Genomic DNA, 288,358 nt, shown 5'->3' with positions numbered 1-288,358 from the left:
CTTCATGAGGTCAAGGCTTTTTCTTCATGAGGTCAGAGTATGCACTGGTGTGCACTAGGGAGGAGATCCTCCCTTTCCTTAAAGGAACTTACAATCTTATTTCCTATCATAACCACAATCAACATTACTATAGGTAGCAGATTTTTTTTTTTCAAAAACTTTCCGTGGTTCTATTTTCCTGGATCTGCATTTCATGGCCTCAGAAACCCTCAACACTGATCATTTTACCTGGTCCCCTGTTCTCCATTTCTGGACATTACAAACTCCCTCAAACTTCAGGTCCCAAATATCCAAGTCATACCAGAAGACAGTTACAAGGCTACCAACCAGTGCCCAGCATGTAGCACAGTGATTCTGTTGGGAGTTCAATGCTTTATGAGCAAATGTGGCAGAACCATAAACTAGATCCATTTTAGCTGTGGTCTCTTATGCCCTTGGGTTTGAAATAATTAATTTCCTAGACATGTGGTTCCCAGATGAAATTCATGCTGTGATTCGATTTTTTTAAAGGCAAAAAAAATCTCTCCAGCAGAAATTCATCACCAACTTGTTAAGGAATTTGATGACTAAAAATAATCTCCCCATAGAGTGTATGGATGTGGTATGCAGACTTGGAAAAGAAGAACACACCAGTGAGTCTGTGTAAGAGGGAATGACAGGATCACTGAACTGGGGACCCACCTTTTGACTTGACTGGTATCAAAAGGCTGTCTCACATATCAAAAAAAGGGGGGGATTTTAATCAACTAAATACGAAATGATTTTAAATGCCTACCATGGACACCAGCCTTCAAATCATATTCATTCCCTAAAAGGCAAATTATAAGCTGGGAAGAATGTAGCACAGGATATTCTTAACATCTCCTTTTTGATTCTGAGAAGGAATTTGTACTTGATACAAGTTTATTCTGTACACAGTTAGATGGAGCCCATCTTCCTCCTCAGAAAATGGTTCTTCTAGATCCTGGGGAAAGAAACCACTCAGTTGCTTCAAAAGGAGAACGTCAAAGTGGGGATTTACCTTGGGGCAGGCAGGTGGTAATGGTTGAAAGCTGAGAACACTGACATATTTACACTGAGCCTCTAAGCCCAAGACCATTATTTAGGTTCTAGGGGTCTAGGACCAAATTTAGCCTGCAAACTTGAGACAGAGGAGCGGAAGCCTTCTGGGGGCTAGCCCAGGAAGGGAGTCATGCAGCTATCTGCGGAAGAACACCCTGTGCGGAGCAGATCTTCCTGCGGGTTGGAGGCAGCAGCTCCTGGTTTTGAGGAAGTGCCTTCCTGGGCCCAGCTGCTGCTGGCAATGGTAGCAACTATCTTGCCAGGCTGGTTCTGCGGTATGGTTCTGAGAGTTGTTCCAGAAGTTCTGCCTATAGCCTGTTCTTCCAGCCTTTCCAATGCTTGTATGAGCTACCTAATAACTCCCTTTCTGCCTAAAGTAGTTACTATGGATTTTATAGTTGACACCAAGAACTTGACCCAGTTTTAGTTGATTATGGTATCAGTCTTAGGGTTTTCCTTTGTACTAATTAGTGTGTTATGCCTCTTTATCCGATTTATCAGCTTTAAATGAAACCGTTTGACCCCTTAGCTATTAAAGATTAGGAAATTGGTATATTTACCCTCCTCAATTTTTACTATACAACTTCCCACTGGCTCCAAAGATCCCAAGTTTTGGGCATCTCACTTTCCCATGTAATTCCTATAAACAGTCATACTCCTAAATACTTGGTGCCCATTATCTGATTACCCCCCACTCCAGACATAATGTTTTTATGCTTGCCCTATAAGAAGAAAGAGTAATGCGGGAGGACAGGGCATCCTTCCATTGAAATTCAAACCTACTCTGTGTTTAGCTGATTACCTAGGTCCTGGTGTGTCTCTCCATGGGATGATGAGAAGATAGAGGACAAGTCACCTTTTCTCATCTTGATGGCCCCTGACTTAAAACTTTCTCCAACAAAATCTGATCCTTAAGCCATATTGCATCATGTGGAGGAATGCATTCTGAGCCCTGTTTCACCATGAGTGGTAACCACAAAGGGACTCACTTTGTATTACAGCGAAGATTATTCCTCAGGATGTAAAAAAAAAAAAAAAAAAAAAAATCAAAGAAGAGTCCATAACTGCTACAGCATGAATAAAAAAATCAATAAAGCAATAATTGCTATAAGCAAAATCAAAAGACAAATGACAAACTGGGAAAAATATTTGCACAGCATATCACAAAGGGTTTTTTTCCTCAATATAAAGAGGTCCTGTAAATCAATAAGACCAACACCCAACAGGAAAATGGGCCAATGATATGGATAACACAGTTTATAGAAAAGGATATACAAAGGAAACAGTAAGACAAATGACTTTTAAACAACTGAAATGAAAAATTTAATTTCAAAATATACTGAGACTCCATTTTTTATCTCTTAGAATGGCACAGACCAAAATGTACAATAGTCCATGGTGTTGACAAGGGTCTAGAGAAATGGGCATGCTTACTGACAGGAATATATATTGGTACAACTTCTGGGGAGGGCAGTTTGGCGATATCTGTTCAAATGATAAATGCACATATCGTTTTTTGCCAGTATTCCAATCTTAGGGATTTATTCTACTGATACACTTGCATATATACAAACTGAGTTATGTACAACTGCAGCATTGTTCGTGAAAGCAAAATATTTTTAATCACCTGAAAACAACAAGGAGAACAAGACACTTAATCATTAACAAAATGGCCAAGTCACTTTTACCCTAAAACTTAACATATATGAAGGAAGGCTATTTTCTGTGGTGATAGTCCAACCCAAGTAAGAAAGGAGATCCGGGCAGAAAGACTGCATATTGCAGAGCTGGCAGAACACAGAATGCTCAAAAGCAAGTGGATTCCCGAGGTGCAAAACCAACAGTACCTTGCTTAGAACCAGACTTGGTGCAAGCCATCTGCTGAAATTTTCTTGGACTCCATTTGAGACTAGAGAGGGGGAGGGAAGCAGGTGAAGAAAGAAGGTTGTAGATCCACCATCTTAGCATGGTGATGCCAGGTAGAGGAATGGCTGTCAGTAATAAGCTGCCCTCCCGTTGCTAAGCTTTTCCTCTGAAGAGAAGGAAAGGCTAGGCCAGCTCATACAAGCACACATACAAACTCTGCTTAGATTATGGGGGTTCAGGGAGCGGTTCGGCACTCTGCTTTGGTCCCTTCCCCACAAGTATTTCAGCACATAGGTAGTCTAAGCAGCAGGGTCTCCAAGAGACACCATTCATATTGTATTTTGTGCGAACGGCACCCCCTAGGAGAGAACACAATGCAGAGATTGTCCTTTGGAGATATACAGTGTGTCAGCCCTGCTGGAAAAAGTGCCCTTACTTAAAGGTAAGAAATAATCAAAAGGGAGACAGCACAAATCTTTACAAAAACCCAACAAAAAAGGAGGAAATCAATAGGGAAAATTACTGGGCACCTGGGTGGCTTAGTCGTTAAGCGTCTGACTTCAGCTCAGGTCATGGTCCCAGGGTCCTGGGATTGAGCCCTGCATCGAGCTCCCTGCTCTGCAGGAAGCCTGCTTCTCCCTCTCCCACTCCCCCTGCTTGTGTTCCTTCTCTTGCTGCGTCTCTCTCTGTCAAATAAATAAAATCTTAAAAAATAATAGGGAAAATTATTGCAGACAAAGAACTACAGCAGAAGTATCTTGCTGCAAAGACAATGAAAATATGACCAAAAAAATTTCCATTATCTCTAGGAACTAAAAAAAAACTAACCTCTAGAAAAAAATAACCTGTTTATAGCAAGCACTTAAAGCAGAGATACAAGGGGTCAAGGAGAAAATGACAAGACAACTGAAGTTTAAACACGACTTAGTGGGGTGCCTCGCTAGCTCAGTCAGTAGAGCATGCTACTCTTGATCTCAGGGTCATGAGTTCGAGTCCCACATTGGGCATGGAGCCTACAAGAAAAAGACAGACAATCGAATAGAAAATGGGCAAAGACTTGAATGGCTACTTCACAAAAAAATAAGCACATGAAAAGGTTCTAAACATGAGTCCTTAGGGAAATGTAAATTAAAATTACAGTGAGATGCGGCTACCAGACTGCCTAAAATTAAAAGAACCAGCAATACTAAATAGAGGCTAGGATGTGGAGGATGCATTCCTGGTATAAATGAGCACAGCTCCTTTGGAAAACTTTTTAATGATTCCAAAGCTAAAAAGAACAACCATGAATTAGCACTAAAATTTGTTTTCTTTGAGGTAGAACTTATATACAGCAAAGTCTTAAATGTATAGGTTGGTGAATTTTTAAAAAGTAACTACACCCATGTGCCCACATTCTGATATAGACATGGGACATTACTAACACCCAATAAGGTTCCTTCTTGTCCCCTCCCAGTCCAAGGTAATCACTGTTTCAACCATTATCATTCACTATCAGTTAATTTTGTCTAGTGTTGAATGAACCATAAATGAAAACATACAGTATGTACTATCCTATATGTCTAGGTTTTTCTACTTTACATTATGTTGGTGAATTCTCCCATATTGTTGTGAATAGCCGTTAATTCTTTTGCAATATTACATAGTATTCTATTACATGAATGTGCCACTATTTACCCATTAATATTTGAATTGTTTCTAGTTTTTAACTATTATGAGAAAAACTGCTATGAATACTCTTGTACATGTTTTTTGGGGGATATAAACATTCATTTCTGTTGGGACTATACATAGGAGTGGAATTTCTAGGTCAAAAAGTACTTGTATATTTAACTTTGAATCATTACAAAGTTTTCCAAAGGAGCTGTGCTCATTTAAACCAGGAATGCATCCTCCACATCCTAGCCTCTATTTGTATTGTTAGTTCCTTTAATTTTAGGCATTCTGGTAGCCGCATCTCATTGTAATTTTAATTTACATTTCCCTGAGGACTCATGTTTAAAACCTTTTCATGTGCTTATTTTTTGTGAAGTCTTTGCCTGTTTTCTATTGGATCGTCTGTCTTTTTCTTGTTAATAGAACAGACATTTCTCCAAGGAAGACATAGAAATGGCCAATAGACACGTGAAAAAATGCCCAACAATACTCGGCATCAGGGAAATACAAATCAAAAACACAATGAGATACCACGTCATACCTGTCAGAATGGCTAAAATTAAAAAGTCAGGAAACAACAAATATTGGCAAGAATGCAGAGAAATAGGAACCCTCTTACACTGCTGGTGGGAATGCAAGCTTGTGCAGCCATTCTGGAAAACAGTATGGAGGTTCCTCAAAAAGTTAAAAATAGAGCTACCCTATGACCCAGCAATTGCACTACTGGGTATTTACCCCAAAGATACAAATGTAGTGATCTGAAGGGGCACCTGCACCCCAATGTTTATAGCAGCAATGTACACAATAGCCAAACTATGGAAAGCGTCCAGATGTCCATCAACAGATGAATGGATAAAGAAGATGTGGTATCTCTATATAATGGAATACTACTCAGCCATCAAAAAATGAAATCTTGCCATTTGCAGTAACATGGATGGAACTAGAGGGTATTATGCTAAGCAAAATAAGTCAGTCAGAGAAAGACAATTATATGATTTCACTCATATGTGGAATTTAAGAAACAAAACAGAGGAGCATAGAGGAAGGGAGGGAAAAATAAAACAAGATGAAATCAGAGAGGGAGACAAACCATAAGAGACTCTTGACCATAGGAAACTAACTGAGGGTTGCTGGAGGGGATGGGGTCACTGGGTGATGGGCATCAGGGAGGGCACGTGATGTAATGAGCACTGGGTGTTATATACAACTGATGAATCACTGAACTCTCCCTCTGAAACTAATGATATACTGTATGTTAATTAACTGAATTTAAATTTAAAAAAAATATGAAGGAGTTTGTATATTCTGGATAGGTGTCCTTTGTTAGATATGTGTATATAAATATCTTCTTCTGGTCTGTATCCTACCTTTTCACTCTAATGGTATCTTTTTGATGAAAAGTTCTTAATTTTAATTAAGTCCCACTTATCAGTATTCTATTTTGTATTTAGTGCTTTTTGCAACCTGGTTTAAGAAATCATTGCCTAGGGACGCCTGGGTGGTTTAGTCGTTTAAGTGTCTGCCTTTGGCTCAGGTCATGATTCCAGGGTCCTGGGATCCAGGCCTGTGTCAGGTCCCTGCTTAGTGGGGATTCTGCTTCTCTCTCACCCTCTGCCCCTCCCCCTTACTTGTGCTCTCTCACTTGGTCTCTCTCTCTCTCAAATAAATAAAAATAAAATCTTTTTAAAAAATAGTGTTTAAAAAAAAAGAAATCAGTGCCTACCTGAAAGTCATGAAAGTAATCTCTCACATTTTTAAGATTTATTGTTTTAATTTTTCCCTTTAATTCTAAGATCCATCTCAAATTAATATTAGTATATAGAGTGAGGTAGGGGTTCAAGGTTAACTTTTTTCCTATATGGGTAGCTAATTTACCCAGCACGATTATTTCAAATAACATCTTTCCCTCGTGAATTACACTTATCACAAATCAGGGAACTGTATATGTGTGGGTCTGTTTCTGGATTTCTGTTCCTTCACCTGTTTGTCTCTCCTAGTATCTATACCACATTGTCTTAATCATTGTAGACAATCATTTACAAGAAATCTAATGCCTAAAAGTGTAAGTCCTCCATCTTTATTCTTCTTCTTCAAGATTGCCACTTTAAAGATTATTCTAGGTCCTTAAAATTTCCAGATAAATTTTAGAGTAAACTTGTTAGTTTAAGTTAGTGTACTTCTAAAACCAGATATTATTAGTCAAATCTTCGTTCAATTAGTCCTCATATATGCTTTATAATTTCATAGACAAAATATAGCATAAAATTGATTTTCAAAATTGATTAGAAAGATTAGGAAAGGGGTGCCTGGGTGGCTCAGTCAGTTAAGCATCTGCCTTCAGCTCAGGTCATGATCCCAGAGTCCTACAATCAAGCCCCTCATTGGGCTCCCTGCTCAACGGAGAGCCTGCTTCTCCCTCTGCCTGTCCACTCCCCCTGTTTGTGCTCTCTCTCTCTGTCAAATAAATAAATAAAATATTTTTTAAAAAATTAGGAAAGAAGAAAGAAAAGGTATTTACCATCATAGAACTGAGGGCCACAATAGGAATAACAATAGTGAACACATGAAAACCTGCAAAGAACAGAAGAAAAGTTTGAGGGAAAAAAAGCAAAGCAAGATGAAAACAAACATTTTGAATTGTCAACAAGAATATGTCTCAGTAAAGTCACTGGACTTCAGTGACAAAGAAAAGAATATTTTGAATATTTACACAAAATTATCAACTCATCTATAAAGGGAAAAGTTTCAGATGGGCTCTAGACTTCTCCATCGTAACATTCAACAACAACAACAAAAAACAGTGAGGCAATCCTTAGAAAGAAGAAGGTGATCCAAGATTTTCATATGCAGCCTAACTATCATCATTTAAATATAAATGCAACAGGAATATTGTCAAACAAGCCAAAAGTCAGGGAATACAGTTCCTTTCTGGAAGAAAGTCCTGCAGGAAAGGCTAAAGCCAATCAAGAAAGAATGGAGAATTTGGAGAGGTGCGTTCCTTAGGTATGAGCAAACACAAAGACAAGGAAGGCTGCTGCCCCAGCAACTTGTTTCGAACTCTGGACAACAGCGGAGAGTGAAGCTCGTCAGAGGGATCACCAAGGTAGGAAGACCATGGCATGGAAGATGGAGCAAACTGCCTGGACAGGGCTACACTGGAGAAGTAGCAAGTAGGAACCACAGAGAAGGTAAATGGCAGGAAGTACCATCAGTCTACACCTTGCTGAGACAAGCAGATCACAAGTCACAGACCCCAGACTTAGCTGTGAAAACCATGAGACAGAGAGCACCCAGGCATCCTCAAGATCAGCAGATACCAGACAGCACAACCACAGCACAAAGCCAGGGAGTCCCTTCCCCAACACCAAAGGGGAGAAACACTAGCTCCCCTCCATCTATAAATCCAGATCCAGCCTAGGAACAGCAAGAGGCCACAGAGCACTTTTATCCAGGAAGAATAAACATGAATGTATATTAAGTGTTCAGTGTGTGCTGATTATAGTTATAAGCCCTTTACATGTTTTAATTCATTTGATCTTCACAACTCTAAAGGATAAATAGTATTGCTCCCATTTTAGAGATGCAGAAACTGAGACACAGAGAGGTTAAGTAGCATGCTTCAGGCCACACAGCAAATAAGTGGTCTAGCTGAAACATAAATAGAGACAGTCCGGTTCCACAGCCCACGCTCAAACAATTATGCAAATGGTTATTATTTTTTTAATATCTTTATTTACTTTTTTAAAGTAAGCTCTACGCCCAACATGGAGCTTGAATTCAGAACCCCAAGATCAAGAGTTGCATGCTCTACCGACTAAGCCAGCCAGGTGCCCCTATAAATGGATTATTTAAATCACTCAACAAGGCTAAACCTGAATCTTTACAAATATGGCACTGGTAAAGTAGATTATGTTACACCCACTCAAGGAAATTTAATGTGAGTGAATTTTGTACTATGTGCATATGTTACCTAATCAAAGGCATGTGGCTTCAATAAGTAGATATAAAGAAAGCTGAGGGGCCTCCCAGGGACATGGGATGATAAAGGCCATCTCACCGATCTGAGTGAGGCTCTCTGGCAGAGGGAAAGTTTTACCGGAGAAAATGCTCTAAATAAAAGCAATATCCTTCAAAGGAAAAAGAGAAAACAAACACAACAGGATGTTTAATAGGAAGGTTTGACAGATCCACCAAGTTCGATAGATTTCAGATTCCAAAGTGCGGTGTGAGGCCATATGGAAATTTCAAAGTAGATGCCAAGAACAGGTTAGACAACTGACCCACATTAAAGGCCTAACATGTTGAGAGAGGAGAGAGGGAGGATTTTGTGAGGAAGATTTCTCTGGAAGGAGCTGGGAAACCTGCTCAAAGGTGGAGGAGCTTCAGCCAGACCCCCTGGAAACTGGCTTTGTACTCCTTGCAGGGTCAGTTCTGGGGGCCATGACTGAGAACGTTAAAGGGGCCAGGTCGCAGAGAAGAGGGAAATAAGGTCCTCCCCTACCCCAAGAGCACCAGGAGATCCCTTCCTGTTGTCGCTTTGTGGCGAGGTCATTTTAAGTAGATCCTGTGGGTGAGGGCAGCTGGTTAGGGTGAGGGACACAGGTAAAAAGAACAGTGGTGGGGGCAGACCCCTAGAGGGGTCTGTACCTACAGCCGGCCAATGGAAAGGGCACTGCTCAGGTCAAAGGGTTTGTCAGTCAAGGCCCAGGAGCAGAATGGATAAAGGGCCTTGGAAATTGCCCAGGAGAGTGTTTCAAACATTGCCAGGCCCAGAGAGGGGAAGCCACGCAGTACTAGCAAGTCAGCACATTCATGCCAGTCACCTCTCTCCTTCCTATCACCCCCACTCCTGGCTCCCGGCTCCCCGCAGAGCTCTGCACAGACAACAGAATACAGACAACATCTAGCTGCGGGAAGGCAGTGAACAAAGAGAAGCAGTTTCCCCCTCCCACCTCTCGTGGATCACAGACTTGAGTCTCCAGCCAAAGGAGGGGAGAAGCTGTAATTATGAGGTTGAGGCTGTGTGCGTGACTTAAAGCCACCATAAGGATGCTTATTACCTGAGAGTGATGAGAAGTGAAGGATGTGCTTGAGTCTTCGCCCGGAGGGGGAGAACAGGAAGACACACAAAGAAAGTTGCTTCCACTGTTTGATGAGCTAGTTGCACAAAAAAAGATTAGTTAACAAGGGTAAAAGTGTGTGAGGTTTTTTTCAACATTTTTCATTCTAATTAGGAAGAATTAGGTCTTATCATGAATGTCTTTTTTTTAAGATCTTATTTATTTATTTGAGAGAGAGAGAGAGAGAGAGACAGAGCATGTCCAGGGGCAAGGAAGCACTGAGTAGGGACCCGGACGCCGGACTTGATCCCACGACCCTAAGATCATGACCTGAGCCAAAGGCTGTCAGACACTTAACCAACTGAGCCACCCAGGCGCCCCATCATGAATGATTAGAAAGGTCTATTAATATATATCAAATGTAGATGTTGATCAAGATATGTGCAGACATCAAGAGAAGGAATAAAAAGGCTCCACACGTTGTTTTGTTACATTGGGATGCATTCCATGAAAAGGAAAGGAAAAGGTGGACACATTGCAATGGAAAAGGACCGTCTACTCTCCCATCCACCCCACTCTGTACTTATGCACTCCTGGTACGCGAGGACCAGCTAATCTGTGGCTACTCTGGGTCATGGTTTACAGTTCGGCTGCCTCATTTGTTCCTCACCTTGACCTGCTACATGACTTGAAAATTCTTGTGCTTGGTCCTTCAAAGGCTAAGGGAAAGCACAGTGGCAGAGTTCCACTTAACAGTGACATCCCACCTTGTGTGAAAACATGTAGATGTTTATCAATTACCTTAGAATGTTCTAGTGTAGTTCGTGACACGTATACAGCATTCATGTGGTGGTGGATCGTCTACATAACTGGTAACTCTTTAAAAGATGAAGGAATAAAGTTCTACCTTCTAAAAAAAAAAAAAGAATAAAAAAGCTCCAAATATGTATGACTTGTTTCCATTATCCACACTTGAAGAAAGTCACATATAGGGGCACCTGGGTGGCTCAGTTGTTAAGCGTCTGCCTTCAGCTCAGGTCATGATCCCAGGGTCCTGGGATGGAGCCCCACATCGGGCTCCCTACTCAGCGGGAAGCCTGCTTCTCCCTCTCCCACTCCCCCTGCTTGTGTTCCCTCTCTTGCTGTCTCTTTCTGTCAAATAAATAAAATCTTTAAAAAGAAAAAAGAAAGTCACATATAATGACAGAGTATGCAAAAGTTTCATTCTAATACACAAATTAAAATCAAAGCCGGCGACTGCTGCTCACCTGGCTCAAGCTCATAATGGATGACTTAATTATACCCTGATGGCCATTATTGCGCATGTAAGACGGGGTACTGAGTCACTCCTGTCTATTGCCACCACTCTCCTCCTGGAGTATCTCTCTTAAACATTCTATACACTTGTTGATCCAAAAAAAATCAAGTAAACGTGTTTGTGCCCCCACCATTTATAGTTCACAAGCTGTCTTCTGCAGTATTGCGGGCCAACAAGCACATTCTATTTCTCCACGTCATATGAAAACTAGATAGTTTCTAATTTTCTTATGTCTCAACTCTTCTCCATTGCATCCTGAGACATAGATATCTGTACTGCACATCATGTTTGCACTTTGGAGATAGAGTCCCACACCCGTGAATTTATTCTTCATTTCAGCATGATGTAAACATCTCAGAAGCCTATGGCAGGAAGCACCCACAAGAGACTTTTCATCTTTGCACATGCCTGAAATGAACTGGTGGATATTCACGTGTGTTAATCAGAGAGACCCAGGTCAGCTACATTACAGACAATAAAACATTTTTAATCCTGGTAGGTTATTCAAACACCGTATGGTCAATTGCACATACAATTTTGTGCAATTTTTTCAATTTATTTTTTAGATTTATTTATGAGAGAGAGAGTGCATGATGGGGGGGAGGGGCAGAAGGAGAGGGCTAAATAAAGCAGACTCAGGACTCAATCTTCGGGCTCTGAGATCATGACCTGAGCCGAAACCAAGAGTCAGATGCTCAACCAACTGAGCCATCCAGGTGCCCCGTTGTTTCAGAATAATAGACATTTCATTCTTTCACAAAGCATGACAATCTTTGAAGCCACCTCATTTTGGAAGTTTAGTTCTCCTGAAGGGGAATTTTGTACATGCAGTATTCTCCCAATGGTTGAAAGAGATTTAAGTATTTGTTGTGTAGGGAATGCAGTCTTTATTTCATGTTTCTAGGAACATCAAGTTTCCCCAACTTTTGGAATTATATACCAGACAAAGGCTAATTTTCTAATATGTCAAGAGTCCCTGCTAAATATGAAGAAGATGACCAAACCCACAAGAGAAAAAGGGGCCAAAAAAAAAAATATGGATAGTTCCCAGGAAAGGACATCTAAATATATCTTACAAAATAAAAAAGATGCGAGGGCACCTGGCTGGCTCAGTCGGTAGAGCGTGCAATTATTGATTTTGGGGTTGTGAGTTCAAGCCCCATGTTGGATGTAGAGATTACTTTTAAAAAAATCCCCCCAAAAAGCAAATAAAATAAAAATAAAAGGAAAGATGCCTAGCTTCATCATAATGAGGGAAATAAAATTTTAAGTGTACAGTACCATTTTCACCTACACATTGGTAAAGATCAAAAAGTTTGATGACACATCTGAGTTGGTGAGTTTGTAGAAAAGCAGGTTACACATACCTTTATGTGTACATAACTTTCTATATATATAGAAATATATAGAGACTATATAACTTTCTCAGGAGGCTACAGGGCAATATTTATCAAAATTACAAAGGACAGTATGTGTTAGTCAAAATTTGCAGAACTGTGTACTCAAAATGGTAAAAAAAAACTGCAATATATAAATTATACCTTAATTTTTTAATGAAAAAAGTTACCATCAGTCTCCTCACAAGATATCCTATATTGCCTTTAAAGAGAATGAGATTGATCTATACCAGCAATAAATTCCAAAATATATAAAGTGGGGGCGCCTGGGTGGCTCAGATGGTTAAGCGTCTGCCTTCAGCTCAAGTCGAGATCTCAGGGTCCTGGGATCAAGCCCCATGTCGGGCTCCCTCCTCGGTGGGGGTCCTCTTTCTCCCTCTGCCTCTGCTGCTCCCCCTGCTCGTGATTTCTCTGTCTCTCCTTCTCAAATGAATAAAATCTTTTAAAAATAAATACAATAAAATATATTAAAGTGAAAAAAGCAAGGTGCAGAATGGTGTGTGTTCCTTATATATTCCTTTCAAGCAAAGACAAATGACATATACTGGTTCACATATATAAGTTTGTGTATGCCTATAATCTCTAGAAGTGTATACACAAGCAGGGGCTACCTCTGGGGAGGGAGTGGAAGCCAAAGGGTGGGGTGGGGGAGACTCATTTTTCACTGCATATACTTTCATATTGCTCGGTTTTGTTGTTTGTTTACCATGTGTATGTATTACTTTTTCAGGTATAATTAAAACCTCTAAAAATGAGAAAAAATACAGATACTGTCCTCAACCAAAACACTTCACTTCTACAGATTTTTTTCAAAGATACAATCATTCATGGGCAGACTGATGTATGTGCAAGGTTTTTCACTGTAGGCACAGTTTGTAAGAGCCAAAGATTGGGGTAGTGGTGCAGAATGTAAATGTCACCAATACGACACTGGTGAAATTACGGTATTCTGAAATTATGGAATACTAACAGGCTATAAAAAAGAATGAGGAGGCTCCTTGTGTACCAAAATGGAAGTAGAGCTAAGATATCCCAAGTGAAGGGGCGCCTGGGTGGCTCAGTCAGTTAAGCATCTGCCTTCAGCTCAGGTCATGATCCCAGGGTCCTGGGATCAAGTCCTGCATCGGGCTCCCTGCTCAATGGGGAGCCTGCTTCTCCCTCTGCCTGCTTCTCCCCCTGCTTGTGCTCTCTCTCTCTCTCAAATAAATAAAATCTTTAAAAAAAAAAGATATCCTAAGTGAAAAAAGAAATCTGTGCCTTTGCAGAATAGGACATATACCATCGCTGAGGTAAAAGGGGAAAGATATTTACATGCATTTGTTTAAATGTACATAACATCGCCCAGAGAAAACATCAGATGGATGGCCTCTGGGGAGAACTGGGCATGGGGGGAAAGAAGGGAGTGGGAAAGAAAGCGTTCACAAATATTTTGAGCCATGTGAAAGAATTACCTATTAACATAAACTATAGGCATTCTTGGTGTAGTATCGCCAATACAGCTGCGTGATATATGACAGAGGGGCTCACTATGAAGATAACCTTTTAGCACAATGTGTCCTTTACCACCATAAAAAAAGAAGAAAAAAATTTTAAAATATTTTATTTATTTATTTATTTATTTGAGAGAGAGAATGAGATAGAGAGAGCATGAGAGGGGGAAGGGTCAGAGGGAGAAGCAGACGCCCCGCTGAGCAGGGAGCCCAATGCGGGACTCGATCCCAGGACTCCAGGATCATGACCTGAGCCAAAGGCAGTCAGTCGCCCAACCAACTGAGCCACCCAGGCGCCCCAGAAAAAAAATTTTTTTTAATTAAAAAAAAAACCCAACAATGGAATCTGCCCTACTGTTTTTGTTTTTTTAAGATTTTATTTATTTGACAGAGAGAGATAGCAAGAGCAGGAACACAAGCAGGGGGAGTGGGAGAGGGAGAAGCAGGCTTCCCACAGAGCAGGGAGCCTGATGTGGGGCTCGATCCCAGGACCCTGGGATCACGACCTGAGTCGAAGGCAGATGTTTAACAACTGAGCCACCCAGGAGCCCCTGCCCTACTGTTTTGTTTGCACAGGAAAATGAACTGGATCTGTTTCTAGGGAATGGTCCAGGTAGACAAACTGTCTGGCCCCTTGTCTTGAAATCATCCTGCCAATGACAAAACGTTTCTCACCCTTTGACAGGGATGCAGACACCTGGAGTGCAGAGTGCACAGGTCACTGTGGGGAAGGCTAGAGGGAGGCATTGACTTAAGAATGAAGCTTTTCTGAAGTGAACAGTTTCTTCACAGTGACCACCATCCCCAGGCACAAATGTCTCTCGGCCAAGACATTGTGGTCACACTGGTGGGTCAGCCTCTTGTGTCTGTTTCCCGGAATATCACTGTTTGAGCAAAACAAATAGCCAGAGAAATTCGGGCCTCGCAGCAGGAGACAGCCACTTTTACAGTGATAGGCTTATGTGTACCGATAATTTATCAATATTTCTAAGTATCTTCAAGATTATTTTATCCCATGATAATGGGAAATAATTTAGATTCAAAAAGGAAACAAGTGTACATGCTCAGACTCGAGGAGGCTGTCCCCAGAGCATATTACCATAATAATGATCAGAGTTCATTAAGTATATCATATCAAGAATACTAATTTAAGTTCTTTAAATTACATGACAGGGGAACATTACTGTCTGAAGAAAAGACAGTACAAATATTGGACATAAGAAGTTGTAAGTGTACTTATACCCCATGAAGTATTTTAAGATTTGTTTTATTTATTTTAGAGAGAGAGCAGGGGGAGAGGAAGGAGAGAAGCAGACTCCCCACTGAGCATGAAGCCCTTAGTGGGGTTGGACCTCATAACCCTGAGATCACAACCTTAGCCGAAACCAAAAGTCTGATGCTTAACTGACTGAGCTGAGCCACCCGAGGCGCCACCCTCAATATTAATTTTTATGACACATTCAGTGTCTGAGACTATTTCTTGGTCATAAGAGATTCTGAACCTATGTATCAGTTAGAACCCCCTGGGTAGCAAGCTAGAGAAAAATCTGATCCAAACACTGGCTTCAACAAAATAGGAACTTACTAGGTTATGTAAATGAACAGTCCAGGGATACAGCTTGGTACTCTGCGCTATCTTGGTTTGAAGGCTGAAACGTATCACCAGGGAAGCTTTCTGTCTGTCTGTCTCTCTCTCTCAGCTCCATTCTGAGACTGGTTCCCACTCAAGATATCAAGATGGCTACAGCAACTCTGGGCCTCACTTTAAAGGTGAAAATCTGGCAGGATGGAGAAAGAATCTCTCTCTCCCAGAAGTCCCAGCAAAGTAGTCCCACTGATTCTGAACGAGGCTTCTGTGAATCAGTCAGTCCGTCTGGCCAGGGGACTGCAACCTGTGGACGGCCCAGAGGTTGCAAGCTCTGTGTCTGAAGCACCGTGAAGCCCCAGTGGAAGCAGCCGCACGGGGGAGGCAGGGGTTTCCACAGATGAGAGCTGGAGTATGGTTACCAGCAGAAGGGTGGCCACATGGAGGGCAGTGAAGAGAACAGCTGTCTGTAAGCAGCTGTGGCCTGAGATAATGAGTGTGCAATGGAAATCCAATAGGAATGAGGATCTACCCAGAACAAGAAAGGCAGACTCAAAGAAAGGATGGAAAATAGATGTTTACATCCATCATTTGACAGTAATATTTTAAATTAAAGAGTCAAGGTTTCTGGACTTGAAATGCAATTTCAAAAAGAAAGAATAATGAATGTTTCTGGACTTAATGGGGCAATTTCAAAAAGAAAGAATAATTGCTTTATTCTTCAAAACTAAAAAAAAAAACCCTTCATAAAATAAGCTTTGAGAAGAAAATTTTTATCCTGAGAATTACTGCAAATATAAGATTACTCTCATCTAAAAGCACGTCAGAAATAAAAGACAGTGCTGGGAATCAGCTGCTGTCAGTTTTAGATGGAATGTCTAATTTGAAAATGATTTATTCTTTACCATGTAAGGCTCTTCTATCATATTTAAATCGGAGGTGATTCGTACAACTCATGTAGTCGGAAGATAAGCTCTAGGGTAAGAAGTTTGGGTTAGAAGCAGAGTGACTTTTAAAAACAGTTTTACAGTCCGTTTCTATACTCATCAAGCACTTCATAGCAAGAAATTTAGTCTGAGAATTTTTCTAAGTCACTGCAGAGAATTAATAATTATCAGAGGAAGAAAAACATTTTACTAGTTTCTGTAGAGGCATTGTCCTGCCCTTGGCACAGGGCCCAGGGGATTTAGCGTGTGTAATTTCTCCTGAGCTCCTCTGGCAGGGGCTATTGGTAGGCTACCCAACAGCTACTCCCCACTTCTTTTTGGCTTAAAATAATAATGATAATGATAAATAAGTACATAAATAAAATAAAAGCCCTATTTCGACTGGGCAATGATGTGCCCAGCTTCAAGGTCTAAGCAAAGCGTGCCATTCTCATTTCCCTTTTGTCAGTCCAGTGTGGGGCATGTGGTCAAGTTCTGGCCCAAGACGGCTGCTAGGAGCCTCAATGTTTCTTCCTGCTCAGGGAAACTTCAAAGAAGAGAAAGAGAAACCCGGTCAGCTCCAGTCTCCTCCATGTCTGCTGAGGACTGGGCAAGCCGAGAGCGTAGTGTTTAGAGCAGCCGTGCCACCTGCTGGCCGGAAGGGGAAGGCCACGAGAACAGCCAACTCGTGCTCAGATGTCCAGAAGCTGAGCATCCCAGGCATCACCTGCTTCCACACGTTTCGGTAAGGGGCATATTATGGGTCAGGTGGTGTGAGCACTTTTAGTTGGGTATTCTGTTGCTTTGGGCCAACGTCATTCGTAAATGATACAGATCCCCTCAAATTTCTGACTTGTGGTGGCCAGACTAAATACCACACAACTAAATTGGGAGGTTATATATTTGCCTAACAAAGACTGAAACAAAGGACCGACTTTCTGAAAGTCATTCTTGCAGAACAACTATTTCTTAATCTGTCCTATTTGTTTAAATCTGATCTGGTGTTTCCCCCTGCCCGCCAAGTAATTCAAGCCAGACTTTTTTCCCCCCCTACCATTTCCTTTGGAAAGCCATTAAAGAAATGTATTGGTAAGATGACATTCCCTCACAGCTGACACCTGTCCTCCTGTTTCAAACACGGCAATCAGTACAATTTGCAGAAAGAAGTTCTGAGCTCATGATAAGGAAGAGCCTTTGCTCAAAGCCAAAGCGAAGACAAACAGGCAGCTCTGGAGGGTGGTGGCAGATGGTGGACCTCACCCGCAGAGGAGCTGAAGAATAAACAGAATGACAGGACTTTGTAAAGGAAATTTAAGTGTCAGATGGAATTAGACAAAATAATCTTCAAGGTTCCTCTCAACTCTGAGATTCAAGGATTGTCTGTTCTTCAATCTCAAATCTTAAAACTGAAATATGCCTTTTGTTTGACTCTGCAAAACTGTTTTTATTACCATCTTCTCTCCGTAAAGATCTGATAGATACCCTCTTTTTTTTTTTTTTTCTGCTTTCCGACTGCCTACTCCTCACCCTTAATGTTATGTAGCCCATACTCTAAACCCCACCTCTGGACTAAACGTGTTCTTTTACTAATGACTGAAGATTTAAGCCAAATCCAACACTTTTCTTAATCTTTAAAAAACTAGATAATTAGTTTATTTCTGCAAATGCTACAAAGAATCAACATGCATTTTTAGAATTCTCATTCTTGTATATATGCCTGCAATATCAGCATCTGATGGAGTTGCTTGCTGTCCTTGGTGTCTTTGTTCCTTGCTGCCCATAGCTTTCTTGGTTCTCACGTATGCCTTGCATGATTTTTGTTCCCAGTTTTACTGAGACCTTATTGACATATAACATATATAAGTTCAAGGTACAATGTGATGATTTGATCCATGTAAATAATGCAAAATGATTACCACAATAAGATTAGTTAACACCTCCAGCCCCTCACGTAATTACCTTTGGTGTGTGTGTGTGGTGAGAACATAAGATTGACTGTCTTCACCTGCAGGTATATAGTATAGTACTGTTCATTAGAGTCCCCACACTATCCATTAGATCCCCAGAACTTACTCACCTTAGAGGTGGAAGTCTGTCCCCTTCTTAATCTTCATATTGTCTGGATCGTCTGCTGCATCTGACACTGTTTCGCAACCCCTACTTGAAATTCTCTCCTTCCTTCCATGACATTCCAGGCACATGAGGGTTGTTTTTTCCCTTCGTAGTCCTTATCGACATATAACTGAATCATCTGAGGAAGCTTTTAGAATTTACACACATCCAAGCTGTAGTCCAGGATTCAAGGAGTCAAATATGGGGTGCCTTTGTCCCAACATCCCGTGTTTTTAGAGGATACATTTCCCTTAATCCTTCTCCCATCTATTCTGGTTTGTAAGTAGGGAAGAGATAGAGGATGGCCGTTAGAGTACCAAATCCTGTTCAGGATTACACAGTTAAATTTAGATTTTAAATGACTGAGGAAAAAGGCTTGGCATGTGCTATTAAAAAGTGACCAAGGGGAACTTCTCAAAAGGGAAAACAAAAAACAAAATAAACAATCAAACAAAACAAAAAAAAAAAACACTAAGCATAAGGAAAAAAATGATAAATTAAGCTATGTTAAAATTAATAACTTCTGTTTATCAAAAGACACCATTAAGAGAATGGAAAGGTAAGCCACGGAGTGGGGAATCATATTGGTACCACATGTTATTGAAAAGAGACAAGGAAGGAAGGGAGGGAGGGAGGAAGGAAGGAAGGAAGGAAGGAAGGAAGGAAGAAGGAAGGAAGGAAGGAAGGAAGGAAGGAAGGAAGGAAGGAAGGAAGGAAGGAAGGAAGGAAGGACTTACAAATCAGTAAGAAAAATATGGGCAACCCAATGGGGATTCATGAAGAATTCTAGAAATTGCCCATGAGCGAGCCAACCTCAGACATTGACAAGCTCTCCAGTTTGCAAAGCCATCTCTCAAAAGTGTCAGTGAAGTAAACTTTGTTACTCTTCGTCCTGCCTTCGCCCCAGCCCTGTGCTCATCTCTACCCTGGCTCCTTGCAGAGTTACTAACAACAAGCACATAGTTTAGAGGTTGCAGAGCAGGAGAGTGAGAAAGAGAAAAGCTCTATACACAGACTTGTATCGGCGGCAGGTGCCACGGGGAAAAGATTTAATTACTGAGTTGAAGCTATGTTTTAGTGATGTTTTCACCTGGTGTGTAATTCTAGGTTAGCAGCTGTTTACTTCAGCACATTAAAGATATCATTCCTTAATCTTTTGGCTTCTATAACCGCTGCTGAGAATTCAGCAGTCGGTCTAACCATTGCTTCTTTGAAGGTAAACTGTCCTTTTTCCTCTGGTGGCTCTTGATATTTTGTCATGGCCTATGGTTTTCTTCGCTTCCCTATGGTGCGTCTGTGGTGGCTTGCTTTCTATGATGCTCCTTGCAATTTATTGGGCTTCTGTGGGTTGATGTCTACAGCCGAAAAATTCCAGCTGTTATCTCCTTAAATGTTGCTTCTGTTCCATTCTCTTTTACTTCTTTTTTAAGTTCTCCAGCTGAATGTTCATTGTATTCTCTTTTTTCATTCTTTTTTTCTCTTTATGCTTCATTCTGAAAGGTTTCATCTGATCTTTGTCAGAATTCTTTCTTAATTGTGTCTAATTTGTTCTTAAATGCATCCACTGATTTAATTTAGGTTACTTGATTTTTTTTTTTTTTACTATTTGAGTTTCTATTTGGTTCTTTTTCAAGTCTATGTCATTTTCTTATATGTTAGAGTTTTCTGCTAAAATATTCATACTTCACTTGTATCTACTTGAACTTGGTAAGCATAATTGCTTTACAGTCTGTATTTGGAATCCCTGAGGGTCTATTTCTGCAGTCTGATTTATTTTTCTTGTTCATAGGGTTTTATCATCTTGTATACCTGGTTATTTTTTTCCTATGTCCTGATAATTATATTTTTAATTAAAAATAATTTTAGACCTACTATGATATTCTATTTCTCCAAGGAGAATTTTTTTAAAGATTTATTTCATTTTAAAAAGAGAGAGAGAGAGCATGAGCAGGAAGGGCAGGGGGGAGAGAGAGAGAGAGAATCTCAAGCAGACTCTGTGCTGAACACAGAGCCTCATGCAGGGCTTAATCTCATGACCTTGAGATCACGACCTGAGCTGAAACTAAGAGACGCTCACCCGACTGCGCCACCCAGGTGCCCCATCCAAAGAAAATTTTTATTGCTTCTACCAGGCACTTGAAGGCACCAACATTCCAATATTACCCTAATCCCATTTCAGGCTTGAGATTTTCCAGGCCACCCAGATGATTCAGAGAGACTACAGTACATGCAAGGGCTGGCTAACTTCCAATTCACTCTTATTTCTAGTGTCTGTCAGCCTCAACTCAGTCTCAACTCAACTTAGGCTTGTCTCCCTAGCCCTAACAGGGCTGTTAAACCTCTCAACCACCTGCTCTGGATCACCACACATCCTCGGGACAAAATGACACCAGTACCATGCTCATCTTTATGGATTTTCATCTTCTCCAGGAACTTAACCTGGTAATTCCTCACTATTTGTTAGTTTGCTATTTCTAGAAAGGTGATTTTATATTTTGTTCAGCATTTTAGTTGTCTTCAGTGGGAGGATTTTTCTAAATGACTTAACTTATCATTCCTGGAAGTGGAAGACTAACCTTAACTTTTCATCTCCTACTTACCATCCTGTGACTTTTTGAGGAAGCACAGACATAGTGAGACAATGAAAGTTGGGGGTTTGGTATTACCCTCTCCATTAATTTGTTGTGTGGTTTACCTAACATTTGACTCTCAATTTTGTGGAAGCAAATTAAAATTAACACATGCCCCCAAATTCTTTACAGCAATTTAAGGAAAATGTTCAAGGGAATTAAACAATACATATATCACTGAGGCCTGAAAGAATTTTTGTGCTCTTCTCCAAAATGGCTTAGTCTGTGCTGGTAAACATAGCAAATGGACAACCTTATAAACTAAACCAAAAAAATTTTGATTACCAGGCACCTGGGTGGCTCAGTTGGTTAAGCAACTGCCTTCGGCTCAGGTCATGATCCTGGAGTCCTAGGATCGAGTCCTGCATCAGGCTCCCTGCTCAGCAGGGAGTCTGCTTCTCCCTCTGACCCTCCCCCCTCTCATGTGCTCTCTCTCTCTCTCTCATTCTCTCAGATAAATAAATAAAATCTTTAAAAAAAATTTTTTTTGATTACCTAATTATTCAGATTTAATCCAGATCTTAAAGAGGATTACATTTGATCCTGTTTTGTATTAGTCCCAGGTGACATATTTTTTCTATTGGGCTTTCTTCTAGATCATGAAATAATCTATGAAAAAATAAGAATCCCCTTGCTGTCAAATATTTTTGATAAGAGCTGTTTTACTCACACAAATATGGAGCTTTCAAATCTGTATGAATGTCAAAGATTATAAATTACGTTTTGGATAATTGTGGAAAGTTTAAAACATGGCTAATGTGAGATGGTACTGTAAATGTGTTAACTGGAATAGACTAGGTTATGCTGCAGGATTAACTAATCCCCAGCTTCCACTGATGTAACCCACGAAAGTTTACATTTCACTGACAAAAAGTTGGCTGCAGGTACTGGGGCTCTTCCTGACACCTCCCTTCCAAGCACGCCTGACATCCAGGCTGTTCCATCTTGTAGTTACACCATCTCCAGGTCTAGCTTCTACTGTTGTGGCGGCAGGAAAAGAGAGAAGCATCAAGAACTAAAAAGTGCTCTTCCCTTTATTCTTTGTCCCAGAAGTGACACATGTCACTTCTACTCGCAGCTCACTTGTCATAACTCATCACATAGACCCGTCTAACTGCAAGGGAGCTAGGAAATATATGGGAGCACATGGATATTCAGTGACTAATAAATTATAATAAATTACTTCACTTTAAATATGATTGAACTTAACATGAACTCCTTGAAATATTTCCAAGGAAGAGTTATTCCTGAAGTAATAGGAAATCCATGGTGTGATTTCCAGTATTTGAAAAAGCAGGTCCTCTGCTGTGTCTCCCCCCACAATGGTTAATTTTTTAGGAGGTTCTGACAGCCTCAAACATAAAACACAGCATGGAGCTTCGTTTATTCTTGGATAGTTGCCTTATATTTAAAAGGAAGGAATTGGACTGATTGATCTCTAACGTCACTTAAGAGCCCTCGAAAACACTGTTTAACATCTCCAAAGTTATTCTTTATTTTACCTTGGAATAATTCTTTTTCAGAATCCTGTTTTTTTAACTAAAACTTTACCTATGCACCAGCCCCTTGGGGATAAAAAAAAATTGTTTTTGATAAGTGAACTAGAGCTCTTATGCATCTGGTTTTTGTCACACGGGATTTCTATCCAAGGACCTTCCCTTTTTTTTTTTTTCTTTTTAATGAAGGTATTTTGTTAGGCAGCGTAGTTAAAAAACGGAATTACCATTCCTCAGGTGCAATGGCAAGATGTGAGATCAGATTATTCAAAAAAAAATTAACATGACCTTATGTCATTAAAACTTCGCTCTCCATATATAACTTAGCACATCTGAGTTCTAGTAAGAGAATTTTGCTAAATTTGTTAATAATGTTTCCTGTGTTCTGTTTATTGGTAAGAGACTGAGAGACTATTGGTGATAATCTCTGGACTTGTGGTTGAAAAATCAGATCCTATAGGGTCTAAACAGGTCGACGAAGCAGATACGTGGTGTTTGTGAGGACAGTCAAGAATGGGAGCGAACTTGTTTAAAGTGAGGATCCAGTGTCAGCATGTTGTTGTTAGGCAAGAATTTGGGACCAGTGTTGCCAGATCTTCCAAATTAGGAATGAAGGATAGAGAGAAGTGAAGAAGGTAAAGAGGCCGCTGGCTTAGAATAGAAGAGGCAAGGGATTGTTGCAGGGAGGGAGAAAAGCTACATCTCACTTCGGACTCTTGGCTTCCCTCTCTCACTCAAGCAATTTCTTCCTTAGGCAAGGTTAAAGAGAGAGAAACCAGGAAAGCAAAGTCTGCGGGATACATGAAAGTAAAATTTAAAACAGCAACACAGCTCTCAGAAGTCAAGGCCTGAAGACAAAAGAGGCAAGGATTAATAACAGTAGGAATGGTAAGAGTAGTAAGGAACAGTTATTACACTAACAAGGTGATGCATCGTGGGCCCCTAGGTAGTCTACACAAGAAGATGATTCAAGGTGGGGGCTGGCCACAGCACAACCATGTGATTAGAAGGCTGGGGCTTTGGGCCACATGATACCAGCCTGATTTCCAGGGAGGGGAGAGAGAGATTGAGTTCTACCATGTGGGCAATAATTCAATCAATCATACCTGTGTAATGAAGCCCCAGTAAAAATTCTGGGCACTGAAGCTCCGAGAAGCTTCTCTGGTTGACAATACTCTTTGGCTATTGTCACACTTAAATGCTGGGAGGGTAACACATCCTGAGGACGATGGAAGCTTTGCATTTAGAACTCACCCACACTTAGCTCCATCTGTATCTTCCTTTGGCTGGTTCTAATTTGTATCCCTTGCCAAAAATAAATGTGATTATGAGTTTAATAGCTCTCAGAGAGTTCTGTGGTCTTTCTAGCAAATTATCAAACCTCAGGCTAGTCATGGGTACCTCTGAATTTATAGCCCGCTGATCTGAAGTGAGGGTGGCCCTGGGAACCTCCAAACTTTATACTGGTGTCTAAATGTGGGCAGGCTTCCAGGGACTGTGCCCTCTGACTGTGGGGTTTGCTAAACTCCTCTGCATGTGCTCAAGAGATTGTTATGATGACAGAATAACACAAAGAGGGTAAGTAATCTGCCTGAGGTCACACAGGGCGTAAGAGGAAAAGCTTGGATTCAAACATGGACATTGCAACCACCGCATTATATTGTTGCTCCGTTACCTCAAACTCAATGGAAAGAACATCTAATAGCACCTTGGAAAAGGTTTGCTTAGACCTGTTTTCTTTTTTTTTTTTTTTTTAAAGATTTTATTTATTTATTTGAGAGAGAGGGAGAATGAGAGATAGGAGCACGAGAGGGAAGAGGGTCAGAGGGAGAAGCAGACTCCCCGCTGAGCAGGGAGCCCGATGCGGGACTCGATCCCGGGACCCCAGGATCATGACCTGAGCCGAAGGCAGTCGCTTAACCGACTGAGCCACCCAGGCGCCCATTGCTTAGACCTGTTTTCAAATGCACTGTGATACACAGTAAGAATCTGTATTTCATAGGACTGCTCATTATACACACATACGCACACCTGAAACAAAATGTGACACGCTCTGACCTTTTCTAAACTCAATTATTTGTGTTTTCTAAATGCTATAAACCTACCATTCGATTTCCTATCAAGAATTTTGCACCAGCAGTGTGAAAATAGTACTTTCCAATCCTCGTTTTAAATTAGAATAACCTGGAGAATTTTTCAAGAAAAATGCAAAACCCAGGCTCCGCCCCTAGAGATTTTAATCCAATTAGTCTAGGATGGAGGTAGGGCATCAACATTTTGTGTTTTTAAAGTCTCTGGGTACTTCTAATGTATGGCCAGGAGTTGAGAACACTGTTCAAAAATATTATCTACATGCGATTTCAAGCCAATGCTTTAAGGAATAAATACGCTCTTTTATTTTAAAATGAAAATGCATGGCTAAATATGGTGACCCGGATCCCCTGAAGCTCACTTTCATAGCTATGGTACCTGTGGTAGTCTTATACCTAAAGTGCAAAAGCAACCATTTGAGCAATTAAGAAATAAACATGAGAGGGGTGCCAGGGTGGCTCAGTCATTAAGCATCTGCCTTCAGCTCAGGTCATGACCCCAGGGTCCTGGGATCGAGCCCCGCACCGGGCTCCCTGCTCGGCAGGAAGCCTGCTTCTCCCTCTCCCACTCCCCCTGCTTATGTTCCCTCTCTCGCTGTCTCTCTCTCTCTGTGTCAAATAAATAAATAAAATCTTTTAAAAAAAAAAGAAAGAAATATGAGAACAGACTCTATAACTCTAAAGACATGTAGTAACACATTGGTGACTTTTCATTTAAAAGAGACTTTATTAATTATTAAGAAGAGAAAAAATATTTTCATATTATATAATTATAATTATGTGCATAATCTTTAGTTATATGTAAGTATATATAATCTTATATATTATATAAAATATAATTTATAAATTTGTAATGTATAAAAATATATAACATATTTTAAAATATGTATTAATACAACTGATATTAATAATATATAGATAATAGATAATAGATATATTACCATATAATGCCAAATTATTTTCCCAAGTTATTGTCTCAATTTACACTCCCAGTAGCAAAGTATTAGAGTTTGCATTGTTCTGTGCATTGCCAACACTCAGTATTGGACATTAATTTTTGCCAGCCTGATGGATATAAACTTGTACCTGAATGTATCTTTTCCTTGAAAATAATGAGGTTGAGCATTTTTCCATGTGTTTATTGTCTAATTGGGTTTTCTCTTCTGTGAAGTTCCTGTTCTGGTCTTTTGCCCATTTTGGTAACTTCTTACACGACAGCCTATGAAATCCTCTGAAAGCAAAATATGACATGGTGAGAAATCCAAAAGTATGTTTGTATGGAATTCCTTAATGTTTTTAGGTGATCATTCTAAATATACTGAATTTGTAAATTTAAGTCAGGCTATTGAAAATTATCCAAGGGGTGCCTGGCTGGTTGTTGGAGGAGCGTGTGACTCTCAATCTTAGGGTTGTGAGTTCGAGCCCCACACTGGGTGTAGAGGTTACTTAAAAATAAAATCTTAAGGGGCTCCTGGGTGGCTCAGTCGTTAAGCGTCTGCCTTTGGCTCAGGTCATGATCCCAGGGTCCTGGGATCGAACCCCGCACCAGGAAAATGATCCAAACTACCCACCTATCGCCAGGGCTTCCTGCTTTTTTCCAACCCAAATGTCCCTTTTATTTTAAAGATTTTTATTTATTTATTTGAGAGAGAGAATGAGAGAGAGAGAGAGAGCAATGAGAGGGGGGAGGGTCAGAGGGAGAAGCAGACTCCCCACTGAGCAGGGAGCCCAATGCGGGACTTGATCCTGGAACCCCAGGATCATGACCTGAGCTGAAGGCAGACGCTTAACCGACTGAGCCACCCAGGCGGCCCCAAATGTTCCTTATGACTGGGCTACATTTTTCTAGGAGGATCTCATAGTGGGATCACATGCAAGGCCCTGTGTTTACTGCAGGACATAAACTTAGATAGAGAAGAAAAACTTCTGGCAAAACCAAACATTGTGGAGGAAAATAGATGAGGATATGATTGGAAAGTAGCTTGCCAAATTGAGTTTTCTTTATGCATCCACTTTCCTGACAGAGGATGAAGGTAAAGGTACAGACGTGAGTAGTGCAAATGAAAATCCTAATGCAAATAACAGTGACTTCAGGAGTAGAGCTAAAGCATTAAGAAAGGAAGACTCACCTGACTGGGTCACATCCATAATAAATTAATCCCATTAATCATGTCTGTAAGGCACCTGGGTGGCTCAGATGGTTAAGCGTCTGCCTTCGGCTCAGGTCATGATCCCAGAGTCCTGGGATCGAGTCCCACATCAGGCTCCCTGCTCCTTGGGAGCCTGCTTCTCCCTCTGCCTCTCTCTCTCTCTCTCATGAATAAATAAATAAAATCTTTTAAAAAAATCATGTCTGTAATGATAGAACTACTGGGCTCCTTCCCCCGTTTAAGATTCCACCCCATTCTTTACAACCATTTCCTTGCATAAAGCTCAACTCCTTCATCCTGCTAACCCTCCAGTTCTCTCACCCAGCAAACCCCAACCCTACTGGTATTCTTTAAATAAAATATTATGTCTTTTCCCAAAAATGTTATGATTTAGTGTATTCTAAGGAGCTTTTTATAATTTGATTATTTCCCCCATTTCTTCAAACTCCTTAAAAGTTTTAAATTTTGTCTGTTTATACAGTCGTGTGTGTGTGTATGTGTGATAATCTATTTCAGTGAAGAAGTATGCTGTAGGGAAATACTTTGAAATATATTATCAGTGTTTCCACATTGCTGTGGTTTTCATTCAAAATCCTCTGTCACATTAGTTTTTAAAGGCTCATCAACATAAAAGGAGGTGATTTACTTGATTATTTCTGAGCTTACCTTATCTTACCTTATTAACTGCTTGTCGATTCTATTTCACTATAAAAAGACAAATATTTCTGTTTTCATTGTTTTAAGGAAAAGCAACTCTAAATCTGAGAACTGTCCAGAGAAGGCAATTGTGCGCTCTAAGACAAGGGGAGACTGGAGCCAGATGAGCCGGTTCTGGTGGAGAGAGCTCCTGTCTGGCCTCCCACAGTGAGCTGACTGCCAATGGCAATGACCTTGAAATCTGGGGAAAATCTAATTCTGCTGAATCAGAGAACCTTTCTAAGACAAGAGAATGTGATGTTCCCAGCCACAAAAAAGAAAAAAAAAACCTGCTCTTCCTGGATTTCCAGTGTTCGGGGGACCACAGTCCTCCTCCTCCCTCCCACTTTATCCAGGGAAACTTCTAAACATAATGGATACCTTGGGTTTATCTAGGCTAGACTAATATAATTAGACTGCTTTTTGAAATAAAGATAAAAATCAATAGTTCAGTTAAGTTCCAAAGGTAGTAAGTCTTTAAGCCCTAAAGAAGGCTAGAAAAAGGGGCGCCTGGGTGGCTCAGTTGGTTAAGTGTCTGCCTTCCACTCAGATCATGATTCCGGGGTTTGGGGATCCAGCCCCAAGTCAGGCTCCCTGCTCAGCGGGGAGTCTGCTTCTCCCTCTGCCCTTCACCCTGCTCATTCTTTTTCTCAAATAAATAAATAAAATCTTTAAAAAAAAAAGGCAAGAAAAAAATCCTAAAGATGCTAGGTCAGAGAAGAATCCGGGAATTCCTAAAATACAAGGGGACTCTGCCTCAGACAAATGATAAGCTAGAGCCCTCTACCTGTGTCATTCTGATACTATATCAGAGTCACGAACTCACTGAAATCAGGAATTCTTTTTAGTGGACATGAGTTTATTTTCCCAACCTGTGACTTGGAAAAATTTCAAGCTTACAGAAAGTGACAAGAGTAGAACAAATACTCTATACACAATTCATCTAGAATCACTAATAGTTGACATTTTGTCATGTTTGCTTTATCTTACCCTCTCCATATACTCTTTCTTTCTCTTTTTTCCTTTTTCCCTTCCTTCCTTCTCTCCATGGATCATTTATTTTAGTTAGTTACAGACTGTTGTGACACTTCACCCCTAAATCTCACAGATGTTTCTTCTTTTTTTTTAATTTTTAAAAATATTTTATTTATTTAAGTAATCTCTATACCCCAACGTGGAGCTTGAACTCATGACCCCAAGATCAAGAGTCGGATGCTCTTCCAACTGAGCCAGCCAGATGCCACTCACAGATGTTTCTTCTAAGAACAAGGACAAACTCCTACAACCATTATACAATTATCACATTGAGGAAATTTCGCACCAATACGAAACTATTATCTAATATACAGCCCATATTAAATTTCCCAAATTATTCAAATAATGTGTATCTTAGTTGTTGGTTTTTTCAATCCAGGAAAGCATGATGAATTCAGGATCTTTTTTAAAACAAAGAAATAATGACAGAGAAAAAAATAATTTAACTCTAAAAGTCATACTGGGAGCAGTGAAACTTTTCTTACTTGCAAACAAAATTAACACTGATGACTATGACATATAGTTGGTCAAAAATACATCTATAAGATGTAATAACCACACTCACCTGGAATAGGGTCCTGAAAAATTTACTACTGAATAGCACTAAAATAGAAAACATTTAATTTTAACAAGCATTTACCATTTGCCTTATTCTTTTTATGTATAAAGACTGAATAGAGTATCTTATATACCATTTCTACAGTTTTTTAAAGTCAATGAGATAAAGTAAAGCAACATAAAAGTCCTGTTTGATGAAGGAAATGGTATTGTAAAAATAAACAAAAACAACCAAAAAAAGGCACCTCATTTTTTATTTTTATTTTTATTTTAGATTTTATTTATTTATTTGACAGAGAGAGACACAGCGGGAGAGGGAACACAAGCAGGGGGAGTGGGAGAGGGAGAAGCAGGCTTCCCTCTGAGCAGGGAGCCCGACGCAGGGCTTGATCCCAGGACCCTGGAATCGTGACCTGAGCCGAAGGCAGATGCTTAACGACTGGGCCACCCAGGCACCCCGCAACCTCACTTTTTAAAGTGACACTTAGAGCAGATCTTTAACAAATTCCGTGTTATTTTCCTTGGCTGTGAAGCTGTATAAATGAGCTCTTTCTAATCACATGTAGTGATCACAAGTAGTGGGTCATAGTCTGCAAATCCCAAAAGGTATCAACAATTTTGGAGATGAAAGGATAAGGGAAAAAAATAACAATCAGTGTGACCTATAAAATTGTGTTTATCAAAGAAAGATCAAAAATAAAAATTGGAGTTATGTATCAAGTTAAATTTACAAAATAGATGATGTAGCATTCAATATTCTCTGTGAAAATAAACTATCTATTTTTTTAAGATTTAATTTATTTGTTTTAGAGAGAGAGAGAGAGCACACATGCAAACAGGGGGAGGGGCTAAAGGAGAGGGAGAGAGAGAATCCCAAGCAGGCTCTGAGCTGAGCCTCACACAGGGCTCGATCCCACCACCCTGAGATCATGATTTGAGCCAAAATCAAGCGTTGGATGCTTGGGGTACCTGGGTGGCTCAGTCGGTTAAGCCTCTGACTCTTGGTTCCAGCTCAGGTCATGATCTCAGGGTCTTGAGATCAAGCCCCAAGTAGAGCTTTGCACTCAGTGGGGAGTCTACCTCTCTCTCTCTCTCCCTCTCCCCTCCCCCCCACTCACGCACTCTCTCTCTCTCTCTCTAAAATAAATAAATAAATACAATCTTTAAAAAAAAAAAAAAGAAAAATTCTCTAAAAAAGAGAGAGAGAGAGACACTTAACTGACTGAACCACCCAGGTGCTCCAGAAATGAACTATCTTTAAAAGTAGATTGCATATTAATGAATTTAATAGGAATAAGGAAATATGAAAATGCTAATCCCCTAAAAGCTAGATTAGATATAATTATTATCAGACAAAATAGACTTTAAGGCAAAACCATTATTAAGTATAAAGAGGGTAACTTCATAATGATAAAAGATTTTATTCACCAGGGAGATATAACAATTTTAAATTTATATGCACTTTATAACATAAGCTGGAAGTATATTAAACAAAACAAAAAGACATAACAGAGGAGACAAAACAGAAATCATTGTGATGGATTTTAATGTACTTCTTTCATTAATTCCAGGTAGATTATAGATCTAACTGTGAAGGCAAAACAATAAAGGTTTTAGAAGGTGATTTAGGATAATAATTTCATGAACTTGAGGTAGAAATCAATTTCTTTAAAAAGATGCAAATATTTTTTAAAAAAGATGCAAATATTTCCTACCAAGACATAGGAACAGCACATTGACCATAAAAGAGAAAAAATTTAATATATTTGACCAAATTAAAATGAGGAATTTTTGCTTATCAGAATACATAAAGTGAGAAAAAGTGTAAAATATTTTAAAAAAGTGAGAAAAAACAAGCTACATAATAGGAAAAGATATTTGCAATACATACAACTAACAAAAGGTTTATACTGATAACCTATAAAGAACTCCGGGCGCCTGGGTGGCTCAGTTGGTTAAGCGACTGCCTTCGGCTCAGGTCATGATCCTGGAGTCCCGGGATCGAGTCCCACATCGGGCTCCCTGCTCAGCAGGGAGTCTGCTTCTCCCTCTGACCCTCTTCCCTCTCGTGCTCTCTATCTCTCATTCTCTCTCTCTCTCAAATAAATAAATAAAATCTTAAAAAAAAAAAACCTATAAAGAACTCCTATGAAGTCAAAAAGAAAAAGCTGAAGACCTAATAGGAAAATGGTCAAACATTTGACAAGTCTCTTTACAAACAGGAAACATAAATGGTTAACATTAGAACATATGAAAAGATGTTCAATTTGATTAGTAATCAGGGAAATGTAAATTAAAACCACTGTGAGATACCATTACCCAGCTACCAGCTTGCCAAAACTTTAAAATCAGACAATGCCAAATGCTGGTGAGCATGGAACAGCAGGGATGCTTAGCGCATGGTATTTATATTACCAAATTTTAAGACATATCCCCCTAGAGATCCAGAAATTCTACTCCATATTATAGATCCTGGAGAAAGTCACATGCAGAGGCACCAAGACATATGACCAAGAATGTGCATAGTAGCATTGCTTGTGATAGCAATAGGAATGACTCAAATATCCATCAACAACTGAATGGATAAATAAAGTGTGGTATAAGTATACAATAGAATATTACTTAGAAAGTAAAAAAAGAAGTAATCAAATAAGCAATATATGATATAATATATTCTATATGTATTATAGATTATATAGATTATATAACATAAACTTTTATTTATATTAAATAATATCTAATATTTATATAGATATATGTACATATAATACATTTATAAATATATAAAATTAAATAGAAAATAGAAGAGCATCAAAGCTAAAAGTTTAGTCTTTGAAAAGACAAACCTCTTTAAAGACCAATCAAGGCAAAAAGAGAAGATACAAATAATATTGGAAATAAAAATAGAGGATATAACCATGGCTGCAGAAGAGACTTTAAAGATAGGAAGATATTTTTGAACAATTTTTTAAAAGAAATAGTTTGAGCAACTTTTCGTCAATGAATTTGAAAATAGAAAAATATGGCTTACTAAAACTGATTCAGGAAAAAACAGAAAACCTGAAGGATTTTTATAAGAAACAGAATCAGCTTAAATTATTCCTATAAAAGAAAACAACAGACCCAGACAATTTTAGTAGTGAGTTCTCTCAATAACCCAAGAAGCAAATAATTTCAGCCTTATACAAACTATTCCAGAGACTAAAAAGGAGAAACACACCCAACTCACCTTATGAGGCTAATTTTACTTCAACATCAAAAAACTTACTGAGACTACATGATAGGAAAATTACAAACTAAACTCATTCAAACATTGAAGCAAATATCCTAAACAAAACGTTAGGAAAAGGAATCTGGCAATACACGAAATGATAATACACCACACCTAAGTTGGGTTTAACTCAAGAATGCAAGAGGAGTGTATCAGTTACCTATTTTATTATTTCTCACGGTACTATGGGTTGGCTGGGCTGGTCTTGCCCCGGTTATTTTCATGGCTGCAGTCAGCTGAGAGTTCAGCTGGGGGTGGATGACCTTACTCACCTATCTGGGACCTCATTTGCAATGTCTGGAATGGCTGGGATTCTGGGCCTCTCTCTCCATGAAGGCTATCCTGAGCTTTTCCATGCTGAGAGAAGTGTTCTAAGAGGGAGAGAACAAAGGAACAAAATCCCTTGAGGGGTCAGAAATCACTGTGTTTCTTCTGCCACATTCTAATAAAACAAAACACAGGCCAAAGCAGATTCAAGGGGAAGGGGACTCTACCTCTTGAGGAGATGAATGGCAAAGTCACATGGCAAAAGAATACAAAGGATGGGAGGAATGTTGTAGCCATCTCTGCAAACAATCTAAACATTGGTTTTAATATTAGAAAATCAATGGGCACCTGGGTGGCTCAGTTGGTTAAGCGACTGCCTTCGGCTCAGGTCATGATCCTGGAGTCCCGGAATCGAGTCCCGCATCGGGCTCCCTGCTTGGCGGGGAGTCGGCTTCTCCCTCTGACCCTCTTCTCTCTCATGCTCCTATCTCTCATTCTCTCTCTCTCAAATAAATAAATAAAATCTTTAAAAAAAATTAGAAAATCAATTATAATATACCATGTTAAGAGCCAGAAAGCAACATATACGTATATAAAACCTTCTTTTCAATATGTGCAGAAAAGGCATTTAGTAAAATCCGATACCCATTGAAGATTTCAACAAAAACACTGCCATAAGAAAACAAGGAAGAGAATTTTCTTAACCTGATAACATGTCTCTACCCCAAAAAATCTACTCTGAATGTTACTGTAATCATAACATAACATAATAAAAAAAAGAAAGAAAGAAAATATTCCCTGTAAGACCAGGAAGAAAACAAGTGTGTCTTGTATCATTACCATTTCTAATTTACCTTACCGTTCTGGAGTCCTTAGCTCACACAATCACATAAAATAAACAAGCAAATAAGAATTGGAAAGGAAGAAATGAAACCTTCAATGAAACCTCCTTTTTTTTCTTCTTAAAGATTTTACTTATTTATTTGACAGCGAGAGAGACAGCAAGAGAGGCAACACAAGCAGGGGAAGTGGGAGAGGGAGAAGCAGGCTCTCCGCTGAGCAGGGAGCCCGATGCGGGGCTCGATCCCAGGACCCTGGGATCATGACCTGAGCTGAAGGCAGCCGCCTAATGACTGAGCCACCCAGGCGTCCCGAGTGCATCTCTTAAAAAAAAAAAACGTAAGTGGAACAGTTAGCTTACAGTGGAAAATAGCAAAATTCTGCTCTTTTGATCCTCATTCCCAAATTTCCCCTCTTTTTTTTTTTTAATTTTTTTATTTGAGAGAGAGAGAGATGGAGAGAACAAGTGTGAGAGGCAGAAGGGGAAGCAGACTCCCTGTGGAGCAGGGAGCCCGATGCGGGACTTGATCCCAAGAGCCTGAGATTATGACGTGAGCCAAAGGCAGACGCTTAACCAACTGAGCCACCCAGGTGCCCCCTCCAAATTGCCCCTCCTCTTAAGCAACTTCTCTGAATTTTTTTGGCTGTTTATCCTGGTTTTGCCTCCATGTATCTAAACTATGTGCTTACATCGCCATTTTTTTTTTCATTTTTTACTTTACCTATTATCTGTTGACTTGCTCTTATGGTAAATGGAGATTTACATCTCCCTCAAGTACAGGCATACCTTGTTTTATTGTGCTTCATGTTATGGCGCTTCACAGATACTGCGTTTTTTAGGAATTAAAGGTTTGTGGCAACCCTGTGTCGGGCAAGTCTACTGGCACCATTTTTTCCAATAGCATTTGCTCACTTCATGTCTCAGCATTGTATTTTGGTAATTTTGCAATTTTTCAAACTTTTCCATTATTATTATATTTGTTATGGTGTTTGGTGATTAGTGATTATGATTCACTGAAAGCTCAGGTGATGGTTAGCATTTTTTAGCAATAAAGTATTTTTTAAATAAGGTATTTTTTTTTTTTAGATATAATGCTATTGCACACTTAACAAACTACAGTAGAGTATAAACATAGGTTAGGCACTGGGAAGCCAAAAATTCATTTGACTCACTTAATTGCAATATTTGCTTTATTGACATGGTCTGGAACTGAATATTTCTAAGATGTGTCTGTATATTCATTTAAATATTCTTCCTCATTCACATTTTCCCAAATCTGTTACATGGGCATTTTTGTTTAAATAAATATTTATTATTTATATTAGTATAGTTTCTACTATTCATAGCTGTGACAGTGTATACTATAACATTTCCTTTTTGAACAACTTTATGTTTTTTCCAGTATAAATAATTGCTTTGGTTTTTGTTATTTATTTGCTTAATTTTCCATGTTATAATCACTAATTCAATTCCAAACTATCCAAGAGCTAAAAATAATTTCTGAATATATTAAAATACATTGGATACTCTATACGTTTAGTTTTCTCCCTTTAGTTTTCTCTCCAAGTATCTATCTTGGAGCCCTCTGTCTTCATTCTCTTAATTGGTACTGGTTGCTCACAAGGCCTGCTGCCCAGCTGTTATCCTACAATTTCCCATCACTGAAATCCAGGGAATTTTTTTTCCCCTCACTTATGTGTTGAATCTTTGTTCCCTGGATCCAGTGTCTTTCCCTTTCTTGACTTCTTCCTTTTTTTTTTTTTTTACATCATTTCATGTTTCTGAATACAGTGTCATGATTTTACTCACTTACCTGAGTGATAATTTGTCTATGTATAGAGTTTCAGATTGGATATAATTTGTCCTCAGAATTTTAAGCCACCACTCCGTTTTTTCCCCCAGACTAATCTAGTATTCTTGTTTTGTTTGTCTTTGTTTTTGTTTTTGTTTTTGTTTTCTGAGTCCTGAATCGCTTTTCCTTCCCTTGGATTCTTGCCATGGCTTGTTTGTTTCTTTGTATATTTAGCATTGGTTGTCTTTGTCTTTCTTGTTTAAGTCTTTTTCAAATATCTAGTGATCTTTTGTTGTCCATTCAATATTGAACACACATATTCAGATTTTTTTAGGGCTATTCCAGGGAAGAAAGCTGAACCTTCTGATTGGTGGGTACATGGGGAGAGACCTATCAACATTCTGGCTTTCAAATTTCTTGGCACTAAGAGACTCAAGAGAGTGGGTGGAGAATTATCCTTTATTATATGGACTTTGTCTTAATCTCACTCTTTAGAGTATGATGCTTCTGCTTTGCCTGCCACTGTACTTGTCCCTGAATGGGGGCCTGTCTTTTCAATTTATCCATAGATTAAACCTCCAATCTTCTGCTTTGGGCATAGGAGAGAAATTAGTACGTTATATCAAAGAAAATAGATACTTCTGCATAGGAAAAGATACTGGGAAAAGGATATCTAACAGTTAAACACAGCAGATTGAACATATGGCACTTATTTCTGTTGCCTCCAGAAACTCTGCTAAAATGAGAATAGAATTTTTGAAATGAATAAACACAGTAAAGAGAGAACATGAACAGCGATGTAGCAGTCAGAGCTCTGGCAGAAAACAGAATGGCACACTCAAATGAGAACTGAATAGAATTTAATAAAACTATTTACAGAGGTGTGGCCAGGATTAAGAGAACCGACAAGGGATGGTGAAGTACAAGGGGACTAACAATATTTGGAAGCTATCACCATCTCTAGGCCCTAGGGGCAAGTGGGAAGAATGATGACTGGAACCTGGTAAGAGCTCTAGGCATAGAAGAGAAGAACACTAACATAACATAATAAAATAAAAATTTTTTTAAAATAATATAAATAAATAAATAAAAAAGAAGAAGAGAAGAACCCTATAGGAGCCACAAAGTTAGGTAGACGCATTGTGCCACCACCAAAACTATGGCATTCCAGGGAGAAAGTATGTGGGGAGAAGGGAGCAATGGGGATAAATACTCTTACATCTACAGTTCTATCTCCTCCCACTCTCCAGTTTTCTGCCAGTACCTCCAATTAGCTGAAACCAACTGGAAGCCAAAAGTCAAGGGAGCTTAAATCCATAGAAGTATCTTCTCTGCATGCAGAGCAGGGCAAAAAAAATAGATGGAGAATGGATTTGGAAGAGCAAAATGGATAAATAACACAAGCACAGACAAGAGATGTCAACAAATTTTTAGAAGATAAAAATTGGATAAAGGAGTTGCTAGAATTGTGAAAGCTTGGTACCGCAGGGGTATGCTAATGAGAAGAAAGCTGAAAGCACCAGAGTAGTTTGTAAATGCCCAGAATCTGGAGGCACCAGTTATCTCTAAAGGCAGAAATTAATGCAAAGCTGAAAAGAGAAGGACTGGTTGAAAACTTTAAATGGCTTGCTCATATCCATAAAACTCCATTCTGCAGAGACAAGTGCGCCCTCTTTCCCACTCTAGCAGAAGACAGGGCGTCAGGAAACTTGCAGCATCTAGACACAGTAATACCAGACACAGCTGAAGGCAAGAATAATTATTTGTACGGGATTCAGAGGGAGGTATCACAATTCTGTTGGAGAGTTTAAGGTTGAACTAGTAATTATTACATAGAAAATTACTAGAACAGCCCACAGGCAATTATTAATTCCAGTATAGCTAGAAAGTTATATAATCAGTAGTATAACAATAGAAGCATATTATAAATATTGATTTAAACAAAAACAACGTGAAACAAATATATTGGGAGGATGAAGGGAAGGAAGGGGATGTTAAGTGTGCTAAATCCTGTTATTCCATAATATGAAGTCAAAAGATAGCACATAAAGAGCAGTATAAGAATATTTTTGGAAATACAGAACTAAAAATAAGAGAAACAGCTAAAAGAATTCAAAGTTTTGTTTCTAGGGAACACATTTCAGAGATGGGAATGGTGGTTCAGGGTGCTACTTACTAATGTCATTATAAACCTTATCATCGTATTAGACTTTTTCTAATTATGTAAATATTTCACTTTCATAAAAGCTAAAGTAGCTTTTAAACAAAGGAAAAAAAGATATATGTGTTGCCATTAAAATAGTAAGGTTCATTCAAGGCCTGGAGAAGAAAAAACAAAGCAGAGGAAATGCCTAAGGGAGGGCCATGTGGTGGAAGACATACTGGGTCTTATCAAACCCCTCAGAATTCAGATTCATTAAGTACTAATAGAAGTTGCTATTAACTTGTAAAGACAACAGAAATACCTTTTAGATATATATGAGCCTATCCTAAAACACTCTTCAGAAAAGAACTATAACCAAATGAGAGATTAACCAATTGTAAATGTAAGGTAATGATGGAGTAGTTCCTATCAAATCAACTTTCTAGTGGATAATAAGTATAAATTCTGAGAAAAATTGTAAAAAACAACAACTTGAAAGCACTGGGGAAAAACCAAACTCAGGCCAAAAGTAGGTAGTAGGAGTATTTACATTTGAAAAAGAGGAATGGTTCTGAGTAAGTTCTCGGTGTCACACTTTAGTTTGAGGGAAGGTGCCAGTTGGCCCCAGGTGGGATAGGATAGTAAAACTTGAATAAGGAACAGGAGAGTGATAGGGCACCTGGGAGGTTAAGCCTCCAGCTCAGGTGATCTCAGGGTCATGATCTCAGAGTCAAGATCTCAGGGTCATGAGATTGGGCCCCATTCCAGTGGGGAGTTTGCTGGAGATTCCCTCTGCCCCCCCGCCCTTGCTCTCTCTCCCTCTCTCTCTCTCAAATAATAAATAAATAAATCTTAAAAAAAAAAAAAAGAAAAGTGAGAGGTGACAATAGCCCTTGAAAAGAAAACGGAAAATCACAAATAGGAGAGAGCCAGTGAGAGGGAGGTAGGGTTCTGTGTCTAAACTCTGCCCCTATCTCTGTCTGACCTTGACCTACACCTGTGCAGGGCAGACTCTATGCAGCCCAGCTAATGCTAAAAGAGCTGAACTGAGATTTCAGCTGCTGCCCACAACAGAAGAAACAGTTTGACGTTTGAGTCTAGCCAAGTTAACTGCCTAGTTAAGCCACAAGCAAAGCAAAACAAAACAAAACAGGGGCACCTGGCTGGCTCAGTTGGTACGGCATGTGACTCTTGATCTTGGGATCATGAGTTTGAGCCCCACATTGGGTACAGTTTACTTAAAAAAAAAAAAAAAAACTTTTTGGAGAAATATAACAGAATCCAGAGTCTCTACAACATATTGTTTACAATATCCAGGCTACAGTCCAAAATTACTGGGGAAATATGGGAAAGGATTCTGGGAATATGGCAGAATAGAAAGTACTAGTAATTTATCTCCCCGCCTAGACAACAGTTGATGGCAGAATCTGTCTGATATAACAATTTCGGAACTCTGGAGTCTATTGAAGCCTTGCAACTTCCAGAGGAAGGCTTGGATGGTAAATTGTGGTTAATTTCAGTCAATTTCAGTTCTTAGCACAGGAGCAACTACCCATTCCCAACTCTCAGCCCCACAGTAGACAGCCATGCATGCCTCCTAAAGCAGGTACACACAGCTTGTAGGAGCCAGCATAGGCAGAAATTACCCTCCAAATATCAGGGATCTGTGTTTTGATCATGGATTGCTGCTTTTAATCACAGAGGTACAAAGAGGTGGGTGGTCATTGTTGCATCTACCCCCATTGTCACAAACTCCTACCTCTCTAGGTTAGGGGATTTAAAGGGCTTTTTCCCTTTATTTTTTCTCTTTTTCCCCTTTTAGGGGCCACACATTAAAGAGTAGGACATTCAAAAACAATTGCATAAATGGGGAAATTAAAAAGAGGCCATACATGCCCAGGGAAAAGTGTAGCCACAGAAAAGACCAGAGAAGATCTTAAGTTTATACCTCACATAGATCCCTAACACAGAGCCAGGATACAATAAATTTTTTTAATGCAATAAACAAACAACAACAACAACAAAACCCCACAGCAAACCCCTGGGAAAGGACAGAAATCTGATTTCAAGTGTTACCACATTATTAAATTAAAATGTCTGGTTTTCGGTGTGCCTGGGTAGCTCAGTCAGTTAAGTGTCTGGCTCTTAGTTTCTGCTCAGGTCATGATCTCATGGGTCATGGGATCAAGCCCTGAGTCAGGCTCCCCACTCAGCGGGGAGTCTACTTCAAGATTCTCTCCCTATGCCCCTCCCCCATGCATATGTGCTCCCTCTCTCTCAAATAAATAAATTAATCTTTAAAAATGTCCACTTTCAAGAAAAAAATCACAAGGCATACAATGAAATAGGAAAATGTGGCCCATTCAAAGGAAAAATTTAAATCACAGGGACTGTTCCTGAAAAAATTTGATGGCAAATCTACTAGAAAAAGACCTTAAAACAGCTGTCTTAAAGATGCTCAAAGATCCAGAAAGTCAAGAAAATGGTGTATGAATAAAATGGAAATGTCAGTAAAGAAAGAGAAAAACCTAAGAAGAAAACTAAAAGACATTCTGGAACTGAAAAGTACAATAACTATTGAAAAATCGCTGGAGAGATTAAAAGACAGATTTGAGCAAGCAAAAGAGAGAAGAATCAGCAAACATGAAGATGACAATGGGAGGTATTGATTCTAAGGAACAGAAAGAAAAAAGACTGGAAAAGATTAACCAAAACTAAGAGAGTTGTGGGATGCCACTAAACAGACCAACAAATGCATTGTGGGGGTCCCAGAAGGAGAAGAAAAGGACAGAGAGAATATTTGGACAAATAGTGGCTGAAAACTTCCCAAATTTGATGAAATACATGAATGTAAACATCCAGGAAGCACAGTGAACTCTAAGTAAGACTAACTGAAATACAGCCACACCAAAAGATGTTATAATCCAGTTTTCAAAAGACAAAAAGAGACTCTTGAAAGCAGCAAGAGAGAAGCAATTCACTGCATACAAGGAGAAAGATTATCAGCAGATTTCTCCTCAGAAATTTTGGAGGCCAATATATCCAAAGTGCTAAAAGAAAAGAACTGTCAACCAAGCATTCTATATCCAGCAAAACTGTCCTTCAAAAGTGGAGAAATTGATACATCACTGATAAACAAAAGCTGAGAGAATTTGCAACCACTAGACCTGCCCTTCAAGAAATGCTCAAGGGAATCCTACAGGGTGAAATGAAAGGATACTAGACAGTAACTTGAAGCCATATGAAGAAATAGAAACCTCCCTCAATAAAGATAAATACATAGGCAGTTATAAAAATTACAAAACTACAGTAATCAAAACAATGTGGTGCTGGCATAAAGACAAACATACAGATCAATGAAATTAAATTGAGAGCCCAGAAATAAACCTTAAATAAATGGTCAAATTAATTTTAAAAAATATTTTATTTATTTATTTGAGAGAGAGAGAGCACAAGCAGGGGAAGGGGGAGAGAGAGAAGGACAAGCAGATTCCCCACTGAGCGTGGAGCCTGACACAGGGCCCCATCCCAGGACCCTGAGATCATGACCTGGACTGAAGTCAGACACTTAACCGACTGAGCCACCCAGGCACCCCATATGGTCAAATGATTTTTAACAAAGGTACCCAGACAATTCAATGGAGAAAAAGATGGTCTTTTCTACAAATGGTGCTGTGAAAACTTGATACTTACATGCAAAAATGAAGTTGGACCCTTACCTAACACTATATATAAAAATTAACTCAAAATTAGTGAAAGACCTAAATGTAAGACTTGAAACTACAAAATTCTTAGAAGGAAACACAGGGCAAAAGCTTCACAGTGTGGGATTTGGTAATGATTCCTTGGATATGACACCAAAGTCACAAACAACAAAATAAAAAGTAGACAAGTTGGACTTCATGCAAATTAAAAAATTCTCTGCATCAAAAGACAATATCAACCGAATTAAAAGGCAACCCATAGATGAGGGAAAATATTTGCAAAACTATATCTGATAAGGGATTAACATCCAGAATATATAGAGAACTCATACAACTCAACAACAACAGCAACAACAACAAATAACCCAATTCAAAAATGGACAAAGGACTTTAAATAAACATTTGTCTAGAGAAGATATACAAATGGCCAATAAGCACACAAAAAGATGTTTCACATCACTACTATTAGGATAATGCAAATCAAAACTACACTGAGATACAACTTCACATCCATTATATTGGCAACTATCAAAAAGAAAATAACAAGGGTTGGCAAGGATCTGGAGATGCTAGAACCCCTGTCCATTGCTGATAGGAATGCAAAATGGCACTATTGTGGAAAACAGTTTGGTGGTCTTCAAAAAGTTCAACATCGATTTACCATACAACCCTGCAATTCCACTCGTAGGTACACACTCAGAAGAACTAAAAACAGGGACAGATAGTTGTATGCCAGTATCCACTGCAGCATGATTCACTATAGCCAACAGGCGGAAACAACCAAAATATCTATCAATAGATAAAAGGATAAACAAATTGTGGCAAATGCACACAAGGTAATATTTTTTAACCAGAAACAGAATGGGGGTGCCTGGGTGGCTCAGTCAGTTGGGCGTCTGCCTTCAGCTCGGGTTGTGGTCCCGGGGTCCTGGGATCGAGCCCCGCATCGGCCTCCCTGCTCTGCCGGAGGCCTGCTTCTCCCTCTCCCAATCCCCCTGCTTGTGTTCCCTCTCTCGCTGTCTCTCTCTCTGTCAAATAAATAAAATCTTTAAAAAAATAAATAAATAATAAAAAATAAATCACTAAAATTATAAAAAAAAAAAAGAAACAGAATGAAGTTCTGATGCATGCTGCAATGTGGAAGAACTTTGAAAACATACGAAGTGAAATGAACCAGACACGAGGGAAAATGCTGAATGATTCCACCTATAGGAAGTATCTAGAACAAGCAGGTTCATAGAGACAGAGAGTAGGTTAGAAATTACCAGGGGCTGGGAGAATGGGGAGGAAAAGGTGTGATTGATTGTTTAATGGGTATGAGTTTTTGTTGGAGGCAATAAAAAGTTTTGAAAATAGATAGTGGTGGTGATTACATAACAGTTGAATATAATTAATGCCACTGAATTTTATACTTACAAATGATTAAAGTGGCAAATTTTATGTTATGTATATTTTACCACAATAAAGGTTAAAGCTATGGGAAATAGCGGGAAAAAGGTGAAATTATGGCCTCTATGCCACTATTTATTATCCGAAGTCTACTTCCTTTCTCCAGATTAACATTAAATATTTGCTGAGAACTCTAGTTTATAAGATTTATAAGGGACTTGGTTGTAAAATATTCTAGCAATACCGTATTTATTTAAGAAACTGACATACAAGGCAGTGTTTCTTAAGCATCTAAAAAAAAAAAAAATCAGTAGTCTGAGGATCACCTGCATCAGCGTTACCCTAGGATGCTTGATAAAATGCAGATTCCTGGCTCCAACCAAGATCTACCAAACCAGAAAATCTGGGAGTGAAGCCTATGAATGTGCATTTTAAACATGTGTCCAAAGAGAAATTATGCTTACATCATAAGCAATTATATTTGTGCCCAGTTGGTTAGGCTTTCTAAATTTGGTGCAAAGGGTCTGTTTCTGATGGCTTCCTGGGACTTTGGAAAGGTGGGGACACTTGAGAGATTTTGGCTAAATTAACCCAACTAACCCAGTAGCTGAAGGAGTAAATAAGACCCCTCTATTTAGATGGAACAGAATAAAATTTTTAAAAAGGGAGAGGGAGGGGCACCTGGGTGGCTCAGTCGGTTAAGCATCTGGCTCTTGATCTCAGCTCAGGTCTTGATCCCAGGGTCAGGAGCTCAAGCCCTATGTTGGGCTCCATGCTGGGCCTGGAGCCTATATAAAAAAATAAATAAACTTTTAAAAAGGAAGAAGGAACACATTTTCTATATAATTGAAGATTTAGATTCAAAGGATTAAATAAAGGAAGGGTATATACTGTGCTTTGTTTTTGGGGTGAAAAGCTGGCATGCTACATTTTTTATAGTGTGCTCACTGTGAATGTAACACTGTATGATGAGTTTGATTACAGTATCATGCATCATAACTGTAAATGAGACAGTAAACGGAGAAAGTGCCTTCTCAAGGAGTGTACAGCACTGATTTTCAACCTTAATGTGCCTAAGAATTGCACCACCACCATCCCCTCCCTATTCCACCCCTGAAATTCTTTTTCTTTCTTCCTTTCTTTCTTCCCTTCTTCCTTCCATTTTTCCTTCCCTCCTTCCTTCTTTCCTTCCCTCCTTCCTTCCTTTCCTTCTTTTCTTTCTTTCTTTCATTAGTTTCAGGGGTAGAATTTAGTGATTCATCAGTTGTATATAACACCCAGTGTTCATTACATCAAGTGCCTTCCTTAATGCCCATCACCCAGTTACCCCTTCCCCCCACCCTCATCTCCTCCAGCAACCCTCAGTCTGTTTCCTAGAGTTCAGGGTCTCTATGGTTTGCCTCCCTCTCTATTTTCATCTTATTTATTTTTCCTTCCCTTTCCCTATGTTCATCTGTTTTGTTTCTTAAATTCCACATATGAATGAAATCATATGGTATTTGTTTTTCTCTGACTGACTTATTTCACTCACCTCTAATTCCATCCATGTCCCTGAAATTCTAATTCAGAGGTTTGGGGCGGGACCCAGAAATCTTCATTTTAAAGAAATACTCTAGGATATTTCCATGCACCTGGTCCACAGAGCACACTTGGAAGAACACTTGGGCTGCATTTGATAGAACGTCATGGCATAACTCCGGCTCCCTGGGTAGAACATCAATGGACTATTTGTAAAAGGGCTAAACTACCTGAGTCCCAAGCGGAGAACTAGCAAGGATTAAAGAATCAGCTGCACGAAAGTACAAACAGGACATTTCTGATACTCTGCTAAGCTCCCTGGAGAGGGAAAGCAACACCCTAAATTTCCTGACTTTAACAGTAAAACAACAGCAACAACAACCCCCCAACACACACGTTATTTGCCAGTCAGTGCTGGATGCACATTCTAACCGCTAGAGGGAGCCCAAGGATTTCCATACACAAACCCCGTTCACTAGCAGGGAGAAATTTAACACTGGTCAAGGACTTGGGGACTTGGGGACTTTATAGCTAAGGGTACAGCAAAGTCTGGTAGGAGCTAAAGGCTAAAAGCATTCCATTACACATGCAATGTCTTTTCCTTCTGGCTCCTATTTAAATCTTTGCATTTAAAAAAAAAAACAAAAAACGTGGCTCTCTGAGGTAGCCTGGGCTGGATACCTGGGTTGTTAAAGAAAAAAGTACTCCAAAAATATTGTATTGTAAAAGAAAAGGGTGGTGGGGGACGCCTGGGTGGTTCAGTCAATTGAGCATCCGACTCTTGATTTCAGCTCAGGTCATGATCTCAGGGTCATGGGATGGAGCCCCACAGCCGGCTCTGCTTCAGGATTCTCTCTCCCTCTGCCCCTCCCCCTCCAAAGAGTAAATAGATCTTTTAAACATATACTGTATTGTACACTTAAAATTGCTAAGAGAAAGTTCTCAGCACACCAAAAAATAAATAAGGAAGTACCATGTGAGATGATATTCATTTCACAATATATATGTCTATAAAAATCATCACATTGTACACCTTAAATCTACACAAAGTTATGTCATTTATATTTCAATAAATGTGGGGAAAAAAGAAAAAATATTCTGACACTTATTAAAACGGTAAGAAAGACTTTATTCAAGACTGCTGGAATAGGAGACAGATCAGGCTGAATTCCGAATACAATAAGGACAAGTATGGATCGATGGCCAAGGAGCGGAGTGAAGGGGTCAGTGGATGGAAAATTACTGGAGGAGACAGCAAGGGTAGGGGGTTTGTTGCTAAACTGACTTAGCAGGATTCTACAGCAGGCCAAGACCTTAGAGTCAAAGGTAGGGAATGAAGAACTTGATCAGATATGGAGCGTGATCAGATATCACAGGTGGGGGATTCTCTCTCAACTGACTTGGCAGGATTCTTGCTAAAACTGGGCTATGCAGGCCAGGCAAGGGGGCTTGAAGGGGAGGCCAAGGTCGAGGTCCAGTGAAGAAGAGGGCTCAGAGGAACCCGACTTAAGCTTTGTCAAGGAGACAATCTTTGTCAGGGCTTATGGAGAAAGGGTTCTCTTTCTCTTGGTTTCCTTTTCCATTCTTTTCCTTGCTTTTCCCAGGAAAGATCAAAGTGTTGCCCCAAGGGCAAAGGACCTGTAAGGACTGCTTTTTACCTAGACTTGGATCTTCAAGTCCTGCCTGGTTTAGCAGAAGCTTAGAATAACAACTGAACCAAATTCCCAGCCTGCAAAAGAGTAAATAATATCCTTAAAAATGTCCATTCATGTATTTTTCTCAGAGATCTAGTGGGTGTCCATCTGGGTGGCTGGTGGAGATTTGGGGATATAAAATCCCAAATCTCTCTTTCATCCACACAACCAACCTTGATGATATATAATTGAATGTACAGTAAGTACACACACCCACACACATGCACACCCATTCTGATTTAGAAAAATATATATCTAAATATCAAAGCCCCTTTATCTTTCTAGACCTAGAAAACAGATTGAATAATATTCCCAAATTTAATCTAAGACTCCCTAGATGTATCATAAAAAAAAAACTAAAATCGAATGAACTATGGAGTAATCCAATCATTAAGACTGTCTTGTGAGTACTTTTCCACTCAGTGTAGAAATAGAGAAGGCCTAGGATGTGCCGAGCATTATACTTGTTACCTCATCACTTGAAATAAATTTACAAAGGAGGCTGTATGTCCCCTTTAAAGATAAGGAAAAAGACTCAGAAAGACTACATAACTTGTCCAAGGTAAAACTGCCGGAAAAGCAGAACCAGAAATTTAATTGAGGTCTGGGTTTAGAATCTGATTTAAAAATTATTTCTATCACTTTAAGTAAAATATTCTAAACTAAATGGGATCACGCCACATGCTTTGTAACCTATTTTTCCCAAATAATATGTCATGAATGTTCTCCTACTTCATAGCCTTCAAATTCACTGTTTTGTTTTGTTTTTTTTCCACAAAACTTTCATACTTCTGGAAAAGAGATGGCAGCTTGAGAAAATATGGTTGATTCCTTTCCCTCCCGATTCCATACACCCCCACCCCTTGCAAAATGACCAAAGAAATATAAAGTAAGGAAAATTCTGTATCAGCACTGACGATACAGAAGGGAAGCATACAAATATCAGACACCCTGAGGAATTTTACTACATTTAGGGCAGATGGTATTAAAGAATACCTAGGCAGGACTGTCAAATATAGCAAATAAAAATACAAGATATACAGTTAAATTTGAATTTCAGAGAAATAATAAATAACTTTTATACTATTGGTGCATGCAATATTGTCTAACATTTGAATTTAACTGGGCATCCTGTATTTTGTCTGGCAATCATACCTCACAACCTATTCAGAGCTAGCTTCCCTGAAGGAACTTCAAGACCAGGAAGGAAGGAAGGAAGGAAGGAAGGAAAGGTGGGTGGGAGGAAAGGAGGAAGGAAGGAAGGAAAGTAGGGAGGGAGATGCTAGAGCTCAGGTATGGAGCATGGTGGGTTTGACCAGAAATGCAACATCTGGGGTACCAGTTAATTGCTAAGGATCCTATGGGTTATAAGTAGCCCTAAGCTCCAGGGATGTCAAGTGATGTTAAGTGCAGAAAGCTTAAGGGGGTAAAATGGGACCCTCTGAAACACTGTAGTAGATGAATAAATTAATGGGAGTTTTTCTAGAGGACAATTTGGCTATACATCAAAAGCTTTAAAACATGCATATACTGTAACCTAGCAATATCTCCACTAGAAATTCATTCTAAAGAAATGATAATTGTATTCTTTAAAGTGTTGGTTATAATAACAAAGAAATGGATGCAAGTTAAATCATGAACAACAGGAGAATGTTTAAGTCATGGTACATCCATATGCTAAGGAATACTATGCAGTCATTAAAAATGATGCCATAGGTTACATATTGATATGAAACGAATTTTCACTGTATAGTTTGAGTAAAAAAAAAGGCAAACTACAAAACTGCTTAATGGTAAGATTCCATTCTGTAAAATATATATATATATAAGCATTTTATGCATAAAAAAAGTTTCAAGGGATATATACCAAAAAGTTAACAATGGTTTTCTCTAAATAATTGCAATGTGGGTAGCTACTTTTTATATTTATGGTTTGTTTTTTAAATGTATATTACCTAGGTAACTTTTTAAAAGTATTGTTTAAATCTCTCATTGGTGAACATATGCTTTTAAGTAACTATAAAACGAGATTACAGTTATAAAATGGGCTTTACTATTAAGGAATGTCTAGTCAAGATAAATGAGCACTGAGTTTCTACTGGGTCCCGGGCCCTGTGCTTCAAGTTGGAGCTAGAGACACACTCTCGGCCCTCCAAGAGTCTAAAGGCCACATTCTTTGCTGAAGTTCCTTGGCTCTTGGTCTTGCTGGCTTTGAAACCCCATTTGTCAGCCCATTTGTGATCATTTCTCGTGATGAATCTCATGATTCAAATTCACTGATGGGTAAACTAGGACGATGTATTAATTTGTGCTGAGAATTATCACAGTCACATAGGCCAGAAGAGCACTCCCGGTGTAACCAGAACATTTCTTCCCTATGGGGTGACACAGGGAACCAAATTGTGATTAGAATGTTGCTTGCTAAGCCTGGAATCATACTAAGGGCAGGTAGTAACTTGAAAATTTAATGGACCTGACTAAACTAGGCAGGAAGTACACTTCTCAATAACCATGGCCTTGCCAATAGAACTAATAGTACAAGTCTGAGATTTCCTCTTCCCAGGACACTGGAGTTGGATGGACACGGCCAAAATTTATCTGAGATTCTCCTTTTATAAAAATCTCCCCAGACTAACAAACCTCCATTTCCTTCAGATTGCACCCTTAACATCTACAATCACAATTCGCTCAGATCTGGAGCCATTCCATTTCCTTCAAGTAATTTTTAACTATTTTTTCCTTTTGCAATGTTGTATTCAATTTCTTTTCTTTTTTAAAATTATTTAATAATTTAATATACTAAGAATACAATAATGTTTCCTCCTTTCTCTTTTCCTATTCCTCTGTCATAATCTGCTACAAGGATCAGTAAGAAACATCTTCAGGCTAACTCGAAAGTTTTAATTTCAACATGGCTATGAACTTTTAGTTTAGGTTTTTGTTTTGTTTTGTTTTGTTTTGTTTTGTTTGGAGGCACTTGCTTTAAATCATGTTAAGTTTATTTTTCTTTAAATTTACTTTTTAACTTAAATTCAATTAATTAACATAACACGTGACATTCACACATGCACGCACACACACAATTATTTAGAAATACTTCAATATTTGAGAGTTCAAAAAAAAAAAAAGGCAATGAAGGGGCGCCTGGGTGGCTCAGTCAGTTGGATGCCTGCCTTCGGCTCAGGTCATGATCCCAGGGTCCTGGGATCAAGCCCTGCATTGGGTTCCCTACTTGGTGGGGAGCCTTCTCCCTCTCCCTCTGCCACCAGCCCCCTGCTTGTGCTTGCTCTCTCCCTCCCTCTCTCTCTCTCTGTCAAATAAATAAATACAATCTTTAAAAAAAAGGCAATGAAATAATTGCCATGCAAAATTACAAGACAAACAAATCATAGAACTTAGTGGACTTGCTGATTTTAAGGTTTAGTGTATTTTGGCGTTTTGTTTTATTTAGTTTTTTAAACTTTTTATTTTATTTTATTTTAGTTATTTATTTGTCAGAGAGAAAGAGAGAGAGCACAAGCAGGGAGAGCGGCAGGCAGAGGGAAAAGCAGGTTCCCCGCTGAGCAAGGAGCCGATGAGGAACTCAATCCTGGGATCATGACCTGAGCCGAAGGCAGACGCTTAACCAACTGAGCCACCCAGGCGTCCCTTTTGTTATGCTTTACTTTCACACCTGTGTGCTTTAATTTTAGGACCTGTAAACTCTTAATCCAATCTTGCTGACATTAATTCTAGTATAAATGTTTTTACAACTCTTTAACATGAGAACCACCTGATTTTCACATTCATCAGGCTACTACATTTATGTATTGCAAATTTCAACATGTCTCAGCCACAGGATACATTCCTGATTCCTTCTAAGAAGCCATGAAAAGTTTTTCACATCTCACTTTCATCACACACCGAAAAGCTCTTAAAGTTAATTATACTTAGAGTTAGAGTTTTGTGCCAAACACCCAATACCTAACCATTAATTATTATTTCCTAAGTATTGAGAGTGAAGTGTAAGCTTCTAGTACGTGTCAAAACCTGCTCCCTGCACTGAGGCTTGACATATAAATTACAAAACAAGTCAATTCATATCATGCACTACATCAAATTAAAAGCAAGGCTAAACTCGAAGGACACAAAGTTCAGGGACCTTTTTGTAAATCTCTAAGAAGTTACCATAATCCTAACTAAAATTTTTTGGTCAGAGGGTAGAATTTTATGTTTAACTTCTAACAATGCCACTGCCACTGTTTTGGGAAGGAACACTGAACTTAAGAAGAGAATGGTAGTTGTAATACAATTTCAGGAACTCTCTTGTCCCAAATGATAAAATCAAACAGCAACATAAAACTCTGATATCACCCAGATTATCCTTAAGCATCCGAATGACTAAAATATATCATGCCATCATAATAAAAGTCTCAAAGACTCTTAGCATACTGCAAAGACATTTTAATATTTATTTTTTCTTTCCTTTAAAAAATCGCCATCAGTACCAATATGTCTGCCTGACAAAAATATTACAGGAGAAATCTTTTGTGGTATCTGTCCAATTCATATTGTTCCTCCTTTCCCCTTGTCCTCCAGACATTAAAATTCCAAAATCACAAGACTAGATTGAGTCATATGTGTTTATTCAGCTTGATTCCACCACCCTGACTGCAGTTGATTGGACCAGAAGTGGGCACCTGCCCCAACTTGGACGGCTCAGAGTCTCATCCCAAGAAATTTGGAATTGGAACTGAAGGATTCAACCTCTTTTATGTGGCTAGACCTATGACATTTACAGCTCAAAGAACTAGAAAAAGAAGAATACATAAAGCCTGAAGTTAGTAGAAGGTGGGAAATAACAAAGAACAGAGCAGAAATAAATGAAATAGAGACTAAAAAAGCAATAGAAAAGGTAAATGAAACTAAGAGCTGGTTCTTTGAAAAGATAAACAAAATGGAAAAATCTTTAGCTAGACTCACCAAGAAAAGAAGGCTCAAATAAATAAATTCAGAAATGAAATAAATAAAATCATAAATGAAAGAAGAGACATTACAACTGATAGCACAGAAATACAAAGGATCATGAGACTACTGTCAACAATAATATGCCAACAAATTTGGCAACGTAGAAGAAATGGATAAATCCTAGAAAGTTACAACCTACCAAGACTGAATTATGAAGGAATAGAAAATCTGAACAGACCGATTATTAGGAAGGAGATTGGATCAGTAGACAAAAAACTCCCAACAAACTGGAGTCCAGGATCAGATGGCTTCACTGGTGACTTCTACCATACATTTAAAGAAGAATTAATGCCAATCCTTCTCAAACTCTTCCAAAAAATATGAGAGGAGGGAACACTTCCAAATTCATTTTACAAGGCCGGCATTACCTTAATACCAAAACATCACAAGGACACTACAGGAAAAGATAATTACAGGCCAATATATTGAACATAGATACAAAAATCCTGAACAAAATACTAGCAGACCAAATTCAATAATACATTAAAAGGATCACATACCATGATCAATTGGGATTTACTCCAGGGATGCAAGGATGGCTCATCATCCACAAATCAATCAATATGATACGCCACATTAACAAAATGAAAGATAAAAATCATATGATCATCTCAATAGATGCAGAAAAAGCATTTGACAAAATTCAACATCCATGTATGATAAAAACTCTCAACAAGGTGGGCATAGAGGGAATGTACCTCAACATAATAAAGGCTACATATGACAAAGCCACAGCAACATTGTCTCAGGAACAAGACAAGGATGCTTATTCTCACCACTTTTATTCAACATAATATTGGAAGTCCTGGCCAGAGCAATTAGAAATGAAAGGCAACCAAACTGGAAAGGAAGAAGTAAACCTGTCACTATTGGGGCAACTGGCTGGCTTAGCTGGAGGAGCATGCAACTCTTGATCTCGGGGTCATGAGTTCAAGCCCCACATTGGGTATAGAGATTACTAAAAAAAATAAATAAACTTAAAAAAATAAAAAAATAAAACTGCTACTATTTGCAGATGACATGATATTATATATACGAAATCACAGAGATTCCACTAAAAAAAAAAAAACCTTTTAGAATAAATGAATTCGGTAAGGTTTCAGGATACAAAATCAATATACAAAAATCTGCTGTGCTTATATATACTAATAATGAGCTATCAGAAAGAGAAATTAAGAAAAAGATCCCATTTACAATTGCATCAAAAATGAATAAAATACCTAGGAATAAACTCTACCAAGGAGGTGAAAAACCTGTACACTGAAAAGTATGACACTGAAGGAAGAAATTGAAGAAGACACAAATAAATGGAAAGATATTTTATCCTCATGGATTGAAAAAATTAATATTATTAAAATGTCCATACTACCCAAACCTATCTACAATTTCAATGCAATCCTTATCAAAATTCCCATGGCATTTTCCACAGAAATAAAACAAATAATCCTCAAATTTGTATGGAACCCCAAAACATAAAAACCCCAAATAGCCAAACCAATCTTGAGAAAGAACAAAACTGCAGGCATCACACTGCCTGATTTCAAACTATACTACAAAGCTATAGTAATCAAAACAATATGGTACTGGCATAAAAATAGGCATAGATCAATGGAATATACCCACACATATATGGTCAATTAATTTAATGACAAAGAATATATAATGGGGAAAGGACAATCTCTTCAATCAATGGTGCTGGGAAAACTGGACAGCCACATGCAAAAGAGTAAAACTGGACCACTCTTTTACACCATAAACAAAAAATTAACTTAAAATGGGGGCACCTGGGTGGCTCAGTTGGTTAAGCATCTGCCTCTGGCTCAGGTCACGATCCCAGAGTCCTGGGATCAAGCCCCGCATCAGGCTCCCTGCTCAGTGGGTAGTCTGCTTCTCCCTCTCCCTCTGCCCCTCTCCTTGCTTGTGTACTCTCTCTCTCTCTCACACACATAAATAAATAAAATCTTTAAATAAAAAAAAATTAAAATGGATTAAAGACTCGAATGTAAGGCCTAAACTCCAAGAAGAAAACATAGGCAATAAGCTTGACATTGCTCTTGGTGATGATTTTTTGGATTTGACACCGAAAGCAAAGGGAACAAAAGCAAAAATAAACAAGCTTCAAAATAAAAAGCTTCTACACAGCAAAGGAAACCAACAAGCTGAAAACCCAACCTACTGAATGAGGAAAATTCACAAATTATGTGTCTAATTAGGAGTTAATATCCAAAATATATGAAGAATTCATTTAACTCAATGCCAAAAAAGTCCAATTAAAACATGAGCAGAGGATCTGAATGGACATTTTTCCAAAGAAGACATACAGCCAGCCAACAGGTATATGAAAAGATCATCAGGGAAATGCAAACAAATGAGATATTACCTCCATCTGTTAGAATGGGAATTATTAGAAAAGACAAGAAATGACCAGTACTGGTGAGGATGTAGAGAAAAGGGAATCTTCCCACATTGTCAGTGGAATGCAAACCAGTGTAGCCACTGTGGAAAACAGAATGGAGTTTCCTCAAAAAATTAAAAAGAGAACTGCCATATGATCCAGCAATTCTACTTCTGGATATTTATCCATAAAAAATGAAAATATTAACTCAAAAAGATATATCATCCCCCATGTTCATTGCAGCATAATTTATGATTGCCAAGACAAAGAAACAACCAAAGCGTCCATCAATGGATGAATGGATAAAAAAAAATGTGATATACATACAATGGAATATTATTTAGCTATAGAAAGAATGAAATCTTGCCACTTGTGACAACATGGGTGGACCTTGAGGTCATTATGCTAAGTGAAATAAATCAGACAGAGAAAAATAAATACCATATGATCTCAGTCATATATGGAATCTAAAAAACAAAAAACAAGTTCATAGATACAGAGAACAGATTATTTATGGTTGCCAGAAGTGTTGGGTGGGGGAGGAATGGGTGAAATGGGTGAAGGGGGTACAAACTACCAGTTATAAGATAAATACGTCATAGGACTGTAATGGACAGCATGATGACTGTGGTTAATAATACTCTATTACATATTTGAAAGTTGTTAAGAGAGAAATGTTTGTTCTTATCACAAGAAAAAGAATTTGTGATTATGAATGGTGACAGATGTTAACTAGACTTATTGTGGTGATCATTTGGTAATACATACAAATGTCAAATAATTATATTGTATAACTGAAACTAATATTATATACCCTCTATATCTCAGTTTTTAAAAAGAATTGGTAAAATCGGAATACCATAATATGTAAACGAACACAGAATGTGAAGAATTTGCAGAAGAAAAATTAATTTTATTACTAAAAAGTAATTTTATTGCTCTTATTAACAAAAGTACTAAAGTGTTGATCATCTTATCTTGTAACGATCTAAGAAAAACAATTTAAATTGAAAAATTATTTTGCCTAGTAATTAAAATTTTTAAATGTAGATGTAATATTTTGAGGAGGGTGTAGTAGAATTGGTATACTCCTATGCTGCTATGACACAGTAAATTAATATATTTTTATAGAAACTATCAATAATTATTTTTATGCAGTAATTACAGTTCTGAGAAGTAATTATAAGGACGAATGCCAAAAGAAAAAAAATGGTATCTATGGAAACATTGTGAAATGTTTTTTATATATGTTTAGGTGTTTAGAAAGGAAATGTAATTTATAATAACAAAAAATTAAAATCAGTCAATAACAGGAGAATCATTAATTATGGTACTTCATTTAATAGATAGTATGCGGGTTTTAAAGATAAATATGGAAAATATAGAAAGCATGCTATTATGGAAAAGTATTTATGACTTTACATTAAGTGAGGAAAAGCTGAAAATTATATTACATGATGAATATAGTCAAATAATGAGTATATATCTAAATGCACAAATCCTAGGAGGAAAATGAAAGAGGTTTGATTTTTCATTATGATGCAGCTGCATTATTTAGAATCTTACGTGTAATTCTGAACTTATTTAGAATTATTGAAATGTTTGGAAAATAAAAAGGAATAAAACAGCCCCTTTTTTCCCTGAAGAAAAAAGTGAATTTTAGAAAATAAAAACATTGCTGGATATGGGGAGGTTGGTCAACAACTTTCTTATATACCAAAACGATGCTGCCATTTTCCAGACCACAGAATTGAAAATTCTTAGTGTTGTAACAAAAAGAACTTGAAATTATTTTTTAGAAAAAAATGAGATGGACAGATAAATGGATGCATAACATTTACACAAAGATTTTCATTAATTACTTCTTGATGAAAATAAGATAATAGGCAACCTCTTAAAGATGACCTACTCTGAAATCTTTTTAAATTTCTCATCTTACAAATGAGTAAATTGTAGGAAGAATTTCAAAGAGGGGTAAAAAAACCTGTTGCTTCAAAATGGACTGTCTACAACATTGGGCAAAAGAAGCCAGACACAGATAGATACATATTGTATTTCACTTACATAAAATCTAGGAGCCGGCAAATTTATGATGTGTGTACTTTACCATCTGCAAGTTATACCTCAATAAAGAAAAAAAATGTTCTGTAGTCAGATAAAATCATTTCACAGAATTGAAAATCAGACACAGACATTAAGCTTTTATTTTCCTTCAATTGCCTCTTTGGAATGTAAGGAAGCTTTTCTAAGTATTTCAAGTAATCCGACCTTACTGAATTACCTGGGGTCAATGTGGGTGGTCACGAACGGCAAGATGTTCATTTAATTAGTCGATATGGCTCACTCTGGCCAGACTGAGCATACATCTTTTTTTTTTTTAAGATTTTATTTATTTATTTGAGAGAGAGAGAGAGAGCACCCGCATGAGAGGGGAAAGGGTCAGAGGGAGAAGCAGACTCTTCGCCAAGCCGGGAGCCCGATGCGGGACTCGATTCTGAGACTCCGGGATTCTGAGACTCCGGGATCATGACCTGAGCTGAGGCTGAGCCGCCCAGGCATCCTCTGAGCATACATCTTTAAGGTCACTGCAGCTATTCCTCTTCAAATGATCAGGTGGATTCTCTTTACTCTAAAGAGTTATGTTTTACATGAGAGACTCAAAGGAAAACAAAGAATAAGACCATGTAAGTCACATCCTGGAAATCCACCACCAACACAGAGAACAGGAATGCACTTGACATGAAGTCTGGACTGCAGGGGGAGAAATCATAGCTCTGGGAGCATCACACGGTGTGTCTGACTGCAGAGCAGAACTTGACCTACTATTTATTTGCATCTTCATATTTTGGGGAACTGTTCTTCCAAGATAAATTATTTTGGAAGTTCTTACTCATGTATATTTAATACACAGATAGAGAAATTACTGATGCTGTAACATAGTGAGAAGAAGTATTGTAGAGTAGAAAGAGAATGATCTTGAAGGTCATGAAAATAAGGATTCAAATTCTAGCTCTTCCACTTCCTAAATATGATTATGGAGAAATGGTCTAATTTCTCTCAACTATAGTTTCTTCACCTGTGAAGTGAGGTTTATAATACCTACCATGCACTGTTATCTTTCATTAAAGACTATATGTATATATATATGTATATGTATATGTATATGTGCCTGGCACACTCAGCAAACAATGGTGGTGGTGATTGTTAAAAATTCTCAGCTTTGAGCGCCTGGGTGGCTCAGATGGTTAGGCATTTGCCTTCGGCTCGGGTCATGATCCCAGAGTCCTGGGATCAAGCCACACATCGGGCTCCCTGCTCCAGGGAGCCTGCTTTTCCCTCTGCCCCTCTCTCTCTCTCTCTGTCTCTCATGAATAAATAAAAATCTTTATAAAAAAATAATAAAAATAAAAATAAAAATACTCAGCTTTTATGGCTGAGTGGCTTTGTTCAAATGCTGTACTTTTTTTGGACATTCAAACTTATTCATTTATTTAAAAAGGCAAAAACATCCACCTGTTGAAGAATGGCTTCTAAGGTTCAATTAATTTGCAAGCAAGCCTATTTTGTTCTTTCTTGCCCTCCTATGTGGTTCTACTGAATTAAACACTTTTTTAAAAAGACTTTATTTGTGTATTTGCCAGAGAGAGAGAGAAGCAAGGGGAATGGCAGGTAGAGGGAGAAGCAGGCCCCCACTGAGCAAGGAGCCAGATGCAGGACTAGATCCCAGGATCCTGGGATCATGACCTGAGCTGAAGGCAGATGCCCAGCTGACTGAACCACCCAGGCATCCATGAATTAAACACTTTTAAAATACAGGTACTTGAAAAAAGAAAAAGGCCCATTTATTGGATACATGTTAACACAAAAGGAAAAGAAAGAAAGAAAGAAAGAAAGAAAGAAAGAAAGAAAGAAAGAAAGAAAGAGAGAGAAAGAAAGAAAGAAAAAGAAAGAAAGAAAGAAAGAAAAAGGAAGGAAGGAAGGAAGGAAGGAAGGAAGAAAGGAAGGAAGGAAGGAAGGAAGAAAAAAAGAAAGAAAGAAAGAGAGAGAAATGGCAAATAGCACCCAGCACCCAATCCTAATTTCCATCTGAGTCCCAAAGCAGAGAATTCTGGTCTGGTCATTCTTCCGTAGGGTGGATGAGGATGGCGACCAAGCTGAGGTTGCTGACCCCATTTTGGGCAGTGATTCCATTGCTCTAATCTTTAGATGTTCATCTTGTTCTTGTGGGAAGTCAAGACAGGGCAAGTTTTAAGCGTATCATCTAAACAAGCAAAACGTGGCCTCCCATTTGCCCGGGGTCTTCCCCCCTGCGGTGCTTTGGCACCACAGCAAACACTGCAAAACCATCTCTCTCTCCTAGGACGGGGGGTGGGGGCCAGTTATCTTTCTTATATTTCATTGGCTTAGGATACTATCTTCCTTGGAAGAAGAAAATGGTAATTCTAGAAATAAAAATGTTTGTCCAGCTAGACAGGGCCAAGCAGTACAAAATTATCTGATCCATTGTGTATTTTAAACTAAAACATTGTTGCTATCTGAACCCAGAATAGCATAGCCTGTGTTTCTCTATTGAAAGGGGGGAAAGAAAACCGCAATAACACCGCCTGGGAAAACTACCCACACAAGACTGAGGCCTGATTTTACCTCTTTCCTTTCATAGCGACCAAGGTTAGATGATCACAAACAGATCTTTACCCTGCTTCCCAGGATTGTTGTGAGGATTATAAATGGAATAACAAAATTACTCTGTCAAGTGCAAAATGCCACATAAATATTAGTTAGGTTATCACAAAAAGAGAACTGGAATCACTCCAAGTTTGTGCTGGAGATGGCAGCAACGAACTGAAGAGACAGCTGGGCAAATACACCAGACAGGAAGGACGTATGACTCCTGAATACAGGCTGGATTCCCTTTCGCTGAGCTACACCTGCCAGACTGGAAGTCCCTGGTGCTTCAGTCATGAATGGGCACATCCTGTCCAGAGCTGCAGGGCCTTGCCCCAGTCTGGCCCTTGGCTCCACCCTGCCGTGCTGGCCCAGAGCCAAGTCTGGGCTAACTTCCCCTCTAATATGCCTGGTACTACCTCTTCCGGTACCATCAGGCCTTAAGCCAGAGCTTCGAATTTTGCATGACACGAGTGGTCCAATAATGAGAATACTCCTTCCGGTGTGCTCGGGAATTATCCTTCCCTCCTCTTTCCCCTTAAATTGCTACTTTTTCATTCCTTCTCTGTGCCAGGGCTCCAGAATAGGATGCAGGAGGTTACGAAGCCAGTGACAGGGTGAAGGAACTAATTAGGCCCATTAACCACGTCTCTGAACTGGGCCTCAGCTGCTTCCACTAGTGCTAATTCCTCGCTAACTCCTTGTTTCCAGTAGCTAAAACGTAATAAGGTAATAACTATTTGCTGAATGAAAACAAATATCAAATTAATGAATCAGCAAATACACACCAGATGAAGCCCTAGGCCTTTTCCCGGACCCTGATTTCCCCTATCCCTGACCTGCTCTTCACTTGCTCTTATGGTCAAATACTAGGGTAGTCTCAGCTTGGTTTCCCAGATTGACTTTAACTTTAGTTCTTTCTGCACAAAGAATGACTGTCAGCACATCTGTTCTTTTGTGTGAGTTTTGAAAGAAGAAAAGAAACTAAAAAAGGACGAACCTCACTTTCCATCTATTTCTCAGAAGGAAGAGAGTAATTCTGACAGTGTGTGTGTGTGTGTGTGTGTGTGTGTGTGTTTAGGAGTGGTATAGAGATATTGTGAGGGTTTTGTTTTGTTTTGTTTTCCCTACAGAATAAAGAGACTCCCTGGCTAAAAAGCACAGTTGCTAACAATAGAGGCATATTAACTCCCACCAAATATAGAAGGTAAAAGGAGAACAGCTTTAGATTCCCACTGCTCACTATTCCTATCTTCAGATGCCCTGAGGATCGGAAGGGTAGAGCCAGGTTTTTCTGGTGTTCAATGGTGGTTCAACACTGCTATATCTATATGAACACCAGATGATATCAAACAATCAAATATACGTGTAACTGGAATGCCAGAAGGAGATAAGAGAGAGAATGGGGCAGAAAAATGTATTTGAAGAAATAATATCTAAGACTTTTCTTGATTTGATGAAAGACAGAAATTTGCAGATACAAGATTGTAAATAAACACCACACAGAATAAACACCAAAAAAGACATACTGGTGCACATCAGTCAAATTATTGAAAGCCAAGGATAAAAAGCAAATCTTGAAAGCAGCAAGAGAAAATGACATATTACATAGAGGAGAAAATGATCTGGTCAACAGCTGACTTTTTCAGTGGAAACCATGAAGGCCAGAAGACAATGGGAAAACATCTCTAAAATGCCAAAAGAAAAAAACTCCGTCAATCCAGAATTCTATATTCAGGGGATATGTAATTCAAGTACGAAAATAAAATAACATGTTCAGATAAAACTAAGAGGACTTGTAGCCAACAGACCTGCACAACAAGAAACAATAAAAGAAGTTCTGGGCACCTGGGTGGCTCAGTTGGTTAAGCGACTGCCTTTGGCTCAGGTCATGATCCTGGAGTCCTGGGATCGAGTCCCACATCGGGCTCCCTGCTCAGCAGGGAGTCTGCTTCTCCCTCTCACCCTCTTCCCTCTCGTGCTCTCTCTCAAATAAATAAATAAAATCTTAAAAGAAAAAAGAAACAATAAAAGAAGTTCTAAATTGTTTATCACATTGTCTTGGAAATTTATTACTAGTAGAGGCATTGCATATGAGCTCCAGTTTCTCACAGCCTTCCTTTTCTATAGGATAGATAATATATTTACCTGATGGGATGCTTAGAGTCTGGAATTGCTTCTTTTCTCTTTTCTAGCCTCTTCCCACAACTGTGGGTTTGTTTTGAGGGTAGACCAGGTAGGAATGGGGTTAAGGATGGAATCCTTGAAATCTAACAGAAAGAGAAATTGATATAACATAACATATATATGGCTGGGGTGGGGAAAATCAGGGCAGGTAAGAAAAACAGACTGAGATTAAATGCTCCCCTGGGAAAAGCTAGGTTACTAGGAATAGGCCTGAGAATCTATCCTAAATTGTGGAAGAACCTGGGGAAGAAAAATCTAGGTAATCTACCTAGTCCCTTCCCTGACCTGTATGCCTTCTGACCCTACAATAACTCCTAATCTTCTTTAGATTTGACAGGAATGTCTCTATGTCTTACGTAGGACTTAGTTCCTTCACATATCTGATCACCAGTCGGTGTTGGAGGTAAATAAGAGATAGTGGGATTTGGGAAATACCAAGGAGAGAAATTACAGATACAGTTCCAAGGTATGCTCTGTGACTAGAAGAAGACATCAGAGAAGTAGGATGGTGTCTGTATCATCTATGTAAATCATAAATGCTGAGTGAGTAGGATAGGGCAGACAAACTGGCCTCAGAGTTCCTTCTGGAACCCTGAGATATAATGTTTTAGCAGCTAGGATACTACAGGCTCCCAGTTGTATACAGGATGCCAATTTCCATGAGAGGTTGCTAAATTTTTGGTTTATTTTAGGGAGATGTTTAAAATGTGTTTTTTTTTTCCCTTTTTTTGTTTATAAATATTCCTTTTAACAAACCTAATTTTTGTTCTGCCTTGGATTTGGCACCTCCTTCAGAAAGAAAGGGGACTCAGGGTGAATTTTACCAGGTCCAGAACCCAGAAACACAAACGACATTAACCAAATGGTGAGAGGGAAATGGAGACTAGCTATCTGCCTATCAGGAATAAAAAAAACAGGTTTTGCCCTAGCCCAAGTCTCTGCAGCAGTATGCTGAGAAGGATTCAGAGGCTTAGAAAGGGGCTTGAATATGGGCTTTTAAAGGAAGTACCACCATTAATTGGTGATGTCTGCCTGGGAATGAGACCATGCGGTCAAGAGTGCTGTTCTTGGCTTGGGTGGTTTGTTTGCCGATTGACTAGTCCCCAGGAGATAAGGGTTAGATTAACCCCAGTAGATAAGGGGCTTTCTAGCCTAACACAAAGGAGTCCAGCCTCACTGTGTCACGGAAGCACAGAACCTGTCTGTCAGGTCTTGGTCAGGTCCTCATCGAAGAGTTAAGAAAAACACTTGAGTGTGAGAGCGGGAAAAGCCTGTTTATCATCACCGATATTTGCTAAGTTCCTCACATGGGTTGGTTGGCCAGTTCAGATGGGCCTAAGGTTTGGGCCCATCCCTCTAGAGCCAGCCTTGCTAACCTCTCCTGCCCTAAGTAAGTAAGGAAGCCATGGGATCATTTGATCTGCACAGATTTCTCCTTTACCAACATAAGTCAGGGGGCTCTGAGTTTTGTACAAGGGACTAGCCCCCACTCTGCCTCTAAAGGCCAACAGAAATATTGGGTCTTGTAACCCCATTCTGTTACACTTAGAAGGAACCATGATTCTGCCTCCAAACCCAACTAACAGAAATCCTTTCTCTAGAACGAGTGCTGTGTCAAGGGCAAGGGGTATAAGGTGGTCACTTGAGTTGCAGTCCGGCGTTTCGTGCGGAGACCCGGGGCAGGAAGTGTGGAGGAAAAAGAGATACTCTGATCTTGTCCGGTGGCTGTAGGGTGGGGAAGAAGGTTTAGCTTCTGCAGACCACGTGGTGGAACTTGGGGAGAGATCAACGTCTTATTGCTCGTGAGAGTTTGTGGGGTAGTTGCTCTCCCGAGTGGAGGCGGGTGGGGAGGTCCCTACCTTGTTGGCCTTTTTTATGTGGTAGAGAGGAGAGTGAGGAATACTGAATGGATGACCCTTGGGTATGGTTAGTCTTTCTGGGGACTGTACCAGACCCATCAACAAGACTGAGAATGACCTCCTTCTCCTGCCTCAGATCCCCTTCCCAGGAGAAGCCCAGCTCTCACCTCTGCGAACTAACCTTAGAGCGAGAGAAGGCTCCGGAGAGAGCCCCATGTGGGGTGCAACAGGCACGTGTCCGACACGGCTAGGCCTTCCCCGAAACTTTGGGGGCTCTGCAGGGGCAGGAAACGCACCACCCAACCTCAACATGTCACCTCGGGGAGGAGGAGCCAGGTGGGCCGCCGCTGCTCCAGAAAAGGGCTGCCGGGACCGGGGCTTCAGGGCCTCCCCGAGGGGAGAGCGGAGCACTGGCACTAGGCCCGCGGGGTCCGGTGCCCCGGGATTCCGGGGGTAAGGAGCCGCGCCCGGGCTACCCTTGGGTTCCCGAGGGTGGGGGAGTCGGTGCCGGCCGCGGGCGGGCGGGCCGTCAGCTGCCCGGCCCGTCGCCTGCCTCCCCGCCCCCCGGCTTCCTGCGGAGGCCGCGGCCGCCATGTTGTTGTGGGGCTGAGGCGGCGCCGTGGAGCCCGAGCTACCGTGACAGGCTGCGCAACAGGTTCGCTGTCGGCGGCCTGGGGACGAGCCGAGCGGCGGCGGCGGCCGAGCAGGATCTCTCGGCGTCCGCCCGCGGTCGCGCTGCCGGTGCCGAGGAGCGCGGGGTCGCGCTGTGACGTGCGGGAGGCGCGGCGGGGGCGCCAGGTGGGTGAAGCGGCCGGCGGGGGCTGCGCGAGGGCGCGGGGCAGGTGCGGGCGCCGGCGCGCTCGCCGCGGGGAGGCTCGGCGGGCCCGGCTGGGAGGCGGCAGCGCGTTCCGGCCGCCGCGGGCGAGCCCTCGGGAGCCGGAGCTAGGCCCCTGGCGGGCTTGGCGGCGCCGGGCGGAAACCTCCGGCCCCGGTTCCAGCCCCCGCGGCGGGGCCGGGGAAGGGGGGGGACGCCGAGGGGCCGGGGCCGAGCCGCCCCCTCCCGTGCGGCCGAGCCCCGGCCCCCAGACCCCAGCCCTCGGCCTCTCCTGGCAGGTGGCGGACGCCGCTGAGGGCCGGGGGCGGCGTGGCCCCTCGTTTTCGCTGTGCCGGCAGAAGAGGGCCCTTAGGGGCACCCGCACGCTTCCTCGGGGACCCTCTTTTTTTTCCGCCTAGTTGGCTTTCTTTGGTAATGGATGGTGCGGAGTGTCAGGTGAGCCGCATCCCGGTGCGTCAAAGTAGTCCGAGTCACGAGCGGCCAGTGGGCGGATGCTTGGCGTCCACCGCTCGCATTAAACCCAAGTGGGGAAGTGTTACCGTTTGACTTTAGCGTTATTGACTTACAGGGTATACAGGAAGCACGGAGAGATGTAATCACTCAGGCCAGAATAAAGTTTATTGCTTATTATTATTATTATTATTTTAAAGACGCCTGCATGTGGTAGTGAATGGGTAAACAGAGGCTGAAACTGCAGATGGTTTTGCAGCCTGTAAAAAGATGCTGTATTTGGGTGATTAATCATGTGCTTTGTCGTTGAATGATTGCCGATGGCAAGTATACTTCATTTGAGACTTGAATTAATTATGAATTAAGAATATGATAGAGTCAACCAGTTTATTTTAGGAATTAAGGTTAACACAAAATGATCGCTTTATTAAATGCTCTAGTTTGTTTTTACTAGAGTTTACTTGCTTACCCAGAGATAGGCAAGGTGTGACTTGAAATTTTGTGTTGTTTTAGTCAGCTTAATTTAGGTGGCACAGACTGTAGGTTAAGCTTCTTAAGCCTCTTAAAATTAATTGCCTCTTTCCCTGTACTTGTTTGCTATATTGTAAGTGATAAAACCTAAACGCAGTCTGGAAACATCATGTAAAACCTTTACATAAATTAATAATAATGTCCCTCAAATTTTAAAGGTAGTAGCAACTCTGATGTGCATACCTTGAGGTTTCTTTGGCTGTGCCTGACATTCTCTAGTAATTTCTCTCTCCCACCGCCCAGCTTTATTGAGATATGATTGACATATATCCCGTAAATTCAGAAGTGTAGAAGGTGGAAGTTTTTAAAAGCTTAATTTAAAAACAATTTCATATTTTTCAAAGACGTGGAAAAATGTGCATTGCTGCTATTTTAATGTAATATTAATAAGCAGCAGAAAAGCTTGTGTTTTTTAATGCTCTAATGCATTTATTCCCTCTGCTCACGCTTATAATGAAAGGTAGAATGGTCTGAAAAAACTTGACCTATACTGAATTATTGAGCAGGAAATTACTATTGTTAGTTCTCAACAGATCTCAAGGCTAAAATCCCAGTCTCTCCTGAATACGGGGAAATGTGTTAGGCATGTTCTGGGATTGTGATTATAGTTATAAAAAATTTGTATTTTTGAAAAAAAAAAACAGCATAAGGAACCTCTCAATACCCATCACCCACACTTAGGAGCTGTCAGGATTTTCTTTATCCATCTCTTTTTCTTCCTTATCTTTATTTTTTAGTCATTTCACCCTACATACTTAACACATCTTTTTTTTTACGTGGATTTTTTTCCCATAATCTTAAGATTTTTATTTTTAATGTATCTTTAATACAGAGTTTCACAAATTTCCATCTTTCTAGTAAGACAAAAAACATTTATTGGCCATCTCCTTCAACTACTTTCCTCAATATTAAAATATATTTACTGTGGCTATAATTTATTGAGCACTTAGTACATGCTAGGCCGTATGCTGTTTTGCATAATCATTTAAAGCTCACAAAGACCATAGAGTAGTACTTTTTCTTCTGTCAAATGGATGAGTGAAATGCTAACCTGGAGGTTAATTGACTACTCTCCCGTCTCTGAGCTAGTAAGTACAAGAGCCAGGCTTCAAACCAAGATCCTTCTAACTTTAGCACCTGTGCCTTTATCACTCCTCTTAGTTCAGGGGGGAAAAAAAAGTTATTTGGGCATTCAGTAAATATTTGTTGTATAAGTAAATGAATGAAAATACATGTTAGTCCACCGATAACTAACATTTTTTATACTATATTTACTTGTAAAGCACTTTATGAACAAGTTCCAGAAATTATTCAAAATAAACTAATTATATTGCTAAATTATATCACTAAAACTTATATTACTAAAAATGGGGTATATTTATTCTATCAGTATATTTGCTTCTCTTTCTTTCTTTCCTTTTTTTTTTTTGATTCTGATCTTTCCAGTACCTTATTTATGGAAAAATTTTTGTGGAGTAACTATTTTTGAAGAAAGACTAAGAAAAGGCAGACTTTTTTGGTGTACTAATTGTTAAAGGCAGGATTCCAAGTGTGAAGTAGAGAAATAAGAATGTTTAGAATTAACTCTGTAAATGAATAGATCTAAAGATGAAGGTGCATCAGAAATGCTGTTTTTTTCTTGAGTTCATTTTTTACTTCGTACCCTTCTGTAACGACAGAGCACAGCAACTGATGACAGAGGACAGCCACTGATGTTAGAGTCCTGGTGGGTAGACTGTATATTTGTAGGTATTCTCTGAGAAGGAGGAACTGAACTGGTCTTAAAGGATCTTAAGGCAAAGAGGAAGTGGGGGAGGAGGGGAGGAAGCTGAGCAAAAATAGGGCAGTGAATGCATCAAGAAATAAGGTATTTATACAACTCTAAGAGGGCAGCATATTTCATTTGCAAATGTATAGTATTATTTTGAGAGATTCACTTAAAAAATCATTTCACAGCTCTATCAGGATGCTGAATGATTTAGTTACTTGTGAAGCTATTCAGCAGTGGTTATGGGAGATATTTAGGGATCTATTACCAGACGGTAGACATTTAACTTGTCTCATTTAAGCAACTGTCTTATGTCTTCTAGATTATTTTCTTCGCTAATGCATATTCATTCTAGAAAAAGTATATGTGGTTAATAAAAATTTCTTATTTTCATTGTAACCACAGTAGATAAGATAGAGGCTTTCAAGTTAAACCTCCTGCTCCTAACTCTAACACTAAATAGCTGTATGACCTTGAGCAACTGATTTTAATTCTCTGAGCTTCTGTTTCTCATCTATAAAATGTATCTATCTCATAGTGTTGTCCTATGTGATTTAAAGTGCTTAGCACAGTGACTACTGCTTAGTATGAGTATTCAATAAATGTTACCATTATTCCAACTAGTCAGTGAGAAATTTCAAACTAGCTTAATGCTTTTTTGTGGGGGAGGGGGGTCTTTTTACCTAGTGATTGGAAAAAAAATTCACTTTTTTGCCTCTTAATTTTTAATCTTATCATCAAAACAATCCATATAAGAGGTCTGGAAAATAGAAGAACTGATCCACAATCCCGTCTCCCCCTAAAGAATCTGTCTTTTTAGTCCTCTTAATTTGGATGGGCCAGGGGTGGGGGTGGGTGGGTGCGGAATATAGCCTACAGAAAGAAAAAAGAAGTCTATATCTGCAAAAGAAACTACTGCTTTGGATTATCACTTCCAAGTTTTTGAATTCAGCTGCTTAAATAACTTGTACTTTTCAGTGTGAAGAGCACTTGGCTGGTATGAGGCAAGACAGGGGGAAAGAATGGTCAAGAATGGTGGGCCATGTCAAACTATAGAGTCCATGGAGATAAACCCCAGCAGGGTTTACTCTGACAGTTAGGAGGACACTGGTAACTATAGCATTATCATTTTCTTTTTGCTTAAACACATTGGTGTAGGTATTTGGACACTTTTCATCACCCTACTGCTCTTCCTTCACACTTAAGATTGAGTGCCTAAATATAAGAAGTAGGTCAGGTTAATAAATTTCACAGCATAAGTAGCATTTGGTGATTTTACTTTTTAGTGAGCATGAAACACATTTTGGTGAATATAAGTGAGAACTTCAAGATTAACGAAATTTGCAGAGAATGATGTGAACTGAGATGCATGTGTAACACTTCCTAACATTGTGGTAAATCCTGGAAACTTGAATGGTAGAACAGAAGCTATGGTTCATTTTCAATTTACCTTCTCCTCACTAGGGGCATTTTAGGCTTTCCCTCTGCCAAAGTTCCAGTGACCTTCCAGCTTATAAATTGATTTTGTCTTGCTGCAGAAACATCCCATATTAAAAGGCTTTCCCTGTCCACTTCTCCTTTCTTCTGGTGTCTGGTCCTCATTCAATGATTCTGACTTGGAGTTTTTGGCTCCTTCAGGATCCAGGGTTCCAGTGGGTCCAGAGAGCTGAGTCACTTGTATGATTGAGATGTCAAGAACCATTTAGATACAGATAACCCAAAACTTTTTCTGAACATTACTGTCTAGTACCTGGGTTTTATAGTCTTTGTAGAATGGTGGTATTCTCATCTTGAAAAAGTACATGCTGCAGCTCCCTCTTAAACACATTTTTGCTTTCCTCATCAGATTGATTTTACCTCATCTTTGTCTTTCTAGGGGCTTCGATGGAAAAAAAAAAGCCCCCTCCCCACTGTTTTCTGTCATCTGATTTAACTTTTTTATTATCAACAAACATTTTTCATCTTTAAAAAATTAAACCCAACAAAAGTTACTTATAAATCATGGTACCAAATTAAATCTTTTAACAACTATTGAGTGCCTTCATGCCAGAAACTGGTCCAAGCAATGAGCATATAAGCAGTAAACAAAATCCACGAAAATTCCTGCCCTTGTGCTGCTTACATTCAGGAGGGAGAAGGAGAGACAAAACGTTTAGAAGTTAATTTGCTAGGGCTATGGAGAAAAGTTAGGTAGGAAATGGGGGTAGGGAATGTGTGGACAGTTGGGTGGGGGGTAATTGAGAGAAGTAAGTTTGCCTTATGTGAAGTTATTACTAAGGAATTCAAGATTTGGGAAAGGATTATTCTGTGCGTTTTATGAGTAAACGTAGTATTTCACATCATTGTATTTAAAATAAATGTCCATCCTTTCAGTATTACTATTGGGTTTGCCCCCAGCACACCTCTGAATATTTCTGTTTTCTAGTAATTTAAGCCAGAACAACAAATCTCAGGCACAGCAGGAGTCTAGAGCAGAGATTTGTCAAATGGTTTAGAATAGATACCTTAATTGTTTTTAAATCCTGTAGGCTTTTTGTTTATACCATTTTTATGAGTACTATATGTTCTTTTGGAAAATTGGAAAGCAACAGGGAAATTGAAAGAAGAAAATAATAGTCACTAATAATCATATTACCCAGAGAAATGGTCAGTATTAATATCTTGGTAGATCTCCTTCTAGAAATTTTTCTTTGCAAAAAATGGAATTATATATTCTGTGTAACCTGCTTTTTTAGCTTACTAGCATTTATCAAAAACATGGTTCTGTTTTATTGTATATTTATCTACAGTGTAATTTTATTGGCTCAATTATATTGCCTTGCTACCACAGAACATTCATAAGGTCTAATATGAACTGAGCATTCACTGTATTCTAGTTTTGAGAAACTTTATGTATTTTTACTCATTTAGTTTTCAGCCTCTCCATGAGAAGTGTTCTATTATCATTTACTTTACAGTTGAGAAGATTGAACAAGGACAGGTGTAGTAATTTTCCCAAGATCCCATAGCTGATAAGTGGTAGACAGAGGATGTGAACTTAGTCTGGCTCTGTATCCTGGGCACATATTCGTTCTGTAGCATTAAAGTATTTTGTAATTATTTTTTTAATTTTAAATTGTGCCATAGTTAACATCTTTGTAACTCTATGTGCATCTATGAGTGTAAACTTACTGCCAGCTTGTCTTCTAGAAAAACTTTTCAGTACCAAAGTGTTCTCCTACCAGTGAAACCAGTCCTATTTCCCACATCTTCAGAAAAATTGCCTTTTTTTTTTAATCTGCTAATTTGATAAAGACCACCTTATTTTTCTTTATTATTGAAGTTATACTTTTAAAGATTTTTTTCTTTGAAAAATATTTATCTCTGCCCTTTCTCACTTCTTTGGCATTTTCATCTCTTAGTTGTTTCTAAGGATTCTTTATATTTTAAGAATAGTGACTCTTTGCCTTATAGGTATAATTTTTCCCAAGTTAGTTTCTTTGTTTTTAGATTTTTATCAATGATGAAAGCTAGAATTTATATAGTACTTCCCATATGCAGCATTAATCTAGCTCATTACATTTATTCCCTCATTTAATTTTTACAGCGTTCCTATGGGGTAAGTGCTATTATTAGTCCCATTTACAAAGTCCTCTGACATTGTCTTTTAATTCTTTTTTTTTTAAGATTTTATTCATTTATTTTATTTGAGAGCGAGAAAGAGAGAGAGAGCATGAGAGGGGGGAGGGTCAAAGGGAGAAGCAGACTCCCTGCTGAGCAGGGAGCCCGATGCAGGACTCAATCCCGGGACTCCAGGATCATGACCTGAGCCGAAGGCAATCGCTTAACCAACTGAGCCACCCAGGCGCCCTGTCTTTTAATTCTTAAACAGCTTTTTCCTCTGTGTCTTTGCCTATTTCTATTCCCAAGTCCTAAAAATCTCTTTTTCTAGCCTACTGGGTGATGCTTATTGGCCAGGTGTTCATTACTCAGTTGAGGAGTCATTTCTCCCGGGATTGCTTGTCTAACAACTTTCTAGTTCTCTAAGGCAAAGTTAGGTGCCAGTCTTCTGTCCTCTATACCTATAGCACCTATACGAAATTCTTAAGTTTTGGGCTTTTTCCTCTTCTATATTCCCTGCTCTTATACATCTTATCCAGGTGTTACATTTCTGATGACTTTGCAGATATTTGTCAATTTGATTTAAAGGTACTCAGGATGATTATGGTGATATCAAGAAGGGAATCCACCTCCCAGGTATATAAAATAGAGAAACTTACACCGAGGAAGTAACAATGGAACTGGGCTTAGAAGGTCAGTTGCGGTGGGGGGCGGAGGCGGGGGGGGGAGAAGGGACCTAGAGACAAACTGAATGAAAACAGACTTGGAAATTTCCCATTTGGAGAATAGCAAGTTACCCAGAGTGACTTTGAGGATTATTAACCTTGCCTCTGGGAAAGCCTGAGGAAAAAAATCCCTCTTTCAGCCCAGTATACCTCTTTTGGTGTTCAGAATTTTTGAATCTTCCTTCTAGATCTCTTCGTTCTAGCTCAGTTTCTCTTCAAACTTCCCCCTTTTTTCCAGTGTAATGGGGGAAGTTGGAGGGTCCTGATGTAATCCTGGTAAGGTTTTGAAATGCCCTGGGAAGTTTGGTGGACTGGTGGGGTAGGCCCGCTGGTAGCCTCTGCTAGAAGTCAGAGCCTCAGGGGAGAGAACTGTGAAGCTGTTGTCTTTGGAGACTTGCAGTTCTAGTCACACTTCTCCCTGGCTGTTGGTGCATCAGATGGATCTCAGTTCCTTTTCTCTCCAGCATTCATTACATTTCTGTTCTAATTTTGTTAAGAGACATTTTTCTCTAAATTTACTAGTTTAATTTTGAGGTATACAGACTGCTGGGCTCTGAGTTTTATTAACAATATAACTTGTTTGTCATTTAATATAAATATTTTTCCAAATCCTTTTCCTCTTTCAATTTAACTTTATTTCTCATTATGTAACATATTTATTTTAAAAATAATACATGCTTAGAGCTACCATACGATCCAGCAATTGCACTACTGGGTATTTACCCCAAAGATACAAATGTAGGGATCCGAAGGGGTACGTGCACCCCAGTGTTTATAGCAGCAATGTCCACAATAGCCAAACTGTGGAAAGAGCCAAGATGTCCATCAACAGATGAATGGATAAAGAAGATGTGGTATATATACACAATGGAATATTATGCAGCCATAAAAAGGAATGAGATCTTGCCATTTGCAATGACGTGGATGGAACTGGAGGGTGTTATGCTGAGTGAAATAAATCAATCAGAGAAAGACATGTATCATATGACCTCACTGATATGAGGAATTCTTAATCTCAGGAAACAAACTGAGGGTTGCTGGAGTGGTGGGGGGTGGGAGGGATGGGGTGGCTGGGTGATAGACATTGGGGAGGGTATGTGCTATGGTGAGCGCTGTGAATTGTGCAAGACTGTTGAATCACAGATCTGTACCTCTGAAACAAATAATGCAATATATGTTACGAAAAAAAAAAGAAGAAGATAGCAAGAGGGGAAGAATGAAGGGGAGTTAGTCGGAGGGGGAGACGAACCATGAGAGACGATGGACTCTGAAAAACAAACTGAGGGTTCTAGAGGGGAGGGGGGTGGGGGGTTGGGTTAGCCTGGTGATGGGTATCAAAGAGGGCACGTTCTGCATGGAGCACTGGGTGTTATGCACAAACAATGAATCATGGAACACTACATCAAAAACTAATGATGTATGGTGATCAACATAACAATAAAAAAATTAAAAAAAGAATGGGTGCGGGGGTGAGGGGGTGGGGAGGTGGTGCCTGGGTGGCTTAGTTGTTAAGCCCCTGCCTTCGGTCGTGAGCGGGGAGCCCATTTCTCTCTTTACCTGCCGCTCCCCCTACTTGTGTGTGCTAGCTCTTTCTCTCTGTCAAATAAAGTCCTAAAAAAAAAGAATGGGTGCAGAAAAAAAAAATTAAAAAAATAAATAAAAATAATACATGCTGATTAAAGAAACTTTGTAAAATAGGGGGAAAAAGGAGAAAAAGTGTCATTCCAAGTCCAACAACCAATAACAACCACATTTTGGTGTCTCCTACGCATCCTATCTTTCTTTTTTGTTGTATTTACATATATATTGTGCGTGTTTTATAATACAACATGGTAGTTAAGAATAACATGGCTTTTGGGGCACCTGGGTGGCTCAGTCATTAAGCATCTGTCTTCGGCTCAGGTCATGATCCCATGAGGTCCCTGCTCGGCGGGAAGCCTGTTTCTCCCTCTCCCACTCCCCCTGCTTGTGTTCCCTTGCTCACTGTCTCTCTCTCTGTCAAATAAATAAAATCTTTAAAAAAAAAATAACATGGCTTTTGCTCAGTGGAGTTTTAGTTTGAGCTTGGCTTTTTTTTTTTTTATTAGCTTTGTGAGAGTAACAGTCTCACTAAGCCTTGGTTTACCCTTCCTTAAAAAATGGAGATTTCATAATAATACCCTTAGAGTTGTCAGGAGGATGAAGAGATAATATATGTTTAGTGTGGTCATCTCATAATAAATTCTTTATAAATGTAACAATAATAATCAGGCCTGTCTTTTGGTTAGGTTAGCTGGGGCTGCTGCCTGGGTTATGCCTGGAGGGAAGGGGGCATGTCTGAGGCATTGTACTTTTCTTTTCTTTAAAGATTTTATTTATTTGACAGAGACACAGCAAGAGAGGGAACACAAGCAGGGGGAGTGGGAGAGGGAGAAGCAGGCTTCCTGCTGAGCAAGGAGACTGATGCGGGGCTTGATCCCAGGACCCTGGGATCATGACCTGAGCCCAAGGCAGACCCTTAACGACTGAGCCACCCAGGCGCCCCTGTACCTTTTTCTGAAACAAAATTCAGTTTCAAAATTTTTTTTAACATTCTCAAGAGACCTATGAAATTGTTTACAATGAGGCCTTCTTCAGAATGTAATTTATCTTGGGCCAACCCTGCAGTTGGTGGCTGGCCCTGAGGGTCAGACCCTTCTAGGATGGCCCTGTTATAATGATGTCAGTGATAACATGTGAAGACCTAAGTGTCAGACCTGGAATTTTCTAAGTATTCAGTGATTGTTAGCTGCTATTATTATTTTCATAATGATACACATTTATATCATAAATTATAAGAACGTAACCAGTTTCCATGTTATTACGTGGTTTAGCCGACTTTGTGTTTTTAAAAGTAGGTGTATAGAGATGTAATTTAGATACCATTATGAATTTGATATTTGATTTAAGTAGCAGCCTGAGACTTAGTTCAGTGTATTCCCTCTTGTTGAGCACTCATGTTACTTCCAGTTTTTTCTCTCTATAATAACTATTCATTGCGTGAATATCTTCACATTTCCTCCATTTATCATTATTTTCTTATGACAGATTCCCAGAAGTGAAATTGTTGGCTTATTGGATCTGAACATTGGTAGGGTTCTTGCTGTATGTTCTCAAATTGTCTTCTGAAGAGCAATACCAGTTTGCATTCCCATGAGTTATGTCTGCAGCACTCAACTCCCCTCACCTTTGCTAGACCTGAGTATTAGTCAAGGTTTTTTGTTGTTGTTTAAATTTTAGTTAACATACATACAGTCAATATTGGTTTCAGGAGTAGGATTCAGTGCTTCATCACTTACATAAAACACCCAGTGCTTACCACAACAAGTGCCCTTCTTAATACCCATCACCCATCTAGCCCATCCCCCACCCACCTCCCTCCATCAGCCCTCAGTTTGTTCTCTCATGGCAGTGTGGGTTGCCTGAATGGCTCATTCATTGAGCGTCTCCTTGAGTGTCTTACTGAGCGTCTGCCTTCTGCTCAGGTTGTGATCTCGGGGTCATGGGTTGGAATCCTGTGTCAGGCTCCCTGCTTGTTGGGGAGTTGGCTTCTCCTACTCCCTCTGCCTGTCCGCCTCCCCCTCATGCTCTCTCTCAGATAAATAAAAATCTAAAAAAAAAAAAAAAATCACTTATGGCTTATTTCTCTCTCCTTTTCCCCCTTCCCACATATTGATCTGTTTTCTTTCTTAAATTCCACATATGAGTGAGATCATGTGATATTTGTCTTTCTCTGACTGACTTATTTCACTTAGCATAATACGCTAGGCTAGCTCCCTTCTCCTTGTTGCAAACTAGCCAAGTTTTTGTTTTGTTTTCTAAATAAGTTTTTCCGGAGAAACAAAACTTCATTTGCATTTCCTTGATTTTTCATGATGTTAACATTTATTACCCAGTTTCATTTCCCCTTTGGAAAACTATTTTAGGTCTTAGTGTTTTCATTATCTATTTTAGTAGTTCTCTGTACATTAAAAATATTGACTATCATATTTGTTTTGGTTTTTCCCCATTTACCTTTAAATTTTGTTTTCAACAAATGTTTAAAATATTTATATAGATGAATCTTAATTTTTCCCTTTGGGTTTTCTTGAGTGACTTTAGAACTTAGTTATTTTTTTTCAGAGAGGTGATATTTTACTTGAAGGTGAAGCATCTGTCTGAATGTTTTCCCTCTCTACTTCTTATTCAAGGCAAGTAAATAGTTTTGTTTCAATATTTAGTCCTGATAGGAGACTGAAGCCAACAGACCAAGTAGCCCGCTCTCCCTACCTTCCCCTTACAGCGGTGCAGGCTGAGTCAGAAGCTATTCTTAGGTGTTTTTTTTCCCCCCTTTGTGTGGGTGAATTGTCTTGTTCAGAGTTGTTGATTAGTTCTTCTAAAACTGATTTAATATAAATTTGCAGTATTATTGGAGTGGTAATGACTTCAGTATTAGTTTACCATTTCTGTTCTTTTATACTTGCTGGGTATATTGGTTGATTCTTTGTAGGCTAAACTTAACATTTATAAAAGTTCAAACTTATAATTTATATTTAAACATCTTAAACTGAAGATGCTAAGTTGCAGAACTAGAACTATTAACTAAGTTTGTATAGGAAAGTTATCTTTGAAGCTTTTAAGTCTCAACATATTTTGTGTATTTGAACCCTAAGCCTTTAGATAGAAATAATAGTAACCCTTTTCTCAGATATTAAATAAAGTGAGAAAAATATGTCCTTCTTATCAGTAATTGCTACAACTTTAGTTTGTTGTTGTCAATTCAGTGAAATCAAGATAACTATTGTGTTAAAAATAATGTTGAAATGATAGTGGTAATAGCCATCATTTCTGAGCACCTTCTATGTGCCAGATGCTTTACAGACATTATATCTAAGCCTTAAAACAACCTGGCATTTAGGTACAATTATCCACACTTACAGGTTAGGAAGTTGAAGCTATATCATGTGGAGTCCACAAAGCTAAGGAGTAACTGTGCTGGGATTTAAACACAAGTTGGTTGACATATTTTCAGAGTTCAGGTTATCAGCCTTCTTGTCCTCATTGCAGTTGAAAGAATGCTAACCTCCAAGAGTCAAAGTATATGTGTTTCTTAAAGGATATTTTAGTGCCAGTCACATGGCTGACTTCTGGACACTAGGTATATGAAGATGAAGAGACATTCATAGGCGTTCACAGTGTCATGGAGGTGGTTTGCATGAAAATAAAAGTTAATGATACTGGGAGTATGTAGTTTATGGAGATATATACAAGATCAAACGGGAATGTGGCAAAGGAAGCTTTTGTAAGTGGAAGTGTCACTGAGGAGGTAGGTAGTTCCACAGGTTCAGAGAGGGGGGAATGAAATAAGATGGGACAGAGATAAAGGGAACATATTCCAACACTAGAAAAATAGAGGATAAACCCTAAAACGCCTCATAAGCCATGTGAAGGAGATTAGGTTTATTTTTTTTCTTTAAATTTTTTATTGTTACGTTAATCACCATACATTACATCATTAGTTTTGATGTAGTGTTCCATGATTCATTGTTTGTGCATCACACCCAGTGCTCCATGCAGAACGTGCCCTCTTTAATACCCATCACCAGGCTAACCCGTCCCCCCACCCCCTCCCCTCTAGAGATTAGGTTTATTTAATGTAAAGGTTTGTTGAGATATAATTCATACCATAAAATTCACCCTTTTAAAATTTACAATTCTGTGGTTTTTATTATATTCACAGAATTGTACAGCCATCACCAACATCTAATTTTAGAACATTTTTAAAGACTTTATTTTTTTGAAGATTTTATTTATTTGACAGAGCGAAAGAACACCTGCAGGGGGAGCAGTAGAGGGAGAAGGAGAAGCAGGCTCTTGGCTGAGCTTGGAGCCTGATGTGGGGCTGCGCTTAACCATCTGAGCCACCCAGGCAACTAATTTTAGAACATTTTTTAAAAAGATATTTATTTATTTATTTGAGAGGGTGGGGGAGGGAGCAGGAGGAGGAGGGGGAAAGGGCAGCAGGAGAGGAACAAGCAGACTCCCTGCTAAGCAGTGAGTCCGATGCAGGGCTCTATCTATCCCAGGACCCTGGGATCATGACCTGAGCCGAAAGCAAATGCTTAACCAACTGAGCCACCCAGGCACCCCTAATTTTAGAACATTTTCATCATCCAAAAAAGAACCCCCTTATCCATTAGCAGCCATTCCCATTCCTCCCAACACCCCCAGGCCTAGGCAACTACTAATCTACTTTCTGTCTCTATGAATTTGCCTATTCTGGACATTTCATATAAATGAGAACATTAAATATGTGTGGTCTTTTGTGATTGGTTTCTTTCACAACCGTAATGTTTTTAAGGTGTGTCTTTGTTATAGCATATATGAATAATTCACTTCTTTTTATGGCTAAATATTCTATTATATGGATATACCACAGTTGGTTTATCCATTCATCAGTGGATGGACATTTGGGTTGTTTCCACTTTTTGGCTATTATGAAGAATACTGCTCTGAGCGTCTGTGTACACGTTTTTGCGAGGACATAGGTTTAGGTTTTCGTTTCTCTTGGGTTCATACCTATGCTGAGTTATGTGGTAACCTATGCTTAACATTTTGAGAAACTGCCAAATTGTTTTCCAAAGCAGCTGAATCATTTTACATTCCCACCAGCAATGTAGGAGGGATACGTTTAGGATATTAGATTTTATACTACTAATGAGTGTTACTATACAGAATCACAGTGGAAAAATGGCTGAAAATTTTTGGGTTAGATTGCTGCTTCTCCAGTATGGTTCAAGGCACATGCTATGTCAGCAGACTTTTCCTGATGAATATGAAACTAAAATATAAGTTATTTTCTTATTTCTTAGGAGCTACTGTTATTTCGTGTCCATAGTCTTTGTTTTTGGTGTTAGTGTGGGCTACTTATGATCTGAGTTACTAAGGAATACTGAAATGTACTATTCGTAAACTAAAATTAACCAGTCTCTAGAGCTTACTGAGGGCCCTAATTTAGTTTTCTATTAAGAAACCTGTTAGCTATACAATACTTTGGCAGCATTGAAAAATTCCTACAAGGTACACCCACACTCAGATGTAGATACTGTTTTCAGTGCAAGCATTGGTATTGTCTTGAGTTTGATGTGGTTCCAATTGCTATTCTTGAATTAACTGTAATTATAGAATCAATGTTAGATTTAATTTTGTTGCCCATTTTGCTCTTATGCAACTGTTGCATTGTATACTTCATCATGGAGTTATTTTTCTATTGGAAAATGGAAGCAGATGGTTAAGTTGGGTCTCTTGTCCCACTTAGGTGGGCCATGGTTAGAATAGTTTGAGAATGAATGGAATATGTAATGGAAGGATTCTTTCCTACTCGAGTATACCTTTTTTAAAGTGGGAATTAGTGTATTTATAATTAAGAGCCTTAGCTATGGAAAACATGAACCCTCTGAAAATCTTCACATTGGCTTTAGAGGTCTGAAGCCTTTGGAATTGTATGCTACATTCTGTACATTTGTGTTTTTTTCCAGAAAGAGCAACTATAGGTTTGCCAGATTTTTTTTTTTAAGTCCGTGACTCCTCAAAATTAACTCAGATTGGTGAAGAGAATTTGTAAATTTGTGTTTTTGAAGTATTTGAGGGAGGTGGGACCTTGTTTTGGTTAGAGATAGATATTTTCTGGACACACTGTGGTTTTAGTGGGACTAATTCCATATTAGAGTATCTCTATCTTGTTTTGTGGTATTATTTCTCCCTGTCAGAACTTGGAGTTTGCTTTTAAAATCCTCATTCTACATTTATTATTTTATATTTGCTTTCTCAGTAGATTAGGATGTTCTATTTAAGAGCATTCTTTTTGCTGCATTGATAGCATACTTTCCAGTAACTGAAACATCCTGATATTAAAAAAAAAAACCTTAAATTGGACTGATAGAATAGGAAAATGGATGGTTGCTTTTGTACCCATTGGCCACTACTTTCATTTTCTTTACTCTCTTGTTCTGTTTGTGTTTGGGTTGAGATTGGAAACTACCAGTCACAGGTGGAAGCTCTTCCCACTCAGGACCTTCTGGGTGTGGCCTTGGTTTTGGATGCCAGTCTCTTTAGGCCTCTGCAGTAGGGTATGTGTGGAGGAGTGTACCTTTTCTCTGTAGTTTTTAGCACTAGATGTAGCATGGCAGAGTTTGAAAGATTGGTAATTTTATTTTATTTTATTTTTTAAGATTTATTTATTTGACAGAGACACAGTGAGAGAGGGAACACAAGCAGTGGGAGTGGGAGAGGGCGAAGCAGGCTTCCCTCCAAGCAGAGAGCCCAGTGTGGGGCTCCATCCCAGGACCCTGGGACCACGACCTGAGCCGAAGGCAGACTCTTAACGACTGAGCCACCCAGGTGCCCCGAGAGATTGGTAATTTTAGTTAAATGTTTTTGGTAAAACAGACTTGTTACTTAATATTGTTTATAATAGACAAGAGCAAAGCTCTGGGTCATATTTGCTATTGTGTTAAAAGATGGTGTAGTAGAATACAAAAATATATTTGGTCTTTGTCCCTGGTTCCTGGCACAGATCTCCTAAAACCTTTGGAATTTCCTGAATGATAGGAGTGTCTTCTATTCATAATAAGCCCCTTCCCATCACACCTGAGGTATACTAATGAGGCTCAAAGTGGTACCCCTAGGTAGCCTCAGGATGAGGATACTTTCCACCCCACCCATCGCCCTCCAGGAAGAGGAGGTGGGCCCTAGAGATTGAGCTCTCTAAAAGCTCTAGGACAATGAGAGCTTCCAGGTTGGTAAATGTATTGTGCTGGGAGGGTGACATGCCCTTGCCCCCCATACCTTGCCCAGTGTGTCTCTTCCATTTGGCGGTCCTGAATTGTATCCTTTATATTAAAACAGTAAATGTAATTAAATTGTTTTTTCTAAGTTCTGTGAGCTTTTCTAGCAAATTATCAAACCCAAGGAGGGGATCGTAGGAACCTCTGATTTATAGCCAGCTGGTCAGAAGATGGCCCAGGACTAGTGTCCCGTGCCTGAAGTGGGGGCAGTCTTGTGGGACTGAGGCCGCAACCGTGGGGACCACATCACACTAGGTAGTTGGTGTCAGAATTGAATTGAATTGAATTGAATTGTTGGACACCCAGTTGGTGTCAGAAAAAAAAACTCCATAGAAGGCATTACTGGTTTTTGAAAGACAAGTAAATTTACCATAGACTTCTCTTCTTTGAATTACTGAAAATTGTCTGTTTGTAATTGCTTGACATTTTGGTGTATGTGGTTTATATGAGATTTTTAAAAAAATAGCAACAACAAAACTTGGAAAATAAAATTCAGTCCGTCTTTCAACCTAAGTCAACTACTTTTAGCATATTAATGCCTTTTTTTTAAAGATTTTATTTATTTGACAGAAAGAGCGAGAGCAGGAACACAAGCAGGGGGAGTGGGAGAGGGAGAAGCAGGCTTCCCGCTGAGCAGGGAGCCCGATGCGGGGCTCGATCCCAGGACCCTGGGACCATGACCTGAGGTGCCCCATCATCTTAATGCTTTTATTATTTTTTTTATATTAATGCTTTAAAAAAAATGTTTAGAGAGAGAGATAGAGAATCTCAAGCGGACTCCTAGCTGAGTGCAGAGCTGGATGCAGGGCTTGGTCCCACGACTCTGAGATCAGGACCTGAGCCAAAACCAAGACTGTGCCACCCGTGCACCCCAGCATATTAGTGCTTTTTAGTCAGAGTATCTATTTACATACTTACACACATACATACATCATTTTTACATAATTGTAATCAGTATAGATTTTTGTCTACTTACTACTTGGAAGGTATTTTTTTCTGTGTTACTTCATGATTTTCATAAATATTAATGGCTGTGTTATTTTTATCTAGTAGATAGACTATGATTTATTAACCATACTCCCATTTTCAGGTGTTTGGGTTGTTTCAAGTTTTTTGCTCTTACAAATAAAACTGATAAATATTATTTGGTGAATGTATATTAAACAGCCTGTCAAACTCTTGTTAGGTGTTTCACAAAGATAAGGTCCTTCCCTTAAGAGGTTTTCTTCTAATCCTTGACATGCGCATATATAATTTTGAGTATTTGCATCCATATTCTAGAATTTTGTGTTTTTTAAAAATTTACTTTATATCACAAACATTACCTATATACTGTATCCTTGAAATTATCATTTGTGATACATGCATAGTATTCTGAAATTTATTTTCTTGTTCCTTTCTCTTTTGGATAAATTAACCTGATTTGTATACTCAGTCATAAAAGAAAAGATTGACAAATTTTGGTATGAAAATAAAGAAGTTGGTATAGTAAAAGATGCCTTCAAATCAAAAGGCAACAAGCTGGATGAAAAGTTTTTATGACACATGTTACGAGTCGGGGAGAGTGAGGGAGAAAGTGTGAAATGGTTGTGGGTGGGAGGGCAGAGCAGATGGACTAGGGAAACATGGACTTGTCAGGCTGGCAGGAGTTAGTGGTCAGGAGTTTAGAGTGATGCCCGTCAGCACCTTCATTCGTGGGGTTTTACCAGATGCATAGTATACAGGAAGAGGGGAGAGTGAACTTGAGGATGCATACAATGACTTATAATTTGGGTGAGGAGGGATATTAGGACCTAAGGAAGGGGATGTTAGGGCATAAGGAAGAATGAGAGACAGTGAAAAGTTGCCAAGACCAATAGATTGTAGGTCCTGGCAGAGTTAAAGAATTGCTGGAGTCTGGGAACTAGAGAGAGTGGGCTGTTGAGCAAAGGTCTGGTGAAGGGAGGGTGGGAGGCTTGAAGTGGGTTACAGAGGAGTGCAGTCATCACGATAACAAGGCCTAGGGTGTGACCTGGTAGTGCCTGGCTAAGATAAGATGTAGAATAAGACATTTGGAATAAAGGGGGCCAAAGACTTGGAGGCCAGGATGTGGGCAGGATCATCTGTGTGGATGACTTGACTTCACCAGAAAGTATGGGATTAATGGTGGGAAAGGGCTGGTGAGGTAGGTGTGAGGGCAGTTAAGGAATTGCCATGGTGATTGTGGGGGGCAACAGTGAGGGAGAGCCAATGGTCAAGTCAGATGCACTAGTGTTCTTTTTCAACTTTTATTTATGAAAAATGTCAAACATATGCAAAAGTTGAAATTGATCACTTTCTTTTCTATTTACCTTCATTTACCCATATACTTTTTAATTTAATGTTTTTGTATTTTTGCGTGAGCTTTATTTCTTTTTGGAAGAAGGCAGGCTATAAATAAGTCCATTTCCAGGTTCCTTTCCAGAAGAGTTGTGCTAATTTACATTTCTATCAGCTGGGTATTAATATAGTACTCATTTTTACAGCTATTGTTATAGTTCCTTGCATTGTTAAGCTCTTCACTATTTCATGTGAATGAACCGCCACCTATTTTCCCAGACCACGCTCTTCACTCTGCTTTTCACTTTTTACCTCAGCCTAGAATGTTTTTCTCCCACATTTATTCATGTAACAAATGTTTGCATGTGTAAGGCATAGCTAGTTGAACAGAAGCTGAAATGCACATACCTGGTTGATTCATGGGCACATATTTGCATGTGACCTTCTCTTGTTGCTTGAAGAGAAGAGAAATTTGTGCTTAGGCACCTGGGGGCCCAGGAGATCCAAGAGTTTGTTTTCAACCCTGCCCTTTGGACTGTCTGGCCCAAAGAAAACATGTACGGTCTCAACTCCTTTTCCTTCCGCCTCCAAACTTATGTGTGTCTTTATTTATCCTTATTTTCTGTTTTGTCCTATGTTCCCAGAGCCAGAAGTGTGTGCCCCAGGTTCTACCTTTATACTCTAGAGCTGTCTACTTTCTCTGGACTCTAGCTTTCATTATTAGATAACCTCCTTTCCTTCTCATTTTGGAAATTAAATCTCTCCTCTTCTTCTAAAAATAGTTCTGTTCCTCCATCTAAAAGGAAAGCCTTATAACCTTGCCTCTTTCCTGAAGCCTCCCCCCCCACCCCCCCTTTTCTTCCTTTGTCCTTTAACAACATACTTCTTGAGTCACCTACACTTCTCCTCCGATTTACTGCTGGGTCTGCTTCAGTTTGACTTACAGCCAGTTCCCTGCACAGATTGCCAAAACTCGTGGCTTAGTCTTGACTTCTGTGACATTTGACAATTGTGACCATCATCTCCTTGAAATGCTTTTCTTTCCTCTATATTCTGATTTCTCCTTTTTCTCAACCTCTGTTCTGATCGTTCTTCTCCTGTGTCCTGGTACATGCTTTTTGTGGATAATGTCATTCACTGACCTGTTTACAGCTATTCCCAATCCATGGTAGCTACCAAATCTAGGTCTACAGCCTGGTCAGAATCCTTACTATCTCTTAGACATTTCCACTTAGATGTCTTTCTGGGTGCATCAGATTAGGTAAGCTGAGAATTGAACATTTTGTTGCTCACCCCCCAAATCTAATATCCAAATTTCTACTTTCTTAGAACTTTTGTCTTGGTTAGTATTACCACTCTACAGTCACCCAAGATAGAAACTTACCTTGATGCTCTTCTTTGATCAGCAGCATTTAGCTGGTCAGAAAATGCTGTCTATTCTAGCTCGGAAATGCCTCTTCTCTGTTGTCCAAGTTCAAATTCTCACCATCTGGAGGATGCCAGGCAGTCACAACTGGTGTCCCTGTCTCAGGATACTCAAGTCCAGTTCAGTTCCTATATTGTTTGTCAGAATTCGCTTCCTCTGCCCTTAAAAGATCAGGTTCTTCTCTTGTTTCTTACATATGCTTTCCCTGGATAAAGTCACTCACTGATATGATGACAACTCTTCCAATCCCTGGTGACTACCAAATCTAGGTGTCTATCTCGAATAAATACTGGCTCTCCGTGACTTGCACAGTGAAATTCAAAATCAATAGCATGACATACTTTGTTCCTTAAATTGTGTGATCTTGGCAAGTTAATCTCTTTGGCTTCTCTTTGTTTCTAAAATAAAAGGGATGGAATTCAGTATGCTGTTTAATTCTTTAATAAAAATCATCAGATAAAATATTATAGAGAAGCCTCAGTATGTAAAACACAAAAACAGAGCTACTTTCATTGAAGTTGGTATCCCCTTCCAACCCTCCATCCCTCTTCCCTAATCCACATCTGTTGTAGTTCTTTGAAATTTCTAGAACTGCAAGGAGCAGAATTTAAAACTATTGGGTTTCCTAAGGTCTCTTTTAACAATTAAAATTAAATGAGTTCTGGGGCGCCTGGGTGGCTCAGTCAGTTACGCGTCTGCCTTCGGCTCAGGTCATGATCCCAGGGTCGGGCAGGGAGCCTGCTTCTCCCTCTCCCTCTGCCTGACTATCTGCCTACTGGTGATCTCTCTCTCTCTCTTGCTCTCTCTCTCTCTCTCTCTGTCAAATAAATAAATAAAATATTTTTAAAAAAATTAAGTGAGTTCTTTGAAATCCCTTGGCTCTCAAATTACCCCATCTTTGAACAGGAAAGGCTCTACTGTGATACTGGCTGTGTACTTTCCTTTACACAGTCCTTCCTTTAGATTCAGGTACTTTTCCTTTCTCTGTGTCAGTGCCTGTCCACACACCTCTACAATGTCTTTCACTCTGAGGAGTGAATCAGAGTGAAGAAAGATAGATAGAGTGAGAAAGTTTTATAAGATATGCCTTCAGGAACATTATCTTGTTTTTGAATGTCAGACCTTCGGTCAAATTTATTTAAGCTAGACAATGTTTAATGAACATAAGTATAATTGAAAAACCTAAGTCTTTCTATCCCAATGTAAAAACTTCAGAATTCAACAGGCCATAAAACTTTATCTCTAAAAGTATACTTAAAATACTTAAAAATAGTTATGGAAGGGCCACGTTGCAAAGGATAATTTGGTCTAAAATCCAGATTTTTGGTGCCTGCAGGGTTTCAAGGGAGTCATTTGGAGTTTCTTTTCTGTATATTCGGTTGCACGGTGCCTCGCTCCATGCTTCCCTTGCTTCATTTTTGTTTGTTTGTCTTACCCATACTACTCATTTACCTGATTCATTTGTTGAGCAAATCTTTATTGAACATTTTCTCCGGGAGTCTGGTTTACGCACTAGGCCTAAAAAAAAAAATAAAAAAAATAAAAAAACTCTGCCTAGAGCAAGTGAAACGTGCAGTTGAAATACAGTATGATAAATGAAGTTACCGTGGGATGAACAAGTGTTGTGGACAACATAGGAGACCGTGACTAACTGGGAGGACACAAGTCTCTCAGATAGGGGGTGTCCTTTGAGTTGGGAGTTGAAGAACGAGAAGAAAGTGTGGTGAATGTGACAGAGGGAACAGCTCTTCACAAAGAAATATGGGAGTGAAAAAAGCATCACTGTTTAAAAAAAAAGCTGATGTACTTAGGACATCTGAATCAAGGGAACATGTCTAGAGATGAATCTGGTAAAGTAGATTGAGGTGAGGTTCTGAATCATATTTATACCATGTTTCATACTAACAAGTTTGGGCTTGAACTCGTAATTATGAAGTAATTTAAGAAGGCGAAGGGCATTAGTAGGTGTTTTGGAAGAAAACTAGGAGCTCTGTGGAAGGTCTCAAGGCAATAAGACCATTTTAGGAGGTTCATGCCCTAATTCTCCCAGTGATGTGCCTGGGAATCTCTAGATTAGTAAGTGTCCCAGGTGATATGGTCAGGCAAGTTGGGAAACTTATGTCCAGAGCACTGGACATGAGATGTGGTTTCTAGGACCAGTTTTGCTACTGACTAGCTGTGTGAGCTCATACAAGTCTCCCAGTCTTCCCATCTTGAAAATTGAGGGCTTTGAACTAAGTAAGTACTGTGATTGTTTCCTTCTAAAATTCTGTTCTCCTAGACAGACAAAAAAATCCAACCTTAATTGAGCTATTTTTAACTTATAATGGCTATAATATTCCCCCCTCTAGATCTTAAAGAAGGATTTCCTGCTTTTGGTGAAGCATTTCTACTTTTCTCTGTCTTAGTATGAACATAGTTGCCATGTTCTAAAGTGGCCTTTGCTTTATATTAATTTGCAGAATTCTTCTTTGCCTTAGGTCTGCTATCTACCGCATGTGTTTTTTTGGTGTCTCAAAAGGTAACAGTGCCAGTTCTCCATTAATTTATAATGTGCAAGGAAAGCTCCACATGAATATTCTTTCTTCCACATGAATATTCTGAAGCCATAGGTAATTAACACAGTGTTTTAATTGTATGATAACTGCAAACTGCCAAGATTACCCATCATCATGTTACCCCTTCAAAGGAATGGAGACAGGTGTTTGTTGGGTGCTGACTCCAATCACACACACCTGAAACAGGCATCAGGCCTGTAACTGGGGAGATGCTGATTACCCTTTTCTTCCTCTGAGAGGGTTATACCAAGAGGAAAGAAATAATTAGCTGTCCCCTAATTTATGTATGTGATAGACCTATATGTTGGAAGACATCTCTGGCTTGTTTTCCTTCTCCCCTACAAATGAAACATTAAGTAGAGCTGCTGCTTTCAGGAAGCTGTGACCTATTCATCATTAATTATTATCCCCATTTGAGAGAAGAAGCGGCATACAAAGCCCATGGGAATTTCGTGGCCTTTAAAATTAGACAGATTTGAGATTGCATCCTGACTTCATCACTCAGCGAGTATTGGCAAGTAATTTCGCCTTTCTGTTTCTTCATCTGTGAAATGAGTACAGTATCCTCTGCCTTGCAGGGATAATTGTGAACATTATTAGTGTTATCAAAGGTGTCTAGCAGTATCTGGCACCTGGAAGCGTGTTCTTCAAGCTCCTCTGTTTCTCCTCTGAAGTTCCTTGTACATAACCTGGAACATATTAGATTCTCAGGATTGAGCTTGGCACATAGTAGCTGATTAATAGAAGTGTATTGCATTAATAGTAAGCATGTATTAAATGGTAGCTAGTATGATTACATAAAGTAAAACAATTGATTTTTTAAGTGTAAAATATGTCTGGTTTTTCAAAATTTCAATTGTTATTTCTTTGTACAAGTACTATTCTGCAAGTGGATTAGTAGAATTATTAAGCATGAGGTAATTATTTGACAACAGGACAGAGAGAATTGATACAAACATAACAGATATGAAATAGTGTGCTTTAAAAGCTTACTGGTTCTAACAAATTGCACTACCATAGTGAGATGTTACCACAGTCAATCAGATGTTACATGTATGCATCCATGTAATAATATGGTACCTGCATGCATGGCGGGCTAAATCCCATGTACCAGGTAAAGAAAGTTCTGTAATATTGGTACCTTTGGCTTTACTGCAGGGGTTTGCCCTCCCTTCCCATTATATTTATTTGATTCATTCTTTGGTTTTATTTCAGAATTATACCTATGATTACTGAGTATCTATTATGTGGCATTCTGTTGTATTCATAGAATATGTAATGACTAACCAGAAGTCCTAGATAGATAATCTTTAAATTTTAGACCTACATCTAACTGATTAAGGCTTTGTGACTGTGGGATCTTATACTTTATCTTTGGTAAGTGCATGCTTTCTCCTCAACCTGTCTTTGGTAATTCATGTGCTTTTATGCAGTTACACAGTGTGTTGCATGTAATACTTTTAGAGGATTTTTCTCCTACATTTTGAAACTATCTTAGTCTCAGAGACCTAATAAAATAGGTCTTGCTACTTGCTACTATGTATCTGTAAGTAAAGTTTCTTTGCAGGCATGTTGGCTTATTTTGGTTTAACATTACTGATGACAATTTAGAATTGGGGAAGTAAAAGTGTTATACTTTTTTGTAGAATTTCTGTATCGAGGAAGTATCAGTCATAACTTTATGAGACTTCCTCTGTGTTCACTTTTTCTTAAAACTGGTGACACCACAGTTCACCCAGTCTCACAAACAAATTCTGGGAGTCATCGCTTAGATTTCTTTTACTTCATAATCCTTCATATCTAAAGAGTTTCTGTTTTAAACCCTTCCTTATTTTTCCATTTCATCCCGTCTGCTCTGTTCCGTCTGCCACTATTTTAGATCAGGTGCCAGTTATTGTTCTCGTATCCTCCCTAACTGATCTCCCTGGTACAGCTCTGGTCTTTTCCACACCGTTGATTGTCTTAAGTGAAATCTATATCCCTCCCCTTAAAACCTTTTAAAACTCCTTGTGAGCTACAGGTTCAAATCCAGTGTTCTTAATCCCATGTTAAGTGAGTTCTTGACTACCCCACCATGTTTAGATATTATTTTTCTGTGTAGTAGACAACTCCAATACCTGAAGTTTATATTACCTTTTGAGAAAGGAGTGAAGAAAAAACTAACTTGTACATAGGTGGAATTTCCTCCTACCTAGGAAGAGTATAGTGATAGGTAAAGTCTAAGTGTGGTAACAGAATTAAAGCTCCATTGCAATAAAGCTTTTTTTTTAATTCCAGTATAGTTAACACAGTGTTATATTAGTTTCAGGTGTACAATGCAGTGATTCACCATAATAAGTATACTCTTAATCCCCTTCACCTGGTTCACCCATTCCCCGACCACCTTCCTCTGGTAGTCATCAGTTTGTTCTCTAGAGTTGAGTCTATTTTTTTGGTTTGTCTTTTTTTTATGTTATTTGTCTTTCTCTGACTTATTTCACTTAGCATTATACCCTCTAGATCCATCCATGTTGTTGCAAATGGCAAGATTTCATTCTTTTTTTATTATTATTTGAGAGGGAGAGTACGAGAGAGATTACAGAGGAAGAAGGAGAGGGAGAAGCAGACTTGCTGCTAAGCAGAGAGCCAAATGCGGGGCTTGATCCCAGAACCCTGAGATCATGACCTGAGCCAAAGGCAGAGGCTTAACCGACTGAGCCACCTAGGTGCCCCAGATTTCATTCTTTTTTATAGCTGAGTAATATTCCATCTATATGTATACCAGATTTTATTTATTATCTATCAGTGGACAGTTGGGCTACTTCTATAATTTGGCTATTGTAAATAATGCTGCAGTAAACATAGGGGTGCGTCTATCTTTTCAAATTAGTGTTTTCATATTCTTTGGGTAAATACGCAGTAGTGGAATTACTGGATCATATGATAATTCTACTTTTAATTTTTTGAGGAACCTCCATACTGTTTTCCACAGCGTCTACACCAGTTTGCATTCCTACTAGTAGTGCACAAGGGTTCCTTTTTCTCCACATCCTCAGCAATGCTTGTTGTTTCTTGTGTTTTTGATTTTAGCTGTTCTGACAGGCGTAAGCTGATATCTCATTGTGATTTTGATTTGCATTTCCCTGATGATTAATGATGTTGAGCATCTTTTCATGTGTCTGTTGACCATCTCTGTGTCTTCCTTTTTTTTTTTCCCTTGGAGAAATGTCTGTCTTTTTTAAATGGATTATTTGTTTTTGGGGCATTGAGTTTTATATGTTCTTTATATATCTTGGATACTAACCCTTTATCTGATATGTCGTTCACAAATATCTTCTCCCATTCAATAGGTTGTTTTTTAGTTTTGTTGATGGTTTTCTTTGCTGTGCAGAAGCTACACTAAAGCTTATTAACATCTAAAGAAAGGGCATATACTTTAACAGGGAAGATGGTATATAGTGGTAGCATACAAAAAAGCTGGGAGTCAGAAGAGTAAAATTGGCAGTGTCATTCAAAGCATTATTGGAGGTTTAACCATCCCTATTGTGCAGTCCTTGACTTATTCTTGTTGTGTAGATAAATGTATCTGACTGTCAATGCCTGATGTCATTAAGCATTCTAATCACTGGTAACTCCCTTCCCTCACTACACAGTGATCTGGTTGAAATTTAGTAGATGTTATAGTTTGCTTTATAGGAAGAAAAGGTACTGTTAGTTTTCTTGGCTATTAAATTTCTCTTTGTAAATCAATAAATTGGATTTATATACCAGTCTTTTGTTGGTGTGACTAACTTTTGGTGGTTATACTGATACAGTCATATTTCTCTTTGAGCACACTGAATTCACTAAGATCCGGTGCCTGGTAACACTTCTTGGCAGCTGGTTAGCCAGCTCCTCTGGGGACACCTTCCACCGTGATGTGTAACTCTTTATGCCTTCTTTGTTCACATGGCTTGTGCAAACATATTTCCTTTGGCTTCTAAAGATGTTACTATTTAAGTGATTGGGGTAAATAGATGAGCTACTGAATGATCTTTTTAATATAGTGATTTTCCCCTGCAGTGTTGTAATCCATGGTTTTAAATACTAAGTACATTATTATAAATTTCCTAGGTCTTCTCTCTCCCTAACTGGTCTTACCCTCAAGATCTGTGGAATGAGGGGCACCTGGGTGGCTCAGTTGGTTAAGCAACTGCCTTCCGCTCAGGTCATGATCCTGGAGTCCCGGGATCGAGTCCCGCATCAGGCTCCCTGCTCAGCAGTGAGTCTGCTTCTCCCTCGGACCCTCCCCCCCCTCTTGCTCTCGCTCTCTCTCTCTATTTCATTCTCTCTCTCAAATAAATAAATAAAATCTTTAGAAAAAAAGATTTGTGGAATGAATTTTTAATTTATTCATAGTAAAATAATGAATTCAGGGTTCAGAATTACATAGCACTCTCCCTCCCTGGATGTTTGCAAAATAGCAGCCATTTATCAAACACTCACCATGTGTCAGTGTACTGGAATATGTCTAATACTTAAAAAATATACTCCTGCAAAGTATTTTTACAGATGAGGAATCTGAGACTCAAGAAGAGTTTAACTCTCCCATTGTCACAGCTAGGAAGATAGCAGAGCTGGGATTTAAATCACAGCTGTTAATTTCCAAAGTCACTTCTCTTCCTAGTACTGGGTATTTGCCCAGCACATTTAGTTATGTTTAAACAAACATATATTATAACAATTCTGGACAATTTTTATAAACCTGTAGGATTCTGTGCCACATTTATTTTGGATATTTTTCTCATTTGCTGATTTTTTTAAAGAAAAGAATGTTATGGATTTCCATGTTATTATATACTTAATTTATACAGTTGATTTCTCTGAAATAACATCTTGCCTAGTTATAACAACCTTCTTCTCTCCCAAGTTAATTTCTACAAAACTGATTCATGCCAAGGGTTTCATTATTCAGTATTTGCTGTGAAATATGGGACTGTTTTTCTTATTTATAAATGTTTCTGTTTTAAAGGCAGCACCATTACCCAACAGTCTCCTACCCTTCCCTAAATGTAAATCCTGCCTCCTCAGCAGCAGCAGAAGCTCTGCATTGTTTTCTGTTGGAAGTGTGAGCTCAAGGGGACGTTCCCACTGCTAAGCTGGTGCACTAACTGTGATCTGCCCTTGTTGTATTATTAATGGCACAATGTTTTTATGTTGCAGATGGCTGAGAGCTAGCAAGGAAAATTCAGGACCATGATGGCTCAGTTTCCCACAGCTATGAATGGTAAGCTGCTTTGTGCTTGTGGCAAGATAAAGAGGTTATGGGGTGTTTTTTGGTAGAGGTTGTAAAATATTCATTTTGATATTTTTCCTTAAGCTTATAAATGCAAAACTTAAAGTATTCTTATTGAAAATGTTTTGATAGTTTACTTCAGAACCACTGCATATATCTTCTATTAGAATATTATGCAGCAAATCCTGTGACTCAATATAAGCATGTTCTGCAGTATCATCTGGAATGTGTGCTTGCCTTTCAGCAGTTAAGAATAACCTAAAGGTGTATTGTGTTTGATGCATAAAATGGGAGGACAAAAAGCAGAGTGCTGTAAGTGAAGAATATTAAAGGTATTTTCAATAGTTTAGGATGATTGTAAACTGATTCAGCCAATAAAGATTCATCTAGTAATATACATATAAAATTATTCCTTTTATAAAGGGTTGTGTATGCCTAGATGCACAATTGTTTAATATGAAACATTTTTAAAGAAAATGTTTAGGTAACTTCAGTAACAAAAAGTTTTTAAAGTGTTTTTTCTGATTCTAGCTTTATTTCTTTTCCCAAATACAAATTAACCACACTTAATAAGTATTAAGGTACTGTGTATGTCATTTAGAATTAATTGAGAAAATGCATTATATTTTTAAATTGCTACGGAAATCTAAGATGTGAACTTAAATTTGTAGTAAATTTCATTAGCCAATTATAAATATAAAGGAATAGAGAGTCTAGTCAGTAATTCTTTAACATTTAAATTGAAAGCAGTAATATTAAAGAACATTAGGGGAAAAAAAAGGAAGCATCATGAATAATTCTACCACTTTCAAACAGCAATTCTGTTTTAATGTTACCATCTTGTATTTGATCAATTGCATCTTTTTTAAAAACATGTTTTCAGTCATAGGGCCAAGTTAAGTACATTGTTAATACAAAAGTACATGTTGTATATCCAAAATTTTAAGACTCAGGATTGACCTTGTGAGATTTAGGGAGGTTTCAGAAAAATGAATTATTTGTGTAAAAGGTAAAACTAAATTCTGTGTGGTAGAATTCTATGTCATGTAAGGATGGACTTGAGATAAGAGTTTTGTTTTGCTTTTTGCCTTTTCAGAACTCTTATTTAAAAATCAGTGTGAGCATTGCTGGAAATGGTGTAGGATTATGAAGATTATTTGATGCCACAGGCAGCTTTTAAAAATTAAATAATGGGTTTTTTCTTCATAATGAGTGATAAACGTAAGTTCAGGATCAGGGTAGTAATTGTAGTAGTAATGTGCTCTACCCAAATTTAGGATTTCTGCACACCATACAAAGGAGTTTGCATTAAACACATAGTTTAGTTTCAAACTTCAACCAAAATGTTAGGTTTACAAACAAAATGAACATAAAAGAAAGCAGTATAGGCCTAGTCTTTCTTCATTCTGTTTCTTCCACTCCCTTAACATTTGTGTATCTACTTTGTAGCTCATTTCATTATATATGAAAGAATAATATTGGACAAAATGTTGGATAATTACTTTAGGAGTGATGTATAGAAGTTAAGGTAGTAAAAAAAGGAATAGAGGTAGTAATTTTTTTAAAAAATTCAGGAGAATTGATAGCAGATGTAGACTGTGGTACCCTCCTACTTAGTTTATAATACAGCTGAAGATTGAAGATAATCTTGTATATATCTAATTCAAGTCCAATTCAGAGTTTAAGATCTTACTGGAAGAGGCATTCACATATAACACAAAACCTTCAAAAGCAGTGTTTGCTCTTCTAGTAAATGCTCAATTATAGATGGTGTTAAATCTTTTCAATGCTCAGTACTGTTGGAACTTGTCTTTAAGTGCCCTAGACCAAGCTGTGTGTCTAAACGCTTCGAATGTATTTCTCACATTTTGCCATGTCTATTTCATCATCCCAAGACTAACCACAGATTTAGACTTCTTTGGTTTTCGCAGAGCTGTGCTGCCTTATATAGTAGCCATTAGCTACATGTGACAATTTTTATTTAACTTTAATAATAAATAAATTCATTCCCTCAGTTATATAGCCACATTTCAAGCTCTCAAAGCCACATGTGGCCAGTGGCCATTGTATTGGACAGTGCAGGTACAGAACATTTACATCATCTTAGAAAGTTCTATTGAGCAGATATTCTTTTCTTAGTCTCTTTGATGCTTCACTTCCCATCTCCTCAACAGAGCAAAAAAGATCAGTGCGTCATATTTTTACCACTCGTGGCTCTAATTCTGGTGTCTTCTGCACCAGCAGAATCATCCTTGCCAGAGTCTTCTTTGATCATGGTAGGTTTGCTTTCTGCTTTTCAAAAATGTAATGAAATTGTAAACACAGAGAGCCTGATACTTGAGTCATCAGGTGATAAGCAAGAGGCTACTTCAAATTCATGTTGCTGCCTGTTGATTGTAATGTACTGTAGCTTGTTCCAGCCATAAAACTGGGGGTTACTGAAGACTGGTTAAATGAGTAAGAAGTTCTGAAGCCCATGACATTGGCTATATCCAAAATATGGAAGAGGGAAGGAGAAAGGGGAGGGAGAGAACGGCTAATGGCTTTAGGAGGAAAAAATGCCATTTTAGAGTTTTATTACCTTTTCAGAATTTTAGAGTTCATTAGTCTTTTCATCTGTGTGATTAGGAAATTGTTAAACATTGGATCTGCAGAATCAGAGGTGGTACTATACTGCATTTATAACAGCCCAAGCATTTATTATTCATGTCCCAGTTAAGGCTTTAGTTCTATCTAGACCAGTATTCTAGTTGTATTTTAGAGATTTAAGTTTGTACTGGGTTGATATATATCATTTGACTATTATTTTGAACCTGACCCAGAAATAGTAATTTCACAGCACACAAGCAGGATTGAACATGTTTGAATCATGTACCTTCAGAACTGTGTGTTAGAATACTGCTGTGCTACCACTCAGCTGTGTTGGCTTAACCTTGTGGTACTTGTGTGTGTACACACATGTGCGTATACATATGTGTATGTATGTATGTCTATATATGTAAAATAGGGACAACACTATTTACTGCTTGGGATTTAGCATATAGTGGATGTTCTGTAAATGTCTATTTTTCCTTCTACATAGACCATAAGAACATTTGTGACAGAGCCAGTACATGAGGAGGTGAGAATAAGCAACAGAAATCTTTATGAAAATACCACATTCTCAATTTAGTGATGAGTGGGGAAGTTGATAGAATTTTAATACATTTCTAAAGTGATCAGACATTGTAAAAGGTTAGCTTTTCGAGGACAAATTAAACATCAACCCCAAAACTTAGATTTTCCTGACTTTCTATAAGACTTACAAATAAATACAGAGAAAAATTGGGAAGTGTTTTACTGGAAGTTCAAAATAATAAACTGTTGACTCTTGGAAAGGTTCTGTTAGTATATATTCTAAGAAAGCCAGAATTGGATCAACTACTTTTTTTTAAAGATTTTATTTATTTATTTATTTATTTATTTATTTATTTATTTATTTATTTATTGGGGGGTGGTGGGAGAGAGGGGGTGGGGGGAGGGGTCAAGGGAGAGGGAGAGAGAATCTCAAGCAGACTCCGCACCCAGCCCGATGCAGGGCTTGATCTCACAACCCTGAGATCATGACCTGAGCCAAAATCGATTCAGACGCCTAACCAACTGAGACATCCAGGTGCCCCAGAACAACTATTTTAAAATTGTTTTTGAAGTACATATATTTCCTAGTTTTCTTATTTCTGTGTAACTTTTTCTTTGTGTAAAATTCTTAGTGCATTAACATCTTATGTTTTAATGTGGTCATTTTGTTTTGAAGTGTCCAGATTTAAAGATTATTCAAATACTACTTAAAAATTATTCCTTGTCGGGCGCCTGGGTGGCTCAGTTGGTTAAGCGACTGCCTTCGGCTCAGGTCATGATCCTGGAGTCCTGGGATCGAGTCCCACATTGGGCTCCCTGCTCAACAGGGAGTCTCCCTCTCCCTCTGACCCTCTTCCCTCTCGTGCTCTCTATCTCTCATTCTCTCTCTCTCAAATAAAAAAATAAAATCTTTAAAAAAAATTATTCCTTGTCATAATGCTTTAGGCATTTTTATTCTGTAAGTGACATTAATCATAATATTTAATCATGATGTATCTGATTCTCTTGGCTAAGGGAGTGTATGAGTTCCTTTAAAGCATTGATTTTATTCATCCTGTACCCCTAGTCTTTGCACACAGTGGTGCCCCAAAATGTTTTTTGACTGAATGTATATGAAAGTGTCAAGGTTGCTGGAACTAAATAAGAAACCTTATCAGATAGTTGAGTTGGCCACTGTGAAGACAGATAGCCAAGGAAAAGTGAGGTGACAGTAGGACATAAGAAAGCACTGTCCTTCTGATGCCACAGAGCCCTCTGCAGTTGTAGGAAGCAGTTTGCCACTCCCTGGGGATGTATTAGAGCAGCTCTAATGTAACACACACTCCCTGGGTGTGTGTTAGAGCAGCTCAAGCCTTCCTAACCAGACTTTCCAGACTTAAAATAGTCTTTACAGTTTCTGACTAAAACGCCTAGCTCTCAGTATTTTCTGGCAAGGGTACCTTTACCAGAAGGGGAAGAGCCTGAGAAAGATTTTAATGCTCTGACTTTTCCTCAGTTATATTCTTCCCTGGGATTGGGTTGAGTAAGGAAACTAATTTATTGAATAGCCTCCATGTGGCTGGCGTGTATTAGATGCTATATTTTCATTTTGTTTTCTTTTCAAGTTGGATTTATTGAGGTATAATTAATAACCCTTCTTAAGTATATAGTTCGATGGGTTTTAACAAATGTATACAGTCATAAAAATCAGGATATGGAATATTTCTATCACCCAGAAGATTCCCTCATTCCCCTATACCCCGCCCTTAGCCACTGGCAACCACTGATTAGATTTCTGTGCCTACAGTTTTGCTTTTTCCAGAATGTCATATAAGTGAAATACACAGTATATAGCTATTTGTGTCTGGCTCCTTTCACCTAACAAAAAACTTTTGCAGTTCATCCAGGTCATTGGATATATTTTTCTTTTTCTTTGCTGAGTAGAATTCCATTGTATAAATGTGTACCACAGGCTGCTTATCCATTCATCTATAAAAAACATCTAGGTTATTTCCAGGCTTTGGTGTCTAAACCAGATGTCTAAAGCTGCTTTAATTATCAGAGGACAGATTATCTGGACAAAGTCTTCATTTCTCATGGGTAAATACCCAGGTTTTTGGGTTTGGTGTTGGTTTTTTTTTTTTTTTTTTAAGATTTTATTTATTTTTTTGCAGAGCACAAGGAGGGGGAGCAGGAGAGGGAGAAGCAGGCTCCCCACTGAGCAGGGAGCCTATGCAGAGCTTGATCCCAGGACCCTGGGATCATGACCTGAGCTGAAGGCAGACGCTTAATCGACTGAGCCACCCAGGTGCCCCTACCCAGGAGTTTATTGCTGGGTTGCATGGGAAATGCATACTTAACTTCATAAGAAGTTGCCAGACTCTTTTTTCTAAATTGTCTCATTTTCCTTCCCCACCGGCAGTATGTGAGAGTTTGAGTTGCTCAGCATTCTTGCCAGCAGTTTTTTTTTTTTTTAAAACTTTAGACATTCTATGGGCATGGAGTGATATGTTACTGTAGTTTCAATATGCATTTCCCAGGGTGCCTGGGTGGCTCAGTAGGTTAAGCGTCTGCCTTTGGCTCAGGTTGTGATCCCAGGGTCCTGGGATCAAGGCCCCCGAGTCAGGCTCCCTGCTCAGCGGGGAGCCTGCTTCTCCCTCTACCCCTCCCCCTGCTTGTGCTTTCTTTCTCCCTCTCTCTCTCACTCAAAAATAAATAAATAGAATCTTTAAAAAAAAATCGCATTTCCCTGATGATCAGTGACATTGAACATCTTGTCACGTGCTTATTTGCCATCTGTATATCTTTAATATGTCTGTTCAGATCTTTTGCCCATTTTTTGAATGGGGGAGCAGGGATTGTATTAATGAGTTGAATAGTTTTTTATATAAATGTTGGATGCATGTCCTTTATTATATTTTGCAAATATTTTCTCCCAGTCTGTAGCTTGTCTTTTTCTTTTCTTTTCTTTTTTAGATTTATTTATTTTAGAGAGAGAGCAAGCTCATGCATGCCCAAGCATGAGTGGGGGGAGGGACAGAGGGAGAGAATCTCAAGCAGGCTCCCTGCTGAGTGCAGAGCTGGACATGGGGCTCGATTTCACAACCCATGAGATCATGGTCTGAGTTGAAATCACAAGTCCGATGCTTAACCGACTGAGCCACCCAGATGCCCCATTGTCTTTTTACTTTCTTAACAACAGTGTCTTTAAGAAAGGAGAAAGTCGAACTTATCAAAAAGCTTTAATCATTTGTGTTGTTTGTGTCTTAATATTATTTCCTAATCCAAAGTCACAAAGATTTTCTTGTTTACTTTCTTCACAAGAAGTTTGATAGTTTGGCTCCTGTGTTTAATTCTATAATCCATTTAGAATTAATTTTTTGTATATCGTGCAGGATTGAGATGGTTTGTTGTTATTGTTGTTCATGTGGATGTTCTGTTTTTTCAGCCCGGTTCAATGAAGGGTTATTCTTTCCCCATTGAATTACTTAACGTCTTTGTTGAAATCAAGTGACAACCTATTTGTGGGTTTATTTCTTTTTAATTATTGTCAGGGCAGATAGTTTAAGATTCTCAATTAAGTCTGTGGATTCTGATCCTGTCTTCAACACTTACCAACTTTGATATGTCGGGCAAATTATTTAATCTCTCCATGCCTCTGTTTCCTCCTCTGTAAAACAGTAATAATAGGAATAGTGACCTCATAGAATTCTTGTGAGACTTTTAGAAACAGTACACATGAAGCTCTTAGAGAAATACCTAACATGTGGCAAGTTTCATTGAATGCTGGTGTTGTTATTTTACCAATCTAATAGATGAAGAATTATATTTAGTGTTATTTTTAGAGTAGATACATTACTTTTTACAACAACTGTGTAAACTTAGATAATCTTCCTAACTTTTAGAGGTGGCAGCTGAGGTACAGAGAACATGAGCATCTTATCCATAAATATTGAGAGACAGTGTAGCACAGAGTTCAGGCTACCTGGGTTCTGATCTCAGCTCTGCCACTTATTAGTTGTGTGACCTTGAGCAAGTAACTTTACCACTGTGGGTTTTGGTTTCCCTCACCTGTCATGGGGATAATAGTAGTACCTAATGTATAGGGCAGCGGTGGGAGTAGTGAGTGACTGCATAAAAAGTCCCTGACATAGAGTTGGGACTCGGTGAAAGTGAGCTGCTTCCTTCTTTGTCATCCTTTGTTGTTGTCGTGGTTTTCCTGTTGTCATCAGTTTTCCAGGTTCCTACGGTAGTAAAGCAGTCCATCCACACTCCTAGTCACAAGGGTAGCGACAGGTTAATTTGTTTACTTTGTAATAAACTGATAAACCAAGTAGGTGTTTACTATGTGTGTGGTATTTAGAAAGTGTGTGGGTTTGGCTGTTTTGGGAACTTAGTTCTTCAGTACATCTGCTTCTGTATTGTTAACTTTAATCTTAAAACTTGTCTTTAAAAGAGGATGTTTATAGATTTTTTTTAATCCATTCATTTAAGGATAAGAAACATTTGTTAAATCAGGTCCATCTTAGTGCTTCAAAGTATATGGGTACCTACTTTTCAATGATAGGCATTCCTGGAAACAACTCTGTAAGGCAGATTTTTATACCATAAACAGCAAACATGTATGAATTTATATACCTAAACATACTTGGTTTCTTTTTGGTGGAAGTTGAGTAAACTGAAAAGGTAGTCAAAAGTGAAGTATATAGGTGGTTATTAGCTATGTTGAATGTGTAGAGAGGATGGGAATAATATTTTATTCATCTTTTTATTTCCATAATTTAGCTTATTGCCTATTTCAAGTGAGTGGTATTCAGTAATTGTTCTATAGATGTTAATGGGGTGAATGAGTGAAGAACCTCAGGGCTGTGCTATATATGTATATTTTATGTACATATAATATATATATGGTCATGATAGAGCTTTACTGTTTGTATCACGCAGGGATAGAGTACTATCACTAAATGGACACCTGTGATTCATGTTTACATTTTAGAATTATTTGGAGCATTCTTGTATATATACTATAATTTCTTTGCCTTTCACTTATGGTTTAGGAGGGCCAAACATGTGGGCTATTACCTCTGAAGAACGGACTAAGCATGACAAGCAGTTTGATAACCTCAAACCCTCAGGAGGTTACATAACAGGTTTGTATTTATATATTTATTTGTGAGTTATGTTCCTTTTCATGTAATGTCTTAGAATTAGTTTTAATTTGATTACCATCAATTTTGTATTACTAAGTGATAAATTCCTATCAATCAGAATTCATGCATTAAAAAAAATAGTGGCTTTCTTATTTTACCTGCAACTGTCTTAATTTGTTTTTTTGGATTTGGCTTATAGATCTTTTTCTTAATCCTAAATGATAACCAACAATTTCAGTTTAATTGTCCAGTTTCCCACTTTAACATTATTTCTAGAATATTTTCATTTTATTTCTTAAGGTAATTGAGACTTTTTTCCAACCAAATTTATTAATGTGCTCTTAATCCATTGTGCCAGTTCCCTGTATAGCAATCAGTATTACTAAGTCTAGAAGAAGTACATATATCAGGCCCATTTCCTTGAAAATAATCTAGAGGTTTTTTTCTACAGTCTGTTTTTACCATGCTAGTCCTCTGTTTTTGAGAGTTGATACCAAGCGTTGATTGTTGGCACTATCCCTTGTTTTGCAAGATGACCTCCAGAGCCTAAAGAGGATTAATTAGGTGTGTCTTTCAAATTTTTTTGTATAGATTAAACTTTTTTCCTATGCCAGAGCACCCGAGTGCTTTATTTACAGTAATATTTACCAAATACTAATATTTACCAAATCTGTGCTGTATTTCAGATGTTATACCTAAGTGCATCATCTCATTTAATCTTACAGCAACCTTATAGAGTAGCTACTATTGCCTGTATTTACAGATTGTTAGTGTTGATCTGCTGTGAAACCTTTCAGTCTGATTTTGGAATCCATCCTCTTAGGCATTATAGCTTAATGTTATTTGTACTTCTATAATGCTACCTTTCCTGGTATCAGGACTGGGATTTGATTACCCTACTTACAAGTTAATAATGTAGTCTGTTACTGTCTCATGGATGCGACACAAGACCCAGGGTTCCTGAGTCAGAGACAAAGGACTTTGTTACAAATGGCACAGCCAGCAGCATGAGCCTCAGCCATGTTCTTATAGGCTTCTCTGTCCCCGAAGTCCCACAGGGTGACGCAGAAAGCCCAAAAGAATGTTAAAAATGCAGCAGTTGTGTTATAGGACAGGAACGCTGATCCTGAGGGAACCCACCATTTTTAGCAAGCAGGCTTGTTTTTTTAGCCCAGGGGGAATATTACCTCATCATGCCTCAAGATTGCTCACTGCAAACCCAACCTGAGAAGCAACCCAGGTGGAGAGCAGTTAGGGTCTTGCATTCTTGTCACATACAGCAGGACATAGAGGATCGTGAGAGACCCACTGGGGGACTGTCTTTCCCAACACCTGGTATTTTTTTATTTAGAACTCTTCTGGGGAATAGTGTTTTAAATTACGGATTTTATTAAATGGAAATATTATCAAGTAATACCCCAGTTACTATGAAAAAACTAAGATGAATAATGTAATCTTTCATCATTGAGTAATACACATAACTTCATTTGTGGCTTTTTTGTTTTAAAACCTAAATCTTATTAATGTAATGTAAATAATTTTATAAGTGTATTTCTGTTTAATTCTTTAGTGACTGCAATTAAAATGGCAATAAAGCAATAGCATTATTATTATTGTCCGTTATTATTATTCAGAGTCATTGGAGGAATTCCATTTACTAATGTGCTACTTGATTTTTGCTTCTATTACCTTCAGGTGATCAAGCACGTACCTTTTTCTTACAGTCAGGCCTGCCGGCTCCTGTTTTAGCTGAAATATGGTAAAGTGTTCTTTCTTGTAGATGAATTTAAATTTCTGATAGTCTGGTTTTATTTTGTTTTTGATGTAGTGTTAATATAAAGATGTTTTTACTCATTGCTGTTGTTAAGTATTTCTTCATCTTTTAGGAAAATAAATTTTATTGAGTAAATGACAAAATAATTGGGGTTTTGTTCTGTTGGACAAATTGTTTTTTAAAGATTTTATTTGAGAGAGAGCAAGCCCGAGTTGAGAGGGGAGGAGCAGAGGGAAAAGCAGACTCCCCACTGAGCACAGAGCCCAAAGTGGGGCTTGATCCCAGGACCCTGGGATCATGACCTGAGCTGAAGACAGATGCTTAACCCATTAAGCCACCCAGGCACCCCTCTATTGGACAAATTTTTAACGTCCTTAGAATTTTTAGGGAAAGATGTATACATTGCCATTGAAAAACATTTCTTTATAATTTGGCAGACTCTCAGTCTTTTTTCTGTTACTTTGTAGTTATTTCATTTCTTTTCTCTCGTCATCTATAAACCCAAAATTAGCCCTCCCTTTTCCTGCTCCTACCTTAAACAAAATTGTTCTTTATATTATCTAGGGTTTTTTAATTTTTTAAAAGATTTTTTTTTATTTATTTGACAGAGAAAGTGGAGGGGGAGCACAAATGGGGGAGTGGAAGAGGGAGAAGCAGGCTCCCCACTGAGTAGGGAGCCCCGTGTGGGGCTCGATTCCAGGACCCTGGGATCGTGACTGGAGCCGAAGGCAGTTGTCCCACTGAGTGAGCCACTCAGGCACCCCTAGGGTTTTGTTTTCTTAATGCATTTACAATAAATATCAACCCTTACCCCATCTTTCTTTCCACTTGGAATATTCCCATGCCTGGTGGAGTACTGGACACATAGCAAGCTTTCAACAAATATTTGGGCAAATTAATAGATTAAATTTAGAATGATTATACTCTTGAATAATTTATTTCTGTCCACACTGGTGGAATTCATCCCAAAGGTCTCATAGATTCTCTCTACATGGATTCTGTGTAGACTGGCTGTATTTCATTAGATGCTGTCTTTGGTCAGTATTTCTTAATTTACAGGTTTTAGCTTTTTGGATTTTATTTGCTTAATTTTATATATGTGGTTATTATGTGATGATCTGTGTGTGAATGCTGTGTTGTTGTTTCCATTTTATCATCCTTAAAAATAATGCTAACCCTACATACCAGTCTACACACCTCATGATCCTTTTAGGGCTTTATCAGACCTGAACAAGGATGGGAAGATGGATCAGCAGGAGTTCTCCATAGCGATGAAACTCATCAAACTAAAGCTGCAGGGCCAACAGTTGCCCGTGGTCCTCCCTCCTATTATGAAACAACCTCCTATGTTCTCCCCATTAATTTCTGCTCGTTTTGGTATGTATTTATTAATTGAATTGGCTGCATTTGATAGTCAAACTTGATTCCTATACATAATATTGGGATTTAGAAAAGGGTTTGTTAGCATGCAGCAATAATCCTCAGACTCCAAGTTAATTTTCACGGCTGAGATGCGATGTTACACTCGCTCTCACAGCAGGGGTGTCCTTGTGACCCAGTTTCCCAGGGACCGTTCTGACTTACGCCCATTGTTCCGGCCTCAAGTCTGGTTAGTGTCCCCTTCACAATTCCCAGCTGGGTGATAAATTACATGACCCCCCAGTTAGAGCTGATCTTAAGTACTATTCTTAGTTTCCTCTCTGCTCTGTATGAGTAACAGAAAAAATGTGAACAATTTTAAACTCACTTGAAATGGTTTAAGTTGGGAGGTAACTTAAAATTATTCCTAAGTAGAAATTTTTCTAATTTAAAGGTTAATTACCCAGCTAAATTTAGGGCTAAAAGTTGCAGACTTTGTGCTCATTAATTTACGTATTCATCAGAGAGAATCTGTTTTCATTTTGATTAGCCAGTTTCTTATTAAGTATATATAAGAAGCACTCATTGGAATGGAACATTCAATTAGATATCTCTGTGAATCTGAAACATGTTCTTTCATTCCAGATGTTAGATCTTAAAATACTAAATTCTTTGACTAATTGCAGTGAGCTCTAGAGATAAATACCAGATCGTGTGACCATCTTATATAGTGTACCTAGTAATCTGCAGTTAGTAAGTGAATAAAAGTCATCATTTTATTCTTTTTAAAGAATTGTTCTTAAATCCATGGATGTGTTACTTAGAAGAAAAGTGAAATATGTGGCATACTTCCTTCTTACAAATAATGCATATGCACAAATGGGTCTTCTAACATATCTAGTAACTAGAATATCCTTTTTTGGGGGGTGGGTACCTTGGGGGAATGTGTTTGTTTGTGTGTGTGTGTGTGTGTGTGTGTGTGTGTGTGTGTGTGTGTGTGTGTGTGAGTTGAGTAACTCAACAGCACTACACTTATCCTTACACAAAATCCCACATTTAATCAGGTGATACAGTCTCTCTTTGAGAGGACTAATATTTAATTGGAAAAGGATGCTTAGCTTTCATCATGATGCTAGAAGAGAATCTTTAACTCCTTAGAAGGCATTCCCGTAGTTCACGCAGGTCAGAATATTGATATTAAAAGCAGTGGTGTACCTTCCTCGCTGCTAAGTCAATGCTGCTTTAATGAATTGTTTAACTAGAGGACTTTTTTGCCCATACTGTGTGTATAAACATGGATCTGCCCAATGTACTGTCAGTTTGTTTTCTGGCATGTGTTTTATAGTCCATTGCTAGCGCTGGGAAATGTGTTCTGTTTTGTCTCTAGGAATGGGAAGCATGCCCAATCTGTCCATGCCTCACTCATTGCCTCCAGTTGCACCTATGGCAACCCCCTTATCCTCTGCGACTTCAGGGACCACCCTTCCTCCCTTAATGATGCCTGCTCCCCTAGTGCCTTCCGTTAGCACATCATCACTACCAAATGGAACCGCTGGCCTCATTCAGCCTTTATCCATTCCTTATTCTTCTTCAAGTAAGTACTTCCTAGCTAATGAGTAAGAAACTGTCAAAGAAAGAAACTGGTACATTTGTGTCCCAATAAATACAGATTTCCTTCATACTTTGTGATATTGTTTAGCGTGAACCTTTTTCTTCATTTCTTTCTTTCCTTTTCTCTTTTTTAGCATTGCCTCATACATCATCTTACAGTCTCATGATGGGAGGACTCGGCAGCGGTGCTAGTTTACAGAAAGCCCAGTCTCTGATTGATTTAGGATCTAGTAGGTATGAAGGCTTAAAACCTCCAACTTTTTATGCTTTCAATAAGGAGTATCTGCAAATGACTTTTTTTTGAAGCTCTGAGCTTATCCAGGTTTTACTTTACAGTGGCCAAATGTAAAATGCTTAAGGTAAATTTACTCTTATAACTCATATAAAATAATTTTTTGTTTTTAGAATTAGTAAATGCTTGAAAAAGTGTTTCACATAAACTAAAAGTGTTCTGCTATATTTCTAATTAGTCAAGTTTTTGCCCAAAATAATGTACTTTTTGTATATGTTTCTCAAAAGGTCTCATAATTATGGTATATTATTAATTTTTTTCTTGAGCAGATTCTGCTGGTTGAGTATCTTTTAAATTTTAGAAAACACAAAAGCATCAATGTTCATTCATCACTCCTCATATAAATCATAATACTCTTCAAAGCAGTGTACCAGGAGTGTTAGCTTTAACCCAGAAGAAGAGTATTGATATCCCAGCTGAGATACTCATTGAATGTGTGACCTTGTATTTCATAACATCATTGAGCCATAGTTTGCCCATCGAAAAGGTGGAGACAGTAATACCTTTTAAGTTTGCCATGGGGATTAGAAAAAGTATTCATAAAGGCTCTGGCACAATACAGGGCCTGGCACATAGTAGGTTCTTGGTATACAGCAGTTCTGTACTTCATGTGGTATCTGCTTTCCTAAGAATGAGGTGAAATTAAATTTTTCAAATATCAAACAAAAGCAATTACTATTGTACTATAGAAGGTATAATTCTTAATGTCTCTGCCTTATGAGGTTTAAATGTATTTTATTTAGTAACATAAAATTATTAAATAAATTTTGTTATAGCTCAACTTCCTCAACTGCTTCACTATCAGGGAACTCGCCCAAGACTGGGATCGCAGAGTGGGCAGTTCCTCAACCTTCAAGATTAAAATATCGGCAAAAATTTAATAGTCTTGACAAAAGCATGAGTGGATACCTCTCAGGTAAGTGGCATTCAGTGCTTAAGAATGTGAGAAAGTTAAAGTTTTTTATATGAATTCCTAGTGAAGAACTTTTGAGTTTGTATTTTGTAGCTCATCTAAAATTTTAACATCCAAAAAATTTAGCAGGCATTTGATAAATACAGATATTTTAAGTTGTGTGAGAGTTCAAAGATGGATACAACTTGATTGATTTCTTCTAAGTTCTTACAGTGAAGTTGAGCACACAGGTAGACACCGAACTTTTCGGAAAAAAAGACCTCTCCCTTGAGAAGATTAAGCCTCACCCTCCAGTACAGTGAAAGAAGAACCTCCTATGACAAGAACCAGTGTGTGGGACTTAGCCTCAGCTTTTTCCTTGTGGGTCCCCTTCCTCATTGGGTCTTTCTGTGCTTATCCTTACTAAAACCTCTGTGAGCATTGTCCACCCTTTAATGTTCCAACGCAGATGTGCCCATAAGACTTGACCTCATGTCCCTACAGAACATTTGAGTCCACGCTAGAACATTATCCAAACGTTTCCAATTAAGGATAGTGAAGGAGATATAAACAGAGGGTAATAGGCAAGTAGAGTTCCCACTTTCTAACTTTCCCCCTTTCTCTTCCCTCAGCAACTAATTTACAGTTTAGACAGAGAAATAAAAGATGTGTTTTAAGATAATAGAGCTTTAAAGTGCTTAGGGAACATAGAATGGGAGATGCTAATACTAAAGAGATCAGATAAAACATCTTATAGGAAGGGAGCATTTCAGCTCCATCATGAGAGGAAGAGTTAGGATTTAGGCAGATAGAGATTGAAGGTGATAGCATTTGAGGGTGACAGAGAAGAAATCTTAAGAGCAACAAGTACATGGTATGTTTGGAGAATTTGAAAAGTAGTCTATAGTATAGGAGTATGATGTCTCTTAATTTTGCAGTGGGGCAGGGGAGCAAGAAGGCCTTGGAATTGATTGGACAAGCAAAACTGCAATGTTCTCTTTAAATTTTCATAACTGTGATAAAAACTTAAAAAAAAAAACAAAAAAACAAGGTAGAGGGTGACTGGGCCTTGGGCTGGACTGCTCCTTTCTATACACTTAGCACTGCCTCCTGCACTTGCATCTGAGGTCGTGTATGTCAAAGCCACTAGAAACTAAAGGAAAAAAAAAGGGCAAGGGAATTATGCACACAAAATTCAGGACAGTAGTTCCCTCTCATGAAGGAGGCGTGGAGATAAAGTCATGGAACATTGCTTCAAAGCATTTAGTAATGATCTAGTGTTAAGTTTGGGTGGTAAGTTCAGGCATGTCTTTATATCCTGGCTCATAACCTAATATTCGCTATTTTATATGTAACAAATAGTACATAATAACTACGCTTTTCTGTAATTTTATCAAATTACTTGAAATAAGATATACTATATTTTTAAGTCCTACTTCTTTTTTTAAATTTTTTATTGTTATGTTAATCACCATACATTACATCATTAGTTCTTGATGTAGTGTTCCATGATTCATTGTTTGTGCATAACACCCAGTGCTCCACGTAGAACGTGCCCTCCTTAATACCCGTCACCAGGCTAACTCATCCCCCCACCCCCCTCCCCTCTAGAACCCTCAGTTTGTTTTTCAGAGTCCATCGTCTCTCATGGTTCGTCTCCGCCTCCGACTTACTCCCTTTCATTCTTCCCCTCCTGCTATCTTCTTCTTTTTCTTTTTTCCTAACATATCTTGCATTATTTGTTTCAGAAGTACAGATCTGTGATTCAACAGTCTTGCACAACTCACAGCGCTCACCATAGCACATACCCTACCCAATGTCTTTCACCCAGCCACCCCATCCCTCCCACCCCCCCACCACTCCAGAAACCCTCAGTTTGTTTCCTGAGATTAAGAATTCCTCCTATCAGTGAGGTCATATGATACATGTCTTTCTCTGATTGACTTATTTCACTCAGCATAACACCCTCCAGTTCCATCCACGTCATTGCAAATGGCAAGATCTCATTCCTTTTGATGGCTGCATAATATTCCATTGTGTATATATACCACATCTTCTTTATCCATTCATCTGTCTATGGACATCTTGGCTCTTTCCACCGTTTGGCTATTGTGGACATTGCTGCTATAAACACTGGGGTGCACATACCCCTTCGGATCCCTACATTTGTATCTTTGTGGTAAATACCCAGTAGTGCAATTGCTGGATCGTATGGTAGCTCTATTTTCAACTGTTTGAGGAACCTCCATACTGTTTTCCAGAGTGGCTGCACCAGCTTGCATTCCCACCAACAGTGTAGAAGGGTTCCCCTTTCTCCACATCCCCGCCAGCATCTGTCATTTCCTGACTTGTTAATTCTAGCCATTCTGACTGGTGTGAGGTGGTATCTCATGGAGGTTTTGATTTGGATTTCCCTGAGGCCGAGCAATGTTGAGCACTTTTTCATGTGTCTGTTGGCCATTTGGATGTCTTCTTTGGAAAAATGTCTGTTCATGTCTTCTGCCCATTTCTTGATTGGATTATTCTTTGGGTGTTGAGTTTGATAAGTTCTTTATAGATTTTGGATACTAGCCCTTTATCTGATATGTCATTTGCAAATATTTTCTCCCATTCTGTCGGTTGTCTTTTGGTTTTGTGGACTGTTTCTTTTGCTGTGCAAAAGCTTTTTATCTTGATGAAATCCCAATAGTTCATTTTTGCCCTTGCTTCCCTTGCCTTTGGCGATGTTTCTAGGAAGAAGTTGCTGCGGCTGAGGTCGAAGAGGTTGCTGCCTGTGTTCTCCTTTAGGATTTTGATGGACTCCTGTCTCACGTTTAGGTCTTTCAACCATTTGGAGTCTATTTTTGTGTGTGGTGTAAGGAAATGGTCCAGTTTCATTCTTCTGCATGTGGCTGTCCAATTTTCCCAACACCATTTGTTGAAGAGACTGTCTTTTTTCCATTGGACATTCTTTCCTGCTTTGTCCAAGATGAGTTGACCATAGAGTTGAGGGTCCATTTCTGGGCTCTCGATTCTGTTCCATTGATCTATGTGTCCGTTTTTGTGCCAGTACCATACTGTCTTGATGATGACAGCTTTGTAATAGAGCTGGAAGTCTGGAATTGTGATGCCGCCAGGTTTGCTTTTCTTTTTCAATATTCCTCTGGCTATTAGGGGTCTCTTCTGGTTCCATACACATTTTAGGATTATTTGTTCCATTTCTTTGAAAAAAGTGGATGGTATTTTGATGGGGATTGCATTGAATGTGTAGATTGCTCTAGGTAGCATTGACATCTTCACAATGTTGGTTCTTCCAATCCATGAGCATGGAACGTTTTTCCATTTCTTTGTGTCTTCTTCAATTTCTTTCATGAGTATTTTATAGTTTTTTGAGTACAGATCCTTTGCCTCTTTGGTTAAATTTATTCCTAGGTATCTTATGGTTTTGGGTGCAATTGTAAATGGGATCGACTCCTTGATTTTTTTTTTTTTTTTTTTAATAACATCTCTGAAATTAGGAACATGTGTTACCATCAGTGGTGTCTTAGCACTGGGTCATGATTTTGTTGGCAGTGTTTTTTTCTTTCTTAGTGTTACCTAAAATAATGATGTGTCTTATAATTGATGGCATCTTAGATTCTGTGAAATATATTCAGCACACTTAAGATTCATGAAAAGTCACAATTCCCATTTTTTTAAAAAATGAACTTTGGGCACTACATTTTGCATTAAAGTTTCTTTTTTCAAAATAAAAAGTGGTCTAAAAAGACATGTACAAAAGTGTTCATAGCAGCTTCATTCAAAACATCTGAGAAAGAAACAGCGTAAAGGTCTATCAACAGGGGAATGAATAAACAAATTGTGATGTGTTCCTATAATGCAACACTTCACAGCAAAAAGATGAATGAATTCCTGATACATACAACAACATGGATAATGTATTGAATGGAAGAAGCCTGGCCCAAAGGGTCCACACTATTCAATACATTTATATGAACCTGAGGAACCAGAAACCTGGTTGATGGTGATAGAAATCAGAATATTATAATTACTCTGTTGGGAAGGGGTCATGCACAAACCTTCTGAGGTGCTAAAAACATTCTGTATCTTGATAAAGATGTTGGTTGCATGTGTACATACCTATGTAAAAATTCATCAAACAGTACACTTAAGATTAGTATACTTTACGTACTAAAAATATACAGTATAAACAAAGGTGGAATATGAAGGTCAGTGGAAAGTCAACTATGAAGAATTAGTCCCCTAATGTTACTTTATTTGTATATGTCACATTGTATGAAGGTCATGTATTGAGTTGTTTGCAGAGAATGAGAGTAAAGCTATATATTCATAGTTTAGGGAAAGATTTTTTTTTTGAAAAAAAATAGTTGTTTCTTGTGTCTTGAAACTGAGCATGAGCCCCAGGTGTATGAGGATGGGACTGGCCTAGACTTACATGTTATGCTTTGTTAAATGAGTGTAGCATTCGGTGGTCTAATTTTCTTCCTCTTCTTCTTCCCTTCCTTCTAAACTCTTGTGATTTATTTAGATTAATTCATTGACTTGTAGTTTCTGAGTCACATCTTCTGGGCACTCTGTGATGCACTGGAATGCACAGAGGGGGGAAAATATGGTCCATATCTTTGAGGAGTCCATGGTATATAGGTCACAGAATCATAATATTTGATTAATGGTTTAAAAGTGCTGTGTTTGGGGTGCCTGGATGGCTCAGTTGGTTAAGCATCTGACTTTTGATTTCAACTCAGGTCATGATTCTTGGGGTCATGAGATTGAGCCCCATGTGAGCCTCTATGCTCAGCAGGGGAGTCTGCTTGTCCCTCTCCCTGTGATTAGTCCTGTGATTAATATAGATGAGAAAGTGACTAATGCTGAGGATATGAGAGCGTTTCATAGAAGAGATGACATCTGAGCTGGATCTTACAGGATGAGTAGTCCACCAGGTAGAGAAGGAGGGACTAGCATTATAGGCACAGGAAATAGGATATCCAAAGGATTGGCAGACCAACAGTGTAGACGTTCAAGTGAGCTTTAGTAGAGTACTCTGCTGGCTCTCTATAGCCGTTTGTATTATTTACACCTTGCACATATTTAAGCCTTCCACCAGTAGGCTTTTAACCATTTACATTCCTTCCTTCCTTCCTTCCTCCTGTTTGCTCTGTTGCCTAATGCTAAGGAGTCTACTTTCAGTTGTCTTTGACCCAAGAGCTGAAACATTAGTTACTAGACCTTTTTTTTTTTTAAGATTATTTATTTATTTGACAGAGAGACAGAGAGGGAACACAAGCAGGGGGAGTAGGAGAGGGAGAAGCAGGCTTCCCGCCAAGCAGGGAGCCCAATGCAGGGCTCGATTCCAGGACCCTGGGACCACGACCTGAGCCGAAGGCAGACGCTTAATGACTGAGCCACCCAGGCGCCCCAGTTACTAGACCTTTTTTTCGGGTTTAAAATAACCTTCCATTTCCCCCTTATTGGAAGAGCCCTTCTTTTAACATAAAGACCTCCTCAAATCTCACTTACGTGAAATCTACTGAGGACTAATTATTTGGGAGATGGTATGAACTATTTCCAGGGTACGTACACTTTTTTGTGCAGAGTTGTTTGAGTGGTTCTCGACTCAGGCCGAACCTGAGTAGGGCCTGACTCTTCCAATACTCATGGCTTAGTCGTCACCTGGGAGTGGGAGGTGTGACACCAGCTTTACTGACGAGGAGACCATCCCTAGAGAAGCCGTGTCATTTTATCCATGGTCCGAAAGCCACACACTTGCCCACCAGGGGTGAATGCTCCTGTGAATGAAACAGGAGCTTTCTGTTCTGAATGGATTCCTGGGATTTCTTTCTTTTTTTTTTTTTTTTAAAGATTTTATTTATTTATTTGAGAGAGAGAGAGCATATGAGAGGGGGGAGGGTCAGAGGGAGAAGCAGACTCCCTGCTGAGCAGGGAGCCCGATGTGGGACTCGATCCCGGGACTCCAGGATCATGACCTGAGCCGAAGGCAGTCGCTTAACCAACTGAGCCACCCAGGCGCCCCGGATTCCTGGGATTTCTGTGTGACCATTATCCTGACATGAAAATACAGGTCAGGAAGCTATTACAGAAGCATATTTTTGATCAGTGAGGGAGAGAAAAGAAGTTGGAACAGTTTATTACAGATCGTAAGCATCCAGTGAATGCTGTTATTACTCTCAAACCCTAGCCCGTAAGTCCCCACTGCACCTTAGAGAACTTCGGATTACAACTTTATTCATCACTTTAGCAAATATTTATTAAGCATTTATGTACCTGGCACTGGGTATAATATATTAGTGAATAAGGCAGTCAAGGTTTTTGTCCGTAGGACCTAGTATGATAGTGGAAACAGACAATAAACAGGTAAACAAGAAGATAAATGTTATATTACAGATTGTGATACGAGCTATGAAGGAAACAAGCAGGAAGTATATTGGATCATAGGGTGGACAGAGAAGGCATTTCTGAGAAGGTGGCATTAAATTGAGACTTTTAGAGTGAGAAGGACCCACACATGCAGTCATGTTGCATATATCATATACATGAGGGAAGGATCAAGGGTGACTTTCTGCTCTCTGGCTTGAGCCCCTGGAGGGGCAGTGATGCCACCCAGAGCAAGGGGAAGGCTAAAGGTAAATGGTTTGGGTGAAGGTTAGGAAGCGGGCTGTGAATGGGGATTGAGAGAGTCATTTTGTACGTATTTGGTTTGAGATGCCTGTGAAATACTTCAGCAGGTTTTTCAGTTAGATATAGAAGTCTAAACCTAGAGCAGAGGTTTGGGCTGAGGCTTACATTTGCAAGTTATCTAGGTGCTATTTAAAGTCACAGAAATGAATTGAACACACAAAGAGAACAGAGTGCCCAGGACAGAGCCTTGGGGAATGCCAGCATTTACAGGTCGTTTGGAAGAGGGAGAGTAGAGACAGAGGAAAGAGAGAGACGAGAAAGTCTGAAGATGCTAAGAAAGCAGTACTTAGAGGTGGGCAGGGAGCACGAGGAGGCCCAAGAGCTCAGCCTCTAGTACTTTCTGTGCCAGTGCTTGGTCCTTCGTGTTGGTCAGTGGTGTGGACTGTTATTTTCTGAAACGACATGGGGGAACACTTGAGTTACTAATTCTTTTTTTTTTTTTAAAGATTTTATTTATTTATTTGACAGAGAGAGACACAGTGAGAGAGGGAACACAAGCAGGGGGAGTGGGAGAGGAAGAAGCAGGCTTCCTGCAGAGCAGGGAGCCCGATGCAGGGCTCGATCCCAGGACGTTGGGACCATGACCTGAGCCAAAGGCAGCTGCTTAACCAACTGAGCCACTCAGACGCCCCGAGTTACTAATTCTTGATTTTAAATTCCTTGGGGCAAGAGCTGTGTTTTGATTACTACTGAATGCTCAGCACCTGGCACGTGGTAAAACCTTTTTGATGTTAAAAGTTCCCAGGATAGCAGCAGTATTATTTTATAGAATACAGTTATTTAGGTTTGCATGACTTTAAAGAAGCTAAGGAATTTTCTTTCTTTTTTCTGGTTTTCCCCACCCAATCAGGTTTTCAAGCTAGAAATGCCCTTCTTCAGTCAAATCTTTCTCAAACTCAGCTAGCTACTATTTGGTGAGTTTGTCCATTAATTATGATTTTTAACTATACATCCTCTATCGTAAGAAAAATACTGTTTCTGTAAAAGTTTTGTGACTCAAAGATGTTCCATAAAAGCAGCCATTTGAAGGCTAATGCAACCTTGAAAGCCAATAAAATTGTACAAATTGTTATTCTTGACAATGTAGCATGTAATTATTTTGCAAGTAAAACTAGTTTGCCTTTTCATAATGGCATCTATGGAGAATTAGGGAATATCTCATTTTTAATTTAGAGCTAAATGTGTTTGATAGGTGAATTATCCATGAAATGAGACAAGCCACCTTTTCAGAAGGAATGTTTCCCTTTCTGTTTCAAAGTTTCTCCCCTCTCTTGTGCGATAGGACAATGAAGGGTAAAAATAAGCTCACTTTTCCATATATATTTACATTTCACTAAAATATGTTAACCCAGCTATTTTCCTGTCGTTATTCTTTTTTGAAATTAAATATTAAACTCTTGAAAATACTTTAAGTAGACTTTGTTTATAAGCTGTGAACGTTCACATTTGCTTTAGGACCCTCGCTGACATTGATGGTGATGGACAGCTGAAAGCTGAAGAGTTCATCCTTGCGATGCACCTCACCGACATGGCCAAAGCCGGCCAGCCGTTGCCACTGACGTTGCCTCCTGAGCTTGTCCCTCCGTCTTTCAGGTGGGTACCTCTTGAGGTGAAGAGGCATGGTTTTGATTCCTGGGCAGACGTGATTATTACATTGCGATCTCCTGAGGCCTCTGCTCTAGTTTAGTGGGAAGTTAAACATCAACGCTGCCATTCGATTTTGGTATTTAATGAGTTACACCAGGAAGGAGTGGAAATAGGTGTGTTTCCACCATATTATAGATAAGGAAACTGACAAGAGATTAAGAACACACTTGCTCGTGGATAGCAGTCAGCTAAACTGTGATGCGAATCCAGATCTCTCTGGCTAGACAGTCCATATCCTGCTGTACAGTGTAGCTCTAGACCATATTGCATTCTAAATGTCTTTAATACTGCATTCTAAATATTAAATGGCTCTAGTCATTGGTAGTATATCTGTATATACAGTCTAGAAATTCTCAGACTGCGTGATGCTAAATTTGTTTGTTTTCTGCTTTTCTTAGAGGAGGAAAGCAAATTGATTCTGTTAATGGAACTCTGCCTTCATATCAGAAAATTCAAGAAGAGGAACCTCAGAAAAAGTTACCAGGTAACATTGAATGTCTAAGTTGAATATTTACAGTGGGTTCTCTTAAATTTTACCTTGAGATGTAAATGAGTATGTAGAATCATTACATTCTTAATATTTTATATAAGAGAAAACTATTTGACGAATGGGTTGGATTTTGACATCAATAAAATGAAGATAGTAAAAAAATGAGAAGTGTATTTAGGAGGAAGAGACAGTGTATGTATTTGGCAAGAGTCTGTATTAGACATCCTAGTTAAAATGTTTCTCCCACTTTAGGAAAAATCACTGGAGCAAGCTTTGTGATGAAGTCTTTAGCTGTAAAGAAAAGTTTAAATATTGGTTGAAAAAGTATATATGCAGATGTTTTAAAGTATTAAAAAGTTAATGAACTATATCAAATAAAACAAGTATATAGCCATATAGCTTTGTTTGTCCTTGAAGAAAATGCTGAGAAAAAAGTTGGAAAGTATTTTTATTGGCAGTAATAGTAAAATTATCTCTCTCTCTCAGATGGATTCAAACTTAGAAATTTGTTTTCCAAAAATGAATACCCTTAGACAAAAGTAAATACTTTACTATTTACATTTGAGTTAAAATTATCCTTAGGGGAAGTATCTACAGAGTAACAGCACTCAAATGATCAGGAGGCATGAGAGTGTTGAAACTGGAGTCCACGTTCTTGGGCTCTTCATGCGAGAGTGCTTACAATATGCTTTATTTAGTTACTTTCGAGGACAAGCGGAAGGCCAACTACGAGCGAGGGAACGTGGAACTGGAGAAGCGACGCCAAGTGCTGATGGAGCAGCAGCAGAGGGAGGCAGAACGTAAAGCTCAGAAAGAAAAGGAAGAGTGGGAGCGCAAACAGAGAGAATTACAGGAGCAAGAATGGAAGAAACAACTTGAATTAGAAAAACGCTTGGAGAAGCAGAGGGAATTGGAGAGACAGCGGGAGGAAGAAAGGAGAAAAGAGATAGAAAGACGAGAGGTTATTTTTAAGTTATTTTTTTCCTCAGAAAATGATTATATTTAATAAGTGGCTTCATTCCATTTGAATTAAAAATGGCTATTTTTGTTGTGCCTCTTTCTCTGCATCATTCATTCTTATCCTCTCCAACTCTGAGCCTTTCCTTCCCTTGTGAAGGGTTTTCAGGGCCAATAACTGGGAGAAAAGGCCTGTCTGCAGGTGATAAGTCATTCAAAGGAGGACTGATTGCAAAGCTGAATTGAGTGAGGAGCTGAGGTTAGTGAGCCAGAGGAAGAAGTCCATCCAGGCAGGCCATGAACAAAAGTAAGCCTAGGATCCAGAGTAAGAGGCCACAGAATTGGAGCAGCAGAAAGCTGAGACTGGGGAGTCGAAGGTCTGGAGGGGAAGCACGAGGGTGGGCTTACACAGGTCCTTGGGATAAATGCTGTTGTATGGTGTCCCTACAAGGACTGGCTTTGTTTTAAGGGGCTTGGGATGGAGCTCAGAAATCATAATGACACGGAAGTAATGTCAGGAGAGGGTTTTTCTTCCTTGATACCAGAATAAAGGTGCGATTATTCCATTTAACACTTTTATTTCTGAAATTGTCTTTTTGTTTAAGAAAAAAGTACAAACAAGAAGATGGTCCCATGAAGCAATCAAAAAGTCTGATGGGTGATACGGCTTTTGTGGAAGTCTGTAGGTTAGGCCTACTGATAAAACTGGGTTTGCCCAGTTTCCTAACGTAGGCACTGAAGCCCACTAAGTGCTAAATGCTGCCTCACCTTTATCTTTGTTATCCCATCAGTTTTTGAATGATGCAAAATTGTTAATTTAAAAATTTAATATAATTCATTATTTTCAGGCAGCAAAACAGGAACTGGAAAGACAACGTCGTTTGGAATGGGAGAGGATTCGTCGACAGGAGCTTCTCAATCAAAGGAATAGAGAACAGGAAGAAATTGTCAGGTTAAACTCTAAAAAGAAGAGTCTTCATCTCGAGTTGGAAGCATTGGTATGGCTGAAGTTTAAGTGAAATTTCTGAATGATGCTAGAGTTACCTGTTGAAAAATGTCATTGTTTTTTATTTTTTTAATTTTTTCTTAAGATTTTATTTACTTAGAGCGCACACGAGAGGGAGAGAGAGAGAGAGCAAGCACGAGTGGGGGGGGAGGGGGAGGAGGGAGGGGCAGAGGGAGAGAGAGAGAGAAGCAGACTCCCTGCAGAGCAGGGAGCCCGACAACACGGAACTCAATCCCAGGACCCTGGGATCATGACCTGAGCTGAATGCAGACACTTAACCGACTGAACCGCCCCGTCATTGTTTTTTAAACCTACCTCATGAATACATGATGTTTCCATGTGATTGAATAGTCATGTTTTCATGTATGCTTAACAGTCTGGACAATATAGTTTACCAGACAGTGACTCAGAATGCTGAGAATTAGGTTTCGGTCTCAGTTCAGAAACTGACAAAGTACGTATTCCTGGGCAAGACATTTGCCTTCTCTGTGTTTTGCTTTGTCCATCTGTAAAATAAAGAGTTGTGCTAGTTCGGTAATTTTTTTTTTTAATTTTAGTAATTTTCAATTTTGAAATTGGTGTCTAGAAGATTGTCTGCAGAGGGGTGACCAGCAGTGGGAGGGCAGATGCCAAGGCAGCAGGGCAGTGCTCCCTTCTCCCCAGCACTTCCCATGACTCATGACAGACAAGCTCAACAGTTACCTGCTTTGCTTTTCTTGGAGTTTTATCTAGATTTGCTTGGAAAAAAGGATTTTGCTAAAAGAAAAAACGATTTGAAACTCCTGATCTAAATGGTCTCTTAGGATTCCTTCCAGTTCTGCAGGACAATGGTTCTTAGCTAATATTGACCAGTATGCTTACAGTTTTTACACATCAGATGTCAGAGAGTCAAGTTGTTTAAAAGGCTTTGTTGCAAATGCAAGGCGAGAAGATAGAAAGGGTGTAGGGAAGGCATACTATTCTACCCTAGATTCCATAAGCCTGACCTGATAGTATAATAGGATTTTGCAAAAATACGTGTGTAGCCATGTTGTGGAGCCAAGCTTAGATCTTCTTTAATTAGAGTCTAACATTTTATTTGGTTGATGACTTGAAATTAAAATTTTTAAAAATCACAACATTTGTAGTCATAGGTACTATTTTATGCCTTCAAATGGACAGGAAAGCATATCACAATGTATTCATGCCATAGTACTACAAAGCAGGCCTAAAAATCTTTAACTTCTTTGTGTAGCTACTTGGATTTCTGTCTGTTTGACTATATTTTTCCTTAAATTTGACCAATTGATTGAACGCTTTTCCCCCAAGAACCTGGATTGCATACCGAGCAGTAGCACAGATTAATGTGCAGAGTCTGGAAGGTCCAGAGTCTATACATGCTGAAGATAGTAAGGCTATCTTACTATCACTAGGGTGGACAGTAGTAGGGTGGACATAGCATATTCCTTTTAGCATGTGTTTCTCAAATACAAAACATATTTTTCAGTAAAAACATTATCAGTGATTTTTAAGCTTCATTTCTCCTCCTCACCTTGCTGTATCAGTTGGCTAGGGCTGCCATAACAAAATACCACAGACTGGGTGGCTTAAACAACAGAAATTAATTTTCTCACAGTTCTGGAGTCTGGAGTCCAAGATCAAGATGTCAGCAGGTGTGGTTACTTCTGAGGCCTCTCTCACTTGGCTTGCAGATGGCTGCCTTCTTGCTCTTTCCTTACATGGCCCCTCCTCTGCCTGTGCATCTCTGGTGTCTGTTTTGTGTCCAGATTTTCTCGTGTCATAGGTCAGGTTATATTAGGGCCCATCCATATCACCTTATTTAACCTTATGATCTCTTTAAAGACCGTATCTCCAAATACAGTCACATTCTGAGGTCCTGGGGATTAGGACTTCAACATATAAATTTTGGAAGGATACACTTCAGCCCATAACACCTCACCCTTCTCCTTAGCCTCCATTAAGAATCTCTGCTGGTTTGTGTTGGGTATTTTTTCCCCTACTTCTCAGAAGAAGGGGAAAGGAATATTTGGTGTAGGAGAAGAGAATTGTGCCAAAAAGGCCCTCCTGGACCCTGTTTAGAGGAAGTTAGATGACAATGTAGAGGGTAGAAATAGAAGCTTAGAGAAGGTAATGCTGAAAGTCACATATAGATGTTTATTTCTCCTCATTATTCTTTGAGACTGTCTCTATTTTAATATTTTATATTAATGCCTAACTGCTGAATTCAGAAAAAATTCAGTGTGCTATGTTTGTGCTTGCTCATATAAACATCTGGGCTCTTATGCTCTGAGAATGGTACATTTCCTGCTAATAACTGTCTGGAGTTAACAGATACAACCTTAGAACACGTTCCACTTAGTTTTATTTATTTATTTTTAGGTAGGCCCCATGCCTAATGTGGGGCTCGAACTCACGACCCGCAGATTAAGAGTCACATGCTCTACAGACTGAGGCAGTCAGGTGCCCTCCACTTAGTTTTAGATATTTATCTAGACTGAGTATAAATGATAAATGACATTTAAAAGTTTAAATAAGAATATGATTCTCCTGGGGCACCTGGCTGGCTCAGTCGTTAAGCATCTGCCTTCGGCTCAGGTCATGGTCCCAGGGTCCTGGGACCAAGCTCCACATCGGGCTCCTTGCTCCGCGGGAAGCCTGCTTCTCCCTCTCCCACTCCCCCTGCTTGTGTTCCCTCTCTCGCTGCCTCTCTCTCTGTCAAATAAATAAAATCTTTAAAAAAAGAGAAAGAATATGATTCTCCTGATAGGAGCTTTTCCCATTAGCATTTTATGTTACCATATATTTGTATGCTCTTCCTATAGAATGGCAAACATCAGCAGATCTCAGGCAGACTTCAAGATGTCCGACTCCGAAAACAAACTCAAAAGACTGAGCTGGAAGTTCTAGATAAGCAGTGTGACCTGGAAATTATGGAAATCAAGCAGCTCCAGCAAGAACTTCAGGTTAGTCCTTTGCTGCTGAATTGTCCATAAATGTGAGCAGTTCATAATTCTTCCTAATTTAGAATAGTTTTTGTTTTGGGGTGATGAACCCCTCTGGGTCTCTGATGGACTTCATACCTAGAAGGAGGTAAATATACACCATCTTGTATAAATATCAGGAAGCTCAGATGCCCCCTAAAGCTCTACTAGACATCTGGTTAAACTCTGCTTAATATTTGTACGTAAATGGATGTTTATCACTTCGACTTTTAAGTCTTTAATAAATGTATAGATATACCTATACGTTAAACTAAGTTTATTGCTGCTACTATTAGGAAATTTTGACTTAACGTTATTCTTTCACAGTTGTGGTGAGAGTGTTGAATGTGTATGTCCCTCGGGGACTTAGTAATCTTCTTTACCTTTGCAGTAGGGTCTAGCTCAGTTATCGTGGTTTGCAGAATCAGAACTCTGGAAGCATTCTGCATCTTTGGAGTCCTCTTACTAAATTTCTATTTCTGTATAGACTAGCAATTAATTAACAAAGTCTTCTTACTGTGTCACAGCTGGTACAGACAGAGGCCAAATAACATTTCCTGTCTGATTTAAACGTGCTTCCCTAGTTATTCCTGAGGCTTTAGTTTCTCTCTGATATTTATTCTGGGGTGTCATGACCTGCTTACAAATACCATTTATTGCAGATAGCAAAGGCACCTCTCACCTTGTGCCTGTGGACATCCATCAGTAGACTGAAAACTGTAAGACTTCTAGATACACCCCATTAATAAGGACTTTCTTCACTACCTTTTCTCCAGCCAGTCATTCATAAATGTATTTATGTTTAAATATTTGTATTTTAAATCACACATAATTCCATCCTAATTTATTCATAAATTATAAGCAGTTTACAGCTACGTATTATTCCTATACTAAGTTTTAAGAATGATTAAATCATGTATTTAAGTTTTCAAAAAATTCTCAAACAACATGACAGAATTTTAATTTTTTTGAACTTTTTTTTAATAAGGATTATAAAAATAAGCTTATCTATTTGGTACCTGAGAAGCAATTATTAAATGAAAGAATTAAGAACATGCAACTCGGTAACACACCTGGTAAGTCTCTAATGTTTGTTTTACCTGTTTTATTCTTCTCCGAATGACTGTACCAGTCATACTCTGTTGTTAAAATAGCATTATTCTGTTATACATAGCATTTCTTGTCTGTAGTTAAAATTTCAGAATAATGTGAAAAAATCACAGATGTTATGTGTATTTTGGCAAATCCTACACTAATGGTAAAGAACTGTTCAGGAGATTTTACCATGGGACCAAGCCTGTGAGATTCTGGGTGATAGTGTACAGCAGTGTTAGGCCTAAGCAGAATGGAATGCCCTTCCCAGACCTTTCATATCGCCTAATTGATTCATATAAAGACTTTTACCTGCTTGGCCCTCTGACACCTTTGGAACAAAATAGTCCAAGGTAATTTGTGGGTTGTAACATTTTTCTTTCTTTTTTTTTTTTTTAAGATTTTATTTATTTATTTGACAGAGAGAGAGAGACAGTGAGAGCAGGAACACCAGCAGTGGGAGTGGGAGAGGGAGAAGCAGGCTTCCTGCTGAATAGGGAGCCCGATGTGGGACTCGATCCCAGGACTCTGGGATCATGACCTGAGCCGAAGGCAGACGCTTAACGACTGAGCCACCCAGGCGCCCTGTAACATTTTTCTTGATCCAAGTCCCAACCAGGATACTGAAAAAAACTCTATGTTGGATAGCATGCCATTAACAACATAACAGAAGAAAGGTTTACTTAAAGAAAAGGAAATCTGCAAATACTGTGTTAGAACTAACTGAAGTATCCTAAATGTCTCTGAGTATCTGTCAGTCTTCCCATTCCAGGGCTCTTTATTATACTTCTGGCTCTTTAGGAAGTCCAGTAAACAACATCCCTCATCTTTGCCCAAGTTCTGAACAAATAGAGAAATAAGGCAAAGGAGCAAGACATATGAGAGACCAAAATATTGCCTCATTTTTGGTAAAGCTGATATTGGACAGCCTGGCTTACCTGTGGGTGGGACAGCCACTCTTGTAACAACCAGGTGTATGACAAAGTAGAACAGGTTTCCTGTGGGCAGTTCAGTCTCAAGAACACAAGGGATTGGAAGGGTCTAGGCTGTGTATGCCCAAGTCCTTATCCTGAGCTCACCAATTACTGAAGGGGTGGAAAGAAGCTGGGAATGGTGTCCTAGTGAAGGGCCCTGTATGTGGAAGAAACACCAGGAATAAAGAATTCTACTTTTGTGAACTGTTCCTGCTGTGTCCCTAACCTTCCACTGAAACGGTCTGTCCATGTCTCTTCTCAGACCATCTTCCTTGCACAGAATTGTTTTCTTGGCTGTTCAAAGTGTATCAACCCCCACCTCATCCCTCCCCAGGTGTTCCAGAGGCAGGATGAGCCAGCCATCCTGACCTGTGCAGTCACAGAAAGCATAGCATCACTCTCATTGTTGTTTTAGTGTTTGGATTGTGAATGGAATGTAGAATATTGGGGACCTGGTAGAGCTAGTCTTTCTTATAGAATGTGATCCAAGTCACCCGTTATTACAGTTATTGGTTCAAAATAGGAAGCTTTTGTTTGCAGTTTGCAAAGTACCCTGTATCCCTTAGATTCCTCTCTGCATCTCTGTTGCCACTGAAGATTACCAACCATGTCCCAAGCACCATGCTAGGTAGTTTTCATGCACTGTGTCCTTTAATCTTTACAACAGCCCGGTGAAGGTAGGTATTGTTATTCCCATTGTGCAGCTCAGCAAAACTGAGGCTCAGAGAGATTAAGTAGTTGCCCAGGGTGGTGCAGTAGTCATTCTCAAATTCTCATGAGTCCAAAGCCCACCGTGCCACCACATTGCCTCTGTTAATTTTCAGTTACCTAACATGGTGTTCATAGATATGATCTATTCAAATTCAGTATTGAAACACCCATTATTCGTGATGCTCATTTTGATGTAAATTAATGGATTTTTTCCACATTGCTTGTCTCCCAACTGAACTAGACTCTGAACTACTGGAGGCTAGTACCCATGCCTTGTCCTTTTTCCCCTGCTATTGAACATAGTACAGTGCCTTGCACATAGCAGATGTGTAATTTCTTGAGAAAATATTTGTTGAAATACTGGAAAACCACTAGAGAATTATGAGAAAATTTAGCAAGATGTCTGGATAAAAAGTGAGCATGTAAAAATCAGTAACTTTTACTATATATCAAAAGTACTTAATTAGAAAATATCATGAACAGAGGTCTCATTTACCTTAGCATTCTCATTATTATAAAGAAATGTGTAGCTATAAAATTTTACTGATAGATATTAAAGATTCCTGGATAAGTAGATATATGTTATGTTCCTGAATGATCTAGCTCAGTGCTGTAAAGATGTCATTCTCTACTACTTCGTCCCATACATTCAGTTCCATTCAGGTTTCTTTAAATGAAAGCTGGCAAGATAATTCACAGATTCACCCAGAAGAGAAAACGTGCAAGATTAGGCAAGACTTGAAAAAGAATAACATTGGTCGGGGGAAGACACTAGCTCTGCCAGGCATCAAAACATGTTAGGACCCCTGAAACCAATAATACATTATATGTTAATTAATAGAATTTAAATTTTTTAAAAAAGTTAGGAAAGCTCTAGTCCCTAAAGTAGTATATTATTGATCAGAAAGACAACATAGAACAATGGAATTGAATAGAGGGTCTAGAAACAGGCCTGTATATATATGACAATTTAGCATATGATAAAGTTGGCATTTAACACCAGTGGGGAAAGGATGGGCTTTCAGTAATCACTGTCACTTCAATAAGTGATCTGGGGGACAGTTGGAATCACTGTCACTTCAATAAGTGATCTGGGGGACAGTTGGCTCTCTGAAAGGGAGGTGGGGAACAGAAATAAATTCTAGGTAAACTAAGAGGATAAACATAAAAAATTCCTCTAGAAAAAATGTTATAAAAACAAAGGAAAACATTTTTATAATCTCAGTGTTGGGAACATTTCTTCAAATAATCCCTAGAGCTATGAAGGAAAATATTTACAGATTTGATGATATAAAAATGAACTTTTTCATAAGGCAAGACATCATAAACAGTACAGCATTGGAAATACATACAGTACAACAAGAATTTAGAGCTGCTGCAAATCATAAATGAAGACAACCCAACAGGAAGAAAAAAGGCAGTGGATGGGGTGAGGCAATCCAGGAGGGGGGCAAATTAGCCTATGAATAGGTTGATTTGATTTCAGTTGTTATCAAGGAAATACAAATTAAAATAACAATAAGCTTTCATTTTTTGCCAATTAGAGAAACTGAAAAAAAGTTGATAATATCCAGTGTTGATGAGGATATGCAGAAACAGGTACTTTGGTGTCATTTGATACTAGTTTACCTTTTTGGAAAGACAGTTTGGCAGTTTCTGTCAAAATTTAAAGTGTTCATATCCTTTTACATGGCAGTTCTTTCACCTCCTAGCCACGTAAAATACTTCCACATGTGCTTATAATACATGTATGAGGATGTTAATTGCAGCATTTTTATATAAATAGTAGAAAATTAGAAACAACCTCATAGCAATCCAAAAGGGTATAGCTATGTAAATTATGAAATAGCCATCATGTAGACTACCTTTGGAGCAATTTTAGAGTTTATATGTCTTTTTTTTCCAGTGTTACTGAAATGTAGTTGGCATACATTACTGTGTAAGTTTAAGTTTGACTTAGTTATATTGTGAGAGTAAAAGTCAATTACCAGTAGTGACAGAAGAATTTCTACCAACTGTAAACTATCTGATGTTTGTATTTCAGATTTAGGGATTGGTTTGCTTCATAAAAAATCACTGGAAAAGGAAGAATTATGCCAAAGACTTAAAGAACAATTAGATGCTCTTGAAAAAGAAACTGCATCTAAGCTCTCCGAAATGGATTCATTTAACAATCAACTAAAGGTATTTATCTTCTGTTATATTAATTTTTAGTTAGCTGCCTTCTTCCTCATTTTGATTTTGTGGATTGAGTAACTAAAGCTCTTACTGTTGTATGTAGTATATTTGCATAATTTATCTTATAATTGAGCTATACCAGGATTACAAGATCGCTTTTAATGTTCTCTATAGATATTATAAACATTGTTATGTAACAAAACCAATCACTTACCATGGTTTCCAGTTCTTGACTGTTTTTATTGGCATCTGTACATTTTAAGAATAAGTGCCTTTGTCAGTATAGAAAATTGATCTCAGCCAACATGACCGTAGGCAAAATTCTAAGATGGTAGATATGGAAGATTATTTAAAATAGTGCTAATGGTAGAGGCTTTTATAACATACTAAATTCTTTTGTTTGTTTCTTTGTTATAATGCAATTAACCTTTGTGAAGTAATGCAATAATCAGTGAAATCCAAAGCATAATCTGGCACTCTGAACTTTGCATAAAAAGTAAGTTCATGATTCATTATTTGCTGCAGTGGCAGAGCAGATGCTCAAAACATCTACCGTATACTTATCATTTTCTGTAGTAGTAGTTGTATACTGAAGCCATACCTATGAAAGAAGTGTTAAGAGGTAAAAACCAGACTGATGGCACATCATTCCAATCTGGGAATAGTCACAGCTATCTATCTCTTCATGTGACTTTTGCTAAGAATAATATTACACCAACTATAGAGTGAACATTTTAAAGAAAAGAGACCATGGTGGCTTCAGTTACTGAGGGGAAATTTTAGGTGAATAATGTTAATGATACATTTTACACAAGCATATAGCCTGTAGAAAAAATGTTAAAACCAAATAATTTGTCTTTGATGGACAGATAAGCCAGCCAAGTTATCTTCCCTATATAATTTTTTAAAAATCTGTACATAGTTTAATTGGCTTTTTATCTGCCTTATCTTACAGTGTGGGAATATGGATGACTCTGTTCTGCAGTGCCTTTTGTCTCTGCTAAGCTGTCTCAACAACCTCTTCCTCTTACTTAAGGTTATTTTCTAATATCTAGCTCCTTTTCTTTGAGTTACTTTACTGTTTTCTTTTCTTAAAAACTAGACTATTCTTTGCATTTATCAGAGTATCTTTGTTTGAAACAACATACACAATGTGGACCTTTTTTCTTTCTGTTTGCTTGAATAGCCTTCTGCTGTCTAACTGCCTGTTTGAGTCTAATGCCAGAAATTCGTAGGGTTGCCCGGAGTAACCTGTCTCATGAGGAACTCAAGACACTTAGAAATAACTACCTATTTCCCTTATAACATCCCTGTGCGTTGGGTTAACTGCTGGGATGATTACTGATTCAGTTTAAAAGAAAGCTAAGGGAATGTGAGATTAAATCATTTACCCATATCACTGAAGATTATTGTTTAAAATAAAACTTACTCCTTCTGGAATGTAGGGCAAGGTTATGTCATGTATATACCAGGCTGCTTCCTAATACTGCTATAAGGTAAAAATCTTAGAGAGCCAGTAATGCAGGGGCAGCTTTACTTACGTCTCGTTACCAGGCCTCATGTTTAGACATGCTTGCACTTTAAATAAAAAATGTTTAAATCATATGCATAAATAAATAGCTCACTTTGTCATTTGTAGCACACAGAGTATTTCAAATACTCAATGAATTTCTGTTTTAAAATAGTGTAAAGAAAGGTGCTTTGTATTTAGCTCTTGCTGGCCCTAGATTTTGACTGTGCGTTCTACAGCAGTAGGGCAGTTGCATGTATACATATGTATATGTCTTCATCCACAGTGAAGACAAGAACATGGTAAGTAGAACTCATTTAAGCAAAGGTAGCCCAAGTTGGAAAGATGGTGTCAGCCTCTCCTTTGGGTTGTAGCATGAATGGCCAGATTATCTGGTCTTAGAACTTGTGCTATAGGTTGCACAGAAATTTGACCCTACATTTCTTTATCTACAGAATGAGGTTTGATGATTTTGGGGCTGTACTCACTCACAAAGTCTGATTATTTCAGTGAGCATTTGATTCTCCACAGGCCAGCAGATTATTCTTGTCTCTTGTTTTACTTTCTTCCTTCTGCTTCCTGCCTTCCAGCCTTTCACTGCTTGTTGATACTTTCATCAGAGGCAATTTAGGATTAAAACTAAGGGCTGAGAGTGGTCAGGAGACCGTGCTGTCACGGAAAGCAAGAAAAGAGGCTTCCTGTAGTTATCACTGCAAAGCACTGCAAGCAGTCAGTTAACACAGTGCTGAAAAATACCCATGGAATTGTCAGTGAGACCTTGGAAGACCGTTCTGAAAGTGCCATTTTAGTTAAGTGAGCAGAAGCTGAACTGCAGCACATCAGGAATGAACGGGAGTTAAGGAAGGGCTGAGTGAGTGAACAAACAGCTCCAGGAGGAGAGTGCAAAGAAAGCGTGAGGTCAAAGGAAAACAGGTTTTTTGTTTTTTTTTTTTCCTTTGGTTTAAGAAAGACTTGAAAGACAAAGGATACAAAGTTTCAGTTATACAAGATGGATAAGTTCTGGGATGTGATGTACAGCATGGTGACTCTGGTTAGCAATATGGTGTTGTATGCTTGAGATTTGCTAAGATAGAGAAAACTAACTATGTGAGGTAGATACGTTAATTGATGCAGTTATGGTGATCATTTCCCATTGTGTACTAATATCAAAACATCAAGTTGTATACCTTAAACATATACAGTTTTTATTTGTCAATTTTATCTCAAGAAAACTGGGGAGAAAATAATCAGGACCACCCTTGGAAGTGGTATCAGCTTTCTGTGAGGCATATGCTTACGTGGGGAAGAGAATTTCAGTTAGGACAGAGGAATGGAAACGGAGAGAATAGAGCTGGTGAGGTAACTGACCGTGTCTGTCTCAATGGTGATTGCCTGGCCAAGTCGAATATCTTGTTGCTGAATTCCCAGCACCTGTAGGAGTACGTGGAATGTTAGTGGGTGGCAATAAATACTTGTGGAGTGAATGAATGGTTTTGAATGTTCTCAAAAAATATGCAGTATTTTAGGGTTGATATATAGAGTTTATAAAAAAAAAGTAGACAGGAATTAGAGAACAGCAGAGAACCATGTATCCCACATTCTAGGAACACTTGTAACTCCATGTATTTTTTTCTCTTAAGTAAAGGCTATTTTTTAAATGCAAAAAAAAAGGGGTATCTGGGTGGCTCAGGCAGTTAAGCGTCTGCCTTCAGCTCAGGTCATGATCCAAGGGTCCTGGGGTGGAGCCCCGAGTTGGGCTCCCTGCTTAGCGGGGAGCCTGCTTCTCCCTCTCCTGCTCCCCCTACTTATGCTCTCTCACACTCTCTCTCTCTCTCAAATAAATAAATAAAATCTTTAAAACACACACACACACACACACACACACACACACACACACAAACTTGAAGGAGACAGAAGGGAGAGGGAGGAAGGAAGTGAGAGCTTGAGGTTGAATATATAAGGTGGTGGTAATTGATAGAGTCCGAGGGAACCAGATTGAGATATAATCCAGAGCATGGATTTAAGGATTAGATAAAAAGACTTTGAGTGTAACATATGGGGAAAAGATGAGTGTGAATGCAGCTAAATTTGCTTGTAGAGAGTAGGAAGCTGACAGCTTCAAGACTTAAAATCAGAAGCAAGTTGGACCACTACAAGGAATCTTCCTGGGTAGTTGAGGACATGGAGTAAGTCCAGCCAGACTAGAAGCTGGGTGCAGATGCAGGAAGTTTTATTGATTTTTGAGATGGGAAGATGAGGGAGTTCCAGTCTGGTGGTTTAATGAGGTAAGATTATTAGCTGGTAGTGAGAAGAACGTATGCAAGATTAGGGAGTTTTGGGAACTCCCAAATTAGGGAAGATTAGGTAGTTCTGTTTCAGGAGAGAGAAGTAGGCGTGAAATAGAAATAGGGGGTGTATGCTTAGTAGAGGAAAACAGTAGGTGTGCTGAGCAATGTTGAATGCCTGTGTGAAGTTGGAGGTCATGAATATAAATTGAAAGCAGCATGCCTAATTGTATGATTTTTCCCCACCAAAGTTCAGCTTCTTAGATAAAAGCACAAAGAAGGGCGAAGTAGGTTCATAGGTTCATACAGGTTTGAGGTTTTAGACATGACAATGAGAGAGGGGCAGGGAGTTGCAGATCTGCAGATCTTGACACAATAATTAAAGTAAAGATGAACTCTGAAATGTGGACTGGACATGAAGGAGTGTGAGGAGAGGAAAGGGTGCCAATGAAAAAGGAAAAAGTGACGCAGTCATTGGGTGTACCAGGTACAAGAAGAGCCCCAAGGATAAGAACTTCTGTTTAAAGAACAGGATATTTGAGGGGGCGGAGCAAGATGGCGGAGGAGTAGGAGACCTAGATTTCGTCTGGTCTCAGGAATTCAGCTGAATAGGGATCAAAACCATTCTGAACACCTACGAACTCAACAGGAGATCGAACAGGAGAGTAGCAACAACTCTCTGAACAGAGAAGCGACCACTTACTGGAAGGTAGGGCGTGCGGAGAAGTGAATCCGAGGCGATATTCGGGAGGATAGACGGCGGGGGAGGGGCCTCCGCCAGCCGCTTCTGGCAAGTGATAGAGCCGCGGAGCACAAAATCGGACCTTTTAGAAGTTGGCTCGGCGGAGGGACGTCGCTGCAGTGGCTAAGCGGGGGGTGGAGTCCTCCCGGGACAGTGTGGTCTCAGGACCCTTGGGGTCACAGAGAGACCAGGGGTGCCTGAGTGCGCCAGAGCTCCCAGGTATCAGAGCAGGGAAGCCGGCTGCAGAGACGGAGCAGAGTCGCGGGCTCTCAGCTTGGGGTTGCCATAAACTGTGATCTGCGTCCCAGTCGGGGCACGGCTCCTCCAGCAGGGACCCAACAAGCAGCAGATCCGGGGAGACTCCCCTTCCTTCCCGGGGAGGAGCGGTGCGGGAACGCACTGCAGGGATCTGCTGGGTTTGGAGACTCCGCGCGGGGTCAGGTGCCAGAGATAGCAACGCTCGATCACAGGCCGGGTGAGCACAGAGTGCGGCCGGAGACCGGGGGCACGGAAGTGACTGCTTTTCTCTGGGGGCACACTGAGGAGCGGGGCCCCGAGTTCTCAGCTCCTCCGGGTGGAGATTGGGAGGCCACCATTTCTGCCCTGGTCCTCCAAAGCCGTACCAAGAGCTTGCAGGGAACAAAAGCTCCTGAGAGCAAACCGGAGCAGCTTCCTTAGCCCAGACCGACAAGGGCGGGGCAATTCTGCCTCCAGCAAAGACATTTGGAAACCACAGCAACAGGCCCCTCCCCCAGAAGATCAGCACAAACAGCCAGCAAGCCAAGACCAAGTTGATCGATCAAGGAGAATGGGAGAACTCCAGCGCTAGGGGAATACTGCACATAGATTCATGACTTTTTTTTTTTTTTTTTTACCATGATTCATTATTTCATCAAAGTTAATTTTTGTTGACTATTTTTTTATTTTTCTTTTTCCCTTTTTCAACCAACATCTTATCCCCTTTTTAAAAAAAAAAAAAACATTTTTTATTTTTCATTTTTAGAGTCATATTTTATCCCTTCATAGTAGTTACCCTTATTTTTGGCATATATATATAAGTTGTTCTCTCTTTAAAATTTTGAGGTACAGTTTCTTCTAACAGATCAAAATATACCCTAAATCACTAGTGTATGGCTTTGTTCTAGTCTCCTGCCTGATCACATTCTCTCCCTTTTTCTTTTTTTTTTTTTTTCTTAAATCTTCTTTCCTTTTTCAAACAACTTATCTTACCAAGTCCTTTTATAAAATCTTTTATAATTTTCATCTTTACAGTCATCTTCCATCCCTTCATTGTATCAACCCTTATTTTGTACATATATGTCTTTCTTCCTTTAAAATTTTAGGAGGCACTTTTTTCTAACAGACCAAAATACGCCCAAAATCTAGTGTGTGGCACTGATCTATGCACTAGCCTGATCATATTTGATCATATTCTGCGTTTTTTGTATTGTTTTGTTTTTGTTTTTATCTTTTTTTTTTCTTTTTTTTTTTTTCTCTTTCTTTTTTCTTTCTTTCCCTTTCTTTTCCCCTGGTTTCAGGTCTTTTCTGATTTGTATACAGTATATTTGCTGGGGACGTTGTAAACCTGTTAGCATTTTGTTCTCTCATTCATCTATTCTCCTCTGGACAAAATGACAAGACGAAAGAAATCACCTCAGCAAAAAGAACAAGAGGTAGTACCGTCAGCCAGGGACCTACTCAATACGGACATTAGTACAATGTCAGACCTAGAGTTCAGAATCATGACTTTAAAGATACTAGCTGGGCTTGAAAAAAGCGTGGAAGTTATTAGAGAAACCCTTTCTGGAGAAATAAAAGAACTAAAATCTAACCAAATCGAAATCAAAAAGGCTATTGATGAGGTGCAATCAAAAATGGGGGCACTAAATGCTAGGATAAATGAGGCAGAAGAGAGAATCAGCGATATAGAAGACCAAATGATGGAAAATAAAGAGGCTGAGAAAAAGAGAGAGAAACAACTACAGGATCACGAGGGCAGAATTCGAGAGATAAGTGATACGATAAGATGAAACAACATTAGAATAATTGGGATCCCAGAAGAAGAAGAGAGAGAGAGAGGGGCAGAAGGTATATTGGAGCAAATTATAGCAGAGAACTTCCCTAATGTGAGGAAGGAAACAGGCATTAAAATCCAGGAGGCACAGAGAACCCCTCTCAAAATCAATAATAATAGGTCAACACCCCGACATCTAATAGTAAAACTTACGAGTATCAGAGACAAAGAGAAAATCCTGAAAGCAGCTCGGGAGAAGAGATATGTAACCTACAATGGTAGAAACATTAGATTGGCAACAGACCTATCCACAGAGACCTGGCAGGCCAGAAAGGACTGGCAAGATATCTTCAGAGCACTAAACGAGAAAAATACACAGCCAAGAATACTATATCCAGCTAGGCTATCATTGAAAATAGAAGGAGAGATAAAGAACAGGATATTTAATCAGTGGTAGTTCTGTTTCTAATGGTGACAAGATTCAAGGTATAATAATGCAAATGGTGAGTTAAATGGAGTAAAAAGGAGAATTGAGGTTTTGATCGAATCCGTGTGGATGTCAAAACCTTGGAGAGTGGTGAAGATTAAGGAATGAAGATTAGACCAGTTGATCAAGAGATGGCAATAAAGAGGAAGAGGACGGGGCTGTTGCAAGATGGTGTGAGCCTCAGACTTCGTAAGAAGGAAGAGAGAGAATGGTCTGGAAATGGCAGTGAAGAGCCAGGAAAATAACTTTAGTTACCCCCTCACCCTGAAGTAAATGGAATAGTGGTAATAAACTGAGAGAGAAATAGAGGAAAAGCAGCGTCCTAAGGGATCAGCCAAAAGGACAAAGAGCTGAGGGAATTTTCACTCAGAAGAGCTACGTAGATACGTGAGCAGCTTCCTGAACACAAATAGGAAGTTCTCGGACAGTGGAAGGATTTGAGGAGAGGAAGCGTGGGAGATTGGGTCAGATCGAGAATAAACAGCATTTTAGAGATGAGAATTTGGGTGGTAAAAGATGACAAGGAAGGCCAGGTGGCTTGACAGGTGAGAGAAAATTGGCCTCGTTGGTCTTGGAGGAAGACAGGCTATGAGTTCTAATCTGTGGTCTTTGAGACAGTAGAGCATCTGGAGTGATCACTCCTTTAGCCTACTTGTGGTAGAATGGGATTATAATATTTAAAATTATTGGTCCAGGGGCGTCTGGGTGGCTCAGTCATTAAGCGTCTGCCTTCGTTTCAGGTCGTGATCCCAGGGTCCTGGGATCGAGCCTCATATCGGGCTCTCTGCTCCACGGGGAAGCCTGCTTCTCCCTCTCCCACTCCCCCTGCTTGTGTTCCCTCTCTCGCTGTGTCTCTCTCTGTCAAATAAATAAATAAAATCTTAAATAAATAAAATTATTTGAAGAAATTATGTTCTACTGGACCCTGTAATATTCATGTACTGGATCGGGGTAATTTTTACTCTTTTGCTCAAGTCACACTAGGACACATAGCAAACCCTGTGGGTTCAAAGATGAGACATTTGACAGGCCCTTATTCCATTAAGGAAATTGACGCACTGTCATATCTTTAGCAGTGAGTTAGTGAGAAAAGCATTGGCCTCAGAATCTGAAGAAATGAGTTCTAGTCCTACCCATGCCACTTGCTAGCTGTGTAACCGTTTGTCATTTAACCTCCAAATTTTGCTTTCTTCATTTACAAAATGAAGCTGACCATATCTGTGCCGCCTTCTTTGCAGAGTCTTAGGGTGATTAAATGAGATAGCATATACACAGAAGTGCTTTGTGAACTATTATGTGCCATACAAATTTTTTTGTTGTTCTTAGGGTAGGGATCACCCTGATCTCCACAGTACTTTCAATGCATTGGAAATTGCATTGGAAGGTCACCACTGCTGACTTGGGTTAATGATTGAAGAGGTACTGCTATTCCTTAGAAAGTAGAATCTGTCAAGACCAGAATTGGGGCTTATCATAGACCTCTACCCTAAACCTTCCCACTGGGGCTTTGTCATTCTGGCCTTACTGACTTGTCCTCAGTTACTCTAGACAGTGCTTCTGAAACTGAGTTTTACTGATGGCCTTCTGATTCAGGATGGAGGCGGGTGATACCTCTTGTTGTTTAACAGGCTCTGAGAGAATGAGCACACTAGGGTGGATTAATGGTCATCACTAAGACTTGATGTTGCCTCCTCTTACTCAGAATGCTGCTTTTGTGTTCTTGACTCACAATTATCCACCTTTAGAATGTACATGAAATACTATTTGTTTCAAATTCCTTTAAATCATTTAATTTTTAAAATGTTTCTTACCTAATAAAGGTATTTTAGTAATTTAGCTGAAAGTGAATTTAAGTGAAAGTAAATACAGAATCTGTGGTATGGCTTGGAGTTTGAATGACATAATGGAGATAGTTCAAAACTAGGCAAGTCACTTAATCTTCTGAGCCTCAGAAATGGTCATCATTGTATCTGTTTTACAAGAATGTTATCAAGATCAAATGTAGATATTATGTGTAAAAGCACTTTAAAGTGCTACACAGATGTTCAGGGTTTTTTGTTTTGTTTTGGGGTTTGGGGGATGTTAAGTTTGAGGAGCTAATTTGCATTCTGCTATGATTTTTTTTCATGACTAATAAAAATTTTTTGTCCTGATTATATCACATTATTGAGCTGAGCTGTATTTTGTCAGTTGAATCTGTTTTAAGGCCTGGTCTTTGGAAAGAATATTATGCTTTCTTTAAGCAAAATCAGAATATAGGATTACTTCTTGTCACTATAGGAGGTATTCATTATTAGTGGTTAAAGTTCAGCGAGTTACATCTTCCATGTCTTTTTTTTTTTTAAAGATTTTATTTATTTATTTGACAGATAGAGACAGTGAGAGAGGGAACACAAACAGGGGGAGTGGGAGAGGGAGAAGCAGGCCAATGTGGGGCTTGATCCCAGGACCCTGGGATCATGATCTGAGCCGAAGCCAGACACTTAATGACTGAGCCGCCCAGGCCCCCCTCTGTCTTCCATTTCTACCAGTATGGTAGAATAAGTGCTCTGAGCAATGAAAACAATAGAAATAGATGCAGGATTTAAAAATTTTTGTGAGTGCTTTGTTGAGCCATGATGAGGTACGCTCAGGCCCAAAACTAAGTAAACCAATCTTAACCAAGTGGTCAAGTTTAACATTGCCAAAATGGCACAAACCAAAATTATGTGTCTCCTGTTATGTTGTGCTGAAAGAAACACAACATCACCTCTATACTGTTTTTGGCAAAAACAGTTCATCTAAGTGTAAGGAAATAAATTAGACACACCCAAATTGTAATTTGGTCTATAAAACAGCTGACTGACCCACACTCTAAAAATGTGAATCTTATAAAAGGTGGAGGAAATCTTCCAGATGTAAGGAAACCAAAGAGCCACAACTAAAGGACATTAAGAGTCATGACAGCAAACTGCAGTGTGTGACCCTTGATTGGATCATGGATCAGAAAAAAAGCTGTTATTGAGGACAGTATTTATACCAGAGGGGACATTTTTTAATATGAACTCTGTATTAAGTAATGCTTTGTGGCTGTGTTAAATGTCTATAGTTTGGCACTGGCGTTGGCGTGGTAGTTATGTAGAATAGTGATGAACTATCTGGGGTGAAAGCATCAGTGTCTGCAACTTAGATTTTCTGCAGGTTTGAAAGTGTTCAAAATAAAAAGAAAAAAATTTAGAGATGCAAATGTCAAATGTTTGTGAAAAATGAAATACTAGATTAAGTATATTTTTAAGTTATAAAAGTGCTAAATAGATTAACCAGTAAATATCAACACTGGGAAATGGAGAGTGGTAGGGGGTAGTGTAAATTAACAGACTCCTCCTCAGCCATATCAGGGGTCAATAGCTGTTTGCTGATTCATAAATGAAGATATATTAATATTAGCTAGGGTTTATTAAGAGCTTTCTCTGGGACTGACACTGTTCTAAGTGTCTTCTTTATTGAATACTTACATTAACCCTGTGATGTAAGTCAGTATTACTCTTCTCCACATTTCACATAGGAGTAAATTAAGACACAGAAGTTGCCCCAGGTCATACAGCTAGTAAGTGTAAGAGCAGAAATTCAACCTAGATGGTTAGCATTTGACCTTAAATGGTTATACTGGGGGGAAAAAAGATGAAAATATATAAGCTAAACATTCAGCTTAAGCTAGAAAAAGACTAGCGTAACAAAGCAAAAAAAAGTAGAAGGAAATTAATGAAACAAAAGACATTTAATACAGAGAATCAAGAAAGCCAGTATTTGACTCTTTTTTTTCTTTTAAAGATTTTTATTTGTTTATTGAGAGAGAGTGAGAATGGTAGAGAGCATGAGAGGGAAGAAGGTTAGAGGGAGAAGCAGACTCCCTGCTGAGCAGGGAGCCTGATGCGGGACTCGATCCTGGGACTCCAGGATCATGACCTGAGCCGAAGGCAGTCGCTCAACCAGCTGAGCCACCCTGGCACCCTGACTCTTTTAAAGATTAATAAAATTAAACCTTTGGCAAGACCAGTTGTAAAAGGAAAGAAGGCAGGAATAAAGAAAATTAGAAATGAAAAGGAAATATAATTAAATATGCTGCAGACATTAAAAGAAGAGGCTGTTGGAGCACCTGGGTGGCTCATTTGGTTAAGCAGCCAACTCTTGGTTTCAGCTCAGGTCATGATCTCAGGGTTTTGGGTTCAAGCCCTGAAGCAAGCTCTGCGCTTAGTGGAGAATCTATTTGGGATTCTCTCTCTCCCCCTCCCCCTCAGTCTGCTGGCGCACACGTTCACTTTCTCTCTCTCTCAGATAAATAAATCTTTAAAAAAAAAAAAGGATATTATGACAGATTTTTGCACATAAATATAAAAACATAGATGAACAAATTACCACTTGCCAAAACTGACTCAAAATATAAAATATCTGGCTAGCTCTATTGTCATAAAATATTTTAAATCTATAGTTTAAAATCTTCCCTAAAAGAGAAGCCCAGAGTTTTTACTGGAGGAATGAGTAAATCTAGTCTTACCCAGCTGTTTCTATCGCTTTTCAGCCTTTTGGCTAAGATCAAGTATAGTCTTACACAGTTGTTTCAAAATACAGAAAAAGTGGGAATATTCCCAACTTATACAAAGCTATCACAAACATATCAAAACATGTAAGAACAGCATGAGAAAGGATAATTATGGGCCAGTTTAACACAGAGGTGAAAGTTCTAAAAAATATTAAAAAGACAAAAGCGGAATTTATAAAAAAGGATAATCCATAATGACCAAAAAAATTGCTTTATCTTAGTCATGCAAAGATGATTTGACATACAAAAACATGTAATTTGCCTTATAAACAGATTAAAGGGAAAAAATGGTATGTTTTTCTCATTAGATGCAGAAAACGTGTTAGATAGAATTTAAAATCCATTCATGATTAAAACATGAAAAACTTATTAGCAAATTAGGAATAGAACTTCCTTAACCTGAGAAAGAAGATCTGTCATTCTCTTAAGACTGCAACAGTTCTATCCACAAGTGCTGGTTAATTTACTTGTCCTCAGCTAACTCATCTATTGAACCAGGGCCTCCGGGAAGCACTGACTTAATCCAGAGGAATTAGTCTAGTGTTAGGAATTGCTAAGATTATTGCAGTTAGGCAGAGGAGGTTTCTGGCAAGCCTTATAGTGCTCTTCAAATCTTATTAATATGTATAGACTTGTTTATGCATTCTCATTCATATAAGAAATACTAATTAAATATCCACCCTCTGGGATCGGGATACCTTGATGAAAGTCAGTCCTGTTGTCAAGAAACTCACTCCAGTGGAGGAGGCCACCATATAGTCAGGAGACGCTGACTATGGTAGAGAAAGGCCCAGGATGCCTTGGAGAGCATGGGAAGCTCATGAACTCAGACACTGGAGGAAAGGGACTGGTAAAGGAAGACTTAGAGCAGTATCTTACAGGACAAGTTGAGGGCTAATCTTGCAGCCATAGGAAGATCAGACATTAATTTGGCTCCTCTTTACTCTCCTTTTAAACTTACAGTTCTTTTCCTTTATGACCTCAGCCAATAATAACAGCTAAAATTATTATGAACTTGCTCTGTGCCCTCCATAATTATAATAAGCACTTTATGGGTATTAACCCATTTAATCCTCACGACAATATTGGGAGGCATGTACTATAATTAACTACATTTTACAGATGAGGAAACGGCAAAGTAACTTTCCTGATGTTACTCAGCCTACCACTGACAGAGCCTGATTCAGACCTATGTTCTCAGAGTCCTTATCACTAATCCAGACTGCTTCTCCATAGATTGTAACACCATATCCTCTGCTTTTCAGTAGAATTTAGAGAAAGGTGCAACCGAGGGAACTATTGAAAGCTAAGATTTGTGGAAACTTTGCCCTGAATGCAGTATTTGTATTTTTGGCTTAAGCCGCAAGTCTTGATCTCAGACATTTTGGACATAGTCTTCAGACTTATACCACATTGTACTCAGATCATATCTATCACTTCAGTCAAGTTAAAAGGGTTCACCTATAAAATATTCTATTTCTGGAAAGAAACTGAGTTTGGGCTTCTGGGGGTTTTTTTTGTTTTGGAGGATTTTTTGGTTTAGAGTTTTGTTATTGTGTGTGGGTAGATACCTCAAAACATTTTTTACCAAAACATTCTACCAAATACAGTTGACCCTTGAATCACATGGGTTAGGGGCACCAATGCCCAATATAGTTGAAAATCTGTGTACAGCTTTTGACTTCCCCAAAATTTACTAATAGGCTACTATTGACCAGACACCTAATCTATAACATAAACAGTGATTAACACAAATTTTGTGTGTTACATGTATATTATACTGTATTCTTAAAATTAAGCTAAAGAAAAGAAAATTAAAATCATAAGGAAAACCCATTTACAATACTATGCTGTATTTATTTTTTAAAAATCTGTGTATAGGGGGACACAAACAGTTCAAACCCGATTATTCGAGGGTCAGCTGTACTGTTGAAAGTTCCACCTTTGCCATGAAACCTCTTGATTACTTTAGGTTTTTGTGGGGGTTTTTTGGTTTGGGGTTTTTTTCTCTTCCTTACTCCAGCCTTTTTAAACTCTCTTGTTCAGGATTCTGTAGATATCATGTAAAAGAAACTCAGTTCAAAATAGTTAAGCTAATAAGAGTAGTTACTGCAAGAGTACCAGGAGTGCTTACTGAGTCCGTGGAAGTGCTACTGGGCACGGGCAGTTCCTAGACATAGGAATGCAGGTGGAGAGGCAGTTCCTCCAGGCCTCCCTCTCTGCCTGCAGTCTTTGCCTCCCTGTTTTCTGTACTGATTTCATTTCCACCCCAGTGGCCTCACTTGGTAGTGGGACAGCTCCAGGTTTACCTTATCCCAGTTTAATGAGTTTAGAGAAGGAAAGACTTCTTTCTCCCCTTTTCAGTCTCTCTGAATCCCAGGAAAGGATTCTGCCACAGCTTGGATCCATGTGCATGTCCTTTGGACCAGTCCTTCTGGCCAGGGAGGGTGCTGTGATTGATTAGTTAGGCCTCACCTAAACAACTGCACCTGAGTGGACTCTGAGGGACAGATTCTTCACAATCGCACAGATCACAACCGCACAGAATAGGGTTGGGGCAGGTGCTGTGGGAAGCGTGCTGTTAGGAGAAGATGGAAGGAAAATGCTGAACAGATAACCACAGGTTTCTGCTGAGGTGCTTATCTCCAACCCATATTTTGGCACTTTTCTCTACTTTGAGACTTTGAGCTCTTTGAGGGCAAAAACTGCAAACTTGAGAGCCAGAGAGCCCTGGATTTAATCCCCTGCATATCTCTGGCAATGCCTCACACTAGATGCTCAATAAGCAAGTATTTATTTCAATTCCTGTTTGCGATACTTTTCATTATTTTGGCTTACTCTAGTCATGATTTTAGACATTATCTTTTCCATTTTTAGTTTTAACTAAATTATTTAATATTGCTTCTGTGTTTAGTTCAGGATCTCACTGGATAAGTTATGGGTACTTGGTTAAACTACATATGTAAAAAATATGACTGAACAAACCTCTTCAAATAATAAGCAAATTGTTTCCCCATATTTTTTTAAAGATTTATTCATTTATTTTAGAGAGTGGGCCAGTGTGAGAGGGGGGAGGAGCAGAGGGAGAGGGAGAGAGAGAATCTCAAGCAGACTCCAAGCTGAGTGTGGAGCCCAATGCAGGGCTCAAAAAATTGTACAACCCTGAGATCATGACCTGAGCCAAAACCAGGAGTTGGATGTTCAACTGACTGAGCCACCCAGGCACCCCTGTTTCCCCATATTTTTAATGGATTGGGGTTTTTTATTGAAAATAAAGTATCAAATCAAAGATTGGGCTTATGAAATTGGCTTATCTTTATTCCTTAGAATGAATTAATACAAAAGTACATGATTTTAACATATATTTGTCCTCAGTGGTTACAGGACTTAAAATACTTGTATTCAAGACTTTTTAATCATTCAGATATTTTTTAAACTTTTACTCTTTTTACTTTAGTTTAACTTGCTTTCAGATTTTTGTCTCTTAATGAAAATGCCACATTAGTACATAAGACAAAAATATTTAAATCAACGGCATATTGACTTATTTTCATTTTCTCCTTAGGAACTGAGAGAAAGCTATAATACACAGCAGTTAGCGCTTGAACAACTTCATAAGATCAAACGTGACAAGTTGAAGGAAATTGAAAGAAAAAGGTCAGAGCTAATACAGAAAAAGAAACTAGAAGATGAGGCTATAAGGTAATATAGCTGATAAATTTATTATACCACATTACTATTAGAATTCTAATTTTGTTGCCCATATCTTTATTTTGACTTTGAAAATTTAAGGAAAATAAAAGGATTATCCTTGGACGCTAATTAAAGTCTCAATTTTAGAAAATCAGTTTTTCTTTTAGGGACTGAGATTATAGTAATCAATTTTATGTTCCATTGGTGAAAAATAGGGCTTTGGAGTCAGACAGGGATTAGACTTGTTGATCTACCACTTATTGTTTGGATGACCTTGGTTGAGTCACTTTACCTTTTGAACCCCGGTTTCTCCATCTGAAAAACAGAAATATTGATGCAGGCCTTATAGGTAGCTGAGAATTAAATTAAAAAAAAAAAAAAGCTAACAAGCCAAACACAAATGTCTTACACTCATCATTTCTATCTCTCCATTGTAAATCTATTAGTTTGCTGAAAGATCACAAAACCCAAATACTTAATTTTACAGAGTGATAAGATGGAGTATATAATGCCATGTTGCTGCAATTCTCTTTGTACCACTGAGCTTATCAATTGCCTCCATTTATAACAAAGAGAAGTAAGACAGTTGCAGAATCTGAAGCATAGAACCATTTATTTAGAGACTCAGCATGATTTTTTTCTGTTGTACGGTCCTGTTTCTAATATGTTAGAAATACCACCCCCCCGCAAGTTCTCTAGTGTCAGAAATCAGTGTAATTAACAAATACTGAGGAGCCAGCATTCCTTTGCCTTGGAGATAAGTAGACGAGTAATGCCCATGAAAGAGCTAATAGTTACTAGGGAGACAAGAAAAACACGTTACCATATAGCAGGCCTCTATTTTTAAAGGCTTCAGAATAACCACTCCCAGCACACTTTTAATGAGTGGCCACTGTTGACTGTGATGCAAAGAGACTCTGGTTTTACTCCTTGTTCCTTGATTCCTCGTCATTCCAGTAGGAGATGCAGACAGCTAAACAGATCTCTGTAGTACTCTTTACTCCAAGCCCTTACTTCGCGGCCCCTAACAAGAGGCACTAGAATAATATAAAAGCAGAGATGGTGAAGTTCAAATTAAGAAGGCTTTTTATTTGCCACTTAACTGCCACTGAACGTTGTACAAGGGAACTGTGCAGTCACTGCATAGCTAGCTAATCACTGTGTCGGAATTTTCTGCCGACACGTTGCAAGTACCTTTTTTTTAAAGATTTTATTTATTTATTTGAGAGAAAGAGAGAGAGCATGAGAGGGGGGAGGGTCAGAGGGAGAAGCAGACTCCCTGCTGAGCAGGGAGCCCGATGTGGGATTCAATCCCGGGACTCCAAGATCATGACCTGAGCCGAAGGCAGTCGCTTAACCAACTGAGCCACCCAGGCGCCCCACGTTGCAAGTATCTTGATATCTCTTCATCACCGCTCACAATTTTTTTTTAGGCCAGCAAGCCATATTAATAATACACATTTTCATTTGATTCATCCTCTTCACACATTATCCTGCTGTAGAGGAGGGAAGAAATCAGAGCAGAAACACATGTCCGATCAGTCCAGAGCTGAACCTTAGAAATATAACTTGATATCTTGGCCATTTGCCTTGGAAGATGCCCTCCTTGTCCTGTGCTGTTGGTTACAGTCAGGTTTCACAGTGTAGATGTGGCCTCTTTGCCCTTTGTCCAGCTTCGGAGGGATCTTCTGGCTCTGGACCAGTTTCTCATGCACTAACTCATACATAAGAAAGTTTACTAAAATTTAATTTTATATTAACTCTCTAGCCTTTCTTTATCCCAGTAAACATGTGGTAAATACTTGGTGGTGTTTATAACTTCTGGGAATTCAAACAGAAGGTAGATTAGGCCATCTTAGGTGTGGAAGAATATCATAGAAGGCAACCGAGGAACTAACTGGGAAAAGGAATGGCGGTTGAGATTAAGAAAGGACCGCAGAGAAGCATGGCCCTCAAAGGAGAGCCAGATGTCAGTCACAGAAGTGCTGGAGGAAGCACTCTTTGGAGTGAGAGAGGGTATGGGAGGACTTGTAAAGGGTCAAGAGGAAGCTAGTCATGGGGTAATGAACCAGGAGTATGAAGTGTAAAACAGTCCAGGAATGAGGAAGAAAGGTGGCTAAGTGGGTCTGTGGTTTTGGGGATTATATAGAATTTCCAAATTCCTCCAAGAATTCTAGGAATTGAGACATGGAATTAAGCCACGGTATCCTTCTTGGTGGGGCATAAATACCCCCAACTCCCAGGATGAATCCAGCCACAAGCTCTGCTGTCCCTGATAGTGTGAGCAGAGGCTTGGAGAAGGTGCTAAATTTAGTGGTGACAGCTCTGCCTCTGAGTAAGACCATAAAAAATATATGCAAGAAAGAAAACTATGGTGAACATTAGCTTCAATACTATAATAGCTAAGCCTGATCTTAGAGACTTAGCTATCACAGCTAAGACCAGAGACCATCTTGCCTAGCTAGAAACCAAGCTGCAGCTATGTCATATGTCATAGAAACACATAGGGAAGCATGGACCTATAGGGGAAACATGTCCTATTCTCTGACAATGGAAAAGACTTTCAAGGGACAATGTAGAAAGTAGGTAATCTACCCAGAAACATTTCCTGTTTCCACAGTAATGACCGAATCCTGAAAACGGGTTAGCTAGGATAGTGGAAACAAGAGCTGGAATACAGTCCTTGTGAAAAATCTGGAGGCCAAGGAAGAACGTTTAGATATACCTTTTGGGCTTGTTTTCTGAATAGTTCCCCTTCTTGGGATTGGGAGGTTAGCTGACAGGAGGGAATTTAAGGGTATGGGAAATTGTCAGTCCTACCCCCAGCTCATCTCTTCGCCTCTCCTGGTTAATTGGGTTCCCCTTCATCCATGATCCCCACTGTTTCTTCACACCTCTGCTAATATGTCTTTGCTATAGAATAAATATATAAGATTATATATAAATACATAAGAAATATGTACTATTTCTATAGTTTGTGAGGAACAAGATCTGATATTTTGCATAACAAAAATTGTAGGACATTATGCAAACTCTTTTTTTTTTTTGTAAAGGAAAGCAAAGCAAGAAAAAGAAAACTTATGGAGAGAAAGTCTTAGAAAGGAGGAAGAGGAAAAACAAAAACGACTCCAGGAAGAAAAAACACAAGAGAAAGTTCAAGAAGAAGAGCAGAAAGTGGAGGAGAAGCAATGTAAGGATAAGGATAAAAATAATAGATTTGATTTTTCTGAGACAAAACAATGAAAGCAATAAGAAAAAAAGATTATGATGAGAGGGGGGAAAATTTCTTAAACATATGTTAACCTTTGAGTCAGAAAAAAACTTTTTTCTAAATTAAACTTGGAGGAGTGCATAGGCTTTTTTAAAACAGACTGAGGGTAGAAGTCTTAAAACAACATGTAGAAAAGAAGATCGTAATCCCTGAGTAGCTATGAACAGACCCTGACGTGGTTTTCATAATTGAAGTAAACAGTTGTAGTTTATTCAGCCAGTGTTAACTAAACTGTTTATTTTAATGAATAACAGTAAAATTTTGTCTTTGCATATTAAAATTTTCTCAAATGATATACTTTGTTTATGCTACATCTCAGATTCCATTCCTAAGATACTTTACATATTACTGTATCTCTTGTGGATATACAAATATTTGAATCCTTATTAATGATACATGTGTTGAAATTTCTGTAAGCTAAAGCATTTATTCTGGAAATAAAGTTAAATATTTTTAATCTTATTAAGGCTAGTATATCTGTGAGCTCTTCTGTTTTTCTTTTAGAACCATACTGGTAAATCTACAGCTCTTTCTTCACTGAACCCTGTTCACTGCTAATCTCATCTGTGACCTCTCTCTCTGTCTCTTCTTCCCTGTTACGTCCTGAGCGCCACAGAACAAACCTCGCTGCTTGGCCTCCTTGCACTTTGCACGGCTTAGCCTGCCACCACTCCTCTGCCTTCCCTGACGTCCCCGTGCGTGGCACACCCTGCAAGTCATGGCTTTGTTTCATTGCCTCCTACTTTACTGAAGATGAACGTCCTCATTTGCTTTTGTATTGATTCTGTGACAATACAAGATATTTAAATCTTAACAAGCCTGTGTCAAATGGATTTTCATTTTACTGTTTGATGTTCAGTTTTTTTCCTTTTGATTTTACAAGCTCTTTATATTATAGAGTCATCACGAAAATGTGTGTACATGAAAGTAGCAAATAATGACAGTTCTCTTCTCTTTAGGTGAGCCAGCTAGTGCTTTGGTAAATTATAAAGCATTGTATCGCTTTGAAGCCAGGAGCCATGATGAGATGAGTTTTAATTCTGGGGATATAATACAGGTAGGAAACAGTCTTTTTTGTTCATGAATAAGCTTAATACAATGTAATATGTTACTTTCTATAATAAAATGACTATAATTTTATATAGTGATTTCCCGTTTAAAAAGCGTATCTTGAACTTTATATGATTTGGCCCTAAAGACATACTGCAGAGTTGCATATTATTACTGCCATATTCTAGGTAAGGAAGCTTAGACTTACACAAAATGTAACAGTCAGCAGGACAGTGCCAGAGTGGGTTGCAAATACATGTTTTTGATTTCCAAATCCAGTGTTCTTTACACTGTGCCATTGCTTCACATCATAAAAGGTGATGCTGATTTTGTTATGTTAATAAATTACCAATGAAATTTGGAGAAGCTGATTATTTTCTGGCAACCATTAAAAGAGTTGAAGGAGGTAGATTCTATAGCTCTAACTAGATGCAGTCCCCTGTTCCTGGGGGAAAAAAGGCCTTTATTATATAGTCACAAGCCACATAAAATGGATGAATAAGACAAGATGCAGGGAATAGCATTTGATACAGCCATTGTGATATAATGGAAAGAATATAGGCTTTAGAAACATACTAACTTGGGTTTTAGTCTCTGCTTCAGTTTTCTTCTTAGTAAATTAAGATAATATTACCTAGAATACCTAGCCAGTGCCTGCTTTCATTTTTCCCTGCATGGTCACCATTGTGGTATATTTTATCAGTTACATAGCAAATATTTAGTGATACTTGGCATAGTGTTTACCAGAAACATCTGTTCAAACACTCAAGATGGTCCCCAGCTGAACATTCCTTCTGTTACCATTGCCACCACAGACAGTGCCACAGTCTGGTGGCCCTCCTGATCCTCTTCCACCTGTTGGTGATGATGAGGTTGTGTCCAAGAATGAAGAGATGCAACCTATCTCTGGGCACATTTGGTCGAGAGCCTACTTACATTTTTGGTTACATCTTTTATTATTCTGTCAACAACTATTTATTGAGGGCTATGCTAGGCTAGGGATATAGTAAACAAGACACAGTCTCTGCACTTAATGAGCTGATAGTCTGATGAGAAAGACAGACATTCTAATGCAGTAGAGGAAGGAAGGTGGTGGAAAGCTACCAGCGTTAGAGCAGACCTCCCCTCATGGTCATCAAGCCAGTCTGGTGGCAGTGACAACAGGAACATTAACTTAGCTAGAGTTTCTCGACTGTTTGTGTTCTCCGCCAAATCACTGATGTAAAGAATATGTCATGTGTTACTTTTGGACAACTTGGTTGATGACAGTGTCATCCACTAAGAGAGGAAGATCAGAAGGAGGGAATTTGAGTAAGAGTTACAATGAGTTTAATTTTGGGTGAGTTTCAAATTTCTAGGCAGCAGGTGGATACACCTCCGGCTATCCAGGGATATAGGGAGATCTCAGGCAGAGATCAGAGGAGGCCAGTTTGAGTGTCATCATTATGTTGTGAAGGTAATTGACATGAGTGTAGAGGATGATTGATGATGCAATCCCCAAGAGACATGAATACTGGAGGGGTTATTAGAGGAAGGGGAGCCTTAAAAGAACGAGAGGTAGGAAAAAGCCAGGAGAGTAGTTTAGTGTTGGGGAATTTTGAGAAGAGTGGTCTGGATCTCCATGTGAAATAAGATGGGACGAAAAAAAATAACCATTAGATTAACAGTATCACAGCTATTGTTAACCTGGAGGAAAACAATATTCGTTGAGTGGAATGGTGGGGGAAGAAGCCACATTTCAGTGACCTGAACAAATTGGAAGGGAGGAAGAGTAGACAGTGAATATATAAAATTCTTTGAAGGAGCTTGGCTTTTGAAAGGGAGAAGGGAGAGAAAATGATAGTGAGGAGTATGGGTTGAGGGAAGTTGTTCTATGTTTTGTGTTTTTAGTTTTTGGTTTTTTTTTTTTTTTTTCACTTGGCTGAAGCTTGAGCAAGTTTAATGATAGAGAAGATCAGAGAGGGAAAGGGTTAATGATACTGGATTTAGTAAAGTGCACAAGTGTAAATGTACAACTCAGATGATTTGTATACATGTATATATCTGTTAAACTACCACTCAGATCAACATACAGAACACAGAACACTCAGGAAGGCACCTCATGCCTCCCTGCAGACCTCTCTATTCTGATCAGTGGATGCAGATGAGGAAGATTCTCGATAAAGCTGGAGGGCTTGGGATCTAGAGCACAGGAGAGAGTAGTGGAAGGACTAGATAACCTCCTCCTTTGTGATTAGACGCCTGAAAGAAAAGGATGGATGGGATTATTAAATACATTTTGCTGAGTTAGAAGGTGAGCTCAGATCTGAGGGCTTCCCTGTTCTTGGTAAGATAGGAGGCAAGGTCTAATCATCTTAATGGATGAGAGTAGCAGAAGAGATTTGATTGAAAGTGAAAAAGATTAGAAATTCCACTGAGCCCTGGCAACATTTTCCATGACAACCTGTTTTTCAAGCATTCATATGTGTTAGTACTATTTTTGAAGTAATAGTTTCCATTAACCTGTGAGGACTTACGTAAAATTTTCTAGTTTAAGTCACTATGTAAATTGACAAGTAAAAATTAATTAGGGCTACAAATAACAGATATGAAATCGGTTAAAATTGACCCCTAGCAGAGCAAACTTGGTCTAATTCTAAAGATTAAATGAATAGGCCTTTTCTTCTTGGAAAGGTAGAAATATTAGGAAAAAGTATTAAAGAAGGCTTTTAAAAGTTTATAGAAAAAGGAGGAAGTTAGTGTTTGAATGCTAGTATTCATACCTGTCAGTGATCCTTGCTTTGAGACCAATACTTAAATCAGGTAAATTGCTGAGCATGCTGCTTTCAGTTGCATAATTCCTTGGGGCCTGTAGTGTTCTTGTCTTCGTTTTTAGCTCTGGATTGGCTATTTTAAAGTAGTCTTAAACTAGATCCACAGGGTGATATTTTGGCAGTGGTTCCTATGTTCTGTTTCAGAACACCATCTTAGAGTTACTACAGAGCTATGCTAGCTCTGATAGAACTAACGAGTGAGTTTAGCAAGGTTACAGGATACAAGATCAATATACGAAGACAAATGTTCATAGTTTTATTTGTAATAGCTAAAAACTGGAAACAACTCAAATGTCCATTACTAGGTAAGCATATAAACAAATTGTGGTACATCTATACACAATAAAAGGGAGAAAAAAATGAAACTATAAATCATCTATGTGTGTTACCAGTTGGAAAATAGTATTCAGAACTCTTAGTTCAAGAAGACTCTGTGAGAGGCGCCTGGGTGGCTCAGTCATTAAGCGTCTGCCTTCAGCTCAGGTTGTGATCCCAGGGTCCTGGGATCGAGCCTCACATCGGGCTCCCTGCTCCGCGGGGAAGCCTGCCTCTCCCTCTCCCACTCCCCCTGCTTGTGTTCCTTCTCTTGCTATGTCTCTCTCTGTCAAATAAATAAATAAAATCTTTAAAAAAAAAAAAAAAGACTGTGATAGGAACAGAAAAAATAAGCAAAAAAAAATTAATGATTATAGGATAATAAGTTTGCAATAAAGTAAGTGTAATTATCAGAATAGTGCATTATGCAGATGTGAAAATTTATTTGCATAGTCATAATAATGTAACCATTGACTATAATTTAACCAAAAATTTTGAGATAGCAGTATAGAATAAAAAGATGCAGTAAAAGAAAGTTAAATGTTGATTTTCCATAACCAAAAGCCAATAGATGTCTAAAATTGAAACATTCAAGAAATAGTAGTATAAATATGTTATTTAGAAATAGAGAAGGTAATACAGAAGAAACAGCTAAAAATGGCAAGTTACTATGAGGAGTGGAAATAAGAGCATAGTGAGTGATGGGGTCTTCCAGCGTAAGCCATGTAGAATGCTGTTTGTTTTGTAAACTATTTTCATATTTAGCTTGGATGAAATTAAAAATTAAATTTTAAAAAGGCACTTTGTCAGTAATTAGAGATAGTGAGTGACCTATTAATTTGTAAAAAATGGTGTCAACTTAATTCTGATAATGAGGCTACTATACAATAGTCTGTATCTCCTTCCTTTGTAAATGTGTAGTATTCTAACCATTGTTAACCCTTCTTTTTGTTTCCATAGGTTGATGAAAAAACCATAGGAGAACCTGGTTGGCTTTATGGTAGTTTTCAAGGAAATTTTGGCTGGTTTCCATGCAACTACGTAGAAAAAATGCCATCAGGTGAAAAATCTGTGTCTCCTAAGAAGGCCTTACTTCCCCCTACAGTATCTGTATCTGCTACCTCAACTTCTTCTGAGTAAGTTTTTAACTAACAGTGGAGTTTATGCATTTTTTGGTGAATATATAAATACCTAATAGGTATTCGTGTCAGCCTGCTACTTAATCATATTATAATCTATGCTGGGCTCTCCAAGAGTACCTTTTGTTCCAAATTTCATAGTAGAATTTAATAAATAAAAATGTAGGTCCATACTTTGTTCATGAATTTTTTTCCACAAATTTTGTTTAAACACAAAGTAAATTATATACAAGCTGATAAATTCATAGTACTTCATTAGATTTTAAGTGATTAACCATACTTATATCAAAGTGTTGTATTTACAGATCACTTTCTTCAAATCAACCAGCATCAGTGACTGATTATCAAAATGTATCTTTTACAAACCTAACTGTTAATACATCATGGCAGAAAAAATCAGCTTTTACTCGTACTGTGTCCCCTGGATCTATATCGCCGATTCATGGACAGGTGTGTATCTTTAGTTTTGTGTGCTTTATCCTTTTTTTTTCCTTTTTAAGATTTATTTATTTATTTTAGAGAAGGGGAGAGAGAGCACACGCACAAGCAGGGGAAGGAGCAGAGGGAGAGAAACTCAAGTAGACTCAAGTAAATAAAATCTTAAAAAAAAATAGAATTGAAGATTTTTGTACAAAGGCATCATTTACTCTTTTAACCAGAATTTGTAACATTTGGTTTCTGTTCTTATTGTTCACGTGTGATGTAATGTAAAGAAATTATTATTACTTAGAAGTTTTTCAACAATTCATTTTCATAGCATCCAGTTGCTACCAGTTAAGATTTCTTTCTTTTTTTTTTTTTTTCAAGATTTTATTTACTTAGTTGGCAGAGGGAGACACAGTGAGAGAGGGAACACAAGCAGGGGGAGTGAGAGAGGAAGAAGCAGACTTCCTGCTGAACAGGGAGCCCGATGCGGGGCTCGATCCCAGGACCCCGGGATCATGACCTGAGCTGAAGGCAGACGCCCAACAACTGAGCCACCCAGGCACCCCAACCAGTTAAGATTTCTAAGCTCAAAATGTCATCTTGACAAATCTGGTTATATTATTCTTAATTCATAGTTATTATAAGAAGATATTTGGGCTTGGGAGTTTTTGGTTTTTTGTTCTTAAAAAAGTTATTTGTGTGGGAACTACGTTATATATATTTAGCCCCTGATTTAGATGTAACCATTACAGGCATTGTTACATTAACATTATTGAAAAGAAATCACAGACTTGATCAGAATAGAGTCTGGAGATTTCACCTTCACTCAAAAAATGTTTATACGTGACCATAGGTTCCAGGCATTTCATTATGTGCTAGAAATTTAATGGGAAAAAAAAAATCGCTGCCATTAAGAAGTCATAATTTAATGAGACAGACACAGAAATAAATAACTGTAGGGGCACCTGGTTGGCTCAGATGGTTAAGCATCTGCCTTCGGCTCAGGTCATGATCTCCAAGTCCCCTGCTCAGCGGGGAGCCTGCTTCTCCCCCTCCCTTTGCACCCCCCCTCATACTTGCTTGTGCTCTCTCTCTCTCACATGAATAAATAAATCTTTAAAATCTTTAAAAAATAAATCTTTTAAAAAAAAGAAATAATTGTAAAATATGAGAAGTATTGTCATAAAGATATTCTACAAAGACTTGAGGTATATACAGCTGAGAGAGATCTCATTCAGTCTGTGGGAATTTGAGCAGGGTTCACAAAGGGCCAGGTATTTGAGCAGGACCTTTGAAGATAAGATTTTAGCAAACAGAGAAGGAAAGTTATTCCTGTGAAAAAATAATTTGGGGAAGATAGGCATGTTAACACAAGGAGTTTGCAGGACGAGAATTGTTTATAGTGTGGCTAGAGTACAGGATTCGTGGAGAAAGGGTGAAGAATTGAAGTTAGGGGTGGAGGTTTATTTGTGAAGTGTTTAATACAGTGCCCAGCAACTTGACAGTGGGCAGCCCATGAAAGTTTCTAAGAGGTGTATATTTTAGAAACTTAACTCCAGCAGTAGTACAGGGGCCAGATTGGTGGAAGCAAGCAAAGGAGTCAAGTAAGGAAGGATGCTACAGTAGCTAAGTAACAAGAGAGGATGATGTGAACCAGTGCCACAGTAAAGAAAATGTGTAGAAGAGGAAATGGATTTCCCTTCTATACATTTTCAGGATCTTTAGCTCGAGTAATAGGAAAGATGGTGATGGCATTGTCTTGGGTGGGTGTTGCAAGAGGAGTGGGTTCCGTGGGTTCTAAAAATGATACATCCCACACGTGCAACCTAGGTATCTGTTATAGAGACAACCTGGTGGGAAGGCCCAGTAAACAGTCTGACTTACAAGTCGAGCTCAGGAGATAAAGTTACAACTAAGATATATATTTGAGAGACACCTGGGTGGCTCAGTCGGTTAAGATCTGCCTTCAGCTCGGGTCATGATCCCGGAGTCCCGGGATCGATAGTCCCGCCTCGGGCTCCTTGCTCGGTGGGGAGCCTGCTTCTCCCTCTGCCTGCCACTCCCCCTGCTTGTGCAGGTGCTCTCTCTCTGACAAATGAAGAAATAAAATCTTAAAAAAAAAAGAGAGTTTTGAGGGACACCTGGGTGGCTCAGTCAGTTAAGTGTCTGCCTTCAGCTCAGGTCATGATCCCAGGGTCCTGGGATTGAGTCTCTTATAGGCTCCTTGCTCAGCGGGGAGCCTGCTTCTCCTTCTGCCTGCTGCTCCCCCTGCTTGTGCCCTCTTTCTCTGACAAATAAATAAGTAAAATCTTTAAAAAAAAAAAAAAAAAAGATTTGAAAAGGTATAGACATAAATAAGATAATTTAGGGAAATCATGTGAAACAGGAAAGGAAAGGGCCTGGACCAAAAAGGGGATCCATCAATCACCAGAGAGTGAGCTTTCAGAACAGCAGGAGTGTTAAGTGATGTCAGCACTGTTCAGACATCAGGGAACATATCAGGGTTTGGAAGAAGGTTTTTGGGCTTTGACGTTATCGATGACCTTGTCACGAAGAGGTTCAGTAGTGTGGTGGGTGCAGAACCTAAATTAAAATGGTTTGAGTTCCTGTCTTTAAGGAATTGAGAAGTAGAAGTTAAGTAGAGAGGTGGAGAGAGTGACTATTTTAGAGAGGCACTTCAAGATGTTATAAGATATTTGTAGAAAATGGAGGGCATAGTAGAGACTTAGAGTACAGGTAAAGAGATTAGCCTTATCAACAGAACACTTCTTCCTCGGAGAGGAGGCAAAGAAATGAGTAAGAATACAAGGAGGAAGTTCAGGGACGGAGAGCAGAAAAGTGAAGGGAGGCAGAGCACAACCGTATCTGCAGGGCTAGTGGTGTGACCTGTGACCTGCCGGGACCACAGGGAGGGCATGTCGGGGCCTGGAGGACAGGAAGGGGCTGCAGTAATTCTTTGCATTTGTTCTGTGACGTCTACTTGATGGGTTTGTGAGTACATTTCTTGAGTGCCCCGTGTTCCTCTTCCAATCCAGTGATATTTCATGCCAAGATGTTTCCTTGAACGGTAGGTGTTCAGTTTTTAACAGAAGGCTACTCAAATGTTCTCTGTCATATATCATTTTAAATCGGTTAGTAGATAAAGGTTATCTTAAGTCACGACCACACCAAACTGGTCTCTGTTTAAACAGTAAGTAAATTATATATTAGGAAACAGAAATCCTGGTTACCTTTTTTTTTTTTCCCAATCTTGTGGTTTTGTATTCACAGGGACAGGTTGTAGAAAACCTAAAGGCACAGGCCCTTTGTTCTTGGACTGCAAAGAAAGACAACCACTTGAACTTCTCAAAACATGATATTATTACTGTCTTGGAGCAACAAGAAAATTGGTGGTTTGGGGAGGTACATGGAGGAAGAGGATGGTTTCCAAAATCTTATGTCAAAATCATCCCTGGGAGTGAAGTCAAGCGGGAAGAGTAAGCATTTTGTGCTTCCATGAGATGTGGATGTTGGTGTTTTCACTAATGAGTCCGCCATAGAACCACTGGCTGTTCCATCAAAACATTTATGCTTGAGTTTTGACCATCAGAAGAGTAATTCCTAGAATGAAAAAAGTGCACTTCAGATATTTGTACCAGTTTTAGAATATCTTTTATTCTAGTTATTTCAGATTCCTAAAGTTCTCAAAGTGCTTAAAATTTGAGATCGGTTGTTTTCATTGTGCTATCAGGTCAGTTAGAGAAGTTACTTTTCACTTCCTTTGGAGCACTTTTCCTGTGTTGTTTACTGTGCACTGTCAGTTTTTAAATAAATGTTTACTGAGGACCTCCCCTTTGCCAAAGTGTGGGACTTGCCATTTCTGGGCCTCCAGAACTCCTTGAAGATCACACCTCTCTTACTGCTCATAACAGACTGGAATGTAGTTACGTATTTTCTTACCCATATCCCTTTTTAGATCGTAAGCTCCAGGAGGACAGGGTCCATGTCTTTGTTTTTGAGTTTTTCCCCTGCCTCTTATCATCTCAGTGCATGGTAGCTTCTCAGTCGTGTTAGCTCAGTGAATAAGGAGTCAGTGAAGCAACAGTGAGTTGAATCCATTTTCAAATGAACAGCAAGTAAAAACTAGACAAGGTCTCTGGCCTTTATTTCCCAGTCTGAAGAGGAGTGAGATCATCAAACATCTTTAAGATGTTTAAGAAATAAGGGGCGCCTGGGTGGCTCAGTCGTTGGGTGTCTGCCTTCAGCTCAGGTCATGATCCCAGAGTTCTGGGATCGAGTGCCACATTGGGCTCCCTGCTCGGTGGGAAGCCTGCTTCTCCCTCTCCCACTCCCCGTGCTTGTGTTCCTGCTCTTGCTATCTCTCTCTCTCTGTCAAATAAATAAAATCTTAAAAAAAAAAAAAGATGTTTAAGAAATAAGTACTCTAATGTAGTGATGGGCAGCTGTCTCTTGTGCTTTATATGGAAGTTGATCTAAATAGAAAAGTGATCTGATTGAAAAGAGACAGGTCTTTGGAAATCAAGAGGCTTGAGTTCTGATTCTGCTATTTTTTGTCAGCCTCTATGGAATAACCTACTTTGCAGTTTTCTAATTAATGAGATAAAAAGAGTAAATTAATCTTTAAAAACCCTTTCAGTGCTGAGATTCTGTGTATGAATATTTAGTTCAAATGCAGAAATTTACTTTTCAGACTGACACAGAATTTTAGACTTAGAATTGTGTAAGTGGTAACAGAGCTGACACGTGCATGTTGGCACTGAGCTGGGCCCTTTATAGGAATTATCTTATTTAAACACCGTAACATTTTATGGAGTAGAAAACTTAAGTGCAAAGACAGTAAGTTCAAATGGTTTTTTCCCCCTAACTTTTCATTCAATTACTGATCTTTTCTAACAGATAAGGCGTGTAACTTGAAAGCCTACAGTAATGGAGAGATCATGCCCTAAACAAGGCAGTCTGTTCAGCTGTGGCCATGAGCTGTAGTAAGCTTCCACTCTGTTTCCCTGAGAACTGCCTTACTGTATAATTTCCTCAAGGGTCCTGGGGAGCACTGGTGCATCCTACAGATGTCTAGTTCTTAAATATGACAGTCTTCCAGATTTTTTAAGACAGTTTCCTGGGTTAAATTGGAAATTAAAGCTTTACCGGTTCCAAAATATAAAAACAAAGTTCTATTATTTTTATATATTTAAATGTAGTGTGCTCTAAACAAATATTAAAATTTATATATTGGTATGTTGTCCTTGTTTCTCCCTATACCAAGCCAGGCCCCCTATGTACTTTACTAAATAACTATCCATTTACCAAAGCACTTGTGTCTTTTTAAAATTCCTTTAGAAAGGCAAAGTATCTCACACTTGAAAAAACTATTTATAAATCATGTTGAAATTACTTTATTAAAAAATTTAGAAGTCTGTAACCAGGCCCTTCTTAGTCCCCTAATGATTTTGTGTATGAGAATATTTCTAGCCTGTGTACTGAGACAATATTTAAATTAATTTTGGAAAGCCCTTAAAGAAAGTACTGTAAATACTTGCTGTATCACCTTTCTTCATTTTTGCTTGTTGATGTCTTTGTTTCATTGTTTTTTTTTATATGTTTGTGTATTTATTTGGCAGACCAGAAGCTTTGTATGCAGCTGTAAACAAGAAACCTACCTCCGCAGCCTATACAGTTGGAGAAGGTGAGTTTTTGACAATTTGTAAATTAAATGGGAGTCAGATTAGCTATTGACTAATTATCTGACTTCCGAGAGTTGTTATTTCCCCTGTTTCTGTATCTTTAATATTAAAGTGGGTTTAGGAGAACCTGCCCTTTATCTATTTCATATGAATATTGAGAATACAGAAAAAAATATGGCACTTTTAGAAAATCAGTACTATAAAAATTCAGCATAGACTCATTAAATAAGATCATAAATTTAAAATGTTGCAATCAGGAAGCATGAAGGTTTTTGTTTTCCTGTTATTAGGTATCTAGATTACAGATGTTTAGGAGGTAAGGCAATTTTAGTCCATTTAGTTATTTACAAATTGCATTTTAATTACAGTGTATCATATAAATCATTAAGTAGGATTTGAAATCAAGGTACACTTTATCATAATTATTACAAAGAAATTTTTTTCTATAGCCCTTTTGGTTGACTCATAACTTATTTTTTATTTTAATGTACTAAAAAATGAAAGATTGTCTACCCTAAGTTTCAAACATTTTTATTTAACACTTACATAGCTTTATAAATGAATTGTATATGTCCATTGTAAAATTAGTTGAATAGTAGGAATACATTTTATGTTTATATTATTGCTCGAGAAAATCAATTTAATGGTAAAGTAAACCATTTATTCAGTATCTATTATGTTAAAGACTCTATGCTAAAGCCTGAAAAATATAAGGATGAATAAAACACAGTTTCCCAAGTCCTCACAGTAGACTGGGGAGTATAGGCATACCATTGTAAGAAATTCTATAATGAGTACATAGAACTTAATTTTGAGTAGGACCTATGAATCCCCAAACATGGCAGTGTTGAATCATCTTAAGCAAGGAATAGAGTTTCGCATAGCGACAAAGGAAGAGAAAACTCCTGTCGACAGAGGGAAAGTCAAGAGCCAGGGCATGGCTGTGAGAGGTTAGAGATCTCAGATCACCAGCAAGGCTGGAACTGTAGGTTCACTGTAGAATGAGCGCTGTGAAGTGAGTCTGGGAGGGGTGCAAGGAGTGTTTGCGGAGGACCTTCCTTATTGCAGCATACCTGAACCTTGCAGGCATTTTTGGTTTTGTTAAATCACCTAAATTGAGTAATATTGGGAACATGAACAGTAAATACGTTGTAGATGGTGTTCCTAGTCTTTTCTAGTTTATGGTGTACAGATGAAATCCCATGTTGACAAATAAAAATAACTAGAAAAGAAAGACTTTTACAACCAGGTCATTGACTGTTTTCTCTAAGCAGTAATGACAGGGACGGAAACCAAAGCCAATATATTTTCCAAAAAAAGTCATTATGTATTGAGCATCTGCTCTGTGCCAAGCACTGCATTAGGAGCTGGGTCACTGTGGTAGAACTTGGCCACTAGTACTGATGTCAGCTGAATATTGGGCATTTCCGTAACTATATATATAAAAGAACTAGAGAAAAAGAACTTAGCATATTAAAATATATTTTGTGTAAGGAAGTTGAAAAAATGTTTTCAGATCTTGACTCTATAGAGATACTTACACCTGTTTGTGATTTTGGATTCTCTGTGATAAGACGGTGGTGGTGAGGATGATACAATGGGAAAAAGAAGAAACCCTATGATAAAGCTTTATGTTATATCAAATAATCTTTTTCTAGAAATTATTAAATAATTGCCTCATTTTTCTACTTTAAGATCTTTTTACATTAGATTTCCTTAAGTTACAAGGTCTTTTACGGTTAATTTACACAGGGTTTGGAGATTAACATCATTTTTTCTTTCTATAATCTTACAACCAAAATTAGTTTCTTTTTGCTTTGTTTCCTACAGAGTATATTGCACTTTATTCATATTCAAGTGTGGAACCTGGCGATCTGACTTTCACTGAAGGTGAAGAAATATTGGTGACCCAGAAAGATGGAGAGTGGTGGACAGGAAGCATTGGAGATAGAACTGGAATTTTTCCGTCAAATTATGTCAAACCAAAAGATCAAGAGGTAGAGTTATTTTGGTATAGAAACAAAATTATTCCATTCTTGCATATCAAGATTCATACTTAAAGATTTTATTTCTTTATTTGACAGAGAGAGAGAGAGCACAGGTAGGCAGAGCGGCAGGCAGAGGCAGAGGGAGAAGCAGGCTCCCCGCGGAGCAGGGAGCCCGATGTGGGATTCAATCCCAGGACTCTGGGATCATGACCTGAGCCGAAGGCAGCCGCTTAACCGAATGAGCCACCCAGGCACCCCTTATCAATGATTTCGATGCTAACTTTCTGCAGATATCTTTTAAATTGAAGATATAGAAGTCCACAGTAATAAAATTAGTGTGATATTGATAAAGTTCTAGATAAAGAGATCAGCATTCTAGTAGTCACAGTATGGAGAATCCAGAATTAGATCCCAGTATATATAAGTTTATAGATGACAAATGTGGTAGATCAAGTTCAGTGGGATTAAAGATGGATTTTTTTTTTTTTTAAGTAAGCTCTATGCCCAATGGGGGGCTTGAACTCAAGACCCTGAGTGGACCATACACCAAAATTTAATGAAAGATTACACGCTTAAAGTGTAAAAACTAATGTAATAAAATAATGCAAGAGAATCTAGACTATTACATGTATATTAATTTTTTTTAAGATTTTATTTCTTTATTTGACAGAGAGCACAGGTAGGCAGAGCGGCAGAGGGAGAAGCAGGCTCCCACGGAGCAGGGTGCCCGGCGCGGGCTCGACCCCAGGACCTGAGCCGAAGGCGGATGCTCAACCCACTGAGCCACCCCAGGCGCCCCGTCAAGATTCATACTTAAAACAGACTCATGTATATACAGTTTTGTTCAGGCTTTGGTTATAAGGAAACCACTGAAGGTGGCACCAATAAAACAGAGTTTCTTACAGGGATCCTATTAAATAAGAGGGACAAGATTTCATGAAATTTCTAAGACTAGGAGCCGTAGGTGGGTCTGGGCCTCATGGGAACTGAAGCCGGGAATGTTCCAGATCCAAGGGATCACCCTGAAGGAGTCTATAAAACTTTACGGCTCTGACATTAAGGTGACTCACCCTGCACTCTGAGTTCCTGCTTCTTTTCATCCTACCACTAGGGTACAGTGCAGCGGTTCTCAGACTTTTTGGTGTCAGGAACTCTTTACATTCTTAAAAATTATCGGGGATTCTAGGGGCACCTGGGTGGCTCAGTCAGTTGAGCAACCAGCTCTTGATTTTATCTCATGATCTCAGCAGGGTCTTGAGATCGAGCCCTGCATCATCAGGCTCTGAGCTCAGCGGGGAGTCTGCTTGAGATTCTTTCCCCCCTGACACACTCTCTCTCTCTCTCTCTCTCTCTCTCAAATAAATAAATCTTTAAAAAAAATTATTGGGAACTCTAAAGAGTTTTTAAAAATATATGGATTGGGACGCCTGGGTGGCTCAGTTCGTTAAGCGTCTGCCTTCGGCTGAGGTCACGATCCCGGGTTCCTGGGATCGAGCCCCGCATCGGGCTCCCTGCTCCGTGGGAAGCCTGCTTCTCCCTCTGCCTCTGCCTGCCGCTCCCGCTGCTTGTGCTCTCTCTTCTCTCTCTCTCTCTCAAATAAATAAAATCTTTAAAGAATACATATATGGGTTAAAACATATATATATGTTACATACATTTTCTATAGTAGAAACGAAAACTGTGGAATTTAAAAAATATTTTCTCATTTTAAAGTAACAAAAGTAGGGATGCCTGGATAGCTCAGTTGGTGAAGGCATCTGCCTTCAGCTCAGGTCATGATCCCAGAGTCCAGGGATCAAGTACCACATCGGGCTCCTTGCTCAGTGGGGAACCTGCTGCTTCCTCTGCCTGCCGCTCCCCCTGCTTGTGGTCACTCTCTCTGATGAATGAATAAAATCTTTTAAAAAGAAAGTAACAAAAGTAGACCCATTACATGGTAATATAAATGACTTGCTTCTTATGAGAAACAACAATATATTTTCAAACAAAAAAGTTTGGTAAAAAGAGGAGCATTGTTTTGTATTTTTGCAAATCTCTTTAATGTCTGGCTTAACTTGAACACAGCTAGATTCTTCTCTGTTTTGGTGTTCAGTCTGTTGTGATACATTCTTTTGGTTGACATATGTGAAGAAAATACAACTTCACACAGATATGGGAGAAAACAGAAGTATTTTAATAACATTTTGAGGTGTCTGTGGTTATTCTTTGATATTACGATACCAAAACTTAGTGTTAAATTGTTATAGGTTAGCTACACATGGAATCTAAAGCCATGTCGGTGAACATTTCTTACTGTTATATTAAAATTGACTACTCTATTTTGACATTGAATGGACTTTTTACCCATGCATTGGTCATTTGGAAAATATGGAATCGCTGAGTTATGCAAATATCCCTTGTATTGACACATTTCATTATACAATATCAAAAAGTTTTATTTGTTGGGGTGCCTGGGTGGCTCAGATGGTTAAACGTCTGTCTTCAGCTCAGGTCATGATCCCAGGGTCCTGGGATCGAGCCCCATGTCAGAGCCTGCTTCTCCCTCTACTGTTCCCCCTGCTTGTGCTCTCTCGCTCGCTCTCTGTCAAATAAATAAAAAATCTTAAAAAAAAAAAAAGTTTTATTTGTTAATACCACCACAGATCTCATAGGAAAATCTTCAGATACTTTGAAACTGTCAAGCTTATGGTGGTAGATACAAGTTTTCCAAAACTTCAGTTTTCTCTTGAAATCTTGAATTTGATCATTGGCAACAAGTCCTGTCATCTGATTCCTTGATGTGACAGGCATACTTTATCTTTGAGAAAATGTCTGCCAAATCCCGAGTCTGAAGAGTTTGTCTTTCAGTTGTTCTTTCAAGTAAAAATGTTCCATGAAGAACCCAGTTTAGCTCACAGTTTAATCACACAAGTGCTTCTCCTTGAGATAGCCATCTTGCTATTTCGGTATGCAGCAGAAACGCTGTAGGCTTGCTTCCATTTAATCACACAGAATTTTTTAAAAGATCATATTTCATTAAGATTTCATAACATTTTTACTGCTTGATCAAGGACATTCTTAAGTGAAACTGGTTTTGCTTGTTCTGTAAGTATGTGGTTGTGGGGAATACTGTGACCGCTAGTATAATTTGGCACCACTGTCATGATTCATGCTCAGGCATCAGCAATTTTACCCATCAGTATATCTGTCAACACAGTGAAAGAGGCAAATAATGTCTTAATACTGTTAATGAAGAAGGTCTTTATCTTCTGGACCCCTGAAAGGGGCTCAAGGATTGTCCCCAGGGATCCACAAACCACACAGTGAGAACCATCTAGGTTGACTTCTGGCTCCAACACTTAGAGGCCTTGGACAAGTTACTTCACCTTTCTGTACCTCAGTTTTCTTCTCTGTAACATGGGGATAATCATAATACTTAATAGTATTACTGTGAGAATTAAGTGACTATGTAAAAATCATATGATGTAACACACATCTGTTACACAAATAGTAGTTACTAAGTACTATTTGTGTAAGTACTCAAAAAACGTTAGCCCTTGACTAGCATCAGTTCAGCTTCATTAGAGCTGTGTTCACTCACAGAAAATAATGTTCTGTTCCTTCCTTTTCCTTGTTCAAATTCCTGAAATGAAGAAAGGTGGTTGGCCCAACTATCCTGTAAAGTCAAACTGAGGTTATAGTTGCTACCCAGGGCATGGGTTTTTTTGTTCTTAGGTTCAGGGGGAATATGCAAAAAAATTAAAAACATCATCCCCTAGGCAGCAGGAGTAAAACTCCTATGTGCCTTAAGATATGTTGTATGTGGTGGGCATTGATGCTAACCTGATAAATGAGAGGTATCTGGTCACGTTTGATAGGAAAGATGCATTAAATAAGCTTTTCTTGTTGAAAAGCCGACATCAGCCATTTGTATATAATGTCTGTTAGTGTAGACCAGATCTCCCCATAATTATGTGTTGGATTCTTCACTTACTTGGTTAATATAAGGCTAATTGTTATTTTGATCTTCATTCAAAGAATCCTGGGAATTAGAAATCTCTAATTCCTAATAACCTTTGTACTCTTATATCTGGATTATTAGAAAATAATAAAACAGCATGTCTTTTCCTTGCAGAGTTTTGGGAGTGCTAGCAAATCTGGAACATCAAACAAGAAACCTGGTATGTATAATAATGAAGTTGAAAAATTACTACAGTGTTTAATAGTCTTGAATTCATAGTTTCTTGTCTGTCTTCTTTTCAGAGATTGCTCAAGTAACTTCAGCATATGTGGCTTCTGGTTCTGAACAACTAAGTCTTGCACCAGGACAGTTAATATTAATCCTAAAGAAAAATTCAAGCGGGTGGTGGCAAGGGGAATTACAGGTAATAACTTTGAAATAACAATTATCATTTTCATTGTAAAAGTAATGCATGCTCATTAAAAAATAAAATTAACAAAAATTTTAGATCACCTCTAATCATACCGCTTAGAGGTAATCAATAGTAACATTTTAGTGTATTATGTTTCCCTCTAGTCTTTTCCCTGTTTGTTTTTAGCACAGTTGAACTGATATTATAAGTAACAATATGAAGAACAATTTTCTCTACAGACGTAATTGTTTTCCAGTAATACCTGCTTTAATAAACCACAGGTCACCTTCTTAAAGGAAAGCATAGCATCACCTTTGCCTGGGATAGCCCCAGGCTTGCAGTATAGCCTCTGTCCAGGAAAAGAAACATGATCCAGACTGTGTCCTGAGGAAATGCTACTCGTTGGACTTTCTCCACCATAGTCTTATGTTTTCGAAACAGCAGTGCAAGGAAAGGAAATGAAGGCATAAATGAACCTAGTTTTTTCCTAAAATGTCAACAGAAACAGTTACAGCTTATGTTTAATAACAGAAAGAGAGTTCTTTTCTCCTAAAAGTTCCTTACTAGGAAAACTAAAAAGCATTTTAAGATTAAAAGATGATGAGAGGTATAATAGCTACATTTTTATGTCAGATTGATATATGGTTATAATATGAAGGATAAACACAGCTTCATTCTTGCAAATCAGCCTTATACAATTCCTAAAGAGCAGTGGAGGTTCAAAATAAAGTATCTTGAATAGCCCCCTGAAATCCCACCTTCCTGATTTGCTTTGAAGATTGACCCAACTTTTAGTAAATGGGAAACGTGGCTCTACACAAATTGTATTTGTGATCTCTGTATTAATTATTAACAAAGCCCCAAGAGATGTTCATTGTGCACTGTACCATTTTAAGTGTTGACTTGAACTTACTAGGAGAATTCTAGAAGAGTCTTTTGAGTTTATAAATATTATTTGTGTGAAATTTGCAGAGAACTCTGAACCCTGAAGGCCTCTTAGTAGACTTCTACAATAGCATTTTCAGCAGTACTTTGATATGCATATTGAGTCTTCCAGTTGTTTGATACTGACCTGGAAGGCCAGTGCAGAATTCAGTCCCCAAGACCACCCTAACTTCTGACACCAGTTGTAAGTTTGGAGGTTCCCAAGACCACCCTCAAGTTCAGTAATTAACTAGAAAGACTCATAAGACACTGAAACTGTTCTTATAGTTACAGTTTATTACAGCAAAATAATTTAGATTACAGTTAGCCAAGAGAAGAGATGTATGGGGCTGATTTCAAGACAGTTCCAAAAACAGAGCTTTCATTGTCCTCTTGCAGTGGAGTCATGGATAACATTAACTCCTGGCAACAACACATACATACCAAATATTGTCAAGCAAAGAAGCTCATTCGAGCCTTGGTGTCCATAGTTTTTACTGGGGCTCCATCACATAGATGTGGTTCTGCCCATATGGCTAAACTCAGTCTCCAGTCCCTCTGGAGGTTGAGTTCATATATGTGACCCAGAGCATCCACTATAAGTCACATTGTTAGACTATCTGGCATGGGCAAGGCCCCCAGAGAAAATAAGACACTGAGCAGTCAGGACATACCACAGGTTTAGAGATTACCTCCCAGGAGCCAAGGTAGAGTCCAGACCTCTTTTGGGACAGGGCTAAATTCTTTACTACACAGTTTTTTTTAATTTATGTCTCAATAATTGTTTTTAATCTCATCTTCCATATCCCTTTTGCTGATTTTACAGGCCAGAGGAAAAAAGCGGCAGAAAGGATGGTTTCCTGCCAGCCACGTTAAACTTTTGGGTCCAAGCAGTGAAAGAACTACACCTGCCTTTCATCCTGGTACGGCTGTGGGTTAGTGTGCATTGCAGCTTCCAGAAGTTTTGTTAAAACTCAGCGACTTCTTAGATTAGCATACGCTTTGAAAAATATTAAAAATTGTTTCTTTTTATAACTCTGCCTAAAAATTAGCAATGTTACAATGAGAACTTCCTTTCTAAAAAGTTTTGTGTAGAAACAGCCAACTGTTCAGTGATACAAGTTTGAACCACTTCATTGCTTCAAACTTTTCGAAGTGGAATTGCTTTGCTCTCACAGTTAAGAATGCAGTAGTTCATGTGGATTAACTGTAGCTGGGAGATTCTCGTTTTGTAAAGTAAGGAATGCAGGAGGGAGGGTGAGAGAGAAATTTTAACCTAATGTTAACACTTAATGTTAGAGTAATTTAAATTTAAATTTAAATCTGAGGGCAGTTTTAACATGGGACCTTTGTAGGAATAATTAATTATTTTGTTCTTTTTCTGGTAGTGTGTCAGGTGATTGCCATGTATGACTATGGGGCAAATAACGAGGATGAGCTGAATTTCTCCAAGGGACAACTTATCAATGTTTTGAACAAAGATGATCCTGACTGGTGGCAAGGAGAAATCAACGGGGTGACTGGTCTCTTTCCTTCAAACTATGTTAAGATGACAACAGACTCCGATCCAAGTCAACAGTGTGAGTAAGATCAAACTGCCTCTCAGCTGGTGCAAAAGCTTTCATATGCAGCACTGCACTCATTCTGTCCCAGAGCAGTATCTTAAACTCAGCACTCTTAGCAAGTATATATTAGTGATGAAAGCAATAAATTGCAAAAGGAAATTTTTCACAAAATCAAAAGTTATACTGCTTTAAATACTTTTTTTCTTAGCTTTAGACCTTACTATTAGACTTTATCTGAAAAAATGTGTAAGTCTTTTAGAGGTTCTGGGGTATAAGAGCAGTCTATACTTCAACTTCCCTTTACCACCATCCTTTTTGACTTCTAATGATCTTTTTCTGCTTAATAAAAAGCAGCCAGTAATTAACCATATTCACCTACTCAAATTACCCTTTGAGAGTACAGGTGCTATTAATTTTGCAACCCTCTCATTTAATATCCACATATTTACACATCATCCAGGTTAGCAGAAAATTAAAAACCTGTTTAAACTGTTTGTTTGCAAAACTCTATTAGGTGGTTTTTTAAAGATACCTAATGCCATAAGAGATACGTGAATCAAGATCTGTTTCACTATTTTTAGAACAAGGATCCAGATCTCAGTGTGAAATATGGTATTATATAAAGTTATCTCTTAGTAGTTACCTAGCCTTTCTTATATTTGACAATAAACATGCATTTACAATAGTTAGAGAACAAACAGTACTTGGAAATACTTTTTACCTTTATAAAATGTCACTTTTCCCACCTTTTTGATTTTGTTTTGTTTTCTTTTATACGAAATACATCATGATTCATCATGATTTATATTTTTATCATTGTGAAATTATATAAAATATTTAGCCTTTCATTTTAGTTTAGTTTCTGAGAGCATATAAATGTAACCCAGTCAAGCTGAGATATGCTTATGATTCAGTGCAAGTATTATGAATTTATACTATATCTGTCATTTTGAAGTATTAGTGCATTATTTTCACTGTAGAGCTTGTAGCTTTAAAGATAGTTCTGATCCTGGGAGAAGGCTTTCCTTTAGATAAAGCAACTAAATTTCCCAATTTGGATGTGGGAGGAGTTGAGTTTTTTATGGTTTGAACATTCCTTAAAGATGTGGGCTACCTAAATGACTGTTTTTAAGCTCTGCTAATGGTTGGCAGCTTCCAGAGCTTGCCCATTTATCTAATCAATTAGACATACCCCAGGGACCTTTCCTGGCCCTGAGAGGGGAAGATACTTCTTAGACCTCTGGGGTCTGGAAGCTCTTTGGCTAGTGAACCTTGGAGGCACCCGGTACAACAGTACATTTGGCTTTTCTAGTGCCCAGGATGTGAGGGGACGGGTTTCCAAGTGCGTTGTTGTTGTTATTTATCTTGTTTTCCAGTGGAGGAATGCTTTTTTCCAATTAAGTTTTATAAAGAATATAAAGAACAGATAAAAGCTGTTCTAAAGGAAGAACGGCCAGGAATATATGCATCTGTGAAAACTAGTTAAATTTTAGATTACCATTGGTGTTTCTTGGGCCCTTACAGTTACTATTTTCATTTTATTATTTAATTAGGATGTTTTAAAATTTTAATAATTCAGATATATTTAGTTGATGTTGCATGTTACTAGTCAGATTTTTTCTCACCCACTTAATTTGCTTTATGTTCATTTTATTCCTCATTTTTCTTTTTATAGGACCCAATGTTGTCTTCCAGTGTGAAAGCACCCCAGAGACCCACTATCCAAGTTTGACTCTAGCGTGGAGGCAGGGCAGGTAGCCCTGATCAAATATCTCCTACACAATTCATTAACTTCGTTTGAATGTTAGAGCCACTTGTGATTATTTCTTTGTGTTTCTAATTTACAGTTAAAATTTATTTGTAACAAGTTAAAGGATAGTGGGTCTTTGTGTGGCTTTCCCTGCTGTTCACTCTGGCATCCTTTAGCATTTTTCTTCTTTTTTAATTTGGTAATTGTAGGTCATTAGCATGCATATTGAGTTTGCCCTTACATGGTGGGAGTTCAAACACACAAAGACCCACTATTTGCACAAACTGTTCTCACTGGTTTGGAATGGGCTGCCATGCTTTTCTAATGTTACTGCAACATGTATATTCATTACAATTCAGATAAAACTTGCTTATGTTTTGCTCTTATGTTTGATCTAATCCTAATCACAGTGAGCTCTTAACTGGTTCAATATGTGATTTGCTCCCAAATATGCACTGTTTACTCTGTTACTTTCTAATATGCCACCATGAGTACCAATATTTAAATTCGTTTAAAGGCCAAAAACTGGAAGTAACGTTTTCTCTATTTTCTGTGTATTTCCGGGTGGGGGCAATAACACTTCTGGGAAGCTTTTCTCAGAAAAGAGGAAAGCAGCCCACCCCAGCAGGATGTGCAGAGCGGGCTATGTCTCCTCCATCTCAGCCGCCCACAAACGGCACTGTACTGTGGGGGTTACTGTAGGGTCTGTGAGCTCTGGGCTAATGAAGATCCTGCACCGTATGCTATAGCGGTTAGTTGTTACTTCTTTACTGGTAACCTAAAAATGGATTCTTTTTGAGGAATGAAAGGCTCCCATCATTGGTGGTGAGATAGGAAACCTTCCCTAGCTTAGCGTTTAGATCTAGAATACATTCTAAAGTCAAAATTCATGATACCTATTTTAATTAGGTGACTACCTGTCCCAGGTCATAAAATAACATGCGCTGATGTTCTTCTTAATGTATTGAGTAGAAATCATAAGGAATCCTTGAAGAGTTTAAATGCCCCTGAAGCAGGCATACAGACTCTGCTCAGTCAGGAATGAATCTGAGTGGAGGAAAGATGTGTGAGAGCAGTCATTCTTCTATGTCCATGAAGCTGCTCCGAGGCTAGAAGACTGATTTTACCATCCAGAATGCTCTGGTTAATATCTTGTCTTCAGACACGTTGGCTACTTTGGCATAGGATTTTACTCCTTTTCCTTGAATGGAAAACACTTTAAAGATAATAAACATTATTATAAGTAAGTAAATGATGTGAGAGTACCTAGCTGAAACAGAAAGGGGTTTTAGTAGGCAGTATTAAACTATATTTGAAAATCAGTGAGAAGTTTATGCAATTTGAAATGTTTACAAACTGCAGTGCAATCTACTCTTTATGAATGTCAGAGTATTATCAGGAAAAGTATACGATCACAGAGTCTTATTTCCTCACCGAGTTCTTTAAGAAGAGTGAAATATGTTTTTATATCTCTGAGTTTCAGTTAGAGGCATATTTTGTGCAATATTTATGTTAATGTGCCTATACATTGTGAATGAAGAATTTCAGTCATTGCCTAAATCATAACTTTTCTTGAGAAAGAATCAACAATTTAGGTTGAACTTTACAAAGTTCAGATGTGTGTGTTTCAAAATGCTTAACATTTTTGGGATGTAGGATGGTGTATATGTGTGCTCCTGGGGGCAGGGGTTTCTAGTTATTAGACCACCTCAATTTTTAGCATTTGGCATCATCATGGTACTTTTATAAAATATGACATTAATAGGAAAGCAATAATAACACTTTACATGTGGGATAACAGATTTGTCTGCAGTCACTAAAGGGGACAGTGCAAAGACTGAGTCCTTGTGGATTCAACTGATCTTCCAAATTGTACGGATTACTTGATCTTGCCTTTTATTTTCTGAACTTTCAGCTTTTGCACTCTTTGGGTTCAGATTAAGGACAGTTACTTTAAATCCATTTTAAACCCTGAGAGTGGAAATCAGACCACTGTTAATTAGCTGCACAATTTGATATAACATTTTCTCTTTATAATTTTGAATTTGGGCTTATCTAATACACTGATAAATTATTTCAAGGGCATTTTTATAGCTCAAATTGCTTCATTGTAACCCTGATAAATATAAGTTATCAAGAATGACATTCAGGTAGAGCTTAGCATCTGTAACCAATATGAAAAATAATACATTCATCAGGTACCCATGGACCAAAAGCAAATCACATAATGGCATACTTAAGCTGGATGTTGGTCTAGAAGATAAGTTTACTGTATTTCCTGAAATACCACTCTTTGTGTAGGTATTTTGCCATATATTTGAGAGAAAGCTAAAAGTAAAGGAAATTGAATGTCATGTAAGAGTAACCTAAATCCTTCTTAGAAATGCATGCAGTCAGTCCTTCACAGTACCTCCCGTTCAGCCATGTTGTTTGATCTCTTTCTCATTCAGGATCAGAGGCGGCTTTCAATTGGCTTAGAAAGCAACATTAGAAGGAAAAGGGTTTATCAGGAGCACAGAATTTTAAAATGGGAATAAATCTGAACCCTGTAGGAAGAATCCAAATACCTGTTTGTTTAAAAAAACAAAACAAAAAACCTGTTTAAAGACTGTAGTATGTGATGATCATTTTTAAAGTATGTGATTAAACCTTACAGGTTTTCCAGCGATGAAAAAAATCTGTTCTAAAACCAAAGCTGATTTTTTAGCAAATTTGAATATTTAAATGAATCCCATCCATTACATAGTTTCCTCTAAAACTTTATCTTAAAGAGTCATTTTAAAATAATACAACCATTAAAAAATGTAACTGCTATTTTATTTTAAAATACAATATGAATACTGATAGTTTGAAAGTGGGGGAAGGAAAAGTAGAGAAAGAAATGCCAATTCCAGTCCAAAGCTTTATTTGCCAAGTTTTCTTAGAATAAATTTTACCAAGTTATAAGTTCTTGTAAATAGAATCTGTAATGGAAATACCGAGAGACTTTGCCTAAAGTGGCATTATTGGATGCTGCTGTGACGCTGCTGTAGTAAGTTATTGTCGCGAAGTGCTGTTTTTGCCTTAAATTTTTATTGTGTGTGTCTTGAAACTATAGTATTAAAGGTATTGAGATTGTGCAGATGCTAGGCACGCTTGGCATGAGGTCATCTGTTTTTATTTTTACAAAATTGTAATATAACTATGCAAGTGTGTTTATTAAAAGGACACAAACTACATTACTTGTATTGTGTATTTCTTTTGAAGCACCCTTTGAAATGTATTTTTAATTATATGTAGTCGAGATTGAATTTCTTTGGAATTTCTCTTTTTCCTTAACATAGTCTGTGGGTATAGGCCAGTGAATTGTTTTACATCACAAAAGGCAAAAGAAATTTTTAAATGGTCATGATCGAGGTAATTGGATCCAAGATAATCATATGTATCTCAAAAGCAAAAGAAAGTTTGAAAGCAAAAGAAATTTTGATTTGAAAGTAAAAGAAAATATAATCTAGGATAATAGACTACTATGTTATTTACAGTTTTTACTCCAACTTTTTCCTAAAAAGAGTGGAGGGAACTTACAAGCTGATACTCATTGCAAATGCAAGATAAAACATTCTTAGTACAAGAGTGTGTATAAAAGAAACTGGGGTGCCTGGGTGGCTCAGTCGTTAAGCGTCTGCCTTCGGCTCAGGTCATGATCCCAGGGTCCTGGGATCGAGCCCCGCATCGGGCTCCCTGCTCCGCAGGAAGCCTGCTTCTCCCTCTTCCACTCCCCCTGCTTGTGTTCCTGCTCTCGCTGTCTCTGTCTCTGTCAAATAAATAAATAAAATCTTAAAAAAAAAGAAAAAACTGCAGTGGATGCTTGGAGGCACCGGACTTAAGTAATCAAGTTGGTGGTTTCACCTTGAGTGAAAAAATATGGATCAAACTCCAACCCATCTGTGAATGTCTGGCATAAACAACCTCTTTGCAGAAAACCTTTCCTCATCTCTGGAATTGAGCATTTGCATAAGGCCAACCAGGGGACTAACTGCTGAGAATGTGAAAATGAGTGTCAGCTAGTCCTGGGCTCAGGTCGTACATTGCTCTGTGAGGGGGTGAGGCACATAGGCAGATAGTTCTAGAAGAGCATGCTAACAATAAGCACAGTGGTAGACCTTCACTGGGCACCAAGAAAGTACAGAGGAGGACTACCTCGTTCACTGTAGATTGGTGAATTAGAGAAGACTTCCTGGAGGAGGCAACTGGGAGATGGATAAGATAAATAGGAGTAAGCCAGATGGGGGGTGGCATGGTGAAGAGTACGATAAAGACAAGAAACGGTGTAGGTGGGGGAGGGGGCAGTGATTTTATAAGCAGTTCATTACGGCTGGAGTGGAAGTGCAAAGCCAAAAACAGTGGAAGTTGGGGCTTGAGAGGCAGACCAAAGGCTAAATCAGAGATTCTCTAGCTTGAATGAGATTCCTTAGGATCACCTGGGATGCCTGAGTCCTCATTTAAACGGTCTAAAGCAAGGTCTGCATGTGGGGATTTTTCAGAGCTCCTCAGATGATTCTGCTATGAAGCCAAGGTGGGGGGAAAGTGATGAAACAGAGCTAAGAACTGTTTCTGAAGGAACAATGGCAGGAGTTGGGAATGGATGGGATGTGTGGGCAGGTTTGTATCCTGGTGACAGGATAGTGGTGCCACCAGCTACAGTAAGGAATCAGAGTTAGGGGAAGAAGAGTTTGGTTTTGACTACAAAGCGCCAGTGGGACACCCGGGGAGGCCGGTCCAGCAGGTGGTCAGAGGGCTGAGCCACACGGCAGCAGGAAGGACATCGGCCAGTGGGATGAATGCAGGTTGATGGCGTTGAGCCCATGAAAGTAGATGAGCTGATCGTCTGAGGGTGTCAGCAGTTACGGGTGAGACCTCGAAGGCACCCACGGAGGCAGGAGATAGGTTCTAGGAGAATAGGGAAGCGCTGGTTCATTGCTCATACCAGTAAAAAGAAAGTGCCCTTCATTGAGTGCTTATTAATCTAGGTACTTTTCTGAAGTTCCCAAATGCTTTTAAAACCTCATTATAATTTTCATTTTACAGATACGGAAATTAAAGCAAAAGCTAAATAACTTGTCCAGGGTTACTCCGCCAGTAAGTGGTAGAGCTGAGTTCAAACCCATGTGGTTTGGCTCCAGAGCCCACGCTCTGACCGTCTACACTAGCGTGCAGACACTGCCACCCTGTTTAGAGCAGTGAGACCCCTGCAGTACAGCCATCACTGGAACCAGGGAAAAGGAAAGAGGAAAAGTCAGAGGCGGCACAGTGTTTCTTCTTTGTAGAAAGTACACAACAGAGAAGAAGCCAGGAGACAAAGAGTGAATATGACAAACAAGGACAGGAATCTTTAAGAATAGTGTCTGGAAGGATAAAGCTGAACATAATCACTTCTTTTGGTAACAGCTTTATTGAGATATAAATCCTATACCATATAGTTTACCCATTTAAAGTGTACACTTGAATGGTTTTTAGTATATTCAGTGTTGTGCGACTGTCATCGCAGATGGCTAATTCCAGAACATTTTCATCACCCCCAAAAGAAGCCCTGATTCCTTTAACTGTTACCTTCCTATCTTCCTGTACAACCCCCACCTCCAGCCGTAGGCAGCCACTATTTACCTACTTTCTGTCTCCGTATGTTTGCCTATTCTGGACATATTATATACACGGGATCATAAAATGTGTGAGTTTTGTGATTGGCTTATTTTACTCAGCATAATATCTTCGAGGTACATCCATGCTGTAGTATGCCTCTGGACTTTGTTCCTTTCTATGACTAAGTAGTAGTCCGCTGTATGGGTACACCACATTTTGCTTATCCATTCTTTAGTTGATGAACATTTGGGTTGTTTCTGTCTTTTGGCTATTATGAACAATGCTGCTATGAATATTTGTGTACAAGTTTTTGTGTGGACATACATCTTCATGTCTCTTGAATATACACCTAAGTAGGAATGAAATTGCTACATCAAATGGCAATTCTATGTTTAACTTTTTTTTTTTTTTAAGATTTTGTTTATTTGAGAGAGACCAAGAAAGAGCACGAATGGTGGGGAGGAGCAGAGGGAGAGGGAGAAGCAGGCTCCCTGCTAAGTGGGGAGCCCGATGCGGGGCTCGAGCCCAGGACCCCTAGATTATGACCTGAGACAAAGGCAGACACTTAACCAACTGAGCCACCCCGGCGCGCCTCTGTGTTCAACTTTTTGAGGAACTGCCAGACTGTTTTCCAAAGTAGCTACACCATTTTATATTCCCACCAGCAGGGCACGAAGTTTCTCTTTCTTCATATCCTTCCCAACGCTTGTTATTATCTGACTTCTTACTGTAGCCATCCCTCTGGGTGCGAAGAGACATCTCACTGTGGTTTTCATTTACATCTCCTCGATGACTGATAATGTTGAGCATCTTTTCATGTGCTTGTCGGCCATTTGCATATCTTCTTTAGAGAGATGTGTATTTAAATCCTTTGCCTATTGTTTGAGTAGTTTGCCTTCATAAAAACGTTTTAAACTTTGTTTTAAACAAGAACAAGTTCTGAAATGAGAGAGGTGTCTTAATGCTGTTGTCAAAAGGCAAAAGTACTTAGTCAAAGGGAGTGATAAAATCAAAGAGAGTGCTAGAGCAAACGTGGTGGGGAGGGTAGTGGGAGCTTTGAATCCGGGCTCTCTTCCGCTCACTTGCTGAGACAGCCGCACCTGTATGGTGAGGTTGAGAATACCTACACTGTGGATGGGACTTAGGGATCTCTGAAGCACTAGGTCAGTGTCTAACACACAGATACTAGAAATCACAGCTAACATTTACTAAGCGTTTGCTTTGTTCTAAGCAATGGACTGAGTACTTCGGGTACATGTCTGGGTTAGTCACGCGATTCCCAGTCTGACTGCCAAGTCAGAAGTATGTGGAACAGTCCATACGAGATTGGCTGTTAGACACAGTTACTCATTGCCTGTGTGACAGAGAAGGTTATGTAGGTACCAGTCGTCACTTAGACACAAAAATGAGCTAAAGGAGAGTGAGAGCTCTGTTGGCATTTCCAGAAAAGTGCCCCTTTTTTCCTCTAGAATTCAGTCCAGCAAGCATCAGACCAGGTCATGTTTATACACTGTCGTGCGTGGTTTGCCTCAAGGAAGATGGCTGTGCAAGCGCCATTTAGAATGGCCTGGCATTTCAAGTGTAAGACTTGAACCAAGAGGCCTAGATGTAGAGATTTCATAGCTCTAAATTCTGCACTAAGTCTCTTAGCCACCAAACTTAAGACTTTCCATATATTTACACAGCAGGGGTCAGAGTGGTATCCATTGTTCAGAGGGTTGATGAGAGGTTGTAAATCGTCATATGCTTGTTGGTAACAGTTATTTTTATGTTCAGGCTAAAGGCTATATGTTGGGCAAACACAAAAAGACTAGAGTTGCGTGACACCTCTTCATAATATTCAGTGTCTGCATAGCACATCACATCCCTCAGTTGGGTCCATGAGAGAACTCTAGCAGTCTAGAAGGTGTCACAAGGATCAGCCTGAACGAACCTCCTTCCGAGGCTCAGCCTCAGAGGCACCTCTGTCTACCATTAGGAGGTCTTTGCTTTCTTTTAGGCTTATGACCTTTCACTGTAGATTCAAAAGTAAAAATAAAACCAATAAAATGTTTCTTTGTCAACTTGCATTTATCAGCAGACTTGCTTTGGGAAGTTCCGGAATACTTCCATTTACTGATAACCAAATATTTTGCTTTCTGATGGTCTGCAATATTAGAATACAATATTAACTTCTCTTTTCGTGCTTAAACAACCTAACTCCTGGTGACAAAGAATTCACAGGCATCAAGAAGACATAGAGTTTAACAGTTTGTTCAACAATTGTATAAATTTCCAGAAATCACAAAGATCTGTGGCTACATAGTGGGAGCATACTACCTGGTACACAGTGTGTATTCAGTAATAGTTGCCACAGGGATAAACTGCTATTCTTTTACAATATAAGATCTGCAGTAATTTTCTGGTGCCCTGACAGAACTTCTGTATTAAAGGCAGTCTTCAGGGGCGTCTGGCTAGTTGAGCATCCGACTCTTGATTTCGGCTCGGGTCATGATTTCAGGGTCGTGGGATTAAGCCCCATGTTGGGCTCCGAGCTCTGCCCAGAGTCTGCTTCTCCCTCTCCCTCTGCTCCTCCTCCCGCTCATGCTCTCTCTCTCTCTCTCAAATAAATAAATAAAATCATTTTTTTTAAAGGCAGCACACTGTTTAGTCATCTGGATTTACTGTTAAAAATTGTCTTTTCACTGAGCTTCGACACAGACTGAAAACCATTATGTGATACTCTGGCTGCTTGTTTGGGCACAGAGAATAGCGTTGTTCAGTGGCATTGCTCTTCTCACAATGGGCAAGGACTTTTCTGGGACTTTATGACATAATCCGAACAAGCTCTCTTTGTATCAATCATCACAAACCGTCTTTTGTCCTTCACCTTTTGGAGTCTTCACAGAGCTCCCTCCTCTGCTTTCTTAGACATCTCTCATTTGCTTCTTGCTCTCGCATGCGTTTATTCTGCAGCTGCCTCCTGACTCTGTGGGACACAATTTACAGAGCTGTCATTCGTTGTGCATAACTTGGCTGTCAGTCTCTGTGTCCTCACGCAAGTTGGGGCGGGGGGGCATTCTTGTGGCCCTGAGGACTTTGACCTGATGGTCGCCATGAGCTCTTTTTCTTGCTTTCCCACCCTTCCTGTCTGCCAGAAAGAACTTACCAGGAAGTTTTCATCATTCTCTCTCCACCTGCAGTTAATATTGATGTACCGTCTCCTGCAGTTCAGAGCTTATCTTCGTATCAGTCTACAAATACTTGTTGAAGACCTACTATGTGTCAGACACTGGGGATATAGCCGATTATAACATAGACAAAAAAAAAATTCTTCCCCTCTTGGAGCTGACAGTTAAGTAGGGCAAGACAGAAAACAAACAAAATGAATAAATATGTCGTGTCTTAGAAAATTAAAGCAGGTTAGGGAAAGGGAGGGATGGGTTGGTGGGGGAGTGTGGATCCAGACGGATTTCAGTTTTAAACTGGCTTCTCAGATAAAACCTCTCTGAAGTGGTGACATGTGAACAAAGACTTAAAGAACAGGAGGGATATCTGGAGGGAGCCATGTAAATATCTGGAAGATCATTCTGGGCGGAGGGAAGAGCACATGCCAGGGCCTCAATCAGGAGCATGACTGTAATGCTTAAGGAACAGTATGGAGGCCAGTGTGACTGGAACAGAGGGAGAAGCAAGAGGAAGAAGTAAGGACAGAGGGTTAACTGGGGAAATGAGGAAGACTGTTTAGGTTCTTGGAAGCTGTTTGTAAGAACCTCAGCTTTCCTGGGAGTGACAAGAACCCATCAAAGGGTTTTAATCAAAGGAAGGATATGATCTGATATGCTTTAACAGGATAGCTCTGGCTTGCTAGATTAAAGCAGGGTTGGGACAGGGAAGGGCTCAGAAGCAAGCACATTAAGAGGCTAGTTCAGTAATCCAGGTGAACAGTGGTAGTGGCCCAATCAGTATGATCCAAGTGGACATAGAAGTGGTTAGACTGTGGGCATATTCTGAAGACAGAGCCAACAGGTGGATTGAATGTGGGATGTGAGAAGAAAAGTATCAAGGATGACCCTAAAGATCTTGGCCTAAGCAACCAGAGGGATGGAGTTGCCCTTAAATGAAGGCACATGATGAGGGAGGAGGGGCAGGGAAGATGATTAGGAGTTTGGTTTTGGATATTACCATCACTTACCTTTAAGATGGATAAGTGGAGATACTGGGTAGGCAGTAGAACATGGTGAGGTCCAGAGGATATATTCAGGCTGGTGTATACGTTTGGGAGTGTGTTGGTGCATAGATGATCCTCAAAGCTACGAGACTCAGTGGGACCAGCAAGGCTGTATGCGGAGAAGAGTTACAAGGCTGAGCCTTTGGGTTCCAACGTTAAGTCTTTGGGTTGAGGAGGAGCTAGGAAAGGAGAGGAGGGGACTGGCCAGAGAGGTAGCGGGACCTGAGGCAAGGTATGACCTAGAAGCCAAGTAAAGAAGGATTTTAAGGAAGAGGAGTGATCCTAGTGATAGGTCAAGCAAATTGAGGTACCTTTTGCTAAAGGAGGAAGCTATGAGCTTTTAGGAACCTCTTCTTTAAATACAACATTTAGGGGTGCCTGGGTGGCTCAGTTGTTAAGCATCTGCCTTCGACTCAGGTCATGATCCCAGGGTCCTGGGATCGAGCCCCGCATCGGACTTCCTGCTCAGCGGGAAGCCTGCTTCTCCCTCTCCCTCTCCCGCTCCCACTGCTTGTGTTCCCTCTCTAGCTGTCTCTCTCTCTGTGTCAAATAAATAAAATACATACATACATACATACGAAAATAATTTTAATGTTTAATTTTTCAGCTATATTCAGGAAGTGTTTTTGCACAGTAATACAGACTCTGGCATTTGTTGAAATTAATTCTGTGGGTGCTTGAGAAGAATATGTGTTCCCTTGCATATGTGTTCATTATATTAAGCCTGTTAATATCATTCAAATCTTTCATATTTACTAATTTTCATTGAGAAATATTATAATCCACTACTTTGATTATAGATTTTTGAGGTTTTTTTTTTTCTTTTTTCCTCTCTCCCTCCCTTGCCCCTTCCTTCCTTCCTTCCTCTTTCAGAGGTAATTTTGTCAGTTAATTTTACATTTTGATGCTATTCTGTTAGTTGCAAATGAAATCAACATTATTATATCATCCTAAATATTTATAATGTTTACATAGATCTTTGAAAGCCTATTTTGGTCTGTTGCTAATAAAACCTCCCTAGTTGCTTTTTAATATATTGTAAATGTGGAGCTTTATCCAAACCTTTACTTCTGACATTTCTGTAACATTACATGTTAGGTGTCAGTGTAAACAGCATCTAGCTGAATTTTTTTTGTTTTAATTCCAGTATAATTACTATGCAGTGTTATATGAGTTTCAGGAGTACAGTATAGTGATTCAACACTTCTGTACAGCACCTGGGGCTCATCACAATGAGTGTACTATTAATCCCCATCGCCTATTTCTCTCATTCCCACCTACTTCCTCCCTGGTAACCACCAGTTCTCTATATTTAAAAGTTTTATATTTAAATTTTAAGAGTTTTTTTGTCTCTTTCCTTTTTCACTTGTGTTATTTCTTAAATTCCAAAATTCCACATATGAGTAACATCATATGGTATTTGTCTTTCTCTGGCTGACTTATTTCACTTAGCATTATACACTCTAGCTCCATACAGTTGTTGCAGATGGCAAGATTTCATTCATTTTTATGGCTGAGTAATATTGCATTTTATATATATACACACACACCCCATCTTCTTTATCCATTCATCTGTGGATGGACACTTGTGCTGCTTCCATAATATGGCTATTGTAAATGCTGCAGTAAACATAGGTGTGCTCTTATCTTTTTAATTAGTGTTTTCATATTCTTGGGGTAAATATCCAGCAATGGAATTACTGAACTGTATGGTAATTCTATCTTTAATTTTTTGAGGAACTCCCATACTGTTTTCTATGGTGGCTATACCAGTTTACATTTCCACCAACAATGTAGGAGGGTTCCTTTTTCGCCACATACTTGGCAACACTTGTTGTTTCTTATGTTTTTGATTTCAGCCATTCTGACAGATGTTAGGTGATATGTCATTGCAGTTTTGATTTGTATTTTCTTGATGCCAAGTGATGTTGAGCATCTTTTCATGTGTCTGTTGGCCATCTGGATATCTTCTTTGAAGAAATGTCTGTTCATGTCTTCTGCCCATTTTTAATTGGGTTATTTGGGGTTTTTTGGTGTTGAGCTGTATAAGTTCTTTACATATTTTGGATACTAACCCTTTATCAGATATGTCTTTTGCAAATATCTTCTCCCAGTCATTGGGTTGTCTTTTTGTTGATTGTTTCTGTTTTTGTGCAGAAGCTTTTTATCTTTATGTAGTCCCAAGAGTTTATTTTTGCTTTTGTTTCCCTTGCCTCAGGAGACATATCTAGAAAATACTTGCTGTGGGGGCACCTGAGTGGCTCAGTCAGTTAAGCATCTGATTCTTGATTTCAGCTCAGGTCATGATCTCAGGGATCATGAGATCAAGCCCCACATCAGGCTCTGCACTCAGTGTGGAGTCTGCTTGAAATTCACTTTCTCCCCATCCCTTTGCCCCTCCCGCTGCTCGTGTGTGTGTGTGTGTGTGTGTGTGTGTGTGTGTGTGTGCGCGCGCACGCGCGCGCCGCATGGGCTCTCTCTCTCTCTCAAATAAATAAATAAATACATAAATAAATAAAATCTTAAAAAAGAAGAAGACAAAAAACTTGCTGTGAATGATGTCCGAGAAATCACTGCCTCTGCTCTTCTAGGATTTTTATGTACTCAGTCTCACATTTAGGTCTTCAATCCATTTTGAGTTTATTTTTGTGTGTGGTGTAAGAAAGTGGTCCAGTTTCATTCTTTCACATGTAGCTATCCAGTTTTCCCAGCACCATTTTTTGAAGAGACTATCTTTTTCCCATTGCATATTCTTGCCTCCTTTGGCAAAGATTAATTGATCATTTAATTGTGGGTTTACTTCTGGGCTCTCTATTCTGTTCCACTAATCAATGTGTCTGTTTTTGTGTCAGTATCATACTGTTTGATTACCACAGATTTGTAGTTTATCTTGAAATCTGGGATTGTGATACCTCCGGTTTTGTTCTTTTTCAAGATTGCTTTGGCTACTTGGGGTCTTTTGTGCTTCCATACAAATTTTAGGATTATTCTAGTTCTGTGAAAAAAAAATGGTGTGGGTATTTTTTTTAAAGATTTTATTTATTTATGAGAGAGAGAGAGAGAGCATGCACAAAGCAGGGGGAGGGTGGCAGGGAGAGGCAGAGGGAGAAGCAGACTCCTTTCTGAGCAGGGAGCCTGATGTGAGACTCAATCTCAGGACCTGAGCCAAAAGTAGCTGCTTAACCGACTGAGCCACCCAGGCACCCCGTGGGTATTTTTATAAGGATTGTATTAAATCTGTGGATTGCTTTGGATAGTACGGACATTTTAACAATATTTGTTCTCCCAGTCCATGAACATGGAGTATCTTTCCATTTGTTTGTGTCATCTTCTATTTCTTTCATCAGTATTTTACAGTTTTCAGAGTACAGGTCTTTCACCTCTTTGGTTAAGTTTATTCCTAGGTACTTTTTCTTTTTGGTGCAATTGTAAATGGGATTGTTCTTTTAATTTTTTTAAAGATTTATTTGTTTATTTTGAGAGAGAATGAGAGAGAGAGAGAGAGTACATGAGAGGTGGGAGGGTTAGAGGGAGAAGCAGGCTCCCCGCTGAGCAGGGAGTCCGATGTGGGACTTGATCCCGGGACTCCAGGATCATGACCTGAGCCGAAGGCAGTCTCTTAACCAACTGAGCCACCCAGGCGCCCTGTTTTTTTAATTTCTCTTTCTACTACTTCATTATTAATGCGTAGAAATGCAACAGATTTCTGTATATTGATTTTGTATACTGCAAACTCATTTATCACTTCTAGTAGTTTTTTGTTGGAGTCTTTAAGGTTTTCTATATATAGTATCATGTCATCTACAAATAGTGAAAGTTTTACTACTTCTTTACCACTTTGGTTGCCTTTTACTTTTTTTTCTTGTCTAATTGCTGTGGATAGGACTTCCAGTACTATGTGAATAAAAGTGGTGAGAGTGGACATCGTTATCTTGTTCCTGATCTTAGGGGGAAAGTTTTCAGTTTTCAGCATTGAGTATGATGTTAGGTATGGGTTGATATGATGTATCACATTGATTGATCTGCATCTCAGGAATAAATCCCACTTGATTGCAGTGAGTACATTTTTAATGTACGGTAAAATTTGGCTTGCTAATATTTTCTTAAGGATTTTTGCACATATCTTCATCAGAGAAATTGGCCTGTAGTTATTTTTTCGTAGTGTCTTTGTCTGGCTTTGGTATCAGGGTAATTCTGGCCTCATAAAAAGGATTTGGAAATTTTTCTTCCTCTTCTTTATTTTTTTTTTATTTTTTTATTTTTAGAATAGTTTGAGAAGAATAAGTATAATGCTTCTTTAAATGTTTGGTAGAATTTATCTGTGACACCATCTGGTCCTGGAGCTTTATTTGTTGGGAGTTTTTTGATTACTCATTCAATTTCATTGCTGGTAATCAGTTTGTTCAAATTTTCTATGTCTTCCTGATTCACTTTTGGGAGGTAATATGTTTCTACGAATTTATCCATTTCTTCTAGGTTGTCCAGTTTGTTGCCATATATTTTTCTATAATGTTCTCTTATAATCCTTTGTATTTCTGTGGTGTTGGTTGTTATTTCTCCTCTCATTTCTGATTTTGTTTGAGTCCTCCCTCTCCTTCTCTCCTTCTCTCTCTCTCTCTCTCTTATGAGTCTGGCTAAAGTTTTATCAATTTTGTTGATCTTTTCAAAGAAACAGCTCCTGGTTTCATTGATCTGTTCTATTATTTTTTTAGTTTCTATTTCATTTATTTCTGCTCAAACCTTTCTTATTTCCTTCCTTCTTCCGGTTTTGGGTTTTATTTTATTTATTTTACACCTTTAGGTGTAAAGTTAGGTTGTTTATTTGAGATTTTTCCTGCTTCTCGAGGTAGGCCTGTATTGCTATGAACTTCCCTCTTAGAACAGCTTTTGCTGCATCTCAAAGATTTCAGACCATTGTGTTTTCATTTTCATTTGTTTCCCTGTACTTTCTTATTTCCTTTTTGGTTTTGGTTTTGTCTTGTTTTTAAGATTTAATTATTTATTTGAGGGAGAGCATGAGCTGGGGGAGGGGCAGAGGGAGAGAGAGAAGCAGATTCAGGTCCTGGGATCATGACCTGAGCCGAAAGCAGATGCTTAACTAACTGAGCCACCCAGGCGCCTCTCTTATTTCCTTCTTGATTTCTTGGTTGACCCATTCATTGTTTAGTAGCATGCTATTGAACCTCCATATGTATTTGTGTCTTTCCAGATTTTTTTCTTGTGGTTGATTTCTAGTTTCATAGTATTGTGGTCAGAAAAGATGCATGGTATGACTTCAGTTGTTTTTGTTTTTGTTTTAATTTGTTGAGACTTGTTTTGTAGCCTAACATGTGATCTACTCTGGAGAATGTTCCATGTGCACTTATAAAGAATGTGTGTTCTGCTGTTTTAAGATGGACTATTCTGAATGTATCTGTTAGAGCCATTTTGTCATTCAAAGCCATTGCTTCCTTGTTGATTTTGTGTTTGGATGCTCTATCCACTGATGTAAGTAGAGTGTTAAAGTCCCCAATATTACTTTATTACTATCGATTACTTCCTTTATGTTTGTTATTAGCTGTTTTATGTATTTGGATGCTCTCATGTTGGGTACTTAAATATTTACAGTTGTTATATCTTCTCATTGGATTGTTCCCTATAAGATTATGTGGTGTCCTTCTTTGTCTCTTGTTACAGTCTGTTTTAAAGTCTATTTTGTCTGATATAAGTTTTGTTTTCTTTTCACTTCCATTTGCATGATAAATGTTTTTCCATCCCTTCACTTTCAGTGTGCGTGGTCTTTAGATCTGAAGTGAGTCTTTTGAAGGCAACACATAGATGGGTCTTGCTTTTTTATCCATTCTGTCATCCTCTGTCTTTTAATTGGAGCATTTAGTCCATTTACATTCAAAGTAACTCTTTGTAGGTACTTACTTATTGCCATTTTGTTACTTTATTATGGTTGTTTTGTATAATTCTCTGTTTCTTCTCTTGCTCTCTTCTCTCATAGTCTGCTGGCTTTCTATACTTGGATTCCTTTCTCTTTATTTTTTGCATTTCTGTTACCAGTTTTTTATTTTTCCTTACCGTAAGGTTTGTATATAACATCCTATGCATATAACAGTCTATTTTAAGTTAACGGTCACTTAAGTTTGAACCCATTTTAAAAGCACTAAATTTTTACCCCTTCTCCCCATGTTTTAGGTATATGGTATCATACTTTACATCCTTTTATTTTGTGAATGCCTTGACTGTTTTATTTTTATAGAGTCACTTAATTTTAATGCTTTTTTGCTTCCTACTTTTCTTATTCCTGCTTATGGTCTTTCCACTCAAAGAGTCCCTTTTAACATTTCTTTTAAGGCTGGTTCAATGGTCATGAATTCCTTTAACTTAGGTTTTTCTGGGAAATTCTTTATCTCTCATTCTATTCTGAATGATAGCCTTGCTGGATAGAATATTCTTGGTTGCCAGTTTTTTCTTTAAGCACTTTGAATATATCATGCTGCTCTCTTCTGGCCTGCAAAGTTTCTGCTGAAGAATCAGCTGATAACCTTATGGGGTTTCCCTTGTATGTAACTGTTTTCTTTTCTCTTACTCCTTTTAAAATTCTCTCTTTATCACTACTTTTTTACCATTACTGTGTGTCTTGGTGTGGACTTTCTTGGGTTGATTTTGTTGGAGCCTCTCTGTGCCTCTTAGATCTAGATTTCTGTTTCCCAGATTTGGGAAGTTTTCAGCTATTATTTCTTCAAATAAATATTCTGCCCCCTTTTCTCTCTTTTCTCCTTCTGGGATTCCCCCCCCCCTTTTCTTTAACATATAATGTATTATTTGTTTCAGAGGTATAGGTCTGTGATTCATCAGTCTTACACAATTCACAGTGCTCACCATAGCACATCCCCTCCCCAGTGTCCATCACCCAGCCACCCCATCCCTCCCACCCCCCACCACTCCAGCAACCCTCAGTTTGTTTCCTAAGATTAAGAATTCCTCATATCAGTGAGATCATATGATACTTGTCAAAAATATGGAACGCCTCCCAAATTTGCATGTCATCCTTGCACAGGGCCATGCTAATCTCTGTGTCGTTCCAATTTCATTATATGTGCTGCCAAAGCAAGCACTCTATTCTCATTTTTATTACTCTTTTTCCTTTCTCCCGTTCAGCTAGATTGCTTTCCATTACTCTGCCCTCCAGGTCACTAATCCATTCATCTGCTTCCTCTAGTTTATTCTTTATTCCCTCTAGTATATTTTTAACTTGAGTTATTGAATTCTTCATCTCTCACTGGTTCTTTCTGTGTAAATTCTCTGCCAGGCATATTACCTATCTCTCTTTCATTTAGCTGTCTTGCTATGACCTTGTCCTGCTGTTTCATTTGGGACATATTCCTCTGTCTCCTTGTTTTATCTAACTCTCTGCGTCTGTTTCTATATGTTAAGAAAGTTAACTCTCGAAAGTAGTGGCATTATGAAGGAGAGGTCATGTGGTGCTCTGCAGTACAATTTCCCCTGTTCACCAGAACCTACTGGTGTAGCTGAGCTGCATTTGCCTTCAGTCCAGGTGTCTACAGTGGCTGTCTCTGCCCATTGTAGGCAGGGTTTAGTCCCTGTTGTTAGTGGGCCAGTCTGGGGCCACCTTGTGCTTAAGTTGGGTCATTGACTAGAGCTGCAATAGCACTGAACTGTAGAGTGCTCTCCCTGTGTTGTCCCCTGAGAAGCTTTCATTGGTGGGCAGGGCTGCAGTCAGGCTAGATGTCTGCCCCTACTCACTCCTGGGGCCAAAGTGGAACTGGTATATGTGGTTTTCTTTCCCTCTTCCTGGGGCAGGAGTCACTCTGGGGTGGTGCTGACCCCTCTCGGGGTTGCTTGCACACTGCCATGTTTGTGGCACTGCTTTGGATGGATTTCTGTCAAGGCCAGGTTGGAGGGGTGGGTCCACAGGAGAACACAGGGGCAGGGCACCTGGTGTTAGCAAGCTAGATGGAGAATGTTTGCAATGCACTGATTCCCACAAGTGTTCATATGTCTAGGCTGGGGGTCAGGAGAGAGAAATAGTCCTACCAGCTCCTTTGCTCTTGGAGAAGTCTCCCAAAGATCCCTGTCCCCCTAACATACGTTCTGAGATTAGTAAATAAATCTCCTTCCCATATATCCCAAGCATTTTTCAAACTGCTTCTTCTGTGCTGTTTCTCAGTAGGGCTGTTTGTTACTGTTCTCTTTAAGGGAGGGGACTCAAGTTTTCTGTCACCCTCTGGCTCTCCCACAGCTGTGCCTACTGATTTTTGAAGTTCTAGACGTTAAGCCCCACTGATTGTAAGAACTTAAGTTGTAAGAACTCTCAAAGTTAATCCCCTCTGGTTTTTAAAGCCAAATGTTATGGGGATTTGTCCTCCCAGTGAGAGTCCCCTGTGCCTGGGGTGCCTGGTGTGGAGTTTGCTTCTCTCCCGACTCTGTGCCCACAGCCTCCCTACCTCACAAGGACAGTCCTACAGGTCACTTTGGCTCCCAACTGAGTTTCTCACAACCCCAAGATCAAGAGTTGCACGCTTTACCAACTGAGCCAGCCAGGTGCCCCTCTTAGGGTTCTTTCTAGTCATTTTTTTATTTTTGGTGGATCATTCCTTATTTTTTGTAATTTTTTACTTTGAGTTCATCTTTAGTGAGATGGTTTTCCCATGGAAATCCTGTGGAACCAAGGTTGTGAGAGAGACCCTCTGGATAGTTGTACATTTTCTTTGGCCAGGCACCCTAAGGGTATCACCAGCCAGGTACAGTTTTTCTGTTAATCCATCAGTTTTGGAATTCTTGTACTCCAAATTTATGTGCGATGCAAACCCAGCAATTCTTTGCTTCTTTACCCAGAAGACTTAAAAGCTCTTCTGTCCTCTCACTTTTCTAGCAGGATTGTTTTCCCAGTTAGCCCTGTAGTCTCCTTCCAGAGCCTCCTCTCCTTGGCCAAACCTGGGCAGAAGCCAACTGCAACAGGAGCTTATACCAGCATCCTGTGGGGTTGGCTTTCCTGCAGTACAGAGCAGAGGAAAGGTGAGAAACAGGTCTGGGGACCAACCCAATAGTCTACCATTTGACAAATATTTCCTGGTCAAAACACTGTGTTAAATTTGATATTATAGAACTGTGGGAGAGTGCTCGCTTCGGCAGCACATATACTAGAACTGTGGGAGATGCAGTCCCTGACCTCCAGTGGGAGAAACAGACATACTAACTATACAGAGATGAACTACACCACTGGTTACATTGTGTAAAATGTTGAATACAGATGCAAACTAGTCTGGAAGCACAAAAAAGAGGCAGTTTGGGGGTCAGTGAGGCAGGGATGGGAAGGGTTCCCCAGAGTAGGGTCACCTGAGCTGTACAGGTTAGTAAGATGGCTCTGTGTGGATAAGAGGGCCATGGGCAGTGAATATGGCATGTACAGCACATTATGAGGACTGAGCCCGGGCCAGGGTGGCTAACAGGCAGGCTATGTGGTCAAAGGTGAGGCTGCAAATGTAGGCCATGGGTGGATTATGGAGACTCTGGAGCCCTGTGCTACTGAGCTAAGACTTTATTCTGCAAAGAGCAGAAGCCACTAAAACACTCTGTTAGGGAAGGAACATAAAGAATGTTCCAGCTGGCTTGAGCTGTTCAATAGAAAAATAACGTAAAGTCACAAATGCAGCCCATATGTAATTTAAAATTTTCCAAAAGCCACATTTTAAAAAGTAAAACATGAAATTAATTTGAATAACCTTTTTACCTAGCTCAGTATTATCCAAAATATTGCCATTTTAATAGGCAGTCAACACAAGAATTATTAATGCATCATTTTATGTTCTGGATTTTTTTGTACCAGGTCTTTGACATCTGGCGTGTGTTTTACACTTAGAGCACTTCTCTGTTTGGACTGGCCACAGTTCAGATGCTCAATAGCATTTGTGTTGCTAATGGCTAACATGTTGGACAGTGTGGGGGAGAGGACAGCAAGGAGTCCAAAGGAGGGGGTCAGTTAAGGATGCCGGCTTCAGGAAGAAACAGGATCTCCTCATCCCCTGACATAGGAAGGAAGTACAGGGGTGAGTGAGCAGGCAGATGAAGTGCAGAAGTAAGAGGACTGCCATGCCTTTATTTCTTTTCCCTGACATCAAAGGTAAGAACATCTGAAAGTGAGGGTTGGGGTCAAGTTGGAAACTTGAAGAGAATAAAAGTTTAAGAACCATTGTAATGAAACGCCAAGGGGTATGTTAGAAGTGGAGTATAAGGATGGTCCCTACATTCATCCTGATAAAACTAATGTCATGTATGTTGCTGCCTTAGAAATGATAAAATAGGGGTGCCTGGGTGGCATAGTCAGTTGAGATTCTGACCTTTGGTTTCAGCTCAGGTCATGATCTCAGGATCGTGAGATCAAGCCCCACATCAGGCTCTGCATTCAGCACAGAGTCTGCTTGGGTTTCTCTCTCATTCTCCCTCTGCCCCTCCCCGCCCTCTAAAATAAATTAATTAATTTTAAAAAATGATAAAATATCTGAGACTTTTCCTCTTATTCCAAGGTATAGAGCAGATAGGCTGATGCTTGTGGGTTTTACTGTAAATTGTTTCCCAAAGTGTGATACACATCTCCCCATGGTACACAACATGATGGCACACAAAATAGTAGCTGGGAGGACTTGTTGGTTGATTGGTTGGTTGGTTTTTTAAGCAGGCTCCACGCGTTGAGCCCAATGCAGGGCTTGAACTCATGACCCTGAGATCAAGACCTGAGCTGAGATCAAGAATCAGATGCTTAAACGACTGAGCCACTCAGGCGCCGCATAGGAGGACTTGTTTTATTCTAATGGTTATGTATTTATCTTAGTGAGTATTAGAAGAAACATAATCAGTACATAAAACCCGTGATTCCCTACATATTTAAGTCCAGCATGCGTAAATTTACAGAGAAGCATTATGGAAAGCAGAGGTGGAATGTGGATGTGGCAGAAGGTGAATGGCTGAAACCTATAAACACGAGTGTAAGAGGTGCAGTCACCTCAGAAACTTAGAACCACTTCCAATGGCTTCCATCCCAGTCAGCTGGTAACTCTGACCCGTGATCCTGGGTCGCATCACCATCAACATCTCCCCTCCAGCCCCCCTGCTACACACAACCTAGTCAGACAGGCGTCAGTATTAGCTTTATGGGGTCAGAACACCTGGTGTTCCCCCCAGCAGAACAGAACAATCCGATCCCCAGAAAAGCTGGGTAATTTTGAACACGACAGTGGCCCCATGATGTCTTCTTGAAAGCACCAAACACAACCTGCCTTATTCTATTTCTGTTTTCCTGTGAGAAGAATTTTTTTAAAGCTGTTGGCAACATATGCAGAAAATAGACCAGTTGTCTTCTTTAGAACTGTTAGCCCAAGTCTATACAAAACATATAAAACCTCAAAGGCAAGCAGAAAGAGAAACTGCCCTGAAAAGCCCAGTCTGATCCTTGCATTTTCTGCCTCTGTGGCTTTATGTGTTTGTTCCCAGTGCCACAGAAGCACGTCCCCGAGCAGTGCCTCTGGATTGGCCCCCACCTGCCCCATGATGAAGGCCGGGACAGGGTTACACCGTCCACCTGCTGCCCTTCATGGTTACCTCAGCCTCGAGGGTCATCCACGCCTCACTCAGCTTTCTGTCTCCTTCATGTTGTAGCTTGCTGGGTACCTACCTGCTCTTTCTTTTGGTCTGAGGAAGGGCTACCTGAGGTAGTCCCCTGTCACTGTGCATAAAGCAAGCCCTCAGCTACGTACCAAGCAATTCTGGAATGATGTCCCTTCACAGACTGACATTCAGTTCAGCTCCCACGTGCCTGTAAATTGATCCAAAGTGAATGCGGTACCGCTTGCCCTGATACGAGGCTGCTAGGGACTCCCCTCAAGGTCTTACGGCCACGGTGTCCCAGGACCAGTTCTTTGTTCTAGTGGGTGAAGGCAGTGGTCTTGTTGGGAACTGTTGGATCCTGGGAATTTCAGGCTCCCTAACTGTAACACTTTACTTTGAGAAATCTAGATGTTCCTCAAACATTTTTTAACAGTCAGAAATATATTCTACATATCTAACTAAAAGTGTTCACAGAACAATACTTACCAATGCTGTGCGCTCAAGATAGTTTGTATTTGTTTGTTTGTTTTAATGCTAAGCCTGACCCACAGTTTTAAAGATTTATTTATTTATTTATTTGAGAGAGAGAAAGGGGAGGGAGAGAGGGAAAGAGAGACTCTCAAGCAGACTCCTCGCTGAGGGTGGAGCCCGACGCAGGGCCCAGTCTCATGACGCTGAGATCATGACCTGAGCTGAAATCCAGAGTAGGAAGCTCAACCAGCTGAGCCACCCGGGGCCCCCTAACCCACATTTCTTTTTAAGATTTTATTTATTAGAGCACAAGCCAGGAGTTGGGACAGAGGGAGAAGAAGAAGCAGACTCCCTCCCCGCTGAGCAGGGAGCCCAATGCGGGGCTCGATCCCAGGACCCTGGAAATAATGACCTGAGCCGAAGGTAGATGCTTAACTGACTGAGCCACCAGGAGCACCCCCTTTTTTTAAGATTTTATTTGAGAGAGAGCCTAACCCACATTTTTAAAAACAAAATTGATAGAAGATTCCACGGATGGCTTGTGACCGGCAATCTGGAAAACACTGGTCTCAAGCATTTGATTGATTTAATCATGTCAGTCTCTTCAAAAATGTCCTGAAGTGATGAGAACTGCATAGATTCTTCACAAGTTCAATACAGTTCTGATTTCTCTGAGGCCATGTCTAAAAATCCTTAATCCTGCCATTTATTTGGAAAAGAAGATAGGACGGCATTGAGATGTTCCAGGCATTGCTGTCTGCTGCCTGGGGGGTCGGGCGGCTTTCCACAGGTGTGCGCTACTCTGCGGCCCGTCGGGCACTCTTTGGAAAGCTGCGCGGCTTTTTCAAGGCACCCAGCACATCTGCTGATAAATGTCCATTTCCTACAAAGACGAAAAGACTGTTTTGAACCGTACCCTGTCTTTCCGTAGGGTGTGCTGATCTCCAGAGCCTGGACACCATGCAGCCAGTGGAGAGGAAGAGGCAGGGCTATATTCACGAGCTGATTCAGACTGAAGAGCGGTACGTGGACGACCTTCAGCTGGTCGTGGAGGTGAGGGCCGAGCCTGCAGGGGCGGTGGGCCTTGGTCTCAGGTGTCACCTTTGATGTGTGAATTCGCGAGTAGTGGCAGGAGCTCCCACGGCCTCAAAACGCTTTCTGTGCCCACAGGAGGGTGCCTGAAGAAGTCAAACTCCTCCCCCAGATTAGGTCATTCAGAGTGGAGAGAGCAAGAGATGTCTCCACTGGACGTGATAGAGGCCCCATCCGGGAAGGACAAAGTCGGGGGGAAGGATGAAAGCAAACTTTATCTACCTCACATTTTCACCTGTGTTTACTGTGCTCTTCTAACACCGGCCATCTTCATAAACCCTGCAATTTCCAAAGGAGTTGTGAAACAGTGGGAGTGTTCATCTAACGATTGTATCAGTTTAGAAAACCAAATCGGACCACATTGTCAAATATCTCCCAGTTGCAATGTATTTACCGGTGGTGCCGATTAATGTTCCCAGGGACCTCTGAGCCAGTAATGGCCGTTAGAGTAACACTTAAAAATGGTTTGCGTTTGAGTAAACAAAATAAGACTTGTTTCCGTGGCTCCTAGTTCCCACTAAATGTGTCAAGGCCCTCAGATGAGAAGCCCAGTTAAATGAATAAGCCAGCGAAGAGAACACGTGTCCCCAGCAGGCCCAGCAGGTGCAGCATAGGGCCTGGCCAGGACCTCACTGGACGCGTGGAGTGGAGGCTGCATCCTTCTCCATCCGCCCCCAGCAAGGCCTGCCCACCCTGCGCGCAAGCTGGGACCTCCAGACCCGGCACACTAGTCCTGCTCACAAGTACGCCTTGGCGCACTTCCCAGTTGGTGATGTCTCTCTTCCCCGCAAGGCTGTGAGTTCCTGACAGCAGGGACGTGTATCCTTCAGCCTGCATCCCCGAAACTCAGGCTGGCCCTTTGCAGGCCTTCCCATCAGCACTGAATGAACTATGTGTGTTTATGTCCGTACTTCTCTGGCCTGGAAAGTGGCCTAGAAGAAAAGCCTGTCTTATTATTAACCCCTCCGAGTATCAGCCCTGCTGCTGGTCAGATCACAGTGCTAAAAGGTTGTAAATGGCTGTGGAAGTACTTGGCGGACTCCAGCGCAGAGCGTGAACAGGGGCCACATGCCTGCCCCACTCACACCAGTCACTACACCACTTGCACCTTGGCTATTCCCACCCTGCCCACCTGCCCTTGCCTGAGGAGCAAGGGGTCATGTCAGGGCCAGAGACTTAGGGCGAAAGCACTGTTCGTAGGCCAGGCATTCTTATCGCCATCCCCATGGAGGTTCCCCGAGGGCCGGACCATCCTCCCCAGGGAGGTTCCCCGAGAGCCGGACCATCCTCCTCTGCTTAATGTCCCTGAGGCAAGTGAATGGAATGAATAAACAAAGGAACATCCGTTCATTGGCAGGTGAAAGAACAGACCACCAGGTGCTTTCCCTGTCCTTTCCCGGCCCCTTGGAGCAGATCCACCACTTTTCCAGGCTCGTTCCCGTCAGAGGATCCTGACATCTTCGCTCTGATTTTGGAACTGTGAAGGTTTAGAGATGTCCAGTTCTTAACACTGTTAGCTGAATTCTTTGAATCCGTGTTCAACACAACTCAGTAAATAAACAGTAATTGAAGACCTATCATGTGCAAAAAGCACTGTGCTGGAGAACAGAGGGAAAAGAGAAAGTTCCTGCCCTCAAGGAGTTCACAGTCATGTGGAGAGACAGACAGACAGCTACAGAACCACTGTGAGGTGGGGGCCCGGAGAGGGCTGACCACCCCTGCCACAAAGGAGAGTCAGGACAAACCAGAAGGACAAAAATGAATTTTCCACGCCAGGAAGAGGAAATAGAAGTGGGAAGGCATGTGCCAGGGAGTTAGGGTCCTGCAGGTAGTCCCATGTGGCTGGAGGGTCAAGTAGTCAGGGCCAGACTGGTGAAGTTGGCAGGGCAGACCACACAGGCGTGGTGAACCTCGAGAAGGAGTCTGCATCTTATCATAGGGCCAACGAATGACTTTAATAGGCTGTCCTGTCGTGTGTATCTCAGAAAGATCACACATGAGTAGGGTTGTCTCAGATAACTTCACAGTTTCCTTAAGGCTTTTAAAGTCATTCGCTAGGAATCCCAGTTGTTTAGTGGAAACCAATTAGAATCAAAAAGACTAGCGTTTTCTTTTTGGCTCCTCTGTGTTCTAGGTTTGTGACCTTGAGTAAATCACACTCTCAACCTTTATTTCTTCATGAGTGCCCTTGGAATAATAATAGTTGAGGGGCGCCTGGCTGGCTCAGTCCACTGAGGGGCCGACTCTTGATTTCTGCTTAGGTCATGATCTCAGGGTCATGAGATCAATCCCTGCCTCGGGCTCTGCACTCAGTGTTGAGTCTGCCTAGGATTCTCTTGCTCTGCTCCTTCCCCCGACCATCTCTAAAATATAAATAAATAAATCTTTAAAAACCAATAATAATAATAGCTGATTCCGCTTGACCTGCATCATATATGAAGTTCATTCAGAACCCACCCACACCCGTGTGCACACGCACACACAGGCATGTGCAAATACATACATATCAGCTTTGTAAATCCTTCAGTGTTGCGGAAGATAGATGTAGGATATCATTTCCCCTCAGTCAGCCAGCTTCTGAAATCCACATCTGCTTGGGGGCTGTATAAGTCATCACTTTTTCTATTGCTGAACCTCTCACAAACTGCTTCCAGGACTCTGGGGTGCCCAGCCCCTCAATTCTGCAGCTTTTACGGGGTGCGGGTGCTTTATGCACATGGTTTCATTTAACCTGCTTCATCTCCCTAGGAGGTAGGTATGAGAATCTGCTCTTATTGATGAGGCTACTGGACCTGGTCCTTAGAATTAATCCTAATAATGGCTGGCTCAGTCGGTGGAGCATGGGATTCTTGATCTCAGGGTTGTGAGTGCAAGTCCCATGTTGGGCATGGAGCCTACTTTAAAAAAAAAAAGAAAGAAAGAAAGTATTAGCCCTAATAAGAACCCAAATAGCAAGCAGTAGGGAAATCATGCAATTTAAAATTTAGCCATCAGGGCACGTGGGTGGTTCAGTTGGTTGGGCATCTGACTCTTGGTTTCAGCTCAGGTCATGATCTCAGGGTCGTGGGATTGAGCCCTGTGTCAGGCTCCATGCTCAGCAGGGAGTCTGCTTGAGCTTCTCTCTCTCCCTCTCCCTCGGCCCCTCAACCCCCCATGCTTGTAATCTTTCTCTCAAATAAATAAATTAAATTAAATTAAATTTAGCAATCAACAGTGACGAATCATCAAATTTTACTCCTGAAACCAATATTACACTATATTAACTAACTAGAATTTAAATAAAAATTGGGGGGGGGAAGTTTAGCAATCATAAGTAGGCTTATTTAAAAACATCATGATCATATTAGTTTCAGTATATGAAGATACTGTTTGATTCAGACCACATAGCCTGTGTATTCACACCTAAGCTAACTTATTTCTTTTGTGTCTTGAATTTAGGTTTTTCAGAAACGGATGGTGGAGTCAGGCTTTCTCACTGAAGGGGAAATGGCCTTGATCTTTGTAAACTGGAAAGAGCTCATCATGTCTAACACGAAGCTACTGAAGTGAGTTGTGAGCAGCACCTGCCCCTGCAGTGGACACCCCCAGCCCCCAGGATTAGGACTTCCCCACAGAACTCCCTGCAGGGCTGTTTAGCAAAGGAACTTGCAACTGTCCTCTGCTCCCTCAAGCTTTTTATTTTATTGTCATTTTAGGAAATGCCCTGTAACTGTAAAATACGTAATTATTGAAGTCAAGAAATATAACAAAGAAAATTTGATTCTTTGATTAAACAAAGAAAAAATTAAATCATAAAATAAACAGTATATTAACATAGGATTTCAAAATATACTTGACTGTACTGGGTAGTCAGAGTAGGAGAGAAGCTGTAGCGTGTGCCCCAGACATACTGGCTGGTCTGGCAGTCTCCTAAGTCCCCATGTGAAATCCCATTCCTTGGGGTGATTTCCCATCCCCTGGGCCTGTGAGGGCAGCCTCGGGGGGGGGGGGCGGTCAGCGCGCCCAGTCGGTGCTGAGTCTCTGCCCTCCTTGGGGCACAGAAGCTCTCCTGAGGACCGCGCTCACCTCTGCCCCCATACCTGGCCTCTGTGAGGCCCCTGCTCTGCTCCCTTCTTCCCCTACCGAGTGTACAAAATTCCTTTCTTCTTGGTTCAGCTGAGAACGAGTTAGAATTTTTCTAAAGGAACTTTGCTAAGAAACGAAGATGAATCCAAAACAATTGCAAGGACCTAGAGATACCCACGTGGGTAGAGTTCATTGTCTTACTTTTCTTTACTGACATTGCGCCCAGGTTGGCTTGGCCAGCAGAACGTAGGCCCCAGCTGCCGCCTCCTCCTGACTCTCCCCTCCCAGTGCCAGGTTTTTAGGTAACTCACTGGTTCTCATTACCTTTAGTTTGTGACAATGTTCATCCCTTATTTACTGACGACATTCACTAGAAACAGACAGTGAGAGTGTGTTGGTTGCAGGGCCTTGCGGGTCCGGAAGAAGACTGGAGGAGAGAAGATGCCCGTGCAGATGATCGGGGACATCCTGGCTGCCGAGCTGTCCCACATGCAGGCTTACATCCGCTTCTGTAGCTGTCAGCTTAATGGAGCAGCTCTGTTACAGCAGAAGACAGATGAAGACATGGATTTCAAGGAATTTTTAAAGGTAACTCCATTCTGGGATCATGGGCAGGCCAGCCCCGTTCCAAGCCTGGAGGTGGGGACGGACCCTGCACCGTCAGGACGCTCAGCACGGGGAAGGGCGTCCCACCACTTTCCAAGGGAAACACCAATATGGCAAAGACTTTTCTGAGTGTTTGAGTTACCTTCCATGTCCAGTTGACTTTTCTTGGCACTGGGACCATGATTTTGCCCATCTATTAGGAGAGTAGTATTAAAGCCTATTAAATCAGCTACTTTATACTCCAAAAATATCTAGAATGTCACTTTATTAAATTTGTAAAATATATTAAATTTGTAAATTGTATCCCTCTAATTCCAGAAAGAGTATAAAATAGCTTACTCAAATACATAAAAAGTAACAAGATAAAATAAAATGTTGTCAGTGGATGAATACGGTGGGACAAAAGGAAATGAGAGATGCGCAACATTGGGACTTAGGTCACTACATAAACGCACACGTGTGACTCTGTCCATGTGCTCCAAGTGCACCCCGATGTCCTCAAAGTGTCCAGAAACCACGGAGAAGAGGACACAATCGGCTCCATGATACCGTGGCTGCAAATTAAAAACAAACCGTTGGTAAGAAGTAACACTAGAGGGGCGCCTCAGTCGGTTAAGCGGCTGCCTTCGGCTCAGGTCATGATCCCCCGGGGTCCTGGGATCGAGCCCCGCATTGGGCTCCCTGCTCAGCGGTGGGCCTGCTTCTCCCTCTCCCTCTACTATTCCCGCTGCTTGTGCTCTCTTGCTCTATCAAATAGATAAATAAAATCTTAAAAAATAAGTAGAAATCTTTTAAAAAATAATTGGATGTTTACCTTCTAAAGCGTAAGTAAAAGATTTTTTAAATTTTCCAAATAGTAATGACAGTAGCAATGTAAGTAGGGTATATCAGCATCATCACAACTGTAACAATAGTAAGGATAAATAAGTTTATGGTCTCATAATGAACGGCATTGTGTTGATTACATTATATTAAAAACAAAATCTAGCAATAAGCTTTGTTCTAAATGTAACTTTTTATTTTTTTAAAGATTTTTTTTATTTGAGATAGAGGGAGAGCGAGAGAGCGAGAGAGAGAGAGAGCACATGAGCAGGGGACGGTGCGGGGGGGCCTGCGGCAGAGACAGAGGGAGAAGCAGGCTCCCCACTGAGCAGGGAGCCCAGTGCAGGACTCAGTCCCAGGACCTCGGGATCATGACCTGAGCCGAAGGCAGACGCTTAACCAACTGAGCCACTCAGGCGCCCCTAAATGTAACTTTTTAAAAAGTCTCAGAAAATACAGAAATAAAAAGTATGAAGATTCTTGTTATAGCAACATATATAGATATATCCAAAAACAAAAGGAGGGAGCAGTTTTAATATCTCATAGTAGGAAATAGGTAAATTAAAGTAAATATGCTTTTCAGTCATTACAAATGGTCATCAAAAAATAAAAATAAAAAATGGTCATCCAAGAATACTAGCTACTTTATTCAGGTACTATATTAATAATAGGAGTAGAAGCAAGTAAGTTGTGGTCCTCAGTCTCCTGGGGCTAACAGTGCAAGGTCATGGAGACACCTCCAGTGTGATCTACCTGTCTTACCCAGTCCAGAGGTGGTGTTACAATAAAGGCATCCACAGGTTATTGTGGGGGCTCAAGAAGAATCACTGAAAAGGAGGGAAGGCGTCAAGGAAGGGGAGAGGCTAGCCAAGAAGAGGCATAATGTGAGTCTTCAGAAATGAGTGTGAATTAACGAGAGAGCAGAAGGAACAGTAGCCAAGGCTAATACATTCATGACTGGCACATGTGGGTGCTCAGTAAATGGTAGTGATTGTTTCTACTAAAGCAGAGACAACGGGCAGGCAGAGGCAGGGGAAATCAAGAGCTATTTAGAAGACAGATTGGTGTGGAAGGTGACTCCCAGGTGTGTGGAGGGAAGGTGGGTGGGGGCAGAATGGTGCTACCAACTCAGGGACGGAGGTGGAAGAGAAGGCTTTCGTGAAGGAAGAGGAGGACTTTGGGGTATACTGAGGTACTGAGTCGGAGATCCAGGTCAGGGGAGAGTAATGCGGCCAGCCTGGAGCTCCAGAGAGGGTCTGGGTGATGCTTCAGGACTCGGCTGCACGGGGTCTCGGGCAGCACCTACGGTTATGAGCCGGTAGAGGAGAAAGAAGTGAGGATCGGGAAGGAGCCGGCTGGGAAGACAGCTGTCACTGGTTCTGGAAGCAAAGGAGAGAGTGATGGCACAGGCACAAATCCACGTGAGAAAGAGCTGGAAAGCATCTCCTGACTTGACCAAATGAGGGGAGATACCCCTGCTGTTAATCTGATATGTCTCATTTTGAATCCTGAGTTGTTGTTGTTGTTGTTGTTTAAGATTTTATTTATTCATTCATCAGAGAGGAAGGAGAGAGAGCACAAGCAGAGGGAGTGGCAGAGGGAGAAGCAGTCTCCCTGCAGAACAAGGAGCCCGATGTGGGGCTCGATCCCAGGACCCTGATCATGACCCAAGCCAAAGGCAGACGCTTAATTACTGAGCCACCCAGGCGCCCCTTGAATCCTGAGTTTTTAAGAGAAATGAGAAATCTAAAAGGTGGTCGACATCAGGAGTACAGTCAGTGTTTCCTTTGTTTTCCTTGAAGCTGTGATTTCCTCATGAGCCTCTCGGTTATTTGCAGAAGTTGGCATCTGACCCTCGATGTAAAGGAATGCCCCTTTCCAGCTTCCTGCTGAAGCCCATGCAGAGGATCACCCGCTACCCTCTCCTCATCAGAAGTGTGAGTGCCCTGGCTGGGACAGAGCGGGGCCATAGGGGGCCACGGAGCCCTCCCCAGCAGGCCTGTGAGAGTGCCAGCCAGCCCCACCTCACGGTCTGAGGGGCCAGGCGCCGTGTGTGCGCACGCTCATGTGAACGCGCACATGCAGTCCAGAGTAGGCAAATAAAAGCCATCCAGTGTCACCTGGTGACCCATCCTCCCCTCCCCCTCCCCCAGGAAACTCTCCTGTCCTCTCAGAGTCAGGAGTGTGTTTTTCTGGGCAGGGCAGTCACCCTCTAGGTCTGCAGCTGTGGAGCCTGGCTTGAGCCCAGAGTCCACTGTTAGGACAACCCTGGACTCCAATCTTTCTGCTAAGATTTGAATTCACCTACCAGCTAAACCCCTTTACCTAGATTATCTCAGGAGTCCTGACTCAGCATGTCCTAACCAGAGCTCATCACCAGCCCCTTGCCTTACCCCACCTCAGCTTGCTAACTCAACAGTCCTAAAATTCCATCCATCTGTTAACATCAGCTATGTGAGCCTCTTGAGCCAACATACCTTCTAAGGAGCAGGCGCACTTTACAAAGCATTTTTCCACAAGTTATCACGGATATGATTTTAATCATCTTACAGAGAAAAACAGCAAAAATAATATAAGACTGTTACTTTTATTGATCATCCCTTGACCGTTGGTCTCTAAGCCACGTTAACTCATTATGGACCTTATGTTACAGTTACGATACCAAACTGACCCATTAATACACAGTAATCCATAGCCCCTTACTTGAAATATTTTAAGCCAGATGTGTTTCAAAATTCAGAATGTAATTCAAATACTGTATTCTATCTGACATCACAACAAAGCCTGGATTTGTAACCAAAGAGTAATATTCCTACAGTAAAATACATGAATAATCACTTTTAAGTAGAATAAATAAATACCTCTCTTCAGTTTAGGTCAGGTTTTGCCACCAAATGAATATTAAAAACACTTTAGACTTTCAGGGCTTTGTCCCATTTTGGAATTGTAAACAAAGGACTGTGGCCCCAACATGACCAGAGTCCAGGCAGGAGCCATGTGCTGATGGGGCCGCTCATTTCCCAAGGGTCCACACAGGTGTGTGCCAGCCTCTCTTTGTAACATTAGTTTGAAGTCATTTCAGAGTGAACTCAACATGTTTTCCTACAAGCCGATGACATCATTTTATTGTATTTTTCCCGTAGCAGAGGATCCATTCCTTTCTTCAGATTCTTAAAAAAGCCCAGTGGCCCCCAGAATGTTAGAAGCCATCACCCTGCAGCAAGTGCGCACACTGGGAGAGCTGCAGCCAGTCCTGCTGCTGGGTTAAATGCACATACATGGCTTCAGTGCCTGGGGGCCGTAGGGAGGCTCCCTTCAACACAGGTACTATTACCAAGACCCTGCCAGAGAGCCACCAGCCACGCACATGTTTCAGGGCACTTGATCCATGTAGCACTTGGCACACCCTCTTGTACCCGAGTCCCCTGTCCCCCCCAAGAACTCTGGAGCCATGAGCTCCTCGAGGACAAACAGTTATCTCACTGTTGTAGAGCCGGTGCCCAGCGCGCAGCACATACAGCGGCCGGTGGGTGACGCTCTGCTTCCCAGATGATGCAGCCCACTCTTTTCCAGATTCTGGAGAACACCCTGGAGAATCACGTAGACCATTCCTCCCTAAAGCTGGCTCTTGAGCGGGCAGAGGAGCTTTGTTCCCAAGTTAATGAAGGAGTTCGGGAAAAAGAAAATTCAGACCGGCTGGAGTGGATCCAGGCGCATGTTCAGTGTGAAGGTCTTGCAGAGGTGAGGCCTGTGGGCCTGAGCTGGGTGCCACTAGGCAGGCTCTGGGTGGGGAACCGGGTTCAGGCCTCCCCTACGGTGAACAGTATATGCCTCAGCCCAGCCCCTGTGGACTCACCATCCTGCCTCTTCTTGGGGTGTCATCTCCCTTTCTTATAAAGAGAAATTGGATATTTTTGAATTCTTCGAATTCAGCTGGTAAATCCATATTCTGTGGATATAAGTAATCATTTTCATGGTGCCAGTTTGAACTCTGAAGAAAAATAAATGCAAGAATCTTTTGTGTCAAGATGAATGATTACAGCCACATTCCCAACTAGAAGATTCTACCACTGCACCCCTCAGGTCCAGGGCATGGGCCTCTCGAGGGGCACGGGGATGGTTTGTGCCGGGACTTACAAAGCGACAATTTCTCTTTAAGCAACTTATCTTCAACTCCCTCACCAACTGCCTGGGACCCCGGAAGCTTCTGCACAGTGGGAAATTATATAAGACCAAGAGCAATAAGGAGCTACATGGATTCCTCTTCAACGACTTTCTGCTCCTGACCTACATGGTCAAGCAGTTTGCTGTTTCCTCAGGCTCTGAGAAGCTTTTCAGCTCTAAGTCCAATGCCCAGTTCAAAATGTATAAAACGGTAAGTGTCGCGTTCCTGGCCGTGGCATCAGGAGCATAACGGGGTGTTTCTGTCACCTCGAGGACCTCCTTCCCAGCCTGAGCCTTTATCCTCGTGGGACTCTCTACACCTGTCTCCAGACGGGTCACTCCCCCTTCCTCGTGTCCCAGGGAGGAGGCCCCAGTGTGGCTGGGCCCTCACTGCCCTCTGGCAGCTGACGGCTGGATTCCAGCTGTGGATTCTGGCCTCCTCCCTGGCAGATATGCCGTGTGATCCCACCTCCGTCCACATTCAGCATCAGGTCTCTGTGAAACTGAAGCTGGAGCCGAGTGCTCAGTGTAGGGATGTGGAAGAGAGACTCTGTCCCATGAGCAGTCATGGACACTCAGAGCTCCTGTCCCCAGGTCAGGAACCTCTGATCTGCCCAAGATGTTTTCTTCCACAAAATGGACACAGTCTCTTTTTCCCAAAGTAGAAGACTCGAGAAGCTCGACCCTTCTCTGCTTCTCAACAAGGCTCTTCGGAACCAAGCTCTCCCGAGATGTAGGCGGGTGGAGGGTTCCGGCCCATCTCACAGCCTGTGTTTTGGCCCTCTTTCAGCCCATTTTCCTGAATGAAGTCTTGGTGAAACTGCCCACAGACCCTTCCAGTGATGAGCCTGTCTTCCACATTTCTCACATTGACCGGGTCTACACCCTCCGAACAGACAACATTAACGAGAGGTCAGTCCTGACCACGTGTGACCTGCCGTGAAGCCTGGACGGCTCCCTCCCATAAGCCACCTCCAGTCCAGGGTCCAGTCCGCTCATTCTGCACCCCAGGCTCTCCTAACCAGTCCTGTCTACCCTAGTCCCACTGGTCAGCCTTGGTGTGGACGTGCCGGGTTACTGCGATCACCTCAGTGTGTGGCCCTGCTCCAGTCTCTCCTCAGGATCTTCCAAAATGGGAGATCCAGCACCTTGCTTCCTACAAAATCCCCCATGCGGCAGTCCGGGCTCCTCCACCCGGTCGCTGAGGCTGTCTGTGTGTGTGTGTGTGTGTCTGTGTGTGTGTCTGTGTGTGTGTCTGTGTGTGTGTGTGTCTGTGTCTTTGTGTGTGTCTGTGTCTGTGTGTGTGTCTGTGTCTGTGTGTGTGTGTCTGTGTCTGTGTGTGTCTGTGTGTCTGTGTGTGTGTGTGTCTGTGTGTGTGTGTGTGTGTGTGTCTCGGCCCCAGCGCCATCCCTCCACCCCCAGGACCTGTGCTCCAGCCAGCGCATCCGCCCTCCTCATGTGCAGCAGCGCAGCTGGGCACCTGTGATGGCAGGCTGGGGGCGTGCCTCCCCCTCTGTGCACCTGCTGCTGGGCCCAGTTTCAGGTCGAGTGTCCCTCTGTGGTGCTGAATTGCTACTGCCGCGGCGCACTGCATCGTCTCCCCCAGGCGCCAGCACCTTGCCAGTGCCTGGCGTTCCATGAGCAGTCAGTGACTGTCTAGAAATTCCCAGCTTGGTCTTCAAACAGCAAACGAGTCTTTCAGTTGAACGAATATCAGGTCTGTGATTGGAAGCTTGTCGAAGCCAAGGTTAGCACAGGAGTGAAGAGCTGAGTGCAGAGCTCCGGAGCTCCCGGGTGAGCCTGGGAGCTGTGTGGGGAAGCCGCCCCATGGCTGTGTTCTTCTCCAGGACTGCCTGGGTCCAGAAGATCAAGGCGGCGTCCGAGCAGTACATCGACACGGAAAAGAAGAAACGGGAGAAAGCTTATCAAGGTAGTGGGTGGTGCCCCGAGGGTTGGAAGCAGCTGCCAGGGGACCCCGGGGAGGGGGAGGGGGAGCGGCCCCCCCCCCCCTCAGGACGCCAGCTGCTGCTCCTGCGGGGAGGGGGCTAAACAGGGACAGCCGGAAGGACCACACTTGCGGGGGGGGATCAGACAGCAGAACCCCCCTCACTGCTGCTGCTGCCCTCAGGGCCTCCCTGAACCCCTACCCACTACACAGATGGGGGCATCCAGTGCCAGCCCTGGGACCTCCCTTCTCTCTGTGGCAAGCCCACTTCTGCTTGGTCCATTTTACTTCACCCAGCTTCACTTCTGTGCCTGTTTGCCTTCAGCTCTGCTCCTCCTCTGCTCCCCGGGCCTCCCCCACGTCCACCCCTGCTCCTCCCTTGACACCGGGGCCTGAATCTCAAGGTTTTCCTCCTCCTCGCCTGCCCTTCACCGCACTTGCTGTCCCCACCCTGTGCAGTTGGCTCCCTCACTTGACACCAGTGACCAAACCCAGGGCGCCACTCGCTCTCCCCCCTGAGCAACCCTCTCCCCCACACACAATGGCAGGAAGTCAAGGCCCCTCCTCCGCTTGTACCTGGAGCGCCGCCCTCGCCTAAGCCTCTCTGTCCCTCGGCTCTCTCAATTTCATGGAAGTCATGCTGGGCTGCTTCCCTGAGCCCACACCCCAGACACACCTGGACTTCTGCCGGACAAATTCTTACCCCACACTCAGGGCGCAGCCCCACTTCTCCCCTCTCCCTCTGCCTCGCCCACACCACTGCCTGATTGAGCAAACCACCTGGGATCACACACTCCCCCCAGGCCTTCCCTGTCCGGTCCTCCCCCTTATGTTCCGCTGCTGTAGCTGCAACTCTGTTTTTTTTATTCAGGTTTCCCTTATTTTGTTATATACTCTTGAAAGGTATGTGTAAATTGGCTTTTGCTGACTGAATCTTATTTTAATGGTATTTCAAATGCTTGCTATTGAAAAATCAATGACTGATTTGTAAAGCATATAACGATCTCTTAAATTGGTAAAAGACATAAATCAGAGTTTTTCTATTCGTTTTGCTTAACATCAATATCTACACATATTGTTGTGCATTTTCTAGATGTTCAATTCTTTAGACATTTATTACTTACTCTGTGCCAAGCCCTGTGCTAGTCCTAACCGGGCCTTCAAAGATTAATATGGCCCAGCCCTGCCTTTGAGGGGAACTGAGTGTAAGGGCCGCGCTGGAAGGGTTGGCAAGAACAAGGGGGGGGGGGGGCCACGTCTCATAGAGAAAGTTTTACATGTCCTAAGGTTTGAAAAATCAGTAGCTCACCAAGCAGCCTTTTTGTTTTTAAACCCTTGAGGGCAAAACCTGCTTAACTTTCTATTTGCCAAGATAATCTGAGTTCACAGACTCATTTTGAGTACACCCTCAAATAGAATAAGGTCTTAAGTGAAACTGCTTTATAAGCTGAAGTGTTTACACGTAACTGGAATGATGGTGGGTGGCTCATAGACGTTGGCACCGGATGGTGAATTTTTACCTTGCCAGTGACGGCTCTTTCTCAGACTTAGTTCTGCCCTGTGCGGAGGTGGCAGTTCCCAACAGCCACCCTATAGCATAACTGTACAGTTTAAATAAGACTTTTGTAGAGGTCTAGCACGGTGCCCAACACAAAGTATTCAATAAATGTTAGCTGCTTTTAAGTGCCGAATGGATATAATGTCTTGTTACTGTTGCCAGTTGCTAGGCGACTGAGGGTAAATGCAAGGCTGAATAAACACCAGCTCTGCAGCAGCCTCTGCTGGGAGAGGAGACTCGGGGACGCTCGGAGCCGGGGATGGTGGATGCCCAGAGGAGGGCAGCGATGGGAGTAAAGCTGGGTGTGCATCTCCAAGGCTGGGTAGGCTGCAGACAAGCAGAGATAGTGGACAAGGTGTCCCAGCAGGTGACACAGCCTGGGCAAAGGCAGAGCAGCCAGATGCTGGTCGGCCAGGCCCAGTGCCGTGGCAGGGGACACTGTGAGTGTTAGGGTCAGTTAGACAGACTGTATCTACAGCTCAGTGTCCGGTGCGCTACCTGCAGGCTCAGGGAAGAACTTAACAGGGCTTGTCTTCCTCTCTTGCAGCTCGCTCTCAAAAGACTTCAGGCATTGGGCGTCTGATGGTGCAGGTCATCGAAGCTACAGAATTAAAAGCCTGTAAACCGAATGGTAAATGCTTCTTTCATTCAACAGAAGTGGTAACTGCCCTGTTCTTTGCTGATGACTCTTCTGAACGTTGAATAACAGGACACTTAAAAAAATCAGTGTTTCCAGTGCCTCTAAAATGGTTGTTGGACCAATGTTATCATCAGTGTGTTTTCCCAGTAAGCTCCAGTGCCTCCCTCCTCAGCGCGTCAGAGTCGAAGCCACACTGACACTTGCCCAGGCTCGTGGGGAACAGTTGGGGCCCTGGAGCCCGCACGGTTGCTCCCAGGCTCACGGTGCTGTCAGCACCGGGGACGCGGAGACTACCAGGCACATCTGGGCCCCCACACAGTGGCTCCTGCTCTTGTGGTTTGGATCCCGCTTCTGCTCAAGGAAGGCGCTGGTGTCATTTATTTTACCTACACATGCCACATGCGTCTTTGGTTTGTTTTTGTTCAGGAAAGAGCAATCCATACTGTGAAATCAGCATGGGCTCCCAGAGCTATACGACCAGGACCCTCCCGGACACGCTCAATCCCAAGTGGAATTTTAACTGCCAGTTCTTTATTAAGGATCTCTACCAAGACGTGCTGTGTCTCACCATGTTTGACAGAGACCAGTTTTCACCAGATGGTAAAGTATAACTCGACCAGGGAATCCGAAGTTTCCCCAGTACTCTAGAATTTGGGGTCTAGGTCCAGGGCACTTGGCTTTATTTTTACCCCGTGACACCTAAGGAAAAGGACACGGGCCCGTGGGCACCCGCAGCTCCCGTGGGAAGCAAGGCTAGGGAGGGGGTGTCCTCTCAGGGGCAAAGGGTGGCCTCCAGGGTATTTCCATTATGGACCCCAGTCCCTCCCAGCACCTCCTGAGTGGCTGACCCATTCTCTGGAGCCCAATGAGGCAGTTTCCCTCCTGCACACCCCTCATTCTGCACGCATCCAGTCACAGTAACAGCCGTTAAGCTGGATCTGAAAGTTTTAAGAATGTCTTCAGACACTCTTCCTGGGGTAGTTTTCTTTAACGGCTTTTATAAAGAAGAAACTTTGACTCTCGCATGTCTGTTCACCAGATTTCCTGGGTCGTACTGAGGTTCCAGTGGCAAAAATTCGCACAGAACAGGAAAGCAAAGGCCCCACAACCCGCCGACTCCTGCTGCACGAGGTCCCCACGGGGGAGGTCTGGGTCCGCTTTGACCTACAGCTTTTTGAGCAAAAAACTCTCCTGTAGGAACCTCAGGGATCTGCCCAAAAGGCTGGGGCTAGAGCCAGATGGACGGTGCTGCACCTGGGCCGAAGGAGCACCGCCGGCTTCATCCATCGTGGGCCACGCACGCCGGGGCTATTTTCTTGCACACTAAATTGCTAGCAATCTATGCAAACATGATCTTTCCTATAAATAAACCAAACCCATAGCACAGTGCCTTGTATTAGTGTTAACATCTTTGGCTGTTTTTAGATGCCAGGGTTTCCATTTTCAGGGCTATAAAAAGTATTAAGTGGAAATGAGGCATCAGAACACCAGACGCTACCCCATGGTCGAACGCGCCCAGGGCGGGTGGTTCTGGTGATGCTGTAGTACCCCGTGCCGGAGGCCTGTGTCGGGCCACAGGCGCTCCGGAGGTGAGGACCGGGGAGTGTGGGCACAGCCTCAGGCTGAAGTCTGTCTACTCTGTGCACTGAATGAAAACACAGACTTGATCATTTTATTCCCGATTAGATTTTATCATCTCTGCTGAGACAATAGAGTTTGAAATGTAAAGGGGAAAGCTTGATTTACTTTAAATACTGTGAACTCTAATGATATGGAAATATTTTTCAACTTTAATTTTCTGAAGTATAAATTATTTATGTAAATTCCTCATTTTGCCTATTTCATAGGACGTGCATCTTTAAGCTTTATCATTGCCAATATGTACAGAAAGAATAAAAATATAAGTTTATGAATGTAACTTCTTTCAAAGTTTGACTGATTTAATTTCCACCTGAAAGGCTCTTAAAAGGTAAGTTCAGGATGCTTGCGTGGCTCAGTCGTTAAGCGTCTGCCTTCGGCTCAGGTCATGATCCCGGGGTCCTGGGAACAAGCCCTGCATCGGGCTCCCTGCTCGGCGGGGAGCCTGCTTCTCCTGCTCCCCCTGCTTGTGCTCTCTCGCTTGCTCTCTCTCTCTCAAATAAATAAAATCTTTAAAAAATATAAAAATAAAAGGTAAGTTCAGGGGTTGCTGGTAATGAAACCAAATTTCCTTTCTGCGAGGGCGGCAAAAACCAAGGGCAGCATGGGGAGGGGGAGTGCCTAGGAGACCCTGCAGCCTCGTCTTGACTCTCACTTGCTCTAGGACTCTGGCACATTTACCTACTGTTTCTGGGGCTTGGTTATCTTTGGTGGTGAGACTGCTGACCTCTGTGGGAGCAAGACCCTTTGAGTCCTTCTGCTTGCCAGGTGAGCAGGAACCTGAGAGGTAACTTAGAACAGACATTACACATCCTCAGCAGGCCCTCGGCCTCCAGCTCCAGCAGCACCTCTCTCTCCCCCTCCCCCGTCCTGTCAGAGCCACATCTACACCGTCCGAGCTGCTTGTTTGGGCTCTGGATTTTGAAGTATGCAATTTGTTTTGAACATAACATTGACAAAAATAAGTTCTTACCCACTAAATCCCTGGGTTAATGAGCACAGCTGGAAAGAGTGGTCTTTTGGAAAGAACCACACAGGCTGCAGGTAACCTGATTCTCAGGGAGCTGGAAGAACAAGAAACATTCAGACGTCCCTCCACCCCAGTCCCCATTTCTGTCTAAACATAATCACTGGGCAAAGAAAGGCTGGAAAACAGAATTCAGAATATTCAAGTAAAAAAAAAAAAAATCATAATTCCAGGTATTAATCCTGGACGCTGACTTGTTAAAACTTAGATGTAAAAGAAATATGGCCCAGTGTCAACAGAAGAGACGCCACTCAACATGTGAAACCAAAACAACTGGATATATTAATTAAGGAAAAGTTTGGCCAGTCAGGCACAGCCTCACTTATCTCCTAGAGGATCTCCCGTAGGGTCTTGAAGCAAGTTTTGTGTTGGTTTTGGAGGCAGGTATGGGCCGATGTCCAAGTCTGCGTCTGACTGGACTTCCAAAGCCTGAGACTGTCACTGATGGGTCGTGCTGGTTTAAAACCAGTCCTGGGGTTACTTGTGACCGGAGCTACAGAATAATCCTTTTCTCAAGATGGTGAGGACTTGAATTCTCACTGGGATGAACTGTGGCTAGAGCCATTTCTCCATGTCTACATATGTCCGGGTTCTCTTCAGATTCAGGACAGAGGAGCCTGGAGGATGTGAGTCAGACAACTTCTCTGAAACTTCAGAGGACATTCAATGTCTGTACTCCCAGCAACACCAGTCACCTGCTTTGACCTGCCCCTGAAAAAATCAAGTTCTCTCCTGACTGAAACGTGAGCTTGATTTTCTGAAGGGTGAGGGAACGGAGTGTGCCTTTAGGCTACTTGCATCCCCCGGGGAAGGACTGAGCAGACCCGAGGGATGCCCAGCAACGCCCACCCCACCCCCGAGCTCTTCAGGATCAGGATGCTGTGGCACACCAGCAGGATAACCACCCTCTGAAAGGGACCCAGATCCTGAGCAGTTTGACGCACGTTACAGGGGTGAGGAGGGAGTGTGCTCTGGTGATCAGACCAGTACTTCGGCACCGGAGGGCCTGGACTTGGAATCGAGAACGCTGCCACGCCGACCTTGAACAAGTTACTGAACCCCTCTGAGCTTCATGTAACGGGAGATAATACTACTATCTTGCTGTGAAGACTTTTACATGAATATAAAATACCTCACCTAGTTCACAACAGGAGCTCCATAAACGGTAACTATTACGATGTGCTTATTTCTTGCACTATCTTACACATCTGGAGACAGAAAAACCGGTCGGCAGCATTTTCACTGTGGCGCAGACGCTACAAACCAAAGCTCAGCGAAGCTTTATGGCCAGTGGCCTCCCTGCAGACGGCACGGTTCCCGGCAGCCCCACCCGCGCCGCAGCTACAGGGAGGCCGGTGCCGCCCCAGGGCCTCTGCCCTCGTCACTCCCCTCTCCACGGGCCGTCCCCAGCCGCCCAGGACCGCGGTCTGTGCTGTCTGCTTCCTCCAACCTATGAACAGAGGGAAGCGCTGAGTGGAGGGAGAGGGGCTGACGGGGGAAGGAAGGCCTCGGAGGATCCCCCCCAACACTCGACCCTCCTGCCTGAGCTGAGACCTTCCAGGCAGCCCTCTCCTCGCCTCTCCCCTGCTCTCTGGCTTCTGCAATGCTCAAGTCCTATGTCTTTGGACTCCACACGGTACCAACCTTTCTGTGCTGGGACAGAGATGACCAGCTGTCCACAAAACACTTGCTCTCCCTGCCGCTGTGCTCAGAGCAGCAAGGGGCTGCTTTTCCCAGCACACTACCCCCCAAGGTTAGGGACAGCCATGTGACTGTCCTCGCCAGTTGGCACATGCGCGACCTGGCCCGCCCACCCTCCCCGGGCAGCACTCCTCCATGGCCTCTTCCCCTTTCAGGTGGACAGGAATGAGTGCCCCAGAGCAACCTTGGAATCTGGGCAGTGAAGATGACAAAGGTCCCCTCAGCCAGAGTCCCAGAGACTGCATGGAAGAGGGACAGCCCGCCAACCCGCCCTGTTCTGGCACCTGAGCAAGAAATAAATTTCTGTGGTGTGTAAAACACACTCCGTTTTTTGCCTCTTGTGGCAACAGCAGTCAGGCTCCCCTGCCAGGAGGGCAGAGCTGACCACCGTCCCGTTCAGAACCGACTAAGGGACTTGGCTCTCAGAATTATTCCCAGAAGAAATTGCTGAAGGGGGCGCCTGGGCGGCTCAGTTGGTTAAGCATCTGCCTTTGGCTCCGATCATGATCCCAGGGTCCTGGGATCGAGCCCCGCATCGGGCTCCCTGCTCAGCGGGAAGCCTGCTTCTCCCTCTCCCACTCCCCCTGCTTGTGCGCTCTCTCCTCTCTCTCTCTCTAATAAATAAAATCTTTCAAAAAAAATTTTTTTTTAAATTGCTGAGGAGAGTGGTATGGAAACTTAACCATATAAGGAAAATCCGTTTCTCTCTGAGAGACCGGGGAAAACAATGGGCTTGGGTAGGACCTGGGTCACAAAATATCTAACAAGAATTTCGTGCTACAGAGAACTAGTCCCTCGTCCTCCGGAGGGACTCTCGCCTTGTGCTGGAGGCGAGAGTGGGGCATTTGGTGAACACAAAGATCCACTGCACTCCAGTCAGTCATGAACCCCTTAGAGTTCCCAGGCCCCTGGAGGCTTCTCTGGAAGCATCCTCACCCTCAGGCCTTAGGATACAGGATGTGGGAGAGGATGGAAGGGAAGATGTGCCAATCAGATTGTGAGCTCACGGTAAGAAACCTGTGTGTGGAAAATGCTTACATATAACATAACTTTCATGTATCTAAACCATCATGTGGCCTAATTTTTAGTATAAATTTCATTTCAGAGGATTCCCACCTATTGTGACTACACTAAGGAGAACAAATTTTTCTGGTCTGGGTTGGATGTCTAAATGGTAGAAAAATGGCAGATGAGCAAAAATTCCAGAAAAAAATGAGAAAATTTTAGAGGGCAGAACTCCATGGCCAGGGTTTCTCTCCTCTTATAAGGGCACAATCTGTCCCCCAAAAGCAGGGTCCAGGATTCCCCAACATGGCTCCTTTTCTGAGTTTCCAGACCCCAGGCTCCCTGCCAAAAGCTGTCCCATCTATGCAGCAGCACCAAGCCCAGATGCAAACCCATCATTTCTTGTGCATTAAATGAAGCCTCATCTTCCTCCTCTTTTTCACTCCTTTCCTTGGCTCCTGCCTCCTCTGCCCTGGGGAACCCATGTGAGAAGGAGGGATCTGTCAGTGGCTCAGATTCCACAACCAACGTCTGCTCTCTTGTGCCTGCTGCAAGCGTACGCCATCCCCAGCCCCGCTCCCCCCAGATCTCGTCCACTCACCACACAATTCTTCTCGTCCCTTTTATTCTCCTGGCTGAGCTTCGAGGAATGAAACATCCTTTCAAAAACAATCTGACTCAGGTCAGTAGTCTTGTTCTCTTTATCGGGTAGACATTTCTTTCCTGAATAGGTAAGTTTTTCAGAACTGCAAAAAACAAAACAAACAAACAAAAAAAAAAAAACACAGAAAAAAAGGTATCTCAACTCCATACAGAATTGTATTGTTCAATAATTGTCTGAAAATTAATTTTGCAAACTCAGTACTCCCTTCTTGAAAAGGAAGGACTGAGTGGACATCACTTGGTGGCTGCCCACCAATCAGTCTGCCCCACGCACACCTCTGCTGACACAACCATCAGACAGTCGTGTGACCCTTGTCTGCATGTGGCTGAGGTAGCCGGTCCAGGGCTTCCGTCCCTACGGTTATACGTGGCACAGGACGGCTCTCAGGCAGTCCCGGAGAGCTCAAACCAGAAACTCAGGCAGGCGCAAGGCATCTATTTTCCAGCACACGCACAAGAAAGCAGAGAAAGTCAGTGTGCAGAGAAAGGAAGCAGGTTCACAAAGAAGCTCTGATGAAAGCCACAAAGTCCCAAAGAGGAAAGGACATGGCTCTCAGTCCTTACGTAGCCTGGCTGTCCTCATGACTGCTATAGTCTGAATGTGTCCCCCCAAAATTCATATGTTGAAACTTAACCCCCAATGTGATAGGATTAGGACATGGGGCCTTTGGGGGCTGATTAGGTCACGAGAACAGAGCCCTCATGAATGAGTGCCCCTATAAAAGAGGCCCTAGAAAGCTCCCTTGCCCCCCTACCATGTGAGAACACAGCAAGAAGGTGCCATCTAACAACCAGGAAGGGGGTCCCCACCAGATGCCGAATCTGCCAGCACCTTGATCTTGGACTTCCCAGCCTCCACAACTGTGAGAAATAAATTTCTGTTGTTTATAAGGCCCCCAATCTCTGGTATTCTGTTATAGCAGCCAAATGGGCTGAGACACTGACCGTAGCTTTGTAACGGACCATTGCTCTCTAACCTACCAAGGCTCCTCCCACTCCCCCTGCCTTTTTTTTTTTTTTAACTTAAGAAGGATTCTGCTTTTTGTAATTAAACTGTCTCTGACTAACATAGCCATCTTGCCTTTAAGTCCTTTTCTTACCTTACTGAGCAGCCATGTGGAGGCACCTCTGGGTGTGTCCTCCCAGAGGATCTCCCCAGGGCTGCCCCCATTCCTGCCCTGGGAAGCCCAGGCCTATCTAGGCATATAAGCCTTCTCCTCCACTCCTCCACATCCTTCCTTCCTTCCTTCCTCCATTTCCTTCCTTCCCTCCTTCCTTCCTTCCTTCCTTTCTCCATTTCCTTCCTCCCTCCCTCCCTCCCTTCCTCCCTCCCTCCCTTCCTCCCTCCCTCCCTTCCTCCCTTCCTTCCTTCCAAAAGCATTTACTCATCCTCTACTGCATTCCAGCTAAGTGCTGGGAACACCACGATAAAGACAACACAGTCCCTTCCCTCAGTGGGCTTGCTGGGGTAAGAAAAGGCAGATGGAGGGTGTGGTGGCATATCCCCACATGACACTTCACTCTCTTGCCTGGATTGGGATGGCCAGCAATGAAAAGAAGGGGCAAAGGCAGGAACCAATGTGGCAGTTCAGGTAGTTATAACGGTGCTGACTTGACCCAGATATTTTTGTCGTTTATTCATGTATCTTTTCTTTAAGGGAAAAGGATTCTGTAGATGAAGACAGAAAGGGTGGCAGGGTCCAGACAGCACCTAATGTGCTATGTTAAGAACCTGGACGTTATTGGAAGGGCTATGGGAAAATACTGAAGGGCTTTCAGTTGGAGAGGGTTGATCACTTCAGAGAGATTTCTCTAGCTGCAAGGTGGAGAATTCACTAGAGGACACCAGACTAAAGGAGCTGAGGAGCAAGAAAGTGGGGGAATGAGGAAATAAAGGCTTTGTCTCACTGGGGGGATAGGGAGTTGTATAATTATTAATGTTTAAATTAAAACTGTTAAAATTTATAAAGAAGCCAAGGAAGCAGAAATAAAACATAAAATTTCCAAATCAGAAGGGGAAACAGAAAGCAGCACTGTTCAATCCAGCAAAACTCAGGGTGAGAGACAAAAAGGAAATATCAAGAGAGCATGACAGGACTTCTATTTTTTTGTGTAGAACTTACAAGTTTGCACAGGCCAACACTCCTGCTGCAACAACTAGAAAAGCAGATATTTACCACCACCCCTAGAAAAAAAATTCCAAATTTTAAAGTCATTGGACAATTTCAGAGAGGAGAGATCTCTTTCAGAATGAGCTGGCCATCCCTGGCTATTTTCTCTGCTGAGGGAATTTGCCAACCTCGGGTAGCAAGGTATGGACTGATTCCTGCATGATCCCAGCATATCTTTGGTGGATTTTTTCTCCCAGGCCTGGTTGTTATCTTGGCAGGTAGATAATTAACCTTGTTCTCAACATCTTCCTCCCAGTGGTAGGCAAGTGCATTGAGATAGGGTCCCCGTGCGGGATGGAGACCCTCCAGGCCCTGAGTCCAGACAGCCTTCCCCAAATCTATCTGAAAAAGAATCAAATAAAATGCTAGAGCTATAAAAATAAAACACCTGAAAATAACACACTGATGGGTTTAACAAGAGATTATTAGACACAACTGAAGAGATAATTAGTAAAATATCTAGAATCAAGTATACAGTAACAAAAAAAGATGGAAAATACACAAAAAATGGTAAGAAACAGTGAGGATACAGTGACATAGTGAGAAAATCTAAAATATGTTTAACTGGAGTACCAGGAAGAGAGGAGAGAGAGAATATGGCAGAGGTAATAAAGAGAAAATGAGAACTACCCAGAATTGATTAAAGACATCTATTTACAGGTACAAGAAAACCTATGAATTCCAAGTAGGATGAATAAAAAGAAATTCACATTTAGAAACATCATATAAAACTACAGAATGAATCAGACAACAAGAAAATGTTTAAAGCCCCCAGAGAAAAAGACAATTTCGTCAAAGGATCAACAGTGAGACCAGCAGCTGAGTTCTCAACTGAAAGAGCAGAAGACAGTGGGATAGGAGGAAAGGGAAGGTGGTGGTGGAGGAAGACTCTAGGCTCACCTTGTCCCACAAATACAACTAGATAACTATCAAATCATCCTAAATACCCCAAAAATCAACCTGAAGACTGACAGAACAACTTCCACAACTGAAGGTAGAGAAGAGGCCACATCAAAGAAGGTAGGAAGTGCAGAGACACTGTCTGGGAAAGTAACAGATCGTGGCTGGTGGGAAGGGAGCTATGGTGGTGGAGAAGGATGAGAGCCAGACTAACAGGGGGAAACAAATCCCTATAGTAATTGGCTTGGAAAACAAGAGGGGCTGAATTTCATGAGTTCTTGCAAGCAGTGGGACTTGAAGCCTGGAGTTCTAAAAGTCAGCATACTTGGCTCTGGGAGAACTTGGAGGACATTGGGGGTGCTCTTGGAGAGAAGTTAGGGGAAACAGCCTGCAGATATATAGTATGGAAACAGTGATCTGAAGAGCACCTGGGGCACACAGTGAGGAGATTAGCTGTTCATCTCAGAGCGTGTCCCAGAGGGGCAGCATTCACAGAGAGATGCCTCAAGGAACCGAGGAACCAAGGAACCGGCAGGCACCATTTCCCTCCTGTACCCCTCGGAATCAGCACAGAGCCACCTGTGGGAACCAGTGCAGCAGTGACCCTCTGCCCCACCCCATGCTCCAGTGGAACTGCCCTTTCTGAAGTCATGCCTCCCTTAGTCCCAGTGCAGCAGGCCATCTCCCCCACAAGACGGGCACATACTTCTACCCACACCACATCTCCCGACCTGGGAGCTTTGCAGAGACTCAATTCCAGGGCAGTGGTGGCAGGTCCCATTTAACAAGCAGACCAGAGACCACCTAGCTAAAATATACCACATTCAGACCAGGGACCAAACATGCCCACAACAGGCAAAGAGAGCCTCTGGAGATGACTGGCCTGAAGGATAAAGTAGTCAGGACAAAAGAGCAGAGTACACACACCACACACTGGAGACACTTCCAGAAGTGCCAGGCCCTGGGGAACAGGAGACACTACAAAGCAGGGCACTATAGACCTCTTCTTCATAAGACCATTACCTTCAAGAACAGGGTATGTAGTTGACTTTCCTAACACACAGAAACAAGCATAGAGTCTTAGACAAAATAAGAAGACAGAGGAATTTGTCCCAAATGAAAGAAAAGGACAAGACCACAACCAGAGATCTAAACAAATGAGATAAGTAACATGGCTGATGGAGAATTTAAAGCAATGATCATTAGGATACACTCTGGACTTGAGAAAACAATGGAGATATCTGTGAGACCATTAACACAGAGATAAGGAATAACATTGCAGAGATAAAGCGCTCAATAAACACAATGAAACACACACTTGATGGAAAGAACAGCAGGAAAGAAAAGCAGAGGAATGAATTAATGACCTAGAAGACAGAGTAATGGAAAATAATCAAGCTGAACAAAAGAGAGAAAAAAGAATTAGGCAAAACAAGAAGAGACTTAGGGAACTCAGTGATTCCATCAAACATAGTAACATTTGTAGTACAGGACTCCCACAAGAAGAAAAGAAAAAAGGGCATGAAATTTATTTGAAGAAATAATAGCTGAAAACTTCCCTAATCTAGGGAAGGAAACAGATATCCATAACCAGGAGGCACAGAGAACCCCCAACAAAAATCAACAAAAGTAGATCCACCCCAAGACATATCGTAATTAAAAGGGCAAAATACAGTAATAAAGAAAAAATATTAAAAGCAGAAATACAAAAGGAGACAGTTACATACAAAGGAAACCCCATAAGGCTATCAGTGAATTTTTCAGCAGAAACCTTCCAAACAAGAAAGAGTAGCATGATATATTTAAAGTGATGAATGGGAAAAACCTGCAACCAAGAATATTCTATCCAGCAAGGCTAGGAGGAGAGAAAAGAGTTACCCAAACAGGGGTGCCTGGGTGGTGCAGTTGGTTAGGTGTTTGACTCTTGATCTCAGCTCACGTCTTTTTTTTTTTTTTTTAAGATTTTTATTTATTTATTTGAGAGAGAGAGAGAGCATGAGCGGGGTGAGGGGCAGAGGGAAAAGCAGACTCCCCACTGAGCAGGGAGCCCAATGCGGGGCTCAATCCCAGGAACTCCAGGATCATGACCTGAGCCGAAGGTAGACACTTAACTCACTGAGCTACCCAGGCGCCCCATCAACTCAGGTCTTGATCTCAGGGTCCTGAGTTCAAGCCCCTTGTTGGGCTCCATGCTGGGCATGGAGTTTACTTAAAAATTTAAAAAAAAAAATTTTTTTCCCAAACAAAAACCAAAAGAGTTCATGGCCACTAAACCAACCCAGCAAGAAATACTAAATGGGACTCTTGAGTGGAAAGACCAAAAATGACAGTGTGAAGGCAGGAAACACAAAAGCAGTAAAAATGAATATTTCCATAAAAAATCAGTCAAGGAACTCACAAAATAAAAGGGTGTATAAAATACGACACCATATACTTAAAACATGGGGAGGAAACAAACTATCCTGAAAAATACATAAGGAACTTCCAAATGCATTCTATGAAGCCAACAATACCCTGATACCAAAACCAGATAAAGGCACCACAAAAAAAGAGAACTATAGGCCAATATCTCTGATGAACATAGAGGCAAAAATCCTCAACAAAATATTAGCAAACCAAATCCAACAATACATTAAAAAAAATTATTCACCACAATCAAGTGGGATTTATTCCTGACATACAGATGAACTAACAGACATGTGAAAGATGTTCATCATCACTTATCATCAGGGAAATGCAAATCAAAACTACAATGAGATGTCACCTCACAACTGTCAGAATGGCTAAAATTATAACAACACAGGAAACAAGTGTTGGCAAGGATGCAGAGAAAGGGAAACCCTCTTACACTGTTGGTGGGAATGCAAACTGGTGCAGCCACTCTGGAAAACGGTATGGAGGGGCCTCAAAAAGTTAAAAATAGAACTACCTTATGATCCAGCAATTGCACTAGTGGGTATTTACCCAAAGAATAGAAAAACATTAATTCAAAGGGATACATTGGTCCTGGGACCTATATTTACAGATTTATAGCAGCATTAATTACTATAACCAAGATATGAAAGCAGCTCAAGTGTCCATTGATAGATGAATGGATAAAGAAGATGTGGGGGGGGGGTGTGTGTGGGAGGGAGAGAGAGAGAGAGAGAGAGAGAGAGTGTGTGTGTGTGTGAGTGTGTGTGTGTGTGTAATGGAATTATTATTCAGCCATAAAAAAAGAATGAAATCTTGCCATTTGCAATAACATGGATGGAGCAAGAGAATATAATGCTAAGTGAAATAAGTCAGAGAAAGACAAATACCATACGATTTCATTCATATGTGGAATTTAAGAAGCAAATGAGTGGGGCGCCTGCGTGGCTCAGTCGTTAAGCGTCTGCCTTCGGCTCAGGTCATGATCCCAGGGTCCTGGGATCGAGCCCCGCATCGGGCTCCCTGCTCTGCGGGAAGCCTGCTTCTCCCTCTCCCACTCCCCCTGCTTGTGTTCCCTCTCTCGCTGTGTCTTTCTCTGTCAAATAAATAAATAAAATCTTTAAAAAAAAAAAAAAGGAAGCAAATGAGCAATGGGGGAAAAAAGAAAGAGAGAGAGAGAGACAACCCAAACCCAAGAAACAGACTCTTAACTATAGGGAACAAACTGACAGTTACCAGAGGGGAGGTGGGTTAGAGGATGGGCTAAATAGGTGATGGGGATTAAGGGGTACACTTGTCAAAATGAGCACTGGGTGATTAAAATACTTATTAAAAAATAAAAATCCTGTGGGAAAAAGTCTTTGAAGTGGTTATCATAGGAAGACGATAGATAGATCAATCTGCTATTAGTAACACCTACTGGAAAATTTGGTTAATGCACCGGGACCATCTTTTTTTTTTTAAGATTTTATTTATTTATTTGAGAGAGAGAGAGTGGGAGAGAGCACAAGAGCAGGATGAGGGGCAGAGGGAGAAGCAGGCCCTCTGCTGAGCAGCGAGCCCGACGCGGGGCTCGATCCCCAGTCTCTGGAATCATGACGTGAGCCGAAGGCAGACAGTTAACTGACTGAGCCACTCAGGTGCCCTGGGACCAGCTTTTAAAAGTGGGGTGCTAGCTCAGTCAGTTAAGTGACTGCCTTCGGCTCAGGTCATGATCCCAGCGTCCTGGGATTGAATCCCACATCGGGCACCCTGCTCCGCGGGGGGTCTGCTTCTCCCTCTCCCTCTGCCCTTCCCCCCTGCTTGTGTGCTCTCTCTCTCTCAAATAATAAAATCTTTTAAAGAAAAAAAATTTTTAAATGGGGTTCTATCCTACAGGTGTGAATGGATTTTCTTATCAAGTTCCTATATGTTGATTAAAACCATCTTCTGAGTAGAATAAAAAAAAAAATAACAGCAGATATCTACTAAAGGAAAATAACTGTCAACCTAACATTCTTAATCCTGTGAAAACATCCATTAAAGATGAAGGTAAAATCTGGAAAAGGCTATATATATACTGTGTGATTCTAACCATATGACATTCTGTAAAAGGAAAAACTATAGAGAGAGTAAAAAGATCCATTAGTCAGTTAGTACATCCTTACCTGCATTTACTATGAGTTCTGCTTATCACAGATCTCGCAGAGGCTTTATGCCGCTCTTTTGGAATAACACTATGTAGAGTAAAAGTGAATTGGGGCAATTTGGCATAAAGCCCAGCCTTCTCTAGGTCTTTAAATTCTTTTAAGGTGTATCCTTTTCCTACAGGAAGATTAAAAAAAGAACTAAATCAACACTCTTAAAGTCAACTCTAGTCACTCTTGGGGTAGGAAATCACCAGACAATTAGAAGTCTCTAAAAACAAAGCCCGGCAGTCACAAAGCACCTGTCTCATACTGAATAACAGCTCTCTTCTCTTCATGCATCTCTTGCTGTCTTCTAAACAGAGGAATCACAAAATGAGGGGGCCATAACGTACAAGAAAAATAACTTTGAGGATCCTAGTACAGTTTGTATTAAGCTCTCTAAATCTGTTGAAGCATTCAAATATGACCTTATTGTACATCAAAGAAAAAGGACCCATGAGTAATGTCAATCCACAGAGCAGGGAAAGGGTAAATGTCATCTGTCTTATGACAGGACATTCTGCTGAGCCAGGAGTGGCTGACTGGAGGGAGGGCCACCCAGATAGAAGCAACATACTCTGTCAAGAGTTCTACTGCATCGGCCAATAAATATTTGCTGACACCACTTTGTGCCACATCCCAATGAGTTCCTGTCCTCAAGGATCTCTCAGTCTGGAACAGAAAGTCATACACAGTGACAATCTAGTCATGAGAGGTATCAGCTCAGGATGCTTTAGGAGCACAAGGCAGCGCTCCTAGGCGGCCTGGCAGGAAAAGACCTCCTGGGAGACCTGGCAAGCGGTCTTTAAGGATCTGTGAGAACAGAAGGGCAGGGAACCTCAGTGTGGGGAGTGTCAAGAGGCTGGGCTACAGAGGATGCAGAGAAAGGTGGCCTTCTCCTCCCCATTCCTGATTAGAGGCTTTAGACTAGGGGCCATTTTCCCCTTCTTCACTTTCCTCCACACACCGAGCCCGATGCTGGTCCCCAAAGTATGTATGGGGTAAATAGTTACTGAATAAGCAAGGCAGCAAAATGACTGACCACCACCATACTAGCAAGTTTCCCAGAGCCAAAAGAACCTTCTTATCTTCATAACAGTGATCTGCCTTGGTTTTCTGGGAGAAGCAAAACAAAAACACAAAACACCACTTCCCTCTTCAGAGCCACACATATTTTTTAAATGACCTCTAATACCAGGTGGCTACTTTTGCTACACAGGAGTAAAACGCTGGAACCTACATCTCAAAATTTTAACTCCTATATCGGTGAGTTTGAAATGTGAAGACTCATTATCAGCCCAACTACTGGTTCTCTGGGCAGCCTTTCCAGCAACCCTCCTTCCACTCTCCACAGAAAGGAGTTCTGCCTCCTGGGCCAGTGCCCCCCGCACTGTGACACCTGTCACACCGCACTGCACTTCCTCTCCCTCCTGGGCTTCCAGTTTGCAGAATGGGAGTGAAGGAACACACACATGTAAATTCCCTAGTCGGTGAAATTACTGTAGGTTCCTGTTCTAAAACTCAGAGGAAATCCTTCTGTAGATTTTTTAATGAATACAGAGTAATTACAAGACTTCTAAAATGACTAGGTTTTCCCACAACCCCAGAGCCTCCAAGAATGAATAAATGAATGAATGAATGAATCTTACTTAACTTTCCATAATTTGGGTCTATTTTTGCCATATAAAAAGGATTGCATACTTCAGGATCAGAAAGGTCTCCAAATACAATTTCCTTTAGGAAAAAAAAATACACCTAAGAGCAAATCACTGCATATGGAGGTGTTTTGAGATTCAAAAAAAGCCAAATGCTTTATTCTGCTTTTATATAAAATCATAGATTCAAAGGGTTATTTATTTATTCAAGGAACCTCAGAAGTAATTTAGACTGCAGTGAGAGCCCACCACCTTCTGGGAGAAGTAATCATCAAGCTTTAGTCTGAAGTAATCAACCAGCCTTAGTCTGAGAACTTTCTGCTCCACCAGGCAGGTACTTTGGTCATTCTAAGCAACAGTTTTTCCTTAGACTGCCTTGTCACTGGACGGGGGAAATACTAGCTCTCTACCCCAAAGCAACACAAAATTTATCTACCCATCACTCACATGCCAGCCTTTTAAATATTTAAAGTTTTCATTCCCTCTCCTGTCCTCTCCTCCATGGGCTAAAAACCCCATATTTCTTCCCACTTTTCCTCCCACTAAGTGTTGTCAAGCCTTCACCCTCTTCTCAAAGTTCTGCGACTGGTGAGGGTCCCCTCTACAGTGCGCATGAGGAGTGACAGACAGCAACAGGAGGACTTGGATGCTTCACTCCAAGTCCCACCTCCCTTCATACAGCCTAAGAGCTCAGATGTTTTCTTAGAAGTCAGCTCCCACAGTCGACCCACACTGATTTTACTGTCATTTAAAACCACTCACACTTATGGGTGCCTGGGGAGCTCAGTCGGTTGAACGTCTGCCTTTGGCTCAGGTCATGATCCTGGGCCCTAGGATTGAGCCTGCTTCTCCCACTCTCTGTGCCCCTCCCAATCCCTACTTGTGCTCTCTCTCCTGCTCTCTTGCATGTTCTCTCTCTCTCTCTCAAATAGTCTTAAAAAAAAAAAAACTCACACCTCAACACAAATGCCTTTAAGATTTAATTTATTTATTTGAGAGAGACAGAGACACAGCATGAGTGGGGGGAGGAGGCAAAGACAGAGGGAGAAGCCTACTCCCCACTGAGCAGGGAGCCCAATGCGGGACTCAATCCCAGGTCCCTGAGATCATGACCTGAGCAGAAGGCAGACGCTTAACCGACTGAGCCACCCAGGCGCCCCAACATATGCCTTTTCTAAGGCATGGCTTCATGGCTTCCCCATCCTATACTTGTGCAATCACATTTCTGGGCACAATTGTAAGACTGTGCACTTTGGTTTCGACACTGAGCTCTGCCTCTTAGAATGCTTAAGATGAAGTATTTAATGTTTATATACAGAAATTTTGCACAGCAAATAAATACTCTGACATTCCAGGCAAACTACTCTAGAGCTCTAGTCAATACCTGGAAATCTAGACAGACCTAAATTCCAAAAGAGGGTCCTGATCTCAAAGTTAAAACAGAAATAAATCTTCAAAAGCAGCAGTCAAAATTTTATTGTTTTGTAAAGCCAAACTGAAGAACAGTATGTAGAAACCAGTGGTCCCTATGCCTAGTGGTTGGTTAACTCAACAGCCATGGAACCCCCTTCTCCCTTGCCCTCTTCCTACTCGAGAGATTGGAAAGCCACACACTCTCTTTCCTCGCCCTGCTTCTAGCTAGCATTTGTGATATGACCCAGTTATGGACAATGGGACCTAAGGGGAAATCTGCTAGGAGCTTCTGGGGATTCTGCTTCCATATCAAAGGATCAGGTATAAGAAAAGGGTACCCTGGCACCATTCCTTACCCCTTCTTCCTGCCTTGAGCACAGATCTAACACCTGAAGCTGTAAGTAACCAAATGTGCTTACAGATATAAGAGTGATGAGGAGGGCGCCTGGGTGGCTCAGTCGTTAGGCATCTGCCTTCAGCTCAGGTCATGATCTCAGGGTCCTGGGATCCAGCCCCACATCAGGCTCCCTGCTCAGTGGGGAGCCTGCTTCTCCCTCTCCCTCTCCCTCTGTTCCCTGTCTTTATCAAATAAATAAAATCTATAAATAAATAATAAAATTTGAAAAAACCTCACAGTACCCTTTTATTGGTGTGCTGTAAAAAATATTCAAAACTCTCGTTTCATTTTTTCTGACCCTCTGTATGAAATTACTTTGTAATTCTCTGCTGAAGAGGCTCTGCAACATTTTCAATCCCTTTTTTATGTAACATCTCTTTTCTTCTTTCCTTAAAAATATCCAGATGCTGAAAATATGTATCTAATCTCTAATGAAATGATACAAACAAGGAAAACAAATTATTAAGAAGTTTTTTATTTACCGTCATTTGAACAAGGGGGGAAACACTTGCTCCCACTCCTAAGCTCTCAACATATTTGGGTTGCAAGGTCCTAGCATGAGATAACTGAAGAACATAATAAAGTTCAGGAAGAGAACCTGAGAGCATAGAGCAGGAGGAAGCCAGGAAAACTTCTAAACCAGAAGTGATTTAACCTGCCTTCAGGTTAAATCACAGCCAAACCATTCCTAACTCATGAAACTCTTGCTTCTTTTTAAAGATTTCAAAGCTTTCCTGTTACCCATGGCATGTCCCCAGGCTTCATCCTCAGTAAAGCCTGTGACAAAATTGGTAGAGTACACTAGACTTGCTCCAGCACCTCTCTCTGAATCTATAGGCGGCCAATCCTCTCTTTCGATGCTCAAATGAGAGTATATGTGAACTTCCTTTATAAATTATAAATTACAATACAAACATTAAAGTACCATTTTAACACCAAATTTCAATCTCTCTCATTAAAATTAAAACTCCTTTGGGGCACCTGGGTGTGTTCAGCATCTGACTCTGGGTTTCAGCTCAGATCCTGATCTCATGGGTCCTGAGATGGAGCCCCTTGTTGGTCTCCGTGGGGAGTCTGCTTGAAGATTCTCTCCCACGGCCCCTCCCCGCCATTCACTCTCTGAAATCAATCAACCTTTAAAATTAAACTCCTTTAAGTTTATTGGGGTGCCTAAGTGGCTTAGTCGGTTAAGTGTTCAACTCTTGATTTCAGCTCAGGTCATGATCTCAGGGTCCTGAGGTCCAGCCCCACATCGGGCTCCAAGCTCAGTGGGGAGTCTGCTTGAAATTCTCTCCCTCTGCCCTTCCCCCTCCCACTCACACTCTCAAAAATAAATCAATCTTAAAAAAAAAAATTATCTCCCTTTCCTTTTGCCCCTCCCCCCTTGTACTCTCTCAAAAGAAAAAAGAAAGAAAAGGGGGAAAAATCTCCTTTAAGTTTATTTATTTCATAGTAACTCTCAGTACTAATTGGTCATTACCCTTAAATACTATTTCTGGTGGTTTTACATAGCCCCATTGTGATGTGGGACCATATGAGAAAGAGATAAGTTTGAATCAGAAAGAATTTCTATTCAGTACCAGAACAAAGAGGGGAAGCAGTTAGAACAATCTCTTGGATCCCTTATGGGCAGATCTAGGAACCCTGACCTCTTAGTGATCCTGCAAGGAGGTGGTGCAATCTCAGATCTATGTTGTATAAATAAAGGAATCAGAGGAGGCTCCTTCTCCCAGCAAAATGAATCTCTGTGACGTAGTAACACCCTCTTGGCCATGCACCACTCTTGCTTACCTAGAACCCACAGTCTGTAGCCAACTCTTACTTTCGCAACGTAATTTTCTCTAAATACTATTACATGTACAGCTTCATCAATGTCTTCTCTAGCTAATGCCTAAAATTACAGAATTGATTAGGATGTAAATCCTGAAGAAACCAACCAGAGTGACAAAACTTATTGTATTTTACCAATAGTTTTACTGTATATCCACTGCCTGTTACTGCAAAGAATATTTTGTAACTTTTTATTAAGGAAATTTTCAAACATGATTCTCTTGTGAACCCATCACCCAGGTTCAATAATTATCAACTGAGAGAGTCAATCGTAGTTCATCTAAATCCCTACTCACTCTCCCCAGCCCTCCCACCCAGATTATTCTGAAACAAATCCTTTATACATCATACCATTAAGTCACATTTTTGAAGTACTAAGAAAGCTTACTAATTAAAGGGATCCTCTAAAATGAATCCTCTTTTCAGGCATTCACTAGATATGTTTTAAAGGGCCCCTGAAGTTCCCGGCTTCTGCTAGGTCTCTTTATAAGTCAAAACCTTTTTTTTTTTTTAAAGATTTATTTATTTATTTGACAGAGAGAGACACAGTGAGAGAGGGAACACAAGCAGGGGGAGTGGGAGAGGGAGAAGCAGGCTTCCTGCCGAGCAGGGAGCCCGATGCGGGGCTCGATTCCAGGACCCTGGAACCATGACCTGAGCCGAAGGCAGATGTTTAACAACTGAGCCACCCAGGCCCCCCCAAAACCTCTTTTTAAGTAAAAAGGAGCCAGTTAGTGGCAGCTCCTGGCCAAGGACCAAGATTGTCTTTCATCTAGAGACTTGCTGTTTCCATTATGAGTTTGAATAAAGCTGATGCACTTAAAACCTCACCTTAGGGCTTTTCATTTGGATCACTATGAACTGATCCTCCAGCTTTTATGCTTATAGGACTAAGTAGGAACAAGTGGGAAAACAATAAAAATCCAGTATCTGGAAGAGAAATGCTATTACCCAAAAGAACTGTGTAAAAAGATCCAGGTTCTTAAAACTGTATTATTCAATCTCTGATTCTGCCACAGTGAATGCATTAAAACAAACTAAACCCCAAATCAAATAACACATCTGTGAATAAGAGAGATCTCAAAAAGGAGAGTTGTAGCTTTATCCATACATTTAACAGCAACAAATGGGATCTAAAGTAATATTCAAACAGCTATTCGGGTCTTCAAAATAAAACTCTCTTGATAATATAAGCAGAATCTTGCTTTAAAGCCTTCTTAGACTTACTTTAAGACAGCAATTGGGGCGCCTAGATGGCTCAGTTGGTTAAGCAACTGCCTTTGGCTCAGGTCATGATCCTGGAGTCCCTGGATCGAGTCCCTGGATCGAGTCCCTGGATCGAGTCCCTGGATCGAGTCCCTGGATCGAGCCCCGCATCGGGCTCCCTGTTCGGCAGGGATTCTGCTTCCTCCCTCTGACCCCCCCCCCCTTCATGTGCTTTCTCTCTCTCTCTCTCTCTCAAATAAAATAAAATCTTTAAAAAAAAAGACAGCAATTGAAAAATCATATAAAATAATTAAATGTTTTCCCCGATGCTATAAACTCAAAATAAATCCGTCTATTTATTTGGAGAAGTAGAAACATCTACTTTAACAAACATCTTGGAAAACCACATTTTTTTAGCCATCCTATTAATGTTAGAAAATGTTATAAGTACTATTGATCACGTGTCCGACTTTTGAACCCTTTTTGAACCACCTTTTTGATGGAAATAAAGTTTTTGCCTTCAATAGCTCCTTCTTTGTGATTTCGCCATAAAATAGAGGAAGATTTCTGGCAACACTTTTAAAACCCCCCGTTTTCTGTGTGCACACGCACCAATACTAAAGGTCTCACCACTCTTAACTGCTACCACGGCAAAAGAAAGGAAATATCCAAGAGCTTTTCTTTACAGTGAGACAAATTATAGGATCATATAAAATAATGAAACTTTATGAGGAAATCATTGCTTTACCAGACCCTTAAGTATCAGAATTCACTGGGGAGTGCAGTCCGACCACACTCTTGGCCACCTTTGATCGTGGATCATTCATTCCCATCCACGGAATTTTTTTCTCTGCCAGGCGCTGTTCTAGTTCTAGGGACTACAACCGTGACTGAGACAAAATAGTTCTCAGGGGATTTATGTCCCATCGCCCAAATGACTAACGTCCCAAAACGCCACGTTCCTTTACCTCCATGAAAGCAACTGACTCTGGCTCTGGCCATTCTTTTAATCTTTCCGGCCTGAAATGTTCGCCATAGGCGAGCGCTTTCTTGGAAGCCATAGGTAACAGGATCCCTGAGGGGAGAGAGTAAATCCAAGAGACTTCGTAACGCAGAACGCAGTTTGAATCTCCGCTCTGCCATGTCGTCCTTGAGTAAAACAAACAGAAATCCTTGGCGCCCTGGAGCTTCAGTTCCCAAAGGGGTGGTTATGCCTCCCCCACGTGTGGCTGCGGGGTCGGCCAGGGTCCCTGACTGCCACTCCCATCCCTGCTCCCCCTCACCCCCCCGCAGACTTCCCGCCTTGGGGGAGCGCCTGGCACCCCCTACCCAGCCGGCTAACCCGCCAACCCACCGCCAGCGGGTGACTGGTGACCCAGGATTGCAGGGAGGGAAAAGGGAGCGTCCTTTCAAAACCGAACAATAGCACTGGGCTGAAACCTGAGCCCCGCTTCCCTGGAAGCTCCTGTCCCAGCAAGGGACGTCAAGGGTGGGGGAGGTCAGGGCGGAGACGGCCCGCACACGAGGGGCCTTCAACTGCCTAATCCAACACCACCCTATGTTTTGTTTCAAATAAACTGACATCTTGTAAATTAAAACTACAGAGAACGTACAGTTTACCTGTATTATCTAGGGCTATGATTAGGAGAGGGGTGATTTTTAGCATCCCCTTTGTCTAAGGAAAACAAAATCCTGCTCTCCTTCTAGGTCTTACTGTGTCTTCCCCTGACTAGGGGTCAGACTCAACACGAGCCAGAGGGTGACACGCAGAATCAAAATCAGCAAGTGGGTAATCATACTCAAAATGAATTCTTAAATTTTCCAAAGACTGTTAGAAAAACATGGGAAGGGGAGCCTGAGTAGCTCAGTCGGTTAAGGGTCAGCCTTCAGCTCAGGTCATGATCCCAGGGTCCTAGGATCAAGCCCCACCTGGGGCTCCCTGCTCAGTGGGAGCCCGCTTCTCACTCTCCGCCCTGCTCATGCTCTCTAATAAATAAAATCAGAAGGTGGGAGGGGAGAACATGAGCAGTGGATGTTAAGGGTACCTGACCAAAGGGGACACACCTACCTTGACTCAGGAAAGATCAAGTGAATTGAGATAGGCACTCAGTAAGGTAGCTATCATTTTTATTGGATCTTTTAGGCAATATTTAACTTCTGCAGAAAATACATTGGCAATAACCGTCAATACATGGTATTGTGATTTCTTAATTATCATACAGACGCTGTACTCAAAAAGTGGTTATTGCAGGTGCTTGAGCGCCTTCCTTGGTCCTCACCCCGAATGAACCCTGCAGGCAGATGACGTCCTCGGGAACAGCCTTCTTTTGTGTCCCTCACCAATCAAGGATCGGGGTGTGTGCTCCTTGGTTGCTAAAACCTTTTGAAGGTGACAGAAAAGAAGAATGACGTGTGACATAGGAACAGGGAGCCTACAAGAGCAGAAAGAGTTCCTCAGCCCAGCTGAGCTGACACCCTCCCCGCCCCCAACAAAGCCTTGTCCTGCCAGACAGGCTGAGCGACCTCAGCCTCTCGTCACTCTCTCTGGATTCAAAACATACAGAGATTCCGGGATAAGCCAACCCTATTACAGGCGGTGTAGATCACTGATGTGATAGGAGTTGAGGGACCCCGTATGGTCCTGCTTTCAGACTGTCAGGATGTCTGGGTACTAATTTACACTAGGATTATTATTTTTTTTTTTAAGATTTTATTTATTTATTTGAGACAGAGAGAATGAGAGAGAGAGGGCACATGAGAGGGGGGAGGGTCAGAGGGAGAAGCAGACTCCCTGCCGAGCAGGGAGCCCGATGCAGGACTCGATCCGGGGACTCCAGGATCATGACCCAAGCCGAAGGCAGTTGCTTAACCAACTGAGCCACACTAGGATTATGGTGATTTGGAAAATACCACCTTCCGTTCTTCCCTTTTTTCAAACCTCTGAATCTTGGTCATCCACCCTGTCAGCTGACAGATGACCTTCTCACTTGAGTAATGAAGTGAACAGAAATAAACAACATTCCTGCACAAAATTCACCAAGCTACATCCATGTACTCTGCCTTCCATCTGAGTTCTGAATCCCACCTCTTTACAGGTAAAGGGGGTAGGGAGGGCAGGTGAATGGATGAGGGGGACTATTTTAACTAGAGAAGTCAGCGAAGGCTTCTCAAAGAAGATATTTGTGCAGAGGTCTGGGTGAACTAAGGGAGTGAGACACGGAGAAATCTGGAGAAAGTGTGTTCCTGGGAGAAGGAATGACAGAAGCAAAAAGCCTGAGAGAGGAGTAAAGTTGGTATGTTCAGAAAACAAAAAAAAAGGCTGATGAGGCTGGAGCGTAGCAAACGTGGAGAGAAAGCAGATGAGGCTGGAGGGGAGGCAGGTGCCTAATGGTCCAGGGACTTAGACCATGGTAAGGAATTAGAATAAATTCCAAAGTGTGAAGGGAAGCCATTCACAGGTTTTGAGTAGGGGAGAAATCGGATCTAATATTTTTCAAATATAGCTTCTGCATGGAGAACAGATTATACTGGGGCAACCACAGAAGCAGGAAGACCAGTTAGGATCACAATGGCCTGAAATGGTGAGAGTAGTGAGGAACCGAAAAGTTAGAAAGCCAACAGAGCTGGCACCTGTTAGACATGGGAAGTGAGGAAAAGCAAGAAATCAAAGATGACTCCTAGATTTTGGTCCCGAGGGGTCCTGGTAGGTTTATAATCCTATTCCCCTGAATCAGGGGAAATCTGGAGGCAAAGCAGGTTTTTGGTAGTAAGAGGGACACAAATACAAAAGTAAAGAAGAATCCTTTTGGGGCTGGTTAAATTCAAGATACCACCATTATAACATATATTTGTAAGGTATCAGTATAAAGCGACTTAGTTTTTGTTTTCTCCTTGCTATCCATTTAAACCTGTTCTATTGACATAGTTCCCTGCCCCACTTTACCTGTTTTATTTTCTCACTGCACTTATTACTAGCTCACATATTACATATTTATTGTCTCTCCCTGGCCATCAAAATGTAAGCCCCTCAAGATCAGAGATTTACCTCTTTTGTTTACCACTATGCCCCTCAAATACTGCTTGGCTCAGAGTAGGTGCTTGTTAAAATTTTGAGGAAGAGGGATGCCTGGGTGGCTCAGTCAGTTAAGTGTCTGCCTTTGGCTCAGGTCATGATTCCAAGGTCCAGGGATCGAGCCCCATGTGTGTGTGTCCGGGGTCGGTGGGGGGGGGGGGGTCCCTGCTCAGTGGGGAGTCTGCTTCTCCCTCTCCCTACTCCAGCTCATGCTCTCTCTCGCACTCTCTCAAATAAATAAAATCTTTTTTTAAAGATTTTATTTATTTATTTGACAGAGAGAGAGAGAATGAGAGAGAAAGCACATGAGATGGGGGGAGGGTCAGAGGGAGAAGCAGACTCCCTGCTGAGCAGGGAGCCCGATGCGGGACTCGATCCGGGGACTCCAGGATCATGACCCGAGCCGAAGGCAGTCGCTTAACCAACTGAGCCACCCAGGCGCCCATAAATAAAATCTTTAAAACACATTTTTTTAAAGATTTTATTTGAGAGAGAACATGCATGAGTGGTGGGGAGGGGCAGAGGGACAGGGGAAAGCAGGCTCCCCATTGAGCAGGGAGCCTCACACGGGGCTCGATCCCAGGACCCTGAGATCATGACCTAAGCCAAAGGCAGATGCTTAACCAACTGAGCCACCCAGGACACCAAAATCTTAAAACAATTTTTTGAGGAAGAAAGCAAGCAAGCACATGGGAGAATACTAAAACATTACGGTAAAAGGAGTTAAACTACAAAATAAAGTTTTAATAAAACTTCAATAAGTGAGTAAAAAAAGTAGCTCCCTTATCCTCTGGAGGTAGGAGTAGGGAAATGGAGAGACAGAAAAGAAGATGGAAAGACTGTATATTTGGACTAATGTACCATTCCCATATTGATTTCTAACCAGAAAATGATTTTGTTTTTTTAAAGATTTTATTTATTTATTTGACAGAGATAGAGAGCACAAGTAGGCAGAGAGGCAGGCAGAGGGAGAGGGAGAAGCAGACTCCCTGCTGAGCAGGGAGCCCGATGCGGGACTCGATCCCGGGACTCCAGGATCATGACCTGAGCCGAAGGCAGTCGCTCAACCAACTGAGCCACCCAGGCGCCCCAGAAAATGATTTCTAATCCACTCCCAAGAGAGGCTCTGCCTGGCCTTGGGACACCCACAGGTGTAGAGAAGAGAGCTGAAGGGGAAAAGTGGCACGTAGACCTGGAAGCAGTAGACTAAGCGAGACCAGTCACACGGCCACCAAGTTTAATTGTAGTTATCTTAGGATGAGAAATCTGTGCTCTGTGAACACCTATATTTCTATATATTTTACATTAAATTTGGGGGCTTTTATTTCTTAAAATTTTACTACATTGAATTTAGTATATGATGCTTTTGAAAATTTTCTGCCTGTCTTGGCTGAATTAAGGGGTACAAAATTTGGGGCCTGGCTTGGGTGTGATAGGTGGTAAATGGTAGAGTTGATAGAGATGGATGAGAGACAGAAGGGTTAACATTCCTAAGAAGGAGGCAGGAAAACCTGATAACCCACCCACCAGAGGGCATACCCATGTCTAATAACTCCCAGGGCAACTCTCTCCATTCCCTCTTAATAAAGGAAGCTGCTTCTCAGTTTCTTCTACTCTCTCCCTCGCTTTGTTTGGGGTAAAGGCGGTGCAGTCCACTGCCTCCTCTCTTCCTGAAAGCCTGTCATACAGAGAAGCTCCCAGCTGTTCAGATTTTGGTATCAGCAATTGCTACCTTGTATATGGCAAAATAGGACTCTCCCAGTTCTCACCGCCTCCTGGTCCCCATCCCTTTCTATCTCCTGCTGAGGGTCAACGAAATGACCTCCAGAGTTGGCCTCTTTGAGACTTGGACTCTTTCTGTCATGAAAACATAGAGGTTCTTTTTCCAGAAAGGATGATCCTTTGTTTCTGTAAGAAGGAACCAGAAAGGAAAGTATTCTCTTAAATACAAACTCAATTGTAGCATTTTTTTTTACTTTGAAGTTGGTGAGTTTTATATGAATCTACACATTTTTATAAAAAAGAAACCCAAATAAATAGCATTATCTAGCTTTAATAGTAGTTTCATTTGCATTCACTCTGTGGCTTAATCAAACAGCTGAGTGAGGCTCTTTCAGAGTAAATGACCGCCTCACAGAGTTGTCCATTGTATCTTCCCAAGGAAAGTCTAACTGCCAAAGACAAATATGCTTTCTCCACCCCTGATGCCATAACTGGGATGTTTCCCTAATTCATAGACAGGAATCTAATCTTCCACCTCTCTTCCAGGGGGGGAGCTCAAAGACTTAAGCCTCTAGTCTAAAATATAGGCCTTCTGGTACTCTAATATGCAATATTCTCCTTCATATCTGGGTCCCTCTCTGCTAGAAGAGATATTTGAGGACAAACCCCTCCCTTTATATCATATATAGAAATTAAATAGGATTTAAATGTTTATTTTCCTAAAACCTGACCCAAACAGATCCATGAGTCTGTGGCAGTTAGGGATTGTAGAGAAACTTACTCTTTTGAAACCTAGGATGCAAGAGTGATTCTGACTCATTCCATCTTTTAAGGCCTTTAGCTAACAAGTGAATAGGGCTTAGTTTCAATACTTCTATCATTCCTCAATTTCAACTCCCATTCAAAAAACAGAGAAACAAACTGAGGGTTCTAAAGGGGAGGGGGTAGGGGGATGGGTTAGCCTGGTGATGGGTATTAAATAGGGAATGGAGCACTGGGTGTTATATGCAAACAATGAATCATGGATCACTACATCAAAAACTAATGATGTAATGTATGGTGATTAACGTAACATAATAAAATAAAATTAAAAAAAAAAAGCAGCCAATTCTTAAACCACACCTCTAGTACACTGAGAAGTCCACAATGTCCAGCTCCATCTCTAATAGTCATCTGTTTCTACAATTAGTCATTAATCATTCTTTCTGCTGCCCGTGGCAGCATCAAGTATCTCTAAAAGCCCTCTGGCTTCTGCCACACTGAATTTATTCATCAAATTCTGAGCCTATTCAGAAAAAGGAAAGGGTGCTGCAGCTTACTTTGGGGCTTTTTAGGAACAGAAAATTGTACATCATACAAGCTCATTTTTCTTATGCTTCGCTAGGTTATTTTTTTAATATTTTTTATTACCAACAGCTTTACTGAGGTGTACTTACACACCATAAAATTCGCCCATTTTAAGTGCAGAAATCAATGATTTTTAGTATAGAGTTGTCTAACCATCACCATGATCTAATTTTAGAACATTTCTGTCAGTCTAAAAACCTCATGCTCATTTACAATCACTGTCCATTCCCAACCCTAGGCCTAGCCCAACAACAATCTACTTCCTGTCTCTATAGATCTGCCTTTCTGGACATTTCCTATAAATAGAATCATACAATATGTGGTCTTTTGAGACTGTCCTCTTTCACAGAGAATGGTTTGGAAGTTCATCTGTTTCATAACATTTATCAGTACTTCTCTTCCTTTTAATCACCAAATAATACTCCATGTATAGATATGGCACTTTTTTTTTCATCTCTTCACCAGCTGATGAATATTTGGGTTGTTTCCACTTTTTGGCTCTATTGTGAATAATACTGCCATGATCACTCATGTCTAAGTCTTTATGTGGACATATGTTTCCATTTCTCCTGGGTAGGAGTTGAATGGCTGGTCACATGGTCACTTAAAGTTTCACATTTTGAGAAACTGCCAAACTATTTTCCAAAGTTGCTGCACCATTTCACATTCCCTGCAGCAACATCTGAGGGCTCTCGTTAGTTTTAATCAGATAAACATGTTATGTAACTATATAGAGAAATCTCTTACTTTATTTCCACAACTAGGCAATTGAGATGATTCTCTGTCACACACACCATAGTATATACTACCACTCTCCTCGTAACATCTCTTCACACTGGGTGTACCTACTACCCACCAAAACTAGTCCAAAATTCCATTTTTACTGCTCCAATTCCAATTTAAAATCTCCTAACCTTTAACTCTGAGTTGTTAGCAGTTTATTTTCTGTCTGTGCTTGTTATTTCTGAATGTTAGCAATTTGTTCTTTAAAACCAGACAAAATTGAGGCAAGTTGCCACCTCACCCAGACATAGAGGCGGGAGATGCCTGATGTCACACAAGAGTGTGGTGTATGCCTCAGCACTATTCCAACAACTTAAAAGGATGGCAGGGGGTGGAAACACAGCCAAGCATCTTTAATGAAAAAAAGCAAAGCTATGGAATAACAGACTTACTTGTAAATAACTGCTTTTTCTTCTTGCTGAGATTCAACAGGATGAGGAGTTCTTGTCAAGGGTTTCAAATCAAAACCACAATCGTTAAAATTCATTTTCACTTTTAACCTTTAAAAAGATAACACGTGTGAGGATGTTTTGAAAACAAAACTATCTTACATTTATACAGAAATCATTGTTATACACTGACTGCTATGTATATTGTCCAAAAGACCATTTCAAACTAGTATACATTCTTTTTTTTTAATTTTATTTGACAGAGAGAGACACAGCGAGAGAAGGAACACAAGCAGGGGGAGTGGGAGAGGGAAAAGCAGGCTTCCCGCTGGGCAGGGAGCCCAATGTGGGGCTCGATCCCAGAACCCTGAGACCATGACCTGAGCTGAAGGCAGACACTTAACGACTGAGCCACCCAGGCGCCCCTCAAACTAGTATACATTCTTGAGTGTTTCAGAATTACTGAAACCGGAATGCCTGGGTAGTTCAGTCAGTTAAGCATCTGACTCTTGGTTTCAGCTCAGGTCATGATCTCTGGTCCTGAGATCCAGCCCTGCATCTGGCTCCCTGCTCAGTGGGGAGTCTGCTTCCCCTCTCTTTCTCCCTCTGCCCTGCCCCCTGCTCCTGCACTCTAAAATAAATAAATCTTAAAAAAAAAAAAAAAGAGGGGTGCCTGGGTGGCTCAGTCATTAAGCATCTGCCTTGGGCTCAGGTCATGATCCCAGAGTTCTGGGATCAAGCCCCACATTGGGCTCCCTGCTCAGCGGGAAGCCTGCTTCTCCCTCTCCCACTCCCCCTGCTTATGTTCCCTCTTTCACTGTGTCTCTCTCTGTCAAATAAAATCTTTAAAAAAAAAAAAAAAGATTTTCTCTCCCTCTCCGTTTGCCCCTCCCCTTCTCTCTCCCTCTAAAAAATAAAAAGTTATAAGGTCTAATATATGTCTAATTTGAGCCCAGAAGCAGAATGGAAAGAATGAAGAAAAAGCAATCAAGAGATAATTGCTGTGAATTTTCATGACTGATGAAAAGTGAACACAGATTAATGTATGGTGATTAACATAATAAAAAAAAATAAAATGAACCCAGAGATCCAGGAAGCACAATATATACCAGTAGCTTAAACAAAAAGAAATCTATACCTAGACATCTCTAGGAAGAGTGCAGAACACTAAAGCCAGGGGCACCTGGGTGGCTTAGTCGTTAAGCATCTGCCTTCAGCTCAGGTCATGATCCCAGGGTCCTGGGATCGAGCCCCGCATGGGGCTCCCTGCTCGGGCGGGAAGCCTGCTTCTCCCTCTCCCACTCCCCCTGCTTGTGTTCCCTCTCTCGCTGTGTCTCTGTCAAATAAATAAAATATTTTTTAAAAAAGGATAATATTTCTCAAAACTGAATTCCTCTCAGGGCGCCTGGGTGGCTCAGTCGTTAAGTGTCTGCCTTCAGCTCATGATCTCAGGGTCCTGGGATCGAGCCCCACATCGGGCTCCCTGCTCAGCGGGAAGTCTGCTTCTCCCTCTGCCTCTGCTGCTCCCCCTACTTGTGCTCGCTCTGTCAAATAAAAAAATCTTTAAAAAAACAAACAAACAAAAAAACAACTGAATTCCTCTCTGACTCTTCCTTTTCCCTGGCCTTCCAAATCTGGCCACCAAAATCTAAAATTCCTTTGTTTTATCACATCAATCTCCCCCTTCCATTCCTTTTGCCACCATCCTGAGGCCTTTATCAACACAACATAGGTCCTTATAAAAAGTTCAATGATCTCCAGCTCCCAGTCCTATCTTATCTCTAATCTATCATATACAGCATATGCCAGATTAAAGTTTCCAACATTACTATCCTCAATGACTCCCTATTCCCTACATGATAAAATCCCAATTTTTAAGCTGGCATTGAAGGCTTTTCACAAAACCGCTCCAAACTAGTTTCACAGACTCAACCAGTGACTAGTCATCCACTCATTCATTTCACACACAATTAGACAATTGCAAACTGTATAAGTGAAAAAGTCTATTTGTGTCAAGTGATGGGACAAAAGAGGGACTGGACCAAACCAGTATAAGGAGGTGGATTGGAAATATTTTAAGATTTTTTAGATTGATTGATTTAAGCAATCTCTACACCCAACATGGGGCTCAAACTCACAACCCTGAGATCAAGAGCCACATGCTCTACCAAATGAGCCAGCCAGTTGCCCCAAATGGAAATATTTCATAGAGAAAGTGTTAAAGTGGCATTTAATAGAGTCTTGGAAACAGTGTTTTCCTCAAAAAAGACTGGGTATAGAGCAGAAGACCACAGAAAGGCCCCATCAGTGGCAAAGACACACTGGAAGAGATCAAGACCTTCAGGTAAACAAGTGCAAATCCCCACCCATTTCCCTGGATCCATCTGTACTACAAAGCAAAAGCCTTAAGCTGCTGGGAAGAGGGAAGTTAATTCTTCCCCAGCCCCCAGGACAACAAGCAAAGATAAACCGCTTCTGGAAGAGAAGTAAAGGCAAAACCTGTCTGCCTACAGCGAAGTAAGAGGGGTAGACCCAGGACCAAGGCAAGGATCCAGTGCTATTAGGACAAGGACAGAGGTAAAAATCCTCCGTCGCATAGGGAGAGACAAACCACTTCAGACCCAGAATCCTACACCTATACCCGGCAGAGATCTGCTACTATTGGAAGAGGGGCAGGAAACTCACCCAAGAACAACCACACAGGAGTTTGGCTGCCACAAGAAGGGAAAGGAATGTGCTATTCCTGAGGCCCAAGCACACAGAGCATGCCTAACACTGAGGTGGGATAAGAAAAACAGAAAAAATCCCTCTGCTCCAACTATGAGCCTAGCAATAAGAAGCAATAGCAGTATGCTTCCGGGGATGAAGCAAGGCCATGGGAAAGACTCACCCCACACCTCCCCCACACACCTCCGTGACAAAGGCTTACGGAAATAGCCAAAAACTGAAAGGGAAGAAGGAATGCTTGAGAAAACCCTTCTGGCATGCCAGCCCCCACCCTAAGCACAAGGTAACAGCAGCCCAACACTAAAGGCATTTGAAGCCTGTAGCGCACTAAAAATAAGAATAGCAATAATAGTACCTAAACCCAGCTCAACTTCTGACTAGATAAACCCAATTCTCCACACTAATGCTTGACAGAAGAAAAGGATATCTATTTCTAGACATACTCAGTCTATACTGTTCTACCTCTATTGCCTGGTATTCAATCAAAAATGACAAGGGCGCCTGCGTGGCTCAGTTGGTTAAGCGACTGCCTTCGGCTCAGGTCATGATCCTGGAGTCCCGGGATCGAGTCCCACATCGGGCTCCCTGCTCGGCAGGGAGTCTGCTTCGCCCTCTGACCCTCTTCCCTCTCGTGCTCTCTCTCTCTCATTCTCTCTCAAATAAATAAATAAAATCTTTTAAAAAAAATGACAAAACACGCAAAAAAAAAAGGCAAAACAAAATAACCTCAAGTATCTAGCATTTAATAAAAAATTATAAGACACAGGGGGGTGGGCAAGACAAAAAATAACCCACTGTCAAGAGTGAAAGCAATCAATAGAACCACATTCAGAAATGACCCTAGCAAGGGAACTATCAGAGAATTTAAGATAACTATGACTAATATGTTAAAGTATCTAGTGGAAAAGTGAAACTGTATAAATGGGAGAATTTCAGAAGTGAAAACTATGTGAAAAAAAATCAAATGGAAATGCTGGAAATAAAAATCACATCAGAGACAAAGAATTCCTCTGATGGACTGATCAAGAGATGGGACAAAGGGGCGCCTGGGTGACTCCAGTCACTTAAGCATCTGCCTTCAGCTCAGGTCATGATCTCAGAGTCCTGGGATTGAGTCCCACGTTGGGCTCCCTGCTCAGTGGGAACCTGCTTCTCCCTCTCCTCCCTGCTTGTGCTCTCTGTCGCTATCTCTGTCTCTCTAAATAAGAAATAAATGAATAAAATCTTGAGAGAGAGAGAGAGAGAGAGATGGGACACAGCTGAGGAAAGGCTCAGTGAACCTAAAGATAGGTTAGTAGAAATTGTCCAACTGAAATATAAGTAGAAAAAAAATTTTTAAACACAAAAGAACAAACTAAGAGCTACAGAGCTATGAGACAACCAAATGGTCTAACATACATATAATTGGAGTCTCAGGGGGCACCTGAGTGGCTCAGTCAAGCGTCTGCCTTTGGCTCAGGTCATGATCCCAGGGTCCTGGGATCGAGCCCCACATCGGGTTCCCTGCTCAGCGGGAAGCCTGCTTCTCCCTCTCCCACTCCCCCTGCTTGTGTTCCTGCTCTCGCTATCTCTCTGTCAAATAAATAAAAATCCTTAAAATAATAATAACAACTGGAGTCTCAGAAAGAAAAGAAAAATAGGGCATAAGAAATATTTGAAGCGATAATGGCCTATTTTCCAAAAAAAATAATGAAAGATATCAAACCACAGATACAAGAATCTCAGAGAACCCTAAGCAGGATAAACAGAAAGGGGAAAACAAAAAACAAAACACCTAGACACATCATAATCTAGCTATTGAAAAGCAAAGAGAAAATCTTGAAAGTGTCCAAGAAAAAAGAAACATCAAAAACAGGAAGATTACAGATTTTTAATTGAAAAATGAATTTTTTAAAAAAAATCAGAATTATGACAAAATTTATACCACTGTCTCATGAGTTTTCATATTCCAAAATGTTCCATAATTTCTATTATATTAACCATTACCTGCTCCTTTTACAAAATTCACTTTCTATGTAGGTTGTAGGCAGCTTAAGCCACTCATTTGGAGTCATAAAGTGCCTTGAATTAGAAATTCTTGGGAATCTGGAATGCAGTTTGGCCTTTTCAATCTCTTTAAATTCTTTCATTGTATATATTTTGCCTGCAAGAAGATTAGTAACCTAGATTAGCACCCTTAAATGCAACTCCCATTGCTCTTGGGTTATGAAATCACATAACAATAGGCACTGAGTACCAGTCTCACACTGAAGAAGAGTTCTTTTTTCATCATCTTTGTCATATTGTGCCTTTTTCAAAGGGTCACGAAATGGTGGAATGGTAACCTACAAGAAAAGCATGTCTTTGAGGACAGGATTGCAGGTCTTTTTCAGTCTATCTTAAGCATCTATGTATGACTCTTAGGCCAGAAGAATCAAGAATATAGTATTTACAAACTACTTCAGTGTAACCATTATATATATTTAACACCCTACAAAGAAATGAGGGCACTCCGATACATCTCTTAGCAAGGCCCTCCAGTCATGGTTAGCTCTTGTTTTAATGGCTTTTTCAGATCACTATGGATATTTTTCTTAGACACTCTACCCAAACTCAGTAAGTGGTAGTTTCTTAAAGGTTATGATGTGCAATCTAAAACTGTATCAATAAATTATTCAAACTCAACTACATTAAAACCCATTGGTCTGGGGCACCTGAGTGGCTCAGTCCACAAGCATCTGCCTTTGGCTCAGGTCAGGATCCCAGGGTCCTGGGATTGAGTCCCACATCGGGCTCCCTGCTCCGCGGGAAGCCTGCTTCTCCCTCTCCCACTTCCCCTGCTTGTGTTCCCTCTCTCACTGTGTCTCTCTGTCAAATAAATAAATAAAATATTTTTAAAAAAATCAATTGGTCAATCTTTAACTTTGAATGGATCTTTTATCTATGTCATGGGTTGATTATTTAGAAAAAATTGTATCACTGAGTTTTGTGAGAACTTCCAAATGTTAATACATTTCATTATACTATAATCACATTTATTAAAATCATTACCCCTCTCATCAGAAGAGTCTAAGAGCATTGGGAAGCTGTCACACTCATGATGGTGTTTTTCCAAAATTCAAATTTTTTGCTTGAAAGCTCATTTTACCATTAGCAACAAATATTGTCAGTTGGTTTTCTTGGAGTGACAGACTTACTTTATTAATTTCCAGAAAATGTCTGCCAAATAACCAACACTTAATAACCACAGTTTGTAAGACATTCTTTCAAGTAAAAATGGTATACCATGAGAAAAAAAATTAACCAGTATAGCTCACAATTCATACAATCATGTTGCATTTCAGTAGGCAGCAGAAATGCTCCTTGCATACTTCCCATTTCATCACACAGAATATTAAAAAGATGTGTACTCAGGAGCAAGATTTAATAAAATTAATAACTTTTAATGTTTGATCAAGGACATTCTTAAGTGAAATTGAATTTTACTGTGAGTGCATGGCAATGAAGAATATAATGGCAACCAGTAGGATTTGGTGACACTGACTAAGCAGTTCTCAAGTACCAGCAGTTTTACCCACCATTGATTTTGCACCACAGAGCAAAAGTCAACAATATGAAAAAGGCAAATGATATTTGGCACTATTATGAAAATACTTGGCCTAATGGACCCCTAAAAGGGTTTCAGGGTTCTCAGAGGTCTATATCCCTCACTTTAAGAACTGCTGCTATAACTTCAAAGTGCTCAGCTTAACTTAAGAAGCCACCTATCAGCTTCATTTAGAAAGGCAGCAAGGCAGGGCGCCTGGGTGGCTCAGTCGTTAAGCGTCTGCCTTCGGCTTAGGTCATGATCCTGGAGTCCTGGGATCAAGTCCCGCATCAGGCTCCCTGCTCCTTGGGAGCCTGCTTCTCCCTCTGCCTCTTTCTCTCTCTCTGTCTCTCATGAATAAATAAAATCTTAAAAAAAAAAAAAAGAAAAACAGCATGGTAAAAGAACTGCAATTCTGATACAAAAAGATGTGGCTTCAGGGCCTCCTGGGGGACTCCGTCGGTTAAGCCTCTGACTTTTTATTTCAGCACATCTCAGGGTCATGAGATCCAGCCCCAAGTTGGGCTCCACACTCAGTAGGGAGTCTGCTTGAGATTTTCTCGCTCCCTCTCCCTCTGCCCATCCTCCCTCTGGGGCAAGTGTGTGTGCTCTCTCTCTCTCTCTCTCAAATAAAGTAAATCTTGTGTGTGTGTGTGTGTGTGTGTGTGTGTGTGTGTGTGTGTGTGTGTGTGTGTTAGAATTTATTTGACAGAGAGAGACACAGCGAGAGAGGGAACACAAGCAGGGGGAGTGGGAGAGGGAGAAGCAGGCTTCCCGCTGAGCAGGGAATCCGATGCGGGGCTCGATCCCAGGACCCTGGGATCATGACCTGAGCTGAAGGCAGATGCTTAACGAATGAGCCACCCAGGCACCCCAAATAAAGTAAATCTTTAAAAAAAAAAAAAATGTCCATCGACAGATGAATGGATAAAGAAGATGTGGTATATATACACAATGGAATATTATGCAGCCATCAAAAGGAATGAGATCTTGCCATTTGCAATGACGTGGATGGAACTGGAGGGTGTTATGCTAAGTGAAATAAGTCAGTCAGAGAAAGACATGTATCATATGACCTCACTGATATGAGGAATTCTTAATCTCAGGAAACAAACTGAGGGTTGCTGGAGTGGTGGGGGGTGGAAGGGATGGGGTGGCCGGGTGATAGACATTGGGTAGGGTATGTGCTATGGTGAGCGCTGTGAATTGTGCAAGACTGTGGAATCACAGATCTGTACTTCTGAAACAAATAATGCAACATATGTTAAGAAAAAAGAAAAAGAAGATAGCAGGAGGGGAAGAATGAAGGGGAGTAAGTCGGAGGGGGAGACGAACCATGAGAAACGATGGACTCTGAAAAACAAACTGAGGGTTCTAGAGGGGAGGAGGGTGGGGGGATGGGTTAGCCTGGTGATGGGTATTAAAGAGGGCACAGTCTGCGTGGAGCACTGGGTGTCATGCACAAACAATGAATCATGGAACACTACATCAAGAACTAATGATGTAATGTATGGTGATTAACATAACAATAAAAAATTAAAAAATAAAAGATAAAGGGCGCCTGGGTGGTTCAGTTCGTTAAGCGACTGCCTTCGGCTCAGGTCATGATCCTGGAGTCCCGGGATCGAGTCCCACATTGGGCTCCTTGCTCAGCAGGCAGTCTGCTTCTCCCTCTGACCCTCTTCCCTCTCGTGCTATCTCTCATTCTCTCTCTCTCAAATAAATAAAATCTTTAAAAAAAAAAAAAGATCTGGTTTCAAATCCCAGTTCTGCCCCTTACTAGTTAGGTTACTAGCTAGTTTATCTAAGGCTCTATCATGTATCATGTCAGTTTAATTTTCAACTATTAAAACACGGACAATAACACACACAATTTGGCAAAACAAGTAAAAAACCCGATTTGTCTGCAAACGCCAGCCGTTTAAAATATCTGACTCAAGGATTTTGTTTAATAATATCCACTATTAGCAAAAGTGTGGGAAAATGGACTCTCTGGTGGGGTACAAATTTATACAATCATCCTGGAGGACAATTTAGCAATATAAATCAAAATAATGCACAACCTTTAACTCAGCAATTCTACTTCTAGCAACTTACCTAAGGAAAACCTTATGAAATAAACAGTTACAGGGAAGTTCATCATAATGTCATTTGTAACAGCAACAGGTCAAAAATAATCTAGATGTTCACAGTAGGGAATATGTTAAAAAAAAGATAGTATAGCAAGATACCATATATAGTTAGAAACACATCTATGTTCTGCTATTTACAGCTGTGGGGCTCTGGAAAAGTAACTATTTTTTTTTTAAACAAAGATTTTATTTATTTGACAGAGAGAGACAAAGCGAGAGGAGGAACCCAAGCAGAGGGAGTGGGAGAGGGAGAAGCACCCCTCTGGAAAGGTAACTTAACCAATTTGTGTCTCACTTGCCTCATGTGCAAATTATATCATGTGGTAGCAGTGAAGATGAAAAAAAAAAAGTCCTAACATTTGGTTAAGCCCTCAGTGCAATTTTTTTTTTTTTTTTTTTAAGATTTATTATTTTAGAGGGGCGTCTGGGTGGCTCAGTTGGTTAAGCGACTGCCTTCAGCTCAGGTCATGATCCTGGAGTCTCAGGATTGAGTCCCGCATCAGGCTCCCTGCTAAGCAGGGAGTCTGCTTCTCCCTCTGACCCTCCCCCCTCTCATGTGCTCTCTCTTTCTCTCATTCTCTCTCTCTCAAAAAAGATTTGAGAGAGAGAGAGAGAGAGAGAGGGAGAAAAGGAGAGAGTGGGGAGACGGACAGAGGGAGAGAAACTCCCCACTGACCGTGTAGCCCAACTCAGGGCTCGATCTCATGACCCTGAGATCATGACCTGAGCAGAAATCAAGAGTCAGAGGGGCGCCTGGGTGGCCCAGTCATTGAGCGTCTGCCTTCGGCTCAGGTCATGATCCCGCGGTCCTGGGATCGAGCCCCGCATCGGGCTCCCTGCTCAGTCAGAAGTCTGCTTCTCCCTCTCCCACTCCCCCTGCTTGTGTTCCCTCACTCACTGTCTCTGTCAAATAAATAAAACAAAAAAAAGAAAAAGAAAAAGAAATCAAGAGTCAGAGGCCTAACCGACTGAGCCACCCAGGCACCCCAGCTGTTATTAACAGAACACTATGCAATGATTAAAATTATGTATTTACATTTATTGACAAAGAAAGAAGCAAATCATAGAACTACTGAGGAAAAAATGCAGATTATAAAACATAATGTGTGTTACACCAATTTGTAAAATAAAAATGTGTATATACACCACATATAGAAAGCAAGTCTTGACTATCCAGAAGAATATACAGAAAAATGTTAGTAAGTTCACTCTGTGTAATGAAACTGTGAGGGTTTTTTTTTTTTTAAGATTTTATTTATTTGAGAGGAGAGAGACAGAACATGAGCAAGGGGGAGGAGGCAGAGGAAGGGGAGAGGCAGACTCCCCACTGAGCAGGGAGCCCCACACAGGGCTCCATTCCAGGACCTTGAGATCATGACCTAAGCTCAAGGCAGATGCTTAACCGACTGAGCCACCCAGGAGCCTCTGTGAGTGGTTTTTTAATTCTTTACCTAAAAATAGATTTGGGATTAGGGGGGCACCTGGATGGCTCAGTTGATTGCGTGACTGCCTTCGGCTCAGGTCATGATCCTGGAGTCCCATGACTGAGTCCCTCATAGGGCTCCCTGCTCAGTGGGGAGTCTGCTTCTCCCTCTGACCCTCCTCCCTCTTGTGCTCTGTGTCTCTCCTCTCTCTCTCAAATAAATAAATAAAATCTTAAAAAAAAGATTCGGGGGGCACCTGGGTGGCTCAGTAGGTTAAGCGTCTAACTCGACTTCAGTTCAGGCCATGATCTCAGGGTCAGGAGATTGAGCCCTGCATGGGGCTCCATGCTGGGCGTGGAACCTGATTAAAATATTCTCTCTCTCTCTCTCTCTCTCTCCCCCCCCACTGCGCCTCCCCCGACTCTCTCAAAAAAATTTTTTTTCACGTATCATGAAAATGTATTACATTTGTAACAAATGTTTAAGTCTATGAAATTTTAAAATATTACCTATTACTCAGTTATTACACAATATTTTCAAATTTTATAGAGGTTTAATTTACTTTGGACTTTGGCTTTTTTATTCCTTTCTAAGATATGGAGATGGGAAACTATTCTTAAGATGTTACTGCATTCTTAATGATGTAATGTATGGTGATTAACATAACAATAAAAAATTTTAAAAAAAGATGTTACTGCGTTCTTAGGGAATCACTGAAGAACTACTTATATATTAGGGCTACTTAGAATAACCAACTACATAATACCAAAAATAAGAAATCTATCCTACCTTCAGAAAACTTGGGTCCTCTTTGCTCATATAAAAAGGATCATACTCTTTTGGATCATAATGTTCTATAAATGCATTTCCCTATAGGAAGGAAATAAAACTACACATAACAAAAGGTACACAATTAATTTTGAGCATAACAGGATTCAAGAGTCACACAGTTCCATTCTTCTGCTTTAAAACAGCATTAATGACAAATGCAAAAGGGAAGGGAAGACCAAAATTGAACTTAATGTAGCCAAGTAATAACTATTATAGTGACAGAAGGAATCTACTTAAAATTTGCAAGAATAATGAATGTTGGAACACTAACAAACTTGGGAATTTGTTTTTAAATGCTTACTAGTCAAACATCTCAGATCTCTTAGAAATGCCAAAACAAGTATTTTATAGCATTGTAAATAACTGAGTCCTATAACTACACATAAATATCCTGAACCTACAGCCCAAATTTAATTGGTATATAAAATTAATAATTACATTTAAAAAACAAAGAAAACTGATTCTAATGTACACATTTAAATCCAGACCTAATCCTCTTCCCTCCATCCTTTCCACATGCCCTGGATTTAAGAACAGTGTACACTGTAACACAGTAGAGATTATACATATATAGAGTCAGAAGGGGCAGGCTGTTTGGATGATTATAAAGGTAATCATAGTTTTAAGCCAACTGAAACAAGTATCAAATGACCTCTTCGTACCTTTTTATTTACATGTTTTAAAAAACTATCTAATTCTTCTTGTCTCCTTTTTTTAATCTTCTTATATGAACAAACTTTTTCTATAATTTTCTTCTGGAGAGGATGTGCCACATGGTCAGCCCATCTTTTATGTAACATCTCTTTTCTTCTTGCCTTTAAAAAGTCATGATGTTGTAAACACTTATCTAGTTCCTAATAAACATTGATGGAAAAGGCAATTATTTTAAAGCTTTGTTGTTCTAAAATTTAAATTCATTTATATTCCTAAGAATAACCCACAAAGTCATTCATGAATTCAATCATTTATCTGGCTTCTACTGGGTGACACACACTATACTGGAAATAGTGAATAATACATAGATAAATTAGACAACATGCCTACTCTCCCTGAGACTACAAAACAAACATACGGAACAAAAGAGGGACAATATAGCAAAATACACACACACACACACACACACACACACACACACACACACAGACTCAGATACTTGTACATCAATGTTCATAGGACCATTATTCACAATAACAAAAAGGTGAAAACCCAAGTGCCCATCAACAAAATGCGGTATACACACAAAATGGAATATTAGACAGCCATAAAATGGAATGAAGTTCTGACACATGCTTCAAAATGGATGAATCTTGAAGATAATATGCGAAGTGAAATAAGCCAGACACAAAAGGACAAATATTGTAGGATCCCACTTATATGAAATTATCTAGAATAAGCAAATTCAGAGACAGAAAATAAATGAGAGGCTACTAGAAGGACCTCTGGGGCAGGGGGGATGGGAAGCCATTACTTAATGTGTATAAAGTTTTGGCTGGGGTGATGAAAAAGTTTTAGAAATAGAAATAGAAGGGCGCCTGGGTGGCTCAGTTGGTTAAGCGGCTGCCTTCGGCCCAGGTCATGATCCTGGAGTCCCGGGATCGAGTCCCACATCGGGCTCCCTGCTCAGCAGGGAGTCTGCTTCTCCCTCTGACCCTCCCCCATCTTGTGCTTTCTCTCTCTCTCTCAAATAAATAAAATAAAATCTTTAAAAAAAAGAAAGAAATAGAAATAGATAATGATGATGATTTCATGACATCCATCTATTTGGAAATAGTGATGATGGTTGTACAATATGTGAATGTAATTAATGTCACTGAACTGTACACTTAAAAATGGTTAAAAATAGCAAAGTTATGTTATATATATTTTACCACATGGGAAAAAAAATGACTAAATTTTTCTTTTTAATTCCTAGAATGGGAGACATTTGGGATAGGCCTTAAGAGAGTTATCTAGGAAGAGAAGAGATGAGAGAATGTGAAAGAAGTATATTCTATGGAGGGGGGAAAAAGACAAGAGTGAAGAGGCAGAAGCTAGCAAAACCTGGATGAAATGGCAAGTAGCCCATAAAAAAAATGACTGATTTAGGCTATAAACTAAAACTTCTTATTCAAAACGTATCCACCTTTCATCTAGCAAATGAAATCATGTGATTTCACAATCAACAACATGAAATTCAAAATGAAAATAAACAAACAACCGAAAAACACTGAGAGCTTCTCCAGGCTGAATCCCTCCCTAGCTTCAGGTCATAGCACTCTTGAAGCATTCTTAACGAAGAGCCCCTTTCCTTTTTAAACAACGCTGAAGAAAATTTTTCTTTACAAGTTACCCACTCCTCTGTTTGTTCTACATGGACATTCATCTTGTCTTATAATCAAGCCCATCCTCTTACAGTTAAAGCCTTCTACTTACCTAGGCATACCTGAGTAATAATTGGTCAGTGTGTCCCAGTAACAGCTCTTAAAGCTCTTAGGAATACACACTGACTCCACAGAAGCCCTACTAGATGAAAGAACAAGTTGGGAAAAACTCCTACATATAATTCCTACAATTAAAACCATCTCAGAGATTGCTTAAGGTTAATCCTAGGGGCTAATGAGCATTTTCAATTCTATTTCCTGTATTTTCTAAAATTTGTAAATGATGATGCACTACATCTAACATGGATAAACAAAATTTAATTTTTAATTGTGACACATTCTGTAGCCAATTCTTACCTTAATTATGTAATTTTCTCTATATAATATTGATTGAATAGCTGCATCAATATCTTCTTTAGCTAATGCCTAAAACAACAAAATGAAATTTTGAAAATCAAATAAAAAAAATCAAATTATGGGGGCATCTGGGTGGCACAGTCAATTAAGCATCCAACTCAGTTTTGGCTCAGGTCATGATCTCAGGGTCCTGAGATCCTATCCAAAGTACTTTTTTGTTTTTTTTTTAAAGATTTTTTCTTTATGTGTGAGAGAGTGAGAGAGAGAAAGCACGAGAAGGGGGGAGGGTCAGAGGGAGAAGCAGACTGGAGCCCTCATCAAGTACTTCTTAAAGGGTATTTGAATCTTTCTGCTATTTGCTATCGCTCATTCAAGGGCAAAAAATAACTCAGATCACAGACATTTTGACTACCAGCATGGTCAAATGACTTGCCCAGAGTCGCATGGTAAATAGAACCCACCTTTTTTTCACATTTCATAAAATGTTTTTACCTTTATGAGTTAAAATACAATCAGGCCTCTATTTGAATTCATTCAGTCATTAGTGAATTCTACTTTAATTCATTTAGTCATTATAGCTTCAAATATTCATAATTTATATACAAGTCACATTTTCAGATTTTTTTTAAAGATTTATTTATTTGCAAGAGAGCACACATAAGCAAGGTAGGGAGGGGCGGGGTGGAGAGAAAGAATCCCAAGCAGACTCCCTGCTGAGTGTGAAGTCCAAGCAGGACTCTTATCTCACAACCCTGTGATCACAACCTGAGCAGAAATCAAGAGTCAGACACTTAACCAACTGAGCCACCCAGGCACCCCACATTTTCAGATTTTAAAGCAACACAATCTTCAGGAAATAGTTCATAACATTAATTTTTTCCACTTACATGTCTTCCATAAATATACACCAGAAAATACAAGAGGTTGTAAAACATGTCACAAATTGTACACTTAAAAATGGTCAAAAATAGCAAACTTTGATGCTATATATATTTTACCACATTGGAAATATGATTAAATTTTTTAAATTTCCCAAAGTGAGAGACATTTGGGATGGGACTTTGAAATCGTCTTACAATTACACAAAAACAAAATATTTTCAAATTAACAGTCACTGGGGGGGCCTGGGTGGCTCAGGTCATGATCCCAGGGTCCTGGGACGGAATCCCCCATCAGGCTCCCTGCTCGGCAGGAAGCCTGCTTCTCCCTCTCCCACTCCCCCTGCTTGTGTTCCTGATCTCGCTAGCTCTCTGTCAAATAAATAAATAAAATCTTAAATTAAAAAAATGGATAAAATCCTAAAAAAAAAAACACCTCAAATATATCTAACTCCAGATTCATTTTCTTTGTTCTTTCTGCCTCACAGAGTTGCTATTCCTGGCAAATCTGTTGTTCTCAAAACCAAGATGGTACTGAAATAATATTCTAGACAAAAATATAAAAAACAACAATCTGAAGACACTGGAGACTGAACAAAAACAGAGAGAAACAAGAATGTAGTCAACCCTTGGAAAAAAAGAATAACATTGGTATAAGTTTTCAGTTTTTATGGACTTTTGTCTAAGAGCAGGCCTCCATCAGAGCTAAAGGTGAGGGCTCAAACTCAGAAACATGAAGTTTTACAGAATTCAAGAATTAGAAGACAGGGGCACCCGGCTCATCAGTCAGAAGAGCATGGAACTCTTGATCTCAGGTTTGTGAGTTTGAGCCCCAGTGTAGAGATTACTAAAAAAGACAAACTTAAAAAAAAAAAAAAGATTTAGAAGACAGAGTTCAGGGCAACCATAGGAGCTGAAAAGTCAAAGGAGAAATACCTGAAATGAGAAAGCTGTAGAGGAGATGCCACCAATTTTACAAATTAACTGACCAAATCTCTGGCGGATCCTTGAACTATTATGTACAAGGCAAACGCCTTTGGAAAACAGTTTGGCAGTTTCATCAAAAAGTTAAATTCACTTACTATATAACCCAGTCATTCTACAACTAGAAACCCAAGAGAAATGAAAGCGTATGTCCATGTAAAGACATGTACATGATTGTTCCTAACAGCTTTATTTGTAATAGCCAAAAAATGCAAAGAACCCAAATTTCCATCAGCAGGATGGACAAACTAGGGTATACAGCACTCAGCAAAAAAAAAGGAATGAAGTACTGATACATGCCACAACATGAATTGTAAAATAATTATGGGGAGTGAAAGCCAGACAAAAGGAATACATGCTGTAAGATTACATTTGTATAAATTTTTTTTAATTTTTTTATATTTTTTCAAAGATTTTATTTATTCATTTGAGACACAGAGATAGAGAGAGAGAGCATGAACAGGGAGAGAGGCAGAGGGAGAGGGAGAAGCAGGCTCCCTGCTGAGCCAGGAGCCCAAGGTGGGACTCCATCCCAGGACCCTGGGATCATGACCTGAGCCAAAGGCAGACATTTAACCATCTGAGCCACCCAGGCGCCCCCTGTATAAAATTTTTTAAATGCTAAACAAAAGTGTAGTGACAGCAAGGAAATCAGTGATTGCCTTGAGGGTTGGCAAGGAGGGAAGGATGACAAAAGGGACACAAGAAGGAAACTTTGGGAATACTGGATATGTTCATTCTCTTGATTGTGGTAATGGTTTCATGTGTGCAAAGATCAAAATTTTTCAAACTGTACACTTAAAATATATGCAGTTTATTGTGTATAAGTTATACCTTAATAAAGCTGTTTAGAAAAAAATTACAATAGTTTTTAAGAACACGACAAAGAAATAAAGTGCTTCAGAACAAACTTTATAACTTTGTTAAATAGAAAACGTAATCAATTGCCTATGATTCCACCTTAAAAAGCTAGAAAATGAATAGCAAACACAAAGTTAGAACGAATGGAATAATAAAGAGCAGAAATGAAATAGAAAAAATATTAAGCACAAGCCACTTCTCAACGCAACTACCCAAATACAAACTTCAAAATGCCATATTACTGTTACCTCCATAAAAGAAAGTGGCTGTGGTTCCAACCATTCTCTCGATGTCTTGGGCTTGGTAAGCTTGTCAGTTACCCGATCATCACTGTCTAAATTTCTCATTGTGGTCACAGAAAAACAGAGCCCCTAGAAAAACTAAAAAAGTTTAGCTTATTCAGTAATGAGAATTCACAATCCTACCTTCCCTTCTGTTTAATTAACAATCAATCCTTGCGACCACGAACGGAGGTGGAACCGATTCTGAATTAGTAGCCACCCACACTTTCCGTAACAAGAGGCCTTCACCATCGTTTCTGATGAGGTCTTCAGAACCAGCCTCTTTTAAGCAGGGGAGATTCTCTCTGGACTGACCCCAGCGTCGCCCCAGAATTCAGGCTTCCCAAGTCCTTCTACAACACAGCCCATTCGAGCCGGCGTGGCAATTACCAGCCAGGCCTCTAGGGGTCGCACTGCCGCAATTTTCTGACTCGGGAGAGCTGCAACTTTCTGGCTACTGACGCCAACACAGGGGGCTTAGAAGAAAGGGAGGGCTGCTTAGAGAGGGAGGGGCTTTCACAAAAATTTGCGTGTCCTCAAACTCTAGGACGCCCAAAACAACCCCAACACACACACACACACACACACACACACACACACACACACACACACACACACACACACACACACACACACACACACACACACACACACACACACACACACACACACACACACGTTTTCCGAGGGGGAACTTTCACAAAAATTTGCGTGTCCTCAAACTCTAGGACGCCCAAAACAACCCCAACACACACACACACACACACACACACACACACACACACACACACGTTTTCCGAGGGGGAACTTGCGCCGGCGCCCGTTACACACCTACAGCACCCACCACCCCGTCCCTTCCCTCCCATCTTGTCAACAAGATTAGCGCGTGCTCCGCCGGGCCTGGCAGGAAAGTTGCAGACCGCCACAGGTACCTCAGCTCCCTTCCCAAGACTGGCTGGGCCTTGGGCTCCCTGCAGCGACCCCTCGGCCCACGGCCCTGCAGTGGTCGGCTGCCACCGGAGAGTGCGGCCCCGCCAGCTCGGGCCCGTCGCCTTGGAAAGACAGAACGTTCCAGTCTATTGTCTCCTTGACGCAGCCCCCAACAACCCCTGCGCCGCGACAGACGTCGAGTCAGAATTCTACCAGCCGACACGGCGTCCCGAGCCCCGAGCAACTTTGCTCCCGAGCCCAGTCCCGCGGAGAAGTAACCTGAGCGCCTATGGGCGGGCGCTGGTGGGCGGGTCGTGGTTAGCGAACCAAACCTCAGCACTTCTCGGTGACGGGCAGATGTTTCAGCCAATAGCTAGGCAAGTCGCCTTTCCGCCCCGCCTTCTCCCGCGTCCGTTGATGGGTGGCTGCTCCGCGAGCCCTCCGTTGGCCCAGCGAAGCGCTCCTTCCCGGACTGTCCTGTGCCTTGTGCTCTCGCCTGGGCCATCGCCCTCCCCCAAGCCCTCTGTGAGCCTTCCCAGCCAACACGACCCCTCTCCCTCGCCTCCAGTCCCTCTTCAGGGAACCCCCCCCACCCCGGGCTAAACCACTGCGCAGGGAGTGGCCGGAAAGGGCGCCTGCCTTCAGGATCCCTTAGAAGGACGGGTGTTTGTGGAGGTTGTCCTTATGAGGACGGCCCAAGAAAATGTGGGGAAAAGCCCGCTTTAAACGCACGAAAGGTGTATTTAGTCCCTCGGTATCAGTGCCCGTAGTTCGCGGGGATGCGGGGGGGGGGGGGCGATAAGGACCAGCTGAGCTCATTTACCCTTGTTTACTTAGATAAGTGGCGCTGCGTCCCGCAGGTGTTTGGGTTTTAGTTTATAATCTCAGGTGATTCTGATGCGAACCATTGGTATAACCTGAAAGTTGTGAGCAGTGATTTTCCAAATGCAATAACCTGCTATGTGAACTGTGATTTTCTATGATTCTATTTTCCTCTTTGAGTATTGGTGGGTATTAGATGATGGACCACCATTTTCACTCTTCATTTTCACTCCTTCCAAAGTGCGCGCGCTGAAAACTGTCCCAAGTGTCTTAGGGAGATTTGTATTCGCGGGCCTTTTTGAAGCTAGCCAGAGTGAATCGTTTCAACTGTAGTTCTTTTCAGAGCTGAGGGAGCATGAGCCATTTGCAGAACTTACTGTTAGATACCCTCCTGGGAACAAAGCATGTGGACAGTGCAGCCCTCATCAAACTCCAAGAACGAAGCTTGTGTGTAGCATCACCAGGATTTAGTGTAAGGAAAAGCAAGCTTGGGCATAAGCATTTTAACAAACTTTCTCTGTAAAGAGCCATAGTAAGTATTTTAGGTTTCTGGGCTATATGGCCTCTGTCACAACTACACAGCTACTATGCAGTTTTAGTGGGAAAACGGGCATAGACAATACATAAAAGAATGGATGTGACTATGTTCCAACAAATCTTTATGTACGAACACTGAAATGTGAATTTCATGCAATTTTTACATATCACAAAATCTTATTCTATTATTTTTTCCCAATGACTTAAAAATGTAAAAGCTATTCTTAGCTTGCAGGACTACAAAAACAGACAGTGGGCCAAATTTGGCCAGCCTGCCATAGTTTGCCCACTCCTACTCTATTTAACTTCTGCAGATAATGCCTGGTGATGTCCGAACACTTGTGAATGGATTCGCCAAGAACCCTTTGCAAACCAGAAGAGAAGGATTGTATTTCAAGGAAAAGGACTACAAATGTATCCGGGCAGATGACTATTCTCTTTATGCTAAGAATGTGAGTGTGCAAGATTTGAAGACAGCTAGGTAAAAAACCTTAAGAAAAGAATTTTATTACAATTTGCCGTGTCCCTTCTGATCCCATTTATAAAACGATCTAAGCCCATTACTACAGTAGCAATATCTGAGACAGCAGTCTAATGCTAAGAAGACATATGTAAAAGAAAGTACAGAGAACCTAGTTGAGAAACATTCATTCCAGAATCTATCAACTGCAACTTACCTGAAGTACCTCTTTTAACTATTCCATACTCTACACCCTCCTCCTTTAAAAAAAAAAAAATTCTTTTGCTTAAAACCTCTCTTGGCTCTCTGTTGCTTATAAGGAAATAAGGAGATGAAATTCAGATTTACTGGATGCCTTATCTTATGGGTTAAGCACACTTCATCTGCCTTATAAAGTAAGTAGCCTCATTTTACTGGATTGAGGAAACTGAGAGTTCACAAGGTTAAATAACTCTTCCTTAGCCATGCAGCAGAAAATGAAGGTTCTGGGATTCAAGCCCAAAGCTGTCCAATTCCAAAATGTATTACCTTCTCATTTTTAAAAAAGATTTTATTTATTTATTTGAGAGAGAGCGAGAGACAGAGCTAGTGAGAGAGAGCATGAGCAGGGAGGAGAAGGAGAAGCAGACTCCTGCTGGACTCCCACTGAGCAGGAAGCCTGACACAGGGCTCAATCCCAGGACTCTGGGATCATGAGCTGAGCTGAAGGCAGACACTTCATGGACTGAGTCATCCAGGAGCCACCCAGATGCCCCTATTAAATCAGTCATTCTCAATGGGATAGGGGTATATTACAATCAGCTGGGGAACTTTTTCAGACTACACATGCTGTTATTACAAGTCTGAAATTTTTTGAGCAAAGACAACTAAATTAGTGGAAAAGAGTGAAGAGTCCAGAACTAGATATGCGTGTATGGAAGTAAAGAAATGGCACAAATTGTGGCTGGAGTGTAACTGCTAGTCCTGTGACTAGAACCAAAAGAAGGACATTCTTGTTTTACTCTTATCCAGGAAAACACTGGTGTGGTTGTTGTGAAGACCCATCTGTATCTTCTGGTGGCAACTTACACTGAAGGCATGTATCCTAGTGTTTGTGTGGAAGCCACAGAGAAGCTGGGTAAGTTTGTCTCCCCATGCCTGTCTTTGTTCCTTATGGTAATCAGACCTTCTGACTGCCAGTAACTGAGAGCCAGTACAAACCGCCTAGGGCAGAAGAGAGGAATTTATTAAAAGGATACTGGGGTTACTTTTAGATTCACTGGAACAAGGGAGTGCAACTGAGCCACAGTGAAAATGGACTCCAGGGAGAGGAATATTGCTAGAATATGCTTCTCTAGTCTCTGTTTCTGAGAGGGTCAGCTTTGTTCTGTCCCATTGCAAAGCCTCCATTCCTGGCTGGTATCATGGCCAAGTCTCACATCCTGCCTCTTAATTTCATTCTTTCTTTTTTTCTTTTTTCACTTTTTAAAGATTTTATTTATTTGACAGAGAGAGAGAGAGAGAGGGAACACAAGCAGGGGGAGTGGGAGAGGGAGAAGCAGGCTTCCCGCTGAGCAGGGAGCCCGATGCGGGGCTCGCTCCCAGGACCCTGGGATCATGACCTGAGCTGAAGGCAGACACTCAACGCCTGAACCACCCAGGCGCCCCTCTTAATTTCTTTTAAGACCCTGATTTGAGGGCGCCTGGGTGGCTCAGGCATTAAGCGTCTGCCTTCAGCTCAGGTCATGGTCCCAGGGTCCTGGGATCGAGCCCCGCATCGGGCTCCCTGCTCCACGGAAGCCTGCTTCTCCCTCTCCCACTCCCCCTGCTTGTGTTCCCTCTCTCGCTGTGTTTCTCTCTGTCAAGTAAATAAATAAAATCTTTAAAAAAAATAATTCTAGGAGATAGATATATCTTTGAGAGCAGGGACTGGGTCTTAACTATCCAGTCATCCATGTATCTCCAGTATCTAGCATGTGGTAGTCACTCCCAATGTCTGTGGAATAAATATAATATAGCATGTTGTGGTGATAATTTGTTGCTCACAGATAATAACCATGTTCTGTTTCCTTTCAGGAGAATATCTAAGAGGAAAAGGAAATTAAGTCATCAGAGGACTATGAAAGACAGCTTTTATTATTTTAGGAAATAGATCCTAAAGAAAAAGTCATGCCTTATTTTGTGGTTGAAAACACTAGGAAGATGATACTAAAAAGGAAGAATGAGTTAAGGGAGCAATTTTTCTTATTTCAGGAGATCCTCTTCTTTAATTGGAATTCTTTGATGAGCTTTGCTTGGTTTTTTTAAATGTTGGTCATTGACATGAGTGTGACCAACCTGATCACTGCCCAGGGCATATCTGTTCAGAGACTCTTCCATGAGTGTCTTGCACTCCCATGCATCTTGCTGGGTATGCCAAGAATGCAAGGGTCTAACAACTCTTCATCCAGACCATTTCCCAGGGTGATTTTGCAGAAAGCAACCTTGAACAACGTAGTAATGCCTCCCTTCAGAACAAAGAACAAACTCTCTTACTGCTTGCTATAAAAGAGGTAAGTTCCCTGAACTCAGAGCTGTAATGCAGCTCACTACATGTGTGACATCCCTCTGGTCCACATCACCTCTGTAGGACTTGGGGAGAAGGGCAACACAAAGGCCACACTTGGGGCCACTAGTCAAGGTATTTAATGGACATTCCACACTCCCCACCATCTGCAGACATCTGATTTGTTGAACATTGGGAAGACCTTTCAAAAGTCAACTCAAAAGAATTTTTTAAGAATCAACTCAAAAAGATTTTTTACTTTATCTCCTTGACTTCCTCCTAGTCCACACAACTTAGTATGGTTAATGAATGCAACCTTCTCCAGAAAAGGTCATCTCCTCTTGGTCACCTCCTGGGTGATGATCAGGACAATAAGGGTGGGGAGCTATAGAACCTATTTTGAAAATTCAGGATTCCACCCTAATCATTTCTGGGCATGATACATCTTTCTTTCCCTTAGCGGCAACTCCAGGCCAACCTGGTTGGTACACTCTCAGGTGTCCCTGAGAAGGGAACACTTTACACCACTGTCATCAAGTCTTAGACCTCTTGCAGTTCTTGGCATTATCAAGCAGCAAGGTATAATTTTCTGGATTCCAAAAACATGCTATCTGGGGCTTTCCATGTAGATCTGCCTATAGATTTTGACGTCAGTCCTCATGCAAATGGTTTCTCCTTGTAAATCAGCACATTGACATCTAGACTTTATAACTTAGTCATGTGGATTATATACTCACTCTCCACATGCTGTCACGCTGGTGTTTTGAGCCTCTAAGGCAGAAGGTCTGACTCTAAAGTAATCTCTAAAGTGCTAAAGGCCATCATGAAGCCTCTTACCTGCTCACCAGCTGGTCAGCCAGCCTTTCCTGGACACATACCCACTGCACTGCTGGGAGCCTCATGGGGCCCTTTTTGTAAACCTCCTCAAGGCAAATGCCCCACTGTCTGGAGCCCTCCTATGCACATCTGTCCAGTTACTTCCTATAATTCTCATCACAAAGTTCCAACTATATCCAGCTATTCAGAGAGACCCACAAAAGTGACCCTTTGGTGGTAGCCACAGAATTCCTGCGGAGGTGCCCAGGGACCAGATGATCTTCTGAAACATCAGGGGTCTCCAAGTGAGGGAGATCTGTGTCCTGGTGGTCCACAAAGACTTTAGATGGGGCACACAGGCGCGAATGGATTGAAGTGATTGATTTTTCCCCAGACCTTCAATTTCCATATGTACTTGCCTAAAGCTGCTGAGACTGAGGAGTCCTGTCAGCTTTGCTTCCCACCTCCCCTCCCCAAGCTCCCTTCCCCCAGGATACAAAAGAAAGGTGTACTCTCATCCAGCCCCAATCTTACTGCTGATGCTTGGCTTGGAGTGCAAAACCTGCAGTGTGTGAGGGAAAGGAAAACTCTAAATATTTTTTAATGTTTTAAAATCCATCCTCTGTTGTCAAAAATTACATCATATGTGAAGGAGAGATCCATGAGAATAAAGTAAAAAGAGCATTAGTGAGAAATAGTGAAAATCTTTATATCATTTGTCTTGGAGAGGAAGGTTCTATGTCTTATCTATCTATATTTCTTAAAATTCAGAAGCAAGATGATTGTCATAGGACATGTATTAACATGATTTTTTTTAAGATTTTATTTATTTATTTGACAGAGAGAGACACAGTGAGAGAGAGAACACAAGCAGGGGAAGTGGGAGAGGGAGAAGCAGGGAGCCCGATGCGGGGCTCGATCCCAGGACCCTGGGATCATGACCTGAGCCAAAGGCAGACGCTTAACGACTGAGCCACCCAGGCGCCCCTGTATTAACATGATTACTTGGATTGAAAAATGAGAAACCTTCTCTGATAGGAAGTAATTTTATTTGGCTGATTATTTAACAATGAGGACTGGCTTTGCCAGTAAGAATGTCACAGATGTTTTTCATAATTAAGTCTGCAGCTTCCAGATGTTAATGAAAATATATTTTCAAGTATATGATAAGGTAGAAGGACTTGATTTTTAAAAATTGTCTTAGCAAAAGTGTATTGAAATTAACATTTTGGGGGCACCTGGGTGGCTCAGTTGGTTAAGCGACTGCCTTCGGCTCAGGTCATGATCCCAGGGTCCTGGGATCGAGCCCCACATCGGGTTCCCCACTCGGCGGGAAACCTGCTTCTCCCTCTCCCACTCCCCCTGTTTGTGTTCCCTCTCTCGCTGTGTGTGTGTCTGTCTCTCTCTATCAATTAAATAAATAAATAAAATCTTTAAAAAAAATTAACTTTTACTTTCTGAATCCTTTGTGAGTATATCAATTTAAACAAGGTGTCTCTAAGTGAAAAAATAGCAGATATAATTGATAATCATTTGATAAATCTTCACAAAGCTTTGTTAGTATGATCCCAGAATCTAAGACCCTAACGACACTTATGGCTGGATAACAAATCCTTAACAGGTTGAGTTGTTCCCAAGTCTTTGCTTTCAACAAAACTGAAGAAAGACCTAATTAAGTTGCCAGCTAATAGATCATCGAAAATATATTTTTTTTAAGACTTTATTTATTTACTTGAGAGAGAGAGAGATAGGGAGAGGGAGAAGCAGGCTTCTCATGGAGCAGGGAGCCCGATGCAGGGCTCCATCCCAGGACCCTGAGATCATGACCTGAGCCAAAGGCAGACGCTTAATTTACTCAGCCACCCAAGCACCCTAAAAACAATTTTTGATGATAGATCATTATATAGTTTTTAATCATATAACACAGAGGTATTCAGAGAATTGGCTGACATTCCTATAATGAAATTTTTCTTTCCCCATCTAATTTATGCAAATTAGGTTCCTCAGAGCTTGTCTATAAAAATGAAAAATAGGAAGAGAATTAATGTTGATTCCAGTCTCATTCTAGCAATGAGGAATATTCATCCACAGACATAATTACTTGGAAAAATTCAACCCCACCAATGGTCATTAAGAGCTATCTTTCCAATAAAATCTTACTTTTCGTGTTCAATAGTTATTAATATTTAAAATAAATAATATAAAATATAATTTATAATATATAATTTATTTAAAATAATATAAAATAATATAAAATTCAAAATAATGTTTTGATCAATTGTGGACCAAGGATATTGTAATGATAATAAAAGATGAAACAACATTTAGAGCCCTGTGGTCACAGGAAATAACATTTTTTTTCAAAGATTTTACTTATTTATTTGAGTGAAAGAGAATGAGAGATAGAGAGCACGAGAGGGAAGAGGGTCAGAGGGAGAAGCAGACTCCCTGCTGAGCAGGGAGCCCGATGTGGGACTCGATCCCAGGACTCCAGGATCATGACCTGAGCCGAAGGCAGTCGCCCAACCAACTGAGCCACCCAGGCACCCAGGAAATAACATTTTATTTTATTTTTTTTAACTTTTTATTTATTTATTCATGAGAGACAGAGAGAGAGAGGCAGAGAGAGAAGCAGGCTCCCAAGGAGCAGGGAGCCTGATGCGGGACTCGATTCCAGGACCCTGGGATCATGACCTGAGCCGAAGGCAGACGCTTAACCATCTGAGCCACCCAGACGCCCCAGGAAATAACATTTTAAAATAGAGTCAGTTTTTGTACACATTTTTGTTCCAGATAAAAATGATCAATAAAGCATAAAATACAGCAGTATATAATTCTATGAGAAAAATAGAATGACAATATGAGTACTAGAAGAAAAATGACATTTTAAAACTTCCAACTGTTAAAGAACTGTTTTGCACATTTTTAGTGGATGATTATAAATATCAAATTTCTCTGAAATCCAGATTCTACTTGATACATTTAAAAGCCTGACATAGGGGCGCCTGGGTGGCTCAGTTATTAAGCGTCTGCCTTCAGCTCAGGTCATGATCCCAGGATCAAGCCCCACACTGGCCTCCCTGCTCTGCGGGAAGCCTGCTTCTCCCCCTCCCACTCCCCCTGCTTGTGTTCCCTCTCTCGCTGTGTCTCTGTCAAATAAATAAATAAAATCTTAAAAAAAAAAAAAACCTGATATAGGGGCACCTGGGTGGCTCAGTTGGTTAAGCGACTACCTTCCGCTCAGGTCACAATCCCGGGGTCCTGGGATCAAGTCCCACATCTGGCTCCCTTCGCTCTGTAGGAAGCCTGCTTCTCCCTCTGCCTGCCACTCCCCCTGCTTGTGCTTGCTCTCTCTGTGAAATAAATAAATAAAATTAAAAAAAAATAAAATCTTTAAAAAAAATAAAAGCCTGATATAACAGTTTTAAAATGTTAGTATTTATGACCAGAAATCGTATCTTTTGCACTATTTAAATTTGAGATTAAATATTTTAGATATTAATTTTATTATTTTTTTAAGATTTTTTATTTATTGAGAGAGAGAGAGAGAGGGGGCACAGAGGGAGAGTGAGAGGGAGAAGCAGACTCCCCGCTGAGCAAGGAGCCACCCCGGTATCATGACCTGAAGCCGAAGGCAGACGCCTAACTGACAGAGCCGCCCACACGCCCCTAGATATCAACTTTAAAATGTGAGAGGGGACAGACAGTTTTTGAAAACGTTTTGTCTATTTGAGAATAAAGTGTGAAGATCACTGCCCAGAGCAAGCAGTGCCTTGGACGTTGAGTCACATGGATTCGTGCCCAGGAAGATGGCGGAGGCAGGTAGCCAAAGAAGCAGTCCCCAGAAAACGGGGGCAGAGGACCCCACCAGGCTGACTCCAAGCCCTCTCTCCCAGAGCTCTCCTAAGTCCCTGCTCTTGGGATTTGCCCCATCAACCTCAGGGGGAAGTGCCCATGGAGAGAGGGGAGAAATAGCCCAGAGAAAGTCCTGCAGGCACGAAAGCTACCATGAACAACCCAGACTCCAGCTGCCCCAGCTCCTCCAGGGAAAAGTGTCAACCCTTGCTCTGCTCCAGAACCGTGGGTCATCGCTGAGCTGCTGGGCTCCGGAACCGCGGGTCATCGCTGAGCTGCTGGGCTGCCAACGCGTGGGCTTGGTCACCAGAGTAGCTGTTGCCTCAAGGTGACTCAGCAGCACTGTGCAAAAGCCTCTGAAGGGGCCGGGACCCCGCTGGACCTCTGGAAGAGATTGTTCTAGGCCCCCAGGCCCATTTAACTTACAGCAGCAGCAACTACACCTCAGATCAGTGCCTGCGCCCCATTCCTAACGCAGAAGATCTCGTTTGTTCTGTTCAAATGTAAACCTTTGCGGAGAGTCTTTAGAGGCCAGAGATGTGGGGGATCATGAAATACTGCCACTGCAAAAGTTACCACTCAATCCCAAAATTTGGATCTTGAGAGGGAACTGGAGCAGGATATGCTTTAAGAAAAGCAACCTGTTGGGGGTGCCTGGGGGGGCTCAGTTAAGCGTCTGCCTTCTGCTTAGGTCATGATCTCAGGGTCCTGGGATGGAGCCCTACATCGGGCTCCCTCCTGAGCAGGAAGTCTGTTTCTCCCTCTCCCTCTGCCTCTCCCCCTGCTCATGCTCTCTCTCTGTATCTCTCTGTCTCAAATGAATAAAAATCTTAAAGAAAGAAAGAGAGAGGGAGAGAGAGAGAGAGAGAGAGAAAGAAAGAAAGAAAGAAAGAAAGAAAAACAAAAAGAAAGAAAGAAAGAAAGAGAAAGAAAGAAAGAAAAAAAGAAAAAGAAAAAGAAAAAGAGAAAGAAAGGAAGGAAGGAAGGAAGGAAGAAAAGAAAGAAAGAAAGAAAAGCAACTTGTTGGTGCCTGGGGGGCTCAGTCATTAAGCATCTGCCTTCAGCTCAGGTCATGATCCCAGGGTGCTGGGATCCAGCCCCGCGTGGGGCTCCCTGCTCAGTGTGCAGTCTGCTTCTCCCTCTGCCTCTGCCCCTCCCCCCTGCTCATGCTCACGCTCTCTCTAATAAATAAATAAAATCTTAAAAAAAAAAAAACTCTAGAGGGCGCCTGGGTGGCTCAGTTGGTTAAGCGACTGCCTTCGGCTCAGGTCATGATCCTGGAGTCCCGGGATCGAGTCCCACATCGGGCTCCCTGCTCAGCAGGGAGTCTGCTTCTCCCTCTGACCCTCTTCCCTCTCGTGCTCTCTATCCCTCATTCTCTCTCTCTCAAATAAATAAAAATAAAAAAAATAAAAAATTAAAAAAAAAAAAACTCTAGAAAAGCAATCTGTTTTGTGGGGTGGCCATCTGCCTCCAGCAACAAAGAGGACTGACATTGGACCCTGGGCCACTCTCAGCAGACCCACTTACCAATGTGCCCCTCTCTCTGCAGAGACAAGGCCAGTATTCCCAGCCCCCAGAGGCCAGCAGCATTTTGGGACTCTAGACATCTAGACAATGGGCAGAGCTAGAGCCCACCTGCCAGGGGCACTGGGAGGTCAGGGACCCAGCCATGGTTGTGCTGCCTGGCAGGAGCCAGGCTCAGTGTGTCACTGTCCCTGAAAGGCTCCTCGTGCCCATGCCCATCATGGCAGGACTGACCCTTCCCTAGGCTGCAGCCATCCTGGAGGCCTGGCTCACTGCTTTCCAGATGCTACGCTGCATGCGTGAGGAAGACCCTCAATGCCTGGAGACCTGCCAGCCCTGCCCTGTCACCCAGAGCTAACTGCTGACACCAACTCAGGCCTCTGACTGAGGCCCTCACTGATGTCCTGACCTCCTCCAGCCTCTAATCCCAATGTTGATGGGACCTGTCCTCCATGGAGACAACTGGACAATTTTTAGGACCGATGTGGGGCAGAACCAGGTTTCTCAGAGCAGGTCCAGCTGCTTGTTCCCATCCCAGAGGGGAGGAAACTGCCCTTCAGTCCTTCTGCTAGGTCCTTCACAGGCGGTGGAGGAGACACTCTTGTTCCATTTATCTTACACAAAGAGGGATCAGAGCAGCCCAGACATCTGTCCTGGCTGCTGTCTGTCCCAGGAGCTCCCTAGACTCTTGGCTCAGGACAACCCTTTGGAGCAGTTCTGAGCCTGAACCCTCACTTTGTCTGCTGGATTGAGTCGCACAAACCCAGCCCCGATCAAGGCTCCCGGTGCTTTGAAGCTCTGGAGGGCTCCTCACACTTCTGTGACCCAGGCCCAACATGACCTTTGGCTTGTCTCTCATTACACCCTCAGTGCACTAGATAGTTTATCTTTCCAAAGCTAACCCTATACCTTCCCTCTCCCGTGCCTTTGCTGGCTTGGGGTATTCTAACTTGGATTCTCTCCACGGGAGGTATACAAGAGGGGTGACAGTGCCCATCCCTCCCAGCACTGGGGATGTGGGCACAGCTGCCATTCAGTTGACCAGACTGTTCTGAGCCATCTCCCTGGTGACCACGAGCCCCAAGAAGAAAATTGAGATGGCCTAGAAGCTGGGTGCCATAGCAGGTTTGATTATAAGGAGGACTTCTCTGAGGAGTTGCTGAAGGCCATGCAGGGTATGGATGTACATGTTTCTGCAGGGAGACTTGAAGGAAAAGCCAAACTGATCTTACTCCCTGGCTCAGCCCTCTGTCCCTTGTCCTAATTCCTCCTCTTCCATAATCTTTTCCTCCTCTTTTCTCTCTTGTATTAGTTACCTATTATTGCATAACAAACTGCTCCAAAACTTAGTGGCCTAAAACAGCAAACATTTTTTTTTTTTTAAAGATGTTATTTATTTGACAGAGAAAGCACAAGCAGGGGGAGCGGCAGGCAGAGGCAGAGGGAGAAGCAGGCTCCCTGAGGAGCAGGGAGCCTGATGAGGGGCTCGATCCCAGGACCCTGGGCTCATGACCTGAGCTGAAGGCAGTCCCTTAACCAACTGAGCCACCCAGGCGCCCCACAGCAAACATTATCTCCCAGTTTCTATGGGCCAGGAACCTGGGAGCAATTTAGTTGAGTCTTCCAGCTAGGGTCTTAGGGTCTCAGAAGGCTACAGTCATCTTGAGGCTAGACTGGGGGTCACTCTGCTTCCAGGCTCACTCATTTGGCTCTTGGCAGGCCTCAGGTCTTTGTTGAGTCTTAACCAGAGACGTCACTTCCTTGACATAAGTTTCTCCATAGGGCAGCCCAAAACATGGCAGTCATTTGGTCTAGGATAAGTCAGGCAGTTCTGCCGATCTCACCTGGGGTCATTAATGTGGCTATAGTAAATTGACCATCTGGGCCCACTTGGTCCAGGGGACCTCAGTTGACACAGCTTGTCACTATTCCATGAAGTCTCATTCTCTAGTAGAGTAGCTCAACCTTCTTCACACGATGGCAAAAAAGTTCTCAGTAGCAAAAGAGGGCAAGTTCAACAAGTAAACACTTGCATTGTTCCCTTGGTGAAAGCAAGTCACATGGTCAAACCCAAAGTCAGAGCAAAAGGGAACTACATACAGTACGCAGGGGTGTGGTTACAGGGAGATATGGTTCATTGAGACCATTAGTGTAGCAATCTACCTCATTTTTTCCCCTTAATTTTAAATATTTCATTTCTTTCACATAGCTCTATGTATAAAGTGCTTAAAAGTTCTTTTCCTTTTTTATTTTGTTCCCTGCTTCCCATGACATCATCCTCTCCCGGGTAACCTAAAATAGCATATAAAAATAACTCTATATAGAATATAGAATAAAAAGATTCTATATTTTTACCCATGCTCATATGACCATATGAGTATGAGGGATCGGGCTAGGATTGCCTTTTGCCCTTAGCAAAGTATTAACATCAAGGCACTTGAATCCCTAGAGGAATGCCACTCTGCCTGTTTCATATACCATATGAATATGGTCATATACACATGACCATATACATGTATATAGAGCCAAGTATATGCATATAGGGATGATTTGTCATTGTTTTTTTATGTATTTATTTTTTAGATTTTATTTATTTATTTGACAGAGAGAGAGAGAGAGAGACAGCAAGAGAGGGAACACAAGCTGAGGGAGAAGCAGGCTTCCCGCAGAGCAGGGAGCCTGATGCGGAACTCGATCCCAGGACTCCGGGATCATGACTTGAGCCGAAGGCAGTCGCCCAACCAACTGAGCCACCCAGGCGCCCTGATTTGTCATTGTTTTAACAAAATGTTATTTTCATTAAATAAATGTGTCACAGAAATCCATCTGTGTCAACTGCTGTAACTCTAAGGCACTTTTCAAATGGATGCATGGTATTTGTCATTTATCCAGCCATTCCCTAGTAATGGGATTTATTTTGTTTCTAGATTTCTGTCACTATGATCAATGCTGCAAGAAACATTTCCATTCATACATATCGGCGTTTCTTATTTCTATAGAACAAACACTTCAGAAACAAGTACTATGTTGTCACTGTTATCATTGTTAACAATACTTTCTGACAACTGGTAATATACTTACTACTATTTTTCATATATTTCTTGGCCATTTGATATAGATGACAAGAGGAGGGACAGTCGCTGACAGGCATTTTTGTAAAACAGAGGCTTTATAAAAATGTATTATTTGGGGGCATGTGCATGGCTCAGTCGGTTAAGCATCTGCCTTCAGCTCAGGTCATGATCTCAGGGCCCTGGGACTGAGCCCTGAGCCCCCTGTGTCAGGCTCCCTGCCCAGCAGTGAGTCTGCTTCTCCCTCGCATTCAGCACCACCCCCTCCTCAGCTTGTGTGCTCCCTCGCTCTCTCTAAAATAAAATCTTTTTTAAAAATTAAAATAAAAAAATAAAAATATATAATTTGGATAACCTTCTTGCAAGAGGTGTACTCAGCAGAGGGATGCAAATAAAGAGATAAAGGGGATTTTGCAATTAATAGGAGAGACTTATGCAAGGCAGCCTGCTTTAGTAGAAAGAGCCCTGGACCAGTGATGGAGTTTTGGAATGTAGGTGAGGTTTGGTGGGGTTCATGTAGGAAAGAATGCTAGGGTTCGAAGCTGATGGCCAAGAAAGAATTCTTGAGACATCTTTGGTGCAAAAAGGTGGTTTTATTAAAGCATGGGGACAGGCCCATGGGTAGAAAGAGCTGCACCAGGGTCTTGAGGAGTGGCCCATTATATACTTTCAGGTTGGGAGAGGGTTAGGGATAGCGTCTCTAAGGAATTTGGAAGCAAGTTTTCCATGACCTTAAGGGGGCTAGCTATTTTTAGGAAAAGGTCATTTATTACCATCGAATAAAACCTTAGTCATGAGGCCCTTCAGATGTGTATTGGTGGGCCATATGCTTGGGGGGGTTGCCAACCCGTATTTTGTTTTTGTTTTTGTTTTTTAAGATTTTATTCATTTATTTATTAGAGAGCAAGAGAGAGAGAAACAGCATGAGAGGGGAGAGTGTCACAGGGAGAAGCAGGCTCCCCGCTGAACCGGGAGCCCGATGTGGGATGCGATCCCAGGACTCTGGGACCACGACCTGAGCTGAAGGCAGTCGTTCAACCAACTGAGCCCAGGCGCCCCGCCAACCCGTATTTTGGGGGGCTTAGAGATAAAGGAAATTTCTTCTTCTCCTTCTTCTTCTTCTTCTTCCTTCTTCTTTCTTCTTCTTTCTTCTTCTTCTTCTTTTTTAAAGATTTTATTGACAGAGAGAGAGTACAAGCACAGGGAGCAGTAGACGGAGAGGGAGAAGCAGGCTCTTGGCTGAGCAGGGAGCCCCATGCAGGGCTCGATCCCAGGACCCTGGGATCATGACCTGAGCCCAAGGCAAACGCCCAACGAGTGAGCCACCCAGGTGTCCCAAGATAAAGGAAATTTCTTAAAAATGAATTTTTTATATGTTAAAGTAGATTCACAGGATCCTGGAGGGGAGGTCAGGCAGGATTGTCTTTTGCCCTTAGCAAAGTATTAACATTGAGGCAGTTGAGTCCCTAGAGGAACGTCACTCTGTCTGTTTCAAGGACTTGTCAATGCGCTGTAGGTAGTAAGAAAATTTAATCATTTTTCTTCTGCCTTTGTTTCCCACATCAGGGTGAGGTCCGGAGCTGACAGTCAAGAAAGAATTCTTGAGACTTCTTTGGTGCAAAATGGTGGTTTTATTAAAGCACGGGGACAGTGCCCGTGGGCAAAAAGAGCTGCTGCCCCGGAGTTGTGAGGGGTGGCTTACTATATACTTGGGAGTTGGGAGAGGTAAGGAAAAAGGTTTTCAAAAGAACTTTCATATGCTAAAGAGGACCTACAAGATACTGGAGGCTTTGCCATCGTCAAGTTAAGGTTGTTTTCCCCTCTAGCAAGGCATTGACATTAAGATAGTCGGGAGATTCCTGGAGGAACATCACACAGATCCAACCCAGGAGTGGTGGGAGTGTAGAGGTTTTAGGGTGTCAGCTTGTGTTTTGTCCTCAGCTAACCTGCTGCTCCCTCATCACCATGACCCAGGAGATGTGAATTTGGATTCTTGACTCGGCACTCACTAGCTATGTGCCCCTTTAAATCAAATTAATCTTTCTACATCTCAGTTCCTTTTCGGTAAACTGTTACACAGACCAAATGAGAATGCGTGTGAAGAGGTGGTAAATTATAAGGTACTACAAAAAGATGTTACTCATCTTGTTTTGTACAAGCACACATTTGTGTGTATTCTTCTAACCCAGTGCTGCTTAACCGGGGGCCAATTTGCCCCTCCAGGGGATGCCTGGGGGCATTTTTAATTGTCATGACTGGATGAGGGTGCTAATGCTATCTAGTGAGTGGAGACCAGGAATGATGTTGAACACTGCACAATGATGCACAGGGCAGTCTTTCAGAATAAAGAATTATTTAATCCGAAGTGTCAATAGTGGGGCGCCTGGGTAGGCTCATCGGTTAAGCATCTGCCTTGGGCTCATGATCCCAGCGTCCTGGGATCGAACCCCACATCGGGCTCCCCGCTCAGCGGGGAGTCTGCTTCTCCCTCCGTTGCTTCTCCCTCCCCCCTGCTCGTGCTCTTTCAATAAATGAAAATCTTTAAAAATTAAAAAACAAATTAAAAACCCCGAAGTGTCAACAGTGCCAAATTTGAGAAACCCTGATGAAGCCTATTCATACAGCTTTAACCAGACAAAATTGCCTCACCGGGCAGCATCTTCCATGCGCTGCTTCCTCGACCCCAGGAGGAAGAGCAGAAGTGGTAAGGATTCCAGGATAGTTTTTACCTTCCCCCTTTCACCTATTGCTCCTCTCTTTTCTCTCAGCAGCATCCTGCTTGCCCACCCATACCAGCCTTACAGCCTCAATGAGTTAAAAGCCTGGCCGGAAAATGGACCAATTGCCGGTCAAGAGCTCGAGTCTAGGGGCGCCTGGGTGGCTCAGTCGTTAAGCATCTGCCTTCAGCTCAGGTCATGGTCCCAGGGTCCTGGGATCGAGCCCCGCATCGGGCTCCCTGCTCAGCGGGAAGCCTGCTTCTCCCTCTCCCACTCCCCCTGCTTGTGTTCCCTCTCTCGCTGTGTCTCTCTGTGTCAAATAAATGAATAAAATCTGTAGTTCCCTAGAGAAAGGAAGTTCTCTCTTCTCGTGGTGAGGGCTGGAAAATCTGCCAACACGAAGAAAGATTAGTTTCCCAGGCTCAAAAAAAAAAAGAAAGAAAGAAAGAAAGAAAGAACCTGATTCGCTGTCACTAACTTTGCATCTTAAAGGAGGAAGGAGGAGAAGGAAGTGGAGGGTAGGTTCGGGTCAGACCCACCCCTGGCCGTCCTTCGCGCTCGCAGCAGAGGCCGTCCTGGGCTCCGGGGATTTCCTCCAGGGACCCGAGGTGGGGAGCAGCGGAGAGCGGGGTCCCAGTAAGTCTCCAGGAACTCACACTCGGGCCGGTGGGGGGTTCCAACTCAGAGGGAGCGCAGCTCCACCGCTGCACCCCAGCCGGGACGGTGTCCCCACTTCCCCCGGTCCTAACTTGTGTTCTTTGCGAGGGATCCGTCTGGAGGCTGCAGGGACCTCGCCGGAAGGAGGGCGGGGAGCGGCGGGGATCAGATCTCGTGGAGACCGAAAGGAAAGACCCCTGCTGGCCGGCAGGGGGCGCTGCGCTCCGCAAAGGGACTCGGGCTCCCCCCTTTGCTTCTACAGTGTCCTCAGAGAACATGTTAGCTGTGCACTTCGACGAGCCGGGAGGACCAGAAAAGCTTTACTTGACGGAGGTAGCCAAGCCCAGCCCAGTAGAGGGTGAAGTCCTCCTGAAGGTGTCGGCCAGCGCCCTGAACCGGGCCGACTTACTCCAGGTACCCAGGGGTCAGGCAGTGGCTGGGGCAGGGTGGGACTCCAGGGCCTTCGATAAACATTCACCAGACCGATGAAGGAATGACCTAGGGCACTGCCTGTAACTTTCATCAAGATGTGTCTGCAGAATGTGTGCTGGGGGTTCTAAGACAATATACAGGGAAATTTACAAAGCAGCATCTACCCTCTGTTAATCCATCATCTGCTCAGTCTTCCAGATAAGAAGATGGGAACTATCATTTGTTCAGGGGGTTGTGTGTTAGGCCTTGCTCTATCTCATTTACTCCTAGGCAACCCTGCTTACCATTCGCATTATACAGATAAAGAAACAGAGTCAGAGGTTAAGTAATACGTCCAAGGCCACAACACTAGTAATCGGGGCAGCTGTGATTCAAATCCAGGGCTTTGTTGTGGATCCAAAGTCTGCATTCTTTCCACGCTGAGGCTCCCGGAGCTGGCAGGGGACTGACTGTACTCTATGAATCTTCCTTTTTTCTGCTGTTTGAAACACTAAACTGAGCCAGCTGCATTGATTGGGTAACTGAGAAATGTGTGCCAGAATCACCTGGGGCACGTTTTCTTTTCTTTTTTAAAAGATTTTATTTTTATTTATTCATTTATTTGAGAGAGAGAGCATACACAAGGGGAGCAGCAGAGGGAGAGGCAGTCCAACCAACTGAGTCCCCCAGGAGCCCCCGGGGCACTTTTCAAAATAAACATGACCAATAAATAAATAAATAAAAATAAACATGATCAGGGGCCACCCGGGTGGCTCAGTTGTTAAGTGTCTGCCTTCGGCTCAGGTCATGACCTCAGGGTCCTGGGATCAAGCCCCGCATCGGGCTCCCTGCTCCGCGGGAAGCCTGCTTCTCCCTCTCTCACTCTCCCTGCTTGTGTTCCCTCTCTAGCTGTGTCTCTCTCTGTCAAATAAATAAAATCTTAAAAAAAAAAAAAAAATAGGGGCACCTGGGTGGCTCAGTTGGTTAAGCGTCTGCCTTCAGCTCAGGTCATGATCCTGGAGTGCCGGGATCAAACCCCGAGTTGGGCTCCCTGCTCACTGGGGAGCCTGTTTCTCCCTCTCCCTCTGCTCCTTCCCCTGTCTGTATTCTCTCTCTGTGTGTGTGTCAAATAAATAAAATCTTAAAAAATAAATAAATAAATAAACATGACCAGAACCCAGGCATGTGTACTTTGAAAAAGCTCCTCAAATGGTTCTAGGGCACACTCTTGGTTCAGCCCCTCTGCTCTGAAGCCTCCAGTCAGAGGTTCTGAGGATTGCAATGAGTGAGTCCAAAGCCTGGCACTTAATATATGAGAACAATCATTCAGGAGTCCATGGTTTTGTTCCTAGTCCTGCTACTGATTTACTTTGTGACTTCGGTCAAGGCATTTCCCTGTGCTGGGCTTAGTTTCTCCATTTGTAAAACAAAGCGTTTAGATAAAGTAAATAGCTAAGGACCCTACCAGTTATCTTATTTGAATTACTTCTCCTGTCTTTTCCTGACTTACAAAACCTGACTTCATCCCAATTTTTCTGAGAAAAAGAGGGACTATTGGAAGGGGGCCAGGGATGGTGACGCACACATTTCTGATCATGCTCACCACTTAGTGCACCCCTCTTTCTGCAGAGACAAGGCCAGTATGCCCCACCCCCAGGAGCCAGCAGCATTTTGGGACTGGAAGCATCTGGACACATAGCAGAGCTGGGGCCTGCCTGCGGGGGGCACTGGAAGATTGGGGACCCAGCCATGGTTCTGCTGCCCGGCGGGGGACAGGCTCAGTATGTCACTGTCCCTGCAGAGTTCCTCATGCCCATCCCAGCAGGACTGACCCTGTCCCAGGCTGCAGCCATCCCGGAGGCCTGGCTTACCGCCTTCCAGCTGTTACATCTCTTGGGTGAGGAGGCCCCCCACATGCTCACCCCATACAGTGTGGTTCAGTTACTTCATGACTCAGCCACCTTAAAACCCAGCAGTCCTCTGGCGCAGCTTTGGCCTGGCCACTGAGCCACACCCAACCCCAGCGCCTCGCCCTAATGTACTACCAATAGTACCAGGTTCTCCTCAATACCATGTTAGCAATGGCCTGATGTTGAGGCTGATAATCATGGTTAGCAGATGGAAAGCCTGGAAAGCACTGGATAGAAGACCTGTGTGTATATCTTCACACTAGACCCACCGGTAGTCCCAGCAGCTCAAAGTCCTGCTGAGCTTCTCTTTGCGAGCCCTAGTGCAGTAGAAGGGACCAGTCAATCAACTTTTATTCCTCCTCAATCCCCCTGAAGCCAGCTAAGAGCTGATGGGGGGGGGAGCCTAAAAAGACCAGGTCCCTGCTGTCAGGGAGTGCAGTAAACCTGGGAAAACAAGGCATGTACAGGAATTAGACAACCATAGAGTTCAGAAGATGGCCTTATCTCTACAAGAGAAACTCAAGATGGCGGGGGAGGTGCCTGGGTGGTTCAGTCGGTTAAGCATTTGCCTTTGGCTCAGGTCATGATCCCTGGGTCCTGGGATCGAGCCCTGCACCCTGCATCGGGCTCCCTGCTCAGTGGGGAGTCGGCTTCTCCCTCTACCCCACCTCCCACTCGTGCTCTCGCTCTGTCAAATGAATAAATAAAATTAAAAAAAAAATTCAAAATGGGAACAATTAGTGTGGGCACAGGTGGTCAGAGAGGGCTTTCTGGAAGAGAAGGACTTGAAGGGTGGGTGAAGGGTGGGTAAAGTTGAGATGTGACAGAAGGCAGGCCAAGGTGACTTAAGAGAGTGTCAAGGTGAAATCTTCCACTCAGAGTGAAGGATGATGATTATCATCTGTGAAAGATGAGACTGGGACTGGATTTTAGTGGCCTTGAATGGCATGTTGCCTGGACTTGATGCAAAAACCAACTGAGAACCACTTTATATTTTGAGGAGAAAGTGACATAATGAAAGCTCCATTTTAGGAAGAGGAGCCTGGTGGTTGCTTGTGGTGCCTGGATCATTGAGACCAGTTGGAGACCAGTTTCAGACTGAAGAGGAACTGGCTTCAGGTGGTGACTGACAGTGGGAATGATAGTTAGGCTTATTAAGGTATATGTCAGAGATGTGCGTCTTGGGATTATTTCATAAGTAAAACAGATTATGGATGTGGCTGCTAAGAACTGTTTAAAAAGGTTGTTTCCCACTTTAACAAGAGGCAGTAAAACAAAAAAGAGCTGTCATGTTCTCTTAAGAAAGCAAGAGGTTTGGCATTTTGTGGTCCGGGGCCAGGTGCATGTGGTAGAATATGCCTGCATGGGGAATGTGTAGCACTTGCAAAGTAAAGACAATGGTTCCTGTACTTTGTGCCGCAGGAAACGTTCAGGCTGGAGACTTCGTGCTAATACATGCAGGATCAAGTGGTGTGGGCACAGCTGCCATCCAGCTCGCCCGCATGGCTGGAGCTATTCCTCTAGTCACAGCTGGCTCCCAGCACAAGCTTCAGATGGCAGAAAAGCTTGGAGCAGCTGCAGGATTCAATTACAAAGAAGAGGATTTTTCTGAAGCAGCACTGAAATTCACCAAAGGTAAACAATAGCTCCTGCAGCCCAACAGGAATTTCAGAGATGATTCAGTCAAATCCTTACCAGCCTGAAGTTTGTCAGTGCTCTGGATCTGGCTTGCCTCTGTTAATGCACAGCAGCTGCCCAGCCAAATTCTAGCACTCTGGTGTTTGATCTCTGGAGACAGGCAGGCAGTGTTTAGGACTAAAATGTTTCTGTGTGCATTCTTGTAAGTGATAACATTAGACACTTTTTAGAAACCGGATGAATCACAGAGAGTTGGACTAGAATTATCCAAGTCACTCTGCAATGAGTTAACAGGAGCTTAGTGTGGTCATAGTAGGGTTAGGATGGTAGCTCTCTAAATGGGTAAGCCCTCTGTATTCCAAAGCCAAATCTGTATATTTTTGGCTCATCCCTTTCCATTTTTCCACATGAGTTAAAAACGAGACATGAAACCAAAGCTTGTAAAACTACGATTCAGATAACCCAGTGTAGACACTTTATAATTTAGATGTGAATCTGCCTGCCCTGTAGACTGGGTGGCTCTCCCCTGTTCTGTTCTCATTCGTGCCTGGGTGCCAGTGGATTCTGTACTTACATGGGGATCAAGAGAGAGACCAAGTCATGGTGTTGCCCCATTTCCCTCTTGGCTTTGGCTGTGGCTAGGAATCATAAAAGATGAACTACAGCACACATGTATGATAGAGTTCAGCTATCTAAACTCCATCTACAACGTTTCTGTGAGCGGTGTTTCTAGTTCCAACCTATAGATTTACCACTTGCACCTATATATACCCATATATTCACAAATATACCATGGAATCACTTTGCACAAAGCCTTCTGTGTCTGATGAGCATTACAAATCTGTGTTTCATGTGAAAGGTGCTGGAGTCAACCTTATTCTAGACTGCATAGGTGGATCCTACTGGGAGAAAAACGTCAGCTGCCTGGCTCTTGACGGTCGCTGGATTCTCTATGGTCTGATGGGAGGAACTGATGTCAGTGGACCTCTATTTTCAAAGCTACTTTTTAAACGAGGAAGTCTGATCACCACTCTGCTGAGATCTAGGGACAAAAAGGTGAATGATGAGTGAAAAGAAAACGTGATATAATTATTACCCACAAAAGCGTGGTGCATTTACGTAGCTCCAAGAAAGGAAGACCTGACACATCATATGTTAGAGAGCCTATGTAGAAACCTGCTCCCCCCCCTCCATGGATAAATAAGTAGCCATTTTCACAGAACTCATTAATAAGTGGTCAGTAGAAGTCTCAACATCTTGGAAAGAAGGTAGCTAACACTTCACATACAAACTCTCTAACAGAATGAACAAAGCATTGACAATATTAGGAGATATATTTCTTTTTTTTTTTAGAATTACTGCAGGTTTTTTTTTTTAAAGATTTTATTTATCTATTCATGAGAGACAGAGAGAGAGAAAGAGGCAGAGGGAGAAGCAGGCTCCCATGGAGCAGGGAGCCCAATGCGGGACCCGATCCCAGGACTCTGGGATCCTGACCCCGGCCGAAGGCAGACGCCCAACTATCTGAGCCACCCAGGCGCCCTGGAGATACAGTGCCAAGATGTTGTCTTTCAAAGGCTGAACTCTTCTCAGTGTGCTAAGAAAGGTGAATAAGGTTAGTTAAGGCTCTACCTTCAACAGATTGTTACTGAAATCTTTTTGTGGTACTTTAGCAGGTGCCAGACTGGAGAATGTTTCCCAGCCTAGGGTTTCACACCTGTGTGGTAGCAGAGCTTAACCTCCCTTTTGAACTGAGCCTATAGAAGTCCTGTCTGTGGCCGCCTCCTGCTTTAAGCCCTGTTGTCAGTGCCACTAATATTTTAGTGCAGGATTCAGTCTTTTCTCTGGTGCAGAAGAGAGGTTATACATTTGGGGGCGTGCACATACATGCTGGTAGGGAAGGGGTTAGGTACCCCCTATGTGCATTTTCAGATGGCGTCTACATTTCAGAGAGCACAAAGGCTAATTAGCAGGATGGGGAGCGGCAAGGTGAAGTCTCCGTCTAGACTGATGATCTCCTTTTCCTTAAGTACAAGCAAAGGCTGGTGGAGGCTTTCACAAAACAGATCCTGCCCCACTTCTCCACGGAGAGCCCCCAACGTCTACTGCCGGTGTTGGACAGAGTCTACCCCGCGGCTGCAATTCAGGAGGCCCATGCATACATGGAGAGTAACAAGAACGTGGGCAAAATCGTCCTGGAACTACCGCAATGAAGGAGAAGGCTTTCCTAGGACAAAATGAATGAAAGTCCATAGTACGCAGGAAAGAGATCGCGTGTTAGTCCGGGCCACCCTGTAACCCACTGGCCCTCCCCTGGCCTCGCCTACTGATCCGTGTAAAGCCGATCTGAGAAAATAAAAGAGTCAATTTGAGGGGTTGCCCTCTCACTGTGGCGGTCCCAGACCGCGGACTGGGGCCGCCCCGGGCGGGAGTGGGGTGAGTGTCGCGACCGCCGCCATCGTAAGGATTACAGCAAAGGCCCGAACAGTGGGAGCTCCACTCGTGCTGCTCCAGGGCCGAGGGTTCCGGGTACGGGAACAGCGTCGGCCGCCACCACTACACGACGTGCCACAACTCCCTTAGCTACCCTCTGCGCAGCACCAGAGGCCCGAGGCCACCTACCCGCGCCCCTGCTCCCGCGACGCGCCCCTCAAAGAGGCCGGCCCCACGCCAGGCCCCGCCCTCTCCCGCAACTCACCGGGGCGCAGCCCCACCTCGTCCGACTCTCCTGGCCCCGCCCCCTCTGTGCAGCCTCCTTTGCTCAGGACCGTCCGACAGGAACACCGCCCCTTCTTAAGCCAGGTCCCGCCCTTTCCGGTGCGCAGCTCAGAAAAGCGTCTGGAATGCTCGCCTTTCATCGTTCCGGCCAATTTTTCGTCTCGGGTTCATTTTGCCCCGGAGTCTTTTCGAAAGGGGGTGCTACGTCAGCACGTCTGGGCGTGAGACGGCGATAATCCGGCGTGTCGTAAAAGCTTCCGGCGGAGGTTGGATGTTGATGTCCTGGACTTGACGCGGTGTTGCGGTCCGGTAGAGCGAGCTCCGGGGGTGTCCCGAGGAATCCCAGTGTTTGCTGCGGTAACCTTATCAGCCCGCCAAGATGGCGATGCAAGCGGCCAAGAGGGCGAACGTGAGTATCGGGGCCTTCTGCGGAAGAGGCGGGGACCTCCCTCCTGGACTTTCTTAACGGTGTGGCACTGTGTATTTTGCCCCTCCTGGGTTCCCCAGGCCATAGTAGCCCAGACTTTACTGTGTTATCATTTGGAGTTCCATCCTGGCCCCATCCTTACGGATATGCTCCTTGAGCCCCAGTTCCGCCTTCACCCCTTTTGAGAGTTCCCTCGATCTCTTATTCTGGTGTCAATGATAGTGTTGGCCCTACAGTCTTTGTTGTTTGATCTGCACCTAGGACTTGGCGACAGGATCTTCTCCGCCCCAAAGTCAGTAGCACAGACGAGTCCCCAATAAGTAACCTAATACCTCACAGGCAACCAGAGCCTGGGATTCTCCTCAAGTCACGGAGCTTTTTGGATCCTTAATTAATGTCTTAATATTTTTGAACACCTACTATGTATCAGAATTGAGAGATAGGAAACAATTCAGAAGTTAAATTTACTGAATACCTACTGTGTGCCTGCCACTAGTCTACGTATTGGGGATACAACAATGAATAAAACAAAAAGCCCTTCTGTTTACATTCTAACGTTAGAGAATGGGGTATTATAGAAACCTAAAAAAAAACTGTCTCAAGAAAAAGAGGGTAGGTCAGCTGTAAGGCAGAGAGATATAGGATGATGAAGACAGAAAATTGGACATGGTGAGATGCAGAATTTTGGTCACCTTGATGATCATTCGGTGGATGAAAACTTGGTTGCAGTGGGATGAAAAGAGGATGGAAGTTAAGAAAATTGAGACAGCTCTTTCCACAAGTTTTTATGTAAATAGGGAGTACAGAGATTGGATGATAGTTGACTTTTTCCTCTTTTAAGATGTGTGGTATAAGGTGTATTTGTATGTCAGAACGATCTGATAAAGTGTGAGAAATTGATGACGTGGGAGAAGGATGAGATAAGTTCAGGAGTGAAGGTTTGGAGTAGACAATAATGAGAGGGAGAGGGGGTGGATATGGATGAATTTAGATTGTTGGGTTTAGTGACATGAATATAAGGTACTTAGCATTCGGTCATACATACTTTCTTCCATAAGCAAGAGGCAAGATCAACTCCTGGGATAGGCAGGGAAAAGGTTACAGCCCAACTCAGATGTTAGAGGGAGTGGTGGTGGTAAGGTTTAAAAAGAGAAAGTGTGATACAGTGTCTTACAGAGTGAGAAAACAGATTTATGAGAGAAGTGTATTATAATTGGAAGTGTTGATTGTCTATTTGAACTCAGTTTGAAATCTTAAATCTAAAACTTTATTGTACTTATTTGTTGACCATTTGTCACCACTAGTAGTCTGAGGGGAGGGATTAAGTATCCTCTTTCCTTTTATACAACACTTAGCTTAATGCCTTAAAAAGCTGAGAGTTTAATAGTGAGCAAATTAATATCCAGTATGTAATTGAATATGTTAATAAGAACATCGGAGTGAACTCTAGATAGGAGATATATATTTGAGTCATCAACTTACTGTGGAAACCATGTGTGTGGTTAAGAGATGGAAGAGGGTGTAGAATTAAGGCGAGTATACAAAGGGTCAAAAAGGAGTCTAAAAGTAAAACTCTGTAGAAGAGGATTTTTTTTTTATTAAAGATTTTATTTATTTATTTGAGAGAGAGAGAGAGAGAATGAGAGACAGAGAGCACAAGAGGGAAGAGGGTCAGAGGGAGAAGCAGACTCCCCACCGAGCAGGGAGCCCGATGTGGGACTCGATCCCGGGACTCCAGGATCATGACCTGAGCTGAAGGCAGTCAGTCGCCCAACCAACTGAGCCACCCAGGTGCCCGAACAGGATATTTTAATGGCAAGAGTGAGAAGAACTAGCCAGAGAGGTAGGAGCAAGCCAAGGAAATAAAGTGTCAAGAATAGTCAACAGTGTCAGAAGCCTCAGAAGTTAAGTGTGATGATAATTGCATACCGCAGTTAAAAGGTCTTAATGCCAGGTGCCTGGGTGACTCAGTCGGTTAAGTGTCCAACTCTTGGTTTCAGCTCAGGTCTTGATCTCCAGCCCCATGTTGGGCTCTGTGCTCAGCACGGAGACGGCTTGAGATTCTCTCCCTCTGCCCCTCGCCACCCCTTTTATAAGATTTGTTAAATCTTTTTATAAGATTTTTTTCTTTTTTTTTTTTTAAGATTTTATTTATTTGACAGAGAGAGAGAGATAGAGCAGGAACACAAGCAGGGGGAGTGGGAGAAGGAGAAGCAGGCTTCCCGTGGAGCGGGGAGCCTGATGCAGGGCTCGATCCCAGGACGCTGGGATCATGACCTGAGCCGAAGGCAGACGCTTAATGACTGAGCCACCCAGGTGCCCCAAGATTTTTTTTTTCTTTTTTAAAGATTTTTATTTGTTTGTTTGACAGAGAGACACAGTGAGAGAGGGAACACAAGCAGGGGGAGTGGGAGAGGGAGAAGCAGGCTTCCCGCTGAGCAGGGAGCCGGATGCGGGGCTCAATCCCATGACTCTGGGATCATGACCTGAGCCGAAGGCAGACACTTAATGACTGAGTCACCCAGGCACCCTTTTTATAAGATTTTTTTTAAAAAGGTCTTAGCATAAAAGTATTTTCGTCAGTGCTGGGGTGGAACCTGGGTTGTGGTAGGTTGATGAGTGTCAGTGAAGTAAAGAATATGAGGTGAGTATAGACTATCTTTCCAGATGCTTGACTTTTCTTTAAAGAAAAGAGAAAAGCAAAATAGGATAGTAAGTAGAGAGCTGATAAGTTCAGGGAAGGCAGAAACCTTGCTTTTTCCCTTCACTGTGTATTCCTAATATCTAGCCTGATAGGTACATGAAGAAGGTGCTCAGTAAATATTTCTTGAATGAAGAGGGATACAAATGACTATTTGTTTTACATGACAATTGTCAGGAAATAAGCAGCCGCTCACCTAAGGAATAGAAGCCAATGATGAAGGAAAGACTACATTCAAGAGAAAGAAGATACCGTTGATTGAACAGGTTCTTGAAAAGACCAGATAAGAGTCATCAATGGGAGTTTTATTGTCTAGGAAACAGAACACTTCCCTTAGTTCTTTCCCATATATGTCTGAGGCACTGAGGACTTCTAAATGAGGTTGGAAATCCTTGTTTAACTGCAGTGACTGGAAGCCTGGGTTTTATAGTAGCCCCTTACTAGTTACTACTAATAGTCCTCCCTAAAACTCGTGCCCAGTTGCTTTTCTGAAAAGCATGCCATTTTCAGGAACATCAGATTATAATTTTTTAAAATAATTCTTATTCTTGCCTATTATGTGGGGTTTTTTTGTTTGTTTTTACTGTGAGAATTTATTATGAGAAATTTTTTTAGGTGGTAGCACTCTTGCCCCTGATTACAATAATAGTATGTATTTCTCATTTTAGATTCGACTTCCACCTGAAGTAAATCGGATTTTGTATATAAGAAATTTGCCATACAAAATCACAGCTGAAGAAATGTATGATATATTTGGGAAGTATGGACCTATTCGTCAAATCCGAGTGTGAGTCTTACTGAGACTTTTGAAATGTCGTTTCAAGAAAATGATTGTATAGAGAGCAAGGCCTGACCAAGAGCCTAGAGACTAAATGAATTGAAATCTGGGAGATGAGATTTTATTTTTTGTACAGAAAAAAATGAGACCTTCCTGATCTAGCTCAGTGAGAGCCAAGAATAATAGTTGTGAAATTAGAGAAGGCATGAAGTAGTAATGAATGGTTTGAGGGGAATGGGTGGGAAAAGAAAGAACATTTATTCCATAACTTATTATTTGTAAAATCAGATAACATACTGTGTTTTTTATATGCATTTACTCTAATTTTCTCTCCTGTCTCCTTTACTGACTCCAGAATTCCTGAATAAACTGAGTAAGGAGGTATATAAGTAACTGAGAAAAATGATTTTTTTCCCAACTACAGCTTTCTATTGAAGATTTATTTTTTATTATTATTTTTTTATTGAAGATTTAAAAGTATATGGGAGAATAATTGCAACACAAGTTCAGGTTTTTTTGTTTTTTTTTTTTAAGATTTTATTATTTTTGGGCGCCTGGGTGCCTCAGTTGGTTAAGCGACTGCCTTCGGCTCAGGTCATGATCCTGGAGTCCCAGGATCGAGTCCCGCATTGGGCTCCCTGCTCAGTGGGGAGTCTGCTTCTCCTTCTGACCCTCTTCCCTCTCGTGCTCTCTATCTCTCATTCTCTCTCTCTCAAATAAAAAAGATTTTATTTATTTATTTGAGAGAGAGAGACACAGCGAGAGAGGGAACACAAGCAGGGGGAGTGGGAGAGGGAGAAGCAGGCTTCCCACGGAGCAGGGAGCCCGATGTGGGGCTCAATCCCAGGACTCTGGGATCATGACCTGAGCCGAAGGCAGACGCTTAACGACTCAGCCACCCAGGCGCCCACAAGTTCAGGTTTTAATTAAATCTAAAAATTGGGGTTCATATCTTCAGATGATATTTATTGAACATCTACAAAATGCCATTTTTGTAATAGGTGATTTTATTTGTATCACCAACACTACAACCCTATGTGGAGGTGATAATTGTCTGGGTTTGGTTTGGTTTTGTTTAAAGATTTATTTATTTGAGAGAGAGCGTGAGTGAGCATGGGAACGGGGAGAGGAAAGGCATAAGGCGAGAGAATGCTCAAACAGACTCCCTGCTGAGCACGGAGCCCAACATGGGGCTCAGTCCCAAGAACCTGAGATCATGACCTGAACTGAAACCAAGGGTCAGACACTTAACTGATTGAGCTGCCCAGGTGCCCCGATAATTGTCTGTTTTACAGGTGAGACTACCAAGGCCCAGAAAGTACAAGTACTTTTCTAGTTTCACACAACTATTTAGTGATAAAAATCTTCTGATTCTAAATTGAATATTTACACTACCCAGATCCATAGCCAGTGATACTCTAATTAGTATAAATGGGCCACTTACCTAAGAGTTCATCTGGATTTTTTTTTAAGTTTATTATTTTTTATTTTTTTAAAGATTTTATTCATTTATTTATTTGAGAGAGAGAATGAGAGGGGGGAGGGTCAGAGGGAGAAGCAGGCTCCCTGCTGAGCTGGGAGCTTGATGTGGGACTCCATCCCAGGACTCTCGGATCATGACCTGAGCCGAAGGCAGTCGCTTAACCAACTGAGCCACCCAGGCGCCCTATTATTACTATTTTTTAAAGATTTTATTTTATTTATTTGATAGACACACAGCAAGAGGGAACACAAAGAGGGGGAGTGGGAGAAGGAGAAGCAGGCTTCCCATGGAGCAGGGAGCCCAGTGTGGGGCTCAATCCCAGGACCCTGGGATCATGACCTGAGCCAAAGACAGATGCTTAACAACTAAGCCACAGGCACCCCTTATTATTATTTTTTTTTTAATTAATCTCTGTACCTAACATGGGGGCTCAAACTCATGACCCTGAGTTCAAGAGTCACACACTTCTACTGAGCCAGCCAGGCGCCCCTGAGTGTCTCTTATTTTCTTACTTTTTTTTTTTTTTTAAGATTATTTATTTATTGAGAGAGTGTGAGCAGAGAGAGGGGCAGAGGGAGAGGGAGAGAGAATCTTAAGCAGACTCTGCACTGAGTACAGAGCCCAATACATGGTTTGATCTCACGACCCTGAGATCATGACCTGATCTGAAACCAGGAGTTGGATGCTTAACTGACTGAGCCACCCACGCACCCCTCAATATCTCTTTCTTAATAAATTTTCTTTTATGAACTGAGAGCTGCTTCTTGGCTTTTAGAACTCTATGAGATCTTGAGGACTCTCCCTTTAAATCATCACTTTCCTTCCAGAAAGTAAACCATATGCTAGCAATACATCATCATTGATACTCAAGTGGGGATGGAAATGAAGTGTTACAGACCAGCCATCCTTTTTAGGAAGTCTCAGTCCTTTGAGTATTTGATAAAAGCTTTGGACCCTTTCCACAGAACAATACATGAAACTTTTTTTTTTTAAAGATTTTATTTATTTATTTGAGAGAATGAGAGATAAGAGAGCACGAGAGGGAGGAGGGTCAGAGGGAGAAGCAGACTCCCCGCCGAACAGGGAGCCCGATGTGGGACTCGATCCCGGGACTCCAGGATCATGACCTGAGCCGAAGGCAGTCACTTAACCAACTGAACCACCCAGGCGCCCCTACATGAAACATTTTGCATATGATTTCAGTGGATACATGAAACCTAGGTTAAGAAATCCTGTTCTAAACATAAAAGAATGGTATATAGAAGGTCCCCTGACTTGGAGATCAGGAGATAGGATTCTGCTTCAGGCCCTGCAACCCTAGATGGGTTGTCTAGCTTTTTGGTTTTCTGTTCCCTCACTTGTAAGATAATCTAGATAGGCTGCGCCTTTCAGCTTTTAACGTGGAGGCAGCATGATAAATTTACTGAATTGGTTGTAAGACCTGAGTTCAAATACTAGCTGGACATTGACTAGTCATGTACAACTAGGCAAAATATTTAATCCCTCTGAGCTTCAGTTACTTATGAAACACAGTCTTCCTAACCTACTGTCTTAAAAGAATTTTTTTTTAATTACTAACATATAATGGATTATTTGTTCCAGGGGTACAGGTCTGTGATTCATCAGTCTTACACGATACACAGTGCTCACTATAGTACATACCCTCCCCAGTGTCCATCACCTAGCCACCCCATCCTTCCCACCCCCCACTACTTCAGGTTAAAAGGATTTTAATAAGGATCAAATTAGAGCATGCCTGTGAAAGCACTTTGTCATGGAGTATTTCCTTCCCAGTGTGCATTAGCCACCCCTCTTCTCTGCTCCCACAGCACCTTCTACTTTTAACACATGGTTTTGCTGTTGTCTGTGTACTTCTCTCTCCTGCCAGCCTGTGAGCTACTCCAGCACAGGTATCATATAAGTCTTTTGATTTGGGGTTGATTGCTGTTGTGCCTGATACATGTTAAACACCCCATGTATATAAAAGTAAATGAATAATACAGAAAGTGGTTGTGATGGACTTCTGAAAGTGTTAACAAAATTTATTGATAGTACACAATTAAGAGATGCTTACAGCAGTGAAGTTAGAGTGTTTCAGAAAGCCAAGGTAGATAATCAAGCAGTGGCATCTTTAGAAGGGTGTGAGTAGCTCAGGGCCTTGGTACTCTGGTCCCTCCATTTGGAATGGTTTTCACCCGGCTCATCTCCTATCCAGCTCCTCATTCTTCAGGTCTCCACGTCAGCGTCACCTTTTCCAAAGAGGTTTATCCTGACCACACTAGAGTTAAGTCATCATCCTCCCAGTAATCCCTGTCACAGCTGTCTACTTCCTTTATAATATTTCTCATCTGTATTTATCTGTCTTTCTCCCACTTGTGGATAAAGCTCCTTGAAGAGAGGGATAATGCTTGTCTTTTTCACTATTCTATTTCCAGTGCCTCTCATACAGAAAGAACACAATATATATTTGTTGAATAAATTCACAGAAGCAGGAATTTGGGTCTAAATTATAGATTGAGAAACACGTTATTTTGTTCCCTAGCTGTGATCATGCTTTACCACATATTTGGCACCTAAAACTAGGGTGACCAACCTTCCCATTTGGTCCAGGACCAAGGGGTTTTCTGGGTTGTGGACTTACTAAAACCTGGACAGTTTTGGGCAAAATGGGATGCATGGTCACCCTTCCTGGCATGTAGCAGACACTTGGTGCTTTGAAGCCCTTTTGGGGCACCTGGGTGGTCAGTCGTTAAGCGTCTGCTTTCGGCTCAGGTCGTGGTCCCAGGGTCCTGGGATCGAGCCCCACTCTGTCAAAGACACAGTGAGAGAGGGAACACAAGCAGAGGGAGTGGTAGAGGGGGAAGCAGGCTCCTGCTGAGCAGGGAGCCCGATGTAGGGTTCGATCCCAGGCAGGGCTTGATCCCAGGACCCTGGGACCATGACCTGAGCCGAAGGCAGACACTTAATGACTGAGCCACCCAGGTGCCCCATACCTTTTACTTCTTGATTACTAACGCATGTAAGGTGTAGGGCAGGTGATAGATCCTGATATGGCTGTTTGACACATGAAGCAGCTGAAGCTGAGAGAGGTTGATGCACATGATTAGGTTTTCTTATTACTACTCTGAGGTTTACCACCAATCAAGAAAATAATGTTGGCTCAGTGCCTGCCATACAGTAGGTACCAACTACATACTTTTAGAAATTGAAGTTATGATATGGTTAAGATATTAGGTTGATAATTATCAGCTAGGACACTGAGATGAGAATCTTTAAAATGGGGTTAGTACCCATCCCTGTTCTAGTTCCTAAGAAGATATAAGAGGAACAGATAACTTTTGATTTATTTATTTTATTTTATTTATTTATTTTTTAGCTTACAGGAGAAAGAATTGGTGAGAGAATTGGTGGGAGAGAGTAGATCTCCGTTTTTCAAATGCTTATTAGCACTTGTGTCCATGGTGCTGTGAAAGAAAAATGAAATATAAGACCTTTCTTGCCCAGTTAACAAGAACTAAAATATTATGTGTTTTTTTTTTTTTAAGATTTTATTTATTTGACAGAGAGACAGCGAGAGAGGGAACACAAGCAGGGGGAGTGGGAGAGGGAGAAGCAGGCTTCCCGCGGAGCAGGGAGCCCGATGCGGGGTTCGATTGTGACCTGAGCCGAAGGCAGACGCCCAATGACTGAGCCACCCAGGTGCCCCTCTTTTTTTAAATTTGTTTAAATTAAAAAAAAAATTTTTTTTTCAAGCTAATGCATTCTTGAAAATGCAAAAGTCAAAAGTCCAAGTCAAAAGTCCAAGAGTTGGGGTGTCTAGGTGGCTGGTAGGAAGAGCACACCGATTCTTGATGTGGGGTTTGAGCTCCGTGTTGGGTGTAGCCATTACTTAAATAAGTAAATTAAAAAAAAAAAGGTCCAGATATTGTTAGACTATTCCCAGAGAGTAAGGAATATTATAAAATCCCTCCTTGGGCCCATTCAGCCTGACAACCTGTAAGCATTCAGGGACACTGGCACCCTCCGACCACCCCAGCACTCTGTACCTCTCCCATCCCCTTTTACAGGAAGTAAGCTCTGACCAGGGCCCAACTCTGTAGTCCTGTCCGAGATCAAATTTTAACAGATACTCCCTTTCCCATGGCCTGCTACCTTTGCTTGACCCTATGTGGGGACTATGACAGGTGGAGAGGCAGCCCACGGTCTTAAACCTTATTCCACAGTTGGCACTGGGTGGCTAGAACACAGATGGAGGGGTCCATCTTTATCACACTGGGAGCATAAGCTGAGTGGGACCTGTGCCCACTGCCCCCACTGACAAGCACATGGCCATCTGCTGCCTGCAGTTTGTTGCTCTTCACACTTCCCTACCTCCCTGCGGAAGGAAGCTGGTGAGGTGAAGAGAGGATGTGGCAAGGAAAACCTACACAAGCAGCAGCTCCGTATCCACAAGCAAGGTCCAGCTTCCACTTCTAGCCACCTTCTACCCTGGCAGGCAGATAACCCCTCCCACAAGCACACTCTCTCCCACCCATGTCTGCCAAAGCTCTGCCCTTTTCCCGGAGCCAAACAGGGCTGCATAATGCATGGGAGTGCATATATTATTAAAAATGAGGGGCGCCTGGGTGGCTCAGTCCTTAAGCTTACCTGCCTTCGGCTCAGGTCATGATCCTGGGGTCCTGGGATCGAGCCCTGCATCAGGCTCCCTGCTCAGCAGGAAGCCTGCTTCTCCCTCTCCCACTCCCCTTGCTTGTGTTCCTGCTCTCGTGCTCTCTCTCTCTCAAATAAATAAATAAAATCTTAAAAAAAAATGGGGTGCCTGGGTGGCTCAGTTGTTGAGCGTCTGCCTTCAGCTCAGGTTGTGGTCCCAGGGTCCTAGGATCGAGCCCTGCATCGGGCTCCCTGCTCGGCGGGAAGTCTGCTGCTCCCTCCCCCACTTCCCCTGCTTGTGTTCCCTCTCTCGCTGTGTCTCTCTCTGTCAAATAAATAAAATCTTTAAAAATAAAAAATAAATGAATGTACAAAAAGTTGGGAGCTGACTGTATCACATTTTAGGAAAGCATCTTCTAAGTGGGAGAAACCACATTAACTCTATATCCTTTCCTGGCCATAAAGGATACTGTTTTCCTAGATATCATTTATAATTTTGCCATCTTTTTCATAGGGGCTTTCACCACCACCCCCTCTACAGACGCAGATAGTTTTTATTTTTATGGATTTGATAAACCTTAGTAAAATACTTCTCAGAAACATTTGTTTCCTACACTGATGGAGACTGTATTGTCTTTAACAATTGAAACTAAAGTTAGAGTTAGGGAGGGGAGCCTGGCTGGCTCAGTTGGTGGAGCACGTGACTCTTGATCTTGGGGTTATGAGTTCTAGCCCCACACTGGGTGTAGAGATTGCTTAAAAAATAAATCTTAAAATTAGAGTGAGGGAGAAAATTAAAATGTTTAGAAACAAGGGACTAGTTACTAGGGAATAGTGTGGTAAATAATTTAAGTATTGGTTCTGTTGCATAAATGTGCAGTAGGAAAAACCTCATTCTTGACATTGCTGATTAATAGGAGCCATCACTCTTAAATACTGTACTTTTCAGCTTAAGACTGAGAATTGGGGGCGCCTGGATGGCTCAGTCAGTTAAGCATCTGCCTTTGGCTCGGGTCACGATCTCCGCGTCCTGGGATGGAGGCCCAGTCGGGCTGCCTGCTCAGCGGGGAGTCTGTTTCCTCTCCCTCTGCCCCTGTGCACGCACCCCCCCAACACGTGCTCGCTCGCGCTCTCTCTCTCTCTCTCTCAGAAAATCTTTAAAAAAAAAAAAAAAGGACTTAGAATTAGTTCTTAGTGTGAGAAGTAGGAAAGACCAGAACAGTGCACATGAAGACTGGGACAAAGTTTCAAGCTAGTTCTTTGCTGCTAGTGCTTTGGTAGCTGTAATAGTAGTGTTGACTGAGCAAGTTTAACCTGTAGCTCTTTTACTTAAAACAGAAAACAAAAATTAACCTTAATTCAAGAAATAGTAGGCTTGGGACGCCTGGGTAGCTCGGTTAAGCATCTGCCTTCGGCTCAGGTCATGATCCCAGGGTCCTGGGATCGAGTCCCGCATCGGGCTCCCTGCTTGGTGGGGAGCCTGCTTCTCCCTCTGCCTCTGCCTCTCTCTCTCTCTCTCTCTCTGTCTCTCATGAATAAATAATAAAATCTTTAAAAAAAAAAATAAATAGTAGGCTTATCCAGCATACCTGTCCATAATGCTTATTTCCTCTAACAGTGTTCAGGTTGATCTCAAAAGACTTAAACTTCAACTCACTGTCTTTAATTGTCTATGGTTAGTGGTTTAAAAGAGTTCTGTTATTCAAGTATCAGTGCTCACGTAAATGTGTATTTTTTCCCCACAGTATTTGTTATTTATTTATAAAGAGAAACTATTCCATAGCTCAACCATCATGTATCATAGTTCAGGAACACAGGTCAGTGACAAATTTTCATGGAACTCAACCCAAAGAAATTCTTTACATGCCAAAATCACTTTGCACTCTGAAAGATACCAGCCTTTTTCATCTCCTCAAAATCTCTCATGGAATCATAATTTCTGTAGAAATCTGCATATCCTTCTTTCTTGGTTTGGCCACAGCAAACTTCTAGAAAGTTGCAACCCCCAGGGAATGCTCCAACAATATGAAATCGCAGATGCTTGGCCAGAAGGCCTCCCATCTGAAGTTTTGTCAAAGCCCTGGAAGTCATGGTAGTTATTCTCCTTAACACCCGATCTCAAACCCAGTGTCCTTCCTAACTCCGGTAAATGTGTATTTTAATTAAGTCTGATTTCACTCTGCAGGGGGAACACACCCGAAACTAGAGGAACAGCTTATGTGGTCTATGAAGACATCTTTGATGCCAAGAACGCATGTGATCACCTTTCAGGATTCAATGTTTGTAACAGATACCTGGTGGTTTTGTACTATAATGCCAACCGGGTAAGTATTAGCCACAGTCCTTATGGCATGGGGAGCCCATGTTAAGAAGTAGTGTACCGTGAGGGGAAGAGTATACTATGAGTTCTTCTCGCTAGTGCTATTGGTGACATTCATTTGACTGCAGATCAGTAACTTAACTCTGGTGCTTCCCACATTTTAGGCATTTCAGAAGATGGACACAAAAAAGAAGGAAGAGCAGTTGAAGCTTCTCAAGGAGAAATATGGCATCAACACAGATCCACCAAAATAAATGTTCTCTGCATTCTCATTTTAGACTAAAACCCATAAATGACCACCATCACCCTGTTCTTATTTTTAATGTGAATGTTGGAATTTCTTATTCGAGATTCAAAAGGATCTGCTTGAAACTTTGATACGTGTTAGAATGTGTTACGTGAATAAATTTGTAACTTTTTCATGTGTTTTCTCTTAAACTTTCCCTTCTTATTTGATACCAGAAAACAGATCAGCAGTTGAACCATATCAAGAATTGTTTGGTCGTAGATGGTCAGAGACCAAGCTTCTTAAGAGCAGGGAGCTTCTTGTATTCTTAATGCCTCTGATGTCCAGTCCAGTGCTTAGCCATCAAGGGAAATTTTTAGAGTGCTGTCATTTATTGAATGTTAACAACTCAGTGAAGGTAGGTATTTGCAGATCAGGAAACCAAGGTTCATTGTGTTGGTTCAGTGAATAAAATGTTTACATAAAAAGTTGATGTAACATCAACCAGTCCTAACCACACTAGTACATTTAAATAATACTTGCCTTACAGTTAACAAAACACCTTTGTTGATATGGATACCCCATCCTTAAAGAGAAGTCAGTTCTAGAAGTGGTCATTTAGATGACAGCACGTTGTTAGAAATTTGAGAGCATGCATCTTGGGTAGTGGTGTTGGTTGTTACATGTCTAAGATTGTATTATGCGGTCTTTTCCTTTAGTTAATAAGTGTCTATGAATATCATGGACCTTAGCTCATAGTGTATCTTTGCCATAAATAGAATACTTAATGCTTATTCTTATAATCATACACTCCCATGGCATGGAAATAGTATGGTTATTACCACATTCATCATAGCTTGGCAGCTTGGAGGAGATAGTTATAATTTTCTTTTTATAGTTTAGGCATGGGCCAAATGGAAAAACATGAACCAATTGTTTTGTATATAACTATAACCCAAAATCAATTTGAAGGGTACAAGCACTGAATCATTTAAATGGACAAAAAGCATCTATTCTACTTTTAAATGCATTTAGCTTTGATATCTATCTAGACTTTAAGATAATATGGTCTTGGGGCGCCTGGGTGGCTCAGTCGTTAAACGTCTGCCTTCGGCTCAGGTCATGATCCCAGGGTCTGGGATCAAGCCCTGCATCGGGCTCCCTGCTCCACAGGAGGCCTGCTTCTCCCTCTCCCACTCCCCCTGCTTGTGTTCCCTCTCTCGCTGTGTCTCTCTCTGTCAAATAAAAAGATAATATGTTCTTTTATACTTCTGGTACTGTCTTCTCAAAGCCTACTATTGAAATTGAAGAAATTATTCCTATTAATTATGTCAGTGCTTTTTGAAAGCACTTCGTAAAAGACTAGAAAAGAACCATTTCTAAGAAGGGCAGGGAGATGACAAAGGAGCCATAACTTTAATTTTCTTCTGAATGCTTTTATGAATTCCTTATTAATTTGTGTAATGCATGTTTTTTTTTTAAGATTTTATTTATTTATTTGAGAGAGAATGAGAGAGAGAGAGAGCACACGAGAGGGGGGAAGGTCAGAGGGAGAAGCAGACTCCCCGCTGAGCAGGGAGCCCGATGCGGGACTCGATCCAGGGACTCCAGGATCATGACCTGAGCCGAAGGCAGTCGCTCAACCAACTGAGCCACCCAGGCGCCCCTGTGTAATGCATGTTGTGCCTTTAAGTATTTGCCCATGTAAAGATAATTTTCTAAAAGACTTTTTTGTAAGGGGAAAACAGACTTCGAGTGTGCTTTGTCTCAGTGGCAGACTGGCTTGCTCTATTGCAGTTTTTTTTAAGTTATTAACAAGGGGAAATTGCTTCTCTTGACCATTATGGCCAGTCCCATCATTTGGATTAGTACATCTGTTAGCTGAATTTCATGACCTAAGGCTAAGAGTTTTAAAAATTCCAATTGTCTAGGGCGGCTGGGTAACGCAGTCGGCTGAGTGTCCGACACTTGGTTTCAATTCAGGTCATGATCTCAACGTGAGATCAAGCCACATGCTGGGCTCCACGCTCAATGTAGAGTCTGCTTAAGTTTCTTTTCCTCGCCCTCTGCCCCTTCCCCCTGTACTCTCTCTCAAATAAATCTTTAAAAGAATTTTAAAAATTAAAAATTCCAATTGTGGGGCGCCTGGCTGGCTCAGTCAGAGCATGCAACTCTTGATCTCAGGGTCATAAGTTCAAGACCCACACTGGGTGTAGAAATTACTTAAAATCTTTAAAAATTCCAATTGTTTGGCAATTTTGTGGCCTGTCCCAGTTAAAAGAACTTGAATTCTATAGATAAATATTGAGCACCTACTCTGTGCCAGGTCTGTGTGTGCTAAGATGCTGAGGATATACTTTTAATCAGTCTTCTACACCAAGCATCCAAGGCTTATTTTTCACCCTGCTTTTAAGAGTACAAGGGATGATTGTGTTCATGCACATGTATGTGTATGGACGTGTGCCAGAGTGGCTTTACATTCACCTAGATTAAATTTTGAGTTTCTATGATTTTGTATAAACAGACTGGACATTTGAAAATGACTGATACGACATAGATTTCATTACCACTCTCCTGCTTAACAACTCTCGGTGGCTCTCACAGGACAATGTCCAAACTTGTTAGCATACTGTCTCATAATTTTCTTTTTTTTTAAGGTTTTATTTATTTGACAAGAGACACAGCGAGAGAGGGAACACAAGCAGGGGGAGTGGAAGAGGGAGATGCAGGCTTCCTGCCGAGCAGGGAGCCCGACGCGGGGGCTCGATCCCAGGACCCTGGGATCATGACCCGAGCCAAAGGCAGATGCTTAACAACTGAGCCACCCAGGCGCCTCATAATTTTCTGCATCATCTTGTAAGAGCGCCAGTAAAGCAGGGCCTGCAAAGCCTAGCTTATCCTTTCCAGGTGCTAGTCAGTAGTTATTTGCATTTGTTTGTTTTGGTTCTCTTAGTAGGTGTCTCCCATGACCACCGAACCTATGAATACTCTACACTAAGATCTTTTTTCAGTTCCACAGTGGACAACTGAAGTGGTCCTTGATGCCATTGTTAACTTTATCCTATTGGTATCACAGCAGAAAACAAGAGTATGTCCCTTATACAGGCAAAGTTCTGAGAAATTATCGGACCATTTGTGTCATTGAGAAAAGCTGGGAACTAAGACATTCTGAAGGAAAAACCCCAGAAAGGAATGAGTGCAGCACCCTCTGGCTGTTCTGCTCCCACAACAGAAGTGAGACCAGGGATTGGGTGATTAAAAGCAAAGCACCCCCTTTCTCATTTCTTTTCCTCCGTCTTAAAGCACTACCTCTTAACTCCTCGATCCTCAGCAGAGGAATACAGCCAGGGCTTCCTGGAGACAAAAAGGGTAGATGAAGCAGCCAAGATGAGGTGGACCCCTATCATACGTATGACATTATGTGACATGCATCAATGAAGCTATGCGGGAAACTAAGTACTAACCTACCAGCCTCTCCTCAATCTTAATTCCAAGTCCTCACTGACGGAATAACCCTGACTATGGCTAAGAACTTTCCTCACCTATGTCAAAAGAAAAAATCTCAGCCACACTGCCCTAGGCTCCTTTGACAACCCACACCAGTAAGTGGGCTGATTATAAAACCTAACTGGGAATTCCCATACGTTATAGTAAATATAGATGAAAATAAGCAGTGTATATGGAAACAAGTTCAGAATCGTACCTTCTCAGAAATGATACCCCAATGTAAGAGCAAAACTAGATACAAAAACAACCTCAGGACCACACATTCTTTTCAAAAGTAACTTCCCAGTGTGAGTTAGTGTATGGCTCCAAGACCTAACACACCTTCCTTTGTTCAGGCACGGTGTTCTTTTCCCTCTGGGTGAGGGGAACTCGTCCCTCTAAGTCCAAACACAGAGATTGCAAGGTCACATAAGTGTTCAAATCCTATGTTGGATTGCTAGGCTATGGGTTTGTTTGTTTTTTTTTCAAAGATTTTATTTATTTATTTGACACAGAGAGAGAGAGGGAGAGAGCACAAGCAGGGGGAGTGGCAGGCAGAGGGAGAAGCAGGCTTCCTGCATGAGCAGGGAGCCTGATGTGGGCCTCGATCCCAGGACCCTGGGATCATGACCTGAGCTGAAGGCAACGGTTTAACCAACTGAGCCACCCAGGCGCCCCATGGGCTATGGGGTTTGAACACAGTATATTCCTTCGGTTATTCAGAGAATAATTCTGAGCCTTTGAGGCGAGTGGCAAGTTAATACCTACCTGGTAGGGCTGCTTAGAGGGTTGGTGGCAATTTTATTTTAAAATATATAGAACAAGGCCCCGCATGTACAAAACTCACATCATAGCTATTATGTTTATTATCATTCCTGGCTACTTGGAAGGCTCCTTTCCACTCTTTCCCAAGGGCAGCTGGCTTATGTAGTCCTTAAAGCACTTCCTTCCTACAATAAGGATGGACAGGAATTTGTCAAGCACAGAGCCTTTATTTTACATATTTCCAAAGAGGACATTGTGTTAAGTCAGCAGCCAACAGAATTTCTAAGAGAGAAAGTGACAGCAAAGGTAACTGGCTCAAGTCCCTCTGTGTATACCATGTACATTTCATGTCTGAGCACCTTGTGGGTCTGGCTTAAGTAAGGCAGTGTAGATTGTGCGAACAAGAAATCTGTATTCTGTGGTCAGAAATGGCTACGACATGCATCACGCAAAATGCACAACCTGAAATGCTTTGATCGGCAACCGAAGTTTCCTCAAGCAAAGATGCGCGTGAACGATGATGAACACATACAGAGCAACTTGGGCAGAGCATGGATAATGCTGTGGGGCAGTGAGGTTAGCGCACTGATCAATAGCCCCAAGCAGGAGGAGCCGTCCCAGTGGCAGAGCAGGCTAGGAGGGCGAGCAGCAGCCAACTCCAGCCCCCTCGAGTTCCTTCCTGCCTTCACTCTAAGTTGAGCAGCTCCACGTCAAAGATGAGGGTGGCATTGGGAGGGATGACACCAGGGTGGCCCGTGGCTCCATATGCCACATCGGGGGTGCAGGTCAGCTTCGCCCTCTGCCCCAAGCTCATCTAGCAGGGATGGGGGCAGATGGGGAGAGGAGAAAGAGGACCCAGCTTGATTTAAAAGAAAAAAGTAAGATAACTATGGCATTTTCCCACACCTCAAGGTAACTCTGAAGAACTGAGATGAATTTTCTATGTGGCACACTGGAGTGATGCAGAATTTAGATTCAGCCTCAGACTAGCAGAGACTTCACTGTGGGGCAATAACTTCTACCAAGTAGTCCCAAATTCATTCATCCAACAACCACTGCTGGTTATTCAATTAGTGCAAGGCCCCAACACTTCGAATTGTTCGTAATTGTTCCTCACCCTCCTCCAAAAGAACCGAAAGAGGGTGTAGAGCACGTAAAGTACACATTCAAGGAGGTAACAGGAGCACATTAAAGATGTGAAGTAATCAGAGGCCACCGCAAGGTGGGGAGGGCTGAGAGACCTACTCTAACAGAGCATCGTGTGGCTTCAGAGACCAAGGGGGGAGGGCATGGACCGGGGCTCATCACGGCAGTCATCAAGAACACCTGGCACGGGTGGGACAGGGGAAACTTGAATAAATCGATTTTTAAATTTTGAAGACTCAACTCAAAAATTTGAAGGGATCGGTTAATAGTACTGTTATCAGTGTTAATGTGCAACTGATCGCAAACTCATATAATTTGATCATTGTACTATGGGTTATGTAAAATGTTCACAGGTGGGGAAGCTGGGCCAAGAATACATGGGAATTACTTCTGTCATATTTTAGCAAGTCTGAAATTTTTAAGTTAAAAAAAAAAAAAAACC

General features: G+C 41.1%; 6 protein-coding genes and 1 non-coding gene across 25 annotated transcripts in view; 4 read left to right on the top strand and 3 right to left on the bottom strand.

Annotated features, from left to right (window-relative positions):
* Nucleotides 1-62,466: 62,466 nt before the first annotated feature.
* ITSN2 (intersectin 2) lies at nt 62,467-202,354 on the top strand. Of its 7 annotated transcripts, none has more exons than XM_027621651.2 (42): nt 62,467-62,657; nt 90,075-90,138; nt 92,322-92,423; nt 98,301-98,393; nt 100,089-100,152; nt 101,381-101,544; nt 102,914-103,120; nt 103,272-103,371; nt 104,206-104,345; nt 111,868-111,931; nt 112,473-112,610; nt 113,063-113,148; nt 113,853-114,115; nt 114,960-115,109; nt 117,940-118,080; nt 119,087-119,174; nt 122,920-123,059; nt 124,009-124,089; nt 138,236-138,372; nt 141,417-141,553; nt 142,594-142,691; nt 146,773-146,948; nt 147,257-147,401; nt 150,648-150,853; nt 152,996-153,060; nt 154,889-155,055; nt 159,161-159,206; nt 159,289-159,410; nt 161,149-161,257; nt 161,711-161,902; nt 186,482-186,603; nt 190,081-190,187; nt 191,112-191,295; nt 193,974-194,072; nt 195,709-195,876; nt 196,295-196,510; nt 197,090-197,211; nt 198,147-198,229; nt 200,350-200,433; nt 200,869-201,042; nt 201,482-201,531; nt 201,640-202,354. In XM_027621651.2, the coding sequence occupies exons 2-42, from the start codon at nt 90,108-90,110 to the stop codon at nt 201,775-201,777; spliced, it is 5,199 nt and encodes a 1,732-aa protein (XP_027477452.1). In that variant the 5' UTR covers nt 62,467-62,657; nt 90,075-90,107; the 3' UTR covers nt 201,778-202,354. The 7 variants fall into 7 exon arrangements, with proteins under 7 accessions (XP_027477452.1, XP_027477453.1, XP_027477457.1 ...); XM_027621652.2 differs by having other exon boundaries at nt 62,469-62,657; nt 161,149-161,245; XM_027621656.2 differs by lacking the exon at nt 92,322-92,423 and having other exon boundaries at nt 62,469-62,657; nt 161,149-161,245.
* Nucleotides 180,470-180,572, bottom strand: LOC113938769. Its single transcript, XR_003524976.1, has one exon. It is a non-coding gene; the product is annotated as a U6 spliceosomal RNA (small nuclear RNA).
* A 20,393-nt stretch (nt 202,355-222,747) lies between the features above and the next one.
* On the bottom strand, nt 222,748-269,991 carry FAM228B (family with sequence similarity 228 member B). Of its 9 annotated transcripts, none has more exons than XM_027621663.2 (11): nt 246,228-246,642; nt 246,133-246,155; nt 245,309-245,440; nt 242,338-242,406; nt 240,283-240,474; nt 239,579-239,659; nt 233,905-233,992; nt 233,655-233,811; nt 228,945-229,052; nt 226,470-226,608; nt 222,748-223,008 (listed from the first exon to the last, which is right to left on the bottom strand). In XM_027621663.2, the coding sequence occupies exons 3-11, from the start codon at nt 245,405-245,407 to the stop codon at nt 222,904-222,906; spliced, it is 1,038 nt and encodes a 345-aa protein (XP_027477464.2). In that variant the 5' UTR covers nt 245,408-245,440; nt 246,133-246,155; nt 246,228-246,642; the 3' UTR covers nt 222,748-222,903. The 9 variants fall into 9 exon arrangements, with proteins under 9 accessions (XP_027477464.2, XP_035584711.1, XP_027477463.2 ...); XM_035728818.1 differs by having other exon boundaries at nt 245,309-245,431; nt 246,228-246,415; XM_027621662.2 differs by lacking the exons at nt 246,133-246,155; nt 246,228-246,642 and adding an exon at nt 269,915-269,991.
* PFN4 (profilin family member 4) lies at nt 246,708-252,218 on the top strand. 3 transcript variants are annotated; one of them, XM_027621673.2, is made up of 5 exons: nt 246,708-246,796; nt 247,437-247,565; nt 247,945-248,082; nt 249,102-249,207; nt 250,146-252,217. In XM_027621673.2, exons 2-5 carry the CDS (start codon nt 247,449-247,451, stop codon nt 250,172-250,174), a joined length of 390 nt encoding a protein of 129 aa, XP_027477474.1. In that variant the 5' UTR covers nt 246,708-246,796; nt 247,437-247,448; the 3' UTR covers nt 250,175-252,217. The 3 variants fall into 3 exon arrangements, with proteins under 3 accessions (XP_027477474.1, XP_027477475.1, XP_027477477.1); XM_027621674.2 differs by having other exon boundaries at nt 246,736-246,796; nt 247,427-247,565; nt 250,146-252,218; XM_027621676.2 differs by lacking the exon at nt 246,708-246,796 and adding an exon at nt 246,922-247,008 and having other exon boundaries at nt 250,146-252,218.
* TP53I3 (tumor protein p53 inducible protein 3) lies at nt 263,101-269,588 on the top strand. Of its 2 annotated transcripts, none has more exons than XM_027621672.1 (6): nt 263,101-263,236; nt 263,366-263,671; nt 265,298-265,565; nt 267,001-267,213; nt 268,076-268,272; nt 269,247-269,588. In XM_027621672.1, the coding sequence occupies exons 2-6, from the start codon at nt 263,534-263,536 to the stop codon at nt 269,427-269,429; spliced, it is 999 nt and encodes a 332-aa protein (XP_027477473.1). In that variant the 5' UTR covers nt 263,101-263,236; nt 263,366-263,533; the 3' UTR covers nt 269,430-269,588. The 2 variants fall into 2 exon arrangements, with proteins under 2 accessions (XP_027477473.1, XP_027477472.1); XM_027621671.1 differs by having other exon boundaries at nt 263,114-263,236; nt 263,520-263,671.
* Nucleotides 269,992-270,072: 81 nt separating the features above from the next.
* On the top strand, nt 270,073-282,719 carry SF3B6 (splicing factor 3b subunit 6). The gene is made up of 4 exons (XM_027621677.2): nt 270,073-270,343; nt 273,731-273,849; nt 282,159-282,297; nt 282,458-282,719. The coding sequence occupies exons 1-4, from the start codon at nt 270,314-270,316 to the stop codon at nt 282,545-282,547; spliced, it is 378 nt and encodes a 125-aa protein (XP_027477478.1). The 5' UTR covers nt 270,073-270,313; the 3' UTR covers nt 282,548-282,719.
* A 4,263-nt stretch (nt 282,720-286,982) lies between these two features.
* FKBP1B (FKBP prolyl isomerase 1B) overlaps nt 286,983-288,358 on the bottom strand; it is an 11,360-nt gene continuing 9,984 nt past the window's right edge. Inside the window, exon 4 of one of the 2 annotated variants that reach the window (XM_027621679.2) lies at nt 286,983-287,629. In XM_027621679.2, coding sequence (XP_027477480.1) covers nt 287,585-287,629 — 45 coding nt within the window. In that variant the 3' untranslated portion in view covers nt 286,983-287,584. The remainder of the gene's footprint in view (nt 287,630-288,358) is intronic. The other variant, XM_027621678.2, reaches the window with a different exon arrangement.

The sequence above is a fragment of the Zalophus californianus genome, chromosome 8 (genome assembly GCF_009762305.2).
Source record: "Zalophus californianus isolate mZalCal1 chromosome 8, mZalCal1.pri.v2, whole genome shotgun sequence".
Lineage (NCBI taxonomy): Eukaryota > Metazoa > Chordata > Mammalia > Carnivora > Otariidae > Zalophus > Zalophus californianus.
This window is presented reverse-complemented; position numbering and strand designations above follow the sequence as displayed.

Excerpts from the sequence above, each read along its gene's own strand:
- FAM228B (XM_027621662.2), bottom strand. The coding sequence starts at position 245,407 with ATGAGAAATTTAGACAGTGATGATCGGGTAACTGACAAGCTTACCAAG. Across the intron at positions 226,609-228,944 it reads GAAAAAGCAGTTATTTACAA|AAACAAAGGATCATCCTTTC; the intron begins GTAAGTCTGTTA and ends TCCTTCTTACAG. Across the intron at positions 223,009-226,469 it reads GGGATGGGGACCAGGAGGCG|GTTTTAGCAACCAAGGAGCA; the intron begins GTGAGAACTGGG and ends CACCTTCAAAAG.
- PFN4 (XM_027621674.2), top strand. The coding sequence starts at position 247,449 with ATGAGCCATTTGCAGAACTTACTGTTAGATACCCTCCTGGGAACAAAG. Across the intron at positions 247,566-247,944 it reads TAGCATCACCAGGATTTAGT|ATAATGCCTGGTGATGTCCG; the intron begins GTAAGGAAAAGC and ends TAACTTCTGCAG. Across the intron at positions 249,208-250,145 it reads GGAAGCCACAGAGAAGCTGG|GAGAATATCTAAGAGGAAAA; the intron begins GTAAGTTTGTCT and ends GTTTCCTTTCAG.
- SF3B6 (XM_027621677.2), top strand. The coding sequence starts at position 270,314 with ATGGCGATGCAAGCGGCCAAGAGGGCGAAC. Across the intron at positions 273,850-282,158 it reads CCTATTCGTCAAATCCGAGT|GGGGAACACACCCGAAACTA; the intron begins GTGAGTCTTACT and ends TTCACTCTGCAG. Across the intron at positions 282,298-282,457 it reads TGTACTATAATGCCAACCGG|GCATTTCAGAAGATGGACAC; the intron begins GTAAGTATTAGC and ends CCCACATTTTAG.
- TP53I3 (XM_027621671.1), top strand. Across the intron at positions 267,214-268,075 it reads AGCACTGAAATTCACCAAAG|GTGCTGGAGTCAACCTTATT; the intron begins GTAAACAATAGC and ends TTCATGTGAAAG. Across the intron at positions 268,273-269,246 it reads TGAGATCTAGGGACAAAAAG|TACAAGCAAAGGCTGGTGGA; the intron begins GTGAATGATGAG and ends CTTTTCCTTAAG.
- ITSN2 (XM_027621651.2), top strand. The coding sequence starts at position 90,108 with ATGATGGCTCAGTTTCCCACAGCTATGAATG. Across the intron at positions 103,121-103,271 it reads CATTCCTTATTCTTCTTCAA|CATTGCCTCATACATCATCT; the intron begins GTAAGTACTTCC and ends TCTCTTTTTTAG. Across the intron at positions 190,188-191,111 it reads TCTAACACGAAGCTACTGAA|GGCCTTGCGGGTCCGGAAGA; the intron begins GTGAGTTGTGAG and ends TGTTGGTTGCAG.